We start from the raw sequence: 261,903 nt of genomic DNA, 5'->3' as shown, positions 1-261,903 counted from the left end.
AAGTAATGATATTCTCAGAATCAATTGGTTAATTTATAAGCCATAATGTGAACCAGGCACAGTGGGGCATTCTGCTGGGTGAAGGGGGAGGTACAGCGTGTCTAATGAGGCCGCCTGCGAGCGCCAGGGAGAGGAGAGCTCCTCTGAAGAATCTTAATTAGCCGCCACAATTGCAAAGTTTTGTGGGCAAGCAGCTGGTAGGACTGGATCAGACTTTTACAAAAGTAGCTCTATGCGATTTTGGGACTTAAATGAACATCCTCCCCAGCATTCTTGTAAACAGAGCACTTGTAAAACAAGATCACGCTGAGTAGCGAGTGGACCTGAAAGACATTCAGACGCAACTTGGCCTCTTGGTCCTTTTTATTACCTTGAAAATTAAATGGCAGCTCTAATATTAAAATTTCCTACAACTTCCACAAATGGATTTGAGTTTGTTAAGGTATTTTGCCACTACTGACTTTCAAAAGATGAAATCTGTGTTGCATTCAATGCACTCAGAACTGCAAAGTGGAACGAGCAGGGATAGCATCAGTTTTGTTTCTTGTAGAACTTCATCTTGCAGTTTGTGGCACTAAGATGTAGTTGGCTAGGGAAGGGGAGAGCAGATCCTTAGTGGGGGAATAAGTAAATGCAAACTGCTGAGGGCAACCAGATAAAGCAGGTGTGACGGACAAGTGAGGGAGCAAAGGAGCAGTCACTTAGCAAATCTGCAGGAGTCCAGGCCAGAGACCTGAGAGAAAGCCAGACTACCAAGAGTGTGTGTATGTGTAGGATTCTTTTTTTCCTTTTCATCTTTTTTCCACTTCATACAGTGCAGATGAAGGCCTGGCTATGCTTCGTAAGAGTAAGCTGCTCTGTAAACAGGTGGGAGTTCAAGTGGCATTACAAAATGCCAGTGCTTGCTTACCTTTCTGCAGACTTCTTCAGAGCAGCTTCTCTTCCTCAGCTCCTTGGTGATGAGCTTGTATCCAGATTCGCCTTACACAAACACCTGAGTGCTAATGGGAGTCAAGAGCTAGGTTGCTTCAACATAATTGTGAATGCACAAACAGCATCTGTGTGATACAAAACCAAACTCGTTCTCAGTTTGGCAGCATTATTGTGGTGGCACTGAATGCCTCATCTGAGATCCAAACCCTGTGACAACAGATCCTGGCGAGCAAGGGTAGCCCCGTCTGTTACGATCTCGGAACACCAGAAGAAAGAAATGTACAAAGCTGAAAAGTGGGAGTGTACAGAAAGACAAAACCGTAAGCTGAATTGTCTTCACTGATGTCTGTGGGCAATCCTGCTGCACAGTGCTGCTGCCAAGTTTGCCTGCTGGCTGCAGGGATGCTTTCCCCTGGAACTGAGCAAGCACATCCTCAGAGGGTGCTGGTCTTGGCCAGCCCCTGCCCGCATGTGTGTGAGCTGCTCAGTCTGTGAAGGAAAACTGAGACATGGTTGTGCGAGTGTCTCTCTTGGCACTCTCTTAAAGTATTACATTTTAACTGTTTTCCAGCTTGAAATAGCTGTTTCATAGCTGAAGTACTGTTCTCACTGATGTGCTAGTCCTGCTCGAAGTTTTTTCTTTGAAGTTTTATGGATAAGACTTCTTCTCCTATTAATCTCCTTTTCCTGCATCCACCCACCTGCTATTCCTGCTGCCCTGAAAGTCAATCCGACTTGGACCATTTGCTTCCTTATTTGTACAACAGCCTGGAGACTGGGGGCTGGAATGTGCTGTGCTTGGTCCAGAATGCTGCTTTGCCTGCGGAGGCAGAGGCATGGGCCACACAGCCAGAGATACTTCATTAAAAGCAGTCGTCAGCATTAATGCTAAATGGTAACATCAACAACAAAAAGGAAAAAAAAAGAGTACAGACTGGAAGAATAAGAAATGGTTCTTTCCAGGTAACAGTTAAAGCAGGCTGTGTGCAGCTCCCCTGTTTCCCAGAATGCCTGTTCTTCTCCTGTGTTGCAGAAATGTACTTAAACTAGGCAATTAGATATTATATTTGGCACAAAGCTGAGGCAAAGCAATGTAATTCCGTGCAACCTTTGAATCACCATCCGTATCGCTTGTGTAGGCTGAGCTATGAGCCAGCTGTCAAGAGGACTGCACAATCTTCAGGTTTACATTAAAGCACAGTGGATATAGGCCAGGATCATACTCGTTCCCTTCTTTTGCCAGCTCTTACTAGCCTGCCCAATTCAAATGTATGAAAATAAGTAATGTTCTGTCCCCCTTTCCCGTTCATGGAGTACATCAGCTCTGTGCCGCAAGCCGTGTGCTCGTGGTGTTCGTGGGTACAGCTTCTTCCTCTGTACATACACAATTTAGTTAAGAGGGGGAGAAGAGAGTTTATTATAAACACTGAACTGTGGGCAGCATCATTAGCACTTAAAAATCATAACTAACTCCCCAGGTGGTTGTCCTAATGCGTTCTGGGCTTTCTTTGCATCCCTGAGATAAAAAGAAAGCCTGAGCTTGTGAGGGCAGGATGCAGTGCAACAAGATGTTGAGTGCCGCTGTTGTTGGCAACTCCAATTTTGCAAATCAATGGTCTTGGACAGTGGAAATGATGCCTGTGTGAGGCAGAGGTGGGGACTAGTGCCTTTCCTTCCTTCCTGCTGTCTTTCTAATCTGCTAGGTCATGAGCTAAGGCTTGTGGCACGTTGCAGGCCAGACAACACAATTATAATGGTCCTCTCTGATTTTAATGAATCTATGAAAGAAGTTGGCATGCAGCCTTCCATTTAGCCATTGGCTTCCTTGTTCCTTCTTGGCCATTCATGCCCTATAGCAAATGAAAGACCTTTCCTGGCCAGTTTTCATTCTCATTTCTCTCCTAAAGTAATGCTGCTCCGTTAAGTAAAACTGTCTTGTCCCCCGGGGCCACTTGTGCTGGTGTGTTCCAGGGGACTGGGATGGCAGTGGGCAGTACCAGGTAGTGCCACATTCCCCAACCAGTGACCACAAGTTCAATAAAGTACTGTTAAAGTTACTCTTTCTTTACCATAGCCCGAAATAGAAGGCTATTCTGTAGCCCTTATATTCTATAAGTTAGTTGCTTGCAGACACAAAGGCTTCCCTCTTTACAAAGCTTTGCACCAGATACAAAGAAATCCTCAAAGCCGTGAGCCACTGCCAGGTGGTGTAAATCCTCAGCTACTGCCCCTCTGCCACTGTGCAGCAGAGCCAGGCGTGAATCAGCCCTGGCAGCTCCCACTGGCACAGTTCTGCCCTGGGATGCGGCACCCAGCTGTGCAGCCGATCTCCAGCACAGGAAAAGAAAACTCTCTGTGAAGAAACATGGAAAGGGAGCTAGCGTTAGACCTAGAGTGCCTGGCAGTCTTGTACATCCCTTCCCCGACACAGCCAGCACACAGCATGCTCCAGCCATAGGCAGGAGCACCGAAGGCAACTGCAGACACCCAAGCCACGAATGGGAGACTCAGAGCTGTTTTTCTCCCAGGTGCAGCAGCAGATTGGGCCACTGCTAAGCATCTCCACTGATGGAGAGGGTAGTTTCCCAGTCTTTTCTAGCACATAATTCTCACACCACTCAGAAAGTTTTTCTTTTTGCACATCTAAGTAGCCCTTGCTGCAGTTTACTTTATCTTTTTCCTTATTCTGTCCTTATCCATTGCTTTTATCCCACTCCGCTATGTATATGACAAGCTATTTTTCCCTGTGCCTCTATGCATGCAATAGCAGTCCATGAAATTATAAAATTTTACTGTTTCACTTTTCCCTTCTCTAGACTAAGCAAATTCAATCCTCTTAATCTTTTCTTGGATGACACACAGCCAGCTGGTTGGAGCATGGGACAGAGAAGCGTGAGTTCACATCCCCCTCAAGAAGACACCTTCAGCACTCACCTATAAAATAAAAAGAAGTTGGAGAATATCCTTGTTTTTTCTTCACCTCTTGATGCCCACTCCCCAGGCCATCCCCAGCCTTTGCTTTATGTGCTCGTCCAACCCCCCTGGTGTGCCTTGGAAAGTCCCACGGTCAGCTGATGCAGAAGCTCTGGTCTGGGAGTTCCTGAATCCATCCCTGAATCCTTGTTTCCAGCCACTTCTGAGACCAGAGACCTTACAAGCCCTGGAGTTATGCAGCAATAAAGGCACGTTTCCCTTCCCGCAGCAGTTAGCCATCACTCAGGCACATATGCCCTGTGTTGGGTATAGCAGAGTGGCTTAAGGGCAAGAGCTGTCGCTACTGTGCCTGAGCACTCACCGTACGCTGGTGGTCCGTACCTGCCCTGGCCGAGTTTTCAGGGAGAAAGATGTGCAAATCGGGTCTGCTTGAGATCTGCAGGGATGTGTCCTCGGAAGGAGCAAAAGCTCGGATTAAGAGCCTATATATCAAAGTGCTCCAAAATTTACACATCTAGTCAGAAGTGTTGGCAAGGAAAATCTGCATTAATTAACAGGGAGGAAAGAGTAAACCATGTTGACAGCTGCACTAGAACTGTGCAGCTGACATGTTTACTCCTATCCCTTCGCAGAAGGTCAGGTTTGGATGATATCAACATCCAGGCAACTGCAAGTTTTGCTCACCATGCGAACAAAAGCTTTGCTGAAGCACTGGGGACATGAGCTTTGGTAGAAAGTGCTGCTCCAAGGGCTGGGCTGTGTAGGCACTGTAGCAAATTGCCTCCCCGGTTGTCATCAGGACACTGCAGACTCAATGAACCGCCCCCCCAGCTTACAGACTTTGGAGAGGGAAGAGATAGAATTGCTTTCAGAAGCTGACTCCAAAAGTAGCAGCCCCATCAAAACCTGCTGCTCTGTCTCTGGAGTGCACTGTAAAGCCTTACCAACATCACAGACAGGGATGGTGCCACAATTTGGGGCACATTATAGGGCTCTTCCCTCCTGCTTGCTGCCTGTAACACATCCCTCTGTGGCTCCCACATCCCTCTGTAGCGCCTGCAGTGACTCTGTGGTACTCACAGCACATTGTCCTGCTCTAACCTGTGAGTCGGGCTGCCTGGGTGGGAGCTGCTCCACCAGCTGCGCAACAGGCAGGAAGGGAAAAGCTGTGGTTACATTTCTACTCTTCATACTTTTCATGTTACATTTCATACTACTTATGTTGGCATAAAAGCCAACACTTGAAGAACAGTGCTGTTAGCTATGTTTTGGGAGTTGGAAGAGGTTTTTGGAGACAAAGAACCTAACACATTCGGCTTTATTATACTTTTCAAGAGAAACCTTGTTGTGACAATGAATTCTCTAACTTGGAGAGGTTCTCGGCATCTTATAATTATATTAAAAAAAAAAATCAAGGCACTGAACATTAAGAACCAAGATTAAAGAAAAAAATAAGATACCAGCAAAGCTGGCCTAGTCTGGCTGATTTGTGTGGTAAATGAAAAGTAATCACCTCTGTACTACTGTTTCACCTGAGCTGGTGATCTGGACTATACCTGAATCACTGGGAAGTGCAGGTCAAAGCCTGAATTTCCTTTTGTTTCCAGACAGCCATGGAAATGCTGCACACTACTGAAAACTGTGATTTAGACCCTGAAAAGAAAATACTGTAAAGCCGTGCAGCGGTAGTTTGGGGGCTAATGATATCTCCCCAAAACGTTGCTGTGCCGAGGATGTGCTCGAGTGCCCTTCCTCATAGATAGCTCAAGGTCTGCAAAGCTGAGCCTCCAATTCCCTTTCTATTCACGTGAAGTGTTCCCCCCAAAACTCTGGGTGAAGTTGGAAGACCTGGAAATTATAACCCAGGACAGAACAGATGGCGGAGTCACAGTGACTGAGTTACTGCTCCTTTGATACGACCCTCTGGGCCCTCTCCCACCTGCCCTGCAAAGAAAACCTGGCAAAGTTTCTGTGCTCCCCCAAAGCCTTATTCCCCACCAAGCCGGGCAACAGCATCTTGCACTATTGTAGAGTCACTTTTTACAGTTAAAGTACTGAAAAGAGAGGGAAGACATAATAAAGAGGACTTCAGTCCTCCTTTTGCAACCTTAACCCTGCTCCTGTTCAACCCAGGAAACAGTGCTGTCACCTTCCCTTGGGATAATGAACTCAGGCCTGTCAGAATCTTTCCCAGGGAGGTGAAATATGTAGCAAATCCTGCCCTTTGTTACCCATTAAGCACAAAACACTTTAGAATTGCCTTAACCTGATTGCGTTGGTCGTCCTTGGTCCTGGTCATCGTCCTCATTACCTCTCCTCTGCAGAGCACACTCACAAATGCTACCAGGCTGAAAAATTTCCCACTTCTCATCCCACTCCTTGAGTTGTATGCTTGATGCCACTTGCACGGGCAGGAGGGCTCTGGCTCCAGGCTGAGCCAGCCACAACAACCTGTGGTGAGGCTCCTGGCATGGCCACTGACCACTCCACTGTAGCCCCATTGCTCTGGACACAAACAAGAGACAGCAGCCTTAGCCAGGGGTGGGCTGGATCCTCTTTGACTGAAGATTGCCTTGGAGAAGGCAGTAGATGCTCACCAGCCTGAGGAGAGGCAAGTTTTCCAGGGAAATTTTGGCCAAGTCCTCTCCTTGTCTGAAACCCCACACTCCTTTTCTGTTTGTTCAACCGACTTGCAGGACTTGGCTACCAGCAGAATTAAAGTCACAGCTCATTCTGTTAAAAAATACCCATTCAAATTTCTTTATCTTTTATTTTCCTGAGTGGAAGTAGTTCTGGAAGCAACAGGACCACTCACCTCAATGAAGCCAGTCAGACTGGGCATATGGTCTTTTTATTCTCACCTGCCTTCTCCCCAAAAGTGCTGTGGATTGGCTCTGATCTCCCTTTTAGAGGAGTCCTGTAGTCTTCCCTTTGAGAGAGCTTTGAGGTCTCTGCCATGCAGCAATCTGTTCACAGCATAATTATTCTCCTTTAAGGCCTCAGAGACTCCTGACATTTTTCATTGCCTGGAGAGGGGTAATTTTTCATTGCTTTCCTGAGGATGCTTGCAATTCTCAACAGTAATGGAGCATTCAGCTACAGCGAGCTGCAGCCTGTAGTTTATTTTTATCTCTTGATGGACATAAGCTGAAGGATTTCCAGCTAAGATTGGAAAAATGGGAGGTGTAAGCAAAGCTTTTAAGCAAATTATTGCAGAACCTCATAGCAAACCACAGAGACTTTCATGGTGGATGCAACATGGTTTTGAAATTGTACAATAATGAGACATGCTTTAAAAAATAGTGAGCTGTAAGTAAAATGTAGCAGGAGAGTGGGGATATCAGGTTAACCTAAAAAAAATAAACTGAATGCACTCAGCAATATCACACATATCTCTAACTTTACCTGTTTCTAGCTACAGATCTAGAGGCCAGATCCCCGCTGCAGCTGGTGTGCGATGTGTCACCTGAGCTGCTGGTGGAGGAAAGACATGACTTCATCTCTGGGATGCACACTAAGAAAAACAGAGCCTAGAAACTGTACTTTGGCAGGAGCTGCACATCTCCAGCTAGTTATTGAATTTTTTTTCATGTAGTCTGTTTAAAATAAAGCAATTGTAACAAAACTCACTCTTGCAAGCAGCTGGTAAACAAACAGGGCAAAAAAAGAGTTGAGAATTTAGTTAAGATTTGAAATACTATTGCATGCAAGAAGAATTTTTAAATACTTCTGAAATCTAATATCTAACTTAACTTACCAAAACAGACGAGCAACATCTACAAGCCTGAAAAATAAAAAAATCTGAGTTTTGCCAAATCTTCCCAGTGATTTGCTAAAAAGTAAGTATTTCAGTTTCAGGCTCTTAAAGGGATTTGGCTTTGAAAATGAAAGTGTAAGGCAAAAAATAAATTATCTTTGAATTTATTTTTCTAGTAGCATTCCCAGAGGTGAAGAAAGGCGAGTGGGTTGGGCTGCCTTCTTCCCCTTACAAAGAGTAAAGAGGGGGCTAGGGGATACAAACAGGGCTAGGGGACACTGCCCTGGGCAAGGCAAATCACTGCTCCTAAGTCAACCAAATACTTCTGTCCTGCCGTTAGACAGGGAGCAATTAAGTTGCAGAGTGAAAGTCAGTCGATTTTCTCTGGCACAGAATAGGGCAAAAATGAGTATGATGCTGCTTTTCTCCAGACAGGGGGCTTTTTTTTTTCCTTTTTAAACCCAACCCTAAAATTCAAATTAGCTTCCAGCTCAAAGCCTTTACCACCAGGGCATGAATGCCAAATAGCCTGCTCCTGGTCCAATCTGTTCACTGCCTGGCTAATGATTATTCTCCATAGAAACCCTACCAGAATCAGTTATTATTCTCTCCTCATGCACTTGTATCTCTCTTGTATTTATATAAGATTAAGTAGCCCTGTTAGGTTTTTACCTCTCTGATTGGAGCTTATTTTAACCTCAATTAAGCCATCAGCCTGGCTTTCTGAAAGCAGAGCAATAGCATAGTCATTATCATTCTCTCCACCTTTTGTATGAAAATGATGTTGAGGATTGGTTGCTTTGGGGATTGCTCTGTGGCAGGTAACCAACGGGGAGAGTTGGGGAGGATAAATGGTGCCAGACTCCCAGAGGTGCTGTGGCACTGTGTAATTATTGTTCCAGACAGCTGAAAGCAGCAGGGTTTCTGGTTCCCCTGCTTAGTTTCAGTCTGCTATGATTGCTGGCACAGGAAGATGCTGATTATAAGTAAACATTAATTATGCCTTGCTAACCCACTGCTAGCATTGCGGGGCTTGCAAGCAACAGAAGCACAGTGCTGTGCTTGGCTCCTGCTACTGAAAAATCATCTATACAGATTTCAGTGTCCAGAATTTCATCTTGCTGGGTCAGAGGACATTGTGCATAAATATCGTCCTCGTGCAGAGCTAGAGTTATGGTGCTTTTTGTTCCACTGCTTATGCATTGTACTTCGGTGTTGTTACTAAAATAATGACTAAAGTACTTATTCTTTGAAGAAGGTGAGCTCAAGTGATGCAGCAAGCAATTCTGCTATCTGCTCCTGAACAGAGGAATCATCTTAGTGTCTTTAAAGGAAAAAAATCCCAAGGCAAATAAAATTTATCAATCATCCTATATGACAAGTTAATTTTTTTCAGATTATGTGGGTTTTTTTCAAATGGCAGCCTATTCATTCCTCCGGCTTTGGGATTTCTTCTTTCTTTGCTAAAGGAGGCTTAAAAATGCAGAGCTCACAGTGTTGCAGACGGTAAACACTGCTCTTTGAGTTGCGTGGACAGTTACAAAGCGATTTCCGTGGCACTTGAAATGCAGCCTTGAATGCTGATGGAATTTCACTGCGCCGTGATTGCACCGCACTGCAGTGGAATAGGTTCAATTTGATTATCTGGCTATTCCATTTCGCCTATATTTACAACCTGCCTGACCTCTGGGGGAAGGGGAGGACAGGCAGCCAATCATCCCAGAGACATTTCAAAAGGTCAAAGCAATACAACATTTACCACTGTAATTCACAGGCTCTACAATTTGAAGACTGTGCTCTCATGACAAAAATTGGCAGAAGAACATAGTTAATGTGAAATATTATCCATTCCCAGAGCAAATACAGAATATAGAGACTGTTTTAAAAATTCACCCCTTTCTTCTTTTGGCACATAATGATGTGCAAGTGCATAAAAGCAACATACGGACAATACCATGTTTTTTAAAAGTGCCCTTGGCTGGAATGGAAAGGCTTGTGTTGAACTGGCTACCTGGGAGCTGCTCTCCTCGTAGCCTCAGCTCTGACATTAACACATTTGTAGCCCCACAGGGATGCTTTGGAGCATACTGCTGCCGCTGCTCCCAGACAGGTGTCCCCTGCTGCATCTTTGGGGCGAGGGGGGTGTTGTGCTCAGAGACAGAAAACTCTTCACAAATTTTAATTAAGCTTCACATGCAGTCCTCCCATTGCAAAGAATAGATCCATTAAGGTAACAAACAACCACCACCCATTTCAACTGGTTAGCCAATAAGTGATGACTCCAAAGCATTACTTCAAAAATCTTTTCTGTTTAAAAGTTACCAAAAGTCTGGAAGGAATAAAAGCAGCTTCGGGCTCCTGCAAGTCAGTGCAGCTACCTAGCTCTGAGTTTTCCATCCCTCCCAAGTCTGTGTGGCCATGCAAGCTGGATCCACACTTTGCACCTCTTATCTGTATGTATTTGAATACTGTTTACTCTTAAATCTTCAATGAAGTTGGGCTTGCCAGAGCCCCTGAGGCTGTGTGAGTTATAACAGTTTCATTTTCAAAACTGGACTGGTTTTTGTTTGTTCTACAGGGAACACTTTGTATGACATCTCCTGAGAACTCTCATCTGTCATCTTACACGTTATTGGATTAATACAGGAGAAAGTGGTACAGAAGAGGGCGAAGTCTGAAAGGCAGCCTTAAAACCTAGCTCTCAGCATCTTTTATCTTTGCAGGAAAGATCTACTTGAAAGACAGTCTAAGAGAGCAGACCTGCTTGAAGTAAGGTACTACAGCAGCTCCACGGGTCAGCATATATCTGAAATGTGAAGTGTATTTTTCTGGGGAGGTATTTCATTTAGACACTGCATCAAGTTCACAAAGGATCACTTGAGCCTCGTGCTGCCTCTCCCTGCATGTGCCACAAGCTCCTGGTTCTCTTCTTTGTAACAGATGACTCTGTGACACCACCTTCTTCCCAGTCTTAATACAGGTATTTGATGAGCCACCAAAATAACAGCAGCTTGCGGGGAGAGGAAGAAGAGGAAATAAGATCTGTGTGCTGTTGAACATAGTAAACTAAAAGTCCAAGGAAGAGAAAAGGAGCATGACAGACACAGACCATGCTTGTGAAGCATGATCGTGTCTCACACAGAGCATCTTCCTTTCATCCCAGTTTACCCTCACTGAAGGAAATGAGGACCAAGGAGCATCTAGTTAGAAGGTACCTGGAAGCAGCTTCTGCTTATGCACAGGGCTTAAAATGGTTTTTGCTCTAAAGGAGGTAAACACTGCTTTAACATTGCAGCACCTAGCACTGGCTAGGTGTGCTGCAGGACCAGGGGTCTGTGTGGTTAGTACAGAAGTGCTTAGGAGCGTTTCAGCCAAATTCAACCATTGGCACAGGTTTGGGATTTTTTTTTCATGCATGGAAAAGGCTGACTGCAATTACCTTCACTTTTTGTGGGACTGGGGAATGCTAAAAAGGGTGAAAGACTCCTATAGGAGTGAGCTTCTGCCCACGAGCAGTCTGGAAAGAAAGGTCAGCAAAAAACCTTTGTAGAAGTGGAGCAAGGGATAAAAATAACAAAGCAAAAAAAAAAATGAAAATAAACCAAAAATACCCACACCAGGAAACGATTGTATCTCCAAGGCAGGATGAGAGAGTAACTCAGGAAATGTTTCTGCAGATAAGACAGCTTAGTAAAGAAAACCCAACCCTTTCACCCCCCAACTCATGCATTGATCACGGGAGGACTACATTTACCGTGACGTCAGCTGCAGCTAACCAAGGTGAAGGAAGGGCTCTGTGTTGTTCTACAGCTTATGGAGACCACAGCTGCTGCGGAAATTGGCCTGCAGAAAAGGGTTAAAATGCGCAAAACTCTGCCAAATCTGTTGTCTGCAGTGCCAGGCACATGCATGTCGAGAGGTGCCTGTGAAAGGCGGCCAAGGAGCAGCTGGCTGAGGTGGAGGTGTGAGGTGGCAGCTGGGAGCTGGCTGGGCAAGGTGGAGAAATGCCCATAAGCAACATGAAGAAACATTATAAAATTAACACAAGGGTATTTATAGAAAGCCTACAAAGCAAAAATTACCCTGTTGTTCTTCTTGCTAGCAATTCTCTTCAGCATGTCTTCTCTTTAGCCGGGACAAGAGGAAGAGGCTGAGGGGAGACCTTATTGCTCTCTACAGCTACCTAAAAGGAGGCTGCAGAGAGGTGGGTGCTGGTCTCTTCTCCCAGGTGATAGGACAAGAGGGAATGGCGTCAAGATGCATCAGGGGAAGTTTAGATTGGACATTAGGAAAAGTTTCTTCGCAGAAAGGGTTATCAAGCACTGGAACAGGCTGCCCAGGGAGGTGGTTGAGTCACCATCCCTGGAGATGTTTAAAAGGCAGGTAGATAAGGTGCTTGGGGACATGATTTAGTAATAGATAGGTTCCGTTGGAGTTGATGACCTCTAAGGTCTTTTCCAACCTAATGATTCTATGATTCTATGTCCATATCTGTCTGATACTGGGGATCCCAAACTGGACACAGCACTCCACGTGTGGCTTCATCAGTACTGACGAGAGGGGAAGGATCACCTCTCTGGGCCACCTGCCAGTGCGTTGTCTACTGCAGCCCAGGCCTTCTTTGCCACAGGAGCACATTGCTGGCTCATGTTCAACTTGAGGTCCACCAGGACCACCAGGTCCTTTTCTACCAAGATACATTTCAGTGGGGTGGCCCCCAGTATATATTGGTGCTTGGGGTCAACAAGACATGCCATGCTGGCCTGAACTAAACCTGTGGCTTTGTGTAGTCTGACCTGAAGACCCTAATCTGGCATCCTCTCTCTCCACTTGCCGCTCCTCAGAAATGTGATCTAGGGGGCTTGCTTTATACTCAGATCAGACCCTATAGAAAACATCAGTGTTTGAAAGTCTCCTTTCCAACCAAATAAGCACTTTGTGGCAGCATCAGTGTTCCTGATACCTCCTTCCCCTTTCCTCCAGCTTTGCAATCAGAGCTCTCATGCAGCATGGACAAGCCCAGTGTTCAGCTCCTTGCCTGGCTTAAAAGGTGTCAGAGGTCCTCACTGTGGATGCTCTCCGCTCACTGATCATTCAGTTGTCACAGCTGCAGGGACAGTGGTCATCCTCTATCACAGGCCAAAGAGTCCAGCATCACTGCTTGCTCCTCATCCCTCCTCTAGAAAACCACAGGGCTCTTCCTCTGGGATTGAGCACCTTGAGAGGAAAGCACAGCCACACTGCTGGCCTGGGGTGGAGTGGAGCTCAAGGGAAGCAAAAGCAGCCACCTAAGATGGGGCAAAATTTCATTCAAACCCTACTTCTTCAGTTGGTACTACTTCTACCAGAGGCATGACACTGGAGCCATCCTGTCTTCCTCTGGCCAGGTCTGGAAAGAATAGCCTTTTTTCTCAGCCCATCCTTAGTGACTGCTTGAGGACAAAGTCTAGGTGACAAAACCACCAAAGAGCAACAGTATCCTTCCTGGGTGCCTGATCATGCAACCTCCCCTTGGATTGTCTTTTCCTATGAGCACTATATGCCCATCAAAGGGCAAGAAGAGCTGAGCAAGGGTTTGACATTACACATGGCTAAAGATCAGGTGCTACAAAGAGTGACATTGCAGCACTCTGAATGTTTGGAGCACTTAGGCTTTAGGTTCTTGCACAGAAGCAGCAGCAGAGGGGAATACAACACAACCTGCCAGGGCTTCCTCCACGGCTGGCAGGTGGTGAGCGTCCAGCCTCCTCCCTTCCCATTGCAGGTTTATTGACTACTGGAATCGTGGCTTGTACCCACTGCCAAAAGAAAATGAACATTCGTGCCCAAATTGTTAACAGATGTTGGGAATATCTCAGAAAATACATGAAGCCCTAAATTGGTCTTTCAGTGAGAGATTAATATTGTAATGTCATCCAGGCACAGTGCCGCTCAGAGTAATCTGCCAAGCCAAAGAAAGTAATTAACAAAGTTAAGACTGTGCTGTAAGTCCAAATAAGGGAAGAGGAAAAATGGAAGTTTATCTTAAGCTATCCTTAAGCTCACCTTACAGCGTCTAGACGTGTCAGGTTGTCAGAGAACTCTCTAATCGCCTTGGGAGCGGGTATGTGGCAGATCAAGTCCTCCAGCTCCCAGCTGAGCAAAGTGTGATTGACACTCGTGAACTAGAGCTCATTGGGAACCTCAACAAAGCACAGTTGGATTTTAAGACTGCATTTTTCAGTCTCCTGATGTATTGAGGCACAAGGTGAATTTGAAAACAAAACCCAACATAATAAGTCTTATGCAGAAAGGCGTGAGACTTTTGCTACTCTTGCAGTGCTTCTTCTGGACATTTTGGAAGTGTCTGAGAACAGCTTGCTAGAGAGACCTCCATGGAGCATCCTGTGCCTACTAGTGGCTTTGTAAAAGGAAGACAGCTAAGTGTCAGCATAAAGACAATAGACATTCATGATTTAACACTGCAACTCCCCTATAAGCACGCAAAACCTACACTCAGATTAGGCGAGAGGAGGAAGATGGACTGTGGATTCAAAAATTTTAATGGGAAACAAACATATCCAAAGGAAAGGGCTACAAACACTGAACTATTTACCCTACCTCTTAGTTAAGAATAGTTTAATCTTCTCCCATGTGCTGCTGCTCTTTGAATCTATGTTGGTGAAACGTATTTTTCTTGAGACATGGGGTTTTAAAGAAAGGCTTTGACATGTTTTTCCTTAGAAATTGGTACCTAAGATTCAGCAATAGAAGGCAATCAAGGCAGGCAAAAATTGTTTACGAAGAAGGAAAAAAGCCATAAGCCAAATTGAGCCGGGAAGGGTCAATAAGGATGAGTGAGGCGTGAAGCAGACTATAGCAATTACATAGTCACTTTTCTTTTATACCAGTGCTGCATTTTGAAAACACAGTATTTTTCTGTCCCCTGCAGCATAACCCACAAAGTAGCAGGCTTGCTGTGCCAAAAGCCTTCAAGTTAACATGGTGTATATTTATATCATTAAAGAAACAAGAGGCCACTTCATTCATGATATTTAAGCCTCCATATTTCAAGATCTATACAGGTTTTGAGCGGCGTGGCTTAATACGGTTATTCCATAATTGCCTACTATGAAATTCCTCTGAAACTTTTGACTGATTGTCTGCTTCTACTGACATGTACTGGCACAACCAGACCACTCAGTACAGCAAATTCATTCTCCTGCAAGTGTTTATATTTGCGCACACGCTTATGCTCACCCCATCCCTACTTGATATCAAAGATGCCGCTGCATCCTGGTTCAGAGCACAGCAGGAGCTGAAACTCAAAGTGACATGTTTAGAGAGTGGTCATTTAGCACTAGCAAGAAGATCATGAGTTTCTACATGCCTCGATATTAAACAGGTGTTAAACAGTAGGCAATTTTATAAGTTTCTTTTAAATGGAATCTGTCTTGAAAGCAACATAAACCTCACAGAAGAGGTTTTGTGAAATGTCAAAGGGAAACATCTGTTATTTGAAAACCTAATAGGAGGAATGAACTCCAGTTAGAAATTCCTTTTTTGCATATTTTGTCACGTTGGGAAGTGCTCCTCTGGGACTTTCACTCTTGCCCACCTGCAGATTTGCAGGTTGAAGTCTTGCTTGCAAGAACAGTAGAATCTAAAGCTGCTAAAGGCTCAATCAGGACCTGAGTTACCAGAAAGCATCTGGGGTGAAGCAGCTCAGCATCACACAACCCTTTTCAGGCACGCTAGGCCATGTACAGTTTAGCTCCCTTTCACCTCCTTAATTTGCTGCACTTCCTGCAAAACCTGACTTTTAAGCACCACTTTAGGTGTTCATCAAATTGTGTTGCTCAGGGAGAAAAAAAGATGATGTCAGGGCCTGTCCTTTAGCTGAAATTTACTGAGGATGCCAAAGAGGACTCCAAATACAGGAAACAACAGTTAGGAATGTGCTTACAATATAGAGAGATTGATAATATTCCTATTCCCAGCATCTACTATTGGGCACTAACCATAGGCAACTGAGCAACTCAGACAGGGATTATTCTAAGGGAAAAATTTGAGATGGCTCCTGAAAAGCTGTTGTTTCAGGTGCAGGTGCAGATCTGGCTGCTTCACTGGGTCTCAAGGAGGGAGAAAACTCGATATTTTTCAGAGCATTATGCAACTGGTGTTTCAGACTCCTCTGACATCCTCTCCTTTACTGCCCTAAACTCAGTCACAAGAATGCTGTGGTCCCCAGTTTCTCATAACCTCAGAAACACTTGACAAGAACAGTTCAGTCTTGATGCAGTGGGTCCAAGGAGAGAGAGAAGGCATTGTTTTTCTATCTAGACCCGAGGCTCAGGTTATGACCAGAGTCTGATGTACACCTCAACACTACTCATATGGAAAAACAGGAGATCTGCACTAGATCAGAAAGACAAGACGTAACCCAGAGTCTTGTTTCTACAGTCATTTCTTTTTTCTTCAACTCAGCCTGAGAACAGCAGGGGTTGGTGTGCTCCCACATAAGGGGAGAGAGTTTAGCATGAGAAACCACCATGTTTTTCCTCTCTGCCCCATGAGCAGGTGACAGCAAAAGCAGAAAGAAAAACTGATTCTGGGGGGCTTTTTTAACTCTGTTTGGCCTAGGGCAAACTGTCAGAGCCAAAGATATCGGTTGTTTACTGTTAGCCGTCAGCTTTAAACTGCTCAGTGTGACTGTTTTGGGTAGAATAAATAGCTTTTGTTTCGCTTCTCCACTGTCTTTGGCTCCAGCATGTACTGGTTTATTGGATTAAAACACACAGATTAAGGGGATAAGCTAATCAACAAACAGGCATTGAACTCCACAAGACTAGAGCAGATGGTGGTGCAGTGCATACTGCCAGCTCAGCCTTCACACCTGGGAGCATTGGTCCTTCCAGTGAAGGCCACTGTCAGTGTAGAGACAGATTTTCCTTAGCTATCTCTGGGGCATCACAGTCACAGGCAAGCATCACTGCCCACACCCAGATCAGAAGACATGATCATGTCCCATTTGCCTGGAGGCACCTTCTTCTAGGTTTGTGTGGTCCCACTTGGTCTGTGTCTGCAGCTGGGCTGAGATCTCCTAGCACAATTTTAGACCTCAACCAAGTACTTGTCATGTCTGTTTTGGCAAATCCTCAGGTGAACTCAGCTTAGGGCCTGTGACACAGAATCCTCTAAATAGCGCATGCAGGCATTTGTTAGTCACAGATTTTCATGGGGCCCTATTTAGCCAAGAACAGATGACTGGCACAGGATGGAGCTTACATATGAAACAAACCCTTACCAGACATCCCTGAACTCATTTACACAGGCACAAAAACCTTGTGCTTGCATGTGTGCTGCTGCCTGGATCACGGGTGCTGCCTGACATTTATTTTTACAGCCCCCCAACCTATAAACAAACAACAAAAAAAAAACAACCCAAACTTTCCTTGTTTTTTGGGGAAGGGAAAGAGAGACACATGTACATACATAGACATTTACTTGTCCAGGCATCGGCTCAGCCAGATATGGTCTTTTTCTTCTTCCTCTGAGTAATCTCCAGAGACATCACGCTTGAATTGTCCCAGCTTTGTGCACTGGCTCTTTGTTGCTGTGTTACATCCCCATGGTATTTGCTGTAAGCTAGGCTCCTAAAAGGCTTAGAGTGAATTCCCTTATAAGAAAGTTATTTGACATTCATCTGCTGCTCAGTTCCAGGGAAGGTTACCTTGGATAGGCTGCAAAGTTATGATGTAAATACATGTGGCTGTACATTACAGAGCTAACACAGCCCCGTCTGGGGATCCACCACTAAGCCTGAAGGGAAAAGCCAGCAAATGCCTCTGCATCCCTCCTGCAAAGTACTCTGTCTTCCCTGGCAGAAGTAAGATTGGCAGACCATCAAGCCCAATGCCTCATGCTTCCCAACTAGTGCAGTGCTGCAGCCACCTCTTTGCTGCAAAATGCATGATCACAGCCATCCCCACCACCTTTTCATGTGGCCATTGCAGTCACCCTCTCCTCCCTTCCACTTGCTTCCTCACAGTCCTAGTCCCTATGTCCTGAAACTGCTGTGGTTAACAATACCATTGCACATCCATCCATAATGTGGCCACGTACTGGTTGTAAAAGAAGCCATCACAGCCATCAGCTCACAAGTCAGGCAGCAGCTTTGAATGCAGTGGATTAACTTCATGCATTACAAAATAAGAACAATCATCCCATTTTCATTATTCTTCTAAATATTCAGAGTGGAGCAGGAAACCTGACCTCTGTAACTGTCTTTTCCTCCAAGGCAGAAATCATGAAATAAAAGAGTCAGCTTCTCACCCAATGACACACTTCTAACCTCCTACAAACACATGAAGGTGATGCAAAATGCTCCTGTTTTATCTGTAAAGGTTGTATTGGGCTGAGACAGTACAGGCTGACCCAGCTGACATGGGTTCTAAAAGCAAATAACATGTCCTGGAGCATGATTTCAGCATGCATTGCTATTAGAAATACAGCCAAACAAAAATCCTAGGTGCGCTAATGCTTCACCTTCATGGGAAATCAAGACTGCACTTTCCAGAGCCACAGCCACTGCTGCCTGAATTCAAAACCTAATCCTATCTGTGCTGTGGAAGCCACCGTCTCCAGCTTCCACCCCTTCCATCTCCTTTCAGTTGCCTTCTTTTTGTGGACTGAAACATATGGACAATTACTGCAGGAGCCTTTTCCCTTGTAAAATCCCCAAGCCTTGAGTGAAGTCACAAGCTTTTTGTGAATGGCTTAACTTTTACTAATTAGGAGCCCTCTTTTTAAGGAAATATTTTTTAGGCTATACTGACATCTGCAGGTGCACCATAATGGATTTTGGAAATTAGACATGTTATGGTTGAAAAATCAGCCTCCAGATTTGCAAAGAAAACTATGATTGCACTACTCTGCCTGAAGGGAGGAGCAGTGCAAGGTTCCACGAGAGGGTGCTATGCAGTTCCACGGCCAAGACCTGCTGCCAAACCTAAGCTATTGCTGTAAGAGGAAACTGAATTACTCCTTGCTTATGAAATCGTTCTCAGGCCAGTTAAATTCCATCAGGCCAACACTGTAAAGCACTTGCAAGCTGCAGCTCCTAAGGATTAGCAGAGAGTTACATTTAAGTATATTTTTGCTGGTATTCAAACCTCTGTTGACCAATGTTTGCGTTAATTTATTGTTAAGATAAAGCCAGAGAAATCTACATTTGGAAAAATGCAAGAGATTGTAGGTGAGAATGAAGGAGGGTCAAATTATCTTAGATCATTGTTACCTGAACTTAGAAATACCCATTGAAATTGTATTCAGCTAGAATATAATATACTTTACAAATGCTCCTGATTTTCTACAGTTCTGATCTTATAGTGAAAAATTATTCCTTTTCCTCTTGCTTGTGAAACTACAAGGTGTTATGTGTTCTTCAAAATCCAAAGAGGCTCAGAGTCTCTTGCCTTTACTGAAGCTGCACACAAAAAAAATACCATGAGAGATGCAACTTGAAGCACTAGAAAGGTAGAGCAAAGCCTGGGTGCCAAGAGAGGAGGGCAGCCTAATGCAAGTCCAGAAGTTACAGAACTGAAAGAAATTATCTGAAGATTAACTACTCATGACAGTAGTATAGTATAACAGTCTTGCCAAAGTGAGTTGTTCTTAGATAATTTCTTCATAAAGTAAACACAGAGAATTATCTTCATTTTCCTCCCAAACAGGAGACTTCTAAAAGTATTCTATTACCAATACAAGACTTTCTACTTCTATCCTCAAAGTATTACAAGGCATGAGGACTTGGACAGCCACTGCACTACATCTTGGTATTCCTGAAGTATTAAAAAAGAATAAATCCATGAAAATAACACACAGTCGTGTTAGTTTAAACAGAGGAACTTATAGCATCTAACTTGCAATTTGTTTGTCTTAAATCGGATTAAAATTCAGGGTCTTTCTGCCTGATGCGTCTCCACAGACACCCAGACACGTCTGCACACAGGGAGCCCCAAAGCAGGGGGCTGTAGGGAGACAAATCTGCACCTTTTCCCCTGCAAATTGCCCTCGTGCTGTCTATGCTCAGGACCTGCACCACTAAGACCACTTAGTTCTTCCCAGAGGCTGATCCTGGAAGCTGTTACTTTTTAAGATGAGATTGGCATGCTTTAGTACCCAGTTATAAGAGGAATTACGTGTCATGCAAATAAACTCCATCAGCTGACACATGGAGAAGCAGGAGAAAGATGAGAAGTAAGACACTCCTCTCTCTTACGTCAAAGGCCATTTACTACTCACTTTGTCTCTCCAGACACCCCACTGAAGTCAGAGAAGTTAATGGAGCAAGTACAGAGAGGGGAGCTGGACTGCAATTGTGCTAACATAAGAAGTTCTTTCCCCCTCCTCAACCAAAATGCTTAATCAAGTGCTGTCTAAGTGACCGTGCTGGTGCAGAGCTGCCTTTGACTGCACTGTTTCCGAGACCTGATGGGTCCTGTGGGTGCATTTAGCAGAAAGGTATCTTGGAGAAGGACTCAGGCAGCCTCCTCCTCTGCTGTGGATTAAGTGCCCCCATAACAGTGTACAAGAGGAGGCACGTCAGCTAACACAGTTCCCCTCTGCACTATGTGTGGAAGAAGCACCCCAGAGTCAGACTGATGCCCTGGAATACCTCTCAAAAAATTGCAGAAGAGCTTAAAATTACTCCAGGATGCGTTAGCGCAGAGTGTTAGCCAGTTATGGATCAGGAGCTTGTGAGCATGAGCAACAAATTCCTACCAACACCATGAACTCTGTACACACCTCTCAGGGCTAGATTCACAAAAAAGAGTTTTTAATACCTTGACTACCAGCTAGTACACATCAACTTGAGTTATGTGCCTAAGCTCTCTGCACACTGGATGACTGCAGGCAGTCAAGCACCTGTCAACAAGGAGTGATGAAAACTAAGACACAAGGTGAGGAAACATGCAGGACGGGTCTGTCTCGTGCCCGTTCCTGCATATCCAGAATAAGATATAGAAGTCCTGCATCAAGAGCAGTGGCTTACCTCCACCTGTTGTTCATAGATTTGGAGTTACAGAGTCTATATCCCTCCAGGCACGATGTCTGCACCTTTTTATAAATCCTGTGACAGTTCATCCTCTGATTATGCAGGAGGCAGAGGTATGGCTCTCCTCTGCCCCAATGGCTTTGGGCATGGTCCTCTCAGCCCCTGGTACTCTCACAGTGAAAATCCAAGGTGGAAGCAATGTCACTTTCCTAGCCACATCTCTAGCAGGAGTCGCTCCTTTTGTAGCACAAGAAGAGAACAAGGTTGGAAAGCTGGAGCCAAGTGGATCAAAGAGACAGAGAAACACCCTCAGCAAGTCAGGTACAGCAGTTTTAGGGAGATTGCACCAGCTGAGCTTCTCTTCTTCATCCATTTAACCACCACAGTGAATTGCCTCACCTGGGAAATAGTTGATCCTTTTGACTGTGCTGGGAGGGAGATTTTCAAGCATCCTGCAGAGAAGATGGAAGCTGAAACTGCTTGAATATCAATGGATCTGCATTGCCTTCTCTCAGTCCATATCAGGAATCCAGACAGACAGGGATCTTGCCTGAAGTGTGAGCTGTAGAGCAGCCCAGCAGCCCCATACGTTCTCAGCAGCACAGCATCTCCCAGGAGTTAATCATGTGGCCATAGCTTTGCTGTGTGGATGCTCACATCCTTGTGGTCAAATTCAACAATACAAGCAGCACACCCTCAAGCAAAGTAAACTAGCCATGAACCCATAATTTCCATCACAGCTTTATACATCTGGCAAGAAAACAAATCTCCCTTAGTTTCCACAAGAGAAGACCTGAGGCAGGCAAGCCCTGCAGTACATCCACCATACATTGCATGCAGCACAGTCGACAGCCGTGAACACAAGATAGTCATGAAACAGATGAGGAGATGATGGGTCCAGTTCTTACACTGCCATCCCAGCAGTCGTAAAGATCTTGCTCAGAAAGCAATCCACAGGAGAAGCATACAAGGGCCAACTATTTACTTCTCTCTCAAGAGGGTTGTAGTACTAATCAACTAACAGATGGAAGCAAGGTCATAAATGCCATTGCCATAAAAGCCAGGATGAGTGCCCCTTTTCTCTGTCATGAAGAAGGATGAGCATTCCTCTTCTTCTGTTATGAAGATTGGATTATGACCTTGCTCAGCTGCTGACATGACACAGCTTTAATTCATCAAAGAGCAACATGCATGCAGACAAAATCCTCATCCAAGCCCTACTTGCTGAAAGGGATGAGGAGAGGAGAGAGGAAAGCAAACCTGAGTTAAGACTCAGAATGTATATTTTGCCTTATGTTTTGTTATGGTCTAAATCTAAACTCTGATCTGAGAGCTTTGGAAATGCAAGGAATTAAAGTTCAGGTCCAGACTTCATATTTGAATCCATACCAAGAAAAACTAAAAAGGTAAAGTCTTCTACTGTTTGAAGATTAGACACCTATATCGGCCAAAGTGTGTTACCAAGCATGACTTTAGCTCAATTTAAAAAAAAAAAAAAAAACAAACCAAGAGGGAGGGCAGTTGCTGCATTTATCTGATTTTTAAGCAATAGTCTAGAATTGGAAATGCCACCTAGGAGGAAGCAAGACACTAGCCCAGCTCAGAAACTGGGAGTTTTCCAAAATATTATAAAAGCCACGTAGCACATTTTCAAAACAAGCTGCAGGTAAACAAGCATGCAACAAGTGAAAAATATGCCTGTAAGGGGCGTGATGACAATTCTGGTTGCACAATAGATTAATTTCAAGGTACTTGAACACCTATTTAGTTCCTTTCTGCTAAAGACAGTAAAGCAGGTGAGCATCACTTACACCTGAAAAACCATATGCTTGTGAGATGCTGGGGGGTGCACTCGGCAGATAGAGCAATGCTTCCACTTCAGAGAGACCAAAGCAGACTGAATTTCTTCTATTTCTTCTATAATCGTGACATTATTAATGCTAGTTATTTAACATTATGTACACATATTACAGCACCTGACCTAAATGCCTCATTTTCCTCAATCACAAGACATTAAGCAAGAGTCATGCTTTAGCTTTTGTGGACAAATAAAGGATAGAAAGGGAAGTTAAAAGTGACTGTTTCTTCTGTAATTTTTACTCCACGCTTTCCTAAACTGCGAGGAAGGGAAACTGGAAATGAAAAGGTGGCTTCCTGGTAGGTTTCTGCTATTAAAGAGAAGCTCCCAGGTGCTTTGCTTAAAGCCTCAGCTGGAGACAGGAAAGGCAACTTTGTTTTAAGAATTCCTGTTTACAGTGTTTCCATTGGCACAAACACAATGATGGTTGCTTTTGGTCCTACTATTTGAGGTACAGTCTCATGTTTTGAGGAAGAAAGAGACTAGGGAAAGTGATGACTCCAATTTATTCAGCATGAACAAGGCCACACAGGCAGTGCAGTGTCCAAGTTTGTACTCTCAAGTACAATATAGATATTGACATACTGGATCATGCTTAAACGAGGTGGTTGAAGGCTGGTGCACATGATGCACCGGGAGAGGCTGAGAGAGCTGGGCTTGCCCATGGACAGCTGTAAGGGCTCCTACAACTACCTAGTGGGAGGGAATGGGGAAAATGGAGCCAGCCTCTTCTTGGTGGTGCACAGCAAGAGGCAATGAACACGAGCTGGAACAAGAGAAATTCCATTTAGCTAGTAAGTTGGAAGTCGTATGCTGTGAGTGGGGTTTGAGTGAGATCTATTACCAAGGTCCTTTCCAATCTACATCATTCTGTGATTCCACAACCGGGTGCTTTCCGTGGAGGAACAACCCATCTTCTTCACACCTCAGGTTTTGATGGGAAAAGCAACTAAAGAAAGAGAACCCAAATGTATGAGAAGATGCATTTTCATTTGACCACATGGCTTCCAGGAGAATTCAGCTAGAAGGGCTCAAGCAAGGAAACTTCCTCACTTGGAATTGCAGCAATGTGAAGTTCACCCTGCTCAAATGGTGGATGTGTCCACTCTTTATTGATCACTGCACTTCTGAACAAGTCAAGCCTCAGCTTGGAGAGAGATAATAAATGTAGAAATTAAATTTAGCTCTGTGCACTAAATGTCCAAAGGATTTGGCATTGGTGTAGGTGTAAAAGTAGAGCTTCAGAGGAGTTCCACTGCAGTTGAGGAGGCTGCTCGAGTCATAACAGCAAAATATTGCTAGCTGTGAAGATCTCCAGACTGCTTGCTGAAAAGGTTTTGAAGTGTTTAGAAAACAAATAAGATCATGCTTTTCTTTTCCAAGTCTAAGGAATCCAGGTGCTACAGTATAAATCATGGTTGTGCTACAGAGACAGAAAAATTATCTCTGAAAGACTTTGAGAGAGGATTGATTATATTTACGTGTTCATACTGAAGTGCAGAAGTGCAAGTCTTATCGTGTAACCTTGCATAATGAAGTATGTGCAATGGTAACAAAGATGCAATTCTACATGAAAAAAAGCCAATGGATTTACTGCTTGAATACGTTTTGTTTAAAAATAAAGCATCGCTATTCCAAATAGTACTCAAAGTGTTTTTTAGAAGTATAAATGTTTGTTTACTAAGGAAGTATACAGTATTCTCTTGTTGATATTATTGGGGACTATTGAAACCTTCAGTCAGTAACTAAGATTCAGGTAATGATTTCTGGAAGGACAAAATTATAGCCCGCATTTCAAGAAAGAGTTAAACAGAGATCTCCAGTAAAGGAGAGCTGGATGGGTACACATTAAGCAAACCTGCAGTCATGTTTTTAGGGCTGGCATCTAAGGATGCCCTCTTAGCATCCCCAGGCCATTGGGGACAAGAAATGTTGAGACCTGGGAGCCATTTCTCTGTGCTAAGGGGCTAGTCCCTGTCAGGGACTCCTTGCTTTCCTCTGTACCAGTGCTCCCAGCAAGGCAGGGACACATGGCCCGTGGGCTGCTCTCCTAGGGCAGGCCCCAGGGTTGCTGCAGGAACGTGTTTCATCAGCCTGGGGCATTTAGTGGGGAGCAAATGAGATGTATGAAATCCCCGCTGGAAAGCCAATGCTCTGCCCTCTCGCTTGCCTGTCACATCCTTCCTAGGGCCTCCAGCAGCCCAGAACTTGTGAGGATGAGCCTGCAGTATTTCACCTTTCAGCCTTTCCTGCACCCTCCAGGGAGGAGGTAATGGAAGACCTGGCAGGAGATGCACAGGCTTATCAGCCCAGCACTGCCTTTGGAGCCCTGGCCCCTACCTTGGCAGGAGTCTCGGGCCCTCGGGAAAGGACCACACCGGTCATTAAACATTTACCATCTCTGTCATCATTAGTCCACATACCTACTTTTTAAAATACAGGACGTGAACCTCAATAAAGTCAGGGAAAGCATGTGTACAAAAATAGCAGGAAACACCGGAGACTTGGAGTAGCATCTTCCCTATACCGGGGGGTTTCCTTCCACATAAACACAACAATAAATAACAAGTGTTTCAACTAACAGCTATAAACAGCATCTTGTGCACACACTCAGATGATTTATATGCTTACCTCAGAGTGATTAAGCTGGAATGAGCTGCAGCCTGTTCCTCTTCCTACATGGCAGGAGTTCTCCCATTACCTAGCTTCATTGTTTTTACACTTCTTATTCCAGGGCTTCAAGCGTGGTTTGTCTGCTGCTCAGTTCCTTCCTGTGTCCAGCTTCCCTCCTTGCCAGCATTTCCAGCAACAGAGATGACACCTGACGGTGACCTGATCAATGGCTGGTTTCCTTCCTCTGAACTCACTTCGTCCCACACACACCACACCCCATCAGCTTCCCAGATGTCCCCACTTGTTTTGTTTTCATAGGATATTTGAAAACATTTCAAAGCCACCAGCAGCTGGACAAAAATAATCCAGACCTCAAGCAGCTGTGCTGACTTTAATCATATGTGTCTTGTTGAAGAGGGGACGCACGCAGACAGATGCTGTGCACACTCTTTCCACACATGTGCATGTATTCACATTTTTCATGCAAATAACGTTTCTTTTATTAGTTACTCTTGGTATGAAACAATACCTCTTGAGACAGAAAACGTCACATAGCATGGACAAGAAGTCAGCATTATTTGGATTGTTATGCAAATGCAGAAGTGGAAATTTCCCTTTGGAAAATGCGTAGCACCTGATATTTCTCCTTACATTCATGAACATACATAAATGAGCCTTGATTGTATGAATCACTGACCGAGAAGATATAGTAGAACACCCCTTGTTATTCCAACTTCATAGCTGTAGAATTGCATTTACCTTCTTTACAGCTTTCCTGCCACTTCAACTAAACAGGGGCCAGAAAAAGAGAATCACCTTAGTAAAACACATCATCGTCCCAGGACATGGACAGGCTTTTTAATCTGATGTGTGCACTCTCAGCCTTTTGAACTACAGCTCCACAGATGAATGCCATCTCCTCTGCAACCCACGTGATTCTGGAGGTGGTTCAAAGACATATGGGGAGTGAGAGCCTGTTACAAGAAGACTGTACCACTTCTGCTGAAGGCAGGAACCCAGCCAAATGAGAGCCTGTGATGCACAGATGAAGTCAAGACTGTGCTTGCTCAGCCCGCTGCTCTGTCAACCTTGGCAACTCCCACAGGCAACTCCCACAGGCAGCTGCAGAGTCACAAACCGACTCAGAACTGTTGGCCTAGGAGATGTCATCTGCTGCTTTGATATTTCTTGCAGAGAAATATGGAGGCAGACTTAGTTTATCCCAGATCTGTGTAGATTCTTGTTTCTCCAGAAGCAGTAACAATTGCAAAGAGGATGTGTCTGTACTGAGGCTCCACACAGCTGCAGAGTGCTGCAGAAGAGCAGGAGGCACTCCCACTCACAATTGTTTGCCTGCAGCTGGATTATGCATGTGATTGCTTCCAACATCCACAAAAGGTTGAAGAATGCAGAGAAAACATCTCAGACAATTGTTTATTTGTGTGGGGACTATCAATTAGTGGCCAAGCACGTCTCTTTGGGACTAGAATATGTGGTGTCTCTACCAAAGGAGATGAAAGCTGATACCTCTCGCCAGGCTGGGCCATGACACCAGCTTGTGCTTCTGCCTTACCACAAGTGACAGGACAGGCTCTCCGGGAATTGAGTTCAGCAGAATTAGGGTCCCAACCTCTTTGTGTATCTGTCAGTAGAGGGCAATGTAGTTACAAATAACCGACCTGCTCTAGGTCCCCACCCAGGAGAAGTCATAGACCTTACCTAGTATTTTATATTGCCATGTGTGACCTAACAGTGTGTCCTGCTGTTATGTGCTGTGTTTAACATACCAGTAACACTATGTCATGCAGCTGATACTAGAATTAAGGTCTAGGGTATTTGTTTATGAAGGCAGGTTTCCTTGTGATCACTGCTATTTGTGGCAGGGGCAAAGGAGGGGACACAGCGCTGGAATGGGTTTCCAGTGGGCGTTTGTTTACTGTACTTTTGATGCACTGGTTTATCAGCACAGGGAATAAGTTATAGCTTCCCAGCCTGCCTGTCTGGTTACAAATTCCAGTCTGCTCCTCCAGGCTGAATATAGAGAGCAGCTGGCTGAAGATAAATGAATAAAACTGCCTCACAAAACAATAGTGCTGGGCTCAACATGTTGCACAGGCATTTATTTTGAGTTTGGATATTTAAAGACTAAGGAGGCATGACAGGCACATTTATGGGGCAGCAATTACCAGCAGACTGCAGATTGTGCCTTGGATATGAACAGATTAACACCTTCCTCTCCCAGAGTGTGTCGAATACTCTAGTAAAGGGTTCACCTCTACAAAGAAAGTGTGAAGAGTTGACAAGTCCTTCCACTTCTTGTACATCCAGCATTTGCACACACGATAACCTAAAGTAGAAAGTTTCTGTCTAGAATAAAGTGATGAAATGCAATACTGGTTTTCTGCTCCATCCTGTAGCTTTTAACAGTGGAAAAGGGTAGAAAGATCTAACTGGCCTTTATGGTTTATAATTTTCTCATTTCAAGGCATGCTCTTTTCTCTGGAAGAATGAAAGCTCTGTTAAGAACATTTTTAACTCATAAGGTGCCTCAATACTTAACACCAATTATTGTTCTTTGAAATTAATGGACAAGGAAGGTTATTTTCAATTTTCCAAGGTGACCAGAAGTAGAATATAAGCACATATATATGTTGCTTCTGTAGATACTACAGCTCTCTCTGTTTCAGCATCTGACTACAGCTACGAATTCCTGCATACATCTGTATTCCAGAAGGAGAATGGATTGTCATTTCAGGCAGAACTTGCTAGCCTCATTTCAGCTGAAGTTGAACATGTACAGAAGAGTAATTTGTAGAACTCTGTGGCCTGAGTCTGCAAGTATGTATTGAAAAGTATGGCTCTTGGGACACTGTCACACCAGATTGAACCATGCTCACAGAGAACAGTGCAAGGACAAGCAAACAATTATTTGTTTTGCGACTCAGTCCTATTAAAATTGCTACAAGCAGTCACAGGAACTTGCCAAATCTTTTATAAGCTCATGATAGGTTCAGGTACTTGGAAGCTCCAATCTTTGACTATTCCCCTCAGCAGGAAGGAAAAATACTCTTGTTTAAATGGTGCTTAAGGGAAAAATTCAAGCTTTCTTAACAAGCTCAATGGCCAGTGACCCTGGGGTTAGAGAAAGCTCCTGATCATGGTAGGAAATGACAATATAACCCAGCTTTAGGGGCTGAGATATAAATGAACACAGGATCAGAAGGCTCCTAGCCCAGGCTTCAGCTAATTAACAGTGTGGACTAGCCTGTACAGAGCTTGTGCACTGATGCATTAGTAGTTTCATGACAAGTAACTCAAAATACCTAGTAGAAGATATTGAGATAGGTTAAAAAAGAAAACAAGGAAATCCAAAACAGCTATTTACATTAGCATTTGCTGTCTTTTTCTGCAGTTTTGAAACCAGCATAATTCTCACATTTCATCATGTAGTTCTGCATGCAGCAAACAACTAGAACAGTGAAAACAAGCAGCGGACAGAAATTCTCAGTGAAAAATACAGTATAGAATCATAGAATCATAGAATAGTTAGGTTTGGAAGGCACCTTAAAGATCATCTAGTTCCAACCCCCCTGCCGTAGGCAGGGACATCATAGAATCATAGAAATGCCACATTCTAGTATGCCATACTATGGACATTTGACTGAAGACGGCACAGGATGTAAATGCATTGGTTTCACCACTAATGTCCCTATTAATGAAGCTGAGCATGTGATTAAATGCTTGGCAATGTTAACAGTATTTAGCCAAAGGTTTTGGAAAGCTTAAAAAATAGCTATATAATCATCTTGTAAGAAGCAAAGAGATTTGAGTTCAAGTTGTGATTTCTAGAAAAAGCAGAACTAGCACTGAAGCAGAATTAGACATTCACGGCTGTATTTATGTCATAAAACTTACAACAGATCATGAAAAACTATATTCGCACAATCTAATACTGCACATCTATTTACCTAGCTAATCTCTCAAAGGTCTCAGTAAAGAGCAAAATCTTCTTTAGTGGGTAAATCAAAGAACCTGGCCAAAGAATCAAGGAACTGTGCTCTGAAGCACAGGCTTGAGGAGACCAGCTGGCCAGTACAGTCTAGGCCATGCCTTAGAGCCACATACTAATTTAGGTCACGGAGGTCATCTTGCCAACCTGCCTCCTAGAAGAGGGCCGACTACAACAAGTTACAAGGGGTTTTGACACTCCAAGTTTTGAGTTTCTACAAGGTTGGAGACTCTAGAACCTCCCTAGGAAACCTGTTGTGGTGTCAGGACTTTCCCCTGCCCCACTGATTAAAACTGCTTTCCCAGTATCTAATTGGAATTTCTAATGTCCCACTTGGTGTCTGCTGCCTATCACTGTGCACCATTGAAGAGCCTTCTCCATGCCAAACAAACCCAACCCTCAGCCTCTCCTCATGCATCATCTGCTTCAATCCACTCACCATCTTTGTGATCTCTTATGGACAAATTCCAGTTTGTTCGTGTACTGTAGAGTCCAAAAGTGGACACAGTGCTCCAAATGCAGTCTTATATGCCTCAGCCTACTGCCTCTGCTCATGCTTGTACGGCTCAGTGTGGAAGCAGCTGCCTTTGCTGCAAGGGCACTCTGCTGTCTCATATCCCACATGAGGTCCACCAGGACTTACAGCTCCTTTTATGCAAACTGCTCGTTTGTCTGTTTGGCACCTGCCTGTCCTGCTGCATGGGGTTGTTCCATCCCAGGTTCATGTTTAGCTTTGTTGATTTTCATGAGGTTTTTCTCGGTTCATTTCTCCAGTTACACCTGAAGATTGGCAGGTCTGCCCTCCAGCATCAATTATCTCCCCATTTTGGTATCATCTGCAAACTGCAGGGTATAGATATAGGAAATAAGTTGGGACAAAGTGCATTCAAACCCTTCGAACAAGCCATGCTTGAGGTCTTCTCTGCACAAGATAGTACGGCAGCACTCACACTCAGCCCCTTTGGGAGTCAGCTGTAGGGACGGGCACTCGGCACCTGACAGTGCCTGGTCCACCAGTGCAAACTGCCCTGCTGATTAGGTGCCTGTCATGTTTCACATAGTCAGAAGTGTAGGACTGCAGTGATTGAATGTCTAGGATATGTGTCCTGCCCTATCCAAAGGATTTATTGTTGAAATAATGTAATATTAGGACGGTAAGTAAGAGAAAAAATGTTTTCATGTTTGTTATCAATCATTTTGCCATCAGCCTGTACTGCTAAATTTTTAACAACCAAAGACACGGAAAATAAATGAGAATCTCTAATTTAGCTGACAGTTGCCCCTGGTTTTAGCAGTTCCCCATCCTACTTTTCATCCTGGTTTTAGAGTGATTTTGCTGGGACCAGCTCTGTCCTCCACTGACAAGGTTGCAGCTGGTCCAGATCTGACAGGGTAAGTACTCTGTTCCTGTCTCTGACAATGTTTTACTGCTCTGGAAACTTTGCCAGAGCCATTTCTTCAGTTTGAATATGATTTGATCTAATAAGAGTCACAACGTCTAGACAGTGAAGCAAACTGTGCTGAGAGAGCAAGGAGTCCAATCTCAGCCCACCGCCTCCACGATGCAGTGTGGTGCCACACAGTTCCTTGCCCAGGCAGTCGGAAGTGACTCTTCGTGCCCAGTGGAAGATACCAAACCCTCTTCTGTACCAGGGAGAGCCCTCAAGTAAGAAAAAACCACTTCTCCTTACCTCATGCAAGTGTTATTTAGTATAAAATATTTCCTGGGGAAGTGATTACAAAGCTGAGGAGACACATTTGCATTGCCCATTAATAAATGTTTTATTAGTTAAGTAACTTAAATCTCCTTTTTATATGGTGAGTTTTTGCAGTACCAGTCATGCGAGGCTCCCAGCTTCACCCTGCAGAGTTCACAGCACTCCCTGACACCACAATAAATAGGATCCCACTTGCTGCAAGACCCAAGGAATCACTTGGCATTGCTTACTTATAAATAGCATACACCTAATCTGAGTGCTAAATTATCTTAGACTTTAAATATTCACATAATCTACGCCTAGTTCCCTGCTAATGGCAGCTAACAGCTACATTAGTAAATCCTCTTTTCTCTACCAAAGCTCTCCCCTCTGAGGCAGCCACGGTAGAGTTGTTCACCCTGGGAGTGCAATGCTGGGATGAGGGATGCACTCCACCTCTGTCCCTTGCTGGTGCCAAATGTGTTGTCCAAGGGGGCAACCACTGGAGCCTGTTGCCATTTTTTGCCCTTTAGAATGTTCCTAAGTTTTCTATTTTTGCATCATGCACAAAGTATCGGCTCCTTTTGATTTTAAATATTAAAAAAAAAAAAAGGAGGGGGAAAAAAGTCACATCCTGCATTTTCAGAGATGCTGAAAGAGTGTGTTCTGGGTGAGAGTATGTGTGAAAACACAAACCAATATTTACAAGGTGTCTAACAGTTTTTCACCTAAAATCTTTCATTTTCTCAGTGATGCACCGAATTCCTAGACTGATGATGAGGCCTTAGGGTTTATGGATTGCTGCATGATTGTTTCCACATAATAATACGATAAAAGGGGCTGCATTTTAGTACCTAACTTTGGCTTAAAAGGCAACTTGCCTGCTAGACTTCTAAGGAACTGCTGGAGGAAAAAACAGCTACTGCTGTGCATGTAGATCAAGGAGCAGAGCCTGTGTCTGAGCAAGTTATGCTCAGCCCAGGCTACCGTGGCTGCTTTTACCAAGCTGAATGGTCCATAAATTTGCAGGCTAATCAAATCTGTTAGCAGATGTGAACAGTGAATCACCTGGGCTGAAACCCAACAAAAAACATCTCCTTGAAACAGGAAAAAAAAGTTTGAAACTTCTGGTTAATTCATTTTTGTATTTAGAAAAACAATACACTTTTCTTTTTTATTTTAACCTTGACTTATGCTTATCAGGGCAGGTAATTCACAAAAAAACCCCTTTATCTCTGACCTGAGGAAAGTATTTGAGGGTTTACTGTTTTGTAACATTCTTGGCTGCCAGATAAGTAAAACCCGTTATTCATACAGCTCTTTTCAGGATTTCTCATCCTACAAGTGCCATGTGGCAGAGTTTAGGCTTTGAGAAGTAGCAAAAATCCAATATTTGATACAATTTTGGGGAGAGAAAGACTAAGAAAGTATTTATAATTCAGGTACTGTTTAACCTATGTAAAAAAATAAAGTCTTTGAAAACCACCATGGAGGCACTATTTAATGTGTTTAACTCAGAACTGCATCTCCTGGCAAGTTAGAGCTGAGTGAAAGGCACTAAAACCAGCCTTCATAAGCTCTATAAAGCCCTTGTACAGTTCCTTTCCATTGGTAGTTATGAGCCTTGTTCTTAGTAGTGTGGAAGCTGTGCCAAAAACTGTATTCCTGTAGACAAGATTTCTAACTTGACCACTTTGGAAATGACAAAATATCAGTAACACTCAGGGCACCTGAGGAAATGACAGGCAGAGTTATGAATGACAAGTATAAAACATGAATCATTTGCAATTGCCTATTTTTTTGTTGAGCATTGTGTAAAAATAGAGATTCTCCCTGTCCTGACAAGCATACGGACCTTGGTTTTTTAACCAGTAGCATGTAGCCAGACTGCTGTGGCTGAAGGGTGAACCACTGCTTTAATGTGCACTTTTCACCAGCAGAACTACACATTAAAAGCGGCTGCCTAAACAGCAGAGCCACCCAGTAAGAAGGATGAAAGGGAAACCAGGATTTTGAAAACAGTCTTTCTATTCCTTGCTTTACCTCAGAGACTGTGGGCAAGCTAAAGGCTCATGTTCCCCCTCTTTAAAAGACTGGTGACAGCACTTTACTACCCTGCAAGGAAGGTGAAGATATGTGCACTTAAGGCTGTGAGACTCTCAGACACTAAAAAGAGAGAAGTGTCCTAGACAGATACAGAGTAGACAGGCTGCCCTGGAAAGCCCCGAGTGAGGAATGTGGCTCAGTATTTGCAAATTACAGTTGACACTTTTTTTAGGACTTAGTGTTTTCTGGCAACGATAACACTCTCAAAGGAACAGACCCACAGTCTCTTGCAAATCACACACTAGAGCAGATGTCATATTTGTCATGCTTTGGTCCATTACATATATTTTTGGAACTCTAAAAACTCCCAAATCCTCCAAATCTAGATTGAACACCCTATCTGTGTTGTAACATAAATATGCATAGCTGAAACCTTGGTTATGACTATCAACACTAACTGGAGAAGCCTAATGTGCTTAAATTTAAGCCCACTTAATTTGCAAAAAGCTATTCAGATGCTGTCAGTCAAGCTGGGAATTTGAAGAATATTTAAGTTGTTGATTAAGTACTTAACATTACAGGTTAAAGCAAAATTGTCTGTCCTACTTTTCTTGTGGTTATAGGATGACCTGTATAAATATTGGAGTTCTGTCTCATTCCTTCTACTGCAATCAGACCCACGTCACCCCAAATAAGGTAGGACTGGAGGAGGTGCAAATGTGCATTCCTGTCTCAGGCTACCCACTAAGAGCTCCCTTGTGCTGCTCATTTGCTCTCACCAATGAAATGCAGATGTTCACCAGGAGTGCACATGAGACCCAAATAAGGCAGAAGGAAGAAGCAGGAAGCCCATATCGAGCTATTCTTCTTTCCAGACCTATAGTGAGTTCTCCTTGTGTAGGAAAGGAGGAGGACAATGCCAACAAAAGCAGGGATGAGAACAGGCATGCTCTTCCGAGAGCCTGGGTTTTATCTGGGCTTCAAAATTCTATGAGTCAAGGTGAAACTGGCAACACCAGATCCCCCTCAGCCCAAAACAGTTTCTGTCTGAGAAAATTCTGACCCTGTCATCATTTTGCACATGAAAGTGGGAAAGTGAAACTTTCGTCTCTAGGGGCTGGGGATTTGTGCCCGGGATAGAGGGTCAACATCACAGGGCAGAACAGAGCGTTTGTACTGCAGCACCAGAGCTTTCATAGTGAGGCTTTGATTTCTTTCTTCTTGAAGTCATAGACTCTGCAACAAGGATTTACAGGATGTTTTCAGCATAAACCAAACAAAAATACACACAGAAGCTCCCCACCAACTTTCTAACTCTTCTTCTTAAAGAAAAATGCCAGAAAAAAAAATGAAAAAAAAATGCAATGTAAAATACTTGAAATTCAGAAGATATCCCATTCTTCTTGTGGACTACTGTAAAATCTTGTCATTTTAGGCAGACAAACATGCAGAATACTGAGGCTGCCAGCAATACTTTGTTGAGCACCACATAGGCCAGAGTTATTCTGTACCTCTGGACTTAGAGGTGAAACTGGCCCAGGCAACAAAGCAGGACAAAAATAAACCCTTCAGTATGAGTAGCATGTGGCCCCTGATATTCCAGGAGACCAAATTTGTCCTTCCAGTCACTGCATTAGCAGTGCTGTACTACAAAACTCCTGTGCAGGTGTGTGTCTTTCTTGTGAACCTCATTTGGGAAGAGGAAGTTGGAGACCTCAGATGTCCTCTGTCCTCACAGGTTTCACTTGGTGTGTTTGAGGCTAGGAACAATTCACGTTTACCTCCCAAAAATGTTGTTTCGAGAGATGAAAATATCCAGCGTGGGGGCTGAAACTCATTAGCTGGTTGAAGCAGAGATCACTCAGTGGCAATGTCCTTCACCTCCACATATGGTTGCGGAACCCACCTCATCTCCTTCAGGTGCTGACATGCCATCCCCATAGCTGCTGCAATTACTTACTCTTCTATGTGACACCAGGGGAGAATGTCATTGATTTCCTGCTTGTTTTAATAGAGTTCAGCAGCTAAGAAGGTGGTAGAACAAATGCTGCATCATCAGCCAGTTCCTACAGATAAGCACTAAGAGGTTCCTGGGAAAGCAGCTAAAAAAGATGACATGAACTGACATATATATGGACTCAATGTGGTGGAGGAGTTCCTGGTATTATTCAAGGATTAGGATCTTTGGAGTTAGCTACACAAACTTATGTATTTACTGAGTCATCTTCTCTGCAGTTAAGGAAATCGGACTACCACCTGCCTACTTGACTGCTGGACTGCAAGGATGCAGTGGTTTGTTGAAGTTGTATATTCTTACAACCTGGTGGATATGTATATAAATGGCCAAAGAATCCAGGTCTTGTAACAATGACACATGGAGTATGGGCCTTTGGTTTGGTTTAGTCCAAAATGTACATGTGGACCAAACCAATACATTGTTTATTTCAGTGCTAAGAAAAAATACTCACGACTTGTTTCTTAGGTGTTTATTCTAGTGTGTGTCCACTTCCCTGGCTGTTGTTTTTTTAGCTATATTCCCAGGGCAGTCAGGACGTTGGTAAATATTCATTGGCAAAAACATCCCCACATGACTGGAATTCACTCCCAGCAGGCATTAAATTGGAACAGAGGAACAAAGGATATGCCAGCCTTGATCAGACCACTAGTCTGTCAAGCCTGGTACCCTGCCTCTGGCAGTGGCCAGTTCTTCATGCTTCAGACGAAAGCGAAAAAAATGAAATAATAATACACCTGTCTGCAAACGCATCCCAGATACTTAACTTGGACTTAACTATCTTATCTTAAGTAGCTGGGACTGGAGATACAGAAAATAAAATAACATCATACAGTATTGCAGGGAATTATTGTATTCACTTAATTTTTGCAGCACTTTATTGATCATCTAATTAGGAGAGAACTTACTTTAATATTTATGCATCTTCTGAGTTTTCCTGACGCTATTGAAAATGAGCTGTGGCTTCTCAGGCTTAATTCTGGTGGGCGAGTGTCTCAGAAATTGATCAAATTTCACTCTGTCTTTCACTTACAGCTTGGCAGCCCAAGTCCAGGAGAGTCAGGCAGTACTCTGAAGTCAGCACCTCAGGTGGCTTTTTCAGACATTGTTTGATTCCAACAAATATGTTATGCTTTTATTATCCATAGTTTGTCCTGTACCAAGACTTCTCTATGCCATGCTTATCAGGACCCACTGTGGTGGCCCATGCACAAGCCTGTCTCAGATCTGACATTCCCTGCCCTCAATGACTTTATGTTCCAGGACAGAAATTGTGGCAAGTGAATGAAACTAGCAAGCCAGTGAAGAAGGTGGGCACGTGTATTCATCAGGAGAAATTTAACAGGTTTCTCCCACATTGATGCAATGATAGATCTGATCTGCTCATTGAGTATGTGGTTTTACTGGCAGTATTAGCAGAAAAGCTGAGGTTTCAGTGACGTGGAAACTGAGTGATGCCCTCAACCCAGATGGATTGTCTTCTGGAGCAGTCTGTGGCACATCGATGAAGAAAGTGTTCAGCAACAAGGCCTGGGCTCTTAGAGTATCTTAGAGGTCTCCAGTGCTGTGTTCTTCATAGGGAACATGTGAACAATGCAAGTATGCCATATCTTTGCATGCACACTTGTAGGTCAAGGCTCTCCAGGTCTGTGAACAAGCAAAGCTCTTCTGTTTCCAGATGAGGAAAAAGGGTTTGTAGATACACTTTCTTCAGATTTTTAGTTCCTTTAGGTTAGTCTCGAGCATTTCACTTGAGAAACCTCTGATCCCCACTGCATTACGTTACACAAAGGATATGTGTCATGAAGTCCTTCCTTTTGACTCTAATAGATAGTTACCACGTGTGTTGCGCCAATGCTGTGGGAAAAGTGATGCTCACAGAAGACGGATGCAGTGAACACCACTGGCAATAAATGAATGACGGCTGAGGAGCTGAGGAGGCTGGCCATGGTCAAAGGGACCAGTGCTTTGACCTCAAAAGCTGTTCTGAGCATATCCAGTCTGTCTGGAAAACTCAGTCAAGAACTGTCATCTGTGTTTTTGGTCTGTTGACTTGTATTAGACAGAAAAGATTTTAACCACTCCACCCCAAAAAAACCCATTTCACACAGATGAGAAGAAAAAATGCTGAGTCTCCAATGAGTAACATAAATGTCCGAGTCTGTACCGTGGCCTTATTTCCCAGTAAAGTTATTTTGTTTCCTGGCCTTGAAACAGGAATTAAGATTTTTCCCCGATTAAGCCCATAACAGGAGAGCAGAATTAGAGGAAGGCACTCATCAGCTTTTTGGTGCTATGAAGCCAAATGTCGAGAGAGACAGAAGCATGCAGCACTCACACCAAGACATTTATTAACCCTTGTGACTATTAGGACTGTCAGACAAAAATGCCCTTCATCACAGTGAAGCATCTAATCGTGGTTTGCTGATGATAATGATAAACAAACCCAAAAGAATTTGTAGGCATTCTCCACTCCCCCAGCATCCAGAACCAAGAAGATGAGACTGCTGTGTTGATTGTGGAAATGCATACATCCTGAGATAGGAGCTCAAAGTAGTGCCAAATGTCATTCTGAAACATGTTGATTTGGTGGAGGGGGCAACTGGTGTGACACCCGGCAGTGTTGTCTTCTGCCAGTGCAATGAAGGCAGGAGCCAGCTGGAAGTCAAGGGTCTGCAGGCTGTGCTGCTCCAGAAACTCACCCCGTAGCTGCAGAGCTACTAGCTGAACCTCCCAGACTTCTGAGACCCTGCAGCCGTTCCAGCTTGGGGTCATTGAGCAATAACACCTGACAGAGATGGCATTTCTTAAAAGCTAAAATGCAACTGCAGATGTTTTGAGACTGAAAAATAACCCAGTCAGTAAAGAGCAATAGGAAATGCCAACCTGCTTGGTCATTGCGTGTAACCATTTGTTTAAAGTTGTGATTGCTAAGAGGGCAGGATTACATTCCCAACATCTGTAATGCTTATAATGAAAGAATAGAAAAACACCATAAAAGCCCAGTTCTAGTCTCCAGCAAGGAGAGAAACAGTGAATATTTGAATTATTTTTGATTACTCCTCTAGAACAGCATGCACAGCCCTTATGGGCTGTCCAAGCTGCCATGTGGCTTGTTCAGGGGAGTTGTGAGTGTCTGAGCAGACATATGGTGAGGCGAGGAACCAGCCGGTGCAGGTTGACACAGACACTGCCAACTCACTTTCTGCCACTGCTGGGCAATTAGGCACATCAGGAACTCAGTGCTTTTTTTTTTTTGCTTTTTTTTTTTTATTTTTAATGGTCTCCATGTTTGTAAGTGAAAATACATAAAATGTCTGCAGGGCTCACACATGCTTTCCCTGCCATTGTCCTCATCTGTGTCCCTCCTCCCAGCAGTCACCAAAAAAATAAGACAAAAATAACACTGTTTGAGCTGAATGTTCCTCTGTGCAGCGGGATCATGCAATGCCCTCCGCAGTATTCAAGCCTTGCCTTGGGACTGCCTGTGGCTCATGGGCGAAGCAGCCGCACAAAGAGGGCTGCTGTATTGAACAAGTTCCTTTGGCACAATAAAAGTCTCTGCCATAAGAATAAAGCTTCTTTGTGCAGGGAGCAGAGCACTTCCAATGTGCACCAGTGGAAGGAATACCCCTGGAGACTGGGCAGCACCAGGCCTTTGCCATCGTCCTTTCCCAGCATAAGGCATCTTTCTCTCACGTTGACTTCTCACAACAAAACACATGGCAGCATTGATCTCAAAGAAACAAGTTACTGAAAGAGGTCTTCTCCTGAACCTGCCTTTCCGCCCAGGACAGAGAAGGACCTTAGCCGTGCTGTTGGGGGAGGGATCTCCGAGGGTGCACAGCTGAGATCCTGCTGCTGCATGGTCCTTTCTGAAAATGAAAGGGTGAGGAGGCTGGGGACTGCTGCTCCAACCCTCCAAGGATGCCAGGCATGGAAGGGACACAAGGGAGCTTGTGGCCCCTCCAGGGCCAGGGTTGCTGTTTACATGATGGCTGAAGACCTGGAAAACCCCAAACAAGTGCTTACACCTTGTGCAGAGATGCCTGTGCTTCAATGCTCTTCTGATGCTCGTCCAGACCCAGCTCGTGAGCTGAGAGAGCCCCTGCTGCTGCTCCTTCCAAAATGTAAAGCACACTTGTGAGGCCCGTACTCAAAACCACGTCTGAAAACAAACAGTGTCAACAGAATATCAAATCAGACATCAGCTACCTCTAAAACCACATGCAAGGCCTGAATTTAAGCTAAATCTGCCAAATGGGCATGGCAAAAGGGCTGATGTGACCACATTTCCTGTTGTCCCCGCGCCTGGGGCACTGCAGTGTCATGAAGAGGAGCATTCACCCCTGGCAGCACCAGCCAAGGGATGGAGCAGCCTCAGGCATCTCAGTGCAAACACTCCCATCATTGCCAGAGCTCTCCAGCCCCTCAGCTGCTTCCTGGAAGCATAGCAGGAGTGCCACGGGTTGTCTAAGTGCTCAAACGCTGAGCTGGGAAGGACACATTCCTCTCTGCTGTCATGAATATAGGGCATTTTACTGGCTCCTAAGCTGAGATATATACAGGAGTGGTCCCAGATGAGTGTGGTCTTCCAAGAAGCAGGAGCTGTTTGGTGGCTAATGGCAGGAGGTGCTGTGGGCACTTTGGCGTCTCGTTGAGCAGTGCAGAAAACCTTTTTGTCCAGGTCTATTAAAGCACGACCTGTAGTGGATAAGAGGACCTCTCACAGGGACTCAGGGGACACAGGTAGAGGATATTGTTCTGGATTTCAGGTTTTTCCTTGATTTGGGGAAGGGGTGCTGATGGTGGGAAAGCCGGGCTCTGACCTCCTGAGATCTCTCCCATTGACGCAGCATGAAACACAGCCTAGTCTCCTCTCCTGGCCTGTAGGAAAGGCTGCTGGCTCCCAGGTACCTCCAATGGCGACGGCCAGGGCTTTGTCTGTGTGCGATGGCTGCTCTGCACTGCCGGAATGCCTGGGGAATTTGTGCCTTAAAACCCACTCTTGCTCCAGAGCAACCAAGTGCTGGGACAAGAGGGACCAATTAGAGGGACCTATGCAGAGCAGGAGAGGCTGCAATGCTATTCACTTGCTGTCACTTCAAAAAGGTTTTCTTTTCTGTATGTTTAATATGCAAATATTTAATGGGGTGTATTAGAGCATAACAGCCATAACTCGAGACCTTTCAGTCAAGATTAAACAGGTGCCGAGGCTTTCTTTTCAAGGCTTTGCACAGCTGCGAGCCTGCCCTCCCTCGTACATGATTATGGGAAGCTGCTGGGGCTGTTTCCACATCCCTCCCCCACGATGCCTTGCCTGCTTCCTGCAAGGACCTTTTTTTGTCTTTCTGCAAGAGACTGTCCTCGCTGTTCAAAAGGAGCCGGAAAAAAGAATTGTGATTTATTAGCTCTGGCGTAGAGGGCAAGGTTTTGACCTCAGGTGTGAATCTGAGAAAAATATTATTTTCCTGACAGCCAGCCCTCTTGGAGTGAATTAAAACTGCTATTGTGAGGAAATGGATTAAAGCCATTTTAGCTTTTATGACAATAAGGCGGTTACTTTATAGAACATCTAGGATGTAGACTCACCCCAAGGTGCTTTATAATCATCGGTTTAAAGTGAGAGAATTTGCCTGCAGAGATGAATCAATGGGTGTGTTTTATGAAACATTAATGACTGCTTTTGTAGATGTAAATTTGGTGGTATGTGCCTGCATCTCTCTGTGCTGTCCTGCAGCTGCAACTTAAGCTCCTTTGCTTGTGAGGATCATAATCCAGGAGCGCAGTTTTGCTGGAGGAGCTTTACATCATCTTCTAATGTAAACAATATTGTAAGAGAGCCCGACAGCCCCACAGGATTTTCATTGAGCGATGATTGATGTGGAAAGGGATGGAACTGCAGTGATTCTGCATCAGTCACAGCTCTCGCTTGGCTCTAAAACTGACCCTGTTAGCACAGTCTGACTTGGATCATTTGTCTCAGAAGTACCAAGGGATTTTAAAACAGCTGTGGATTCAACCATTTCAAATGGGAACATATTTTTGGTTTGTGGTAAGAACAACATAAACCGTATGTGTTTCAGAACTCGGGCCTCAGCATTCCTGGCTTGTTTTGTCAGCGGGTCTTTGCTCTCCTCGGCAGCATTCGCTCATGCGTCTCTAAGGCAGCTTTTTTTTTGGTTTTGTTTTTCCATCAGGTCTTCCTCCCTTCTTTTTTCTTTCCTTCCTCAAAGAAATACAGAAAGAAAGAAAATGCATCACCTTTGCTTTTTACAGCTAGGCAAGGTTTAAGCTGTGGGAATACTCGGGCAAAGGAAGTATTTGGTTTTCAGTCTTTGTTGTATCCCCCATCAGATGTGTTGTCTCCTAAATGATGTTGACTGTACAAGTGCCCTCTGGTAAAAGCAAATAGCAGACAGTATGGCAGAGCCCTGTGCAGTAACTATGCACTGCCAGCCCTCTCTCTGTGCCCAGATGGGTATCCCATTTCACTAATGCAAAATTACTCTGATTTTATGCTCCTCTCCCCAGCCCTTTCCATCACTTCTCCCCTTCTCCTCCTGCAGGTTCCTGTCCTGCTGACATCTATTCCAAGCGATGATGAACCGAGCTTTGGACACCACAGTTTGCATTTCCTGAACCAGCTCGCAGCTTGTGTATTGAAAATACCAACACTAAAAGTCAACAGGGTGTAAAAGGTAACAGAGTCTCCCACCTTCAAACTAATGATGTTTTGCTGTGTGAACAAGAGTTGTGGATCTTAATTTGCTGGCTCCTTCCTCACTTGTACAATTTTCAGCCGCTGTTTAATGAAGCCCGCCTGGTTCCCATGATACGATGTTATGTTATCACAATGCTCATGTTAAAGGCCTTATATTTCGCCCCAGGCACCTGTGGCTGCTTAGCAAGGAGGAAAGTTCTAATACGCCAACTTGGATTCAGATTTTGCAGCAGGAAAAGCTTGGTTTTAGAAATGCTCTTCTGCCTTCCTTGTAGCTGAGCACAGCAGGGGTTGGGGAGCCAGTGGGCTGCTTGAGGTGCCTGCTGTCCGAGGCAGGCTCTGTGCTACTGCCAGTGGCTGGGGATTAATATCACAGAGAGAGTGAGAGCCGAGTTATTTCCGCAATCCGTTCACATAATGGATGCGAATGTCAAGATGCCACCATCTGAAGTATGAGCACCTCAGAACAAAACAAAAAATTACTGGCGGTGTCAGCTTTCAGGAATGCTTTTCAGAGGTGGTGGAAAGCTGCACACATAGCACCGACTTTCCTCAGCATCTTTCTTTCTTAATGAAGGTTGACCTCAGGCCCTATGCTCTTCCTCTACAGGCAGTCAAGCACGGATCTCTTATAAACTAAATCCTGCACACACCTCTTATAAACTAAATCCTGCACACACTTACGATGTGAGAAGCTTTTCAGCAGGCCATTTCTCAGACGGGTGCCCTGCTTGGGGTGGATTTACAGCTCCAGTACGTACCAACTGTGCCAAAGGGCTGCAGACAGACCAGAGCATCTACAAACCCTGTTTAAGGTTTTATCCCTCTCTTTGCTGCAGACTTCCCAGAATATGTGTCAGGCATCAGACATGGGCTGGTTTGTCAGTGTCCTTTGCAGTGCCCTCTCTGGATCTGGAGCTCCAGGACCAATGGAGATCCAGGACCAAACTGAAATGGAGACAAGTTTAGTGCTAACCAGGAGATGGCTATAATCACCCTGGTACAGGGCAGTGCTTGTGAGCTTCCTGGAGGGAGGTTTAAGTACCGTCCACATCACTACCATCAGCACCGTTGGTCAGAATAACTTACTTGGAATGTGAGCTCTGGTTACACTAGAAAGCCACCTACTCTCTAGCTGTTAAAGTACTTCTTTCTTGACCTTGGATGCCCAGTTAGCCTCAGCCCCCAGGGCCGTAGCACTGCTAATGTCATTAGTAGGAAATTTCAACTAGTTCTTTGCTACTGACTTTGCAGTGGGTCAGTATGTGGGAGAGGACTGCTTCCCGTTTGGAGGGATCTCAGCCCAAACCCTGTAAAGAGCTTTGTAATAGAACCATGGAGGGCAGAAAGGGAGTTTTCCCAAGAGTCCCTGTATTTGATGCTTAAACTGCACGGTGATTGATATCTTGGAAATGAAATAGCCTGGTTAATATATAAAAAGAACTACAAAAATAATCATTAGTGCCAGCCAAAAATGTTGTCAGTAGACAACCCTCAAAGCCTGGATATTGCTCCTTCCCTGCCCCAAGTCAGCTGCAATGAGGTCACCAATATCAAACATATTATGTGCAAAGAAAGTATTAGATCCTTGGATCAGACTCCTCCCATGGTCTGTCAGGGTACTTCAATGGCTGAACAGTATTTCTAGTCTCCTGCCCCATGTCACCAACTTTCCCATCATATAATGAAGTTCCATCTCTGGAAGAATGGGAGTGCTCTGGCATTCAGACCTGACTGACTGATTTGAATTTAGTTTATTCCATCAAGGCAATAACAAGTCCTGGGATCACAATCTCCTGGAATAATTTAGTAAGCCATGCGAGGTCACTATGCTTCTTACAAATATAACTTAGGCACAATTTACCTGGCAGTAACTTGACCTGGAAGAGAGTTTATCTTCTTAGCATGCCATGTCTGGGTAGCTCAACAATCTCTACATAAATTTGAGGGCTTTCTTTCTCCAGCTGGTTGTTATTATTCATAATCCCTTAATGCAAAAAGTATTCCTTCCAGAGGCCCCTTTCCTTGCCTTTCTTCTTTTTTTTTTTTTTTTTAAAGATTCATTGCACGTTGTTTTGTCCTATGATCTCAGGCCCATGCCCTTGCAGCCATTATGATTTGGTCATTGCAACCAAAGCCTTTTTATGTGTTAGATGCCTCTATTTCTAGATGTTATGTTATGTTATGTTATGTTATGTTATGTTATGTTATGATACACGATTTCCAGGAAACATTGATTAAAGGACCTATGTTGAAAATCTTTCCTTGTGGATGAACCCCGTAACATTGCTTAAAATCCCTTTTGTGGGGAGATGACAAGCAGAACAGGGGAATTACAGGATTACAGTAGAAATGGGGAAAAATTGCTTCAGGGATTCCCGAGGAAGGCCTGATCCTGGCCTCTCTTGGGGCATTTACTGTGCAGATCTAACATATCTGGTCGCATCCCTCTCTTAGTGTCTGACACTGGCAGTGGGTCAGTGTCTGCCCACACTCTGCAAGTGCAGTGCCCTTCTCTTTGTCTTGGGACACCCTCACTATCCCTTGCCTCCTCCTTAGGTGCCAGCAGGAACTAAGTAGCTCCTTATCACTGCCTCAGCCACCTGCCAGCTGCTTCCTTCTGATGTCTGTGGTGCTGCCCCTTCTCCCACACCTACTGTTACATTAACTGAAGAACCAGGGGATTTCTGCTGCCCTTTGAAACTCTGTCTGCTGAAGCATGAAACACCCCCTCAGTGTTTCCATGTTCTAGAAAGGGCAGTTTCACTTCCCTTTTGGGTTTTTGAAGTGGGGAGGGCAGCCCACTGCAGGCTCTGCTTCCTGCTCCTTTACCAGAAAAAGCCAGCACTGAAGAGCTGACCCATCCTTGTGGCCAAGTGCTGTGGGAAGACCTATGCTGCCTTCACTGCTTTACACGGAGCAAGGGAGAGACAAAGACCAGCTGGAAGCAAATCATGCCTCCAGAGTCTGCCCGTTGCTGGCAAGACCCACTGCGTAAACTGACTGACACATCCCATCTAGGTCACTGATGGTCCCACCAGCATGTGGCGGCTGCCCCCGTCTCTGCAATGGGACTCCCCTAGGGGAATCCTGGAGGCTTGGTCCATGGCCAGGGTGCATGCGGGCTGAGGCCAATCAAGGGATTGGGATGCTGGGAACACTGCTGGGGAAACACAGTCCCTGAGAGCTGGAGGACAGCAACTCCTTGGTGTCCAGGCTCACCTTTGCTGCTAGAATGGAGGGTCGGTGCCTTGACATGTCCAACACCAGCACTAGGCTTGAACAACCTGCACCAAAATTCAGTCATCCTACACGGCAAAGAGAAGCTTTCTGAAAATATTGCTGTTCATTTGGCAGAGAATAGTTGCCTTCAGTAACATATATTTCAATGCAAACATCCAGTTTGACACAGACATCATAGTTGTTGTCTGGGTCTATGTGGTTTCTTTGAACAATTTTTTATCTTTTCTGCTATGATTATCTGGACCCCAATCATTACCAGTGCCTCTTTCACATTATCGTTGTACCTCATTTTAGCTACATGACAAATAGCAGCAGCCTCAGAAATGCCAGTTTTAAAGAATGACTAAACCCTCACCCACACTTTTAAATTGGGACAGTTGAGAAAGAGCTTTTATGTAAGATGATGCAGAGCATTACAACCATCCCCATCAGGCTGGTTTTTTTCCTCCTCCTTTGCCTCAAGATGTTGCAGTTTTAGCTTGTATTCGCTTTTTTTCCAGCTCATGATTCCACTTCTGACTGGAAGGCAGAGACTCTAGGCAAGACTCTGCTCATGTCTGTAACATTAGAGCAAGGCTGTCAGGGAGCAGACGGCATGTGGCCAGGAAAGGTTAAGCTGGGACATTGTGATTCAGATAACTGGCTTCCCTATTTCTGGCTCTGCTTTGGGGTCCAGGTTCTGCCGTTCCTCATCTTGGAGGCTGGGGTGTGGGGCCACATCATCCTGCCGTGGCCAGCAGCCAGTGCTCAGGACAGTCTAGAAGTAGTATGTGAGTGATGTCAGGCATTGGCTATGGAAAACGAACCAGCAAGAGGACTGGGTTGGAAATACCCCAAGGAACAAACATTTTTAGTAGTCCCACTCCAGAATTTCCTGCTTCTCTGGTGGTAAGGAGTGCTCAGCCCCATGCAAGGGAGCTGCTTCATCCCATCTGGCTCCTCTTCCACTGCTTTTGCTTTTGCCGTGCATTTCTCAGACACTCTCTCAACAGACTGTCATCCCCAGCTCTTCCTTCTGCTGCTTAGTCAAGTGCCCATGCAGGATGTGTGGTGGAGGGGGGATATTCCTGGGGAATTTATCCAGGAGCCTTCAAAGTACACAGAACTGCGAAACTTCAGAAAAATTTTAATCTGCGTTTAGAAATTGTAGGGATTTTGTTATTGAAAGAGAGGTTTACTTGAAAATTCAGGGCTATGTCTCCTGTTGGGCTATTACTTATGATGAGTGTAATCACTTAAAGTGAATTTGACTTTTAAGTTATGGGGCAGTGTCATAGGAAAGGAGGATAATCTGATTCCTGTGAGAGAGTTGCCCACAGACATCTCAGAGAGAAGCTCTTCCTGCACAGCCTGCCGGTGACTGGTGTTCGAAGTAGAGGGAGAAAGCAGAAATAAAACTGCTGCTCACCAATCTGCACTGTACCAAGTGCTAAGAAAAAAAGATTGCTCGACACAAAACACTTCATTCTCATCTGCCATTGCAAATATTGCCAAAATATTTATCTAAGGCTGTTCTGGCACTGCAGAGATTATTGCTGGAGACAAAAAGGACTGGGATTAAAGGTACTCTCATTTGACGTTCAGTAGGTGGCTCTGGAAGGATCAGCTGCTGCTGCATTCCTCAAGGCCCATTGTAAAATCTTTAGTGGGGCAACAAACAGAGACAGTTCTGGGTTATGACCGTGGTTGCAAGCGGCCTCTCCCTGTTGCAGGCAGCGAGTCCATGGTGCAGGCAAAGTGTCAGGGAGTGTCAGGGAACATTTGCCTGAACTTCACAGCCTCTTTGGCCAAAACCCTCAGCCTATAGTTCGTGCTCGAAGACTACCCCAGCCCCTCTGTCTTTCCAGTCTCCTCTCTGTGCTGGTCTCACCCTGCTCCCAGCACAGACCTAACTCCTTTTATCCCCTCTTTCACAATTTCTCTATTTTCTGTCTCCTGTGCATCTCTCTCACTCTCTGTGCCCTGCCAGAGGTATCTTCCCCACAGCATCTCTCCCTTTTTTCTCCATCCCCTCTCCAAATTTCTGTGCCCCAGGGAAACAGCACTTGCTGGGGTTGTGTTGCTTCATGCCCTCCCCATCTGCTCTGCCCAACTTCTGTTGGTTCTTCCCTCTCACAGCTCCCTGTGACCTCTGCACTGAAGAACTGCCCCACTACTCTCTCCCTGTATCTGCATTTGCTTCAGGGAATCTTCCTGCTTCCTGGAGGCAGTATTAGACTCAAGAGGACCCAGGAAGTGGAGGTTTGGGTATCCCTCCTCTGTCAGCAGATAGGGAGAAGATTCTTAGCCTGACCTGCGAGAAGTCCTCCATTGCCTTCATCATGAACAAGTGCCCCAGCAGAAATGGTTTTCTCTCCTGACTGCTTCTCCCACCACTCTCCTCAGCTGTGCTCATTACCTGTGGTTTCTCATGTTCTTCCCCAACATGCCATCACCCACCGGATCCTTCCCCATCAACAACCTCCATGTACGGCTGTGAGGTTTGATGGTAGCAGCATCAGTTACACCTCCGCCTCTCAGCCACACTCGTGCTGTGCCACGTGTTCTCCGCCTCTGCCCAGTATTGCCCCATGCCTGATACACACATATTTACCTCCTGCTGTAGTTCTTCTACTCAGACCAGCCACTGATCAAGATGGCAGGATACTGCCAGGAAAACAGGGGAAAGAGCTTATCCTCAGTTCCCATCTGGCATTCTTTTTGCCAGGCTTTTCTTTCCTTTTTCCCCACCTTCCCTCACTCCACAGAATTTATGTGTTAACGTGCCCTGTTTCGATTTTTCAGTCCACTCTGAGAGGTACCGGCTCAGCCCTTTTCTCGAACTGGACTGACTTTATTTTCTCTGTAATCTTTGTTACCTTTTAGAAACCTTTCCAGCTCTCTCCAGTTCATGCTTTTCTGTCAGACTCAGCCTCTTAAAGGGCTACTCCTGTTTTTTTTTCCCTCCCTCTTGCATCTTACGCTCAAAGTGATACTAGGATTAGAAGAATCAGGGAAGCTTTTGCTTTTCAACCATGCTCTGGTTCTTACCAGATTTCAGTGACGCTGTAACAGATTAATCTATTGCTGGAGAAACTGAAGCACCCCACCTCTGTCCTGCCCTGCCCTTGGTGGTGACATGCTCTTGGACTCAGCTGGGTTTGATGTAATTATTCCTTCAAAATCTCTCTCTCTGGGCTTATTATTTATCCCGTGTGAGATTCACTCTTATCTTTTTATTTCTGACACTGACCACGTCTCTCCTGCCATGCCCTCTCCCTTACTCTTAGCAGCAGATTATTCCAGCAAAAATTATGTCTTTGTAAGTCTGTACCATCATGCTTCTTTTTCCAGTCAAAAGAAAACAAAAGTGAAATGAAACTGAATGGCATTGATTGTTTTCTTCTGCATATTTGTAACGTCATCCTGAAAAGCAGTTAAAAAAAAAATGTTACAGAAGAGCTTGTGGTGACTACGCAGTCATGCAATCAGCACCATGCTCATTCAATAATCTGTCTTAGGAAAGAAATTGCCATTATTTCAAGAAAATTTACCGAATACCCCAAAACACTAACCATCCTGACATCGAGATATTAGTTGGTCATTCCTTTTCAGTCACTCACTGCTATCTAACTTGGGTTATACACAACAAGTCCACACATGTGAACCCTTCCCTTCTTCAGAAATGATGGTTTGTCATACCATCCATGAAGAGACATTTATCTCCATCTAGGAGCTTTTCTCCTGTGATATTTGATGTTGGAAGTTTCAGTGGAACATCTAATCATCACTTGCATGAAATAAGGCAATTTTGTCCTGCCTCTACCTGCCAATGGAGTTATATGCTTAAGGAGAAAGATTGCCGCTTGTGTAGCTTTACACTTACCAGTGCAACTGAAGGTACAAACCTTATTGTCACCAGTACATGGACTCGATGCTTTTGGTTAGACTCTTGGAAAAAAGCACAAAAGCCTTAACTGAGTGAAAAGCTTTTTTGTTGCTGCTGTTTCAGATGTTGCCTGTCATTCACCTTACGCCGTTTCCCTGCACAGTGCAAGTCACGGACCAGCTGGGCATGCCCTGCTGTGCTGGCAGCACGGACACGGCTTTTTTAATTCATCCCTCACCAGCGTGGTGGTGAGGAGCCAGCTGAAGCTGTATCAGAAATCACAGCGATTTTATATGGCGTGACTCTGGAGGAGAAACACGTGCTGCAGCAAGTACAGGATCTAAAATAATAGACAATGGGTGAAATAAAAGCATGTCAGTGTGTGGACTGCTGAGCACACAGAACCAAATCCTGAGAGGCCTTAAGCCCTCACAAGCAACTCCTGTTATCTTCAAGAGAACTTCAGGTGCTCATCATGCTTCAGGATATGGCCACAGGGCTTTTACTTAATGCAAAGGTCTCCGCTGACTGGGTGAAGAGTGAAAGGTTTTTGAGCGAAGAAAAATTCTTTTCCTGAATTTGTGGAGCAGACAGTTTGGATTGAGATTTGTAACAGCAGTACCTCTTCCCCTGGAAATGGGTCCTGGTGCTGGGAATACATAGCTGCTTCTTGACTCCCTACAGCAAAACAGAGCATAAAACGGGGAACAAAAAGAGTCGCTGTTTGGAAGCAGCTCTTGCATGGCTCTCTGGAGAGAGGCAAATCTCTTAAAAAGCTCTAATAAACTTTGGGCTCCTGACTCTTCAACATACTGCATATTATACAAAACGAAACTTATATTTAGACAAACGAGACTTCTTTGTTTCCATGCAGCATGGTGGGATTTCCATACGACTCTTCCCAGGGAAGCAAAGCAATTGCTAATAAAACAGCTTTTCGGTACTCATGCATCCCTCAAAGGGCAAATGTGTACCATGAGACTGTCTTAATATTATTGTTATTATTTAAAGACATTGAACAGAAGTGCACTAACTTGGAGTATTATTTTCAGTAGTTCCAACAATGTCTGTAGCACACCTGCTCTTCATGGTCATTTCAAGCCAGCTCCTACTCTGTTGTTCTTGGCTCTGTACCAAGAGCCAGCAAAGCAAAAAGTTTTTCACTTAAGCCCAAAATTACTGTTCTTCTGTCATCTTCCCCGTAATGTATTACTTCACTACGTCCTTTGACCTCTTGCATTTCTTTGTAGAGAGATATAATTAATTGTGAACCACAGCTTAGCTTTGTGGGTTCAAAATAGTTCCACGTGTTTACTCAAAACATTAACTTTTTTCTTTCTTTTTTAATTTCCAGGCAGAAAAGGTGATGACGGTTAAACAAAACATCGCTCCTTCCAAGAACTTCAAACCCCAGCAGGTCTGGAAGGAGATGATGGGAGCCTGGAGGGTGGGAGCGGCAGACAACGGAGTTTCTCAGCCAGACCCCAGCAGCCAGAGCTGTGCCTGGGGGGGCTCAGGAACAGGAAGGAAAGAGGCATATTGCTTCTGCACAAACAGCATCAGCATCAGAGAAATAACAAGGAAACTAGAAAAAGCACAAAACAAACTATGGTCACCTAGTACATAACTACCTAGGCTCTCAAAGGGGCATGGGCACAATGCTGCAGCCCTGCAAGAAGTTCTTAATATGTATGATGGACAATGTGGTCTGAAATTTCACTGAGAATGCCATGGGGGACAAGCCATGGCGTGCAGTGCCAGGCAGCCCAGGAGTGCATTGTTCCAGTGTACGGCAGCAGCAAACCTTTCACCTGGAGTTCAGTGCACAGCCTTTTCCTTCTGACTCCAGAAGGCTGTGAACAGGAGACCTGAGACCAAGCTTGCAATACAATAACATTAAATCCATACTGTAGACTTAGACTGTAAATGTCATCATGAATTTCTGTGCTGGCCTGGGGAGATGGCAGCTGAGAGCATGGGCAGCTCGGCCTGGAATAAAGCTGCTGTATCTAAGATGCTGTTTTTCGTTCTCTGAGCACCGCAAGTGTGCAGCTGGTGGTGGATCCCTGCACATCTTTCTGTGTTTTGAAGGAATATAATGAGCTACTGTTGCCAACAGCAATGTCATCGCTTACCTTTCTTGTGTGGGCTCCCTCGTGGAGAGAGCTCATCTAAAGCAGTAACATGTCCTAGGAATCCAGGCAAACACCAATGTTTTTGCTTTTCACAGTCATCTACCCCTTTCCTTATTCGCACATTATATTGTGAGGATTTGTCATACAAATGACAACAAAACTCATCACTGGAAGAAGGTCTTATTTACTCATCACACTGATAGCAGTAGCAACCCTCCTAGTACTGAAGGAATGCTGCTCCATTTGTGGATTAGTCAGAGGACCCACGATGTCTCTAGAAGTCCTGTTGGATCCAGTTAAACCACTTTCTCATTCTCTTTCTGCTGCAGATTTTTTCTTCTGTTGCAGGACGCGCTCACAGCTGATCTGAGGGCAGCTGCTGCAAAACCAATATGTGGGTGCTGTTAATCCAACAGGATGTTTTTTAAGAAATGGAGGAGGAAGGGAAGGTGCATATAGATACAGGAATAAACACCACCCCTCCTCATAAAACTGCAGCATGTTTCTGTTTCTCTGGCATCCAGAGCCATCCAGCACCATAAGTAACCGGAAAGTGATCTCTTCAGCAATAATGAGGTGCACTTGGGGTTTCATTTTCAAAGGATGTGAGGTTTCCAGTCCTTACAAACTTAACAGTAGTCCCACAGCTGGTGCTCCACACAAACCCTTGATAGCCCTTTGCAAGTCCAGTCAGAACCTTTGAAGTCAATGACAATATGGCCACAGTAAGAACTCTAAAGAGCTATGCTGGCTCTTATGTTGCTGAAAGACCATTTCATACCACTTAGGTTCTTTGAACTAACAGCACTCCCCAGGCTTATAGCACCCGACACATCTACTGTCAAACTTATTTTCTTCTTTCTACTGCTTTTCCAAGCAAGCTTTCCTGTCTATTACTTGATCTTTTTAATTGCTTTTAATAAAAAAAAAACCACTCCTGGTTCTGTAATAAACTCAATGTCTAACTTTGCAGGAATGTGATACAAACAGCCCTGCTGGGATGCAGCAACAAGTCTCTGGAGATTTGTGTTTGTACATCCTCTTACTTTAATTCCCTTTCCACAATGCAGTCCTGAAAACAATCTCACATGGAAACTAGCAGGAAACAGATCTAGATTTCATATCAAGAAAAGCATGAGTCTAGTTGGAAAACAGTCTGTGTGTTGTTTTTATAAAAATCAGCATTCCATTGTCGTATTGAGAGGATTAAGTAATGTCCCAACAAAGTTTGCAAAAAATCTGGTACAGAGTGGACAAAGGCAGCAGCCAAATGCTGTTGTAAAAGCTGAAGCTGGCATTTAACACCATGCCTCAGCTAAGCAAACATGAAACTTCACAGCACAACTCTAATCCAATCATGATACGTTTGACAGCTGGATGCCAGAAAGTTCTCTGCATCTTCCTGAATGGGCACGATGAATACCAAAACGTCAGGGTGAGGCCCTGCCCAGGCCTGGCACAGTGATCTCAGCCTTGAGTCTGTGGCACCAACTGAATGCTCAATGTTAACGTATGATGAGGATGGGCTGTCCTATGGTAGACTGCACGCCCAACGGTGATCTTAACCCTGACCATTTTCTATGCACATAATGAGAAGTAGAGTGCTCAGTTCTGGGTACTGGACTAAATCCCACTGCTTGTCAGCTGCTGCTTATCACCCACCATACTGTCCCAGCAACCTGAATGGCAAACCCAGTACCGAACTGAATTAGAAGGTCTTTCACATCTGGTCCTTAAGAGGGGTGGAACAAAAACTAGTTCTGGAGTAACTTGTTGTAGCCAGGGACTAGGAGGCAATGAACCATCTGTACCTTATTTTGAACCTGAGAATTGTCCACTAAACATCCAAACAATTATGATATTTAATAAGGAAGGGAAACCAATAGTAATTTCTGTAAGGCGTTATGACCCTTTGGGACAACTAATTCTCCCTGCCTCTCAAGCACAACTCCATACAGCCAGCGCAGATTGGCCACTCTTATAGTACCCAAATAAGATAAATGTTTGTCTTGTCCACAAGTCTTTCCCATAGGAAGACAAAGTTCGATTCAAATAGACCCAGAAAAGCCCAAAGGAACAGAAAACAAATAGATGACAGTAAAATTCACTTAAGAGGGAAATGTCAAATGCAAAAATACCCAACAAACAAATCCAGTCTGCAGCCCTCACAACAGCCACCTGTGAGGCTGCAGCGTGCAGAGAAGGACCCACAGAATTTTGCATGTCTAGAGAAGAGCAATAAAGCTGGTGAAGGGGCTGGACAACAAGTGTTATAAGAAGCCGTTGAGGGAACTTGGGGTGTTTAGCCTGGAGAAGAGGAGGCTGAGGGGAGACCTTATTGTTCTCTACAACTACCTGAAAGGAGGTTGTTGAGAGGTGGGTGCTGGCCTCTTCCCCCAGGTGACAGGTGATAGGACAAGGGGGAATGGCCTCAAGCTGTGCCAGGGCAGGTTCAGACTGGACAAAAACTTCTTCACTGAAAGGATTATCAAGCATTGAAACAGGCTGTCCAGGGAGGTGATTGAGTCACCATCCCTGGAGGTATTTAAAAGACAGGTAGATGAAGTGCTTAGGGATATGATTTGGTAGTGGGTAAATATGGTTGGACTTGATGATCTTGAAGGTCTTTTCCAACCTAGTGATTCTATGATTCTATGACTTTAGAGATCCAGTAACTGTGGGGGCCCTTGATATTGTCTCCGTCTAGTACAAGAAAAGACAAATGTCATCCTGGGACACAATTGAAAGAATGTTTTATGTAAGACACAGAAGAAATTATTGTGCTCTACTTGGCACCGGTGCAGTCTCAGCTGGAGTTTAGGATCTGTTCTCAGCACCATACTTTAAGGAAAATGGAAGTCAAGGTCCAAAGCAGCTTATATGAAATACAAAGAATTTAGAGGATACAGCCTGAGATAAAGGGCTGATGGAGTAGCTGTCTTCTGTGTGGAAAGATGAGGGAAACCTAATAACGCTTAACTGAGGCAGAAACCTGACTTCTTTCTGTCCCTCATAAACTCATGATGTGAAGTGTGATGTCTTCCACTCTCTGCTTTCATTTGGTGGGCTGGGTACAGCAGGACTGCTTTTGCAGTGCAAATTTAGACCACCTGTTAGAGCATTTTCAGACCTTTAATATGTCCTTAGAGGAAACAGACCTTCCTCAGATCAAAGTCTCTCAAGATTCCCTTCAGGATCAGTCATTGTGGCCAGCATTCATCACAACCAACTGCTTCTGAACACATCAAGTTGTCTGGAGATTGCATGGTTTAGTCCTACAATGCTGCAATTAAACTGAGACAAGCTCTGGGACTTGACAGTTCTTACTGCTCAGCATCAGTCTAGCCTGTGGCTTTTTGCTCTATGATTTTATTAAATCACTTTAAACAGTGGTATCCAGTGCACTCGTGAAGAATTACACCATGCTGCAGTGACACTATCAGGCAGAAGATGGGCTTTCTATCCATCTACATGCTACCAAACTGACGCCTGGAACATCCACAAGCATAAGTTGTCCAAGGACCAACTGCAATGCGATGCTCAGTGGGGCTAGCAGCAGGCTGCACGTGTGAAATCCAAGGAAGGCAGCAGGAAAATGGAAATGGCTGGGGTAGGGGCTATTTCGCCGGCACATTACTACAGAAATACAACCCTGCAGGCACTGCCTTCTCTTCCTTCACTGGAGCCACTATTCCTAAACGCTCTGCTTAGCCAGGGTGTGGAGCTGGCACAGACCTGCATTAACCCCAGATCCTGTTTCTGGGCCACACTGACCAAAAGGGCAATCATGCATACTTCCTTCCACGTTTATGCAAATAGCATCCACCCCATACGTATTTCCACTGTATTTGAGGCCTTCTATAGTCTTGGCAGAAGTGGATGGATTTTGACCAGAATACACAATTTAGTGCTAATTATCTCTTCCTGTTGGGCTTTAGAGCACAGAGCTTTCAGTTCAAGAACAACAACTACAACAGCTAATGGATTCCTCTGTGACCAGGAAGCAAACCCTTTGCAGAGCACAGATGATCCTGCCCCAGCACAGGTCCTAGAGAAAGCCCAGCTTCAAACAATAGGAGGATAGAATTCATTAACTCCTCAAGGAAGGAGAGAGCTTCACCAGTATCGTAATTTTCTTCCACTGGTGCTGCTGAGCATCTCACCTGTCTCAAGGCACAGGGAATCATCTTGTAAAAGCAAGAGAAGCAAACTCCCCTTATCAGATGAGTGAGAGGCTGTAGAAGATCAAAGGAAGGAGTAATGGGGGCTGAGATTTGTTGCCTTCCATGTCACATACAGTAAAAGTCCATATTTCCTGTTCTGATTTGGGTTGAGTCAATAGGACGTGGATTAAATCGTTGCTTTCTGAACGTCACTTCTTATGAGGGTTGATCCCATATTTAGGATGTCCTGTGGGCCTCTGTGGGTTTCACTGACAGACCATTTACTTTTCGTTGATACATCCTGAGGTGAGAAAGAACTTTGCACCCCTCTGCTGGCAATTCAGCCACAGGTAATAGATCAACACCATATGGGAGTCATACTTTGAGCCAATAATAATTTAATTCTCCTGCACTGGCACTTGAATATCCAGCAATAAATGTTGCAGAGCTTTCCTCTGCACAGATAATTTAGGAGCTTTATAGACCTACATGTGGTGATCATTTGATTCTAGTGCTGACATGTTACCTGAAGGAGAGTCCGAAGTACCTCCTAGGGTAGTGAGTATTTTGGCTGGTGGTGACCACATCTGAGCTTCTCTCTCAAATGCAGTCTTTCAGGTGTAGATGCTCACCTACTTGAATATCCTTACAAGTGTAAGAAATAAAATACTGAAATATAGAGCAGATGCTTCAGTACCTTGGACTGTATCCATTATTGACACAGGACCAACATTACACCCTTCTCAAACACACTTTCTCACCTGCTCATATGGTGCACAGATGTAGGCTGCTGGCAGTGATCTCCTCGGGAATGCGGGCAACTTCCAGATTTTCAGGTACCCTTGGTCTCCATTTCTCATGCAAGACTCTGGATATTTTATTATCATTTGGGTCTCTCTATTTATCACACTGAAATATCCTCATTATCACTGTATTTTGATTCCATCTTTAAAGCAGTGCAAGGGAAACACTGCTCAATGAATGCGGTGACACTCGGCAATGGATGAGAGGGATGATATTCAGCTCCAGCAGCATTACTATACGCCACCGAGATAATGGTATGACCCAACAACCAAACTGCAACGCTCTTCACAGTGTGGAATCACAGTTACCAGCACCAAAAAAACAAAAGGCTGTAGGCAGTGAGAATCCTTCTTCCTGACTCAGTTGAGGAAACAGCTGTACAAAGCCTGAGACTCCTCTGCCAAGACGATCGCGAGCATCCTCCATCATGTTCAGATGTAGTTTCCTTTCTCTAGAACAACTTGTCCAGCCGTGGCTCAGTGGGTAATGCGAGAGGGAAAAAAGAGAAATACCAGATTGATTCCAGGGAATATTTTCCTCTGTGAAATGAAGGTAAATATTTCTGCTGTTTTGTGACTGATGGTTTTACTGTGAGGTATTGCACAACAGGCGTCATTAATGATGAAGAATGACTGCCTCCAGTTTTATCTGGCTGTAATTTTTCCCCTTAGCTCATTGTGTATTGGAGAAGGTTTGTTATGAAGAACAAAAGCCTTTCAGGGCTGCAGTCTACTTGTGTATGAACCCTTCTTGCCTGACCACAGTAATAAGCATGTGGAGTACATACTGAAGTCATTCTTCATAATGTTTTGTCTCATAACATTTGAAATTGAAGTAAGCTTTTTACTTTCACAAATAACTATTGAGCTAATTGCATTAATAAGCATAAATCACAACTGTATATTTTGGCAAATAACAGGAAAAATGTACTCTTCCTATCCCACATGTGGAAAGCTCTGGTTTCCAGCACGAGCAGGTCTGTGGGGGACAAGTGTGGGCAGCTGTTGCAGAGAAATTCAAAGCAACTGTGTTAGGTCCCACAGCGTTGGCTCAGTGTTGGGGCAGGTTCTGTTTAATGTCTTTATCAATGACCTGGATGAAGGGAGCAAGTGCTCCCTCAGTAAGTCTGCAGACGATACCAAGATGGGTGGAGTGTGAACCCACCTTAAGGTAGGAAGGCTCTACAGAGGAACATAGATAGGTTGGATTGATTGACCCAGGTAAATTGTATGAGGTTTAACAAGGCCTAATGCTGGTCTTGCACTTGGTCACAAAAACCCCATGCAATGCCACAAGGGGAGGAGTGGCTCGAAATCTGCCTAGTGGAAAATGGCCTGAGAGTGCTGGTCAACAACCGGGTGAATATGAGCCAGAAATGTGTATGTGTGGCCAACAGCATCCTGGCTTGTATCAGAAATAGTGTGGCCAGCAGGAGTAGGGAAATGATTGTGCCTCTGTACTCGACACTGTGTTCAGTTTTGGGTCCCTCAGAACAAGAATGACACTGAGGTGCTGCACTGTCGTCCAGAGAAGGGCAGTGAAGCTGGTGAATTGTCTGGAGCAAAGTATTATGAGGAGCAGCTGAGGTAACTAGGATTGTTTAGTCTGGAGAAGAGAAGGATGAGGAGAGATGTTATTGCTTTTTACAACAGGTTGGGCTCGATCATCCTTTTAAAGGCCTTTTCCAACCTAAATGGTTCTATGATTCTAACTCGACACCTCATTACCAAGTCCCTGGGAGCCCCAGCCTTAAGCCTGCAGAGACCCACCTCTCCCATCTGTCTGCCTAGTTGACCTGTCCCTACTTTTTATGCATTTTTAGCAGAGTTTGCCATGTTTCTTTTTTTGTCCAAACAGTCTCTACCTTAGTGCTGCTGCAAGAGACAAGAGATACTTGACCTCAGCAAACCTGCTGCCCTCCTTAATCAGTAGGAAAGGAAGGAGCTGTGGCAAATCCTACAATTGAGAGGAAAGCATTGATTTGCCTATTCTGACATAATACTGAGGATGTTCCAACACCACCTTCCCCATCCATGTCCTCAAGGGCCCAATGCCCAAGGTGTGCTACAACCATAACAGAATAGTATTGCCCATGTGGCATGTAATGTGTTGCAGCAAAAGTGCAGGGAAACCATGGCCTATATTCCCTTCAGATGAGGCTTGGGATTCAAGCAGGAAGTACAGGACAGCCCATATTGCACAGGACATCTGACAACTGAACGCCAGGCGACCTCTGTACTGCAGGCAATGCTCCAACCCCAGCTGCATGGCTATGGCTTTGCTCTCCGATAGCTCCTTCACTTCACTGGCTGGGCATTACTGAAATTCAATCGCACAGCATGCCTGTGGACAATGATTTATGCTTATCTTTCCTCAAAAGATAGAGAAACTGGAGCAGAGACAGGGATTTTTTTTCCCACTGCAGAGACATTTCTATTGTTTTCATCCTTGAATCTGACATTCGTGATCTGGGATTTCTGCCTCCACCCCACCTATCCCTGCACTAGTGTAGGATGCAGGCACCTGGCTGTCCTCTGCAGGCAGCTCTGCCACCCAGCTTTGACAGAAAGGGATAATGTAAGGTAAGAAGACTCCTTCAGATCCCTACAAAAAATACATTGGATTTTTTATTCAGCAGTGCAGTGCACCACTCATCTGGGGCAGGGGGAATGAAGCTGATATTTGGGAATTTTTTGGAAGCTTTGCTGACCGTTGGCCGTATAGCTGTAAAAACATCCATGTGGGGCCAGGTCTGAAAACACTGCACGGCCACCCTCTTCACTGGAAAGATTTCATACTGTGACAGGGTGAAAATTAGTGAGGCAATGGGCTTTGATGCGTTTATTTTTCATTGTCACGGCTGGTATAAACAGCTGGTTCATGTATTTGCTGCCATTTGCACACTCTCCTGCATTGAAAACTTGTTGGATGGCCGAGCCCAGAGAGTGGTGGTAAAACAGGAGGAAAACATCCTCAGCAAAAGGAAATGCAGCACCCCAGCCCTGCTCCGAAATAGCCGGTGTCCACTGGGGTCCATTTCTCAGTCACTGAGATGATGATAGGTGGATTAAAAAGGATACTGTGTTCCTCCTCCTGACATAAATAATTTAACCTTTTAGACATAAGCAGAAGTGGGGTTTGAAGGGGTGAAGTGGGCCCTGCCCAGCACAGGTCCAGGAAAACACAGGGAGAAACCTGTATTTTAGAGCATGAGTGGACAGAAGGACCCAAGTGTATCCATGAGCCAAGGCAATGCCAGCTGATTTACATCATGTTTTGGTGCACCCAATTTTCCCTTTGCACTGTGTAGCTTCCCAACAGAGATCCTTGGACTTTATTCTAAGGTCAGGTCCTCAAGTCCTTTCTTATGTCTAGCCTGTAGTCTTGAAGCAATGATACCCTGATGCCAGTGGCTCATTTGTAAGCAAGGGAAAACCCAACCCATTCTGATTTTGAATATGCTAAATGATTAATAGAGCTAATTGTGGCCTCTGCTGTTGTAACAGCTTGGAAATGAAAAAGAGATATTGATGCAAGAGGGCAAAGGACATTTTCTAGCTCTGGCGATAATTCAGCAGCCTGCACTAAAGCAACCCTGTGTAGAGAAGGTGCCGTGCTGCCAGCAGCCTGCTCCTGCTGAGGTTTTGCTCGCCTTTGTCATCTACTTCAGTTTTTGGTCATCTCTCTTGGCTTCATTCTGGTACCTACCAGAACATACAGAAACCTTGTGATGGATAAAGCAAATCGGAAGAGTAAAATACCTATAATCTAGACTCTACTTGTTATTCTTACCAAAAGCAGTGGTATGCGGAGCACAGACATAGGAGCAGGAGAGCGTGGAAGTACTATTTTAAGTCAACCAGCACACGAGGTTGTTCTTAGCTCAACAAAGTGATCTGCTTGTATTATAAAATAAATGAAGTTTTAGCAATAGCTGGAAGTCTATGCAGCCACGTATACCGGGAACAAAGAAGTGTGTTTACACAGCCCTGGTTACACTGCCTTTCAGGGTAACAAACATCAGTGCGTACTAAGAGCAGAGCAAACCCAGTAGTCTGGTTTTAAGTGTGAGCTGTTATTGCTACAGACTGTGATGAGAGACTCTTTCCTAAATTATTTCCTACCATTGATATTGGGGCACAAGTCTTGGCCCAATAAACTCTGTGCAGGTTGTCACTCTACAGTAAACCAGCTTTAAATTCAAGTGGAGAAGATTCCAGAAGGGCATTAAGAAGATGACGGGTATCATCAGTAAGCATAAAATATCTTCAAAAAGCCTTTCAGTTAGATCCACTACCAGGACCAAACTGCTCCACCCAAGCTAATTCTTGCTTTCAGCAGCTGTACACAAAACTGCAGCCCTCAGAAGCATCGGTCAGGCGCTGCTGTTCTCTGGAGGCGGGGATGCCCTGGGCAGCTCAGGCTGTAGCTAAGCACATGCTCAGTTCCTGCTTTACACCAGTGGAAAAGGAACACCCTCATGTCCCAACTTTCCATCTTTTCCTCCAAAAGCAAAAGCTTTTCTATTACTCAGTGAACTTAAACAGCTAAAAAATGACTGTTTACTTGTTACCTGGATTGGGTCTGTGTCAGCCTGGGAAAAGGCAGAGGATGAGAGGAGGCTGGATTCTCCTTTCCAGCAGCAGCAGCACTTGCTAACACTGACTGCAACTGTTAATCACGGGCTCAGTGTTTGGAAATACAGTTCTCTGGAGGTTTAAACATCTGCTTTCGGGCATTCCCAAAAGTCAACTCACATCAACATACTTACTAATCCATCAGAGCTCACAGACCAGGTCTTCCTTCACCTGTATCGCTTGGGGACCATGGTTAAAAGGCTTAAACCCTCTTAAACCATTTGGATTGAATGTCACACTGGGTGGAATAACAGCGCAATCCATGATTACATCAATGTTACAGTGCTCATGACGGATAGATGAAACTTCTGCTTAGTTTTTCCATTTACACGAGGAGGCTCAAAGGCAGCACATTGTACTCTGGCCCTTCTGGAAGACAAACACCCTATTATTGGGTTAGTTCTGTTTTGCATGACAGAATTTTTTATGAGGCTGTAGAGCGAACATACAAACATCATTCTTAGCCTGTGGTGGAGATGAGGGTGTCAGTCCTGTTGGCAATGTCCCATGTGAATAACAGCCAGACACTGTAGTTAGTATCATCATTCAAGTCTCCTTTTTAAAGAGAGTGCAAGAGTCAACTACTAATTAGAAATCCATACCTGCTTGTGTATTTTCTCTTTTCTCTTCTGTCCTCTCAAATAACAACACTAACGAGAGAGCAACTGAACTAATGAAACGCTCTATCACCTTTCCTGCCTTTCTCAGCTGGACAAGCAGTGGCACATGCTGAGGGTGGTTCAGAAATGTACTTACAGTAAGAAGGGATTGAATAATACCTGCCTTTGCCTAGCAAGGACATTAGTTTGTTCCTGTGCTCTGGGCAGCCAATTTTGACAATCCGTGCAAGGACTTCACATCTTTGACATGTGAAGTCAAAGACACACCACCTCTTCTGTCAAAGCTGGACAGGAATAGTCATCAGGTCGAGATGTAATGTAAAATGAAAGAAGGGAACATGCAGCCCAGGCTCAGAAATGCCATTGCTTAGGAGACCAAAGCCAAAACCAAGATTGGTGATTACAAGGTATTTATAGCAAGGGAATGGTGTTCTGCAAGGATATTTAATTTATTGATGCCATTTTTTGACTGAGAAATACATCAATATCCAAAATCCAGAGCACTTCAGAGGTTATACACCAGCATTCTTCCACCCCTTACCACTGCCAGTTATACAGCGGAACATCTCTGTGTGCTGCATGACACTGATGGTAACACGCATTTTTTTAGGGGAGAAAAGGTTCTGCTGAGTTGGGCCCTACATGCACTCAGCAAACTCCACATCAGGTAACACCACATGTCTAGATATCTAAGTAGAAAGGTGAGCAAAATGCACCTCAGAAGCTACGAGAGACTATTCATCTAGTAGGATTACAGGAAAAGCTCATTTGTGAAATAACAAAGGTATTAATCATAAGAAATCCCACAGAAGCCTAAAATTTGTGTTTAGAAGGAAGTGTAGGACTAGACTGTGGTGGATGAGGTGCGATGGTCTGGTTGACTGCATCAGCCAGTCCTACTGTGACAACGAAGCCAGGCTGCTGTTTTGGCATTTTCAAGTGCTTGTTTTTCCAGCAGTAGAGGCAGCCACTGAAGCACAGCTGCAACGTGAGTTTAATCTTGTTTACCTAAGGCAGTCCCAAGGGGTGCACATGTGTTTGGGTGTATTGGGCCTACAGAGCAAAACTGAGAGCAGCTGAGTAGGAACTAGGTTGCAGGAGGAGCAAAGGATGGACCTAGACAGCATTTTTCAACACATAATTAAAAAAAATGAGGAACAAATGGTCTTTGATATATACATGGTTCTGTTAAGAAAATATTTGCATTTTTTGGCATTAGGCTCTCGTTATTTTCAAGTAGGTTTAGACACAGTGAGCTGAACAGGTTCACACTTCCCTGAACCAAACACATTTCCATTATCAGAGAAGGAGCAGGGCAGTTTCACCCTTCTTAAACAGAGATGGTAGGTACACAGTTAGGAACTAGATGGAATGCTCTTAATAATTCCTGCTTTACTGTAGGTTTACTTTTTCTTTTCCTTAACATTAAAAGCCATCAGAATATTCTAATCGCAAAGGAGAAAACCTGCACTGGTTTAACTTACATGAGTAATCATGGGGTGAGCAATTTCTGTGAAGAAGGATTATTCACACATGGAACAATTTGCTGCACTAGGGTGGTTTTTCCCTTCCACTTCTCTCTGCCGGGGTTACAGCTGGAGCCCCACTGGGGAGCCATAAGGACCCAGACAACACATCCCTGATGGGTGGTCTTCACAAAATCCCCTACAAGGAACAAGATGATATATTGGGCCAGTAGGAGCTGCGGAGAAGCAGCAAAGCTTTTGTTCTTTCCCCTCTGTAAGAGCCACCAGCAGCACCTGAACTCTCTCCAGCCTGACAGCCCACTCACCACTTTGTTTGTAGAAGCAATCCCAAAGCATCAGCCCATGCAGGGAGCAACAGCACACAAACATTACTGGTTTCTAGAAACAGTCCGGAAAGCAAATTGCTAGTGGCAACCGATCACCTAGCCAAATGTTCCACCAGCCCTTTTTTGGCACCTACTGGCTCTGAATAAGATGTTCTTATTGTATACAAAGTCTGAGCCTTTGCTGCTTGTGCTGAAGAACTGCCCTTTTGACTGCAGTGAAAGGGACTAAGCCTGTCAAATGGTGTAGCTTCTAAAGGGTGAGCTCCACCGTACCACTGAGAATCACTGAAACACTCTATTTTACGTATTCCTTCAAAACAAACTGCATGCAAGTAAAAGGCAGACGACTTGGTCATGTTAGACAATTCAGTTCCATTCCCAGCTCTGCCTGAATAACCTTGAACAAGCTACGTTATCACTCATCACTTAAGTTTTCATCTGGTTTTTTTCCCTAAGCCAGGAAAGAGACCTCAGTTAGGGTTGGGAAAGATACAGACATTACGATAACACTCATTACAAGTGCAAGTGCTAGAATTCCTTGTTCCTAGTTTATGGAGTGCCTCTCACCAAGTTTCAGGACCTTTTAAGAGCACTTGGCACAACAGGTGGTCTTAGAGATCAGAATGCTGATACAAAGAACTATGATAAAAAAGATTTAAAAAAAGATTCTAAAGATAATGTCATGTTTTTGGGGAACGTGAGTCATTACTCTCAAGAATTTATAATTTACAGACTGAAGGGTGGCTGTGCTCCAGCCTCAGGTGATGCAGGCTGGCAGCTCCTCCAAAGCCTGGTTGCTGGCTCCTGCCAGAGGCATTGTTTGGAGCTGTCTAAATGGGTAAAGAAGTTGACTTGAGGTCAGCTTGTCTTGGTTGAAGCCTGTTTATCCCTGCAACCAGCTGAAATAATTTGACCTGGTCAGGTTGTAACCATGACCATGTCAAGCACTCCCTGGCCAGTAGCAGTGGCAGCTCACAGAAAGGCGCTCCTGGCAGGACTACCAGCTCCAGCCATCAGAATGGTAAAATGTTCCTCCCCCCACTCCGACACTTACTGCTTCAAAGACTCAAAAAGAAGAGGTAAAAGTCAGATAGCTGTTCAGCTCCTGGTTTGGAGACCAGTGACAGCGTTACACTCAGCCTGAACAAAAGAAACTGAGGACTGCTGTTCACAGAAATATTTTGCTATTAGTGGGTTGATTTGATTGAGGAAAGCAAAAAAATTCCATGTCCTCTTTGTGTATAGCAACACGATCTTTCAAAACTGTCACAAGCCCTTGTTATTTCTAGAATTTTGCATGATCTTCCAATGAACTTATTTCTTGAACAATTCTTTTCAGCTTTGAACAATTTGGTCCAATATTCTTGTGAACTGAAAAGAGCAAAATGCTCCCTCTATACCTTTACAATAGCTTACCTGTCGTTATCTCAGAATTCAAGGGTTCCAATAGTATTCATTAGCAGTCATGCAGGATCTGGCCTAAAGGGAGTTTTGAGAGTAAGAGGTGGAAACAGGACCCAGTCATATAAAGTACTGTTGGGCTTGTGGTCTTTAGGCTCAGGGTGTGCTAAAAGTGAGAGATGTTCCAGGTAAAAAAGGAATAGAAACTCATGAAGAATGACACAAAGTTAGTGTAGCTGCGTTTCAGGTTTCTTTAGGGCTTAACTAATTTATCCCCTCAATTCCTGAATTAACATGCAATGCACATGATTATTACACAAAGCCTGGTTTGTAAAACACAAGAACAGTTCCCAGTATAGGAAGGCTAAAATGTACGGTCAGAATTAGAAAACTTGAGACTCACCAGAAAATGAAAGGAAAAACCAAACTGGCATTCTCTATATAGTTATTTTAAAGATTATTTCCCATTGTCCTAAGATCTTTTGGGGGATCTACTAGTACAGACGTATGGCCTTGGAGAACTTTACATAGTTGTAAGATCAATACTACGTGACTGCATCATCCTACTAGGTTAAACTTTGCTATGAAAGCACTCCTGACATCAGCACACTCAATGTTTAATCCCAAGTATCAGTTTATTTGCTAATTATGATTTAACAGACGAGTGGATTTTTTTGCCGAAGCAATGAAATATATCATAACATACCATTTCCCCTAGAGACAACATATATATGATGTGTATGATAGGCATAACACACACAGTTCAGATGACAAACCGACAGATTAGTGTGACCAGAGGTCATAAAAGAGCAGAGGGATAAAACATACTAGTAAATGTTTGACCACTTTTAAGAGTAAATTTTATCATCATAACTCTTTTGGGTTTTTTTTTTGGTGAAAATTAGACTGTGCAAATATAATTAGAACAGCTGCCCAAGAAAAACATAAACAATAAATGATAAAAAACAGCCTTGAAAGATATTCTAATACTGAATTTCCATTATGAAATTTAGAGATTATTCTGGTGACAATTAAACAGGATATTCTACTAAGGAAAGAGAAAAAAAACCCAAACCTTTTGTGTTTAACTACTAGAATGAGAGTTGCAGAATATACAGCAAAACCTCTATCCAAGCAAAGAATTGTGTGTGGACTTATACACTCTGGGAAATAAATTAAAAAGAACACCCTTTCAAGAGGTGCCACAGATTAAGCTCTTTCCTCTCTCCTCTTCCTCTGCTCAAAAGCCATCCTCTATCTTCATGACAGCCACCAGGAGCAAAATGGTCTTTTCTCATCCTCACATCATTACCTTCACCTCTAATGGTTCTCTGTGCACCCAAAAGTATTTTCATTATGGCCATTTCTCTGCTATAGACTATGTTGGTTTGGAGTGTGAACTCCTGATCTTTCATCGCTTTGATGATAAAAGCCCCAGTGCAGCATTTTGCTGCGGCAAAACCTGTTTTTTTAGTAGTGTCATCCTTTCTGTCTTGTAAATAGCTTTACTTCCAAATTGCCTCTCAGGCTTGTGGCCACCACCATCCCAGGCACACTTTGCCAGCACAAACATCAGTAAAGTGCTGCTTGTACAGACACTGATAGTGTGTTTACCTGCAGTAAATGCATTAGAATAATTTTACTTAAGAGCGCAAACATACCACTTGTTGCCAGCTTAAGCAATTTGTACTCAATATGCCTAAAGAACAGTGTCTCTTAGAGCAACTATTGCATTCTGGGTTGATATGCCATCATGCATTCTTCTCCTAAAAGATACTGAGACACACTGGCGCTCTGAGATCAGCCAAACTATCAAAACTTCTAGGTTTCTTTAGTATCCATTAATTATCTGATTACTTGCAATTCAATACCATTTAAAAAAAAACATTCAGGGTCATACACACAGCACTGCTGAGGATTGCTATGTTACATTTACACATATGGAGAAGCTGCTCCAGATAACTGGCAAGTAGACGGCAATGTGGCTATGGAGAATTTGAGAGAACGCCACCAGAGGCACCACTGGGATGCCATATGAATACTATGGAAAGAGGAGAAAGAGTTACACTCAGGATCTCAGAATGGTTTTCCCCATCCCAGAGCATGAAATTTAATATTTAGTACTTGTAACATCCCTCCTGTAGTTACTCTGTAATATTTTTCCCATTCTCAAATAAAAGAGGACAGGTGTTTTGCAGCTGTAACTGTGATTTTTAAATATCACAATTAATTATATTCTGCGTTCATAAAATATGTCAGTAGCAGAACCAAACCCAGACCATCAGTTTCGGGTCAGTGCTTTGTCCCATGCTGCATTTGAAGTACGCTTTTTGTCAGTCTGACTGGTAACTGTCCCCTGTCCCCAGACTGCTTAGCTGAGATGAGCCACGCATGGAGAGCACGAGGAAGAAGCAGGCACAGACATCAGCATGGACACACAGAGCAACTGATGTACTTTTCATCTTCTGATCAAAAAGGCCACAGGACCTGAATCAAAACAGTGTGGACTTTGGTCTCTGTCCAAGCATAGTCTTCTCTTGCTTCATTTAAGGTTCTAGAAACTGAAGTTACTGGCCTTTCACATGCAGCTGTCACTTACGTGAGTAACCTTGAATTTATCTTTGCTCTGACAAAAAGACAGCAATATAACCATCCCATTTCCAACTGCCTCAGTGCATTTACTAGTATAGACAAGAAAATGTTAAGGGATTATGAAAAATATGAAAAATCTTAAAATAATTTCAAAAAGGTGTGTTTCATTACCTAGTACAGAGCAGAGATGGTTTCACCTGTGAGAAATTCTGAACTACCTGATGGACTCTGTTATGATGACTACAAGGCAACATTATTAATGCAATATAAATAGTTAGTTTTTTCAAAACAGCTTCCCCATTTTTACCTCAATGATATACTACTGAGTTAGGAGCCTAGTACACTTAAGAGTGCAATATTTGGTATATTTTACAGCAAAATGCAGATAAAGTGAAACAATTAATACATGGAATAAATATTTTGTATATATTAGTGTTGAGATTATAAATCAAGAAATATTTAAAACTTAGATATGTGAACATAAAATATCTTACATGATGTTCATGTAAAACCCCCCAAAAATAACAACTGAGATCCCCTTTTAACGACCATTAAAGAACAGACCTTTCCTTAAAGAACAGACTCTATACTTTGCTTAAATTGCAAAACATTGTAAACATGCACAGGTAATACAACTTCGAAGCCTTCATACTTACATTACTGAAACTCTATTTATCTGTAATGTTGGCACTGTACCTTTGGAAAGTTCAACAGCAATGTATACATCAACCTTTGCGTTGGCTTACTGCCAAATCAAGAAAACTGTTGTAGGCATCCTTCCTTTAAAAGCACTTACTGAAAGAGAGCATCGAACTGCATATCAGATAGGTAAAAGAGGAACAAAACAAGCCACAAATCCACATGGTTCATTTTGAAAACTTGGTTGTTCTAACAACATTGGCAAATCCATACTCAGGTAGCAACCCCTTTCTCTTCTGTGGCTCCCTTTATACAATTGAAACTAAGTATCGACACTGAAGCAGGAACTGTGTCAGAATAACATCTCATAGAAATACCTTATAACCATTTTCTAAATTACTGGAATAATGACAGTAAGTCAGACTTGTTGACGCATTTTATTGTGAGATGGGGAGTCTGGTAAAAAACTAGAAAATGACCATGATGTAACAAGGAACTTAAAAATGAAGTTTCAGATTTGTAACATACATACATGAATACAGGAACAAATTGGCACAAAAATGTTAAACATTGTTCCCAACACTGTTTATAAGATTATTCTAATTTGGCTTACTAAGGAAATGAGAGGTTTATGGTTAGACTAATCTCTTAATAAAACTGCAGAGCATCATGCTATTAGTCACACAGTGAATTTCAAAATTTAAGAGCTTTATATTAAAAACTGGGTAAAGGTAAAATGAATTGATTGCAATTGTAAAATTAATACATTCCCATTTTAATTCTTCTGTTCTACAGTCCAAGGCAAGTATAAATGTTAACATAACACTGTTAAATCAAATCTCAATGCAAGAGAACCGATTGCATCTCTACTTTAAATCTTATCAACTTTCCAAATTTTCATACTAAAATATATTATTGTATTAATACAAACTACAGTATTATACACTACACTGTGTAATAAATAAAGAAATATAAAAATAAGACACATAAATATAAAAGTTTTCTAAAACTAAAAAGGTACATATGTCAGTAAGAAGGGTATTAATACTGCCAGGTTTGAAGACATACAGTACAAAATGTTGCACAGATCTATAAACTAAAAGAAATAAAATAATACTGATAGGTAAAAATCAGCTAACATTGTTAATAAATGGGGTCCATAATAACTAACATTTGAAAATATTTATGAGCCAGATAACGTCATGTATGTGTCTGAAATAAAAGTAAACCAATAAAGCAATAAAGCAGATTAGAAAATTTCCCTTGTAATTATTGTAGAGAAATTCTGCAAGTCAGGTATTAACCCAAAATACCACCAAATAATTAAATAATGAAATATACCAGTGTTCTTACTTCTCTGATGGCTGAGTGTTTTTTTCCCCATGATTAGTTTAGAAGTTTGATACAAATCAACAAATGCTAGTTATTGTAGGCCACGCATTGGATAAAGGCTGCTTAGAGCCTTTATAATACTGATAAATGGCACTTACAGCACACAGGTCTTGCATAAGGCCAAAGGAGATACAAAGCTTCATATCATATCCTTCATATTGTCACTACATACTCAAAACACAATTACAAACACTGATCTTGACGACTTTGCTGTCCTTTCCAGTATTAACACTGTTAGTCCCTGCAATCAGAACTCAACGACAATCTTTTCAACTACATTTTTAATCACGAGTAAGAAACTTCAGTTCTTCTATCATCTGCTTTCTTAAGGCTAACAATACACTTTAAATGATAATATGCTCTACTACAACATCTAATGTCATAAACCGCTACCTTCTAGGTTGAATTTACAAAGGTAGCCAAGCAATGTTTGCAACTGCATGACAGGTTTCTGCAAAAGGGAATTTTGTAGTGCAGAAGTTCTCACATTTTAAAACATAAGAAAATACTGAAGTGGATTTAGGAAATGTTTTACCATTAAAAAAAAAAATCATATAAATCTCTCCCAATTGCCCAATTGTACAGCTTAAAAATTAATCAACTTAAGAATGAAAATTAATACTGATAAAACAAACAATGCCAGATGCTTGTCTAATAAATCAGGTTTCCTACAACCTGTTAAATCTTCACTTTCAGAGTCACTGTATTTTTCTAATCTGCTTCATGTTATAAACTTGTTCCTAACTTTGAAAACTGTGTGAAAAATTACTAAGTTTGAGGTTCAGGCACACCTGGATTTCTTTTTTTTTTCTTTTTCTTTTTTTTTATATATATATTTTTTACACAGTAGTGAACAGAAATCACAGTATGCAGGCTACTGTGTTTCCATGAAAAGCATGTATAATATAGAACGAACTTCATTACCAATTTTGTTCTCCTTATAGAAAAAACTATCATTTAAGCTTTATTTGTTTTTTTCTTCTGAAACCTGCCCATTATTCTGTATAACTTCTGGTTCTGCATTGCTTACTTGATTTACATCTTCACAATTCTTGTTACCTTCAGTTTTCCCTTCTTCTTCTTCTTCTTCATCTTCATCTTCATCTTCATCCTCTACTTCTTGTAATTTCCTACATTCTTTTTCTTCCTGAAGTCCTTCTACTTCTTTTTCTTCCTCCTCCTCTTCCTCTTTTTCACTGTCTTCCTCTTCTTCCCTGGTTAAACTCTCTCTCTCATCCGAGTCAATCTGCGACGGGGACGCCCTGGCACCAGCATGCTCGTTACTGAGGACCTCTTGGCCTGTCTCCTCCTGCTCTGTACTGTCACGCTCTTCTGCCTCTCTTTTGCAGTAGGAGTAGCGATGATTCATGTGTTGAGAGTAAGACCCCGAGTGTGAAAACCGCTTTCCACATTTGTCACATTGGTAGGGTTTTTCCCCAGAATGCAGTCGCATGTGTTCAATCAAATGGTGTTTGTGTTTAAATGCTTTTTTACAGATTCCACACTCATGAGGTCTTTTACCTACAAAATAAAGCACAAACAACTGAACATCTTGTAATTAAAGTTTTAAAAATGTATACTGTTGTCTTCATTATAAAATGCTGCTGGTGAATGTATTACCAACAACTGATAATTTTATTTAACAAGACATTCTCCTACATGCATTCTCAGTCTAGGTTTCTCACGTGAGCCCAAGGGACAAGGGTACAAGTGTATGTTGTGACAATTACATGGTAATTTGTAAGTTTTTTTAGGAAAACTGAACATAGAAGAATAAACAGATTATCAGATCTAATTTCTATCACCAAAAAAGGTTGAATATACATACATTAGAAGAGGAGACATTTTTCTTGCAGGAAATATTACTTCAAGTCAAAACCATTTTAACTTTTCTACATTGATGGAAATTTAAATGAACTAAGATTTTATGTCAGTTTTTGGATACCAAATCCTTCTTCCACGTTATATAGGAAAAAGAAAATTAACTCTAAAATGTGGTTGGCACAGGTAAGTGCCTTATGCACAAAAGTTCCTGACCACATATATATCAACTAGAGTTATCTGCTTTGTTGCACTTAGTTCTCCTTTAGCTCTGTTTTTCAGCTTTCTACTTTGTTGCCTTGTTTTTAGTGTCTGTCATAAACATAGCATGAGCCTAGTAATGTTATTTTGATTTCAACATTCAAAGTCGTTATACAAAACAACTTTGCACAGTCTTAGCTCAGACATAATAGATACAGACAACAAGACAGCAGTTGTCTGTTCACACTATACAGATGATCAACAACTCTGTGCCAACTCAGCCAAACAAGTGGTGAGGTGGGTGTTGGTCTCTCCTCCCAAGTAACAAGTGATAGGACAAAAGCAAATGGCCTCAAGTTGTGCCAGGGGAGGCTGAAATTGGATACTGGTAAAAATTACTTCACCAACAGGGTTGTCAAGCATAGGAACAGGCTGCCCGGGGAAGTGGTTGAGTCGCCATCCCTGGAGATATTTAAGAGATGTATAGATGTGGCACTTAGGGACACGGTTTAGTGGTGGAGTTGGCACTGTTGGGTTTACAGTTGGACTCAATGTCCTTAAGGGTCTTTTCCAGCCTAAACGATTCTATGAATTTGAACACTGCACTTAATTTAAAAGTAGAATTGAAATAACAATTGTGTTCTGATAAAGAGGAATTGCAAGAGTCTCAGGATAGGAAAGGTATGAAAATAGTCTTAAGGAATACAACTTCAGAAACTTGATCAAGTGGTAAAGACAAAATGAAATTTTTAATTTTTAAAATTCTCTATATAAGATAAAACCAATATTTTGAATGAACTAAGAAAAACAGAACAACAACAAAAAAATTCTTTAATGTATCACAGAAGAAATGAGAGCAACAGTTATTAAAAAAAAGACTGAAGATACCAGAACTGGAGCCAAAAGGAACAACTATGAGAAAATAAAAATAAAAATTGAAGCCAACAGGGTGTTCTTTTGGAGGATTGATTCTGCATCTGATGAATGATTGTTAACTTCAGATAACTACAAATGTGGCTCAATTTGAAAATCCATCATGCTTGATAGATACACTACCTTTCATATAAAGTATCATACACATACATGATCTTTTTTTCTTTATTTATAATTTTAATTTTCATTTTTTCTTGATTTATAGCTAGGGAAGATAAACCAGATGTAATAAATCCTTGATTACAGGCTGTGGCTGGCAAATGATTGTCCATGAACCAGACGGAAAAAACTCCCCTTTTTCTGTTCAGGGTTTAGGTCTTACAAATTAAAAGAAACACAGAATTTCAGTTCCATCAAAAAATCTACAAAACATAGTTTTCTAAAGACAGCTGAGTACTGATGATAAAGATGCACTATTACACTTCCCTCCACTTTCCGAGAACTGGATTCCAGTTGAGAATATCAGTTACACACTACCAGTGAAAAAACGATCTGAAACTGCTTTCCTAATACTTACCTGTGTGTTCATACTTGTGTCTCAACAACGAGCTGCTCTTCTGGAATATTTTGTCACATAAATCACATGCATACATCCCATTTTCTGTCTTTCTCATCTTTTTCTTTGGGGGTGTTGAATCAGAATCATTTTGATCTTCTACATTCGATACTCCTTCTGAGCTAGTGTCTTGCCTTTCATCCTTAAGAAAAATTACAAAAAAGGTCGAGTTCAATAAAAAAAACTGCACAGATGCAGCACACAATTTATAAAATGTAAGCTGAGGCTGCTCTGTTATTCTCATTCAATTCTGTAAATAGCCAAACAAAATTGTTTAGACTTCCATAGTCAAAAAAATCTTCTACCGCAACGCTCTGCTTTGTAGTCCCTGCCACTATACAGATGCTGAATTCTCACAGGGACTAGCTTTAATCATGTCCAAATCTGACTGTTGGCCAGGATTTAGCTACACTGACACATCATATTTTAGGGCCCGTAAAATAAATGTAATGTTAGGAAGGAAAAAGAAGATTACACACCTATGAAGTACCTCAGTAAGTTAGAAGAGCAAATCTGATATCTAACTGCATTTTTCGACTGATGTTTGTCACCCATATTTTGATACCTTGTGGATTTTATGGAAGTTAAGACTGTGTTTTTGATGAAATTTTCACAATTAAGTTATCATTTGAATTTGCATATTTGACTACGCTCTTCCTCATAAAACTACCACAAATCCTATTTAACCCAAAATCTGGGGATTTCAAATGTTTTATTAATAACAAATTTTTGAAAATCATAACTGTAGTCTATTTCTAAGCACCACAAGCCCTGAAGCTCACCTGTAAGAAGCACAGTATTTCCTACTGATATCAGCAGTATCACTACACACAGAATTACTTTTATTGTATATTATCAAATCTGAATATTATAATGTACGTGTTAGCTACCTCAAATGTCATCTGTCTCATGAACTTTTACGTATAAGCAATCTTGTATATATATATACAGAGGCCTGCACAAAATCCTGAACAGCCAGTTTCTAAGAACTAATTAGAAACGCTGAGTCTTTACGCAAGCCATTTGTCCATTTTGCTTTGTCCCTGCCTCAACACGCATGAGTATTTCTCAGCACGACTGACTCCTGTTAAATCACATCTGAATGTACCCAGGCAGGAACATGGCAGGATACAGGAATGGCAGATGGAGGAGGATGAATACCCACTTGACTTTCAGTTAAGAATATATCTAAATTTTGTTTAAAGTGCCCTTATTTTGCAGGATGAACTCAGCTACTCTAACAAGCCAAGAAAGCAGAGCATTGTGAATGGAGTAGCCAAAAGTTCTGAAGAGTTTATTTTCTGAATGTGGGGGAAGAGGAGCTATGGAGGCAGCAACAAACACAAGCCATGGCCTTACTTTGCTTTTTGATGAGGAGAATTAAATTGTCTTTACAATACTGAGCACTAATGTCCTAGAAGACACTTCTGAGTGACCAAAAATGTTGAAGAACTGACTTGTCCATGCACAGAACTATATAGTTTCTGTCAGTCTGGATTCAAGGTGCCTGAGCTAACTAGCTTTGCAGAAGAGTTAACAGTAATACCTACTACTCATTAACAATCAAGCCGAATAAACCTGACAGCTTACATTTACATTTACATTTTATTTACTTAATCTTGACAGAGTTTCATTAGTTCAGCATGTATACATATACAACATACAGGAATATAGGGATCAAAGTACCTGATTTCCATTGGCTTGGGTCTGTTTTGGTGGTGTTTCTTGAATTGCAGGACTAACTGTAGTAGAGTATGTGTAAGCCACCTGTGGAATCAAAATGGTTTGCTTATTGGCAGCGAGAGCTCTCAAGCATGGAACACTGTTCTGGTCAGCAATGGCAACAATTGTAGGTAACTGGGCAGTGACTGTAGGTATAGCAATATTTATGGGATTGGCACTTGGTGGGATTACATTTACAATAGGATCAGAGTCTGTAATACTGTTGTCCTTTTGTGGTTCTTTTTTTGCACAAGTTAAGTTCAAAGGTTCTTCTTGGACAGAATAAACACTGTTCTGGTAAACACTAGTTATGGTAGATCTTTCCAATAGTTCTCCATGTTGCTTTGGTAGCGAAAGGTCAAGAGGTTCAATTTGTGGCTCTTCTTGTACACCCTCTGCTGTGTACACATAACCCTGTGAATTTCTTGATGAAGAAAGGTTTAGTGGTGATGGGGATGGTGTGCTACTGCGTGAGCCATTCAGAGTCGATCCCCCTGGTAAAGTCTGAGATTTTGTTGTATTGACGGGATTTTGTGAATTATTTGTGCTGTTCTGGGACTCACTCACATCTGTAGTTGCTGCTTGATCATCATTACCTGCGGGACTGCTTAATTTAACTTGTTCAGGAGAAGATGGTCCAGAAGACTGCACAGAAATTTGTCCAGTTTGCATTTTTTCAAACCACTTTTTTACCACATCCAGTGGTAGATTTACTGAATCTGCTATTTTTGAAAGCTCTTCTGCGCTTGGTTGTGCATTTAATGCATAATATGCTTTTAGGAGTGATAAAAGGTTCTTTAAAGGTGGCTGACCAGGAGATAAGTTGCTCTCCCCATTTTCTGATGGGGCAGGAGAGCTGGGCTTCTCAGCTTCTGTTCCACTGGGCTGAGGAAGCTGAGGAGGATTTTTAGTTTCATAGTGCTTTAATTCTTGAAGTGCATTAAGATCCCCTGGACAGTCATCACAAAGAAGACAAGTGCTATCATTGGTCTCTCCTTCAAAGTTCTTATCTTTCTCAGACTTCACCGTAAGATCTTCTGGTAATTTTTCATTTTTGCAACTATTTGTAGGAACAGTGTTTTCCTTTTTTAGATTTTGTGGAACAACCTGAAGTTGACTTGGCTGCTCCAAGCTGTAGTTGATGATAATTTTGGTTGTCCCATCTTGGTCAACCAAAGGAAGACTGATAGCTGAAATGAGGGAATGGCCAGCTTGTGGTATAGATGCATTGCTGATTGTTTCTTGTTCTTTGGATGCAAGATTAGCGTGATTGTTTTCCAATACTTGCCTTATTACATTACCATCCACTGCCACTTTAAGTACATTTTGAATGTCACTTAAGTTGATGCTTATGGGAGACACCAGACCTACTGTTGGCAGAACAACAGCTTGCACCACACCCTGAGGAGAACTGGTTGCCTGCAATGGGCTACCACCACTAAAAACCCCATTCTGCAAAGGGGTTGAACAATTAATTCCTGAAGCAACCACTATGGGCTTGAATTCATAATCCACAGGTTCAGTTTTAATTTGGTTAACAGGAAGTTGCTCTTGCAAGGGTTTATTTTCTATCTTTTGTCGTATCTGTGGTCTTGCTGGGCTACCTGGTGATGCAGAAAGGGAAGGGGAGGAGCACTGAGATGTCTTTAGCCCTGACCGGGCTCGACCATTCACGGGCATCAAACCAATACACTTCTTACTGCTTATGTGTGAACTGTATGAACCAGAATGGGAAAAACGTTTCTTGCAGTTTGGGCACTCATATGGCTTCTCTCCTAAAGATAAAAAAAGAAGAAAAAAGGCATATGCAACAGTTTACTAGGTTATGGTGTAACTGCATCAAACAATAGTAAATAGAAAAGAATACATCAAAATGACCTCTTGAAGAGTTCTAGGGGAAAAAAAAACTTATACAGTGAATTGAATAGTAAGAATAATTATGTCACCAATCAGTCTGATCCTAAGGTCTTTTAATAAGTTTGTGAGCCACCACTAGATATAGGATGGAGCCCATATGATCATGATATGTTTCAGTATTTCCCAGTAACTGTCTACATATCACATAGTTTAGCCTATATGATACTTGCAGATTTCATTAAACTCTATGCAAGTAGTATCACAACTAACTTCCAAAGCTGCCTAAACTACTACAAGAATGGAAAAAATGAGAATACGATTAACCAAATGAAAAATACAAATGCCATAAATGCAAGTCATAATTATGTAATTATCTCTGCACATTTTATTGTAGCAAGCTCAAACACACTCTATCTGTATCTTCTTACAATACTCATCCGCTGGACAAAACCAGACAAAGCTTAAGTAAAGAGAAATGAGACACATGATGAAGGCAGATGCATGTTCAGAGATGAATGTCAGGTTAAATTGCCAGTAAGAGGCACAAAACTATACAGTTACTACACCCATAGCCCGAGTTGGCTTTTCAGGTGATCTGTGTTGCAGAAGGAAAGGAAAGAGCTTAAACAGCTGGCTTGCTTCTGATTGAAAAGTATGATGATGGAGGCTTTCGCACTCACAGGCACAGTGCCACTACCCTCTGCAAATGAAATTTGAACTTCTAAGCGAGGTGCACTTAATTGCTGTTATCATGGCTGAGCAACTGAAAAAAAGGAAAAGATGGCCTAAAATCTTGTTTTCAGACTTTCTGTCAATGGGTGAACTTGAGTTAAAGAGAGAAATTAAGAATCTCTTTTGAGTGACCACATTTTACTTATTATTATATATTAATAGGTAATACTATATATTAAATTTCTTACAAATTGGAACTTTTCTTGTAAACTGAAACTTTTGTGACAGTATATCACAATTTCAGACCTGTGTCTGGAGGCTATTTTAGTATTTTTATATATTTTAATAAAAACACAGCCAGAGACAGTAGGAAGCATAGCTGTTATGTTCTGATTATTATCAATCAAAATTTTCTAGCAAGGGTCATAACATGCTGAGTGGTTTGCAAACACAGACAAAAACAGACAAGTGAAAAAAACCTGACATATGCCCCATTTCTTCTGCCACAAGTTTTCCTTAACTGTCAAAGCTTAAGCTGCAAATGTAAACCCTCTTGAGTTATCCTATGTATTTCCTGCACACAGCTGAAGGCTGCAGTCAGTGCTTAGAGTCTCAAAGGAACTAAAAAAAAGGAAAACACCAGTATTTTAAACGTAGATTAAAAGACTGATAGCACAGCCAAGTTATAAAAAGTAAAAATGGCAACATTAGTACATAATACAATGCTTGGTTTATTTACCACTGTGGATTCGTAGGTGTTCCTTTAGGTGATGTTTATATTTAAAAGCTTTTCCACATTCAGTGCACTTGAATTTTCGATTGCCACTGGACTGCGTCACATGTCTCTGTAAGAAGGAATCTGTAATTATTGCATAGAAAAGGATGCTGGAAAACATCTTGTATTTTCACATCGTAACAGAGAAAATGCAATACAAAACTGAAAAAACCCAATCATAATTTTAAGAGACTGAAGGTAGTTCGCCGTTATGCATGAGATAGAAACAAATTAGATGTCATGTTAAAACTGAGCCATTTTTATCTTCTGAATAAATCTGGAATAGTAAAAAGAAAAAAACCCCACCCCAAAATATACTTGCCCCTTCTAACTTCAAATGAAGCTTGCACTGACATGTTATGTGAGTAAGAAGTTCCAGGATGCACGGTAATTCTACTTGTGAAAGGGAAAAAAACAAGAATATCCCCAAGCCCACCACCCACAGAATAAGTCACGCAGGACAGAGAAACATTAAAGCATATAAAAGCCTGTTTAAAGTTTAATCAGTTGACTTGATTTTTCCGTTTACATGCTTCCAGTGCTTGCTGTTGGCCCCAGATTCCTCTATGAAATGATTCCACAGGATTACTCAAAAGAAGATGGCTCAGTGACAACAAAGGCACTCCCGGTCACAATTAATTCTCAAAATAAATGTAAAAAACTAAATTAAAAGAAATAACAATATTGAGGGATTTCCCAAGTGCACAACCTCAAACCTCTTCACTATTTGTACTGAAGTGCTGTGGTTATTTTTGTTATATTTTTCATTGTGAGAGCATTTATTGTTAAGCTCCAAATTAATTTTAATTTATCTTTATTGCTATACTAGTTTAAAAAAAGGAAAAGCTAAGAAAGACATGTAAACATATGTAGTATATATGCGATATGCATATGCAAGATACATAATTTTATCACAAACTGTATAAATCTATGAGTGTTTATTTTTAAAGATGAGAATTACATACATTTCAGAAGTTGGAACTGCTTAATTATCAACATAAAATAGAGGTGTAAGAAATTTTTCTCTTCAAACAAATTGTTTGTTCAAAATAAACAGTTGTTCCTTTTCAGGTAGAGCTCACTTTCCAAATAGATACTCTACCATCATTTAAATGTAGCTGCAGATTTTTGGTAACCAGGGCAAGTATTTTCATAAAGTCATTAATGAAGCTTTTCATGTACTCCAGGGAAACATCTGCTTGTGGGTGGCTGCCATGGAACTTCCTCTGGTGTGAACTGTGTCCAGGAGCTCCTACACCTAATGCTGGTCGGCTGCAGCCGATGCCCACCGAGTGCTGAGGCTGTTACCTGAATGCAAGGCACAGCAGCTGGGAGCTGAGATCTGTGCTGGAGAAGTGTGAATGCATAGGAAGACAGGATGATGTTCTAATTCATGCCTTTAGAGCTGAGGAACCCGCAGCCATGCAGTTTGCCGGATGAAAGTCTCAGCACTTTGCTATGAGATAAACTGTCCAAATTATCAACCCTCCCTGTTCTACACCCTGTCCTCCTTCATACGATACAGATGCTAACAGAAGACAAATTGAAACAAGATCATCTAAATTGCTTCCAAGTACTCTAATTTGACAGTTCCCTTGGGATAAGCATTTGGTTAAGCTGTAGTTTTCACCTCACAGCAGATACTGCTCCCAGCCTCCTCGGGCTCCTTCCCACCTCCTCCCAGGCTCTGCAGTGAGGTCTTCACTCTGACTTAGCCTGATTAGCACTTGACCCTTATTCCTGGGTTTGTCAGCTATCTTTCCCTGGTCCACAACGCTTTTCAGATTTGTTTAGGTAAGTCGCTTGAAGAAAATGTTCTAGATGATTGTGCCCGACTTGCTGCATTTCACTTTAATGATCCAACTTAACTTCACCGAGACTAGAGGACCTGGGCAGCACTTGAGCCTGCAGAGAATCAGTTACTACTGTTTGACTTGAGATCATACAAGTTAAAGAATCTCAGCATACATACAGCTATTGTAGATGCTGGACTCCATAAATATTAATACTAAATACTAGTGCATGTATTCAATCTGTCAGTGATGTTTTTGCCCTGGTCTTTAAAATTCAATGTTCTACTTCGAAGGCATAGAAGCCCACATTTCTCTTATTGAAATTTTAATGAGTTTTCCTGTTTTCTCGGTCATAGCCATAAGCCGCTTTGAACTTTCTGGTAGGCGGTGTTTCCATCTATTTTGTCTTACCTTCCTATATCTGTAATTAATTTTTCAGCTTTCTTGCTGTCTGTCCTATACTTTTTTTTTTTTTCCGGTAAATACTCCTCTGCAACCCATTTAGGACTGAAATAAAAAACATCAGCACCATGACTTCCCACTAATACAGCCCTGCATCAAATATTTTCATAACAAAGAACTGAAACTAATTAATGGGAATCCTCAAAAATTATTTGGAAAATAGGAATTAAAGGTAAATCAGTGTTTTTTTCACAGCCAATTTGACCATGGTCTCTGAGAACTGCCATTTCTCAGCGGTGCCCATGGCAATACGAAATTTTAACACACCACCTGTGGGTGCTTTGTAGCTTGCTGAGAAAAAAAATAAAACAAATACAAGCAACACTAACACACAGCTCAACATCTTTTTCTGTGTTTCACATGTGAAAGCAGACAATACACACACAGCATCATCTCCTACCAATTGCTAGTGGTGTATGAGCAGACAGGGCAGCTATGAGAGACACCAGGGACAGGGAGGAGGGAGGGACAAAGGAAGCTGCAGGAATGGCTCTCAGCTCTCTGCTGGAGTAGCTGCAGTTCAGCAAACTTCCCCCTTCTTTAGAGAAAGGCACACTGAGTTATCTCTTCTGCTGCCTTCACTACACTCTGCTCATTGCTTCCTCGTGCAGAACAGCTACAAAATTGTCACAAGCTGAACATTAACCACCTAACAAAGTTCTCCAAATAATCTACTTCCAAGTGAAGTCCTTTAAGAGTAAGACATTAAGTTTTGAAGATGCAGCTGTTTAAGACCCACAATCAAGAGGTCTATACTTTACTATGGAAAAGAAAAGACTTCCCATTAAAAAAAAAAGATATAATCATTTTCATGCACATGAAGCCAATTTTGAAGACAGGACAAACACATGTCTTAAATTTACCAAATATGGAAATTCATGTATAATAGTTCTGATTCTGGCTATGACACTAGAGAAAAATCACTTAAATGGGTGTAATATTGAGTTCCAGGTATGTCACAGAAACAACATTTATCAAATACAATTCTGCCTTCGTAAGTGTAAGTCCACTGAAATATATCTGCAGGAAGAGAATTTAAGTTTCCCTTTCTAGCAATTCTTCTGAGATTGTTTATTTGCTTGGTATTTTTTACCTTTTCATTCAAACGTCATGTAAATATAAGAAAGGCTTCTAGAACTTCCAACTAATCTACTCTTCTGCTTTTAAGCTGCTTTGGAAAAATTGAAAATAAATGCTATAGCTTACAAAAAATTATCATACAAAAAACATTCATAGATTTTATAGTTAGAAATATAAAACTTAGATAAGACCATAGTAACTTTAAAGTGGAAGCCAAGCCAATAAGAGAGCAAGACAGAAATGAATTGTTTATAGGAAATATATTTCAATAAACAAGACCTGCCCTGTTAGAATATGCTGGCAAGGATATTCCAAACCCCAAGAGACAGTAAAATCCCTGCAGGAGGGTGGCTGAAATTTTAACAATTGTTCCTATTTAATTTACACATGAAGCTAAATGCTCAGGTACAAAAATGTATAATAATTTTTTAAACCTGATAAATTCTTGGACTTAATGATACCTTGTAGAATGGAGGTTAGTATGTGATGTATAAAAAAAGCATCTTCTTTACTCTGTATTACAGACTTTCAGTTTACTGAAAGTCCTGCGGGTTTGGAGCTGTGAGAAATTTTGAAGTGCCTTCCCTTTATATTCCTTTCACTATTCACTGCTGTGTGTCTTTCTATGATGTTTCTGTTTTCTCTCTGGAGAATTATCAGTCTTCTTAGTCTGTTCTCAGAGAAAGACATTTCCAAACCCCTCTCTCTCTCCAACCTCATGGTGGAAAAGCTGCATCTTTTTTTCTCGGGTGATTCCTGACTGTTTCGCGGAGTTTCAATTGGTTCCTGAGCCTCAGAATGTGTCTGATAAGCTATGGAAGCATTCAATGGAGGATGAATGATAGGAAATTGTGGGAATAAAAGAATAAAACAAAAGGAGAGATATGGGAACAGAATCTCAGCACCTTCGTACAGATGGCTAACTCACAGAGGGCATTTCAAGGAACCAGGCCCTCAGGTCAGCCCATGAAACACAGAAACCCACCTTAGAATACCTTTATCCCTTTCTGTTGTGTTATTTAGTATTACAACTTGAAATTCCAATCTCATCCTTTCAAAACTACAGAAACAGTCTGGCTTCAGCAGCAAGTTTAAAAGCATGCTCCAGGATTGGCAACTCAGCATGTTGATAATCTGATATGAACGGCTTATTTGCTCTGTACAGTTTTGCTCACATAACAAATCACTTTGTCACACAGGACGTTAAAGCCTTAATTCAAATGCCACTTACTTGATCTCTTCCTGATTTGTGTGATGTCATGTGGCGGTCAAGCTGAGTTCTGTATGCAAATGTGTAACTGCACAAGGAGCAACTAAAGTTATCTTCATTCTTTTCATGGCGGTATTTAATGTGCTCCTTCAGAGAGGTAAAACGCTTGTACCCTCGATCACAATATGGGCAAGTAAGCAGTTGCGAAAATGCATCAGGCGTCCCTACACAGGAGAGACAATGCACAATAATTAAATAAATGTAAGCTCTAAATTTATTAACATCAACAAACATACTTCACATTTTCATATACTATTATAAGAAAACATGCAGCTGCTAGAAGATCCACCTGTTTTAGAGAAGGAATAATAATAATTGTTTGTTTTTTCCACAAGTATTATGACAATAACAAGAGTATGGTACGTTCCCCCAGTGAACACTGGAGACAGTCAGCACAACATGATTACCCAACACCTCTCACAGTGAGTTTGTTGGACTTCCCAATACAGCATTAGAGCTTCTATATATGTATTTTAGTTTAAAATGTGGTCTGAAAATTGTGAAACATGGTTTAAGATCTAGTAATCTTTGTAGATCTAGTTAGTTCAACTGCAGACAATCCTCAAATCCTTTATAAATTTAAGCAGATGAGTGAAATACTTATTGGTCATCCTGATTTCAGCTCCTAAAGAATAAATAATATTTGCAAACTGTGGAGAATATTCTTTTCTTTCTCTTTACCTAACACAGAATTGTAAATGAAAAGAGAACTGGAAAAAACTGATCAGAAATGTGGTTTATAATTCTAATACATAGAACTCTTGGAGCAGGCCCAGAGGAGGGCCACAAAAATGACCAGAGGGATGGAACATCTCTCCTATGAAGGATGGCAGAGAGAGTTAGCTTTTTTCAGCCTGGAGAACTCTGTTGTGATAGGGCAAGCAGTAATGGTTTTAAACTAAAAGAGGGTAGATTCAGACTAGATACAAGGAGGGAATTTTTTACAATGAGGGTGGTGAGACAATGAAACAGGTTGCCCAGAGAGGTGGTGGATGCCCCATCCCTAAGAACACTCAAGGTCAGGCTGGGCGGGGCTCTGAGCAACCTGATGTGGTTGAAGATGTCTTGGTGCTCACTGCAGAGGGGTTGGACCAGATGATCTTTAATGGTTCCTTCCAACCCAAACCATTCTATGATTCTATGATACGCAGATATGTAGCTGTTAGTAGGACATACAGTCTGTAGGACGGAAAGGAAAGAGATCAAATGTGAGGCCATAATAAGATTCTAATGTGATCGATGGAATTTAGTCTGCTGGCTTTCATGAAGTTACTGATGTATCAGTACAGGACAAAATGAAATCAGATTGAAGCTGAATATTAATTTCACAGGCCTATTTCTGAGAAGTCATCATTCATGAAGATTTAACTCCTCCCCTTCTTATCAGCACATATTTAGCCCCCATATACAGTAACTTATTCTGCCTTGAAAAATTAATTTTTTAAAGGATTGAAAAAAATCTTCACAGATTTATCTAAAAGTGTGTTTAAGTAAATGCTTAAGTTTGCTGTATTTGACCAAACTGTCAATTTATAAGGTGTGATATCCTCCAATGATGATGCTACTCTTCCATGCTTCAAGGGAAATGAGAAGGAAAGTTTGTAAGAATGCACCGGTCCACTGTGCTGAGTGAGAGCAAGAGAGGAAGGTGGAAGGGCTTTATTGTTTATCATTCTATTTTCTGAAGGACGAGGGGCAAATTTGTACACATTGTCATTTTAAGTTGCAGAACTACAAGCATTATTAATACTCATAAAATTAATCAGCACTTTCGAAAGTACTTCTGAATTATTTACCTTCATGACTTCTTCCAGGAGTTATCACCATAGATTGATTAAATGGTCTATAACGTAACAAATTTTTCTGTTTGTGTGGAATTTACTAATTTTATTTTTACTGAACATGCCATTGTTCTTGCAACAGTGGAAAAGGAAGAGTCAGACCAGTTTTCATTTTTACTAAGCCCCAACACTTTCTCTGTCATGTAGGTTCTTTTATACTTGTTATGGTAACAGGCAAGGTAACACTTGTACTGCACTGCTTTTTGTTTTGTTCGGTCCCTTTCTGCTTTTCCTGGAATTGGCGGCTAGTCAAAAAATTAATCTCTCCTTACATGCACATACACAGTATGCTTTTCTTCAAATCTCTTTTTTTCCACCTACAATTCAATTTACCTGACACAAAGAATATTCCATCTCAGCGTAAATACAACTCAATGGAAACTTCAGAGCACGTTAAACTTAAATTCTATTTCCATTGGAATAAATGCCAAAATGGCAATGGCTTACCAAAGCTAGTCCAATTCTCTGTCACTTCTCTTGTCCAGTCATCCAGTTTAGAAACATTAATCTTTAGCAACTATCATTGTATTTTTTGGCATTTTCTGTTCCAAATGTCTAAAATATTGAACATTATTATTCAGCACCACCATTTGCAGCATACTTCCCTGTGAACTTATTAGGCTAGGTTCAATTTAAATTATTATACAAATGCTTATTTTTAATGATTACATGGCAATCATATTGCAAGCCTGTAAAACCAACTTGACAATCTAGGCCACTGTAACCACATATTAAAGCCTCAACTACATTATAATTTTTAAGATGCTACTGTTGACCATATCTCCTACTTAAATTTTGCAAAACTTGTATACACAAAATATTAGTAATTCAGGTCCTACTTCTGTATATAGTCATGTCCACAGTTTAAGTGTCTCAAATGTTTTTATTTTTATTTTTTTCCCTAAAATCTATAATAACATAAAAACTCTGAAAGAGCAGAAGAAAATTCTTGGCATTACCCCTTTCACTGACCTCCCTAGACTCCAGTACGGCTACCAGGACATTTTTTGTTCAACTACGTATGCTTTTTTTAAATGACTGGAACATGACAACTCCTAATCCCTTATGTAGGATGTTACTTTCTTTAGCAAATCCTTAATACTCTAATACAGAAACACAATCTGGTTGAAACTGCAGTTTTCACAGGTTATGAAAGCCAAACACTTCAGAAAGCAGTGCAGAACACAAAACCAATCTGAACAGGTTTTGCCTTCAAATATTTAATGATGAAGATGCCTTCAATGTTTCACAATGAAGAAATGAACAAAGTATGACTTTTGATCTCACTCAGAAGAACCTTTCTCGTTATATTATGAAATAATATTTTCGAAGTCTATTGGAACGTCTGTATTTCCTTATGCGCTCCCATTAAGAAAAATAACTGTGGGTCATTATTTTATTTCACATAAACCTTTTTGTATAAACAATGTTTCATTTTTCTTCATTGCTGTTTTTTTCAGGAAAAATCCTTAGGCCTGTCATAGGCTGGCTACCTAATAAAAGAATTCCTAGCTAATAGCTTATTCTGGGGACTTTGTTTAGAAATACATTTAAAAAACTGTTGTAACTCCCCCTACATTATCCTTATGTAAAACTACAATCTCTTGCTTCAGTGCCACCGTCTTTAATAAATGTTTGTTCTGTTCTTCCACATAATGGTACTAACTGCATTTATGAGAACTTGAATTTTTATTTCCAGTTAGTGGAGGTTACCACTGAGATGTCCATACGACTGAACCGCAGTGCATGTCTTGTTTCACAAAATTAAGTAATAATGCTTTTTGCATGATGGTCCTGTCCTCTTTTAATTTTTTAACTAAGACTTTTTCCCCTCCAAAGCTACACACGTATGCATTATTGTCTTCTAATATACAACAGAATTTATGGGTCAAGTAGTTGGTATAATTTATTCAGTAAGAATTGAACTGGTGGCATAGTTACCATTTTCATCCTGACCACTAGCTTCTGGTGTGCCTTGTCTCTGGTCCTCCTCAGGTGCTTCAGGGTAAATGACAGCTGTATCTTCTTGTTGAAGGAATTCTTCAACATTAGGGTCATGGTTTTGTTCATTTTCTGCATCAGAATCACATTCATCTTCTTTTACTAAGAGTGAAAAACAAAATATAAGATACGAGATGCAGAGTTTAAACAAAACATAAATGAGATTCAGTAATTCACACTGCCACGGATTTCAAAACTCTTTACAAATACTAGTATAGGTCAAGCCCTTTTAAGATGCAGGCATGTGCCAAGTTTTAAAACAGAGAGCCAATGGCATGATTACATTTAAAAAATTGACTTAAAACCACAGTTTCCCTCTTCAGCTCAGTGCATTTTTATAATTTGAGATTTAGCTGCTCCTTCCAACTTCCTTAAAAATATTACATGCAACATTAATAATGATTTAGCCCTTGTAGTTTGAAGGTCAGCTCACTGTCTTGGCTCTTATGTTTCCAGAAGTAAATTTGTTGCCTTCAAGACATAATTTTTACTGTTATGTAAGACCCGTTCATTATTGCAAATCCAGAAGATATTTAAATTCTGAATATCAAGTTGGTTGGCTGAAATGCAACAAACTTGAACTTTTAATGCCTTGTCCTTCAGTGTCGGAAATGGCTATCAAAAAGGTTTCAGATCTAGTTAATATCCTTCAATATTTTCCAATTTAAAACCTAAGAAGATAATCAATGAAGAACTGTACTTCAAAGTTCACAAAGAATAAATTAAATATTTTACTTAATGTTTCTATGATAAATATTTGCTATGAAGTATTTGCTATGAACTATTTGCCTAAATGCACTGTTCACAGAGATTACTTTTACCATGGTGGAACATTTTGTGAGAGCTCTGCCCGCAGCACACTGAATCATGCGACCTCCTCCACTATTAATAATGTGAGGTACATTTTTTAATAGGAAGGAGAAGTTTTACGATTCCTCACTTGGTGTGAAGTAACATAGTCAATTTGCAATTTTACAGAATCTTTTTATGACAGGAGACAGTATTTCTCATTTATAGACTGTAATGTAATACATAATGTAGTTCTTCATACTTTTTTTGGGAGATCTGACTTAATAGGAAGTAAAAAAGAATGCCTAAATCTACAGTTTTCATTATATCCATGTTTAAGGTATTTTTTAAAAATAAGAGGTGGACAGGTTACATGTTAAATAGTTTTGTCAACCAGAGGAAAAAAAACAAAATAACAATATAATAATAAATACACAGGATCAGTGTTATTTCTTTTTTTTACTCTTCAGAGACGTGGTGCTGCAGCAGTCCTGCAGTCAGCCCTTGCGTTGAGAGCACTGCTCTGTGTCACCAGTCACTCACGTCTCCAGACCCAGGATATCCGAAATGAGCCCAGACTCATATTCTCCCTGAGCTAAAGTACTGTTGACAATTTAAGACCTCTAGCTTGGAAGAGCAAAGCAGTTTAAAAAGAGAGGTAGGAGAACCACAAATGTTTCAGAAGAATACTCACCTAGCCAAAATTCAATAGCACTTTATGAATAAAGGACTTACACTAACAAAGACATACCTGTACATCCAACTTCATCTGCCTGAGCTTCAGGCCCCAGGGTTTCCTTCGTTTCTTTTCCAGCTGAAACAGTACATTTCAGAAAATGAAGAATGACTGTTTCAAAAAAATACCACGAACAAAAAGCCACAAACACAACAACTTGAGTTGTTTCTTCAGCACTTTTTCCCATTTCTGTTTTGTTTAGAAGAACTGCATCTAAATACAATGTTCTTTCAGAAATATGAACTCCACATTATGTCAGTAGTGTGTGATCAGATGAACCACACAGATATTCCACAGTTAGAGAAACAACATCTTAAAGGAAGTACTACTAAACACTAACCACTATCTGAAGAGAGGTAAAGCTATGGACAGTGTGTTCCTCCAGCAAATATAGTCAGCTACTTAAATAACCCTCCCTACAAATGCAGCTATCTGATAGGAATATTATTTCTGGAAATGAGAGTATCATAAACCAGATACATTTACTTTATTTTCTCCAATTAGCAGGTTTTGGTAATGATTGGTGATTTGCTGTTCATGTCTGCAAACAGCTACCTAATGCATTCTCTTTCTTGTAAACTGTCTAGAAACCACTTACAGGCTGTGATTGCTTAAATAAACAAGGATTTTAAATGCATGTCCCTCATTTCAAATCAACTGTGCACTACAAAAGTGCTTCACATACCAGTTCCAATACCCTGTAGGAGTCTGCAGGTACCAGATGTCTGCAGAACCAACACCGTGGAGCCTATCTGCCTCTGAAGCTCCACCAACTCCTGCCAAGCGGGAATGTTCAAGGATGCAGCATGGAAATTTTAAGTCACTACGGGTTGGCCATTCAAATCAATACATGGTCCAAGTTGTGCCTAATTTCTGTTTCTTGGGTAGCCTGGAACTGGAAATTCCTATTGGGAAAGGCCACTGCTGCCATTTCTGTCAGTAACTGGCTTGCAGCAGGAGTGCAAGGAAAGCCATCCTGGTTTTTTCAGTCCTTTATCAGCACTCTGCTATGATAATATATGTGAAATTAAAGCATTACTTCATAGCTTTATTATGGAACCCTAAGATGTTTCAGAGATACACTGCAGAAAAGACATGATACAGGAGGTTAGACTACACAACTACTATCATCTGAAACAGCAACTCTTACACTTTTATTTACTTTACTTCACTTTAGTCCACTGTAGAGAAAAATTCTTTGGTTGGACTAGTCAAAACCCCAGAATATTCCAGATTTTAATTACAGGAGAAGACAATTTCTCCTTTAAAAGGAAGATGACAAGGTCTATGTAATCTTTAAGTCCTCAGATAAAATTAGCTTCCTCAAATGCAATGATTACTAATTCTGTCTATTTTGACAAAATCCTACAAACCCCAAATATGTGGAAGCTATATCTGCAGACAGTGACAAACAAGAGATATGCTTAAAAGGTAACTGTACCTCTTAAATCTTACTTTAATTTTAATTGTCATCTAAAAAAAAAACAAACCTCAAACAGTCAATATTTTATTGGTCAATACTGGATTGTGAACTAATTATATTTCTGGCTTATGAAACTACAACCTTGGTTCAGAATTTGTAAGATGGATGACTGCATGCACAGCAAATTTAAACCCAAACTTTAATATCTCAAGAGCAATCCTGAATCCTGATGGGGGTAACAATCATGACAAAAAGGGGAATATCAGTCATAACTCATAGAAATTTAAATTATAAGCTAATTCCATTGGCTTCAGTACAAATAAAAGACATTCTTCCCAAGGGAATGTCCAGGAATTTATGGCATTATTGATTAATCTCAGTGAAGTTAAAACTCCTCTCAAGTCTAATAATCATAGTCTCTGTTTGGTGCTGTTTCTTCCCAATATCTAAAAGTGGGATATAAGACAGGGAGGAGCCATAGGGGTTGGTACTCCTTAATGCTGTAGGAATAACTAATAATTTGAAAAACGTTATGTGGAGCTTCATCTTTATAGCTATTACTGGTCAGGATGGGAAGACAAATTTGCAGTTGAGGCCTCAGAAGCCCAATTACCATGCTGCACATACAGCTGCTATGTAGCAAAGGCAAGGGATGTGATGATGGGGGAACAGATCTTATGAAACTGTTACACCAAGGAGAAATGACAGCTCTGAATTCCAGAAGAAATTTGAGCTACCTGCTGAATGACTGCTTAAATAGGAATCTCCATAAATAGCATTAGGGCAAGAATATCCATCTTGGCATTACATCTGGACACATCAGATACGTGTAAAATACGTTCTTGGACTTCTGTATCTCATCAATGCTTATGAGCAGAGGCTTATAGATACGTTGGGAATTCCTAGGATTAAATGCTAATGATTTTCAGATCACAAGCAGTGACAACAGTGTGAACTGGCAGTGAACAAGCATGATACTATCACTGCATCATAGGCTGACAACAAAGATCTCTGGATGGGTAAGTGATGAAATTTAAACCACTAGCAAAATCGAAATATTGGTTGTAGGCAGAAAGACAAACTTCACCACAGTCTTATCTTCAGAGAAGGGAATAAATTCCAAAACTCAACAAAAGAATTTCTATTTAAACTCTTTAAAGCTAATTTTCTGATATACATAATGCATATAGCAAGCACTATTTACAGCTTATAGTATTGCCTGGTCAGTCAAAGAGACACCACATTTTTTTAGCCTTCCTGCCAAATAAAATTAATACAAAAGAGCATAGCAATCTTCCTCAGCAGCCCAGGACACTGAAAGAATACAATCCACTTTACTGAGCATAAGCTCAACCTAAAATTTTATGAGTTAAAGGAATTTTTGAGTTCCAGGAGGACCTTAAACATAAAAAACCCCCTTCATTAATTTTTAAGTGTTATTTCAAGGTCTGGACAATCTTCTTAAATTTTCAGTTTTTCAAAGATATCTTAGTTCCAGATTGGAATTGCTAAATACTTACAATACATAATAATGCCTTTTAAGTGCATTAATAGAAGTCAAGAAGTTCAACCCCTGCAGGTTTTTTTTATTTGTTTGTTTGTTTGTTTTCCAAATGACATCATAGGTTTTACTTTCAACTAAAGCAAAAAAAAAGTAATCATAAAACAAAATAATTGCAACATGAATGCTGGTACACTGCCAACAACTTGTGCAGGATACATGTGGTTCACTTTTTCAACCCTTGTGACATTTACAGTTAAAACTCTTGAGATGTGCACCTTATACTTAAAACACCTGTTCCAAAGGTCTTTTAGAAATTCAGTTAGAATGACTGGAAACGGAAGGAAACTAATCTGATAAAGAAAAATTACATGTGTTGTTTCTATTCTTGGGCACTCGTGAACAGAATAAATATATAAAAAACTAATTTTGTCAAATTCAACTGAAACCAGGGACTTTCAGGGCTACTCGACCTTACTAAAACTGCTGTAGTGTATGTTTTCAAAACATAATCACCAGTTCTGAAGGCGGTATTAGTGTTGCATGGACACCTGCCCCGGTATCTTTCCCTGGATGAGAGAGAGCATGTTTTCAATACCCCTCTCCTCAGATTTCTAATGTGCAAGCAAGACCAATGACATGATTCTCAGCTCAAATCTTTCCTTCTAAGAAAGCTGTAAAACAGTAAATAGTACTTTACAATAGCAAATCAAAGATCCATAAAACTTAATGTAGCCTTCATTTTTTTTCTCATGCAGTCGTAGCCAGAAATTCAAGCAGTTTATTTGAAAAAAACTTACTATCAAACAAAAAACCCTCCAGACTTCTACAAAAGAGGGTTCAGAATACACAATTTTTACAGAAGAAATTTATGGTAGTTTGAGCAAGCCTGTATGGCAATTATTTAAATCTTTTGTCTGTCTAAATACTGATGAAAGCCTGTCTTCGTAAGCAATGGCCAAGGTAGAGGAAACATTGCCTGCATTATGATTCTACAACCACAGTAGAATTTGGTTCAAATGCTACATTTCAGCAAACATATTTTAAAAGGTTAAAAAAGGTACATTTAAAATAGGGAGTCAAAAAAGATGACATCACATGTCTAGAGCTCTGAAAAACACCAAAACATCGTCTGAGGCAAGATGCTGTGTCATGACATGGTTTAGGGAGTGTTAGGAATGGTTGGACTCAATGATCCAGTGGGTCCTTTCCAACCTGGTGATTCTGTGATTCTGTGATTCTGTGACTACCTGTAGTTACATCTACAAGAAATGCTCAGTCCAAGGATCTTGATCCAGCGCCTTTGTAAGCCAGTGCTTTTCTTCACTTTATACTTCAGGGTTTCCTACACCTAGGCTTGAAGATTTCAACACTCTAGACATTTATGTAACTAGAATTCCTGACAGACACAGCCTGCAGCAGAGCAAAGATATTATAGGAGAAACTAACAAAAAATTACCTACCCGATAATTTAGCTCCAAAATACTCATTTCCCTGCACAGCATACCTTGGCAATAGCAGCTATGTAAAAACAGGCTGAGTTGATGCTATTCTTTGAACTCCCAGCTGCTCTCTCAGCTGGATTGCAGTTAGGGACCATATGACTGCTTTCTGTTTGTTTAGATGTGAGGTCATGCAATTTGTCTTAAACCACCAGTTTTAACAATGCGGATGCTAAAGAATTGCAAACAGGGATATGTCTGAAAATATTCTGTATGTTTCAGAGGATTAAGGCCAAACTCTGAAATACATTCCACTAGTTTATGCATTTATTCCAATTTGGCTGAAACATAAACATGCTGTGATATTATGAAATCAGTATATCTGTGATATATGAAATTCAGGATATCTGATTCCACAGTAAAAAAGGATTCCTCATAATTTTGAATTTGCAGTTTGTAAAGCTGCTGCGTAATATGTACATTTACCTCCTCATCCAAAATACAGACTCATTATGAGTAATATAGCCAATTCCAAACTGATAATCTAAAACCTACTTTTACTGGCTATATTTTACAAAGCAAAAGGCAGAAGCAGCTCACAGGCAGAAATTTACGTCTAAATATTATTTTGTTTCATGGGTTTGGCTTACTGCATACTCCCCAAGCTGAGCACACCCTGAACCTTATTGGGAGCTATGTCAGGTACTCGCCATGCATAACACATGGAAAACCTAAAACCAGCTAACTAATTTCTGACCACCCTTGAGAATGCTGCATCCACAGATTTGAAGCTCCTGTTTAACAATGCAAATGGAATGAACACACCTCCAAACCTGCCTCAATTATTAAATGAAGAACACAAAATATATTATAATAAATGCATTAGAAAGCATTTTTTTTATTTGACTGTGAATATTACATGTTATTTCAGTAACAAAGTAACCAAAAAAAGACCCATCAAATCCTTCACAGAGCTTTCTCTACATTGTGTCATCAGTGAAAATAAACATACCTTCATCTTCCCAGCAACTGTTTGTACTCCCTTCTCTTTCACTGTTTTCTGGTAATACTGCATGGTCTGTTGGCAAGTCATCTTCTGGCACACTAGCATCACAGTCTGCTGCATCAGTTACACTTTCTTCCTCCACTATATGCAATTTATCTTCATCATCCGAATCTGAGTTTGCTTCTACCACGTTATTATAGTTGGTGACTGCAGAGAGACAAAAAGCAAAATACTGATCAATATACTCTTAATTGACAGCATGGAAATCCAAAGGTTTCAGTACTGCAGGTAGATGCTTTATCTGGCACATCTCTATGGAGTCACGGTATTATTTCTTCTTTCCATATGGGGATGGCAGTGTCCTGTGAGCAACTGGGATGTAATGACAGTACACAAGGAGACATCTGGCAGCTGCTGGGCTTCCACCACTGATAGGAATCATGCTACCCTTCCTTTCTGCACACCTAGTGTAAGGCTAGACAAAAAAAGGCAGTGGACACTACAGAGCTGTCTTTTGGGCCACACTGAGGCACCAAACTCCAGGTGGGTCACTCCAATTTGGATACCAGCATTAGCATATGTTTCCTTTGAGAATACATTCAGTCTGCTCAGTAGCTTATGAAACACTTAATACTGATAAAAAACATTTACCACATGTTTTCTTAACGCGTACAACAAGGATAGGCTGTATGTATACAGCAATCAGTGGGGTACAGCAGGAACAAAACTGCAGGGAAACAACAGGCACCTCACCTTGTGAACCAAGTGACCCCAGGCTGAGCACACTCCAGTGGCTCGTCTGGTCCCACACTGCAAGCCTTTGCCTGCAGATACACACAGAGCTGCGCTCACCCAGCACATCCCATTGGCTTTTCCTGTAACTGATGGCACCTCATGCTCTGGGTATGTGAATCAGGAGTGATAAACAGTAATAAATGGGAACAAGACAGAGATTTGATTCAGAAAGTCTGAAGTGCTCCTGATCCAACCTAAAATGCTTTTGTATTAAATCAAAAGATCACTAAAGACTCAGCATGGCGAATACGAAAGAAAAAAATCTCAGAGGTGACTTAGAGAGGAAATCTCACATAACATTTTCCCCAGCTACAAATGAGAATGCAATAAATCGAAGTTTTCAACCTTGAGAACATACTGTGAGATTCTAGTGGACAAAAGATTACACAATGATATATATGTTTCTGTCATACGGGAGCAGATCATTATTAAAATAGTCTTAATTTGCAAGCAAAAGAGATCAATTATGATAATTTCAATTTCAACTGCAAGGATTATGTATTAAGGAAAAATTACTTTCACCACCTGTTGAAATGTCTTGTTACTCACACTGAAGTTAAGATACTAAACATTTATGGAAGATGTATATGTGTACTACTTCTTTGCCACCAAGTTTGAATGTCTTATTGAAATGCTTCAAAATACAGTTTAAGAGAAGAAATTTATCAATGAATAAACTAACACTTTGTGCTTCCATATTTTATACCCAAGGTTATCTGAAAAATGTAGGAACACCCCACTACTCATGGTATCAGCCTTTTCTAAAACAACAAATTTAGGCAAATTGCCTAAGTACTATGATATACATCTGAACTGATAAACTGCTATTCCCTTTATATTCTCTAACTGCTTTTGCCAAGTAAAATAGGCACTGTAAGGGAAGCTGTGACATTGTGTGAAAGAGAAGGTACTCCCTCACCAAAGCAGAAAAGATTTCTAATTTAATATTTTTTATTTTTTTATTCTTTTCCAACCTAAATGATTCTATATGATTTATGAAGATTTACCACTGACTAAGCAATGGTAAATGTAATTTTTAAAAAAGTTTAAAAACAGGCACAAAATAGGAGGAAGTGGAAAAATCATTTCAGCCTGTTCTCTTAATCAGGTTTTACTGTGATGCTTAGATGTAGAGGGTCATTAATATGAAACACCAACATATTTATCTTGCCACATGCAAAGGAGATCAGCAAGACCAGAGATAAAAATTTAATCACAATATATATAGGCATAAGTTCAGATTTCAGTAACTTAGGCAATTAATGCTTCGTATTTAAAAATATATTTCCTGTTTTGTTTGGGAAATTAAGTAGAATCCTTTGCATTACATTTAGAGTGTTTTTTACAGAAAATGAAAATACAATCAGAAAGTTTGTCCTGAAGAACTACACACAGGGAGAGAAAAACATCTCCTCCTTTCCTCATATTTTTTAATTTTAAATATAATCTATTCATTAAGGCTCTATTTACCTTGTGAACATTTTCATACATTCGCACTACACTCACTCATGTGCTAACTCAGCAAAACTTAAAACTTCCTCCTTCTCCACAGAAAGTGAATGGTCTTTGGGTTCCTTCCACCAAAGATCAGTTGACAACAAGGCAACACAACAAAATCAGCAAGAAATCTGGCTCTTACATTCCTGTTTCCCTTCTACTGAGAGCTTCGGGAAATCTGGGGGAAATAAATTGCCAAATCTGCATCTAAAAGAGCTCAGCACATTTGGGATGGTGCCGCACAAAGTCAAGCACTTGGAACAACGGAACCATCCATATCTATATGCAACTTTAAATAAATGATTACATGCTGTTTTTCCTCTACAGGGTCCTTGCTTCATCTAGTGCAGTAATAGCAAACATGCTCAGTTTTATGGAGTGAGCTGAGCATTTGTAGGATCCTGCCTCATTTTTTCAGACTGCAAAGTGATTATACATTGTTTTTAAACCTATCAGACAGCAGTGTTTCCAAAGACTCATTTATAGTATGTTAGTCAATATGAGATTCCTCATTTTATATCATATGTCATACTATATATTATATATTTATACAATTTATACAGCTATAAATTATATGATTATACAAATATGTATATTATATGTAATTTCCCTACATGGCATTCAGGAGGAATGCTTCAAAACATGTAATTAACTGAACCGTAGTAGTGCAATCGTATCTTCCTTTTACAGAGAAGAATTTGGCTGCTTAAAACCCAAAGAATTTTAGAAATCCTGGCATTGCCATGTCAGTATAAAGTATTTCAAGCCTTACTTTTGAAAGAACTTTGCATTTTTATAGCATTTTATATACTCAAAGCACACTTGTTTTCATTCCAAATGCAGGTGAGCTCAGAGTCCAAGTATCTTAGCCTGCATGCAATGCAACTAGAAACATAGAGATCACCTCCAAAATAAGTCACCTTCCAGAATCACAAACTCCTTGAAAGAGAGAGAATAAAATCCAGGTTGTCACTGGGCCTTTCAAACGCCTTAAAGAGCATGCTTTTGATTCCTGCAGCCCTCTACTTAAATTACTATGGTTTCCAGCAATTAAGGCAAGGGTTCTGGAGACAACAGCTTCCTTTAATAAACATCCCTGATTCATTCTCTGAGCATCATTCCTCCTGTGAAAAAAATATGTGATCACATAATTAAAGATCTTATCGTTATGCATACCTGCAAAGGAAAAATTAAAACAGTTTGAATAATCTTCATTTTGACATTTTCCAACTTTTTTTATATGCAACTTTCAAAGTAATTTGATTTCAAAGAAAGTATTAATGTTCTTTAATAGAAATCATGGTTAAAAAACAATCAAACCATGTAATTTACTGTATTTTTAGCTAATTAAAATTGAAATCCCATTACACAGTATCATACTGATACCTGCATGGCTGCAAAGCTTAGTTTTAGCAATGCAGATCTGCTCCTGGTGCCCTGTGAGATTGGTCATAGGGTTTGTAGTAGTGGGTTGCTGTCTTTCAGTGGCTTCAGGCACATTTTGGCTACACGTTTCACAGCTCTCTGAAGACACTAAAGAAACCCTGGATCTACAGCATCCAGCATCCAATTCCAGGGGTAACAATCCTCTCTCTTTTCCTTCACCAGTTCAATAATTTAGAGCTAAATTTAGATCTTGCTTATCTGCACATCATTTTGGTGTTTTCTCCTCTCTCCTCAAATATTTCCTCAGAATGAGCATCACTGAAAGAAGAGTACAAGCAGCTCATGAGCCTCACAGAAATTAGGAGTAATACATTTCATTAAACCTTTCTGGATAGAGATTGAAATATACTCAATACAAAAGCAATATGTAGAGACAACTGCTTACAATCCTGAAAGAAATTCAATTGAATATACATAAACGATGACTCAAGGGGCTCCTAATTTGGCCAAATATTCCAAGTAGAAAATAAAGCACATATGTAAAACCTTGCCCAGAAGAACAGTTTCAGTTTTTCAGAGAAATAACTACAGATATTGTAGAACTTTAGTAATATTTAATTTTAGTTAGCATCATTTAAAAGTAGTGACTACCTAAGCAAAATGATTCAACCTAGATCACAGAAAACTGGCACAAACAGCAATCGATGTCTGCACAATGAAACAGTGCTCTGTGAAAAGCAAGGACGGATGGAGAGGTTACATCACCCTCAGCCACCACCGCTCCAGGGATTGCCAGCAGCAGCAGGGAAGAAGCAGCAGATCACTGAAGGTAATCTTATCTTCAACTATTAAAGCTAACTCTGACTCAGATCGTCAACTGGGGCTGCAAGCCTCTGAAAACAGATCACCAGATAAGCACATATGATGTATAACAGACATATGGGCCTATTCTGTCCACCCACCTTAACATAAAAATGTACGCTGTTATATTAAACAGTTTCATTATTAATTTCAGCCTTACTTTCCCAGACAAACATAAAACAAGTCCCTATTTTCAACATGATATGCATTACATATGACACCAAGGACTAAGTATTTATTCAATAAAAATGAAATTTTATTTCATTACTGTATATCTTATAAAATAAAGATGAAATAACCATTAAAAACAATATGTGAAAAATGCATCTTATGCACTGTAAATACTTTTTTGCTTTCTGTTGATCACTTTCTTGCTACAGTATCCTGGTTCTTAAAGAATAAATGAGTATCAGTAGTTGAAGCTTCCAGTGCTTTAAAAGCAAATGACTGCAAAATGGCTTGCAGGAAATGAGCTTTCCTTTCTGGATTTTTATAGTTCTTTAGGGCTATATACAATGACGATGTATGGCATTGCATAATTTTAATTAAAACCGGAATATGTTCAAATGGAATAGTGATTAAGGTACTAAAACAGAGAAAAGTATTATTTTGCTGATTGAATACAGCTAGGAAACTAGGATATGTATGCTTAGTCAAATTCATACACAGTATTTAAAAGGAAAAGCATCTTTAGTCCTCTGATTTAAAAATCAGTGAAACCAGGAAATTTAAGGTGAAAACTAACATGGCAGTGACGAAGGACTACAGGACTCACTCTTTCCAGAGCATATATTACAATGGGAGAGTCCCTCAAAAGGTGAGAAACCTGGGTGGCAAGAGAAGGAAAGCTTCTCAAAAAGCTGACAGCAGGTATTCACTCACCTCTTCTTCCAGATCTGCCCCCAGAATCATCAGACAACATGAAATTTAACAACTTTACCACCTCCAACACAAACTATGACCCAAAATAGTTCACAGCACACAAATTCTGATAGGAATTTCCTTAACAAGAAAAAAAGTATGTGGTGAAATGTATATCGGAATAATTTGAGATTAGGTGGCAATGGTGCAGAACTGCACTAAAAAAAAAGAGGCTTTGAAATATCTAATCTGTAACCTCTGATTTGAATTACCAAAATCTGGAAGCATACAGTGGGAAGAATGCTTTGAATCTGATCTGTTACAATCTTTTCTTCAATACTTGTCAGTGGTCACCGTCTTTTACAGGGAGTTTGGTCAGCCATTCTTACTATCTGCCTCTTCTACCTCTGCAATCTTCAAATCTGAAACCCTACTTACTTCCAAGGAAAAAATAAACTTTCTGGAATTTGCAAGTTAACACAAACACATTTTTTTAAGAATTTGGACACAACACGTTCGAGTTGTGTGGGCTCAGTATCTCAACACTGAAAAGGCTGGAGATGTAGAATCAGGCGCGAGTGATTCTGATCTTTTAGAAATCCTACTTCTAAAAGCTTGGAATTCCAAGTTTTAACAATACATTTTGAAAGCTTATTCAGGAATACTGTTAGAAAAGAAAACTTTGATTCTATGAACTGGAAGAACTCCCATGCTCTGTGAAGTGCATTCTTGGTTTACAGATTTCTGCTCTGACAGCCTACAATCATCTCTTGGAAACCGTTTATTCTCTGTCAGCTCAAGTGGAAATCTGCACCTATACATTATTTTGCTCTAGCTCTAAAAATATTTTAAGCAAAATAGATTGCAAAGGCAGAAACCTGATAATTTAGCATTCAGTATTTTATATTTATATTTTAGGGTCTGCTATCAATTTTATTACTACTCCTGAATGAAATGCCATTCTTCCACCTCTCCACTGAGAAGCTGCCCAGTATCTTTAGCATAGTTAGACCTTCATGGTCTTTTCGTATTTTTTCCTCTCAGTTTAATACATATACTTGAAAGTAATAAATATCTTCCATACGATAATATATATAAAACCAGGATGCCCTCTGAAGTAGGAACACAGCAAAGAGCATCAGAAAAGAGAAGGCATATGTTGATGCTTCTTCTAAAATTCCTCACCCGTTTCCCTTTGTTTTTGGCTCCTGGAATTCCTAAATGAGATGTGTTGTCTTCATACCAAATTTTCTGTGAATGTATCTGTCTTTTTGAATTCATTAAAATTCTGGCATCCACAGTATTCCGAGGCAAGCAGTCTCACAGCTATGTGTTATGGGAAGAATGAGTTAGTTTGATTTTGAACCTGCTCTGCGCTAGATTTACTGGGTTTCTCCTAGACCCTTGCCACTTGTGCCCTCTACATTGTTCATGATTTTATACACTTCATTGCACAGTCCTCTTTTCCATATGAGGAGTCCTTGTCCACTTGTTACTCTTATAGAAGTTGTTAAATTAATCATTTTTGCTGCAACTCTCTGGATCGTCTCCTGTTCTGCTGCATCACAGGGAGAGATGACAACCCAGAACTGCACAGAGTATTTGAGACGCATCTGCATCACGGACTAGACCAGCAGCATAACAATGTGCTGCTTTCCTCTCTATACTTTCTAATAATGCAAGTCATATTCTAGGACTTGACTGCTACAAGTAATTAATCTGACACTACTACATGTTTATTTTCTTTAATCCCAGAAGTGCTGTTCCTGAATGGTAACAGTCAGCTCAGAATCCATCAGGGGACCTTGCTCCTCTTTCCACATATGTTGCTTCACTTAGTGCTGGTTTTGGTTGAGATACATAGTAGCTACTATGGGGCTGTGGTTTGGATTTGTGCTGAGAACAGGGCTGATAATACAGGGATGTTTTAGCTGTGACTGAGAGGCACTTTCAGTCAAGGCCTTTTCTGCCTCTCACACTGCCCCAACAGCAAGCATGCTGCACAAGAAGCTGGGAGAGGACACAGCTGACCCCAACTGATCAAAGGGATGTCCCATACCATATGACATCAAGCTCAGCATAGAAAGCTGAGGGAAGAGGGAGGAAAAGAAGGATATTTGGAGTTTTGGCATTTGTCTTCCCAAGTATCTGTCACATGTGGTAGATCCCTGCTTTCCTGGAGATGGCTCAACACTTGCCTGATGGGAAGTGGTGAATTAATTTGTTTTGCTTGCATGCACAGCTTTTGATTTACTTGTTAAACTGTCTTTATCTCAACCCACTTTTCTGATGCCCTTCCCCATCCCAGAGGAGAGGAGGGGAGTGAGTGAGTAGCTGTAGGGTGCTTCGTTGCCAGCTGCGCTAAATCATGACAATTTTTACCTACCTAGAATTTTATCTGCCTTATTACTGCTTGGCTACTTGGAAACCCAGTTGTTATTTCCTAAACAAGTACAAGCAACTCTTTAATGCAAATACTTGCTGCTTCTCAATCATGTCATAGCCTCCATCAGGCAGCAGGGTGGCTTCCTGTAGTATGATGGCCAGCAGCTCTCCAGAGGGGAGTGAAGGCAGCAGAACTTTAGGCAGTCTGTTGAACTTAGTAGAAATACGCTACAAGATCTCACTTTGTGCCAGAAATCAGTTTCTGAAATACCCCATTTCAAATTTAATTTAAAAACATACTTGTAACTTTCAGAAAATTCATTCTGGTTTTAAGAACAATATATGTGCTATAACTGGAGAACAGAACCATATTTTATATATAAAACCGGGACTTGTTGTTTATTTAGACATATACACGTGAACGTGCTCACACAGGAAAAAAAGGGAACTAGATTCTGTCCTTCCTTTGCCTGAAGTGATAAACTTAGGTCTCCACATGTGTTTATATAAATACATAAATATTGTAAAACTTTGTCTAAATATTTACATGTATCGGGCACATTTCTGATAATTTTGTTTAACTAATAAAAAAATCTCTATCAAAGTGTTTTTACACCTCCCAACTGAATCAATCAAACACAGCTTGACACTCATCTTTATTTAGTCTTTCAATACAATAAACCTCACAAAGTTTGAGAATCTTAATATGCACTAAGGTATACAAATCATCTCAACACCATTTCCATAGCAGAATTAGTCTCTTACAGCATGTACTGGATCATTTGCTCTTCTGGCCTACTACAAGAAACTTTGAGTTTAGAATAAACGCCTTGCAAACAGGCCGCATACTACAATGTGCTCTAAACACTGTACCAGAAGGGAGACTAAAGGTTTGGCTTGGCTTATAGAACACACATTAAAATCAATGGTGTAAACACAAATTTTCTGCCTGTCAATTTAAAAATATTTAAAAATTTAAAGACCAATCAATATTTGACATCAAAAACAAACCAATTCTCTATGTTGAATTTTTCAATCGATATGGCAAAGTCTGGAACAAAGCCTGATGATTTAAGCCAGAACCAGCTCGTCAGCATTAGGATGAAGGCTACAGCTCTGGCACTAAACTCTGAGATGACATAAGCAATACTTTGAGCAAATCTGGCAAATAGTCCAGCCTCAGTGATCAATTTTTTTGCTGCTTGCCTTTGTTCATCTATTCATTAGTTTGATTTAGGGTTAACTTTGTCCCATCTGCACAATTACATTGGAACAGGACAGTTTGGTAGTGCACTATTTAGAAATCGAGAAGCAGAAGCAGCTCAAGGCTTCCTAGTGTGGCAGACATGATAGAGTTTCTGCCACCAAGACGAGTAAAGGGAGACAGCAAAGAGCAGTCGGGGAATCTCCTTTGTCTGCTCCTTGCAGGCAGCTGCTTTAGACAACTACATGCTTTGTCTATGAATAAGATGAGTCCTGGGCATAAGAATATAAGTATTCCCTCCATCTCACCAAAACTACATACCTGAGACATTAGGTTTTACTTCTGCATCATTTCTGTGATGCTAAGCAAAACACCAAGTCAGGAGAGGTATCTAAAACGTCCCACTGACTGTAAAGGATTTGTAAGAGCCATTGGTTCTGATGGAAAGAATAGCAAGCTTTTACTCATGCTAGAAGGCTGAGTGGCGAAAGAGAAACAGAATATATGGTGAAACTGCTGATATTGAGGACCTCATGTTAACACTCTGTGTTTTAGAGTGGCCTCTTAGTAAAATTAGCTCTAGTCTGGTCTTCTGGAGCAAACTTCTGTTAGTGGCTGCAACACACAAAACAGTGCTCTCGGAGACTATCTTCTCATTTTGTTTAAAGAAAAGGTGTGTTCCCGAAGTGTAAGTGTGGAGAAACAAGAGATTCACTTTGAAAGCACAATCCTGATCTGAATTAAGATACTGAAGGATGTGTACCTGCAGCCAAACACCTCTGCAGAGACACAAAGTTCTTACCTGCAGAGTCTAAGGGATAAAACTTTCCGTTGCTCAAGTGTGACTGTCACCGAAATCTCAACATGTAGAGCAGAGGGTCCTCTTGGACCACTGATCCTGTTCCTCCCTTTTACAAGCAACCAATACTCTCTTTGAAAGTAAGAAAGATGAGGAAAAACTTTGTAGCAGAGCCTGCAGCAATAGGACAAGGGGTAGTGGTTTTAACTAAAAGATAAGTTTAGACCAGATATTAGGATGCAATTTTTTCTGTTGAGGGTGCTGAAACACCCAGAGAGGTGGTAAACGCCCCATCCCTGGAAACATTCAAGGTCAGGATGGATAGAGCTCTGAGCAACCTGACCTAGTCGAAGATGTCCCTGCTCACTGCAGGGGGTTGGATTAAATTACTTTCATGGTTCCTTCCAATCCAAACCACTCTATGAGTCTAGGGATTTAATTTTTGAAGGGATCAATCAAATCCTTGATAGACTCCTGAGTGCAGCACATATCAGCAATTGAAAAGAAAGGTCTGTGTGGTCTTTCCAGACAGCCAAGAGCTGCTGGTGACAGATGCTGGCCAGAACCAGTGACCACCATCTGTTAGAGATTGAAGTGGTTGAGGTTGTGTGACAAGTTCTATGGATTGAATCCCATACTCCTCAAAAAGAGCCTGCATCTATATTGCTAAAAAACATTCTGATAGAGAAGCTGCGATAGCAACACAGGAAAGCTTGGAAAGGACCTCTGGGAGACAGACCAACGATGGCACAGAAGACATGGATACCAGTCATCAGTACCCAAATGACTCAGCACTGCAGTGCAGGGTTAAAGATGAGCGAATGGCAATGGAGCTCTAGGACTGGTAGCAAGTTGTCATATGTGCTATGTATACTCCTCCTTTTGAGTTGCTTCTTGAGTGAGAACCTTCCATTCTCTTGAGACATCTTAAGATCATAGGCATAATTGTTCCCATCTGCAGTACCGACTGGCATCAACTTACAGAGGTACAGAGGACCAGAGGACAGAGGTACAGGACTGGGTCACCAACCGCACATACTTTGTGGTTTTAACTGTCCATCACCTGAGCAATAGAATCACAGCAGCTGTACACTATGCTGTATACTATGCAAGCCTTTCCTAGAGACATTAGCCGCCAAACGCATGACACTACAAACGGCTTTCCAGATGCTGTAACAGTGCCTTAATGCTACATGATAAAAATTTATGGAACTTCTAAGGGTGGAAAACAGATTGAAAAATCAACTCCAGTGCTCATGAGAACTTATTTGCATGTAGAATTGGCATGAGTCCAGAGGCAAGAAGTAGAGAGTATACAGAAAAGTATTACAAGTACTTAGGTCCAATAATGGTTTTAAAATACAGGAAAATGTACTTTTATGTATCTATATAAAATACATATTACATATATATTTTGCAGGTTGGATAACCTTAAATTAGATTTGGAATTGTATATCTATACAATCACATAAAAATAATATAATTTTGAAATGCATCTCTTACTTGGGCTGCTTCCGAAAAGTAACTTAAATGTAATTTTCAGGATGCCGCTTTGAGACTTCATTAGTCTGCAGCTATTCTATACTAAAAATGGAAGCTTTATAGCTTTGCAAAATGAAGGCTTTTAGTTTTTCAGTAAGACAGAAAACCTTGCAGTAGTAATTTCTCTATTGGATTTGCAAATGACGGTCCTTTTTCTAATGAAAACACTATTGTCCAAATATTCTCTCCTTCAAGTTTCAGGACTGATGTAAGTTTTACATCCAAATACAAAAATTCTCAGTGGCAGCATGATCTGGAAAATGGCATTATTACAAGGTGCTTACAGGTTTTGTAATGTTAAAAATGGTCCCAAAAGTAAAAAATTAACATTCAGAACCAAGACAGCTGACAGTGTATGAGAAAATTAACTGTACCTTTTGCCTGTTATCACCATTGTACAAGCCAAGGCTGCAGAGATTTCAACAAATGAGAACTTAACTCCATCTCTGTAATTCCATGTCAACTGCTGCTTTCAGGAAGTTTTAAAAAAACCTTAAAGCAAGTTTAATACTTTAAGGAGGCAATTACAAAAACTTAAGAGTAGTGAACAGAAAGAAACATATCCCCTCTTGACATTTTTTTTTAAATCTACTGGAAAAAAATTAATTTCAATAATTTCATTAAAGTTTTACACATTCAGCACAGAGAAGCCATACCTTGGTACATTTTCCTCTCTCATAGCTCCTCAATTTTACAGGCTGTCCCTCAAATAGCCTCATAAAATACATAAAAGTGTTCGCTCATTAGAGGTGACAAACCCTCTCCTATGCAATATGGAAGTTTTAAAAAATATTTATATTTGTGAATGCATGTGGACAAACTAAATACCACCTAGAAGGTGGGGATTGTCATGTAATGCACAGTCAGGATCTTTTGACTAAATCTCCTCGCCTCTGCTCATTTTTCTCTTTCTAAAGAACACACACACAATTTACCCCTAAAATTATACTGACATAAATACCAAATAGATAAAATCCAGATGTTTACAATTTTTTAAAAAATCTGAATTTTCAAGGAATTTTCTGTGACAGAATTTTCAGAGACAGATGAGTGCGGTGATCATTAAAATTAAGCATGAGATACAGAAATATCTGAGAAGCCTTCACCTTTTAGCACTTCCAATTACCGAACAACTGGAAACAGTGAATTAAACTGAGGACAGGCTGGGAGGAGAAAGTATTTCCATGGGTTACATTGTCTCTATCCACAGGCCACTGTACTCTTCTGTAGTTTCAAAATGCTCTGTTTATACAAATAATCACATTGTTTCTACACAGTTCTTAACATCTTTTCCACTATAAAACTTCTCACATATATGGAAAAAAGCTAAGAGAAGTAGTTAAAAGACAACATCATTATCTACTTTCTCAGAGACCAAGTTTAAGACAGGCCACAGAGAACTATCTCATCGTTGATTGGTACTAGGTACCAATAGGTACCAATCATTTGGGAGAACAGGAATTTATTTGACTGCAGCAAGATGGAGGTACTCATCGTAAGATATATACAGGCATAAATCACATACACCATAGTAGCATGCTTTGAAATTACATACGTTCCCTCATACTGGTCAATTTGTTAAGAAAGAGCAATATCCTATTTTTGTTCATCACTGTAGCATAAATTGAATCCAACTGTAACACAGTTGCTTTAGATTCATCCTCATTAAAGATTTAATCTGATTTATAGTTTGATTATTACCTTAATCCATGCTCAAAAACTTGACAGCTGTGTTTTAGCACTGTACATAAAACCTCAGGTTAGTACAAATAATCAATTGCAAATAAAATTACTCCACAATGGTAACCCAAGCACTGCGCGAAATAATTCCACTCCTGTGGCACTCTTACATGGGTAGCAGTTACTGAACTGGCCTGAATCCTGTGAAATTAATTCAGGTATCATTAGGCCAGATAAATTCTTCAGTAAGACAGAGTTGCCATGTTTATGGGAATGTATATAATGCATTTCCTAATAGTGGTCATTTTACATAACATCATCACCTCGGTTTATATACAGCAAGCATTTATTTCACAGAAAATAAAAGGACTGTAATACAGGAACAGCAGTTTGGCTTATAAATTTGAGATTCTCCTAAGATACAAGGCAGATACAAGAAAAGCAACTAATATAGCAACTATGTAATGTTGCATAAATATCCCCAAATCAACAAATTATCAAAACAAATTTATTTAGAAAGTACAATTTTATTTTCATTTCATATTTCACAACTTTTTTCTTAATGTCTAAGTAATTTCTTAAGGTACTTCTTGAAAGAGAGCTAGTTTGTTAAATGCATAATGGTCAGTTATTTATTGTGACTATAGGTTTAAACACTCCAGTATGCAAGTGACTCCTCTGCTGTCCTCTGCTTATGGCACAGCAGAAGGGACTTCTTTTCCGTCCCTTTTAATCTGCCTTTTAAGTTGACAAGCTAATATTTTGGCTTCTCTCTGACTTCACATAATAACAGAAGAGCATTTTTAATCATGTTGTAGGTTTCAGTTTTCAAAAGGTGGGTCCTCACATTTGGATTTAGAGTGTCTAATTTGTATGTTATTATCACAACAGATCGTTATATCAAACATTCCAATTAAATTTTCCTAAAAATAAAGATTACCAAAAGATGTTAGAACACCAAAACGTAGACGAATAGAGTCTTAGTATGTAATCTGGATGATATGGTTTGCTTCATGTAGCTTTGCATCTTGAGTAACATGAGTTTACTATGTGTATTCAAATATGACATGCACACAAATTTGCGCACTTATATTCACAGGTAGTAAGCTGAACACTAGCAGCAGAAAATTACTGTCTGGGAGTGGCATGACAAGCTCCAAGGCTCTCCAGTTTTTAATTATCTAATATATTTTTACTCATTTTTATATTTTTACTTAGTTTCAATACTTTAAAATTATTAACTCATTGACCATCTATATAATTTATTTGTGTGAAGTAGGAAATAAAGCAACACCTAGGAGTGTAGGAGCATGAATAAAGAGAGAGTAAAAAAGTACGCAATGGATTTACAGTGTTTTACTGAATTTCGAGGGCAGACATTCCCTGCTGTTCTGTTTAAACAGGTGGATACATGAGATTACGGAAGGTCTCATTTATCCTTTTTAAACGGAAGTACAAAGCTTAAGGAATATTTTAATTTTCAAAAGATGAAGTATGTAAGGACAATATACATTGCTAAAATGACATGAAATTATATGTTAACAAATTTTTATACATTTAAACAAAACTTTGTATATTTACAAAAATTTATACAGAATGGATATTTCTGACACATTAAGCAAATAAACATGTTTTGCTATACTAACCTCTTTGCTTCAAAAGGCTGTGAATCTAGTTCACAGCAAACTTTAGTGAGATCTTACTTTTCTCTGAAGATTGAGTAATTTATGGTAGATGCTTCCCAAAGGCAGGGTTGTTAACTTCTTGAAAACTGTCATCTGGATTTGCACTGTTTAATTCCTGTACACAATTTCTCCACATACAGCTACTGAATCTCCCTGCAAAGGCAATTATATCCAGATTTTTGGGCCAAGAACTGGACAAAGCAGATTTTCAGTCCCCATTTTGAAGCATAACCTTCATCTAGCCATTACAGTATTTCACAGACATGGTTAGTACATACTGCAAAAGAAGTCAGGTTCACGAAGGAAGTATGAGAACACAACAGGCTTCCAGGATTGCAAAGCTGTGCTGCCTCTGTGACACTACATCTGCTTCCCATCAGAGAGAAGACTCAACTAGCAGCTGTTAGATGTACTAGCAAACTATTTCAGACTGTTTTCCTCAAAAAGTGAAATAACATCCTGAGAAGCCAGCACTGCTAGCCTTGAAGAACAATAGTCTATCTATCAAGACAGTCTTAATGAATAAGGAAATGTCTTGCAAAGTGGGAACTTTAGAAGAGCTGCCACATGATGACAGGATATTGCCTCTGTCTGGACAGAGAAATAGCAGAAAATGCTATTACTAAGGAAAAAAAGATCTTACAATCTTAAAGCTAATTGACTCATGAAAATATTGATTGCATACATGATCCCTAGTAAAGAACTTCTTTGAACCACTTGCCTAATTCAACATGTCGATGCTGACAAAAGTCTACCGACAGAGCATGCAGCTCTACTTAAATACAGCCAACACTTGACAGGTTTCAGAAAAAGCCATTCTGTCTATCGTCCTCTGCAGGGGCTCCCAAGAAACTCCCTCAGCTGCTTTGCTTCACTCAGCTTCACATTTATTTCTTTATAAACTCTGAAGTGAATTATTCCTTAATCTTTCATTAGTTTGTTACTGTAAGGTTTTTTTAATATAAAAGAGAGACTGAAAATTACCTACAATTATTTGGAAGGACAAAAGAAATGCTGGCATGACACAAAAGTGTTTTTCAGAGCAGCCCTGCAGAGGAGGACTTGGGGGTGCTGGTTGATGAGAAGCTCAACATGAGCTGACAATGTGCGCTTGCCGCCCAGAAGGTCAACTGTATCCTGGGCTGCATCAAAAGAAGCGTGGCCAGCAGCTTGAGGGAAGTGATTCTGCTCATCTACTCCGCTCTTGTGAGACCCCACCTGGAGTATTGTGTCCAGTTCTGGAATCCTCAACATAAGAAGGACATGGAGCTTTTGGAACGGGTCCAGAGGAGGGCTACAAAGATGATCAGAGGGCTGGAGCACTTCCCATACGAGGACAGGCTGAGAGAGTTGGGCTTGTTCAGCCTCGAGAAGGCTCTAAGGAGATCGCACAGCAGCCTTCCAGCACCTGGAAGGGTCTACGAGAAAGCTGGGAGGGACTGTTCACAAAGGCTTACAGTGACAGGACGAGGGGCAATGGGTATAAACTGGAGGGTGCAGATTTAGACTAGACATAAGGAAGGATTTCTTTGATATGAGAGTGGTGAGACACTAGCACAGGTTGCCCAGGGAATTTGTGTCTGCCCCATCCCTGGAGGTGTTCAAGGGCAGGGTGGACAGGGCCTTGGGCAGCCTGATCTAGTGGGATGTGTCCCTGCCCATGGCAGGGGGGTTGGAACTGGATGATCTTTAAGGTCCCTTCCAACCGAAAATATTCTATGATTCTATGATACATTGAATTTCCAAGAAAGCACGCACTCACGTTTGTACAGGATCAACACACAGCACAGTACAGCTTGTAAAAAGTTCGAAATGAAAAAATACTTTTTTAATGAATCCAGCAAATGAAGGTGTTTTAACATGTCAGTCCATAAAAGACAACTGTGAGATTTAAAGTATGATATTGGAATTTATTGTACAGCATTTTGTGTTCCAAGACCTGTTGATGGTGATGAATAACTGTATTGAATTTAGTTCAACACCTCCAAATTCTCACTGTCTACACAAGGATGAAGTTAAACATTTAAAGACTTTAATTTAAAAGAGCTTATCTGTTCCATTTGACATTGAAATTCATATGTAAGGTGAGTGAATAGCGATGAAGAAGAATCTAACAAAGGATCAACTACTGGGTAGCTTAAATAATGAGACCAGTTTCCAAAAAAAAAAAAAAAAAAAGAGAAAATATAAGACCTCATATTTATTTATGTAAATGTCATGACATGCATTACAGGCATTCTTAAATTTAATTTTGTCAGCCTTTTGTAAAGTAATGGAAAAGAGTAGGAAAGTAACCAACACATGCCTGATTTCAGCTGCATACTGAGGAGGACAGTAAAAATGATGTGTCCGTCACTTCAAGACAAAGATTTTCTCTTGCTAAAGATTACTACAAAACCAGCTAAGCACTAACAAAGTACAATGGGAGTGTTAGGATAAAAATAAAAATGTTTTGTTTAGGAGGCAAATGACTTACAAGCTTACTATCTTCTTTTCTCTTACGAAGAGACTGAACTTCTAAAAAGGGAGAAAAAATTTCAAATAAGAATAAAAAAAAAGAAGTAACAGCCATAACAACAATGCTAATAATTAACACAAAACATTTTAACCTAGCATGTCAGTCAGCAGAAGGCTATTGAGTAGTAGTTGCTGAACAGAAAAATCAATATGCCCATGGGAGACATACAAAATGAAGGTTGAAGAACGAGAAAAGCAATGTTCAAAAAGAAAGAAACCCCACAACTCTGCAAGACAGCCTGAAAGAAATAGCGCTTCTGGGAAAGGCAGGAGCACAAGGTAAACGATCCATTTCCACTGTGCTGAGGATTGTACGGAAAGACTGAAGCTAACAGGCATCCTAACTTTCCCTCCCAGCAGAGTGTGCAACACTCAAAGATGTTACAGCCAGCATGAAGCACTGCCTGGCAAAAAATCTAATGAAATAGTTGAAAATATTGCAGTAAATACTAGTAATGAACAAATACATCTGCACTGCTCTTGGGATCCAAAGTCAGATCAACAACTTTTCTTAACTCCTGGACTGATAAGAAAGAGAAATACTACGATGGACCCTTGAGATATCTGTTATGGACTGGTAAAAAATGAGAGAAACATCTATGAATTCTCCTCCCAGTTTTTTTTTTTTCCAAGTCTAACATGAGACATATGAGGTGAAACAACTATTACTCCCTGAAAATGCATCAGAAAATGTCCCCTGCAGTTACAACACCCATCTTTTTGCAAGCTGATATAAATCACATACTGGTTGAGATAAAAAGCAATAAAATTAAGAACAGACTCACAAGGCTTGACATTACAGTTTAAACACTACATGACTTAAAAAAAATCTTCATCATAAAGTGAAAACCAACTTTGTTTTACCAGCTAAATGTAGATCAATTAGCAAACACTGTACTCTAATAGGAAGCAACTAACTTTGGCCACTGCAGGTAATCACTGTGCTCCGGAAACAAGAAGTTGTAAAAGGTACTGTAACAATACATCATCTGGCTCACTTATGAGCACTGTTGATTAACAAACACAAGGCCACACAAGTATTTGGTAAGGAAAGAAAAAAAAGGAGTAGTACAGTGGGTAAACTTTTCCAACCTCAGCGTACTACACAGTGCAGAGAAACACATGTGAACATTCCTCACGTTGGCTTCAGTCCAGATTCCTTCTTTGACTTATACATGTCATATCACCACTCATATCAACTTAAAGTCATTGAAAACTGTAAAAGGAACCAAACTTCCTTATCACAAAAATTATTTAAACTCTCTGTGACTGGGTGTTTTGAACAATGACAGGTGACTTTTGAGACATAAAATTGGCTGGCCAGGAAGATGAAGACTTGTAAGATAACACCACTCCATATTTAGTCAAACTGTAATGTGCCTGCTGACCATCAATTAACAGTGTACCAAAAGGACAGCAGTATTGCATTTCCAAGCAACAGTGAAGTTAAACACAGAAGAGAAAGTCAGAAAAGTTAAGAACCTTGAAGAAATAAAACCAGTAAGACATGAGAGCATACATTAAAGCCTATCCTATAACATTCAGCTGAACAGCAAGTTCAGGTAATGTTTCTTTAGATTAAGAAGTACAATCTTAGGGCATTTTAATGAGAATAAACCATATATCATAGAATGGTTTGGGTTGGAAGAGACCTTAAAAATCATCTAGTTCCAACACTCCTGCCATGGGCAAGAACACCTTCAACTAGATGAGGCTTCTTGAAGCCCCATCCAACCTGGTCTTGACAACACCAGGCATGGGGCATTCATGACTTCTCTGAGCAACTTGTTCTAGTGCCTCATCACCTTCACAATAAAACTTTTCTTCCTAATACATAATCTAAATGTACCTTCTTTCAGCTTAAAACTGTTATGCTTATCCTATCCCCACTCTCTCCAGCTTTCCTTTAGGCTCCCTTTAACTACTGGAAGGTGGCTATAAGGTCTCCCTAGAGCCTTCTCTTCTCTAGGCTGAAAAACTCCAACTCTCTCAGCCTGTCCTCACATGGATCAATAAGCAATAAATATAAATAAACAATATAAATGCAATGTAAAGCATTTTAGGTACTTAGATAAACTTACACAGGTCCAGAATTTTGTTATTGAAAATATTTTTTTTGTCTAATTGAAATTCTGTCTGCTTGCAAAGCTATCTAACTCTTTTCTTCAAGCTGTATTATATTCAGATTCCTTTCTTCTGGAGAATTCCCAGGCATTTTGACTGACTACCTACAACGGAAAAACTCAGTACTACAAACTAGCTGACTCCTAAGTAGAATGTCAGGTTCATTTTGGGCCAGCTAAAGCAGAGCAGCATTTTGAGGAAGCTGAGTGATGATTGTTGTTATCAGCTAACAGATATTAGTGCAAAAATAATTGCCGTTTGTAACCATCAACTTTAAAGTGGTGTATCTCAGCTTAGAATAAAATTTATTAATCAAAATAAGAACCATTAGAACACACACATTTTTGCCAATAAGAAACAGGTCTGTCTACTCCAATGACAGAATTCTGGAGTCTTGAAACTGATGAATTCATCAAAGGGGTTTTGAGCTGCCGCTTGGTTGTGGAAAATCTCTTGCAGGAAGTTGTTGAGATGCCTGAAAATCTGGTAATTGGTGAGGGAAAGAGGTCTGGTGGGTAAGCTGGGTGAGGTAAAGTTTCATAGCCCAGTTCATTCAGCTTCTGCAGAGTCATTTTTCACACATGCAGTCAGGCTATGTCATGGAGAAGAACCAGTCCTTTTTGGTTGACCAATGCTGGATGTAAATGTTGCAGTTCTTGGTACATTTTGTTGATTTCCTGACAATACTTTTCTTCTGTGATGATTTCACCAGGATCCAAGAAGTCGCAGTGGACGATTGCACTTGTCAACTATCAGTGACCATAACCCCCTTTTGATGCAGCTTCAGTTTGGGTAAGTGTTTTGGTGCTTCAACTTGGTCCAGCCACTGCACAGAACACCGTTGTTTGTCATACAGAATCTATTTTCTATCTCATGCCACAATGTGCTCAAGACATGGATTGCTTTTGTTGTACAGATGAAGCACAGAGAAGACTTCATAACAACAATTTTCATTCAGCTCGTGCAGCACCAATTTGTTGGGCTTTTTTTATTTTCCAATTTATTTGAAATGTTGAATGGTCAACATTCAGTTCTTCTGCAACCTCTTGAGTTGCTTTGCATGGGTACACTTCAATACTGGCCATCAACTGGTTGCCGTCTATTGCAGAAGGATGTCCGCAACCCTCTTCATCTTCAAGGCTATCATTTCTGTTACAGAGCTTTTGGAACCTATGTCGACTTATTTGTTGGCGGTCCCTTGGCCAAACGCTTCGTTGATATTGCTAGCTGTTTCCGCTGCTTTACATCCCCTTTTGACCTCATACAACAGAATCACTGAAATTTGCTTTTTTCCCCCATCTTTAATTTGATGGTGCAATATAAGGAAGAATGAAGAGTGACAACAAAACCATTAGGATAAAAAAGCAGAGTGAATTTTGTGCTTTAAAATGGAATAGCTGAACACATTTACATAAAAGTTCAATCCAAAATAAGCATCACAGTTTACAATGACAAAACCGGCAATTATTTTTACACTAGCCTAACAGAATGGCTGAAAGAATCTATTGTCCTAATTTGAGCACACCTATGGAAGAACACCTCTGCTCTGTAAAAAGTACAATCTAGTTCTTAAGAACACAAGCAATGCAGATTAATTTTACCATATATTTATTTAAACAATATCTAGATCTTATGGTAGCCCATTAAGTCTGTGCACTCCAAATACTAATTCTGCACTCTGTTATTTTAATGCCTTATGGAGTAAAACATCCGAAATTATGAGCTACCACTTATGAACATGATAGCAATTTGTTAGTAGCCACTTATTCTATTAAGAATTTTTTAAAGGATCTAGCAAAATTAGATATTATTTCTGTAATTCTACTGTGATTTGTACAATTAAGCATGTCAATGCAGTAACATCAGTAACATCTTCCTAACAAGCCAATGTTAGTAACAAGAAATGATGAATTTCTGCATCACTTATTAAACTCTTTGAGTACACAGTTCTGATCCGCACAGTAAGATATAAAGTATGTTCACATCACCACTAACAGAAAACACTGTAGTGAAGAAAAATGACTGCCAATTTTTGGTTGCAAGAAACTCAAGATGCATATGAAAGTCCTTGCAAAGTTCTGACATACTGTCTCCAAAATAGTTCAAAATATCTTGTGGTTTACAACATCACCATAGGGTGTACAGATCTATAAGGAACTACTTATTCCCATAAGCCAATAGCTTTAATCACTGTTAACCTTTAAAATGGGTCCATTAGGGCAAATGAGATACTAATAATAGCAGGGCGTAAACCATAAAGTCATTTGTGCTTACCAGCTGTACGAATAAACACTGAGTATTATCCGACCATCTTATTTACAAGCTCATTCATATCTATGTATGTTGTCACAAAAAACCGAATTACTTCAATATGATTTGCAACTAAATAAGTCATAGTTCTTTTTTCCTTTGTTCTTATTTTTGAATAGCAATGAAAAAGGTACCCAATTGTCTTCCTGGAGTTAGAGATATTTAGAATCCTAATCCGAGATCAAAAACATCAGAGAGCAATCTAGGAAGTATTACTCTCATCAGAAAGACAAACGTCTGACCACTTGATCAAATTTATTTGGAGCTACTATTTCTACTTGTGAAGAACAACATCCGATTTTTGAAAGTAAAAATGGATTTTTTCACTCTTATTTTAATAATACGCTATAGACAGATCGTTAGACACAGAGCAAGTAACTAATTGACCTTACACAGTTAAAGAAGTAAAAATACGTATTTTTTAAAATAATAAAAATGTCACATATACCTGTTCTGTGCACTTGTCAAAATGCAGCTTCCCCTCAGAAAAATGAGGTACAACTGAGCAGCATAAACGTTCTAACAGCAGTTTAGCAAACAAGGAGCTGTCAACTTCCAATAAGCTATTATTCACACCTCTTTAATCACTGCCACCGAGTCGATTATAAATAGCCTCATACATTTTTAAATAAGGTCATTCTGAAATGAAACAACAAAGAGGGTAGTAAATATTCCAGTACATAAGCAATTTAAATTCTACAGCATAGCAGAACTGCGTTCTCAAATATGCAGTTTAAAGAAAGCCAACAAAACCGTTTATTAACTAGTGCAAACAGTGTCAGATGTGTAATCTCTGCAAGATCAATAAACCAGACCAATTATGTGATAGTTTGCAAACAGATCTGAAAGAAATGAAACTATTAAGACTTGCTCATAAAATCCAGCTACAACAGCATTATTTACAAATATACAGTAATACCAATTAAGTTAATACAATACATGCATCGCATGAGTAAATCTACTACACAAAGATTTTTCACGAATATGAAACAGCTCCTCTGTTTCCCAGAAGCAGAACACAAATAAACAACTGATGCATATGAGACCCTGCTTTCTACTCTTCTTGAGATTTTGAAATGAATACATAAAGAAAAAAATAGAAAATAACTCAACCCTTATTTCTTATTTCTTCCTTCTTTCCCAATTTATCTCAAATTCAAGATTACTTGATAAAAGGATATGACAAAATAATGCTAATATCAAATCTTTACAAATTAGCTAAGGGAAAAAAGATAAACGTTAGAAACATTTATAATTGTGTGGATATTTTTCCTCAGAATAATTATAATCATTGCTGATGTTGACAGAAATTTATAGAAGTTAATCTAGTATTACCAGAAAAAGAAACAATTAGAAGAAAAAATAACCAAATAACCAATAACATCATCTTACTGACCCCTGAGCTGAGGTGTCACTGTGCTAAGTACTGGAACACTCTTTCCTCCTACAGGTTTTGTTTTTCTGGCTCGATGCTCATCTTTGTAGATAGACACTTAGCTGCGTTTTTTCAAAATCACAAAAGAAATGCCTGCTGATACATTGTACTGTATCTGCCCAAATATCCACAGATTGTATTGCTCCACTGCGGACAGTTAATTACAGAAAACGGCTTCTGTGATTAGCGGACTCCAATGCCACTCTCTCCTCCACATCCCTTCTGAGTTATTAACAATTTCAGCCTGGCTTTTTGTTTAGATTTAGTTCACAGGCATTTTGAGCATGAGGTGAAATTTACTTTAGTTCACAGGCTGATACATCTGATTCTTAAAAAACTACTTCACATAAGCAGTGGATGCACCTAAATCTTCCTGCCTAAAAACATATCTTAATATTACATGTGACAATGCCATATTTAAACATTCATGCATTTGGAGGCGTGAATTCATTCTGCCTATACTCCAGAAGCTTTAGACCCACAGTACTGTGCCCAACCTAACAGTCCTGCTGTGTCATCCTGACTCTTCGATGTTCTCACCATAGAGCAAGAGCAACCTCCCCAGTAAATGGCATTCATACCAATTAAGTACTTCATAATTACCAAAACCTCTACCTACACCCATAAACATCCTAGAGATCAAGTATTGGATCCACTGACAGTTTGTTCTCACAAAGTTTTTCCCACAGTAAGGCAGTCCTGCTATTCTACACAGCTATACCTTCTAACTGGATTCCCTAAATAAAGAATATTACAACAGCTTGTGCAGTGAATGGATAAAACTGCAGCTGACCACAGCAAGATCTGTCTAAAAGCACAGTATGACTTCAAGGAACAAACTCTGCTATTTCAAAGTATAATGAAATTATAAATTCCCAGATAATACATAAGTAGAAAAGGTTCAGATGTCAAAAAGTATCTCAGAACAAGTTCGTTTCCGCACCAGGCATGTTACTTTTTCATCTAGTTCAGTGTCACGTCCCTCACAACAGCCCTTACTGAACACTTAGAAAAGGAAAGACACCAACAAGAAGTTGGGAAAAAGGAAATGCTCAGTCTCAATCTTAATAGCAACAAAGTCTGGTTCATGCCTCAAAGCTTAAAAACTTCATCTGCTTAGGTGTATGCTCTCCAGCTACCTTAGGTTCCATAATATTTTTCTAACAGCTAGGACAGTATTCCAGATGCCAATTAATAGAACTTAAATGAAATGGATGAATATCTGAAAAGAAACTTCTTTTTTATTTTTCCTCCAAAAGTATGCACTTATATGCTTCAAGTGCATCATCTTCTGTTGCTCTACATTTATTGACAAACCACCGCTGACTTTGCCGCTCATTTTATAGAAGACAGCTTTTCTGTACTTCCATCCTTTTGGTATTTTTGGTAATGACAAAGCCTCATGCACCGTTTACAGTACACTTACAATCAGAGTTTTCTGGAAGAAATACAGAGTCAACTATATGTGATTTCTTACTTGTAGAAGCATTTTGGGAGAGGGGATTTCAAGCTCTTCTTAATACTGAGAGGACATCTTCACTGAACTATCTGCAACAAAACAGAAACCCTTCTTCTCATTCAACATAGAACAAGGTTCATAATCTGGAAATTGTGAGATGTCTCAGGTACAGCAGTTTCAGTGGTTGCTGTGAGTCTCACAATAGCTTGCTTTCAGTTATTTTACAACCTTGGAGAAGCTGCGAAGGAGTATTAAGCTCTGACAAACAAAAGAAAGAATTGTGAGATGTTTCCCGTCATAGCGAGAAGAGGATAGTTGGAATCCACAAAGCACAACGAACTGAAGAGGTGACAAGTCTGAACTGTGAAGAGATGAAGAAAGTTGCAGTCCCACAGTGGCACTCCACCTCCACAAGAAAGTAGGAAAGGATCATGCAAATGAAACTGGTCAAATCCCATCACCTCTGGATGCCGCTACCACAAAAAGCGAGTACACCTCAAAGTAGAAAAGGACTTAGAGCAAGATGAGCCCCAAACCCAGTGAAAAGCAGTAAAAACGTAAAACATAATAAAACTATACCTGGTATTTGTATTCATTAGTATCAGAGGTGACTTCTATGAAGAGTAAAAAAGAAAAATACGGTTTGAGTTTTAAAAAATATGTCAAGAATACACATGTACAAATATATTTACACACACATATACATGTAATTAACTATAATTATTTATGAAGTGCCCAACATCCTTGAAAACCATTGCAAACCATTTGACAGTCAGCTAGCCTACAGGGGACGTAATATTATTGTAAATCCTGCAAGAAGGACCTCTCCTCCTTGCCATGTTTGTACACTTAACAATTTGAGCTGAGAAGAGAAGCAGGAGTAGAAATGTGAACAGTGAAACAGAAAAGATACAACTCAGCTAAGAACCAAAAGAGTTAAAAAGAAACCCAAATCTCACATGATAGAAGACTATTACTCAATGCATTAGGGACATGACACAGTAAGTGGAGAAGATTGTGATACGCACAGATGAAAGTAGCACAATAGCTATGCCGATACAAACTGTAAATGAGAATGATAACCAACAATTACACAGTAAAAACTTCAAAACCCAGCAGGTATGCAGCCCACACGGGATGAAATCTCATCTAACTCAACTGAACATGAGTTCACTGCCCAAAAGCAGAGCCTTCCTTTTATCATACTATAATAAATTTATTTTAAACTATATAAATCAGTGTTACTAAAGTACCCTAATCTATTCAAGGTAAACTTAAAAATCACACAAGCTGGCCTACTGAGCTGCTTATAAAAAGCCTTGCTTAATTTCTTGCTTCTGATTCCTTGCTTCAAACACCATTTTACCTGGTGATAGCACAGTTCAAGCCAAGCTGTAAGTACTATCAATAACATATATGTATGCCTTTCTAAGTGCCTATCTACATTCTTATAACTCATTTGGTATGGTTTAATAGATATGCTTATGCAAATTACATGGAATTAAATAGTTTAAGGACAAGTATATGTCTCCCAGTCATGATGAAATACCTGGACTGCGATATAGTATGTTACCACTTACAAAACTCATGCTCCATTGAATATGGCATCAGAGGAACTAGTAGTAAGCAACACCTAAAACTATGTTTTGTTGTTTTACTTTCCTCTTCAGCAGCTATGTTAACACAGAGTTTCACACCTTTTAAAACAGAATAAAATTGGTGCTTCCAATGGACGCCTAGTGTACTCTGACAGCTGTCCACCTCAGGAGAGGTGGGCTGCCCTGTAGAAGTGGTTAGTTCTCTCCAAGATGAAGTGGAATGAGTGTAGCAGGACTAGCTCAGATTTCAGCATGTAAAATGCTGACAACTGATGAGCATGGGTGACTCCTGCCCAGTTTAACAAGGTACCAAAGAAAGAACCTAGGAGAAGATACCTGGCAATCACCTGAAAGGAAACAGACACTTTTAGGATTAAGGTGTACTTGAACCTCCCCCCAGGAGAAGCCGGTAAACAGGGTGCATCAGCAAACTGAGATAACTTCTGCTGCACAAAATCCATTTGACTTTCAGTTTTACCCCTGGTTTTCTCTAATAAATACACTTGGAAAGAGATGTCTCAGCTTCCCTAATTGTACAGAAATTTGAGTCCCACCTGCAGAAAATAGAAGGGAAGACAGCATAACAGGAGAGTAATCCTGGCCAAGTTTAATTCACTAGGAGCAACTATAAAAGGTTGACAGTATTACCATTGCTGAACTAGTCTTGCAGAAAACTAAGGCATTCTGTACACTGCACAGAGGGGCCTACAGTTTATACAGACTCTTCTGCAAGCAGAATTGAGCTCTATCTGCCAACGTTCCAATTTAACGTGATTGAAGCCAATATCAAACCAACATCCTCATAGATGTCCCAGCATTGCTCCAGCCCAAGCTAAGCAAACCCATCCTGCTATTTGGCCTGCCTTATTAGCACAGGTGGGCTGCCATAGAGACATAGATAAGCTATTTCAAACTAATTCAGAGCAGTAGTGCAGGCAAACTGGAATCCCCAAAATAATATATAACTAATAAAATGAAGAGGAAAGATGGAAAAAAAAAAAGGAGCAAGATCAGCTAATGCTCCTAAAGCTTGCATACAGAAGCCACTTCTTTGCTCCAGGTGCAATAAGCTGGGCAGAGAGGTTTGTTGGTAAACTAAGACTTGCCACTCCAAACCCACTTCAGACCAATTCACAGTCTGAAAGAGAAAAAAACAATGTCAAGGGAGTGTTAAGTCTTATTTCTTCTAAAGAATGACTGTCAGTGCAGGAGAAAGCTTAGTTTTGTCCAGCACTTCTACCATCATCATCCCTCATTACTATATTAATCCTTGGGTGCCTAACCTAGCCACGAACTGCTAGAAAAAAAACAGTGGGAGAAACATCAAGAGGTCTAAAACATATTTAAAATTGAAACAAGGTTTCAACATCCTAACCAGTGTAATACAGGACACAATTTTTCTCATGTTTTTGTGCTGCTGTTGTAGAACTAGGAATGAAGATTTTAAAAGAAAACTTTTATTTAGAAATTATAACTGATCAGAAATAACATTTCATAAAACCATTTTCACACAATCAGTTTACAATCCTATTACACCCACTCAAACTGTAAAAGTGTTCTTCTAAAACACAGGCTTTTTTTCTGATTTCTAGCCAGAGTATAAACAGAAAATAGGGTTTGGAAGATGATCTGTGAGACCTCTGTTACAGAATCTTGCATGGAACTGTGACCATAACTTAGTTTTTTCCAACACGTGTAAAAGCTTTTCTTCATTGCTGGTCATTGCTGCGCAACATTTCCCTTCAGGAATCCCATAGGGCTTTCTGACTGCATTGCATTTTGCATCAGTATTCCAGAAGTACTTGCATTATAGCAACAGCTGTCGACACACCCAAACAGAAAATACACAGTACAATAAAGCTGAGGAACTAACTAATGCAGGCACCATAAGAAAGAGATTCTTCTTACACTAAAAATACCACCTTAATCACAATTAATTCTAAACTTGAATTTGCTTGCTTTCAGTGTTTTCTATTGCAAGTAACTAAGATATGCTCAAATTCCTCATGGATTTAGAGCATGCTGCTTTCTTTGTTTTCGTGTCTACATCTACACTGCTGACGTCAGATGATAGACCAGGCACATCAGAACCTTTATCAAACCCCTAGAGAAATTAATCAGGATAACCAAACGATACATATATTTTATGAGAACTTTAAGTTGCTGCTAGGTACAGTGAAACAAAAGATGGCACCTAATCTTCAGTTCTGAACTTTGCTCTTCCACCCTGAGCACCAGCTAATCTGGGCTGCTCAGGCTGTGTTGTGGACGTGGCAAGCCCATGTTCAGCTGTCCTGTCACATGTAGTACATCTTCTCTCAGCTTACCAGTGGGGAATTTCCAAGAGAATTTGTAGTTTGCCCTGCTGAGCAAAGGAATTAGAATGATGAAAAAAGGATCAGTGACAGAATGGCTTAATGTGGTTCTTGCCAATAATCTGAAAAGATAAGCCAGATGTCAGAAAGTATCTAGGGGAAGGTACATTTTGCTTTCTAAAGTCATTCTGAATTAGCTACACACTGGTGCAGCTGGTAGGTCTGTTGAGAAGGAATATGACAGGGCAGGTTTTTTTTTATACTCTGTATCTTAAAAGTTATGTATACCCAGGTCCATATTTCAATCATCCTCCAAGCCAAAGATGCAATTACATCAAAGGGTGATTTCTATACCCATTTCAATTTTTTAAACTCATTATAACCTCACACACTGAAGGGAGACTACTAAGAGCTTACCAGTAGTAGGAAAATGTCAGTGAATTAATACAATACTCTTGAATTTAATGTACAGATTCCTGGGGAAACACTGAACACCCTCAGCAAATGTTTTAGGCTCTGTAGATCCTGATTGCATGAGGAACATACCATTCCACTGTTATGACTAAAAAAGCAGTGCAATATTAATTGTAGTTCCTTTAGATGAAGGTTCAACTTTACACCTATGCCAGAGGTTCAACTAATTTATTCCAAAAATATTTCTGTTCATTAAACCTAACACAATATTTCAGAGAGTAAACGTGATCACAACTTTTAAATAACCAACTACATTTGAAATTATTTCATACAAGTGGAATTACAGGGGTTCCCTCCATGTTATGCTTACAAGGCATAATGATAAGCTGCATTTATTTTCAGAACAGAGAAAAGCATGCTTCAGAGAAAAGAAACTTTTCCTATCTGTGGGGTTTGTTTTGCAATTATTCTAACATTTATAAGTGTCCCTTTTGACTGACAGCAGAGAAAAGCATAAGCTTACAAGAAAACTGGTGATAAGTCTCTGACTTCTCTTCCCAGCTGGTATGGAACAACCACATACAGCCCAAGGGAGATGAGGGGTGCTGAGGCAGAATTTGAAGCTCCCCCAATTTCTGCCAGCTTTGTAAAAGGTCAGCGCCTGGGGCTGCAGCTTTCCTGAGCTTCTGGCCTTCTGCTGACGACACAAGAATGGGAAGTGAGAGTGGGAAGGAAGCAGTTCTCCCAGTTGAGTGAAGAGCGTGAGAAATCCCAGGGCAGGTGGAGTTGGCAGTGTTGGACAGGTTTATGTGGAAGGGGGAAAACTATGGAAGCACTGTCCACAGATGCATATTTATGTTTAATTTATTAATTAGCACCTTAGATTTTGTTTAGTGCACATTTGGTAGCCTTGTATACTTAGGCTAAAAAACTATTCTCAAGACTATCCTTTTACTTTCTTACTTTTTTCAGGAAGTACTTACATGGGAACTCCTCCTCGCTCAGGTTAGTTAACCAAAATCTGTGTACAGAAAAACCTCATTTGAAATCTTCTCTAAAAGCAAATTTGAAATAGTCACATTTAAGCAAATGACAGGCAGGATTGAGGGTAAGAAAAAATATTCTCGTAACATAAAGTCAACTTTAAACTTGAAACTAAAAATTGGTCTTGGAGATTAGAAAAGGGGAAGTGGAAAGGTAAAGGTAAAGGGAAAGTTACTTTTCATGGTACCATATGAAATTAAAGGTTTTATTTAAGAAATGCTTATACATTATCTTCATTTTTTAAAAAAACATGTTTTCTAACAAGTTCAGAAAGTTCCCAAAAAATAGATTAATGGTAAGAAATACGACCAAATAAATTCTTCCTCCAGAAGCTGTGACAAGCAGTTAACAGATCAGCAGTCAGAAACGTGCCATCTGCAAGCTGTGCCAATTAGATTATTTCCAGTAACATAATATCCTCTGTATCCCAATCATTAGATCTTTCCTACTTCATCAAACTTCAAATAGTGTCTCGATAACACATTGTAGTCACAAATCAGCACCAACTCCAAGAGTGGCTCTGCAGAAGTGGCCGAACTTTGTGCATTGCACAGCCTCTCCTTGCCTGCTGTCCACCTACTGAATACACTTCACATGCACACATGTGTCCATACATTTAGAAAAAAAATCACGATAGTACTTATAATTTTGAAATCATAGGTAAAAGACCACAAAAAAAATTTTAAATTTTCAGTAGCAAGGAAAACAAAACTCCACAAAGGTGCTCTTCAGGATCTGATAGCAATTTCAAAGCAAAAAGGAAATAATGACTGTCACTTCAAAAGGTAAAGATGCAGACTTTACAGCACTTGCTAGGAGCAACTGTGCATTCAGCAACATTGAAGTAATTTCAACACTGACAAAAGCTTTCTGCAATGAGTAAAGGAGAAACAGAAATGGTGAAGTTCTAGCACGTGCATGACTAAAATAAGAAATTCATCATTTTGCCAAGGACATCTTTATGCTTCAAGAAGAATAGAAGAGTGATCAGGTATTTTTACTTTTGCATATCTTAAAAAATGCAGTATTTATATGCAAGTGTTCTAATGCTCAACATTTTTAGTTACCTTAGAAAACACAGTCACTGGCTTCAAATAAATTAATGTGACAGAAATCTTACACCTTCTGTTCCAGTGTTAAATCACAAGAGATATCTTGTTACTGTACAGGCTAATTTCAGTTGTCCCACTGCACTTGAATGCAATATCCTTAAGATGATTTCATGACATAATCTGACATTGCAGTGGGGGGGAAGAGTAAACGTGCATACTGAACCCCTGTAACTTAGCTTAGCTCATTGACTGTCCTCCAAAATGTTTGGTAAGAGTACCCTGATATATTGTGTGATTCTTGATGTGGTATTACAGCCCCACATCAGCATATTTGGGAAAAAATAAGATTTCAGTTATATTATTTGATTCAAATAGAAAGATCCAAGTGGCAGGCCTAATAGCTAGAATTGTCACCAATTAAGTATTTCACTGATAAGAACTGGATCTAATGAAGTTAAAGAATGAAAAAAATGCTGTCTGACTGTAGGTCCTACTCTCCATATGCACACCAGTGTTACAACAGCAAACCATAACAGACTTAAGAATCTCCCTTAAAGCAACAGTTTCTTCTACTGCTTATGTTTACTATCTCAAAACTAACCAATAAATCTTCAGAAAACACAATCGAAAAATAACATTGCATTAGATACTCAAGAGGGAAATTGATCATCCAACTCATCACCCTGGGAAGCCCCCAGTGATGGGGTTCATTGGAGTAACGGGAGGACACCCACTGGACTGTGAGAACAGATGAAGTTTCTTGCAGCACTGCTTTACCTGTTCCCTCAGCTTCTTCCAAGGCTGTGCCAGCCTCCCACCCTTCTGGCAGCAGCAGACTATTCCTATCAGACCTTTAATGTTTAGAGTCTCATTGGTTCTTAGATTTTGCTAAGAGAATAGGAAATGGTTACAGCCTGAGTGAAGTTTGAAGCATGTTACTCTCCCCTGAAGGTATTTAAAAGATGGGTAAATTAAGTGCTTAGGGATATGATTTAGTAGTAGAGTCCAGCCATATGTGTCCATCTCAAAGGTCTTTTCCAAACTAGCGATTCTATGACTCTATGAAAGCAGAAGACTATGTCCAGATAATTCTTCACTCAAACTCCCTGATTATGGAGTAGGCAGTATGCTAGGATGAAGAAAGCAAAATACTCTTTGCTTCTGCTTCTTCCTGGCCTCCGACTAAGTGAATATCTTCTCCACAACACTAAGCGGCTCGCAGCATCAAGATGGGTATCAACTTCAAATATAAGTAGCTTTTCCAGTATTTCACTATTCATTCAATGAGATCTATGCTGTCCTGTCCACTGATATTCTGCCTAATTTCTATGTTTTTAATGAAACAAAAAATTACTTTAAGCATCTGTAACATTCAAAAAAATGTGCTCAATAGTCTTTTCTTTATTTTCATTAATGTCCTAGATACTTATTAAAAGCAGAATCCTGCAACCACTTGCTATGCTGCAGCCATTAGGTGAGCAAAGTCTATCTCAGAATGATGTTAAACTCTGAAATTTCAGAAGCTAAAAATAGTTGGCAGCTTAAAGTAAAACTAAAATTAATGGTATTAAATAGTTTTTAGTGTGTGAAGAAAAAACTGTCATATATGGAAATACGTATTCTAATTTTGATACTGTACTAAATTCCCCACTGTTAAGAGACATGTGACCAGGCATAACTGCTCATTTTGAGACCAAAAGCAGAAAATCATGCAGGTGAATGGAAAAAAAGTTAAAGCACGTGTAAGTTTTGTGTTCCTTCCCCCCCCACTCCCAACTTAATTTAATAAATCTACCTTAATTTTTCTTTTAGTCAGTGTTTAATTTCCCTGCTTAGCTAAAACGTCTTTAGAAGCTGATTTTTTTAATTCTCTGTTGAATACTCTCTATTTAAAACTACTGTGCTCAATAAAAGAAAACTATATTCTTTCAAGTCTACAATTTCTGGAGTGTATATGACGAACACAGGACAATTACAAGAAGTAAAGCCATTAAGTTTTTATTTTACAGATCAATAACATTTTTAAGAATTCTGCTAACAGTATCCAGGAAAGTATATTGCCAGACCTGAATTCATAATGTAGTCATCTGCATCATCTCCAGAGAAGTTCTAGGATCCACAAATTGAATGTTGAATGCCACTGGCAGATACCGTCTGCATGGCGTGTGATACATCAACATTCTGACTAATACACAGTTGTAGGGATTAATCTGAAAAGCACTGAGACTTGTAGAAGAGATAAAAGTGGACTCGGCATACAAAAATAACTCAGTACAGATTACATAAAGAATGTAATCAGAAGTTAAGCAAAAAAAGACTGCACAGTTGAGTCAGATGAGGAGAAAATGTCTCCTTTTGAAACTTCAGGCTGTCCCCAAGATGTTTTAATACAGAGATTTCACTAACATGACCACCTGCTATTTTTTCATGTGACTTCTGTCTCATTCCACACATGGGATAAACCATGCTCTCTCACTAGACAGTCAGTTTTCATTTGCACAGGTATCACTGAATGATCACTCAATCCAAAATTTCTCGCATTCCTTCTTTGTATCCACGTACTTAACCATCTCCACAACTTGCCTGTGACAATAAGAACTGGTTCCACTTGACAGAGAAAATAAGATCAGATTTTAAAAAAGAAACAAACCACAAAACAAAGTGCTCAATAATCTGGAAGTTCAATTTTAAGTACTTCAGTCCAGCTTTTCAAAAGTATTTGATAGCCATATCGATTTGCAGAAGAGAATTTCAAGACTGCAGCTACTCCTGTGAACACTCAGTGCTTCTACTGAAGTGACCTGAGCAGCAGAGAACAAGAGTAACCTCCATTCACTGACCACTGAATGAACAACAGATGCCACAGAAAGCGCATAACTCTAATTAAAGATCATCGTAACCACTACTGTCCGAAGTCTGGAGCAGCCATGCTTACATTTTCAATATGCTCTTCTCCTTCAGCTGGTGGCCAAGCTGATCTCTTGGATCTTGGCTGCTCTCATAATGACTGCAGTAACTCAGCGTGCAGGCTGCATCGGTGGTGGGATCTTTCCTTTCTTCTCAACACTGCAGGTAACGTTGGCAAATTTTTTTGGCTCTAAAGAGTTTCCAGTCAGAGATCTGAAATAATCTTGCACTGACACCTTCAAAAGATACTATTAAATTCTCAAGAGAGATGCGAATGAAAGCAAAACTTCGAAAGACGAAGCTTTACCTACACAGGATTTGCAGGTATTTTAAAAGCCTCTGCAAACATTTATGCTCCTCCTTTCCGTCCAAGCTCGGCTGATACCAGCCCTGCCAAGGAGCCACAGCCTGCTCTGTGATTGTCTCCTCTTCCCCTCACCAGTTCATTTGCAGGTTTCCTTTTTACAGCTTCTTTTCCTTTAAACCCACAGAAATCAAACAGGTTAACATAACATCAAAATTATAGAAGTAATGGGAGAGATACACAGAATTTTAAATTCAATTAAAAAATTGGATGCCAAGCCTTTTCTCAAGTGCATGCATCACTGGACTAAATTAAGGTTTTGCAGACAGTTTTTCCACAATTTTAAAAACTTTGTTTCATTATTTTTCTTTTTACATGATATCCCAAGACTATAAGCACATAAGGACATCATATTAAATGGAACCACATTCATCTCTGAAGATCAGCAGCAAAACTTCACTGAGTAGACTGCTTTTTCAGCTATGGGTTTAATTTGGGAGATACTAAGGGCACCTAAAAATGATCATGTTGGGAACTCCCGCAATTATAAGAGCTATTATGATCACCAGCAAAAAATTTTTATCATTTAACTATTCAAGATGAAACATACTTTAACAACTCTTTGATGGTAACTAAATCTTAACAACATTACACATTTATAAACTGCACTTGAGTATCCTGAATTTCAAATACAGTTTCATCAAAGGTACGTTACCAGCCATACAAATACCCTTCTTTCCTGACCTTGAATCTACTATGATTTTATCACATATATTTAGATACCTTTTTTCCAGTTAAAAAGCAAGTGAAAATCCTTAATCAAACCTTACAGAACACTCCATTCACAGCGGAAGAGGAATAACTTGCTCAAATTTCACTTCAAACTTTGTGTAGTTGTTCCACAGCAAAAATGGATTTTTCATGGAGACATGCACACTAAGGTAGAAACACAGCACAAACTCTGGCAAGAATGCTGAAGTTTTTTACAAAGCAATAAGCAACCAAGAAAAAAAAAATCTTTCTTTTACAAGGGAAAGCATTACCCAGATGATGCATATATTTAACACATTTTAAACTATCAGTCAAAAATTGGTTCAAAGATTAAATCTTAGAGTCTGAAGCTGCTATTATGAGGAAAAGCTGGTGAAGCAGATGTTTTAGAATTGAAAGGAAGAAGACAGATGAGGGCAGTATAAATTTTTGTCAATTAATACTTTAGAAGATAAGGAAATATTTATAGCTATTTTTAGCCACTGCTTCCTGCTGGTTTCCAGACCTATGTTTAAATCAGAGCTCCACTTGCAGGGTAAAGCTGCAACTTTCACACGCTGAAGCTGTTCCAAGAGAAGTAAAAAAAAAAGGCCAAACTAGAGTTTAACTCAACTAGTTAAGAGTTCCCTTCTAACTCCTGTTGCCTAATTGATATCAGGTTATGTTAGCCAGGTAGGACCTCAAAGGGTCATGTTTTTACTGCTCTAAAACTAAACATTGAAAGACAGGGGAAAGGAATAAATAAACAGTATTAGGGAAAAAATAAATTAGGAAAACTTCCAAGCAGAACAGATGAAGTTGACTAGTCACTACAGTACTCAGTTTGAAAAATGCTCTATATTCTGTGTAAGGAAGTACACTAAAATATATTCCATTTCAGTTCGACAGGTGTACCTAATTTAAAACAGCATGAAACTGATAAATAGGCAAAATCAAATAATCAATTTCCTCAGGACTGTTTGTTACTCCAGCTGTCACATCCAATTCCAGCCCATGTGTCATGCTAGGAAATCCTGAGTTACTACCATCAAGACAAGTTATTTTTTTTTCTCATGGATTCACTGAAACTAGAAAGACAGATTTTTGGTTTTGGTACAGTCTTGAGACAGAGAAATACAGAAAAGGATTTCTTCTTACATATCAAAGGCAGAAGATACAAAGTTCCAAAGTATCTTCTATGTAGTGGCACACATTACTGGGTTTTTTCATTCTGTGTCCCAGAATGATTTTACTTATTAAAAAAAAAAGGCAAAGAGCCATAATTATATATATATATATAATAAATACACATCTATAAATACCTGTGCATCTCTGCATTTAAGGGGATAAAGCTAAAAATCAGTGCACTGAAATGCTAAACTAGATTTACACATAGTGAAAACTAGGTAAAAGCAAGTTCAATTGCAATAAAGATATATATAAACAACCACATCAAATGCCTTTTGAGTATTGCTATGGGCTGCTGGTGAAAAGCAAAACTATGTTAATGAAGTTTCTAAAACAAAAGGTTAAACACTGTAACTGACTTTCATACACCCACATAAATATAGAAAATGAAAATCTTTTCATGCATCCACATATTCAGTGCTTAATTTGTTAAGAATGTTTTCAAGTGCATTTCATAATAGCTGTTTCACATTCAGAGCTCTAACTGAAAACAGATGTAAAAATCACTGCTTATTTTAAACAGTGATTTTATTTAACACTAAACAAAACAACTATGAAATGTGTGACAGTTTAGGTAGAAATATCAGTTGTTATGCATTAAAAACAAAGTAAGTGGCATTTCAGGTAATTTACTACTATACAAAATAGCTGTTATTACCGCTGGTTTGCCACTACAAAATCTCTCTCAATGAGCCAAACCCAGCAATTTAGAACAAGCAGAGTGAAATGCAGAGAGAAAACCAGAAGATCTAAATAGAAAGATGACATCTTTATAAGGGATGATGAGAAAACTTCGTAGAGTGACATAATACAGCATACTAGATCATACAAAAGACATTTCATAGAGAATATATATATAAATCCTTCTAGCCTGACTTGTGACATGCAGAGATTCTATTTCAGGAAGTTACTGGAGCCACACACCGCTGAATTTGGATGATTTGCTGCTCTCCGTTTTTCATGTCGTTCCCTTAGCATTTGCTATTAGTCACTACCTTTCACGTTTTTCTCTCTTTATGATTCTCTATCGCTCTTTCATGTTTTTCTCTCTCTTACAATAAATTAAATAATTAACAAGATTTGGAGGCTAAAAAATTATCTGGAAGGGGACACCAAACGGAGCAGCTCTGCCTACATCCACTGATCCTTGAAGGTGTCCAAGGAGATGGTGGGTGATGACCAGTAGTGCTCTGCCCAGAAATGTGATTCCAGAAGGACTTGTCTGAGATAAAAGATTGCAAGATGTAAGGCAGCCCTCCACTTCTGCAGCACAGAGAGATGCAGTGAGTAGGCTGGACAAGCAGCATGGGATCCACCAAGGCGAGCTAAATGTAGCCTCTCAGCTCTCTAGCTTTGGTGCTACCTGCCAGAATCAGCACATGGCTCGGTAAGGGGCACTTCAGCCCTGCGTGCAGGGATGGGGATTGTGCAGCAGGGTCTCGGGAAGGTTTCTCCCTACTCTTTTGATGACCAATGATGCAGTTGTCCCCAGCCTTCACTCAGGGATGGCCTCAAAAACCATACAGAGTATCAGTGGAGGACATTCACTAGCTAGATCCTTAGTCTGACTCAGCACAGAGAACACTTAAAATCTTATTTGATGACTGAGTTTCAGAAAAAGAGGCAATAGTTTTGATAAGTAATTTTTAACTCAGGAGGCACTAAATATCCAAGTTCTAGACCGTATTTTACTAGTTTGGCTGTGGTTGAATTGCACTTTGCCATCACTAAGGGTGCAAGAACAAAGGGACAACTGAGGTCAAAAGGCAGAATAGAGATTTTAATTATCTTGTCATCACAATTGAGGGATAGCTCCCTCTTCTAACAGATCAGTGGGGAACCAAGGCACTCATTGTTATTTCAACAGAACTGTTTAAAATTATGCAGGATAAATGAACTTTAAAAATTGCTCAACACTCAAATACAGAATTTTCGTTTACTTATAAAAGTAACATCAGCCAACTTTGTTAGAGTTTTGGTATGTAATCTACTTGGAGGCAAATACTCAACATGGAGCTCATCTGTCATAAAACAGCTCCAATCATTTCAAGGAACTTGGATAAAGTTTAAGAGCCAAGCAAAATGCACATGCACACACACAGAAACCTCATCTTCGATGTGGCACCTCTACATTTAGTAGAAGGAACTTGATGTTTAACAATGTACAGTTCATACGGTAGGAATCTGCCTTTTGCTGCCTTTGTCTCCCAGAGCTGGCCTAAAACACATCTTCAGAGCACTGTGGAAATAGGAAATCTGTCCATCTAATGTCATTAAAAAAAGCTGAGATCCACAACACCCCACAGTAAGTCTCACAAGGTTTTTTCCCAATGTTACTAGCTAAGATTTCTAAGAACTGTGGACATCCTCCAATACTGCCAGGGGTCTCCACGCTCCTTCTTCCCCAGAGTAAAAATTTCCATGTTACAGTACCCAAATGGTTTTACACAGTACACAGACATAGCCCCAACAACTGAGTATCTTTTGTGCATGGACATTATCTGGAGGAGAACTGCCACAGTGTAGCTAGGAAAAGTTTTGGAACTTTACAAAAAAAAAAAGTTTTACAATCTATCTTTAACAAACATGACTTCAAGGATAAAGTTGGTCTTTTTATAAATGGATTTTCCCCACAGCTTTAGTCCTTTGGTTAGGTAAGCACTGCAAATGCAATCCTGGAGCCAGAAAAGTTTCTCCCGTACTTTCAAACTGCTCTGTGCTGACACCTAGGCAACATAGAAAGGAAAATGTGACTAGAATGCAAAGGGCCTGAATGAAGTAAGGAAAAGGAAAAAAAAGTAGATTGTAACAGATCTGGTGAGTGGGAACCTGCAGGAAGTTGGCAAGTGAGGATTTCAGCCTACTTGGCAAGGCCAGTGGGAACTGGAGTGAGGGTCAGTGGAAAGCCAAATCATTTGGGCAATGAGGATGGAAGACAGAAGAGGCGAAAGACCAGAAGTCAGTAAGAAGAATGGTAGATAAAGGACTAACTAAGCAGTTGGATGAATAGTGAAAATGGGGATACTGAGAAAGTGGGAAAATTCTGGGAACAGAAGTAAAACTACAAGCAGGGACTAACACCAGAGTCAGGAAACTCTGGGAATGCAAGGAAAGGAACACAGAGACAGTATCACTGGTGCTGAAAGGCAGCAGGAGGAAGACAGATTAATGTAGCTCTTTTCAAGTTCTCCTGGAAGACATAGATGAGGTGGGGGCACAACAAAAAAGAACAGATCAAAAAAAATGGGGGAAAAAAAATAAAAAGAAAGGAGTCCAAGGAAGCAAATAAAGACTCATAGTCAGAAAATGTTAAAAGAGAGAAGGGAGCAGGTTAAGCTTCCATGAAGATACTGGTGTAGAGTGAACAAAGACGGTGGGATACAGGAACTCTGTATAATGCAGTTGGGTATCATGAACCAGACTAAGACAAGCACACAAAGATGGAGCAGGGGTAGGAGGGATGAAAGTAAGATAGGAGTAATTTCCCTGCCCAGAGCTGCAGGAAAAGCAGAAGCATCTATGCTTTCCAGAAAAAAGTATCCAAAACTTCTAAGGGAACATATAACTCCTAAGTGTTATCTTTCTTTTCTCTTCGCAAATGCTATACAGCTTGCTCTCAAAACATGCCTTCTCCTGTTCTAGGAAGATCAATATAACCTTCAGCAATAGCCCAACTGGTATTTTTCCTGACGCTTAAGTGTTCAGAACTTGCTGGTAAACTGCACACAAGCTGACAGAATGAAACTGAAAGTGAAAAGGTATCAGCTGAGTCTGCTGAACTCCACTTCTCCCACCCCACCTGAAAATAAAGTCACATCAAACCATTATTTACATGGCCCTTCCCACCAAAACTATATTATAATACTATTCAGTGTAGAGGATGCACATCCACAGGGAAAGAACAAGAATCTGTGACTTCAGCATCTTTGGCTCATTTACTGCAGAATTTGCAAAGTTGTGACACGCAGTTTGCAGTAAGACAACCTCAGCTGATGCAACTGCATGCTACTACTGCCTTTGCTACAGGATCTCTGTTAACGCCAAACGGGCCATTGAGATCAAATTTGTTTGACCTTATTATTTACGCTACCTTCTCCGCTTTCCAAACATGGAATTTAATTTTCTTCTCAAGCAAACTACTAAATAATCAGCTGCAGTTAACAGCCAGCAGGAGCTGTTCTTGGTATGACACAGAATTTCTATGCTTAAGGCACAAGTTAAGCAAGTTTAAGCACTAAAGCATTTAAGAATGCAAAAAAGTCACCTAAAATTGACAGAAAACCTTCCCTTAACAATCCTACCTCAAAGAAGCACTATGAAAAGAAACAACAATTGCCAAGTTTTATGAATGCCCATCTAAAAATCATTTTTATTTCAGAATAGAATTGAACATTACACTGTAAGACAAAGCAACACATGGAACAGAAAGGTGGAAAAACATTATGACTAGCTTTTGATTAAGTATATACTCCATATCTGCATTGAGACAGGAGTATTGTGGGAAAAAATGCACGATCAGGAAATTAACTGCCACTATCATAGAATGGTTTGGGTTGGAAGGGACCTTAAAGACTACCCAGTTCCAGTCCCCCTGTCACAGGCAGGGACAGTTTGCAACAGATGAAGGTGCTCAGAGCCCTATTCAGCCTGGCATTAAACACTTGCAGGGATGGGGCTTCCATGACTTCTCCGGGCAACCCGTTCCAGTGCCTCACCCCCCTTACAGTCAAAAATTTCTTCCTAATATCTAATCTGAACCTCCCCTCTTTCAGTTTAAAACTGTCTCCCCTTGCCCTGTCACTGCACTCCCTGATAAAGAGCCCCTTCCTAGCTCACCTGTAGGCCCATTTATACATCTATGTACATGCACATACATTCACTGACAAATATGGGCACCTGTGTTTGAAGAAGACAGAGCAGAGGGAGAAAGTAGAGAGATACAAATTAACTGTGTAGTTCGGCATTTTTTTACCGTCTTAATGCTCACTTAAAGCTAAAACCTCCATGTTTCAGATGTAAGAGTGTGTAGATCAAGGACAGGAATTCAGAAGGGTCTCACTTCAAGGGTTCTTTTTTCTTTTTAATAGAACATGGCTTTAAAGTCCTAGAATACGATCTCCAAGTACTCCATTTGCTGTCATGCTTCTCTCAAAGCAAATTACATCTGACAAGATTTGGATATCAACAATTAATTAAACTCAAAGTGGTAAATTGTGTTAACAGCCTACTTAAAACACTAAAAGCTTCTTTTGCTGCTAAAGTTTAAGAAGTAAAACTACTAGGAAAAAGCTACTAATTTTTAAAAGTAATCCTTTTCTGGTTGAATGCAAGCGTTTGTTTCTTGGTTAGAATATCCACAGACCTGCCAAAGGCTGGGAGGAAATGAATGTTACACAGGTCACCTTCTCTACCTCTACACTGTGAATAAAGAACGGGTGATAGTGACTCACTTTATATGCATATCAAAGGCATGACTAAGGATGAATCTCCCTGCAAAATATAGTAACCTTTTGTCCAAAATAAACTTCAACACCTGTCAATCACTTCTCAGAATATATATAAATTAACAGAATTGCTGACAAGTTCTTTCCTTAGCCAAATGCATTCCCTTGATCCATACTGGAAAAGCTTGGTCTTAAAGGTTTGAACCAGGATTAAAAAGAAACCCAGAGAAAGACTGGAATGTGGGTGTGCTTCATTTGAAACAAATATTTCCATTCCTGCAGTTGAAGACTGAACAGAGAATATATTTCAGAAGAAGTCTTCTCATATAAGAGGCAACAGGAAAAGCAATGTCAAACAGCATGCCTCATACTGGTCTTGGAAAAGAATGAATTTATAGCAACTAGGTGGACTCTCTGGAGTTCGCAGCACTCTTTGGATCAGGTGAAGAGTTGCTAAAAATCCACTGTTCCCATTTTTAATGTTATGTGTAGTCTCAAGGGGAAAATTTGATTTGACAGTGAATTGATCCATTCTTTCGGTTCTTTTTACAAGAGAAGTAATTCTGTTGTAGCAGCAACTGTGTAAAGCAACTATATTGCAGGATTTTTCTTCCTTCTTGCATTATACTTGCCTCTTAGATTGAAATTTTCCCTTTTACTGTTCTTTCCCCTTCTGCACTGCTTTTTGTATCATAGTCATTTAAATTAGACTATGCTGGTTACAGACTTGATAAAATGTTGGTATTTTCCCTTTATTTAACTTGGTGAATACAATCATTAGATATATGACAAACTATAAAAACCTTCTCAGGGTGCTAGTATCACAACTCTAGTTTAGTTTCATGGTATGTTACAGTATCAATATCCTTGGAGATAGACACTAAGCACAACTGTAGTAATCAGAATCATTTGCCTCAAATAAATGATTAAAACATAAATCAATGCTCTCTGAGAAGTCAGGAGTTTTCCTACCAGAATTTCTCCCATGTTTGCTCTAGTTCCCTCTCTCCAATTCTCACTTTCTAAACCTATTATTTTTTTCTTAATACTGACTGCAGCTATACAGTTAATGTTAGCTGATTTTGTACTCTTGAAAAATGGATTTTACATAATTGGTCTCACAATCAGCTGGTGGAATGCAGCAACATTTAGTTCCAAAAATTAGAGCAAAACCCGGCTTTGATGAAACAACAATTTTGTTTGTGTCTAAGTTCAATGGTTTTCCAGTTCTGCTTTCTACTTTGACTGTATCTGTACTTTATTTGCCATTTTCACATTTCAGATGGTCATTCCATGTCTTTTGAACTGTGCTTCTACTGTGGTTCTCTACTTATACCTGTCTTGCATAAAACAGTGTCTAATTTGTTAGCAGAAAAGAACCTCAGTTTTATTAGAGCTACTACATTTAACATTTATTTCTTTGATGCTGCTGCTACATCACTTGACTCTCTTTACTGCATGAATGTTTGTTGATAAATACGTTATTTATCATGTTAGAGTTTAGTCTCTCTGAAAGATGAGATAACTACCTGGGTTTTTTTATGCATGTATTTGAAATCACAGATCAGTTACTTTGTCCTTTATAGTAGGACAAATACTCTGCTTCAGTACTAGAGTTTTTAAATACACTGAATTTTGTCTTCTCTGCCCTTCTAGCACGAAATCTTTCTGCAACTCTATGTTATTCCTGTTTCTATGACCCTAAATAACTTCACATCATAAGCAGAAGTTACTTTTCTTATTATCCACTCCCTTTCCCAAACTATTTATAACATTAGCAGTGCATTGAACAGCACAGAGTCCAGAAGGGACACTTGCATAGATGTAGAAAAACAATTTTACCATTGCTCCCTTTTTTATTCTCAAGTAATCCCTAAGTATTCTCAACTTTAAAAGAATTTATCTTTCCAAAGATTCTCCTTATCTTAATGCAGACTTTAACAAGGGGTTTGGTTAACCATGTCAACCGCATCCCCCTTGTCCATCTGCTCCGTGACTCCTTCGGAAGGGGCAGAAGGGTTCCATCAAGCTTGCTCGTCTGAAGCTCTCCAGCCTCACTGAGAAGCCATTCCCTCCTTCTCAAATGTCCCATACTAAACCAGTCCCTGGCAACTTATTACACACCACGGCTAGCTCAGCCATGTCATTCTCATGTCATTTATGAGCAAGACTATATTTGTTCTGGGGGTTTGTTGTCAATTTTGCCCACTGTACCCACCCCCAAACTCTAAGCCATCTCTTCTAAGGCACTTTCCTTTTTCAAGGGAGCAGAGCTAGTCTGAAGTGGGCCTTCCCAACCTCCTACACTGTGAACACAGTTACCTAAAAGCATTGGTTTTTTTTGTAGTATGACCTTACTTTCTTCAAGTGCCTTCTACACATTAATCAGTTTCTAGTATTACAAGAAGCTTCTTGTTTCTGGCACTTGAAAAACAGCCTTTATTAGTTCCCAGGCACCTTGTAAATTGTTTCCCAAACTCATTTTGGCCTCCTCTTCCGTGTTTTGAGATTAAGCTTACCAGAACCTAACATACTTTTTTCTTCCCTGTGCTGAGTACCATTTCAGCTTTATGAGAGGTTATCTTCCTCTGTCTGTAGTTCCACTTATTGCACCATCTAATCATACAAACTCTTGATCTTTCACAGAAGTCAACCACTTGGAGGTTATGTGGTGTTTTCAAGGCTTCAGGGGAAAAAAAAAAAAAAAAAAAATTACACCACTTGCAGCTGCCCCTTTTAATTTCTTTTTAGGGTTAAGGAATACTCTTACAGACTTCCCAGACAGGGAGAACTTCAATACAACAACAAAGGACTTGTTTTGGACAGCTGCAACATCCCTGCAGGACAGCTGTAGGAATAACGTATAGTCTGACAGACATTAGAATTCCTCAAAAGCAGCATTTCCAGTATCTTAACTCTGCTTCAATACATAGTTTAGAACAAGTCAAAACTAGTTTTCCTTGCAAGCTCCCCAACAAACTAGTCCATGATATTTTTGCTGCCTGGCGAAAGTATCAAATTGTGTACTGAGATACTGACAACTTCTTGTATAAACTTACCACTGTCTCTAAAAGGAGGACCAAGTGTATCTGTGGTCTCCTAGAATCTGACAGTCTTACAATTTAAAAGGTAGCTCCAGATCCTTCAGTTTATGTTAACTATTAATAAAACCACTGTGGGCAATGATTTTATTGTGACCTTGAACAGACAACAAAGTTCAATTGGGGATGATGTTATTGTCTGTACGTGCATAGATTTACATATTAAGGCTGCTCCCATGCTCTAGCATTAACTGAAAGCTCTATCACGCCCCTTCAGCAATCACAGCTTTTATTTTTGCAGTTCTGCAGCTCACTTGTATGCTGCATTCTCCACTGCATTCTCCACTGTAAGTACCTAACTAAATATTTAATATATTTTTCCCCACTGTATTCTGTGCTAAAACAAGATTGCTAACAGATTTTTCAGTTTGTGAGGACTCATAACTTTTACAACCTTCTGAAAACAAATCACTTTAGGTTAAGTTTAGGCATCAATAAAATTACTTTATTCTTTTATTTAATAAAAGCACAGAAAAGGTATGAATATGACTCAGATCTCTTAATGCTGCATTTTTTTTTCTTGTTTCCTATTAAGATAGGCAACTAGAATTAGCTTTCATATTAGAAATACCTATGGGAAGGGGCATCTGCATTCAATGTTTTCCGGGTCAGTACTGACTGATGGTAAGTCACAATGATCGCAACAGAATTTTTTTAAGTAGTAAGCTCCTTATACAAACCACACTTGTATTATCATACACATAATTAACTGTTTTCAAGATCAATACGTTGCAAATATGTTTAATTGAATCCTACAAGTGTCATGCTGGAATGTCAGAAGAAGTATAAAGTCATGTCACCTACCAGAGACGATAGACAAGTCTCTAAGCACAAATGAATAAAAATGCTTAGGGACAGCTGTGCATAACAAAAATTCTTAGCAATAGCCATTATCATGAAACAAGAGTTACTTATACACATTTCAACAGTGCTTACCGAGATTAGACTGTAACTAAAATAGCCTGCCAGCCTTTCTTCAAATATGTGTAAGGAGTAATGAAAAAAATTATTACTTACTGTAATTTTTACACAACTTATTTTCAGACTTCATTATTAATATGCACTTAATAGTTTCCTTCTGCTTCTTGAAGTCATGAGGTAAAATTTGATGGGATTATTTGCATCTTAAAAACAAAACCAGACAACCTCCACCCAAACCAATGCAAATTTAGCGTAAATCCACACTAAAGTTAAAAGTATTCACAGCCGAATTTTGAAGTTTGTTATACACTAAAGGTAATAAAAATGTAAATATTTCATATCCATTCTGACAGGATATCTTGAAAATGAAGAAACTTTGAATTTCGTATTTTCAAATATCTCAACCATCAAGGCTTGAGTACTGTACTGAACTCTCAGGTAAATATTTTCAGTAGCTGTATGAATGTATAAATATGAAGAACTAGAATGTATTAATTAAGCCTCATAATCCTTGCCAGAACTACTATCTATCAATCCCATACTAGCAGCAAGAAATGTTTGCTATACAGAAAACTCCAATATGTTTTCCAAATTAAAAAAAAATATTTTTTTGATTAACTAAGTAAACAAGTTAGGACACCATTATTCTATTAGATGTTTCAATCTGCACTGCTGTTTTCCTCCCACTTCTGAAGTGCATATTTTCACTTAGGACATTTCTAAATGTCATATAGATTAAAGAAAATTCCATTAGACTTACAGTTATGTCACTAAATAAGGCATCTGATTCTGCTTGATGACAAACACTAGTAGTTATACCAGCTTCAACAGAAATTACAGATGCTCTCCAGTCATAAAAATTATAGAGTAGCTTTAGAAATAAAAAAAGGTTAAAAAAAGTTTAAAAGTTGACCAAAGTTCGTCTATTCTGTTGAATTTCTTTGTTTGCTTTTGAAGGATCTTGCCATTAATGTTTCTTTTCCTATCAGGATAAAGAGATTTTTTTTGTTGTGGTGGTTTTAGACTGTTTTAATCTAGTTTTACCATGCATTCTTCAAACATGACATGCAAGAGTCCACCAGCATTGCAGTGAAGACACAACAAGGCTGCCAAAGGGTTGACTGGAAATTACTAAGCATCAGCAGGGTGGAGGGAAAGGGAAGGACAAGAGATTCATCTGTGATGGGGGAAAAGTCTCAGTGGCTGGTTAGTCAAGGTAAAGTTGTTGCAGAACACAGACCATGGGTGCCTCTCACATAGCAAAGCAATGTAAGAACAAGAAGATAGAGAACATTTGGCCAGGTGCAACGTCTTGCCACAAGTTCTACGCAAAACCATCTCGTGGTCTTTCTGCACAAGTAATAATAAGATCCTAGCTCTGAGGTTTTGAATGTAGGCCACAGGACACTTGATATGGTACTAAGAATAGGTGAAACTATTTATTACACACATCCCCTCAAAAAACAAACAACAAAAAATCCAAACGCCAAAAAACTACAAGACTGTACCTGATTCACGCACACAAGAAGCTAATAATAAGTAACCAGGAGACAGTGGAGATGCAGGACAAAAGTTAAGATTTTCTGTTGCCAAAACGTCAGAATAACTCCTCTTACTCACAAATAGGCAGTAAATACATATTTTACCTTATAATCATTCCATCTGATTAAGATCGTATGATCATACTCTACTACCTTGCCTTTTTAAACATAAAATATCCTAAACAGTTTGGCACTGAAACTTTGGTCATGCAGAGGTTCTTATTCCCAGATGTTTGAAACCCTCCTTGAAATTTTCATCTCCAAGTTACAGTAACAAGTCAGGTCTTCTTAATTTAGTTTTTTTAAACTTAATTTTGACTTTGTTATCTATTCTTCCTCCTCATTTGCATTTCATTTTCATTTACTAGTACAGTCATATAATCAGAAAATCCATGCAATACATGCCTCAGTTGTATTATGTTTTTCTTTACCATTCATTATAGTGCACGTTTTGTTATCTACATCTAATTATTTAGCTAGATAGAGATGTATTTAGTAATACTTCTTTACCTAGTGCCACGAACACCTAAATCTCTTTGATAATGGTTTTTCAAATGCTGTTAGTGCCTATCTAAACACCTGGAAGCTATCAATATGCCACATCTGCGCAAAATTACTTTTCATCTTTAATCTGAAAGCAAGAAGGAAATAAAAACACTGGGCTTAAAATCAAAATTTAATTCTCAGAATTTGCTCTGGATTAATTGAAAGGAGGAGAAGGAGGAGGAAGAATGATCCTTTTTCAGGGGTCGGGGGTTTTCCCTTTCAACTTGCATGGAAAGAATACAGAGATCTTCTGCAGTATCAGAAGTGGTAACTGGACATTTTAAAAAATGGTTTTATGAAGATTTAAAAACAAGTTAATAACATAAATGTATTTTACAGCCAGATGTTAGGAACAGTTTCATAAAAAGTATAGGAGGGAGGGGAAAGGGCAGGAAATAAAATAAAATAAATGCTTCAATCCTCCCCACCATTTGGCTAAAAAAATCCCCCATCTATATGCTACAGCGGCACTTGCATTTTCATATGTCTTTACCTACAAAGTATGGTAAGTCCCTTCTTCTACCTGACCTTTCTAATTTCTTTTGAATTGCCTTATTTAGCTTTATATAGCCTCCGCACAGATGTGTGTGTGCAGGAAGTTTGTAGGTCACAGAAACAAACTGATGTGTAACTTCAGTACTCAAATACTGAAGTACTGGAAGTACTTTGAAGTACTAATTTTTTGTACTTGCCTTTAATAATAAAAATGTAGGACAATACTTAATTAGAATAAAATCTTATTCTTCAAATTACACACAGGTATCGACAACTAAAACGTGAGTACTATGCATACACAAGCTCTTGTCCTAAAGGACTGTTTATTTGCTATCTGTAACACAAACCAAGCAAGAATTTTAAGTATTTTAAACCAAACAGTGTCTACAGACTTCTAAATACAGAATCCCAAACTGCAATACTTATAATTTTTATAGAAATGCAGAGAAAGCATACAGACATGACCTGTGGCTTCCCAGTTATATTAGTACTTCACAGTTAGTTTATTAGTATACTTCCCAGTTATATTAGCAATTAATACTCATGGTGGTAGAATGTCTGCATGCCACCTCTGAAAGGAACATTTACAATAGGTGTTGGCCTCAACAGGTTGGCTCTTGAAATTGTGTTATAAAAAGAAAATGTCACATGCATTTCAGGGGGCTGAAATCCTAGAAGCAAAAAAGAAGGGTTTTTTACTTTTAATATGAAAGTTCACCCAGGGCCTGATCAGCTTGAATGCTCCTCCAATGTGACTAATACAGGTTGCTTAATTACCATGGATAAACAACATCTGCCTAAAGAACTGCCTTACTTGTACTTACAGAATACCACTGCTGCTTAAGTTTATTGTTCCCAGTTAAGCATTTCACACTGCTCACATACTAAAAACTATAAACAGTCTCATCACTTAAGTTCTCACAGAGGGAAAAGTAATTGCCAGCATAAAAGATCCAGAGTGCTAGTTTAAAGTAACAGATGAGACAAGTATTTACTTTTAAACCACATACCAGCTTTAGGAAAAAGGAAATTATTTGCTCAGTATGCAGTTAAAAAGGGCCAACATAAGAAAGAGACCTTCTTGTTGGGGGGGGCAGAGTCCTAGAAAGCAGTGCCCCGATACAGATATAAACACAAACAATGGCAAAGCTCACTATGTCTCCGCACAGGCAGAGGAAAGACTTGCATAAATACTTCCATACAATTCTATAAGTAGGCCCAGACAGTATAGTTACATACAATTACTCTTTGAAACAGCTAGAAACTTCCTCAAGAATCAGAACTGATTTTTTAAAGCATCTTAAAATAAGGAACACAATTTGCACTCAAACAATTAAAAAAATACAAATCTGAAAGTAACCTACAAAACGTTTAAGGTAGTTACATAGAAGTAGGCTGCTGACTAACAAATTCCCTAAAGCCACACAAGTATCAGAACTTCTCCTTCAATGCAGGATCAGCACATGAACAACTCTACAACTTTGAATCTGATCAAAACACAAGTTCTCTCACCCAGCCCTGCAGCCTGTTCTTTACTAATGACTTATTGCAGACATAAATGGAAAGCCTATAGCATTTGAAAGTTAGCAATACTGTTTAACAAGAAAACTTCTCCAATCAATACTGATGTATTCAGTGCTTTTAGGGATGAAGCTTTCATCCTTGCACAGATGGCTTAGACACGTAGTAGTATATGTTCTAAATCTGTCTTTTAAAAACAGTTTTCTAACATATATCCCACCCTGCCCAAAGCATAATTCATGCAGGTAGAGTCAAATGTGCAAAACTGGAGAGCAAGTGTGTGTGTTTGGGGAGGAAGGGAGCACAAGACATGTTATTTTAACATCAGCTAGAGAACGTTACATCAAACTGGAATAAGACAAAAATGCCTGAACATCATTAAAAAGAAGAAAACAGTCTTCCATTAAAATGGATGAAGTAGAGAACCAGTGTCATACTTCAGAAGTTCTTCGGTTGCAAGGGTTGTTGCTTGGTATTCTATTTCAGTTTCAATTATTCTTCCCAAGCCCTGCATAAGGGATTATTGCTTGGATCAGTGTTGTTGCCATCAACTAGCACTTGTAAGAAAATGGATTATGAAGCTGTAAAGACTTGTCTATGGAGTAAAATGAAAAACAAACTAGGATTTTCTCACAGATAAAAAGATTTTAAACACCTGATACCACAAGTAATGGGGGCACAGGGGACAAGCAGTAATGAACTTGCTCTGAGTAAAGGATGGATTCTTGTTGCAGAATCTTTCTGTTATTTGAAGATGAAGATGCTCATCCTAAAAAGTTAAGACTGCAAAAACGCTTACATCTCCATTTAAATTATAACCTAAAACATTACTCCTTTACACAAGTTCATCCCTCAGTAATCTTTCTGTCTTGGGGAGCATAGAGAACATTAAGAACTATGCTCTGTTTACAACTCCAGGAGAAACCGGTTTACAGTCACCAACAGCTTTAGCTTTGCACTGAATGTCAAAGCCATCAGCTTCTTACACAAAACACCTAATTACTGCTGAAAGTTAGTCAGTAGTTATGTACAATGTCCTTAAAAGACAAGTTTTCTGAGTTTTATTTTATTTGCACAAGCTTAGACATACCTTATTTAAAAAAAAAAAAAGCAGCAAAAAGACTTTTTTATAGGTAAGTGTATGTGGGCAGCAGATTAAACAGATAAATACATGTAGTGCAATCTGTATCAGTAGAAGTAGCAACTCACAGGTTCTGCATTTCCTAACACATCCACAAAAACCATGTTTTCAGTAGTCATTCTCATGAAAGAGTGATAGCAGGGAGAAGATTTCTAAAAGTGATCCTACCTGCATCTGTTTATTCAAGCACTGCTGAGAGCCTCCCAACATACTTCTTCAATAAAATGTCAGGTGAGATCATATTGGTTTACGATACTTAGTCTAGAAATCATAAGAGCATTAACACTTAATCTAAACAGCATGCAACTGATATCATTGGGAACACTGCTAAGAGTTCCCATAAAATTTTTTTCATTTTGTAATATCAAAATATTAAGCACAAAAATTCAAGATCTGTACTTCATTGGGTTTTCAATATAGACTTTTTGAGTTTCCTTTGGTTCTTAGAGGCCCAGAGGTACACAACAGCTGGGGGAAAAGTCTGCGAGTAGTGCATGTGGTTTTCAACTTACGCCAACAAGATGCCCAAAGACTCATAACTGGTAACTTGAACACTAACCCTCACAAACACTGCACACAATTCGTTCACAAGGAAGTTGCATCCAGAAGGAGAGGGTAGAAAACTAATGCTTTACAGATCCTTTTTGAACTGTGTTTTATGAAGTAGTATTTAGGGAAAATCGATATTCCCTTGCAAGGTATTACGGATGAAGTGACCAAAAGGGAAAACAAAGAAGTAAATAAAAAAAAAAATTGCACTGGCAGTTTGAAGCATTAAAGACCTCCCCTGACTCTCTGACAAGTTTCTGATCTCAGAGAAGCCAAATGAGGCAAAACCAGAGCTCTCTTAATCAGAAAATTAGAAAACAAGTTCATTTGCACTGGTTGCTCACAGTCCTGTCCCATCCTGTTAACAATCCTAGTATGAAAAACAGGGAATTATGGTTTTAAATGTAGACTGTTCAGTTTACAACATGATCAGCTAAAACTGTTCAGTGTACAATATAAAATGCTATCAGGATCACAAAACATGGAAGTTAACTTTCTGACCCACTGCTGTGTAACTGCATTACATAATGGCACAAGGGCAACAAAAGGAGTCAAGCCTTCTCTTTGACAAAGACTAGCTCACTACGTATTTGTTAGAAGACTCAATAAATATCTGAAATGGGACTGGAAAGCTACGCTAACAGTCTGACATTCTTCCACACCTTTTTGTCCCTCTAAAACAGAGAAGATTGGCAGGATTTGTGCTCTGCATAGTAGAGTAACAGGAATTAATGCCATTATTGCACTGGACTTCAGACAACTTTATTTCATCACACATTTTAACCTCAGTATAACAACAGCATTGTAGAGTCTCTTTACTTAGCATCCAAAACTTCAGCCAAATATTCTCATTTATTACCACTGGTTACTTTCAACCATGAACCATTAAAGCCACAGATAAAGAATATAAACTTTTGCCTCTCTATTAACAGTAAATTTAGAACATATTTTACTTCCTACAAGATTATGCATTTTAAATATTTGTACATGCCATATACGAGTGCAATAACTGCATCCAAGCCTGTCCCATAGAAGAATTAATGGTTTGCTATAAGTGTTTACAAGTTTAACTAAAAATACGCAGGTTTTAAAATCTTGGTATATCAGTGGCAGTTTGAATTTAACATCATCTAGAGCAACATATGTTCAAACTGTACATTTGATGCATTTCCAGACAGTGACAACCAATTACAAACAAATAAAATTCCACAAGCAGAAATGTATTTATGTTGTCCTGCAGCAATGGGCAGATTACACAGCAAAATCTATGAGCTCTTGTGCCAAGTTGTGCAGGGCAGAAAGCATGATACAGCAGTTTCCATTAGCATCAATGCTTGCCTGCTTCTTGCAAGAGCAGAGTCTCTTTAAATAGTTCATAAGGACATTCTGTGACTTGTTCAGCAACTGAGACACGTACAGCTTCCTTTCCTCCTTCTTCCTGCTGGTGTTCTACACGCTGACAAGGGAGATGCTAGCACAAAGCTGGAAGCTAGTACAAGAGATGGTAGTTTACACTGAGAAACAGCTCATGATCAGAAAGGATTACTTGAAATCCCTCGTGGTACCAAACTGACAGTGAATATACATAGTGCAGGCTTGCATCACTAACGCAGTGCACTATTCAGCTGCAGTCTTCAACTGTGTTCCATAAGGAGGGAGGATGTTTATGGAAGTCAGAGAGAACAATGTCTTAATTTAGCCCAGTAGCTTTACATTTTACAACTTATGCGTTTGTACTAGTAATACAGTGAACAGAAAAAAACACTCAAGAATTAAACCTACATCAGACTGCTACATTAGATTAACTGCCTGTGCCCCTTAAAAAGGAAGCACGACTAGTTGCATACAAGCAGAAGAAGGGCCATTTTGCTAGTTTCCTTTCAATCTCTTCATTCTTCAACAAATTATTTTTGGTTTTTATTTTCTCTCCCCTCCCCCAAAGCTATGTAATTGTATGCACTTATTCTACTTTAAACTTACCTTTCGGATTTCTTCTAAAAATCTGTTTTGTTTAGTGTAGTAGCTCATTAGTAACTAGACACTATCTGGAAATGTAAATTTAGTGAGCAGTAGCTTAGTTGAACGAAGCACAAACACAGGGATGAGGAAAGATTATAATAGAGACAGTTGAAGAGCAAAAAGGAAGAATGACTTAAAATTTGGAAGAGCAAAAAATCTCCACCAAACCAAACCAAACCCCATGAATCTTACCACAGAAGCACCCTCACAAGGTATGGGACTGCAAACTATTATCCTACTATGAAACGCTTGTAAAGTTTATACCTACTTCCTGCTGTGCTTTATCACCCATTGATCTGCTCCATTGAAAATAAAACATCTAAAATTTAAGATTTAGTCAATCTGCAGCTGTTTATGTTTTTCTCTTATGGTGGAAGCTAGTCATGCTTTTTCACAAATATTTTTTAACAACTTCAACTTGTCTCCATTCAAGTAAGAGAAGTACAACAGCAGTTGCTTGTGTACAGTCAGGGTAAGTGCCCAAGAAGGATACTGCAATGTCTGTTCTGCACTGCTTTTTAAGTTTTCCCCTGAAACAAACACTTTTAGTAGCTCCTGATACATTCCTCAGGAACTCAAACTGCAAGTTATACCTGAGATGAATATGTAGTTCCACACTTCTCTCTGCAAGGAAAACTGCCTTTTTAAGAGATAAAATTCCTACAGAAGGCTACAGGAGAGATGCTGTTGTCATCATGATGCTCTTAACTTTAAATGACTGCAAAAAGACACTTAAAGGTAGCACTTTTCAAGAGAATAAATGGAAAAAGTTAAATAGTTAGATACACAAGTGTAGGTTATCTAAACCAAGAAGACGCCCAGGTAGATGATGAAAAGCAACAAGCATTACATATTAGTCTGTAATAAAACACTTCAGTCATATGCTCCCTTTGCCAAATACCAAGAGCCTTCCAAATATTTAGCTTTATTCAACAAATTTAGAAATTTAGATAACTGTCAATAAATACCAGCACTTGAAGATCAAAATACCATTCTGAATTAATTACACGTCGGAAGGATCATCTTTTATCCTGCTAACTCTCAGTTTCCCTGTGAACAACGTAACTTCGTTAATATCTAGGTGGACCTTTCTAAATACACGAATGACCATACCAGGTTAAACACTAATGCCCGTGCATACCAGCAGAAGTATAGGGGGAACAGGTATAAACTGGAGAGGGGCAGATTTAGACTAGACATTAGGAAATATTTCTTCACCATGAGAGTGGTGAGGCACTGGGACAGGTTGCCCAGGGAAGTTATGGCTGCCCCATCCCTGGAGGTGTTCAAGGCCAGGTTGGATGGGGCCTTGGGCAGCCTGATCTAGTGGGATGTGTCCCTGCCCATGGCAGGGCGTTTGGAACTAGGTGATCTTTAAGGCCCCTTCCAACCCTAACTATTCTATGATTCTAAGTATCACAGTGTTTGACAAATATTAACTGATCTGAGGAGATTTTTACAGAGAATCCAGCATCAGTTTTATGGAAACTCTCCAACTTGAAAAAAAACAAACTCCCCAAAACACCACCACAAAACTAACATTAAAATTGAGATCAATATAGTTCAACTTTAAAGAGAGAAACAGAAGGCTGCGGAAAAAAAAAAACCAAACCAAAAACAAAACCAAAAAACACAAACCCCAAAACCCTGAAAGGTCAAATATCAGTCTGAATTTCAGTATCTAAATTTAAGTATTAACCTTCATTCCACCCTCTCATTCCTATATCTCATCTAAATTAGGAGACATGGATCATCACTATTTAAAATGGAGCTACCAAGTCCAAAAACAGTTAGTTATTTCAGACTGCAAAACACAAGCTCTCCTGTGCTAGCTACATACCCTAAGGACTCTTTTACTGACATTTAGACACAACCTTATCAGTTACCAGCCCTCTCCGTCGAGCCCTCAGGACAAAGTGATTGCAGATCAAGGCCGTCTCCACATAACCATAACAGTGGTCCAACACCATTACACAGCTACACCTCACATTTGAAACTTCAATCATTTTCAGCATGGTTTAAATACACATGACTCTGTCAATAAGGGTCTAGAGTCATTATAAACAAACAATTTTCAGCAAATCAAGGTCATTATTAAATAACTGGACCACTGGAAGGAAGAGCCAGGCTAACAAGAGGCAGCATTAGTCTTGCTGGGAGGCTTTTTCCTCCACAGAATCCCTACCACACAATGACAGTCTTGTCAATACTGTTTAAAGTCAGGCCCTTCCTCTCTTCAAACTTTCTTTAAGGAATATCACAAGATATATGGGAATGCTATTTTTATTTTACTAGGGGGCCTGTTTTCCCAGAACACAAGGATCCTCCAATTACTAGGACAGAGATCAGTGTAATTAGTTCAGCTGCCTCTCTGCACTCTCAAAATAGGGGATATGCCTGACTTATCCTGCTTCCCAGCTCCACTCCCATCCTAGATGGGTAATCACTTACATAATATGTCTGCCTTTTCCATTAATAACACAATCCCTTACACTGTAGAAACTACTAATTTGGCTGCTTTTCACCCAGGAGTTCAAAACCAGGCTCCCAAGCACAACTGCAACTTCACCGAACAGAAAACCAGCTGGCAGAAAAAACATCAATTACAGTTTCAAGCCTTCCTTGAGGACTGCAAGCATTAACTTAATTAATGAGCTGGAGTCTTAAAAGCAAGCAGGAACTGGTGGACATGAAGGCCCGGGGAATCTCCGCAGGCATGGGTACTAGCAGTACACAAAGTGAGCATGGTTCTACTCTAAGACCACACAGACTCCTGCAGAAGCATTTTTCTTTCATGTACTTAAGTGCCTTAGTACAGTACTTGAAAGCTTAACAAACACGAAGTATTACAGCTTGAAGATCTTGGATAAGCTGAGTATTTCTTTTAACTTCCTGAACAACTATGCTGTGTAGTTTATAATGACCTTTACATGTATCAAAAGTTTTACAGCTGCCAGACTTGATAGCACAAGTATCTAAAGTTATTTGTAATTATTATTTCAATAATTTTTCTGTTTGGGTATGCTGTCACTTCTGCCATCCTGCACAGTGTGAGAAGAGGTTATTAATACAAACAGACAAAAATGTTCATATATTTGTGCTGTGCCTATTTTCATATTGCTCAAGTCAGAGCATTTCTGGATGAGGTCTCACTATGAAAGTCTAGATTTAAAATCTTGACAAGTATGATTTAAAAATATTAACACCATAAAAATCTTAATTATACTGACAAAAGCTGCCTTTCAAATTTACGTTCTTCAGGAAATACTGTAACATGTACTACTATAAATTATTATTTTGCTAATATAAATGGAATTTAATTTAGAAGCATCTGCAATTATTAATAACTTCTAGTTATGCCGGAGTGTATAGCTGTTCTCCATCAAGAATGTTTTCTGAGTTACATAGTACTTCACAAAACTTCTGCAAAAACATTCAGAGGAACTCACTTCTGCTCACTATTTACTCAAACCATGAACATAGGTTGCTTTGATTTCTCTTGTGAAATGACATTTATGCAGTTAGCTGATGTATGTTCTGATGACTTGTATCCTTATTATATCAAGGTCCTCTGGATTTAACATCAGTAAAAATGATAATTCAAATTCTTATTTTCTGTTTCTTTTGGTAGTTTACCCGGTTCAAGTGCTCCAACTTTAATTTTTTAAGTAAACAAACTAAGGAAAGTATTGGCAAAAAGCTTAAAATAATTTCAATTAATTTTCAAAACGTTTCTACTCGAGGGATTGCTCTTGATGGCTCCACTTCATCACCAACCTTAAATAAACAGCAAAGTTTAATTTCCCCACCACTTTATGACAGCTTAGGCTGAACTTAACAGCACATTTGCTGCATGCAGGTAGCATTTTCTCTACAGCTTGGGAAGATTTTACCATCTCTTGCTTATGCTTTCATGGATAGATTAAAGTTACACCATGTCCTATACCTTTGCTCTGAACCTCCAACAGGGATATCAATACACTGAAAAGGAATCAGGGTATCATAGAAAACAGTTCACCAAAACCAAGGTTTTACTTCTCGTCCCGCACTTACCTAGAAAGGATCTGAAGTTAGAAATGAAAAAAGGCATCAGGAGCTAAATATATACAGCTAAGATGTTTCTAACAATTTCAGAGACTCTCTATAGAATGTAATTTGGTCCATGCTGCTTCTTGAAATGATAATCATAACATTTGTTATTAGCATAACCTATCGAACAAGTCTTAGAGCCAAAGCAGTGAGCTACTTATGAGGACACTAACTGAAATGTAAGTCAACATGAGGAGACTAACGATAAGCAAAACACCTTTGGATCAAGCCTTAAAAGAGCCCTCTGTATGGTTCTGGATAAAATCTGTAAATCTGGCATTAGAAACATGCAACTTCCTCAACTATCTCATCTACTGCAAGAAGCTGATGACTATCTTTGTTTATCAACAGAACAAAGAAGTGATTGAGACTGCAAATTACCTAAATGGTTCTAAGTTATTGAGTTATATCCAAAGCCACACTAAAGTGGAAGACACACTACATAAGATGTTGGTCAAATAAAATAACCCAACACAATCAACCCCCACAAAAAAACAAATAAGCCCCAAACCCCCTTCTCTTCATTTGCCTTTAAGCAGCTTTAAAGCCAGTGTCTACCATTATCCCGGAAAATCATTACTTAGAAGAGGAAGGTTCCAGTCAGTGATTACCAGAGCTTGAAGGCACATAAAACCAAACAACTACTCCATTTGAATCTAGTGAAAGCACAGGGGTTAAAGACACTAGGAAAAGTGAAGATTACATTTATTTTTGCTCCATAGGGTGGACAGATTCTTCCTCACTACTGTTCTTTCAGGGCAGAAAGGAAGAGCAAGTGTGTAATTTGTGAGGAAACAGTGTTTATTAAGAGGAGGACACACATCACACAACCTCTAACCAAACCTCTAGACAGTTCTAGTGAGGTTAAAAGCAGTCGCCTATTTCACTTTGTCAGTAAGTTCCTTACCTACACTCTCACACTGGCGCAGAAAAAAATTAAAAAAGGGGAGAAATGACTAACAGAAATAGTAGTGAGATTCAGTGTGGAAATATTGAAGTGGTTAGCTAGAGAAGTCAGGATTCCTTACAGCTTACTAAGTTGAGCTCAACTTCTGTACTTTGTGAAATTTCTTGAGTAAGAGTTTAATATGACACAGGCATTAATTTCTTTGACCAAGGTTATTAAAGACAGTTTGGTTATGATTACGTTAAAAAATGCTTACCCTTCAATTCCCTGAGGCAGGATTATACAAGTAAACAAAGAAAACATACTTGAAGTCCTGTCATGATTTGACTACCCATTACACGTCATGCTTTCACAAAACTCTGGCTGTGGCATGCTTCATCCTTTAACTTAGCAGTTTTCACTGTTCAATGTTAAGTAATCCATGAATCACCCTTTTTCAAAATAAAAAACATAACTATCTTATTTCTTTCAACTTGAGAACAAAGGTAACTTAATTGAGGATTTTCTTAGACATGACCATTTCTTTCATATAGAAGATAGAAAAGCTGTTCTGCTTAATACATTTGAAAGGGTAGTTTAAGCCACTGTAAACTTACACTCATTGTAAATGGCTGTCCAGCTAAACTGAGATAGGCTTCTATCCAAAGCAGAGGCTAACGAGCAATAAAAGTGTTATTCTCCACCTTCAAATAACTGAAGAGCAACAACCACCTAGACAGATGGAATGATTACAGGTAGCTCAGAGGAGCATGCAGATTAAAGCAATACCATCCCTTCCCAAACATACACACAAATACTTACATACATCCCCACACTTTGCAGGTCCATGCATTGAGATAGATGGCATAAAAATCCTTCAGGCTACAACTATTCAGTCCCAGAAGAACCTGAAGGACTACAGTGGTCTGTGAGGAACACCACCAAGAACTCCAGAAAAAAAAATACTGTCTCATTTTAGTCTGCCATGGAAGACTTGAGTTCTTCAAGTGCACCTGGAACTAACTTTTCTAAAAAGACTGAAAGCCACTTTAAGTAAGTATTTGAGTGCTGTACATTCTAAAGTCTTATATCTCATGCAATGAAGGTGAAAAACAAAACATGTATTTCAATTATTTACTGAAAGTATCTGTCTAATCCTAACACTCCATTAAACTGTACTGTAGGAGCAGTTCACTTGATTGCTTAAAATGTTTCACACATTCCACAGTTATGCAGAATTTTTGGACTGATGGCAGCAATGCACCTGTGCCCCTCTTAACTCCACAGCAAAGCCCATTCAACATAACTACATCCACCACACAGGGAATTCCCATTCTCAATGTCTTTTAGTGTATCTGCACAATTTGTGTGCAAATGCTGCCTCACGTTACACAGAAAACAGATGAGAGAGAAAACTGTTACAGTTCTCTAAATTCAATGCAAAACCTCACAGATCCAGAACCCCAAGTTGAAAATTTAAGTGAAGAGAAAAACAACTATGATGTTAAATCCAGTAGCTGGAGCACAAAGAGGCGTCTAGATAAAATACTATCTTTTATTGAAATACAGATTTTATGGTTAAATATAGATGGGGTTTTAGATTCAGAAGAAAACATCATCAGCTTTCTTCTGCTGAGAAATAGAAAATAAAGTAGAAAAAACAAAAAAAAAACCCCCACAAAACCCAAGAAAATTTATTTCAAATTGTCTGAAGAAGTTCCTAAGCTAAATTTCTTCCTTCAATGAGTTCATTTAGATAAATTCCATGACATGAAGATGTAGTTCACATGCAAAAGCGCAAAAGTTTAATTGTTTCTATATTGCCTGTTCATGACCTCCTATGAAACTTTAAACAAAGCTATTTCTCTAGGAAATGGTGCAACAACTCAACATGGGCAAAAGTGGTTCTGTATACATCCCATCTCCTTAAAAGGCATCACTGTCCTAAAACAACAAGCTTTCAGCAAGGTGTGAATGGTGACAATGGCCTCACTGAAGATTTCTAACAGAAAATGGATAGTGGCAGTCAAAAAAGTGTAACAAATAGCCTCATAAATCACATTTTTATGTAAACTCGGAAACAGTTTGAGACTTTTCTACTCCTCTAATTTTTGTTCTCTGTCACAGTGAGAGAAGACTCTCTATTTCTTGTAAGTCTGTGTGACAGTTTCTAGATCTTAAGTGATAAAAACATACACTAAAGACTATAAATTTAAAAAATACGTCTCAACTTCCTCAAGGTGTGATGCTATCTTAAATTTACCTTTTTTAGCCTGAGGATATTAATCTTCAGAGACTAAAAACAAAGAGAGGGTAGAGAAAAACACACATTTTTAAAAAGTTTCTTACTGTTATCTTGGGGTAACCCAAATAACAGGCTGATATCTAACAGAAATTAACTTCCTGTAATGATATTCAAATGGTTTCATAGTTTCCTCCAGTATCTCTTGCTCCCACATTCTTACAGGCTTTTGCATAGTTTTGTCCATATAAAAATATAAAAGATATAAAAAGGACCTTCCTTCTGTATGCTGAGAAATAACAAGCATGCTCTTCTAGAGTCTGGACCTCTAGACTTCTGGCTCTTGTGTGCTTTGCTCTAAGACGCAAGATGAGGCCTTGCACTACTCCCTGGGAAAGAACAAAGGCTTCAACATGAAGTCTATCACAAACTGAACAGAAGGATTACAATAGTAAACAGTCACAAGGAGTGCAAATATCCCATATACTTAATTTTCTCATCATGATTTGTTTTGCTATACAAGGATCCTCAGTGCAACGGAAAATACAAAAGTCCTTTGTGCAGAGGGCAAGTGTAGCTGAAATAGTGCCAAAAAGACTGACGTTTTTCGCTCCATCTGCCTGCTAAAGACCACACGAGCAATCAGCCAGCTGTCACTACTGTCGATCTCTAATATTCAGAAGTTCCTGAAAGACACACAAAAGCCCCCAAACCCTTACCCACACACAAAAACACAGCAAAGAAAATGCAATGTTGTTGTCCAGAGGAGACTGGAAGACAGTGGAATTAAGAAGACGACTGAACTCCAGGCAACTTTTTTTTGGTTAGCAAGGATGAGAGGGAGCCTTACATCATGGTTCAGCAGCAAGTAAGGGTCACAGCAGTAGCTCAGTGTTTGACTAGTAGTGGCAGTACTCTTACAATCAAGGAGATTCAGCATAACCCTAGCATGACACTAAGAAAACAATACATGCAAGCCACTGTTTCAAAAAGCAGTTATCTCATGGGCTTTTGGTAAATGCTGCCACTCTATTAGCAAACCCTAAAATGAACACACAAAAAAATACAGGGAGTGGTAAGGGGAGAGATGCCCACAACAAAAAAAGCTATTGCTAACTTTTCTTTTGGCACTATCACCAGGCATTAAATAGGATCAAGCTTAAACAGATATAAATGTAAGGAAAATCTTATGAATGTATTTAGTCCCACCTCTATAAAATCATATTAATCCACAATTTTAATCTTCATAAGTTAAAGATATACTTAGCCACTGGAGGGCTCTTATAGCTTTGCTATTGTACATATTGGTGCTCTACTGCAAGTACTTTTTTACTTACTTTTTCAGACTTGAAAAGCACAAACTGTGGTCTCTTTAGCATTTAATTAATGCTACTACTACATTTTGATCTCAAACTCATGTGCACGCTTTGCTTCAAAATTAATACTAACCTTACCTCCTCAAAAAAATTCAAAGCTTATGCCATAGCATCATGATTTGTGGTTTTGTGTTTGCTTTTTTTTCAACAAGACAGGAGCAGAAGAGTGATCCAGCATGCTTCACGTCAATGAAGCTGGATTAAGATTCAATACTTCAGAAAAAAACCACAGCTTTACTTTTTCCAAACTTATATTCAGTTGTTGGCAGAACAATGTTTAAAAAGGAACATCACAATACAGAACCACAGAATGGTTTGAGTTGAAAGTAACCTTAAAGATCATCCAGTTCCAGCCCCCTGCCATGGGCAGGGACACCTCCCACCAGACCAGGCTGCTCAAGGCCCCATCCAGCCTGGCCTTGAACATCTCCAGGGATGGGGCATCCACAACTTCCCTGGGCAACCTGTTCCAGTGCCTCACCACTCTCATGGTGAGGAATTCCTTTATAATGTCTAGTCGAAATCTTCTCCTCTTCAATTTATACCTGTTCCCTCTCATTCTACCACTACACGCCATTGTAAAAAGTCCCTCTCCAGCTTTCCTGCAGCCCCCTTCAGGTACTGGAAGGCTGTTATAAAGTCTCCCTGGAGCCTTCTCTTCTTCAGGCTGAACAATCCCAACTCTCTCAGCCTGTCCTCACAGCAGAAGCACTCCAGCCCACTGATCATCTTTGTGGCCCTCCTCTGGACCCATTCCAACAGTTCCATATCCTTCTTATATTGAGGATTCCAGAACTGGACACAATACTCCAGATGAGATCTCACAAGAGCAGAGTGGAGGGGCAGAATCACTTCCCTCAACCTCCTGGCCATGCTTCTTTAGATGCAGCCCAGAATACGGCTGGCCTTCTGGGCTGCGAATGCACACTGCCAGCTCATGTTGAGCTTCTCATCAATAAGCAGCCTGTTAATAATAATAACCCAGTCTGTTTTCTTCTCCTCTCGAGTTCCTTATTTTTCAGTTGTAGTGTCTCAATACTCCGTCTTTGCCATCCAGTTACTGGAAATCAGATTTCTTCTTGGCAGTATGTGCCACAACTACATGTTCCAACACATGAGGTGGCACAAGCTTGCCTACTAAACTAGTGATTAGAACTGACAATATTTAATATAGACAGATAGCTTGGGAAAGCCTCACATGAAGCTCTATTTTAAGCTATATGTCATTGAGACAGGGGAAAGAAGACTTAAGGCATCCTTGATGTTGACACTAAACGTAATTTTCATGGACCTGCTAGGCAAAGGATTGCCCCAAAAGAATTACATTTGTAGATAAGGAAACTGAAGGTATCTATTTTGATACTGCTCCTGAAATGTTACTCATGGCTATAAAACCATGATCTATAAAAGGAGCCAACATGCGAGTTAGAAAAACCAAACCACCAAAACAAACAAACAAAAAAATAAAATTGCATCAACTGTGATTTCAAGTTTGGTAGTAAACTTTGCTACAAATTTTCTTTACACTACCCAATGTGATTAAAATCTCCCAACTATGTAACAGCATACTCCAGCCAGCAGCATGATTTAATGTACTTTATACTTTCTCCCTCTTTTGCAAGTTCTCTGCTTAAAGGGAGGGGTTTTTTTTTTGGGGAGGGGACACTCAGTTAGGATCCACGTACCAAAAAAAGTAGAAGTTCATTAAAATTTTCAGAAGACTTAACTTCCATAGGAGAGTTATTCAACAGTCCAAGGGGTAATTTCTAATCATATGTGTAAATCAGTCAAGTGCAACTTTTTCGGATTCATGACTTTGGAACAAGTATGGGTAACTAAACCCTTTTCATAAAAATCACATTATTAATGCAGAAGTATGGGAAGTCTATATAATATAGAGCTGTTCATAGGTTAAGGCTTCTGCCTTTATAGAGTATGAATGAGAATTTTATTTGGGCATGAAATATGAAGCACCAGTGTATATGCCCCTGCCCTGAAACTTCCACGCGTGTTACTACTGCCATCCCTCCCACGGCAGAACATAATATAGTATTTTATTGTAACAAGCTGCAACTGAGAAAAAAGGATGAATAAAACAAGAACTAAGAGTAGAGGGTGTTGGTTTCGTATGTTTGATACTGAAGAAATTTTTTTTTTGAAGCGGACTAAAGCCTAACCAAAGGGAGTTTAGTTCTTGCTGAAGTTTTTTCTTGTTCAAAGTCAAAACTCACAAGTTGCTTGCAGTAAGCATAGCGTGTTAATTAGTTTTAAACAGGCCATAAAAGAGTCATAGTTCACACACAAAGCAATTTAACTATTCACTAAAATCCTATTCAATAGTCAATGAAGCTTAACAAACTGCTTCTTCCAGAGGTCTACCAAAGACAAGTTCCAAACACTCCTGAAGTAAAAATGCACGCATTGACCTTGGTTAGCAAAACACATCCAACATGGAACACGCAGCCAAACTGATTTCCCTCCTTCGGCCACCCCCACCAGCAAACGGAGCATTAAAAATCACTGTTAAAAAACTTAAATTATTTTTTTCCACAAGTTGCCCAACCATAAAACGTATTTTCAGGAGGAGGACGAAGCCATCATTAACAGTTTACATTTACAAAAAGTTACCACAAATCTATGTATATTAAGCCAGTCTCAAATCCATAAAAGTCATGTAACAACTCCCTCCCCCAAAAGAAGGGACGCTAACGGAGCGAAGATGAAAGGATGGGAGTACAGAACACCCAGAGGGAGATATTCCCTTGAACATAATAGCCAGCTCTTAGATTTTTGAATCATATAAATCCAGTTGCTTTAATACAGCTGACTATGATAACCATTAGTTGTGTTAAATCTTGCTTGAAGTCTCATATTAATATTTTATTCTGTTGCATAATGCTCCCTTCACACAAAGCTAAGTTCTGGAATCTTATACCTTTATGTAATACAGAGCTTACAATCCCCCTCCACAACCTCTCCCCACATTTCACATAATATGAAGATGAAACAAGTGCACTTTAACCTTCATCCCACAGGACAGTCTGCCTTGTCTCCTTTCATGCCTGCTTCCCTGTGCGCCCCTCTCACTGCGGCCCGTTTTCCTAGAATGGGTGCAGCAGCTCTGAAACACAATCCAAGGTCACTCCTGGCTGAATCTACCCCAAACACTGGGAAACGCTCCTACTTCTCTTTACCCACAGCAAGATACAGAAGCAGATAAACAGTCGAAGAGAATGTCCACTGTGGATGGTAGAGGTTGAACTTAAAACAAACTAATAATTACCAATAAATGCCTTCAGCCCAGGTAAGTGCAAGGGAAATGGCTGTAAAAATGACACAGAGTGGTTTTGAGAACATGGCTCCTTCTTCCAGTGAGTTTCCAGTCACACCTTGAAGTCATCTGCTCCACCACTCTGACTAGCATGACGGCAAACAAGGCTGTTGGAGGAACACTGAGACTTCAATAAAGCCTACAGCCTCTCAAGACCATTTTTATTGGCAGTTACATGTATACTTTCTTTTAGGGTTTCTTGTTGCCATAATGCCTGGAATAATTTCTTCAATGTATCAGGGTAGGCGGGAGGTCTTTACAAGAGATTTAAGAGCACAAATCTGCTTGGCTTGAGTTCATTTTACTGTTAGCTGAAAACAAATGTCAGTATTCAAATATTAATCTGTGACGTTTATCAGCAAAAAATACAAAAACAAGTTGGGCCAAGAACTAGAAAACATCTTATTCCAATGTTTTCAATTCTCACTCAGGGTTCCTCTTCCACTTTCAGGCTTTACAGCAAACGTTCAAACACTTGGAGTCCCTCCATTGGTATGAGAGTGTTTTCATTCAGCTTTTACCGGCTACTGTTCTCTCAGAACAAGCACCACACCAACCATCTGCACTTGAAGTATGATTTCTAATCATTCTTCCTGTTTTCTTAAGTTCCTTTAAAAAAAAAACCAACCGAAAACCTTAGAAGTGATTTTCTCCCTTAAATTAAAGTGCAGCCTTAAGTCATGACAACTCTACCGTGACAAGGCTGTTTCTCAGATGCTTCAGGCATGAGACATCTTAACTCCACAAACTCTTTTATATTAGCTATGTCTACCAGCTGCTCTTCTCTTTTCACATATAAAATATTCTTTAAGCAGCATATGGCCTTGACTATGTGTGTATGTTCTGGCAGGTTCAGGCTAAAAGGGTTACAGGCCATTTGTCAAGCCCTATCACATTTCCTCCACGCCCTTCCTCTCGTGAGTAACCCAACACCGCTCACCGCTAAAACCTGGTGCAGAAGCATGGCCATGACGGAGTGAAGGCTATTATTTGAACCTAGCAAAACATGCTGGTGTACATATAGTGAATCACGGCTATTAAAGCACAGGGCATGACACAGCAGAAGTTAAATTGATGAGAATTAACAGTTCATCAGGCTTGAGGAGCAAAGCCTGGTTCTCCAAAATAGTTCCTTTTTTTGTGTTTGGCCAGCCAGTTAGACATCCAATGGAGCCACCATATGCCAGCACAAAAGGGAGGTAATGCTACACCATCCTTCAGACTCAAGGGCAAGGAAGACCATACTCTACACACAAGAATCCTGTTCCACGCTGTACAGCTTGGGATTTGTAACTGAAAAGTTTTGCCAGCATAACACATCCAGCCAACCGATGACCCGCATAGTTCTAATAATATTATCTGGTTCATCTTAGTATCTCCAGAGGGATTACAGAAAAATCAGGGTTTTGTCAATATAAACACCCATGCAATTTAGAGAACTTCTACTGCCATAGCTGTATCAGTCACAAATCATGCTGCCACACCTCTTACCAAGAGACAGGTTTTCAGTACACTTGTATCTTGGCTTTGGCGTCCTACTTTCTCTGAAATACACTTGTGCTTTGGGATGAGATATCAACAGACAGCTGGAATGTCAACTTTGCTTCCCCCATCCATAGCTTCACAGACAAGTTTTCTGTACTTTACAATTCAATCCGTCTACAGAGCCAAACTATTCCCCTTCTAAAGAATACATTTAAAGTGAGTTAATTGCATGTCACAGCAGCAATCTCTTGTCTTACTCAAAACATACACAGTGCTACAGACTAGGAGAAGTCTGGCTAGAAAGCTGCCTAGAGGAGAAGGACCTGGGGATGTTGGTTGACAGCCGACTGAACATGAGCCAGCAGTATGCCCAGGTGGCCAAGAAGGCCAATGGCATCTTGGCTTGTATCAGAAATGGCGTGACCAGCAGATCCAGGGAGGTTATTCTCCCTCTGTATTCGGCACTGGTGAGACTGCACCTTGAGTACTGCGTTCAGTTCTGGGCCCCTCACCACAAGAAGGATGTTGAGGCTCTGGAGCATGTCCAGAGAAGAGCAACGAAGCTGGTGAGGGGGGCTGGAGAACAAGTCTTATGAGGAGCGGCTGAGAGAGCTAGGGCTGTTTAGCCTGGAGGAGGCTGAGGGGAGACCTTCTTGCTCTCTACAACTACCTGAAAGGAGGTTGTGGAGAGGAGGGAGCCGGCCTTTTCTCTCAAGTGACAGGGGACAGGACAAGGGGGAATGGCCTCAAGCTCCACCAGGTGAGGTTCAGGCTGGACATCAGGAAAAAAATTTTCACAGAAAGGGTCATTGGGCATTGGAATAGGCTGCCCAGGGAGGTGGTTGAGTCACCTTCCCTGGAGGTGTTTAAGGGATGGGTGGACGAGGTGCTGAGGGCTATGGTTTAGGGAGTGTTAGGAATGGTTGGACTCAGTGACCCAGTGGGTCCCTTCCAACCTAGTCATTCTATGATCAGTCAGTCCACGAAAGGACGATAAGCTTCAGAACTTGCAAGGTACCGGTTTTGCAACTACAGGAATGAGGAAATCCATCTTCTTTACTCAATGCCTATGAACTTGATCATTCCTTGATGACACATTTTGACAATGTGCAGCTCTAAAGGCTTGGAGAAGAGCTGCTTGAAAGCTGCCTGGCAGAGAAGGACCTGGGGGTGTTGGCTGAGTCAGCAGCGTGCCCAGGTGGCCAAGAAGGCCAATGGTATCATGGCTTGTATCAGAAACAGCATGGCCAGCAGGACCAGGGAAGTGATTGTACTCCTTTACATGGCACTGGTGAGGCCACACCTTGAATCCTGTGTTCAGTTTTGGGTCCCTCACTACAAGAAAGACATTGAGGTCCCGGAGTGTATCCAGAGAGGGGCAGTGATGCTGGTGAAGGGGCTGGAGAGCAAGCCTTACAAGGAGCGGCTGAGGGAACTCAGGTTGTTTAGCTTGCAGAAAAGGCAGCTGAGGGGAGACCTTACCACTGTCTAGAACTACCTGAAAGGAGGTTGTAGAGAGGTGGGTGTTAGTCTCTTCTCCCAAGTGATAGGCGGTAAGGATGAAAGGAAACAGCCTCAAGTTGCACCAGGAGAGGTTCAGATTAGACACCAGGAAAAAATTCTTCAGGGTTATCGGGCACTGAAACAGGGTGTCCAGGGAGGTGGTTGAGGCACCACCCCGGAAGTATTTAAAAGACAGGTGGACAAGGTGCTCAGGGATATAGTTTAGTAGTGGACAGGTACGGTTGATCTCAATGATCTCAAATATATTTTCCAACCAACAGATTCTATGACACTTGAGACTATATAGCATCCAGCAATATACAGACTGAACAATGAGACAAATCAGCATGCAGTAACAGATTCTGGATTTACAGCCTGCTCCACTAGCTCCTTTCTTATTTCTTATTCCAAGTGACTGTATAACAGTATTTGGATAATGAGAATGTATTACGGTGTCTACTTCTCCTGATCTTGCTAAAAGTTACTTCTGAGGTTTCCTAAAAGAAGGGTTTTTCTCCTTCAATAATACCAAGCAGTTATCTGTAGAATATCCTCTCCTCTTGGGACGTGATACTGTTGGAATTGCTTACTCTATTTCTGATAGAAAAGTTTGAACTTAAAGAACAGAGGCAAATTTTAAAACTTGGCTTCTGAAGTGATTTCTGTGCAGACGGTCTGTAGTGCATTGTTAAGTATGCCACTAAACGCACTTAGAGCACAATACAAGAACCATAGGAATGCCCACTCAAGATAAGGCTAAGTATCATTCCTACATCTTAAATTAAGAGTTTAACAGCTAAAGCAGTCATAACTTCACTCCCCTACTCTCATTTCTTTCCTGGCTCCACTAACATTCATAAAAGCGGAGTAAGCTGAGGGAAGAGCAGAAAACATCGAAGAGGCCACCCATGTCCAGATTAGTACTGTCTGGAAAATGCAGTCCTTTGGTGCCTTTTCTCTATGCAGAAGAGGCATCCATACAAACACTACAGAAATGCCAAAACATCACCAGATCAACTTCTCCAAACTGCAATTAGCACTGCAGTAGCTCCTCTATTGAGACTATTGATGGCACAGTATTATAGAAGACAATTACTGATTTTGCCTTTCTCACTCCAGGGACAGACTGGAAGGAAGGGACAGAGGCAGCACAACATGTTTATATTGTGCAGTAGCATAGGAGTATCACAACATGTCAGGAAGCTGGGTCATTTTAAACAATTTATTAGCAAGCTGTGCTACGACCCCTTCCAAGCAGCTAATTCAACAAGTTAAGAGTTTTCATGTTCGTATCACTAGGAGTACAGCAGCAAAGTGATGTTCTTCAGTTCAAAATCAAGTTGAGCTCTGGTCTTACAACTCACCTTCCTGGATGAAAGTGGAAGCCTTTAACAGTGCCTCTTGACACACCTAATATATTTTGTTGGCTCTGCTATTTATTAATATAACAATAGCATGTGGTTATGTGGAATCAGAAATAGCAAAACTAATACCAGTGACATTTATTTCTAAATGTAAATACCTAGACTCTGAAACCCTGAATTACTGAATTGGAGTCTGGACAACTTTTTACCACCATGTAAATGCCACACATTTTGCCTGTAAAAAAACCTGCAAAATAGACTAGCAGACGTCTTCGCAGTAGTCTGCTTCATGGTTTGTTTCATCTTTTCCAAACACATTTAAATTGTTTAGGTTGGGTTTTTTTGAGCTAAGAGCTATAGAAATACTCTTTATGGAAATTCGTATTTCCAAAATCCAGCATGTTGTAAACTTGGGGCAAAGACTGCATTTGTTCCACGCTTGTCGTACTGGTTTCACAGGGAGCTGCATCAATGATAGGGCTAACAGGTTTAGGACAAGAAATTCTCGTATGAATAGAACTTTCTTCCCCTTTTTCCTCTCCCTTAACATTCATTAACTTTCTGAACCATGGCTAATAGTTGTTCTGCTTTCTACACTGAAAAATTGTTACAGTTCAGGGTATCAAAAACATTGGTAACCATTTGAAAAAAATTCTGTATGGGTACTTTTCAGAAGTTACTCAACACGAAATGCTATGCATGTGCATGAAAACCGTTTGACTCATTTGAAGGTGTTTCACTTCACTGAACAGCTCTATTAAAGTAAGCATAGACCATATAGGTTTTATTTGATCCCTTAGCATGTAACTGCTGCTTTAGTGGTTCAAAATAGCCACTAGAAAAACAGGAACCAGCAGTCCAGACTCCAGTAGACACCAGAGCAGGGGTCTGTCTCTAAGAAAAATTGTTTGATATACTTCAAAGGAAATAACTGACAGATATGATAATGTTGTTAGCAGTTAATCCAGTCACAGGACAAGAGATGCCTATCAGTTACCAAGACTCGTTATTTTATGTTTTATGTTGATTCCCTGGTAGCAGGAACTTGCTGCTGTTACTTGGCAGCAAGGAAACTACTAAAATACTGAAGTTGTAAGCAACAGGTTTGCTTTTTACTTTAAAAACAACATAACTGTTCCTGTTCCAGTTCAAAACAAGAAGATAACTAACCAGTTCAAACAAACTCCCATTATAAAACTGATTATTTAATACAGATGTCCCTGTCCCTTGCCCTTCACACACAAGCAGAATACAATTCTATATGATTATAATATGACTGTTTCGGATTATTATGGACCTTGCTCAAAACGTCAAAAGTTTAATTCCCGAGCATCATCCTAAAACAAATCCAAGGCTGAATTTCATATTTGTGCATTTGGTATATTCCTTACATTTAGCATTTTATAAAGATATTCTACACTTGCATAGCTGGTAGGAGCTTTTTCTTACTTCACCAGAAATTAGGTATAGAGCTAGTAGAGCTAAACACCCCAGTTTTGTTGGGTTGGGAAGACTGGGGAGAAGAGGAAAGAAATGGAAAACCCCATACGATTCAAGAACTGTCAAGGTCCACTTAGGCCTCAAACCCAAAATGCATCCACCTTTCATTATCTTTGTAAAATAAACAGGAAAATAGTGAAAGAGCATAGCAAGAATGCAAGAACTGGAGGAGTGGGGGTGGTGAGACACAAGGAACTATTTAGCTAACTCAAGAGAAAGTCTGGGATGGAATGGTCTAAACTCGACCTGAATTCTTCCAGCACAGACCATGGATGTTTTTTCCTGAACCCGATTAACACCTCAATGTTGGCCTTACACTAGAGACTGCTAGCACTGATTCAGTTCAACTCCTGTTACACGCTATTGCAACACAAATACCAGATCAATAACATCCTCCAAAAGAAGAAATATGTGCAACCAGTTTACAAACTCCAAAACATTTTCGTGTCATAGATGTCCCTACTCTTGGGACAAAAGAAATACAGTAAAAACCTACAACATCCAGAATCTGGAGATATTTTGGTTTATACTGTTGAAGGTGTAAGTTTTCAGCTGATAAGGTAAAAGAACACCCTCCCAAACCTAAAAAAATTCAGGTAGGATACACTTCCTATAGAGATGTACTCTAAATAAAAACAACACGCAGTTGCAGAAAGTGCAACTATGGTGCATATTGTGTGGGAAAGTATAACTCTTGTTGCTTGTGGCGAAGTAGTTGGTGGCGGTGCAACTAAGGATTGACATTGTAACTCTCCACTGATTTCTGCAAAAGCTACATTGAACAGAACTGTACTGCACGTGGATATTGCTCACCAAGTAACTCTCCCTCTCAAAAAACTCTGTTCCGTTTCATTTACAGGAGGATGCTAAGTAAAGTTAGTTGTTGATACCCAGTTAAGCAGACGTTGGTCAATCCCCTAGGGAGTAGTCTCATGCAGTATCACCGTCATCATTTAGAACCCCCCAGACAACTCCTGCCAGATACAGAAAGCAGACAGGCTCCTGGGGCTGGCAGCATTTCAGATCTGACCCTGGCCAAGACCCGTGGCATTTGCCAGCTGTGCAGTGAAGGGTCAGGTTGGGCTTTGCTTCCAGAAGGCCAGGCACCTTAGGTATGCTGAAGGGCAGAGTACCTAACCAAAGAGCAAACACATTCAGCAGAAAACCAGCTCAGAGGAAAGGTGAACACGCTGCATCTGCTGCGCTGCAGAAGCTGACCTTCCTGGTTACACACCTCATATATCAGCCACCAACTGCCTAGCAAGAGCCTATTGAAGAGTGCATTCAAGAGGGGAAGGGGGGAAAAGATGGCAATTTCACATCATCATCACTTTGCAAAATAGCTGGCAACTACAGAGATGCTACTAGCGTACTTCCTTTATCTTTACCGAGTGATTTGAAGCACAGCAACCACTTTTCTCACGTTCTGGAAGATGCAATATCTAACTGATAGGGGGAGAAGGCCATGGTGGTGGGGTTTGCTTTCAAACAAAAATTACTACATTTGCACAGTGCCACAAAAAGTGAATTTGCAGCCTGTCTTGGTAATGGCAGAAGTATAAGGTGCATTGGCACAAGAGGGATCAATATCCTTGATCATTTATTCCACTCAAACAGCAGAAAATAAAAGGTCTGCAGTATTAGCAATGCAAGCTTTCCCCTTCTGCCCCAGTCAACAGCATGTCATGACTAAAGCTGGCTTTAAAAAATACACAAACATCAGGGGGTGGGAAGTACATCAGAGGGATGTTAACAGTGCACTCACTCTTGCTGAGTTTTTAGCAGCCAACAGCAACTCATACATTGTACAGTGGGGCTATCTATTTTTCTTCCCAACATGACAGTCTGGTTCAAAGAAATCTTGGATACAAGGTGTACAACGTGTAGATGTAAGCATCTCCATCTTAATGTGGGCAGTCTGCTGCACATGTGCCTGAGAAAGTGAATTTGGCAGTATCCAGCCTCCAGAGAAAGTATGGCCAGGTGCATTATTAAAAAACTTACATGTCTGATATCTGAAAAGTTAAGTACTGCAAATAATCTATGGTCCTACCTGAGTAGGCATTCTACCTGCTGTTGTCCTGATATAAACCAAAGAATCTAGACATCCTCCTACAACTCTTTAGACATCACACACAACTCAATTGTGGAAGCAGCATAAGAATCAGCTATTAATTCATTTCCCAATTTGCCCATTGGGGCAAATAAAAACTCTGTATCATTTTAAGCAAAGACCTAAGAGTAGAAGACATACATGTCATGTTAACATCTAAAAGAATATTTAAGAAAAAGACTCCATATTTTTTCCAAACTCTGAGATGCATTGCATGCGTGTTATCTTAACTGAACTGCATCTGAATATGTTTTTCTCAACTTTGCTTAAGCAAACACTATTTGGAAAAGTTTCCCAGAACACAAATTTTGGAAATGTTGAAACTAGACTGTAATTCATTCACAAACATGTAAAGAGTTGTCTTCCCCCCATCCCTGATTAAAACCCAGATACCAGCACAGTGATCTAGTCCAATACCATGAGTAGCACTGATCACAGAAGTTTGAGCCACCAGCTCGAGAAGTCCACACTTTTTGGTTTATTATTTATCAAAATTTTAAAAAGGCTTTGTAAGCCCATTTAAGAAGTTCACTTGTGGACATCACAAGATAAGTTCTGTTAAATTCCTCAGTTTTAACCACCTTTTAATATCTGGCACACAGAGGCAGAAACTATGCCAAAAGTAACTACTGTAACACAACATATATCTACCTGTACCTGACAGAACTACCCAACTTCAGCTTTCACATCTTGACTCCTTTGAGCTATGTGACTGAGACTTACCACAATGCCTACCCTTCTTTCAGGTAAACTCAAACTCTGCTTCTTTATTTTCAGCATTAATAGTTTTACTGCAATTTTTAAGTAAGTTTTCTTTTGTAGGAGGTGGTTTGGTTTTTTTGTTGATTGGTTTTGTTTTCTTACTAAGTACAGACACAATCTTTCCTGGAATTTACTCTATGCTGGCAACTGCTCTGAAGAGCTGTCACACAACACATGATATTCTAGTTGTGGTCTTCACTAGTGATACACCCAACTGCCTTAGCATTTTTCTGCACACAAGAAGCCATTTCTGAGAGTCCCAGAAATTAGCTACCATGAACCTCAACATCCTTCAGCATTGCCTCGCATTTACAGCTGCGAGCAACTAGAGTCTGTAGAACTATTTTGTATTTTCTGAAATCAGCTATTCAAGACTGAAATCCCCAAAAGGTCAGTATTAAAACTCAGCAAGTGAAGATTCCTTCTGAGTAGATAATCTCACTTACTTACTGCTACATATTGGACTAATTATTTTCAGGCCACTAGTTTCTTCTGTATTTAATTTCACAAGTTTAGCTATCAAACATGTGGATTTGAATCTTCAACAGGATATCTGGAATAGCTAAAAAAATTTTTTTAAAAAAATAAAAAAAAATTTCCTAAAGACTTCTTAAAATTTACACTAACGTAAAAGGATCATAAGTGAACATTGTATAGACCATTTGCATCAAACATCACATTTTAAGATCAATGAAGGAAGGAAATAACTTTTAACAGATCTTCTTACATAGTTTTAAGGGACATCAATTTATACAGAAATAGATTAATATAACTTTTAGTCCATGAAATTAAACTAGTTCTTTTCAGTGGCAATTTGGAGATATTAATGTAAAAATTCTAATATAGTTGTGCAGATACACTTAGCTCCTGTGTAGTTTTAAATCACCTGACAATTCTCAACATGACACAAGCCACGACACAAGAAACCGATACAAACCGCTGTTTCAAAGTAGACAGATGCTGCTCTGATACAGTTAGAGAAAGGAAAAGAAGGAAGCACAAAGATACAAATTCAAGCAGCCTGACAAGTATCTGCTGAACAACACAGTGAAAAAGACAGCATGATGTTTGAGAGAGAAGGGAGTTACAGCCCCCTTTTAGTCTCCTCCTGAGAAATCTACACCTGAAGGGACTGTTCAAACCATCGCATCTTGACTCCACAATTTGAGATTTTAAAAGAGACCGTTACAAGCTGAATTCCTACGGGATACTTACTATGTGTTTCACCGGTCCACTAATTTATTGCAATGGTGCAAACCTACTTGTGTTCTAACATGTCTCATCTCCTTAAACAAATTCAAAAAGACTGTAAAAAAACAGTGTACAGTATGAACATTAACAGATGGAGGAATTTCAGCTAGAGCTTTGCCCAATGTGGCAGACCTAACCAAAGCCATTTATTTGTTTAAGCACCATTCTTCAGGTTCTTGTCTCTGTCTCCCTGCCCAGCCACTTCACTAAGTAAGTGCAGAATGCATCCTGTGGCTAGTGAGCACTCTCAATATTGAGGACACAGAAACTCCAAGCTGTCTGTATATTCAGAGACACGCTCTCTTGCTATGAAGAAATCTTTAAAAAGGAAATATTAATACAATAGGAAGAAAGTACAAGGGAGTAAGAAAAGACATTTTTGCATCTAAGCTGCACAGTTACACAATTGACTCTTCCTTGATCTGAAACAACTAGCAATTACTCTAACCACACTGAACTCATGGCCATAGCACTGAAAAAAATCACTGCTATTAAAAATACACATGATCTTAGTTCTTCACAGTGACATCTCACACATCAAAGCAGCTTTTCCCATTACCAAACCTCCCCACTCAAATGCATCACACATCAGTTTTACTTGTGACCTTCAATTCAGTACAAAATCACTATTTAAGTAATCAACAGAAATTAACATTTTAAGCTAAAAAGCTAGTTGTGACCAACTCTGATCACACATGAATAAGTGAAAACAGAAGGAGTTCATTGCTCTTTCCTAGCAAGACTTGAAGATAGCATACTGATTCTAATAAGCTCATTTGTTTCTCATTCTGTTATCTGAGATAACAGAAATCTCAGATGGGTCCAGCTACAGCTCAACACCAAAATGTTCTGAAAGGAGGTGCATAGGGCAGGGGGAAGGCAGGGGGAAGGCAGGATGCCTGCTTCCCAGCAGGAGATGCCAGTCTATGAATCCCAGAGAACTGGAAGATACTTAAGATCAGACTTTTAGAGAAAGCATCAAGACAGGCATTATCTTCAAGATGTAGCATTCAGCACCCAGGAATTTCAACCACAATTATTATTTTCAAAGGTAAAGTAACACAGGAGAGAACTCAGAAGGGGAGTTACAATAGCAAAAATAACATCACAGTTTTACAACTGATAAAACCAGCATTAGGAGGAGATACAGCTCACAGAAAACAAAATAGACTTAGCAATACATCAACTACCTAAGTTCCTACAAAGATCAATGTTATCTAAAGAACTATTCTGTTCATCCTAAAGCAGATACCTATGTTCAGTCAGCTGAACAGCTCTTCAGGTCCACTGGCTAGGTCTCTGCAGACTATAATGGGAGCACAGGCAATGAGCTCACACCCTGGCATCTAAATTTAGGTGCTCAAGTCTGTGAGCCAGCCCAGCAGTTTATACATGCCAAAATACATACACATGCTGATAGGGCAAACATACACACGCTGTAAGCAACTGCTGGGAGAATGGTCCTTTAAAAAAAACCAAACATTTTCCAAACAAGGATTCTCATGAGAAAATAGGAGCCAGTACAATAAGAAAGCCTGCTAATGGAGCATGAGTTGAATTCCTGAACTACGTTCCATACTAGTTTCAGTCTGCATGAAAAGCAAATGGTTTCTAGACAGACTTAAGGAGGGAGAGATTCTGTCCTACAAAAGTTGTCTTCAAAAATAGTAACACATCTGAAAGATTTCGAGCTCACAATTTTTCAGGAAAAATATCCCTCTTTCATGAACTGTGTGAGCAGGAAAGAGCTGACAAGGATTTAGCTTTTTAATAAGTAAGTATTATAGTTGTGCCACATTTTTCACCAGCTGCTATATATGTGTATACAGCACTCGACTTAGAAACTAAATAAATAAAGGTTGAGCAAAAGAAAATAATCAATTCTTTGAAAAAAGAAAAAAACTACACCACAGAAGCCAAGAGAATTTGAGCTAGGTCATGCTGAGACAGTACAATATGACAACAAAGTACCATTTCCGTGAACTGCTGTAAATCGACCACTTGTTCTTAATCTGTCCCAGTTGTGAGATAAAATAAATACAGAGGATAATCTCTGCAACCTACACCTTCCATAGAGCCAAGGACTGTATCAATTGCTTGCCCACAGAATAACACTGGGATGATGTGTTCAACAATTATTCAGCCTAACATCCTTCTCTCTCTCAGTTCCCCAATATCACACAGTTACAGAAAGACAGAAGGACAAAAGCACAGACTTATGTTCTTGATCCTTGAGATGCCATCAGCTGCCTTATATTGAGGGGTCCACCCAGCTTTCTTGGTGACCAGGATTCGCCAGAGTGGAAGATGACTGACACATCTCTCTACAATTTAGTAATTCTTTCTCCTTTAGGTTACCTGCCAGCTTGACCAGGGATTATTTTCATTCAAGGACCAGGATGAAAAAGCATAGATTCAAGCAGCAGTTACAAGGAGATCTGAATGAAACATTGCTGTAAATAACATGACATTGGTTCTGCGTTATTCCACCTTCTTGAAGTGTCACAACAACTGTCATTTCCACACTTTTGCTAAGATTTCATCATGACCACCAGAGCTAATGCTTCCCCTCAACCTTTGTTGAATGGAATTTTATTTCCTTCATCTAATACTTCATCTAACCTTTCTGTTATTTTGTTTGAGTACATAAATTCATAATTATTTTGATTGCCCTATATTCCCTCCTAACTACTGGGACAATATTGGCTCTGATAAAAAAAAGACAAGTAGAAACCCCAGAAATCAATTCCGCAATACCAGAGGTGGTGAGCTGTCAGCACCTTAGTAGCTTCACTTTAGTGGTTCCTACTTAAATAGGATCAAAGACAGTTTTAAATGAACAGGTGAGGTAACTGATCCTAGTTTTCTTTTCGCAATGGAAGTTTTCTACAACATAATCAAGTTAGAATATTTAAAGACAGGTCAAAGTAAGAAAAAAAAACAAACTTGGGGCTGCCAGTAACCAGATATGCTAACTGGGTGAACCCCACTGTCCTCAGGCAGAAGGAAACTTGGGGCCAGAACCACTGGTTTCACATTTTAAGATTAGGCCGTTTGCATGTTCAATACACTTAGATTCTTCAAGATCTCAAAACTGTGGCAGGCCATGGTGAATTACTGCAAATGCAGATTTTGGTACAGACCAAAGGAATGCTTCCTGCCAGCAGGCTCCAGGCCTCGGAAGGTGGGCTTTCCAAATTAGTAAGATGATTCTGCAGTGTGGCAAGTTGCAGGGGCAGATGAGCTGAAGGACCCCCACATGGCAGGCTTCTGGTCAGTTATTCAGCCAGGAACCATAGCTTTGAATGCACTTCTGCCTGTGCCCTTATGGCCTAAACTATTCCAAATTAGTCAGGATTTAAGGCACATTAGAGCTCATTTATTCCTCCAGGCACCTGTGTTTAGGATAGTAAGTGAAATGTAAGATCAGACACGTTAACTTTATGTTCCCGAATTGTCAGCTGTTGGTATTACTGAAGCATATAGCTGCCTCTTTAAAATAAACTGCATTTGTGATCAACTGTGAAATTAGACCAGCAGCACACAGACTGTTTTGCTGGTTCTGTAACACATTTTTAGCATTGCCTAAGTTCTAAAAACAAGAGCAGTGTTACTTCCTTAAAATTCGTATCACTTAAAGGAAATAACGCTTAATAGCACGTTTGACTAGCTGTTCCCTGCTCTGCTACTAATTTACTCCCTCGCTCCTTCTCTCTGTTGCATGTCTTCCCACCCAAAGCTGGCAGAAGAACAGGCATTTTGGCCTTCTTGGAAGACCCTAAGAGCAACAAGGGATGTACTGCCTTGCAACTAGATATGAAACTAGATATGAATCATTTCCTTCGGCACTGCTCTTCCAGTTCTGCCTTTACACATCACACCTGGTAGAGCTGCTTCTCCAAATCCCACCTCCACAACATACCAGATTTGGCAGCTAATAGACTAGCCATGGGAGCATTAGTTACTAGAAAAACTCCCTCAACATCTTTCAATGTCTGATTCAGTCTTAAAAAAAAAAGAACACAAAGAAAAGAGAAGCTCTTACACAGCATGTAGTTTCACAGCCTGTCAGAAAAGGAAGGAGGCATAAATAAGAAGGAAAGCTGCAACTATATAATGGTATAAGCAACACTTGAAGAAAGGTAGGTTTGATTTACTAATTAACCCCTCCCCCCAATATTACAAATTGAACATTTGGCTGTTGCCTTTCAGTTCTGATTAATACAAGCAAAGGAGTTTCTGGTATTATTTACAAGTACCCAAGATCAGTAGACAGAGCTCATTCATAAACAGCTCTGAAAAACAGGCATCAGTTTCATACAGCTATGGTGGAATTGTTCAGTTTTGCTATACTGAGGAACAGTAAAGGATGTGGCACATATATGTAGGTGAATACTCCAGATATAACTTATTAGATTACAGCCTGCAAAAGGGAGTTTTAACATGCAAATTCTTTCTGTCATTAATGTTATACAATTAAATTAAGTATGCAACAAGGACATGACAGACACATATGCAGGGTTCTGTATGCAGGTTGGTGACACTCAGGTACGTGGAAGTAGAGTATGGCAGGTTATGATGAACGATCAGGGGAAAACCCGCACCAAAAAAACACCACTCCATGCTGCTCAGTCTGTCTGAGATACTGAACAAAATGATCTTGACAATGTTAAACAGAGGCACTAAACTTATTCCTTAAGCAGCAAAAGACAATGCCAACAGCAGGTTCCCCAGGATTGCTCTCCTAGAGCAGTTATTGGTAGCACTAAGCGGACTGAACGCTGCAAATGCCTCTCCAACACACGCAAAACTTGAAAGGTTGCAGCTAACAAGGAACAAAATCCATTACTGAAACCCTATCAGACCACTTCCTAACCCCAAATACCTCTTCTGCCCCCCTGCCAGTGGCTACTGCCTCCATAGCACAGACAGCTAATGTGGGCACAAGTCCAACTTTCCTCTGTTTCATTTCAAAAATACTCTGCTAGGTTAGAGTCTGTTAGTTCCAGCTCATGTGCCGGGCTGTGACCTGTGAGGCTGAGGACTCCTTCAGTTGTTCCAGTGATGGAAGCAGGAGCCAGAGGAAGAGGGCAGTTGCTCCTCTTCAGCCACCCTGGCTCATCTGGGCTAGGTGCTCCAGAGCACCTATTCTCCTCTCTTTACAGGTGAACTGAAACAACTCTCACTAGAAAAGAAAAAAAAAAAACCCCACCCAGCTCATCAGCAAGTCTTTGTGTGATAGCATTTTAAATCTGAAAATTGGGTGCTGAGAGAAGCGTATCTGTTTTCAAGCAGAATGAACAGGTTTTTAAGCACCAATTCACTAAGCTATAAAAAGAGAAAGTAAACAGTGAAATGCGTGGAAGAAGCCAAAGGGATCTGCAGATTTAACATGAAGAACACCAAGTTTCAAAGTTTATCTGAAAAAATACAAAAGCACGCTCACACTTTTCAGAATGACTGTTACTACGTCAAAAAAAAGTAAAAAAAAAAAGAAGTCATTGTTGCTTAGCGTTGCTTTTAATCTCTGAAGTTAATGAGGCAAACTATTTCCTAGTTTGGAAGACCTTAAAAACCAACAATTCCCCTTCTTTACTTAAAAGTCAACTTTGCAAAGTTTGATTAAAAATCAAACAGAAACGTCCCAAACAAGTGCACGTGTAAGGAGGAAAATGCTGGCCGAAGAGTCAGATTAGGCAGTGCTCACCCGCGAGGTGCAGGGCTCAGACAGACAGGTTAAGCCATTTCAGGCAAGGCCTCAGAAGGCGCAGGGTAAATCTACACAAGCTGAAAACCCACAAGTCGGAGAGAAATTTCCCACAAGCCTCGTGTGAAAGACTGCCTCCTTATACTCAAGTCTTTGAATAGTGCTTTTCTTCTGAGACAAAGTGTATGAGGTACAGCGAACAAACTGTAAAGGTAACTAGGCCTTTTGTCACAGAGTTCCTCCACCCACTTGTACTTTACCACACAATAGCTCGTTTACAGATTCAGACCACTCCAGCTCCACACAGAAACAATTCAGTATTGTGAAGTGAAGCTATCACAGAAGTAAAATCTAAAAATACTTCAAAAAGTCTACAACAATCATTTAGTAGAACTCTACGGTTCTTCCCTTAGAGACAAAGGCTTTTGCAATTTGAATGGGTAATAAGAGATTTAGTCACTCCTAACCGAAGTATGACTAACAGCCTACAAAAGCAAAAAATACATATGTACCATACAGTATATTAAGCCGTTCATCTCTTAAAAACAAAAAGATGATTTGCACTGAAGCCAAAGTACTTGTTGTATAAAAATCCATGTTATTTCCCTTCACATCTCCACTGCGGAGAACAGAGCACTATGTAACACAAACCCACTTCTGCATGCGCTACCCAAGAGAAGCTGTTTGTTTACATCTGCCATAGGTGCAGCAGCTACAAACTAGGGATGGGTAGAACAATGGGAGATCACATGTATCAACCAGTAATCTGTCTAGTCAGCCATACATTAATGCAAGTAAATCATAGAGACCAGTTAGGTTGTTGGGAAAGTCTGGAAGAAAAGACAGATAGCCTACCTACACTCTACTTGCACTTTCACCTCATGGAGAATAGCTGCTCCATCCCCCACAAGCCACTATAATAGAATAAAGATAAACGCAGGGATTATGCCAAGTTGACCCCAGGCTTTGTTCTTTCCCTCCAAGCACATTCAGTGAAAAGGTCTAAACACACATCTGATTTGACAAGCATTCAGATTGACAAAGAACGTGGTGAAAGTGAAATCATACTTCGGGCATTCATCGGTCCCTATGTCAAAGGTCATTCAGCAGTGTTTCAGCTGCTGCTTGCTAGGATTTAAAGTGAACTAGTTTAAACCCTCATCACCACAGACACTGACATATAGTTTGTGCCAGCCAAGAATATTTCATAGCACGTTTAGCAAAATGTAGCTCAAAGATAACAATTTCTGGTGACAAACTTAATCGTCACAACTGGCACTGTCTCATCTGGAAATGATGAATAATTTTCCTTTTTAGCCAGATTCTTTATGTCAACTCACAAAATTCACCTGCAGAATACTGAATTATTATTAGAAATAAAGTCTGATCAGTTATATTCCTCCACTCTTTAAAACAAAAAACAACATACTTTTTTCTACATAACTAAAGAGCTAGCCATTGATTAAAACAGAAAAAAATACATATTTAAATCACTTAGCTAAACAAGAAAGCTCAATCAGCTTTATTAAATAACTTTTCATTGATTTTCTCAGTTTATCAAATATTATCTGAGTCGTTTAGCCTTCAGTCAGGATGTTTAAAGAAGGTGCATTAGAAACTAACCTGAAACAGTAGCAGGCTGGGCAGCTTCAGGGCTATGAAAACTGGGGGAGCAGCAACTGAAAACCCACTGAGAAATAACAACAGCGCAGGAAAACAAATGTATTCGTCCAAAGCCTTTGTGAAGTGTGCTCACAGCTATGGGCAGCACAGTGGTAAGCCCAGCTGTCGATTCAGCAAGCTGCAAGACTGTCACTCCAAAACAGGTCACAGTTCAGCAAACAAGTTGTTATTTTACTACAGATGAAGAGGTCTACTCACTACAAAGTGGCATTTCTGAGGCAATGTTTTCCTAGGAACAATTATATGCCTATAAGTATTACATATACAGCATAGCATGTTGCCACCAGTACAGGTGTTTTCACATAAGGATGCTGGTTTGCCACAGCTTGCAGACAGGTTTCTGTCACTCTGTTAGCAACACAGAGCTCCACAAAGCTGAATGGTAGGGCATCAACATCTCCTGCTACTGCCCTTAGCTCCTATGCTGAAGCATTTTGTGTTCATCTGCCAAAAAGCAGCCTCTATTCCTTGAGTTTTCCACCAAAAGCATGCATTTGGTAACAACAGACATAGGACTCACAACTAGCTACTTCTCAAGGAAGCATTTACTGGGACATGCACCATTAGATGATAGGAAATAGTTGCATTACATGCTCTCATCTTATACATTCAGGCATCAATTTAAATAACCTTTGGGCAGAAGACAGCCTTTATCCTTTTGACAAATACGGAAAAAGGATTCTCAAGGAAGCACAAGACGTGCTTTTCTTTTGGCTAAGGAAATAGGCCCTCTGAAATCTTCAGATGCCCAATATGTCTTCTTCATCTGCACCCTTCTCCCAAGAATACCTAAGAATCCAATTTAAATAGTAGATTGGCATCATAAAGACTGAAGATTTTGTTCCATTACTCTCATGCCTAAATGGAAACCCACATGTAATAGGCTTTCCATGAGTGTCCTGCTTGAGGAAATGGAGAATATCAAAAATAAGAACACGCTTCTAGAGGGTTTGGGATAGGAGAGATGATTTTAAAACTGCTGTTCTTCCTCATGTGATACTATGAGGATGACAACACAGACATCACAAGACAAGACAGGCCTCACTTCTCTCCATATCCCTTTTGTCACTTAGTGGGAACAAAGCACACTGCTTTCTTAATGACTGACAGGTTGTGTCAGGACAGTACAAAAATGCCTCCTATACTATCATACTGTGTAAGCAAACAGATTCGTCAAGTTGGGGCAGTGGTTTATTAGTTTTAGAACATTCTGAGTTTTGCAGATGGCTTTGATGGCTGTCACATTATTTAGGAATTAAGATTCAGTTAAAAAAAAAAAAAAGAAGAAATCAGAGTTATTAGCTAGATATAATCAATAGCATTCAAGGCAGTAATATCAACGTGCCTTTGGCTATGTGGTTTTCCAGAACACTGTTACAAAGCAAAAGGAAATCTAAGAGCAAGCAGATATGAAATCTGAAAGATTTTGAATTTGCTTCCTCCAAAATGGAGCCTGACACTCTTGTTCTCATATGCCACAGGCTGATGTACTGAGGATGACATTTCTCAAATTAAAGAGTCCCTGACCATAACAGGAAGTGTCCACCGAAGCACTCTGCAACAGTCACACTGGTTTTGCAGAATTGCATGAACTGCTCCAAGAAACCTAAATTACCTATTATTACCACAAATATAATCATAAGCCCTATTTAAGCTCAAAAACATTGATTTGGCTTTTTGGTAGCCTTTTATTTCACTTCTCTAAAATACTCTTCCTTGAAAGAGGAGAAAGAAAGGAGAGGAAACTACTCTGTAGCTCTGTGTATCTTATAATCTGGGAAGTTCTTGGACAGCTAGATGAGATAGCGTGACAAAGTTCACTACATCATCCAGGAAGGAAGGCAACATTGTACTGACTTCTTTAACATCTTCCAAGAACTACCTGATTCTAGGATAACAAAGAAACATAACACTTTTTAACACCTGTCTCCGAAGCACATCTAAGATACTTTTCACAGAAAAGAAATTCCACAAAATAGAGTCACCAGGATTCACACAAGGCCTACAACACATATAAAAGATGGAAACAAATATCTCAGATAACACCACCATATACTTCAATTTTTCTATTGTAGAAACACACTTCTACCTACGCAAAACAGCAGACAAGGGTCTATAGATTGGTCAGAGAGACATACCATATCACTTGCCACTGATTAAGTTGCAATTATGCAACTTAAGGAAGCAAACCCAGTAAATTGCCTCCTCCTCATGGTATATCCCATCAAGACTTACAAATGTTTGGACAATTTAGCACCGATTCTTTCAAATCAGCAATCTTTTCCTATACACGGTATTTCAACCAGCTACTCCAACACTGCAGCCTAAATACCACAGGAAACAGCAAGTAAAATTATCTGCCAAATGAGTATTTTTTTCTCTATTACCTAAATATCTTTAAGAATAACTACTTCCTACCTTTCCTCCTGGTTAGCGAAGCTAAGCTTTCAATTGTTTTACCACTGCCTTTGGTATTCTGCAACTTTCTCAACTCTAGCTACCTCCTTCACCCATAAGAGAGTTCACTTTCTTATATTTACTCAAATGCCTTTGCATTACATACTAGTGACTGCATTTCTTTCCACCTGTGACTGCAGAAACTAGCAACTTCCTACTGCAAACCACAGCAATCACATGGGGCAAGGAAAAAGGAGAGGAGCAAAAGCCCACATATCCTCTCATAAAAACGGGCCTGGAATGTATTTTACTTGTCATCATGTACAGACTATCCACAGTTAGAGACAGTTAACTAAGCTTCTGTTTTATCGTCAGCTTCTTTCACAAGCTGCTAGTCTTCAGCACCATAAAAAGCTTCTGTGATCACAGAAACAGTTCTGAACTGCAAAATAAAAATGCATGTAAAGTGAATTAATACTGCTGTCAAGGGAGCAGCATCTGTGGAGCTCTGTGATATAATTGTTTAAGACCACTCTCAGTTGTTTCCATTTTCTTTGGAATAAGGGGAACAGACTTTCTTGGGGGAAGGGAGAGAAAGTACACATGAAGTACACATTTGGAGATGGGGTTTCCCTTAGATTGGTTTTTCTTAACAGACTGGGTAAGAACTAGTATTTAAAGTGCCGCTAAAAGGAGATCTTCAAGGGACACAATCCATATAACAGATGGAACTTAAGTTTAGAACAGCCACAATGACATGTGGCAGCAGCTGACAGAATGAGGGGAAAAAAAAAAACAACAAAAGGTTACTCAAACAGTATTCCTATTTTATTTATTAAAAGTTGCAAGTTGTACATTTTACTGATAAAGCACAGATTTTCAGAGTCCACATAGGTTGTATCCACAAATTCCAACAGGCAAGAGAGACCCAAATATCAGTCAAGAACCTACTTTAAAATGAAGCATTTTAGGCTAAGTTTTGCAAGTTTTAATAATTCCTCCATATTCTACAGTTTCAATGTTGACTTGCCAGTTAGTTTGAAAACCCACGCTTATGAGAAGCTGTCTTCATTTCCCAAAAAGATACAATCCAGGAAGATTCTCCATCAAACATAGATGAAAGTAGTGCACCTTTTTTGGTGGAGCAAGCAACTTTTAGAGCTTGCATGACAAAAGAAACAAAAAATAAATATTTTTTAAAAGCAGTAACTGCAAGTTAGAAGGCCAAGAGTAGCCACTACTGCTTACAGATACAGTAACCTGCAAACAATTGAGAGAAGTCTTTTTTTAAACATTAGATTCTTACAGTGGGCAAGTATAGCTGTCAATGCCCTAAAAGGAATCCCAGCTATTTTTCCTGCTACTGCTTCTGCACAGACTCGTGCCTCTGCTTGATCCAACTCACTACAGCTTTACATTTTATATTCTCCTCCAAGATCTGGGTTCCCTCTGTCAGCCACGTTTCTGGCCTAATTTCCTTCAAATCAGTTTAGCACATCTTCCAAAGACTTAATAAACCAAGCACTTCTGCAGGGCAGATGATGTAATCCTGTAAATAATCAAAACAAGAAACAAAAAATTGAAAAGAAAGAAAAATAAATATACACACCTGCATGACAAAAATGAAACTGAGCCATGATGCTATAACTCACTTCCTCCCCCGCCCCCCCCCCCCCCGCCCAATACCCAGCAAGCAGGAACAGAAGCAGTACATCAACCATTCAGCTCATCTGTATTTTCATGCTAGAAGGATCTTCAGCACTACTCTGTAAAGCACCTAGGAATACTTTTGACAGTTGAAAAAAATTAAGTTTATTTTACACCCATTAACATGATCATAAACCAAAGGCTACTCTCTCCATCTCCCCAATACAGATATCCTCCATGGCAGGCTTGTCATTTTTTGCTTTATAATGGAGTCATTTTATTGTATGCAAGAAGCCTCAGGCATTTTGTGCAGCCCATTACTCTTTGCTGCCCACATTCAGATGGCTAATCTGCTATCAGCCAGAAGCTTGACAGACAAAAGAAAGAGGCAGGAAAACAGCACACAGGGTTGTGCATGTGCGTGCACACTTCAGCTTCAAAATGTTTCGACAGTAAACCCCAGAACCAACAAGATGCATACTTCACTGAAGCCCTACTTAATGCTTCTGTGGTTGAAGGAAAACCTTTAAAAGGTAGATAGACTGGGGAGAAAATTTTTAAAAAGACACTTACGATGCCTATTAAGAAACATTAAGGCATAAACCTGGAAGGTTCTACTTAGTAAGTGAGCATCTTGGAATCTGAGAAGTCAAACATCTTTCTATTCTGAGGATTTGCTACACAAGACCTTCAAATTGTCTAAAAAATATAGACAAAAGTTAGAAAGATGAAATAACGGCTAAACATAAGCAATTGTAAACTATTAGAACAAGACATTTAGCAAGTTTTCAATTTCAGCACTTCTGTTTTCTTACCTGCTATTAAAAGAGCTCATGGAGGGGGAGGAGTTGTATATTCTTTCCTATATCCTAAACTATGGTGACATCATAAACAGCAAATCATTTCACTGCATCTGTTTTTGCATATCACACTGCATAAGAAGTAGCTTAATTTTTTTAAAGAGGTTAGGGTAATTAAATTGAGAAGGCTTGCCACTGCATACCAAAAAAGGAAAGAACTCTAGCAAATAGGGGCATTAGCTGCCTTACTTACTTTGTTTCTAAAGGAAAGCATCTCAGAGTCAGGCAATACAGGCAAAAAATATTTTTTTGAGCATCAGATTCACAGGCAACAGTTCGCAACAAATATCATGTAAGAATTTTCTGCCAGGATCATAAACCTCTGTTGTGTTCCATTATTTCTATTCAACTAAGTCTATTTGTATCCTTTGCAGCCAGAAAGCTAAAATTGTCCCTCTTCTGTGAGCTGAGCTAGTTTTAGTTTTAGTCCCTCATATGCTGAAGTACAAATGTGGCTCATCCTTTTAAGAAGTCCTGCTCTGTCACATAACTACCTAGAGTGATCCCTGAAAGCATGATTAATCATGTGGTGAAATACAGAGAACCATGGCACATTATACTGTGTTATGTGTCACTGGAACTATTTCCCCTTTGCTATACTACTACTTGCTTCTCATATCTGTGTAAGTTATTATTCTTAAGTAGTTATTAAGTTATTACACTTCCGTGCAGAAAAATAGTCTTGCAGCATTTTGATTGCAACATAGATCCCATTCTACCCTACCTCCACTATTTTCTGTAAGACATATTTAGGTTTTGGGAATTACCTATGTCAGTCAATTCAAAATCTGTATAAAGTAGAACGTAAGCCTTACCAAGAAGAGTAGAAGTTGTCAGAATAGTCTTTCCATAGAATTAGTCTGTGGGTTTAGTATCATTACACTGCTATGAACAGCACAAGTTTACCTTGTATTAATACAGGAAGCATTCAAGCCAGATTAATAGATTAATTTATTGGATAGAATAACTATATCTACGTACAAAACAAATTCCTATTGTAAATGCAAATTCACTCTCAGCACTCAGTAGCTGAAACGTATCAAAACATCATTATAACAAGCCATCTAACAATCCGCTCCTATCTAAAATTTAAAGTTGGCAAGAACAGTGTCTTCTTGTTGCCTTTGAGCCACAGAAGTTCCAAAATTCCCCATGAGTCTTATCCTGAAGGACGACTACTTCTTCTGTGGTCATCTGCAGGACCTTCTCAACAGCAGCACCATCCCTGGCAGTACACTGCAACCTTATCTTTCTCTCCCACACGTTCAAGGTAAAAAACACTACATTTGCATATGTAATTACGGTGTAGCTCAGAAGTAAGCAAAAAATTACTGGAAGTTGAGAACAGATATGCCTGATGACCACACCTTAGTTTTTCAAATGAAAAAGCTTTGCAAGGAAGGGGAAGGGACAGCAGCAGGGAAGGAAGCCAGTCATTACAGCTCCAAATCTGCTTCAAAGTCCTTATTCACCACTTCATGCTCTTTGCTGGGTGAACCATACCTAGGTCCTTCCTGTGAACAATAATACAAGCATGAATCCAGTAGTAAATGGCTAGTTCTGTTTAACTTGAATTTACCAAGTAGCCGTACCAGGAATACTTGGAAAAAAAGGAAAGGCTATGGACAAAACAGGACAGAAGACTAAAGAGGTTACAGATTCTGATTAGTACCTCCTTCTCCAGCCTAGAACCTGGAAGGCCATGAGGCAGAAATTCTTCAAGGCATTCAGAAAAATTGTTTAAAACCACATTTATTTAGCAAAAAGGGACTTTTAATTTCCCTTAAGTTTTTGGGCATAAAGAAATTATGTTAGACTCAGGGGGAAGGCGGGGGGGAGAAGTGTGTGTGAAGTGTTACAAAAACAAAAGAAACAGCCTGCTTCTTTAGGTCAAATGTACCAGTTTAGCAAAACGCAACCTAATTCTTGTAATTAAGGTCTGATTTTTCTGTTCTTTAGTTTGCACTTTTTCGGATGGAAGAGATTTCCCCAGGCCTTTTCCAATCATGTTATATTTCTCATGTTTTGTAACTTCATTTTGCTTTCTGCCCACAGAGTGTATAAGGGAGATGTCTCTACAAAATGGAACAGAAAACTGTCTTCAGTATCTGTCAGTTGTCTGTCAGACAGAATTTGAAACAGGATATTTGCCGAAATAATGAAAACATTTCATATCACAATGACTGAAGGTGCTCCTTAGCATCACTAGCCCAAGCAACATTTGATCCTAACAAGGACAGGCACAATAGTTCATAGGCAAAAACTCTCTCTACCGCAGCCTCTTTTAACCCCTTTATTTCAGGTGTCATCCATGAAAGTCACTCTTAGGATCAAGACAAAAGGACAGGTTTATAATCCATTTACCTCTGGTGCTCTTGTCAGCTCCTCCAATGTTCCTGATCTAACACTGGGATTGAGAAGCTAGAAAACAGAAGTGCTTGCAGAAAGGCAGAGGATATCTGCATTAAATCCAAAAACATACTTAACAGGAGTATATAAGAGATAGTTAAGGAAAAGTTTTTTCTTTTCCTTCTGATACGCTCCAATATCATATGGGGTTCTTAGCATTTAACGAAATAATTTCACATGTCCCTTCACTCATGAAGGACTGCTACTCGTTCTTACTGAGCCTAATTGGATAGGATGGAACATCATCTCAGCACAGGATAAAATTTATCTTTTTCACTCTCTCCTTCAGTCATAATTGAGCCCCCTAACGCATCCAGAAGAATACATTCATCATTAGACATGTTCATTTGCCTTACATAGTTCTCCAAAAATAGGATAGATGGAACACACTGAAGGCAGAGCAACAAGGAAGATGCTTGCTAACAGAAAACAAGCATTTATAAGGGAAGCAAAGGACGCCAGTTTTCAGGTTTTAACTTCTGGGCGATAGTAGTTGTTAACCAAACTGCTTTGCAACAACAGGGTTAAAGTCCTCACCATCAAGGAGGTTTTGACAGCTGGGAATGACAGATGAAAAGGAAAAAATTGAAACACCCTGCTTTCAAACAGTACTGACTTCTCAAAGATGAGAAAGCATATTTTTAGTTAACTTCTGTTGCTCTGAGAAAGCATGTTAAAATAACAGATACAGTTACAGTGCAGTAATGGCATCAGAAACAAGAACAGAGTGAGGCAAAGTTAAAAAAAAAGCCTCCTTTCTTCATTATTTGACGTTCCTTTGGGGATAAATGTACAAGGCTAAAGAATCCTGGTTCATATGTTCAGCACTAACCACGCAAAACATCTGAATCACTGCCTGGCTGCTCCACATGTAAAATACACACTTAACAAGTTTCTTCTTCCTGCTCTAACACTACCTTTTCTCCTAACATGTGAATGTAAGCTGTCAGGTACTCACACAAGGATCAGATGTACAGTCCCAGATATAGGAAGGGAAGACTCAGTACATATATTTTTACTGCCTGAAAGGTGCTTACATGCTGTGGTGACGGGGGTAGTATTTTTCTCAGGAGTACCAAAATAGATTTATAAAGCTATGCTGCATTTAACTGCAGTCAGTATTTTATCCATCGGGTCTTACTCTTCCTGACCGGGCTTCACATTTTCTTCAACTACCACAGAGGAATTCTACTTATCTATGCATGAAAGGGACAAATAGATTATTAAAAAAACCCTGACGCTCAGCACAAAAGGAAAATTGAAAATAACTCTTCTTTAAAAGAGGAGGGCAAAGATTAAAAAGCTACAACTGTGAAGAGTTTTTAAATATATCAAACTACTGTTACTCTTTCCAATAATTTAAAACCAAGATGTTAGGAATTCGACAGACAGAAAAGCAAACTAAGCCTGCAAGAAATATCCTGCACTTGATAATTACCTCAAGAAACTGACTCAGAATATAAGAGGCAATAGCTTAGTGAGAGGTTTAAAAACTTGCCAACCTAACACGGAAGCAGAAAGCATTACAGAAGACTATGCACACAAAACTATAGAATCCCCCACGAATCCCACTGTTTCAAGGCAGTTGAGGTCAAAGCTATTTCGCACTGCGATCTTCTCGTGCATCCAACCAGGGAGCAGATTCATTGCTCCCTAGGAGGCCACTGAGATGCATCAGAAAGAAGGTATCAGACCTCTACCAAGAAGCAGACTACACCCTCCCCTATTCCATTCTTCCTCCTTCCTCTCAACTGCTTGCCTTGCCCGCACACCTCTGCCCACTCATACACACACCTCTCCACTCTCCATGGAACGCCGGAGCTTTTGTTAAATTTTTTTTTTTTAATTATTAAAGACTTCAAACAACATCTCCCTCAGAAAGAAAGAGTCTCTATCATAACTGATTTATCATAGCATCTTGTGACTACAGATAACCACATCTTCACTAATGAAGATACCAGACTACTCTCCCCACCCGCCTTGCCCCCCAGGCAGAAGCAGCACCCTCCTGCACCCATAGCCACTTCCCACATGGCTCCATCTTAGCAGCAGCAGCCCTCTGTGACAAATGGATGCAGCAGTAAAACCGAAACTTAGCAAGAGGACTTTTCAGGCCTGACATTTATTTACACGCTTCTGGGGAATTTGTTTTTAGGAGGACTTAAGCTTTTTAATTTACCCACCAATCATTTTCAAATATTACAAATATCAAACGCCTACTGAGACTCTTCTTTAGTCATTACTGTCCCAACAAAACCAATATCTGATTGAATTATCTCTGCCCAGATGTTAACCACCAAGGAAAGAATCTAAACACCCCACACATGGGAGCAGGGACGTTGATGTTAACAATGGAGCTCTCAAAGCAATTCCTTCCTGTTGTGTTTTCTTTGTCTATCTACACACCTCTGAACTTAAGATTTGAGAACACAAAAAACACCAGACAACAAAATTCTGCTTCTCCAGCACATCACTGCATCAATATTGACTGCACAGACAGGAAACATCACCAGTGAAGATACTATCTTAATACCATCTAAAAATGTCTAAAGAGAAAATTGAGTTTTGCATATTGCTACTTGTTTGCTGAAAATACAAGACAAGTATTTCAAGGCAATAAACACAAAAACACTTAAACATTTCAACTGAAAGGAATATTAACTGCTGAATGATAAATCTGTTCTTTCTCTTTAAGGCTCTAGATCAAATTCAAGGGTAGTCCTAAGGATTAAAAATGGACTGAGACTCAGTCTTACTATGGACTTCCGGTGTGACCTCTGGTAAGTCACTTGAGAATTTAGTCCTCAAAAATAACAGGCCTATTGTAGCTGCCAGAATGAAGCACCAAAGTTTCTGAGACCACAGATGCAAGCCAAGCCCTCCTTATTTGCCCGTAAGAGAAAAGATCCTACTTGGCAAGCCCTTTTTCAAAATCTAGGTAAATTTAGCCAGAACTTCAGGAATATTGACATGAAGCACTTGAAAGTTCATCTGGAACTGTACTTAGAAAATTGGTATGAAAACCTACATGAAACCAAAACTATTTCCATTTTTCAAGCTCTTGTTTTGTGTACTTGTGTGAAACCTATCATGAGTAGAATTTATAATCTCCAGAGATGCAGTATGTACTCTTAAAATATTGGATTTATAGTCGATGAAGCACACTATATTCTAATCAGCTTGTATTATCAATTAGTTAGAGCTTTTGATATAACTACAAACAGATAATGAGTTGAAAACAATGAACTTGTATTTTTGGCCAATAGTGACTGAATTTAGAAGTACGGATTCTTAACAGCCATTTGGCTAGCTACTCTCATTCCACCAGCTTTTCCCTGTGATACAAACCAGTTGCTCAAAAATCAGTTACAAAAACCCAAAAAAGCAACCCCGCCCCAGGCTTTACAGAAGTTGGTTTTATTTCTTTAACATAGTAATAGAGTCCCATGCATGTTAAAGTTGTCTGCCACTTCTCACTGGCTTTTTAAACCCAATTAAAACAGATGTTTCCACATGAAGAAAAGCATCACACTGATATTTTTACTTTAGTTTACTCCAGCCTCTCCTCCCATGCTGTAAAACTCCTCTAAGGAGAAATGACAAGTTAATACCACCACCTGACTCCCAGTGGAGACAGAGGCAGAGGATGCCTGTCAGGCCCTTTCCTCCCCCCCCCCCCCCCCAAGAGGCTCACTTACAGAGAGCGCGAACCTAACTGAAGTCAGGAGCGCTGCTATTAACGGGACCTGTAATAAAGCCCAAAGTCGACAGAAAGACTCAGTGGGGAGGCATATCTGGTATCACAGCCCAAATCTTCTGTTGGAAGTTTTCTAAGTTCACAGAAGTCAAATCCTCAGACTTTTAACTAAAAAATTCCATCCAAGTTACTTCTATGATAGAGGAGCCCACGTCAGAGGGAAATTTTCATCTACTTGCTACATTTCAACAACTGTTTCAGCAGCATGTTTACCGGAGTCCTATAAGCAAGGCAAACTGTTTCAAGGAATTAATCACCTTGGAAAAAAAAAATCCTGCCTCAGGTAGCTAATTACCTTAAAACATCCTGCTTCACAACTGTTAAAAAGACAAGCACTGATCGCTGAGACAAAAATGAGGAGATAACGACATTAAGTGTATTCCCATTATATTTCAGTAGTTAACATTAAAGCAGAAGTATGACTTGTTTATACAAGAGAAGATTTCCCTGGACTCAAACAGTTAATTCAGTTGTCCAAATAGACCTGTTCACTGTGCCTGGAATTTTAACTCTGGCTACATTCCTCAATTCCCAAATTGCAAATTTAAATTAATGCTGGAGTGAAAACATGATACTTAGCGAAAAAGAAAGGGAGGGGAGCAAGAGAAGAAAGGCACGACAAGGAATGTTGTATCCCAAGCGTCACTAACACCTGACATCCTGCCAGTAGTTAACACCTTAGAGCTAACAGAAATACCCCATGCTTAAACCTCATTCAAAGGCATTTAGGATCTTCCTACAGTCTTTAGCTTTGTTACAAAACTTTATGCGAAATTACTATCTAGTAAAAGGAATTCCAACTGTAAAGCAACTTGAAATAGCACTCTAACAGGTCAATCTACATAACCTTTTAGCAATGAACTCACCGTTTCTAGGGGGTAAAAAAAAAAAGTCTGCCTCATACCCCCTTCTCACACATACCCAAGAGCCAGCAGAACTCATTCAGTTTCACACATTCATTTTACTACTAAATATGCATCTGAAAACCTGAACATATACCTACATTATTTTCATAACATCAAAATACAAGGTTGATATGTTTTTAATCTTCTAGTGAGGGAAGTTTTAAAAATGTCACTTGTTTTGCTTATCTTTTAGCACTGCTGAAGAACAAGATGTGTTACTTTTAGTTTTGCTGTTTAATAAGAACTAAGACAATCCTATAATATATAAGAGATGCTAAGAAAGCAACTAATCCTGATCCTGAAAGCCAACTCAGAATAAGAAAACCTTTGCCAATACTGAATCTATTTAAAGTCCACAAAGGATTTGCATAGCATGGCAATGCAGATGACTGGCAAAAATTACATCCTTTTTTCCCCTCTCCTCACTTTCCTACCAAAAGAGGGAGAGAAGGAGGAAAGGTAGATGGGAAGAGAGACTCCCAAACAACGCTGTGTTACTGCTTTATCGAGATGGTGCTATCATCACAATACTTCATTAGCTCCTTTGCTGTAAGGGGACATTTTCATGTAGTGGCCAGAAGTAAGGACAATGACGCAGGATAGTTTTCTCCAGGTATGAAGTGCCAGATTTTCCTTTAAGGGGAAATCTGCTCTTTTGCTGATCCCCTATAGTGGCCAATAAACAAGGTAGAAAAAGGAACTAGCTCTAGAGTTAAGAAGATAAGGCAGTTTTTTCCAGCTACAGTTAATGCATCAGGATGGCAGCTGTAAGTTCTGGCTCCCAAACAGAGAGAGATGAAAAAAAAGGGAAAAAAAAAAAGAGAAACAAGTTTACAGTATGAGAAAATAGCTGTGTTAAACAGAAGGAAAGTTTACAGTACAATAACTCGATGCCATAGCACATACTGCATGTCAAGTATGATCTCTAATAATCCCACATTCTATGGAAAACTGGGGGGGGGGGGGGGGGGAGGAGACAACTGGAACAGCATAAAATTGATTTAGTGTATACTTCAGGAATTGGCTTGTTTGTAGAATCTCCTGTACGCTGATCTCATTAACAGAAGATACTCGCCTATAAGAGTGCTGTTGGGGGGAGGGAGGTCTTATTTTAAAGGCTAAAGAGTTAAAGTAATTTTTCAAGCCATTTTCTTTAGTAAACATTTGCAAGTCAAACATAAACCCACTGCTGAGAAATCTGTATTATCCAGAGTCTATTATCTAACCGATGCTGATGCTTTAATGCACAATGACTTAAGTTGGTTTTAATTCCTCAAAAAAAGGAACCAAAACCAGATTAAAGCAAGACATACTACATTTTACATGTCAGAACTAGTTGATAAAGACTCAAGAGGGTTTTTTTATTATAAAACAGGTGCAGCGATGAGGTCCAAAAGTAATGAAGATGAAAGATACCTGGAATGATACTCTTACACACCTTTTGTTTTCTGCAAGTGATACATGCTGCAGACAAAACGTTTTGCGCTAAACGGCCTCAAATCTGGTTTTCTAATATTAAGCACAAAGGAAAAACACTGACAGCAAGCGTGGTAAATAAATCCCTCCCTTGAGAACGAAAGCAGCAGACAGGAGGGGGCTGACATGCATGCAGGAGAAAACTAAACACCATCTTTTTTCTACCTGCACAAGTTGCCATTTGCTGCAGCGATCAAGAATCCCTTTTCCCCGTTGATTTCAAAAGCTAGGTTTTCAGAAAATTTCTCTCTCAAGTCATCTGTTGATATGCTTCAAGAGTATAATATTCCTATCACTGGACCTTTAAGAGAAAAATCCATTTTCTTTCCTGTTCAGGTAAACATGTTTACAGCTCCTGCACAGACGCTGGGTGGTTCAGACTCACATGTCACACACATGTCGTCAGCAATAAGAAAAGCCCCTTTCTCTGTTCCTCAACATTTTTAATAAGGTAGACAGAAAAAAAGCACTTTTGAAACTTACCTTTAGCCCAGCCAAATCATGAGCTGCATAGAAATATTTACAGTAGGACAAGGAATGAACAACACGAGCGTGCAAACAAAAATACTCGCTAGAAAACACACACGGCGAAAATAAGAAAACCCTCCTAAGTTGAAAGCGATCAAATCAACTCGTTCGCCCCTGGAAAGGCCGTTATTTATCACGCGTTACGCCCCAAACAGGCAGGATTGGAGCCGAGAAGCAAGAATCGTGACTCCGATCTATTTCGGAGCCCGCTCCCCGCGTACGAAAACATCTCGGATCGCGGGGGAAAGCCTTCCCATCCGTGACCCCGCACAGGAAATGCCACATAAAGCCTAAAATTGACAAGGAAGGTTACAAAACCTCCCCGTTTTATATCCTATTGCGAAGAGTCGCTACGAGAACTGAACTATTTCTCCATTTTCCAGAAAAGAAGTAGAGAGCGGGTGTTAGGAGCGTTTACTCCCCCCGCCGCGTACCTTCCCAACGCATCTTAAAGTCACACACGTACGAAAGCGGGGGGGGGGGGGGGGGGAAGCCAACCCCGGAGCAGCCCGTGAGTCCCAGATGTAAATGTAATGCCTTATATAGCCCGCGGCTGCCGGTCCCACGCGCGGAGCGGGGCCCCGGCCGGCCCGTTACCGCCCGGTGTTAGACAAACAGGTACCTCCGGCGCCAGGGGCAAGGCAAGAAACTTGTCCGCCCGGCGGCGGGAGCCGCGGCTGGGAGCGAGAGCCGCTCCCCCCGGCCCGGGGACGGCTCCGGCCCCGCCGCCCCCTCGGCGCGCAGGTAACAAGTTTCGGAGTTGGGGCTGCCCCTCGGCTCCCCGGGGAGCCGCGGCGGGGCAGCGCCGGCTAACGGTCCCGGGCGGCGCCGCTAGGCGGAGAGGGAGGCACCAGGTAGCGGATATAACGGTGCGGAGGCAGCCGAGCTCCGAGGGGAGCGGCGCGGGGAATTACTTTGCCGCCCGCCCGATCTCCCCCCCTCCTCCCCGCCTCTCCGCGCTCGGGACGGCGCCGCCCGGCCCCCGCCCCGGCCCCGCCGCCGCCCCAGAGCGGCCGAGGCTCTGCCCCGCGGGCGCACTGACCGTTGTTGCGGCGCGGGTTCGCCTGCTTCCTGCGCTTACACCTGGGGCCATCCGCCATGATCCTCGCGCTGGTGTCTAAATGCTCCAGTCACCTCCTCCCCCGCCCGCCCCCCTCCCGCCCTCCCCTCCCCCCCGGACCTGGTTTACGACACTGGGTGGTTTTACTTTTACATCACCTTCCTACACCTAGCGCTCGCCCGGAACCTTGTTGCTAGGGGAGACGGGCGCTTTACGGCAGGACGTTTAAACGGCGGCGGGGGAAAAAAGTTGCGGCCGCAGGTACCGGCGGCGGCCGGGGGGTCGGCGGGGAGGGTGCATCGCGGAGGGGGCATCGCACGGGGACCGGGCACCGAAAGGGGGGCAGCGGGGGGATACGCGTGGGGAGACGGGCGGTGAGTGGGGTCCCCGTGAGGCTGGGAGGGTGGGGAGGTTCCCCGTGGAGCGGGGACGGTGAGGGGGGGATTCCCGGGTGGGTGCGGGCAGTGAGGGGAGAGTTCCCGTGAGGCGGATGGGGGGGGGGGGGGTTGTCCCTGTAGGGCGGTGAGAGTGGGGGAGGATCCCCGTTGAGGGGGGAAGCAGTGAGGGGAGGTCCTCGTGAGGCGGGGGGAAGATCCCCGTGGAGCGGGGACAGTGAGGGGAGATCTCGGGGGGGGGGGGGGGCAGTGAGAGGGGAGCCATGAGGCGGTGAAAGTGAGGGGAGGGGGGCGGCGAGGGGAGTCCACGGAGGGCGGTGATGGGGGCTTCCCCACTACGGTGGAACGGGGAAGGGGGGGTCCTCGTGGGGCGGGGACAGTAAGGGGGGCATCCCCATGAGGCGGGGAGGGGGGATCCTCGCGGGGCGGGGACAGTGGGGGCGGGACGGCGAGGGGGGGGTCCGCGGAGGAGGGGGAGAGAAGTCTCGTGAGGCGGGAACGGCGGAGGGGGGAACAGTGAGGGGAGGGGGTGTCCCCGTGGGGCAGGGACGGGGAGGGGGTCGGCAAGGGGGAGTCCGCGGAGCACGGTGAGGGGGGGGTCCCCGTGAAGCGGTGAGGGGGATGCCCGTGGAGCGGAGACAGTGTCGGGGGCGGTGAGGGAGGGTTGCCGCTGTGGGGGGGCCAGTGAGGAGGGGATCCCCATCAGGCGGGGGGCGGCGAAGGGGGAATCCCCACGGGGCGGGGCGGTAAGGGAGGGTTCCCTGCGGGGCGGGGAAGAGGGATCCCGGTGGGGGCAGTGAAGGGGTTCCCGGGGCGGTGAGGGGGGGATCCCCAAGGAGGGAGAGAGAACAGTGAGGGGAGTCTCCGTGGGGCAGGGACTGCAGAGGAAGGTCCCCGTGGGACGACGGGCGGCAAGGGGGGTCCCGGGGCGCGAAGGGAGGGTCCCGCCGGCGAGCCCCGCCCCGGCAGCCGCCCTAGGTGCAGCGGGGGCCGAGCCGGTGCCGCCCCTTCCCCGCTTGGGTCCCCTCTGCCCTGCCGGCAGCCGACAGGGAAGCGCTGGCAGCGCCGGCCGGGACGCATCTTGACCTCAGCCCCGCGTCCAGGTCTCGTCGGGAAACGCTCAGCCGGGCGAGAGCCCTCCTGCTCCCACCCTGTGTAAATTCTGTCCTCCTGGGGCTTCGCTCCACCAAGCTTACTGCTTTTATGAGGAGGAGAAACGATATAACGTTTTATGTCCTAAGAAAGAAAGGGAAGGGAAACATTGTTACAGATAATAAAAACAACTGATTTGTACTCAATAAACATATTTATTGTATCAACAATTAAAACATTGCCATCAAACGCTCCTACTGTTTACTTACTGTTGCCTTTCACTTTTCACTTCAGGCAATAAAATAATTTCTTATGTTCCCATTTGTTTCTAGGCTTTCTTATAATAATTTCTTTTTTCTTATCCTGAGATGATTCTATAGAATTTATAGTTCTATGCTTCTGGGGAATGCTTTTATCCAAACAAATTAGATTTCAGTGAAAGCATATCTGTTAATGGGATACTTTTAATAAGTAGTTGATGGACTACTGAATTTCGAGGCCTTACCTATGCTGCGTCTATCTGTCTCCACGTGTCGTGTTCACACGCTGTAATATATCACAGCATAATGCATCTCTAGGAAAGGAACAATTGAACACTGGCAGTTTGTGGCAGTTCCTGACATCTGAAGCTTCCCCAGAAATCAATACGATCAGAAATGCTTAGAAAAGATGTATCAGGCTAAAAGGGATACAGAGTTAGGTAAAGAGCTAAAGGGATTTTTTCAAAATTAATTGTACTCAGAAATGTACTTGAATTGTGGAGGTGGGTAATCATGTGGAAACAGTTGTTGCCCGTCTTTACGGGTACAAATTGTTTGTCTAATATATCTCAGAAACTGGTAAATTTAGGTGTAGTGTTTTTACATGCGTATCTTTACCCAGCATGAACCGCCTGCTGACTTCAACAGTTTAATGAGGATCTATCTGAGGCATTAAAGAAGGGTAGCAAATCAAACTATCCCATTGCTGTGTTTGATGGACTAATAGAAGTCGTTGAAAAGCATTAGAATTGGCATTAGCTGGGGATACTGAACCCCAAACAAAGGGGTAGCTAAGAACCACAACGTGAAACCAACTAAAAGATAAAAACAAAACTTGTCATCAAATTTTGAGTGAGTGAATTGCAAAGTTTAAGGGAGAATCTTGTTTTAGTCCTGCTTTCAACATTCTTGTTTGTTGAGTTTTTGTACAAAAGATAGCTGTGGGAATGAAAATGGTTGGACATGAGAGCTTAAGGTGTTTTGGAATTTTTTAGTATTTTTGTCATTCTGTGGATGTGTATAGGTTTTCATGTTTAGTTTTCAGTTCCTTAAAATTTGTTGTGTTTTAGAAGGTAGTTGCAAAAATAAAAATATTGATGTGTATGTAAATGTATTTGAAGATTTGTAACAATATGCATGCCCTGCATGCCCACGCAAAATTCTAGGCCCCTCTTTAAGTGACTTTCAAGTAAGTTGTTTTCATTGAGTTTTGTCACCTTTCACCTCTGGATAAGAATCCTTGTCTCTTCATTTGGAGCAATTTATGTTTCTTAACAGAATGAGGACAGAAACAGTCTCCTGGTGTTTGTTATTGCTCTTTCAAACAGCCATGGTGTCTGTTTGAGCATGGTGTCTCTTGAGATTTCCAAGCAGCTAGGAGAAACTAGTGACAACTCTTGCTGCTCAGTAGTTTCTGAAGAGCAGGACTGAAACTGGCAGGAGCATTGCTAGCTTTACACTGCTTTAGTTTTGATAAATGAGAAGAGAAAACCAAAGCAAATTTTGTATATGTTATCTTTGGTACCAAGGAGGTCTAGAAACTTGAAAAAACCAGAGGATAGTGTTTTGCATCAAGTTAACAATTACTCCTATCACTATTCATTGTGGAAAGCGTCTCATTCACAACTCGTAAATAGATACACGTATGTGTTGATTTTTGAGGTTTTGTTTTTTAAACTTTTATGAATTTAATCCAAGCAACTGTGCACTTCATGTCTTTGTATACAAAGTTCCCATTATTTACTGTGCTAAAAAGCATCATAAGTAAGGATGCAGCCAGTGTCAGAGTGGTTTGACCTAATACCTTCTTCTTCACATTGTGTATGTAACTTAAACTGGTTTGTGCTGCAAGAATGAAAAATCCTGTTTTACCTTATGGTGCACAGTTTTCAATCTGACTTCTCAAGAATTAATTAATGTACTAATTTGCAAAATCCTAGGAAAGTAATATATTTTCTGCATCCTCCTAAATGTATCAGGCTTAACAATATGTTTCTTTAAAGGAAGAATTCTAAGATGGTGATCATCCATAACAATCAGTTTGTCTCTAGTGACATAATTTCTGTGGGAATTGAGTCAATCTAAACAGGTATAATGTAGTAGCAATGTCAGATTGCATAGCTGCCATACTTCACCATTTTTTAAATTTATTCCCATTGTCTGAAGACAGGAATTAAAATACTTCAGTAGTCACACTGGAGTATGGATGCTTGAAAACCAGTTACTGATTATTACGGACAGATTTTGCTGTTTTAAAAATAGTCATGTGTGTTGTGTTATGGTTTATGATCTCTTGCGTATGTATTATTAAATAAAAACATTCAGTCCTCTGTTTGTATGCCTACTCCTTATTCATGTTTATGAAATGAAGTTGCACATCCTGTTTTGAGTATTCTAGATTTAATGGTGTTCATTTAGTTGAATGAATTTAGAATTACACTAGCAAATGACTCAGTGAATTGTTTCTTGTTTCATTTCTGGTTTGTGGAAATACTTTTTTTTTTCTACTTTCCATTAGTGAAACTTTATTTTCAATTCTTTGTATTTTCTTGGAGTGTCGGTTCCTAAAATTGACTTTTCAGTTGATGATTTTTTTTTCCTTTTTGGAAATACACTTTTGCTCCCCTATAAAAATTGTAGTTGAAAGATTTACTAGAACAATGACCCTGAAATATTCTGCTTGACTGCAGCTAGCTGAAGAACTAATCTTGAATAAATGTGGATTTTAAAGATACCAACATACAGCTTTAGTACCCCTAGACCCAGATGGTCTTGCGATTTCTATTTTTGCTTCCAAGTGAATGTAAGAAGTTTTGAAGGTGTACCCTGGGATTTTGGACAGTCTCAAAAAATGGTAAAGACATTTGAAATTTGCACATTCACTTAGAGCAGAATTTGTTAATATTTATCAAGATAAATTGTTCTCAGCTTATCATTTTTTTTCCTGTTTCTGTACTTTACCATGAATTTATTTGTTCATTTAAAGCTATTCCTTATAAGTTGTCATGTCTTGCACGACTTGAGAACGCTGTACCTGCTTGAAAGATTTAAGTATAAGGATGCAAACTGCCAGAAAACATCAGCATGTACGTAGCTATATGTAGCTGTAATGACTTACGTATATGCAACTGACTTTTGAAAAATCTTCCTTGTTATGAAAAAGTGTTTGTGAAGATCACAAAGGCCTTCAAAACCGCTTTGTTTCTCTTGCTCTCCTTTTGCCCTACTTGTCGCGTGTTGTTTTTCTCTTGAAAGCAATTAACCTCTGCTGATACCTATGTCAGGTTGGTATGTTGCATAAAATAGACGTATGAAAACATAACCAGGACCTACAATTCCATTCTTATGCTAATTTTAACTTTAGATGTGATCTCTGCTTCAGAGCCTTCACACAAGCAAAAAAATTATTTTAAAAAAAGAATTTGAAAAGGTCATTCCACATTCTTAATCCAAAAGGCAAATCTTGCCTGTTCAAAGTGGAATTGGAATGCAAATTTGGGTAGAAGTGTTGGATTGTGAACAGTTGTGAGTTTAATTTGTTTTCAAAATACCCGGAACTTCAGTTGAGAAGGTCTACATCAATAGTTTCTTTTCTACTACTAGATGCAGTAGCAGAATACTGTGTCAAAATATTATTTTTTGCTTTAAATTACATCCAAACTTGTGACTGATCAAATTACAGTTGTAGTGCAGCTAGACTACCCAGTTTTATTAGGAGCACATTTTCCATTCATCTTTGTTTATGATGACTCTGCTTAAGTGTCCTTATCCATTATATTATCTAATTAAACACTAATGTATTGTGAATTTTTTCCCATATGATTCATGTTTGTTTCCTTCTGTAACTTACACTGTTTCTGATTTAGTTCTGCTCTCCAGCCTCTTGCTGTTTGCTGTCTCACAGTCTTCTGCAATTGCTTATTTGGAGCTACTCTCTTTGTTATGGTATCTGTACAGCTGGCTCACTCAGCTTTTTAAATCCCAACTTAAAATTGATTTCTTAATTATTTCATTGCACATTCTTCTTATTTACATCTGTCTTTTAATTGCTGGAACACATTCTAATGTTAGATGCTGTTCATTTGTCTTTTGTTTTTTTCTCACTGTGAAGCTCGTAATACTTTTGCAGGAACTGTTTGTTCATACACAAAGGGAAGCTGCTGTTTTGGAGCTGCTGTAGTACTGAAGCTTGCAACACATATTCTGAATACCCAGAATTAACATAAAGACAAACAGAAAAAAAGAATGAGAGTCTACCAAAACAAACAAATAGATACAATTGAAAGTCTAATTTTGTTTAACAACAAATCATCGGTCAATGCCATATGGAGAAACATGGATATTGGAATGGCTATTTTCTGAGATGTGAACTGAAGCTTTGGTGTACTCTGCATAGTTGGTCTGATTCTCCTATTTGCCAAGTTAAAGGTCTGTCTGGTAGATACAAATGTATGGTATTTATAAGGATAACAATATGTTTGAAAATCAGATGCACAGACCAAATTTGTTTGCACTATAAAGCTGTGCAAAAATCTAGTGTAATTCTATCTGAGTTTAGTTTACTGGAGCATGGAATAAGCAATTCAGTGCAAGAATGATCATGTGTTGATAAAGAATTGGAAAAGGATTATGATTCTCATGTAAGGCTATGCATATCAGCAGTTTTTGATTGCAAGACCAAACAAGGAAAGCCTAGTTTGGATGGATCCAAACAATAAACTTTTTTTTTTCCTCTCATGAAAATAAAAGCCTAAAAAGATTTTATGTGCGATCAAATAGATGTCATTTTTTACCCAAGTATTAAAAGCTTGGATTAGAGCTATTGTTACAAAGAGAGCAGGTGGTCTAGGGGCTTCCACGAAACAAATGATTTGAAAAATCCCTTTATTTGGTTCCCTCTTCTTACTGGGGAGGTTTGAACAGAGATGTCTGTGCTAGGCAGTACCCTATATCACTGGTCTTTAGATATTCTGAAGACCTTTCATTTTCTCTTAATGATGCTGACTAACTATGTAAGTACTGGAAGGAGAAGAGCTCCTGTGTCATCTTCAAAGAAGTACTTTGAAATACTCTCTGCCTCTCTCACCACTTAAATAATTGTTCTGACTGTTAGGTAATAATCTTTCTCTAGTTCAATGACTGGTTCAAGTATTTTATAGGAATAAAAAACATTTGTCAACACAGATGAAGACCTTCTGAACTGTTGTCCTTAGGAAGGTGAATTGGTATCAATGGTAAATGATAATGATTCTGATTTCTTTGAGGAGAGGATAGAATCGAACCTTGTTTTTTTTAATATCCTCGAAGAATTCAGTGACTACTGGGCTTTCCTATTAAAGATGAATTATACCCAACACTTCATGCATGCAGGGCATGTTCTGAATGGACCAAATCAGTTTCTGTGGAGCAGCGAGGTAGAGAAAAAACGAGTTTGAAGATCTGTAGATGGTTAGGTATAGTGAAGACCTAGACAACTGTGGGGATGACCAAAAGCAGATCTTTTCTTATTTTTCAGAATACTAAAAAATATGTAAAACAATTTTAGATAACATTATGATGTATATCTGTTACTACATTGTGTCTGTTTGTGTACACACACATATGCATAAAGCTATTTTTAAGGATTAGGAAGGTCACAAAGTCATGAGCTTGGCCTAGATTCATGATCCCTTGGTTATACCCACATCTGCCTGCCCTATCCTCCCCAGGAGATTACTACAACCACAGCCGAGGCTGCTATTCAAATCCTCATGTATTAGCAAACTGAAAACAGTGGTAGTTCAAATTAAAAGTACCACGCTGGACCGGCAGCTGCAGACTCAGTCTTTCTCATGTTTATTTGATGTGACTGAGGAGGTTACCACTTCCTCGTGTATGACCAATGTTCTTTTCGGCTGTTCCAGCTATATCCAGCATGGATAGCAACATTACAGAATGGAAAAATTAATACTTCTCTTTTCAGTCATAGTGTTTTAATTTTTATCCCATATTATCTTAGCTATCTTACCCCATCTCTTCCTATGCCTTGAGAAGATGTCTCACTTGGCAGTGTACTAATCTGTCTTTCCTCCTTGTTCAAAATAGTTCCCAAACCCTAATCATGCAGGTTATGCAAACCCCACTCTGAAGAAAATACTGGAATTTCCACAGAAGACATTTCTAGGCAGATGCTTAAGTTTGATTCTGACTTATATGACATGCACTATATGGAAGGTCATACATCATGGCAGACACATTTTGTTCATCAGAGTTGGCTTCCCAAATGCTTTGAGAAACTAGCCAAAATCACAGCATGGAAAATTCCTTGACTGAGAAGAGTGTTTCAGGATTCATCTGGACTTTTTTTTCCAACAGCATCTACTATAATGACAAATACCAGCTAAGGGTATACATCTCTGCATCTCTACAGGGGAGCAACGTGGGGGTGTAGGCAACAGAAAATCTCTAAGTACTTTTCATTCCACTTTCCTGCTGTGAAAAGATTCAGATATCTCCAAACCTTTTCCTCTTCCGCATCAGAATCTCCACAAACTCATCAGGAACCTCTTTCTTTCTCCATTAAAATAATAGCAAAACCACCTAATTTCCCTTTTGCATTCCTACTTGGATCTACATACGCGTTTGACATTTCATCCTACGTGCACTTCCAGCAGATGTAGGCTCTGTGGCCTTGCAATTAGGTACTATGGTAAGTGATATCTAATTTTAGGAGATGCCATATGGCTTTTTCTGTATTTTCCTAGATAGTTTATGAAAGGTAAGCCTGCTGTTTCATTACAGAGATCCATCACCCCCTGAAGTCATGGGAAGGCACATGCTTCCTCAAGAGGATCCAGTACTCCTTGGACTGCAGTCCATAAGCAGACTCTTCAAGAGCCTTTCCTACCTCCTAGTTACAGGTATGATCTCAAAAAGAAAACATAGGGATTAATTCATATCAGGACATTGATATGGAGCCCAAGGATGTAAGTTTTAGGGTGGTGTTATAGCAATCGTTTTCTGGCTCTCCCATTAGAAGATGCCATTTGATTTTAGGCACTACTAATCTCTGATTTTTAAGTTTATATACATTTCAGTGTGAGAGACCTCTCTTCTGTTATCTGACCATCTGTGATCCTGTTATAAGAACAAACATCATTCCAATATTAGAAAGAATATTTCAGCTTGCAATATTTAATCAGTATATATTGAAGCAAGATGCAAAGCAGTATCAGATGAAAGCTAAACTGCTTTGTTAGATGCTAAATAAGTATAACCTTCCTGTCTAGAGAAAGTCAAAGAGTTTAAGAAATTACTGGCTTAGTGTTGTGCAGAAAACAACAAGGAGCAGTCATTTAATAATAATAATGACATATTTAAATATTATTAGAGTAATAAACACATGAAGATTAAGATATATTGATTATGATATGTGTTAAGACATCTTAGGGGTTAAGATAAACGATGAAAAGAGTGTTAGGTTTGTCTTCGTGCCTCTCCCATAAGGGATTAGGTTACAAGGCTAAAGGTAGTCTCCTTGTTATCATTTTTCATTATGAAATTTTTGGTGCTGCTCTGTCAAGCTCTCACAATGTGTTTCCAAAACAGAGTCCATCTGACTGGTTGTCAGACGCTTGCTGGTGGTGTATCTGCCACACAAACCATGTTCCCTCCTCACCTGACAGTGGTGCTCATCCAGCTCTTCCCTGAGAGGGAATCTACAGAAGGCTCTTAAAAGAAGAGCCAGGAGGCTCTTCCCCAGAAAGCAGGTCTCTTTGAGGTGGTTTTTGGCATGTGCCTCACCATATTCTGCTGAGACAAGTCAGCGTTAAGTGAATACAGATTCTCTCCTGTGAGTCCTAATTACGGCTGAGGATCTGAGGAAATGATGGAAGGAAGCAGGAGGGCTGGAGTGCTTTCATGGGTTCTTCCTTTGAATATCCAGGAAAAATGTAAGGAGAGGGCCCATGGCCCACAGTACCCGAGAACTGGAATTGCAGGCTATGTGCAGCTTCACCCCTATTGGTTCCATTCACAGGACTTCTACTGGAGAAGAATTTTTTAGGGTGACAAATTAATCTCCTGCAAGCCCCTACAGAGCTGTTTGTAGTGGGTGTTACTATACAATTTGCCAGCATCAGTGATGTATCTTTTGCACATCCAGTTGCTCCTTCTTAGTATCCATTTCTCCTTGCTTAAATTGATTCACATGGTATCTGATTATTTTTTCAATAAATTTCATATTCTGTAGCAATTTATGTAATTATGAGAGTGATTCAGTGTAACTTGTTGAGAGTAATCGAAGTGTAGTTACCTTTCATTCATCTAAGGGCAATAAAAAGCAAAAAGCAGTTATGATCCTTTCTTGGAGTGACACAGCTGAAATAAATCCATTGCCCCAAACTTAATGATACACAGTGTTGTCTGGAGTCAGTTCTGCAGATGGAAGGAGGGATGGGTGGAAGTGGGTGTCACTGGCACACAGCCTGCAAAGCTGCTCATACAAAGGCAGAGAGAAGCAACCAGAGGAAAAACAAAATATGCTTTGGGGAGAGAGGCCAGCAAAAGAGCTTTTTTGGTACAGTGCTGTCTAAAAACAGGCTTGAAACAGCACGTAAAGAAACTGCCTTCGAGTGTTTAATTTCTGCTTGGTTAAAAGAGCCATAAACCCGACGTTTCTGAAAACTCATCTGATTTGCATTCAGTAGCCTCCAGCTTCGAGGGGACGGGGCTACAGAGGGGCTGATGCCAACCCCTGCCTCGCTGCCCTGCTCCGGCTCCATCAGCGCCCTGCTCAGCATGCAAAGCAGCCGGATCAGGTCGGAAAGGCCTCTTAAAGCATCAGCAGTAATTAAGGATCTTCAATTAGGAAATGCCTTGAGGCAGGATTGTGACCTATGTCTGGGAAGAAAAGGTTGGACTTTAAGTCAGCATCAGCAGCTTGAGAACCCTTGGGTTGGGTTTTGTTTGGGTTCAGTTTTGGGACTTTAGGAGGTTTGTTTTGGTTTGGTTTTGTATGTGTGCATGTTTCGGTTTTTTTTCTTTCTCATTTTAAATATCCTTACTTTTTATCCCTAAGTAGCTTGGAATTAAGTGCTTCAAAATTAGGTGTGCAGCAACAGGAGTAAGGGTAATGAAAAAACACATTTTAAAAAAATCTTTAAAAAGCTGAAAGAGAATAGATTTATTTTAGATATTAGGAAGAATTTTTTTATGTTGAGAGTGGTGAGGCACTGAAACAGGTTGCCTGGAGAAGTCGTGGATGCCCCATGCCTGGAGATGTTCAAGGCTAGGTTGGATGAGGTTTTGAGCATCCTGATCCAGTGGTGGTGTCCCTGCCCATGGCAGGGAGGTTGGAACTGAATGATCTTTAACATCCCTTCCAATCCAACCCATTCAACGATTTTATGGTTCTATGACTCTATAAATAGTGATGAACAAATAAAGAGCAAGACAATTTTCAGTCATCTCCAGAATTTTGATTAAGTAACACACAGTGTTACAAAAAATAACAGAGCTACCTGTAGTGCGACATCAGGGACACCTCCCAGAAAACTCAAAATGAATCTATGCAGTAAAGGTCCAATGGAGTATAATTTTCATTTTCTGGTACAAACTGCCTTGCTTTCAGCCACTTTTTACACTTTCAGATGTAAGTAATCTCCCCTGGATGGTGATTCCAGCATTACTGCAGAAACTGTCCCACTGCATATTCTGTAATAAAAAATAGACCACAACAGGTTATATTTAACAAGGAAAAGGGGAGTAGAAAATGGTACATCTGCACAATGAATATAATATAACATTGACTTGGAATTTCCTGACTTCAGCAGTCCCTCCAATATAATAATGCATTAACAGAATTACACTTAGCTTTCCTCTTTTAAAATGAAAATATTTGAAAGCAAAAGCCTTTTCATCTTCCAAGTTCTTCTGGCTCTGTGTGTGAGATAGTGGAAATAACACAGGACTGTGTAACCACAGCAAACAAGTCGAGTGGGAATTCTGCAGCAGCTTAGCTGGCCTGAAGCAGAGTGGTAGTGAAGGTGAAGCCTGGATTTTGGATTTAATAGATGGATTTTTTTTTCCTCCCTAAACTCCATTCATTTCTATGTATGAAACTAAAATTAGTCTTTGTAGGCAGAACTGGGGGTAACCTATAATTAAGGATGTCTGACATTTCCATTATAAAAGGTGGGTTTTAGTTGGCTATAATTTCAGGTGTTGGTTGGTTTAAATTTTAACTGATTAGGCCGGAGTTTCCCTTTCTGGATATCTCCTGCAATCTGACTTTTCTGAGAGGGATACAGTAGAGAATGAACAAGAAGTTCAGCAAATTGTTCATCAGTATCTATAAAGCAATTAAGCAAAAATACATTGTTTTTACCATATAGAGAAGCTCTATCTTGCTTAAAATTTAGCAAAGATATCACCCTCTTGTTAGGATGTTTTTTCCTGCTTTCTGTGGAAAATCTCAGTATATTTAGCAAAAAAGAAAAAATAAAAAAGTCCATCTACTTCAAGCATGCTCCAAAGCAGGGACAGAATTAGAGCACTGAGGAACTCCTGATGGATCCACCAGTAAAATTGCTGAGACGCAGCAGAACTATGTACATATTTAACCTCCCAGCAATTTTAACATTAGTGGGCTTAGCTGGTGGAGTGTATAAAGTTATTTTGCTTCCCTATTTTACTGGTTAAATTCCCCAATATAGACAGAACTTCAGAAGTGTAGACTTTATTCTCTGTCTTATAAGTGAATTTTGTCTTTAACATTGCTGTAAAACTAAACCTATGACACTGAGTGACTTCTTCCTGGGTGTTTTCCTAGAAGGCATTACCAAATGATCTTTGGGAACTGGTATATTCAACCATATAAACAAAAATATCAATGATGTGTAAAATTTTGGGATCTTGGTCAGTAGGGATCAATCGACATACTCTGTATATAGCTCTACATCTTAGCTCCGTTCTTCATTAGATATGGTTTTAATATCCAGCCCATTGCTACCAAACAGAGGTATTATTGATGTGCCATAGTCAGAGGCTCTGGTTCTGAAGCTTTCTCAGTACTCTACCAAAGTAAAATTCCCTTCTGGTCTTCATTGTCCTCTTATGATTCTCCTATTAGTTTTTTTTCTGTCATCAATAAAATCTTCTAAGAAATAAAAAAACATAGAACCTGCATTATCACTGGTAAAAAAACAGCCTTACTATTGTTTACAGAAGCAATGCCAATCTTTTTTTTTCTTGATAAGACAGCAAATGTATTTGTTTTCCTTTACAGGTTACTCCGTATGTCAATAAATTAAGATATTGGGGTTTCACACTACTGTTTTCCCAGGGGAGGATTTGGAGATAAGGTCACAAACCAACAGATTTTAAATAAGGTGTATTGCTCCTGGTTTGGAAACAGCTCTTGGAGTTGGGTGTGCTGTACACTGAATACCAAGGGGCCTGACCAACAGACTAGTGCCATCATTGCCAAGACTCCCCAAGATGCTGGTGGATATTGGGTCAGGCCCTAGAGGTTTTCTGTCTTCTTCCATTTAACTGCAGGCTTAGAGCAAGCCTGAGCAGCTTTTCCTGTGGTGAGCTTAAGTGTGGGATCAAGTGCAAACACATATGTTCTTGTGGCTTCGTTGGACTTAGAAAATCTCGTGGGAGTATGTATGCAACTTAGTCGTGATTGCTGCAAGCTGTGAGCGCGTCCCTGCATGTCAGGGACACCGGAGAGCCTCAAAACCTTGTTGAAGACTATGTTACGGTTAATGACATTGGCTATGTAGCTGATATACAGTGTGCAGAAAGCATGACTTCTATATAAACCAGAGAAGAATAAACAATGTGAACTGGGACTTATTTTGATGTGCAAGTTCAACACATTGCTGCATCTTAAAATAATCTAGGAAGTTGTGTTTGGTATTTTTTCAGACCAAACACGTTACTGATTTCAGTAATTAAAAATCATGATGTGTATATTGCTTACAAGTTCTATAAGCTAAATCAAGGTTTGTCTACCACCTAGGTGGTGTCTGCCTACTGCATGTCCTATTATTTAACTTAAGGGGAAAAAAATGTGCTGGCAGTATTTTTTTCCATCTGTTCCATAACCTCTGATACTGAGCTTCTAAAAAGTTTAAAGTAGACTAAACAGATCACAGTCAAAACAATAAGGTTGCTTTTCACGCATTCTTTAAATCAGATGTTTTAATTACAGTTTTTAATTTGCTTTCTAATTAGAAAACCGGTCCACAATATGGTATCTATCTTCTTTTATTTGAATCAATAAACACAGAAGTCCTGAGAAAGGGACCTCTTCCCTCCAGGGAGTCTTTTCTTGTTAATGTTGACTCAGGCTGTTAGTGCTTATCCTTGTCTCCTTTCCTCTTCTGCTTATTTCCCAGTCTTTTCTCTTTCAGTTCCCCCTCTTGTTTCCCGATGTGACATTCATTGCCTTACACATGGCATGTATGCATGTATATATTTGTCCTTCCTATTTACCTGCTGTGCTGTGACTGCACTGTATTTGTCAGTCTGTGTTGTTAAAGTAAGCTCTTTAAGGAGGCTGAATGGTGCTTTTTAAGCCTATAAAAATTTCAAATATGAGTTTCATTGAAAGAGAAACAAGAGAAATACTTCAACTATAAATAATTCGTATGCACTTTTAAATAACTTGTGAGACCTGTTTGGAAAGATCATGAAGGTTTGCCTCTGCACTGAGGATCACAGTGCTGGCTGAGAAATTAGTGTTTTATGTGCTTACAACTTGATTAAATTGACATTAGTTGCTAAATGGTCTCAAGGTTTTGGTTTGCTCTGAGCTTTGGATGGCATAGTGAAATTTTCTAACTTCTCTTTTATGGTTAGCTGAGTTGGATTCCTGCAAAGACTTAATTTGTATATTTAACTTTGTTTTGGTTAACTGTCTGTGTAAAGGCTTTTTAGATTTGGGACCCTGATTAGTTTCTTCCTCACTGAAAAGACCGCTGTAAATTTCAATAGGGAAACAGAAAAGTCCCTTAATTTTTAAGGAAGCTTTTAGAACAATAATTTGAGGATGTACTATTGAAAGTGAGTTGCATCAGCTACTGAGTTATTTTGAACTAAAAAATGTCAGAATAACAGTGACCTTGTTTTTGTGTGTTCAGGCTTGCTGCTGCACACAAGGAAATTCAGAAACTACTTGCGAGGGAGCAAGTCATCAGAAATTCAAATGTATCCAAGTGCTGTGGGGTCTCAGGCCTGCAATTCTCACTCATCTAAGCACAAGTGCGATATATATTGGGTCCCTGCAGACTTTATACACATCTTGCTTGTAGTCTGTGTTACTCCTCTGTGTCAGCTCTGAAGGACTTCTCCTCTGATGTGAAAATAAAGATCAGTTAAAACAAATACCATAAAAGGACACAGTAGGATGTTTCAAATTTTAGAGACATTATCTGTCTTCAAATCCCCTCACTAGACCTACATTAAAATAATGATCGCAACCCAGATAGAGAACATTTGAACTGTCCTTTTCCAGGCCAGATGTGCTGTGTTATGTAATGCCATTTTAGGAGGATTGCTGTAGCTTGGAGTAAAAGGAAAATGAACATATTGTAGATACTGTTCCAAAGAGCAAATGTCATAAAAAAATGTTATAAAACTCAAGGCCTTGCACAAAAAATCTTAGCAAATGCAAGTCGTGCACAGAGTCTTACCTACATACAGGCTGAACTCTTCAGCAAGGTACAATCCAGCCACAGGCCCAGAGCCACACAGCCACAAGAGCCCAAGTACACATCCCTCCAGCAGCACACTTTGCACAGATACAAAAGCATTGTAACTCCTAAGAGCTTATTCCTCCAGGCATGACACATTGCTAGGTTAAATGCACCACAACAGAAATTTTCTCCATATGCTTTTGAAAACCCTACTAAATAAAAACCATTCAAGCAAGTAGTTGTTGATATGTATGTGCAACAGGCTTCCCAGAAATTCCTTGTAAATAGACCGTCAATGTTTTCCACTGTTCACGGGGAGAAAATCTGCTGAGTTCAGGCCGCTGTAATCAAATCCACATTGCATAGTCACAAATAGGGAAACAAAGGACAATCACTGTCTATTTTTTACACTGCAGATGCATTAATCAGACTCCATTTTCTTCACTGCTTTGGATTGCGTTCTTACAGTGATGTGCCAGCCTCCTGCCTCCACCGGTTACTCAGCTGTCCCCTCTGTCACTGCAGACAGATCTGGGGACAGCACAATCGCCACTTTAAGCATTGCATGGTTGTGATTCCAAGTAGAAGGCTAATGTCTACACAGAGCATTGGAGAGACAGATGACACACCAGGAGCAAGGCTTGGAGCATCTACAGTAAGTGTCTAAACACGTATAGGGAGGATACCTACCTTAGCTGAATCAGGGATCATTTCTTTTCTTTCAAATCTCTTTTCACTGTGAAGAAAATTCTCTTCCCTTTCAGGCATTCTGTAGAATGAGCAAAAATAGGAACCCAGCTACGCCTCGCCTCTCTGCAGGGAGGTGAGAGAGGGCAAGGACAGAGGGTGCTGTGCTGTGGTTATGCCTAGGGCACAACCTGTGCAGGAACTCCCTGTTCTCAATGAGAAATGTGATGTTTAGCAACTCGTTTGTTCTCAGAGGAGATGGCAGAGCAACCACAGTCTGCAAGAGCAGCAGGGAAGACTGTATGGGAGCTCTGTTCCCTGAAGCCTAAGCCTCAGTGTGTTTATATTTTAGGCACCCTTTGCCTCCAACTCGTAGACTTGTGATGCAAGAGTGGATAAACAGTCTTTCTCAGCGTACCAAAGAGAATCCTGCTTTCCCCTTGGAGAAGAACTCCACAATAAATGGGCAGCTTTTGTAAGCTCTTAAAGCACTCTGTGGCTTCAGACTCTTTATAAGGCTGATTAAGGGGTAGGAATGGACAGGATTAGGTAAGTAGTTCGGGCACAGCAAATACTGGTAATCTGCCAGCTCTTTCACCTTACCCTCTGCCTCTGGACTCATTTAACTGGGCCTGTCTGTGCTTGGTCACAGATCTCTGACTTGGCTCTGGGAAGACTGGTGTGCCTGCACAGCCCTCAAGCATTGTTCGGAAAAACCAGTGTGGGTTTTCAAATGTGTTTCATTGCTATAGCATTCCTAAACCTGTGCTCTTTCTTTTTCTTTAGCATCAATAATTTTTTTCCTTTTCTGGCTGAAAGGAGAGGTTTAAATAGAGATATTATACCTCTTTCCTGCCTTTATTTAGCAAGTTTTTTATTCTTATAAAGTAGCTTATTCATAAAATAAACTGCTTAACCTTGTAGACTTCCTCTGCACCTATTCCAATTTGACTTTGTCTTTTCTGAATCTAAGCAAGTCAGTTATTCAAAAGATGTCAGGAAAGGTGTCACCAATGCCTTGGACAAGAGCTTGGATTTTCCCTGTATTCCACCAACACTTCTTTGCATCCTACGATTTCTCAGGACCATACTGGCTGGTAGGCTACAGTAATCTTGTGATCCACCAGCATGTTAATGTTTATCTCCCTCCTTTGTTTTTTCCACTTCATTCTTGTTGTTAGTTGAAGCTCTTGATGTCACACTTTCTGCTTTAAAGTTCCGACTCATTTCTATTTGTAGCGAGGTGGGTGTTGGTTTCTTTTCCCAAGTAACAAGCAATAGAACAGGAGGAAATTAGAGGAAATGGCTTCAAGACGCACCAGGGGAAGTTTAGATTGGATACTAGGAAAGATTTCTTCACCAAAAAGGTTATGAAGCATTGGAAAAGGCTGCCCAGGGAAGTGGTTAAGTCAACATCTCTGGAGGTGACAGTAGATGCAGTACTTAGGGACATGGCTTGGTGGTGGACTTGGCAGGCTTAGGTTAATGATTGGACTCAATGATATTAAAGGTCTTTTCCAACCTAAATGATTCTATGATTCTATAATTCTGTTCTACAATTTTTTTGCAACCTCTCTCCTCCTTTCTGTTTGTTTCTGAAAAAAATATGCTGTATTGATGAAGTCCACTTTTCCTCATTATTGTCTGTTTATTTTCTTCAAGGCACTAGTATTTTATGCAAAACAATAGTGTAAAACTCTAAGTAGGAGAATCAGGAGGCCTTACTCTTTTCTGATTTGCATCAGTTCAGGTGATCTGCCCTCTGCACCAGGCCTGGTAGCTTGTGGAAAATGAGTGTTGAAGTACCTGACAATACTTAGAGTCTGCAGCTCACAAGGAATCACCATACAGTTTTTGTGCAATTGAATAAATGATATTGTGCACAATCATAAAAAATGGAGCTTCACAATTTATGTAACAATGTGCTCTGTTCTAAACTTTGCCTGCATAATTTCAGACAAACTATTTCTAGATAAAGTAAACGTAAATGGATATAACTAAGACTTGACAAAGTTATCAGACTTCCCAGTTGCTGGAGGTAAGCTGAGAGAATATAACATCCCCATCCTGTTCCTAACAAAATATTTTAGAAACTCCCAGATGGAGGATTTTCTGTGTTAGGGAGCTGGTACATCAGGTCTCTGAGTGGTCATGCAGCAGAAATAGCAGTGATCCACGTATCCTGCAAAGGTGGGGTTGATGAAGCAGTAGCAACTTTATAGCAGCTGAAACAGAAATAGAGGAAAAAGGCAAATGTCTGAGAATGAGTCAGCCAAGCAGTGAAAGCATTTTCTCATAACTGGGGGGTTTTGTAGATCACACTGAGACTTAGAAGCCAAGATAAGGCAGCAGAGTCTGCGCGTGAACTTTTCAGAAATCTTTGATTAATTGCGAGAGGATGGCATCTAAAATGTCCCTGCTCCTTTCTTTCTTTCTTCTATTCAGCTCCTATTTCTTTAGCTTTCTGTTCTCTTGCCTTTTCCTTTTTTTCTTTATTTTTTTTCTCTGATTAAATATAAATAAAAAGGACTGCATGTTCTGTGCTGTCACTTATGATACATAACTTCTTACCAGCAATCCCAGATTCAATTGTGATTTTAACCGACAGTTTGTAATTAAATAAAGACAGAAGGTTTAGAGGTTTCAGCTGCATATCTACATTTTTTGCCTTCTGTGTGGGTTTTGCAAAAATAACTGTGTAAATCATGACTTTTTTACATGTTTACATGTATAAGTATTTCTTCTTTTATATCTGATCAGATTAGTATTATTTAGGTCACCTCTAATCAAGAAAGCTGTGCTGGTATAGCAATATAGGGGAGTGACTGGGGTTTTTCTCCTTCCTGACTGAGGAAAATCAGAGTTTAATGCACAGTGAAACTAGAAGAATCCCCACAAGGATGTAACAGAAACTCATGCTTGATCTGAGAGAGATTATTTTCTTTTGGGTAAAGCTCTACAGGTAAGATTACTCTTTTCTTTTTCCTCTTTCCAGTGGTCCACACCCTGCTTCCAAATGACATAAGGCTGCCAGCATGGCTGCGCCAGCGTGGCTCTGTCAGCAAACTTCCTGCCGGAGCCCAGAGGACACTGCTCCGTGCAGCACTGCCATGGGTTGGACCTTGGCTGTGAACCGGATCCTTCCACCACCGTGCCGGCTGGGAGCAATGGGTCAGCCGGGGGTGAAAGTAGTGGCAGCAGCCACCATCCATGCCTGGGGAGGCTCAGCCACCTCCAGCAGCAGTCCCGCTCCCTGGCAGGAGCTGGCCCTTGGCGGCCGCTGAGCTGATGTATTTCCCCACATCCTGCCAGCTCCAGGCAGACAGGCCGGCTGCGAGAGCAGCTGCAGAGCAGAAAGTAAACTCAGAAAGAACTGAGAACTAATTTTGTGCAGCAATGGTTGGGATGGAGGATGCCTGATGCAGTCTGCTCCCGCAAAGACCAGTTGTCTTCCCCTGTTTGGCAGCAGTAGCCCCTTGTGAGGCTCTTGTCTTGAAGCTTCCCTCAACTGCGTGATGGATTCCCAGTGGGATGGTGCATGCTCTGTGGCAGCAGCATATAGCCCTCCTGCAGGAACGCTTCTGTGCGAAGCATCAGGAAGCAAACCTGAGTGCATTCTCCATCACTCAAACAGGTGAAAAACATCTGGGCACATTGCGTAATTCAAGGAAAAATAATACTATAATTTTCAAAATATAATGTCCCATGATTAGAAGGTGAAATTCTTTTCTTCTTTGGCCTTGTAGTATGTTGACTTTCAGAGGAGAGGCCTCCCCTTTCATTATCATTTTTCAGTGAGATAGCTGGCATTTCTTTACAGAATTGATCTGCGCTGCCTCCCCTAGAAACAGCCCCCCGTTCTGCTAGGAAAGCTGTGCTGCAAGGCAATCTCAGCTCCAGGTCCTCTTTCCATAGAAGAGGATCGTGTGAAACAGGAAAACTGATTCCATCTTGGGTCCTATGCACATCTAACTTGGCAATCCCAGTTCACGTTAGCAGAAGTACCAAAGATTGGGAAAACTGCTACAGAGGTCCCCGCAGCTTTCCTCTTTTGTTTGTATTTACTCCCTTTTAGTATCAGTACAGCTCACTAGGAACTTGTTATAAAGTAAAAGCTTTAAATGCAAACTACTTCCCAAGCCAGTGAAAAATATTTAAACACTTCAGGCATTCAGCCTGTGATTCAGAGATTTATTTATAAAACTGTTGATTTTGGGACACTAAACCAGTGCATTTAAACTGCAGAAGTGAGTCATATTTGTGGGAGGTAATTGCTACCAGAAAGTACAACTAACTTTTGTAGGTTTCTCTGTAAAATGTCCACTTATGATCTGCAACTACTAGAAAGAACATGCTTTGTTGTATTTCAGCACAAGTTATCTTTACAGACTTATGTAGCTTTATACATATATTCTGTTTTCCTGACATATGATAAAATAAATTACTCACATGCCTGAGAACTTATTTGGGTGTTTTTTTGTGGACTGTGTTGACCGGGTGACTTATTTAGCTTATATACTTTTCATGAAAACCAAAGACTTAGTGGTAACTACTAGAGAAAAGCCATTTAACATGGGAACAATGATTGTAGCTAGCACTTACAAAAAGCGTTTGTTCATCAGCAAGGTCTCTGGGTTCTTGTATCATCCAAAATCACAGTAATCTACTCAATCTCTTCTCTTCTCTGTGGTTAACAGATCTTGGAAACTGAGGGAACTCCAGATGTCCAACACCTGCAGAAGCTACTTGCAGAGCAGAAGGGAACTTTCCTCGTTATCCCTCAGTCATGGCTGAGGAATTCAAGTTTATTTAACTTGTGGTCACCTAGCAGCACTCCCTACCAGCAGATGAGTCAGACACTATGCCACCTATCCCAAGAGAATATCCTGCAACTGAGTTCAGAAAAATGTCATCCGTCCTGGCATACCAGGCTTTGAACAGTTTTTCCCATGTCAATCAGAGAGAACGTAGGGTCCACCAAAAACCAAAGTGGCCTTTCATTCCCAGCAGACCAGGAATCATTGCTAGCAGACTGAAAATGGATTTGCTATCCAGAATTGAAACCACAGTCCTCTGAAAATCTCCTTCCTTCCAAAATGGGCAGTTACAGAACAGGCTTTCTTTAAAAACTACAATTACCTGTGTGTGCAATTTGCCAGGAATCAGGTAGTCTCTGCTGCATTTCCCAGGAATCTTGTGACCAGACCATGGTCAGGAAGTCTTTCCCCTGTTCTCCATACTCCTCTAAAGTGAATCCTGTCCCATCCTCCCCATCTCTGACCCAACCACATAGCCTGTTAGCTGGTGTGGGTCAGAGATGGGGAGGATGGGACTTGCACTTGCCTTTCCATGGCTTTCTAAGAAAGAGAACCAAATGTTATCAGCCTTAGCTATGCCTCTTTGAACAGCTCCACCATGTTCTCCCTGTGGTTCTCAGACAAATAAACAGTTTATTTTTCCTGGTGTTTCTTTTTTTCCTTTTCTTAGGACCAGGTTTTAATTACCAATTGGCTTTGGGCAAATGTGCAGGACTTGGCCATGGCAGCAGGGCAGCCTGGCAGAGGGCTTCACCTTCAGGGAGCTCCCCATGCAGCTGGGATGCCACTCTGGTGGGCTTGCTTAGAGGAGAACTGGTGAGGGCCAACCTATGCTTTGAGATACCACACAATTGAGCAGTGTACACTACATGCAAACTAGGTACACTTTACACTGATTTACAAACTGCACCTTTGAGCTGTCATATCAGTACTACTTTCTACAGCAGAGTACATTTGGAAGGTAAATTTCCTTTCCCCTTGAATTCGCTCTACAAGAACATAGGTATTACTATTTCAGTCTGATTAATGGCCTACTCGCTGTAGTGTCTTCAGCCAAGGAGCAAGAGTTACCAAATCTTCAGAGAAAGATAAAACCTGCTAATAAACATTTATATAGTAAGATGCTTTTAAGGCACAATTCTTCCTAATATCAAAGTTATTTTTGCGTGAAATGTGCGCGAAAATTGAACACAAATCTCTTTTGATGGCTTTCTTGGTGGCTTTAAAAAAGGAAGCAGTTGCATCTAAACAAAATACAGTGATGGTATTGAAAGCAGAAAAATATTTTACTAGACACTAATATATTATGGCTATTATTTCACAAGGCAGAGACTATCAAAATGGGAAAAAGACAGGGCTAAGCACAGGTTTTCCTGTTTCCACAGAGTTTTTAGAGAAAACTCTGGAGTTTTTAGAGTTTCCACAGAATTTTAGAGTTTTCAGTGTTCATATTGGATGGAGAACCGGATGATCCTTACCATACAATTGGCAAAGCAGTTTAATGCCTGTGAGCCTTTAGCAATCAATATATTAGGACTTCAACGGTCATGGGTAATAAAGTTAAACATGTTTGCACCAAGATTAAGTGTTTCTTATATGTAACTTAATTTCATAATCTCATTATATGTAACTTAGTTTTGTAATCTCAAATCAGAAAATTTTTGTCAATGATTTTTAAACTTCCTGATTTTAGAACTGAAACATGACTGTACATTTTGCATATGCTGAAGAGGGGGTCTCTTTTAATTCCTCAGCACTCCTCGAGCCTTTCAGAAACCCTCCAAATGGTTGTGGGCTTTTAGGAAAGTTGATGATCACAACTCAGTGTTGGGCCGTTCCGTAAACCAAATGCTTTGAGGTAAGTGGGTCTCCTTACATGACTCATAATTTTTCCTGCAGCAGTGAAAGAGCAGTATATTCTGCTTCACTCACACACTTAGATCTGCCCAGCAATTACCTAGAGCTTAGTTCACATACTTGCAAAATACCATTCTTCCTGTGCAGGATCCTGATGGATGTTTGCCTGAAGAGCTGCATCCCAGTCACATCTCCTATCATACTTTTGTAAATGATGTCAGGGTTTTTTTTTGCTATGGTTTCACAGGAAGGAGAAATATGAGGGAAGAGAATCATATTACAATTGTTTGTACTTCCTGAGACTGATGCACATCCCATTAAAATACATTTCTGTATTATAGTTACTCTGTCTTCTTCATGTTGTCACTGTTGCATCAAAACAAACAAGTCAGGGACAGAAATGCTGCTGTGACTGTGCTGCTGGCCCTTGACCACTAATAGTGAGGCCAAATAGGGTTTCTGGGGGACGTTTGCTAATATACTGGATTCAAATTCCACCTCAAACAGGCAGATGCTAAGCCAGCCTGGCCGAGCTCCTGCTGCTTCTGCTTCTGCTTCTCCAGACAGAAGAGGAAGATGAAAAGCACAATTCTGGGAGGACTTGACTAGCAGCACCGAGGGCTTGGCTAAAGGTTTTAGAGGGATTACCAGTAAAGTGGTGCCCCAGCCCTGGCTCTTGGGTGGGCAGGGCAGGAGTGATACGGGGCTGGCTCTGCCCAGCCCAGAGACATCTCCCACTGACAGCCCCTGTGCTCTGCACAGGCAGCAGTAAAGGGCTTTTCCCACTTCCAGCTCACCTGGCCCTACAACGTAGCCCCTTTCTCTTGCTCCTTCCTTTAGCTGCAAGCTGTTGCTTGGGTTAGGGTGAGCACCCTGCTGGGCTTTGCTTCTGTGGTGCTTGCTTGGGGCTTACCACCACCATGGTCCCACTATTTTTGGGCATAGTTAGTTGGTGCAGCCTCCTGTAAACTACTGCAAGTAGAAAATCCCTTAGAATATTTCTTCTTTTCTAACAAGGAATGCCTTGCCAGAGCACTGAGGTGACCAAGCCCAGCCCTTGCACCAGGAGAGACTTACTTCATCCCTTCTTGCTTCTCCATCCTTCTGATTTTTTTAAGGACTCTCTACCTTGTAGCTCCTGCTGAGAGACTTTTGCCTGATACGGAGAAGCTTATGAAAGTCTGCCCGCACACAGTCAGTCAGACGGACAGAATGATCTTCGTGTTTTGGGACAGAGCTTGGGCTCTGCAGTCTCTGGTTTGTAAGGGGAATAAGCAGTATTTTCAAGCCAGTTGATTCACCTTCAGGGGACCTAAAAGAGTAGTGGGGATTGCAGGGATAAAGTCTAGTCATAGACTAGTCATAAAAAGAAGAAATTTTAGTAGAGCAATTTCAATGCTATCTGACAATTTGTTTAGTTCAGTAGAGTTGAAATGGCCAGGTTTTTAATGCCAACAATTGAGGTTTGTAAAGGAAATACCAAACCAACCTTAGCGGAAAAAGAGGCGGACATTAAATTACAGAGCAAAGATTGCATTTGCTTTGTGGGTGGAGAAATAAACAAGTTACAAAAAAGAAAGTAGTTTGAGTATTTCAGTCCCGTGTTTCAGCAAAATGGGACTGAAGCAGAAAAAGATTTAACAGTAGTGGCTGATCTCAAGTAAAGGCTCAGCAAGCTGTACAGCGTTGTTGGCGAGGAGCAGGGAAGGAGACCGATACAGGAAAGTGCTGCAAAAATACTCAGAAACTGTTGCTTGATCTCATAATGTAAAGATTTAAAAAAAGACCAGACCACAGATTCTTGACTGTTCTTATTTCAGCAAGTGCCAAACCCCACATTCTTTAGTGTATACAATGGTTTTTCTTGGATACAGTGTTGACAATATACACTTGTCATTGGACATTTGTGTAATTTTCCCTGTATAACGTGTAGCAGTGTGCCCTTGAATTCCTGCAGCAGCAGCAGGCCAGCTAAATTCACCGAGAGCCCGGTCTTCCGTCCAAGAGGCATTCCACTGAAGCTGGAGAAACTATTCACAGTGTGGGGACTGCCAAGGCACACTGGAGCAAGGATAGCAAAATCTTCCCTTGAAATATCATTTCAGTCATTTCAGTTTTGTAAACTACACACTGCATGGGTAGACTTATTTGTCCACTCTGTGAGGTTGAATGTATTTCACCCAGAAATGGGTGCAGAGCCTGAAAAACCACTTCTCAGAATTAGTAGGTTTATTTTGTAGTGCAGCTTGCCAAGCCCAGGTTTCTGGACCCAGTAACGGACATCAAGGAGGTCACAGTACAGAAGCGCCAAAGCACAGTCCATGGTTTTTGTAGAGGACCAATCTAGAGAGAGATTGATCAAGCAAATTTTGCACCACATACATCCCTAACCGACATGCTGTATGTGTATTAGTGGCAAAGACTGGCAGTCAGTGGTCATAATTTCCAGACCGCTTTCTTCAGATTACCTATGAATGACTTTCCTCCTGTTTTCAGCTTGCAAGCTTAATGCAATGCACTCGCGTTCAATTAAGCAGATGTCATGCTACAGCAGAGTATTTCTGGGGTTTCTGCTGTAAATTATTCATACCTGCAATAAAGCAGCATTAGTCCATATTTGGTTACTCAATCACACACAGCAGTCACCTATACGTCCCTTTTTTAAAGGGTTGTAGTCATTTGCAATAAGCTGAAGCAGTTTTGCTTACTCTGTACTATGCTTTTCTGATCTTTCTCAATTGTTATTTTCTGTAAAAGAATGTTTAATAAATCTTAAGTGAGTGTAGGAATGCTTCATTATGTGTGAATATGTGAATCTTCTGATGCATAGGAATATACAGACTGTTGCTACTCTTCCTCAATCAATGCACGAACCTTGTAGCTGTAACCTACCAAATAAAAGCAGAGATAAGTTTTACTCATGAAATGATCTGTAGCAGCAGGAATACATTATTTAGTTTTCCTTAGATGCTCCTTGCTAGAGGTAAATAAGATATCATAGCAATACTGTTCCCTCTGTTATAGCTTCGGCTGTGTCAGCATTTATGTTACAAACCTCTTCTTCCAGGGCTTTATAACTCAGCCATAAAATGCACTGCAGCCAGAAACTTGGCATGCGAGGTCTCAGTCTGGCAATGACTTTATTTTACAAAAAGTGACAACAATACAATATCTGTTTGGCCGTATCCAAGTTAAAATTGTTTAGGTTCTTAGTGGTGGGGTGGGTCTACATAGAGAAGCACGCAAAGTATCCACCAAAGTATATCTGCCCAACATATTGCTCCAGCCTTGCCTTTTTAAGGTGTCACCATAAAATCCAAAGCCAATGTTTCTTGAAGTTTTGCACACTACAGCAAGTTTAATTCAAAAGGTGAGGTTTCAGAAGTTTTGGGCTCCCTGCAGCCCAGAGCCGTGCAGAAAGCCAGGCTTCCTTCCACTCACGGGGCCCCCATGGCCTGCCTTTGATTTCCTATCAGTCACTTAGGAAAAGGTCCCATAAACAGTGGAGCTGTTAAAGTCATCAGGTTTCACCTTCAGAGACTAAATTTGCCATGCCCTCCCTTTGGGCTTGTTGAGAGTTTATAGTGTTGCAGACCACAAGGTCAGGTGTCCTTCCTCAGCTGCAGCCTTTGGTGGGCAATGGGGAAGCAGTGCCTCCACCACAGAGCCACAAACCTCTGCAGCAGCAGCAATCACCGACCCACAGTCCCCACCCAAAGTTTCCACAAGACCTGTCGGAGTTATCACAAGGCTTTCCTCTCCTACTCATACTAGAACATAACTTGGGTAAGTTTGTATCCTTGGATTTGCCACTAAATTACCATTTCCAAAGATGTTGGTGTGTTAAAAGACGAACACTATTAGAAAGGCAGGCAAAGCAACTTTTAGTGGAGCACATCTACTCCCAGCTCTTGATCCGTGCCACACTTCAGGTTTTCTCCTCTGGTTTCAAGTATGTCTTTTAGTTCTTATTTCATCCCCAGTGGAACTGAGGAACTGAGTGAGCATTAGATGAGTTTGCCAGGTTGGATATACACTCACCAACCAGCAAATATAAAAAACGCTTAGAGCATATAACATATAATAATATAGAGATTCAGAGTGATGCTGTTATTAACTGTTGAAGAACATGCTTTATTTGAATAAAAATAGAAAGATTGGTGAGATTTTCTCTAGAATCTATCTTTAAGACAAAGATATGAGATGTAGTTTCCAAAGATTATTTCACTCTTATCTTATGATATTTCCTTCTGGAAAGCCTCAGCCCTCCAGGTTCTCTCCATTTCTGCATTGCAGATGGTGGAAGATCGTGATATTGATTGCATGTGTTTAAAAATGAGCTATTTACTCTGTATCTTTACTCTAAGTAATGTAAGGCTATGCTTAGGAAAAAAAATAATTGGTATGGTTTTGAGCATATGCATGCAAAAGCATGATACTACTAATACCATTGTCTTAAAGTATAACTCAAACAGACACCTAGTACTCTATAAAAATCAATTTAAAGAAAAACAGACACGGTTTTCTGACTTGCTTAAGCCAAAGTTTGTGTTGGATGTACATTCAGGGCATATTTTGCCAGTATTGTTCAACTATTTATGTCATTTGGAAAGAGATTATTTCCGTCCTCCAGAAATGTAACTGATATTCCAAACTCAGACAATCTGTATCACAGAAATAAAATTCCAGCAATTAGGTGATTAAGTCACTGACACAACCAATTCAATTAAATATTTGGACTCCATTTTAAAATTTATGTTAACAGATAGTCAAGCTGGTTTGCTGTCTCTGGGGAACATTAAAAAATAGGAAGGAAATAAATCTTAATAATAAAAAATGCAAGCCATCATAACCAGGAATTGGGTAGAAAAACAGGCAAATAAAAAATGTGATTAATTTTTTTCAAAATGGAGCCAAATCTGTACATTACACACTTACAGAATTCAGCAGAGTTACAGTGATGTGCAGCCTCCCTACTGAGTACAGGGCAAGGCTTTTTTTCATTGTGTATTTCTGGTCAAGGAAGGCATGTACATTTGGGGTGCACGGTGAAGGCATACATTGAGCACATATGTTCATCCTTACATTGGAAAAGCAGGACAAATTTTTCTGAAGTGGTCACTAAAAAGCCCCACATATAATTAAAGTGCCTCCTGTCACCACCTTCTATTCCTAAAGGAAAAAGGCAGCAGAAGCATCCACCTTGCACATTGTGTCTGAAACACAACATCAGCAGAAATGTTGAACTGGCAAATCTGAGTAAGAAATTATTTTAATGGCAGCAAAATGAAACCACTCAGAAATCTTATAAAAGATTTGCTGTGATAAATTGTTAGATCAAGTCTGAAATTGGAAGAGGTATCTCCTTTGTTGTGATGTTATTTGTTTGTGGTTATGGAGACAAGATGTTTTTCTCCGTTCTGAAATCCTTGAAATGACTGACAAAATTCAAAAAATGAAAATACAGGTCTCAAGTGACAAACTATAAAAAAAACCCAAAACTCATCAGCTTTCCTGGAAAATTTCCTTTGAATGTATGAGTTCAGGAAATAGTCTGACATATTGTAGAAAACAAACACTGTTTCTTTTTCTACCTAAGGCTTTCCCCTTGATGGACTTAGTGGTCATGTAAAACTGAGCTGAAATGAGCGTGTGGAGAGAGAAATTTTTTTGCCCTGCACTGAGCAGCTGCAGTGGGGACTCAGCCTTTTCCTTGGCAGACTCAGCTGAAGACTGCCTTGTGGCAATGTTCTTTGAAACAAACTTAAACAAATGCTTTGCGGTATGAATCATGGAAATCATTGGCACACTCTTTGAAATAGTATGGGTCACCAGCCAGGAGAAAGCAATAAGTATTTACCAAAAAGATATCATCATCAGAGTTCACTCGTTTGTAAATAAATTAAACTGAGTGCAATCCCATGTGAAGGGTAGCATTCACACCCCCAGCAATAAGAGACTGGCAGAGAGCTTTCTGTATGCAGTGTTGCACTTAAACTTACTGTGATTGACAATTTCAGCCAAAAATCATTAGGCCAATATATGGCTGCAGATAGAGCTCTCCTTTGTCATATTGAGACTAGAGCAGGCTTCTTGCTAAGAAAACCATAGGTGAAATACACAGCTGTGAAACACGGTCTCTGTGCACTAGCAGGTAGCTCTGACCTCCTATCTGGGACGGGAAGGTGCGTGGGAGAGAAAGATGCCAAAGATTTGAAGGACTATTTAATATTTTTATTTCAGTTTGCACCGTAAAACAAATGTGTTCTTAGTTGCTTGAACAAGTAAATGTGTTTCCTGTGAGAAATACATCAGATTACTATGAGGATTTGATCCTATGAGAACACTTTATTAATTTTATTTGTTCAGGGAGCTTTGGAAAGGTGATGGAGCCCATATTCTTGACCAAATTAGCCTGTCATTAACCAAATTTAACCCTTCACCCCAGTAAAAAATGTAATGTAAATATCGCTTAGTCTAATTTTCCATATTCCCAGTGTTGTTGTTGCAGTGTCACATGGACCCTCCACATATATTTAAAGAGCATATACTGAGAGGAGCTCTTTGACTGTGTCTTTTTTGTTATTTCAACGTCCAGGAATGAATAACACTGTTTATGTGACTCCAGGCTTTGCACTTGTTCATGTGCTGTGTATACTGTTCCTAAACTGGGTTTATGAAATTGAATGACCTTAACCATCTAGTTTTCAAGCCCCAAGTCCAGATGTTGACACAAATCCTTCAGCCTCAAGCTCATTTTTTCTTTGTGTTATTGATGGGTTTTATTTTAATTCTGGGGGGGGTTTCTTGCTACTTAGAAAAATGCGTAATTAAAATTAAAGAATCAGCGTATCTGGCCTTCTTTTTTGCTGAAACTTTAAAACTCCCTTAAAGGCCACGATTTATTCCTTCTTATTTATTTACTTCTCCAAAATATGCTTCTGAAGCTGTGGTTTCCTGTCATTGCAGAAGACAGATAGAACTCTATTAGTTCAAGATACCAGCCAGATACTGCCCTAATAGAACACATACAATACATTTGGAGTGGGAACTGCAAGCACCTGTATTGCATAGATGAAGCAAACTGAAGAGCCTAGTGGAGTAACGTTTTTACTCTATAAAATGCTTTCTATTTAAAAAGTCCAAATTTCATTATATCCTAGAATTCCCTTCCTATTATCCCCCCAAATAAGGAAATGTTATCATCCTTGTTTTACATAGAAACAGTTATACTATGACATTTGCTCTTAGCTTGGGATGAATTAGAAATCAGAAATGTCTGACTTTCTAATCTACCGTTGCATGAGACCATCTAAAGCTTTCTCTTCTCTGCTCTTATATCATTATAGTTGAGTAAAATATTCTTTGCCTCTTATTGCTTGCTTTTATTAAAATTAATCTCCTTCTTCTCCTTCCTGCCTCCCCCCTTTCCTGAAGAAAAGAATTGAATTTCTGGAATCTTTGGTTCTCTATTTGTCACATTGGCCCAGACTGCCTTGCAGGAATGTTTTAATAAAATGGGCACTTTCAAGGTAGGAGGTCATGCTGGTAGGAGGTCTCAAGTTATACTCTGGGTATATGAACCTGTACAGAAGCTGGGGGAGGAAAACAGCCTGCAAGGCAGAGTATTTTGGAGAAGGCAATAAAAGGTCAATCTGTGTGCGCATGGCTCAGTGTTTGCCACAGGTGCAACATATTTGTATATAGTCCTCTGTACTTTCCCAGCTTTGGCCGCAACAGCTGTTACGTGCCGTTAGCAGGTTGTGGGATTAACAAACAGAATCCAGTAGGTAAAGCAGGTAGAGTCAGGATGTACCAGCACCGAATTTCCAGGCAAAAGATAGTTTGAGTAAGGGACAAGCAGGAGCAAAATCTGAATGCTTGTACAGAGCCATGGCCACAGTCATGAAAAGAAGAAACTGAAGATAAAACCTTTTTTTTTTTTTTGCTTGTCTTTCTCTTGCTCTCAGTACACGCATGAAATGACAAGGAGTGAGACTTCAGCAAAGAATAAAACCCGAAGTACATAATCGATGGATAACAGTGTCAGATGAATAGCCTGTTCCCAGATGAGACTGCCTAAGAATAAAATAGAGATTCATACCACACGGATGAGAAATTTGGCATCCTCAATTAAATTGGAGACATTAAAGATTCCCAAGTTAATGAAAGGTTTATTTGTGAGACATGCTTCCAGCTTGCAGGAGTGATGGGTAGAAGAGACAGTTCTAAACCATAGATAAATGCCTCAAAACAGTGAGGGTCACTGAACAGTCTTGGGAAAAAATGGACACAAGGACAAGAACAGATACGGGACAACAGCAAAATCTATCTGTCCTCTCTTGCACTGTCAAAAACCCCATTGATTCCGGTTGTGGGTGCAGCTGGGTGAATGGAGCACTGCTGAGCAGCAGGATGAGGTGGAGAAAAGCCACCAGATGCTGGGTCATACCACAAACCTATTCTGTGTCCAGTAAGGCCCTATAGGCAGCTGTTGAGACTTCTAAAGCCAGAGCTGTTGTTACAAGTGTCACACACTGCTTCTGTTGGAGGAGAGAGTCTAGGTGGATTGCTGGGCAGTATCAAAATGATCCTCCTGGGAGGATGCTGCTGAGGGACTGCAGCGTCTGAGAGCCTGAGCTGAGACTAGAAGTAGTCTCCCTTGCTCTGTTGCATAGGGTTTGCCCATGGCTGCCAAGCTTTGAACCATTTGTTTTTGCGAGATAGTGATAAAGGACAGGCAAGCCTGCAAAAACAGGCGTCATTCATCCTCTAATCCTGGCGCAGAGTAGGTCTGCCTGCGGCTGGGAGAAAACCATCAGGTAACCAAAGCCTCTGCACTGGCCGAAAGCAGTTAAAATGAATATTGAAAAGCACTATTAATGGCTGAGGAAATGCTATCTAATAGTGTATGGAATAGCATGTACCACTTGCGGCACAGTAACGGGCCCTGGCTTTCCAGGACAGATGAGCCATTCAGCCACCTACCAACGCCGGACGCGGCTCCTGGCAAGTAAAGCTTGGCAGAAATGCCCCTGGGCATCGGGCCAGGTGGAGAGGCGCTGCAGCAAAAACTGACCTGCACCAGCAACTCCCGGGCCTTGTGGGGGCATTGCAGACGGAGCTGCCTGCCAGAGGAAGCAGGCGGGAATGTGTGGCTGTACTCTGCAACCTCAGCATAAAGGTCAGAAGGAGAATATTAGGGCAAAATTAGTCCAATGCTAATCCTCAACATCTGACATCTGTTGATTTCTGAAGGACGTTGATTGGCAAGCCCCAACCAAAAGGAGAAATCTGGCTGTTGGTGCAGACAGACAGCTGTCTTTCCTCACTCTGAAAAGCCCAGGAACAGGCACAAAGAGACCTCAGGGGCCTCCTCAGTGAACCACCAGCCTCAGTCCCTATGGACAGCTAATGCTGCAGCCTGCTGTCTCGGGAGGACTGTGGTGAGTAAGGTGGAGCAAAATCCATCAGCCCTGGGCATGTGCTAGCAGAGTCCCAGCATACCTAGCAAGAGAGCAGGACCAAAGAAGAGTTTCTCTCCTCTGTTTTCTTTGGGTCCGTTAGTTCATCTTTGAGTTTTTGAGTGTCACTAATATCCCAGAGAAGTCCTGATGACACATGTAATTACATCAAACAACTACCTGATTTTTTTTGATACTTCAGTGGAAAATAAGGTGCCGGCCTTAAACACCCAAACTGTACTTCTCTGATGAAAATAAATAGTATTTAATAAATTATGGCACTATGTTGGGAATGTCGAGGCATCTGACAAAGCACTGAAAAACTCCGAGTGCTATAGAGAGTAAAGCAGCTCATGGGCACTTGTAAAGGGATAGTGGCAAAGAAACTACCCCTGTTGCTTGGTAAGAGACCATCTATGATCATGGTAATAGGCAGAGCAGTAGTCCCATCAGACTGTCATCAGGAGATGGGCTTGCAGGCAAGCCAGTGAATATCTCTGCCAGCCAGACTGGGATGCTCAGATGATGTACATCAGTGTGAGAATTCAGTGACCAGGCCAGGAAAATACCAGTCCTAAAATGTAGTCAGAACTGACTTGTTCCATTTTAGAGACAAGAACTACATGGGCATATTAAATTGTTACTTCTCTTTGTAAAAAAATGGGTTATATGGAGAGCATTCAAGCAAGAACTGAGATCATGAAACACAAGGTGCATTTTCTCAGACAGTAGGTTGTAATTCAGTGCAGCAAAATTCAAATGATTCACTACCATGGGAATCTGAGCACAAAACTTCTTCCCCTGGGTACCTACAAAACAAGTGAAAGGCAGAAATAACAGTATAAAGAGCCAGGAGCAAAAACTGCACAGACAAGAAGAGATGTCTGCTTGGAAATGCTGTGCTCTTGCAGCAACTCTCCCAAGGGCTAAACACCAGCACGCAAGAGACCAGTGAGTAGGAAAAATCAAGACCTCAGGGTAAGCTAACAGACAGGCTGTCAGCGGCCACAAGCACGATGACACTGGGATAGAGCAGCATCTTGCAACAATAAAGGACGCTGAGGGTAATGCCTCTATAAGATAGTGACTGTGTGGAAGACCAACCACTGGGCAAGAGGCAACAGTGTGATCCCAGGCATAGCTGGTACTGTGTTCAACAGTGGGGATAAAACTGAAGACAGGTCAGCAGAAAGCAGCTGTCAGGCACACAGGAGAACAGGAAAACATTGCAATATCTCAGGAATTAACTAATTTGACATAGGAGCGCTGGGGAAATGTGTCCCAGGAAATCAGAGGAGCAGCACGGCACCAGCCAGCAGGACTCAGGCAGCCAAAGGGGCTTGAAAAGTTCTATCAGTAACAATAACGCAAACAAGATGTGGAAGGTGGGACTGAAGAGGAGCACAATTGAAAGACAACAAGGCTTGAGGTACTGCTGGGCGGGAGCAGTAAAAGTCAGAGCCCAGTTCAGGCTATGCAGAGGTAACTACACACTCAGCAATAGCTGCCAACATGGCAACAATAAACAGCTAAGCGGGGAGATTAACGACCTTCACAGGTCTTGGAAGGAGCATGCGTGGCTGAGGTGAGGGGTTTGGAGGGGGCAGCAGGAACTGCATCTGTGTTTGTTTGGCTCAAATGGCTGCGGCGGTTCAGGTTTTACAAGTATGGAGTCCTTTCATGTTGTTGTCCAGTGCCCAGAACATGAAACACTTGAGGTGAAATCCTGCCCCCGCTGAAGTTAATGAGAATTTTGCTTTGAGTCTGGTTTCTCTCTTCTCACACTATCTGCTATAAGGAAAGACAGATCCCACCTCAAGAGAGAGGGAGGGGAAAAAAGAAGGCAAAGAAAAATATGAGTGCAACTTTGCTTGTGAGCGTGTGCCAGGAGTGGGGGGACAGGGCAGATGTCCCTTACTGCCGGGGACTGAAGCAGTCCCAAAGCTTGCTGAGCTGAACGGAGACAGGGAGCAGGTCTGAGAAGGAAGGAAAACCTCAGCCCAGAAGGAAAGAGATGAGGGGAGGAGTTGGCCAGAGAACAAAAAAGCAAACTCATTTAAAAGCTGCAGCAAGGAGCTCCCAAAAACAGCAAGAGGGGACCATTCCCACAGGGCAGGAGGGTGGGCAGGGGTAGGCCACAAAAAAGGCAGCTCCACAGCACCAGCAAAGACACAACAGAGTTAAGAAAAGCATGGAGACAGGTCTCCCGCAATGCCTTGCTGCTATCTTAGTTTTGCTGCTGTGCCAGCAAGGCAAAACACTCTCCTGCTGGGGAGGGTAACTCCAGGGCTTTGAAAAATGAGAAATAGGTAAGTTTATTAATTCATGGTGATCTCTGGAGGAAGACAACAACATTACCATCAGATCTCTGTGTATTTCGGCAGGAGAACTGATTCCTATGGGTTAGTAAAAAGCAAGTGGCAGAAGCAAAGAGCTAGGAAGATCACATGCAAAAGATAGTTCAGTATCTGGAAGTTGTAGAAGACATTACTAGATAAAAAGTAGCAGCTGCATGCATCTAAGCTGTGCCAATTTCTCTGACTCAAGCAAGTAGTTTTCTTTATATCTTTAGAAAAGAGACTACGGAAGACACACTGAAAGACCTTGCAGACACGAATTTCCCAGGAGGCTGCAATGACTGGGTTCAGAGTCTTCGCCCCACAGGACCTGGCGGTGGTGCCAGGGGCCCCATCCCACCAGCCACAGTACCATGCTGGGGCAAGGAGCTGGGCTGGGTCACCATGAGCGCTTCACAGAGGGAGTGGGCTGGCACTGAGCAAGCAGAAACCTTTCCGTATTTGCTCTCCTTGTTCATGTGGAAGGTAATCTCTGGGAAAAAGATTGTGGTTTCTATACTCTTTCCCTCCTGGGCGTGCAGGAGACCATCCTCAGGGCCGAACAAACTCCCAGTACCTTGTGGCCACTGGGCTACTGTATGTCCAGCTGGTAGGCTGCACCCTGCGTGTCCCCATGCAGCCTCAACTCATCCCTCTGCATCACCGCAAAGAGTTGTTCCCAGCTCATCGGGCTGTTGTGAGGCCTAATTACTGAGTGTTTATGAAGAACCTCATTCATTAGAGGAGCTTGAGCTATATAAGTGCATATTATCATTTAGGATACTTCAAGATGAAAGGCACTTAAGTGCCTGACAAACTGAGAAAGCAAATGTATACAAGAATCATGCTGTTCGCCTCTGAAATGAATCATCTGGACTGAGATGTAAAAACTGTTTCAGGCAGTGGCATGAGGTAAGAATGGCAAACCCTGGAGATTCAGCTAAATGTCCTGAAGCAGCTCAGAGCCACGGCCTGGGGAGCTGGCTGGGGCAGGGGCTGCCAGAGGGGCTTGGCCCTGGGGCTGGTGTCCCCATGCAGGCATGAGATGAGGAATGGGATGGCTCCAGCTGGGCACTGCTGGCCCAGAGGCTTGCAAGTCTTGAAGGATACAGCCAGTGGGTTTGCAGCTGAAAACTTCCCCTTGTGGTTCTTCCCTGAGGAAAAGAGAAAAAGGGAGGAGGGCAGGACGGGGGTGGGAGAGGTTGTGCACCATGTGTCTGTGCCAGAGCAGGTCACCTAGCAGGGGCACTGCATCTTCAGGGCAGAAAAGATTAATCGAGCCACTCTTTTTATGGCTATTTTGCATGCATAACTTTGAGCTGAAATAAATACCAGTGGATGATTTAAGTCCCCTCCAACAGGCCCTGTAGCCTTTCAGAGGTATTAGCTTTGTGCTTTCAATAAGGAGTGCTCTGTTTTTCCGTGATAAATCCATGCTACACCATGCCTCCCACGTACACAACTTCTCCATTTCTGCAGCAAGTGGAGATAACAATGAAGAGGCCTGGAAGGAAACCAGAAAGTAGATTACTGAGTACTATAGACCATTTTAAATACATGCTGTAGTGAGAATGAAGCTTTTTAGAGTATCTTCGTGAGTTACATCCTTGGTTTTGCCTTGCCTAAGCTGGGAGTCTGGAAAAGCATATATTCAATAGTATTTTTACCAAGCTCTAAACAGCATAGGATTAGTAGGTATTACTATGTTTCTTTTTTTGTTTGTTTGTTTGTTTGTTTAGTTTCTTAAACTGTGTACAACACTCTGATATCAAAGGACTGAGTGAAAAATATACTGGACCATATTTTGAAGACTCATAAAAGAAAAAAAAGCTGAGGGTACACTTCTTAGGTACTTTCTAAATTGCTGAGTCCTGAAGTATGTGACAGTACACAAAGCCTGACCCAAAGGATTTCACTCAGCTGGCTTGAATACAGTTTCTTAAAATATGGGACAAACTGTTCCATGTTTGCAACCTAATATTCCTGGAGGTCTTTGTTTGCCAAATTTCAGTGCTTCGATTTATGTTTTAATTCTGAAGTAATCCATTTTTCTCTCACTAATAGCACTCCCAGAGGAGATCATAGCGTTTGCACTGCTCACCTGTGCACAACTGCTCATTTCTTGCATCCTCTGCTCTGTTCTTCTCTCCCCTTCTACTGACCTCTTGGCCTGAGTCACGTCATTACCGTAACTTCTAAGAACATGTATGGTTCCATCCAAAAACCTTCACTGGCCATTTCAGCCAGGCTATAATGTATTTTGGGCTGTGTCTTGGATTATTTTTAACTAAATATTTTGTCTCACAACAAGAGCAAATGTAAGTTATTCAAAACATTTGGTAGGTTCTAGACCAATTCCTTTCTGTTCAGCAATTATAAATAATCAAATTTGGCTGACAACATTGTAAATCAGTAGAGCTTCAGGATGAGGAGGGCTTTTCTCTTCTAACAGATCCCAAGGAGTATGTGTGCCACCTGGCATAACCCGTGCTGAGCTGAGCCTAGGGTTAGGCAGAAGAGAGTGCAGAGATGAAACCCCACCATGCAAGACAGCCAGGGGTCTCCTCACAGCTTCTGGCTTGCACCAAAGGGCTTTGGACACTGGCTGTTGTGTCCCCTACTTTTATTGCCCCTGTGGCATCCTCAGCTGCCTCTGATATGCTCTCATCAGCAATTGCTGTTATCTTCCTCTATAGCTGCAGCACGAAGGGGCTGTGTTTCTGCTTCGTGCACACAGAGGTTAGAGCCGTTAGTTATCTACAGGACCATACGTGAGCATGACAGCAGTTACCAGCAGGTCACCTTGCAGCTCACCAGCCAAACAGAACTTAAGCCTAAAACAATAGTTCACATTTGCAGGCATCTATAGTCTACTTATGTCCATCTCCCTTGAAAGAGACACTCAATTTGGAGCCTGGAGAGTCTTAAAACTTCCTGAGTCCTTGTGCTGCTGGTCATCTGTGTGCCGGGTGACTCCCAGCAGAGGCATTTTGCTCTCTGCACGTCTAAAAGTGGAAGTTTTTACTCATATTGCAACATTTAGGACTAAAATCGTTGGCTCAGGCTGATAAAGACACTCGGATCTATTCTGATACTGAAATGACAGTGTATGTAACAGTAAGAAATCGATAATGTTGAATGCCACTTTTGTGTGAATTTAAGGCAGCAGAAAAAGTAAATCAGCCTTACTCCATGCTGTATAAAACCAGGCTGTTATTTTATGATGAAAGAGTGTAGCACAACATATGGAGGCAGAATATTGTCTAATTTGTGTAAGCATAGGAATGTATCTTTTATTCACATTTTCTTACAAAAAAAATCAGTGATTTAGAGGATCTATAATAAAAAGGGTCTTGTGATGCAGCTGCTACTTTCAGCTCTTGCAGCACCTCTCCCAGCACTGCCCTATGCAGGCAGGGACCTGTTTTGAAAACTGAACTCCCTCCAGCATCATTGATGTTGATCTCAATTCAGCTGTATTGTCCAATAAAGTTTAATTTCAACAATCTAGTATTACTTACATGCTGAGGTGGAGGCCTTTGAGAACTTCAACATCATGTTCAACAGTTCCTGAATACATACAAGGTGGTCAGAGAGGAAACACTATGTCCCCCTCAAATATGTAGACACTAGCAAGCAGGAGTCTGTGAACAAAGAATAAAGTGAAGGAAGGAAGCATAAAATGAAAAACCAGACAACAGGGGAAAACCAGGTTTTGGCTAAGGTAAATTTACAGTTAGTGTATGCTGCAGTATTGATCCCCTAAAGCACTATAAAGTCCTGAGAGTCTGTAAGTATATAGCTGAAGGCACAAGCGGAGTGGACTCTTGTTAGCACTGCTGAACTTGAAAGATATCTAACTCTGCCTTTAAATGTTGACTGTTTTGAATGGAGATATGAGCAACACACTTTATCTAACACGGAGCTTGATCTGGTGTGCCAGCTTCAGAAGAACAGCTGCTGTGCAGTGCATTTCCCAAGGGCTGATTAAACATTGGAAGGAAATGTCCAGAGTCAGGATTTACATTGTGGTGAAGTATCTTTAAAAATAAGACACAGCCTAAGTTTAACAGAATATTTCTGTACCAGCTGCTTCTGGAAACAGTCTCTGCAATGCAGAAAATATTTCTTAATATGCTGTGCTATTGCATAAGAAATAGGAGAGGGGTATTAAGTAGGCAGAAAGTCAAAAAATACTCACACCAAAAATTGCTAATGAATGAATGAAATGTAGAAGTTTTTCTTAAGTGGTAATAAAAGAATGGTTATTCCTTACTTGTCATAGGGGAAGGAGTAAGGAAGGATGAAGAAGGGAGTTGGTGAATTTAAAAGATGTGCCACACCCCCACCAAAGAAACCCAGGAGTGGCAATGGGGCTAGGTCAGCTAGAGAGGGGAGGGATGGAGAAACGTCTTCATCCTGCTGTGCCCTTTAAGGCTTCCCAGCTTTGCTAGGACTGAGACTAATAAGACAAAACTATGCACAAGTTGGAGAAAGTGGCATCCTTTTTATGTTTCCTTCAATCAACCTTAAGTTACTTTATTTTACATGGATTTAAATGTGTGTCCGTCAAGAGGCACAAAGATGGTACAAGCCAAAGCAGCATGTGAATCATGGCAATTTATTTTCTTTTTGTCAAGTGAGCCCAAAAAGTAAAGACGAGTCTAATTTAATTTAATGAGGAGTCCAATTTAATGTGGTCTAAGCTACGCTGCTATCATATACACATGGTCTAATCCTGTCCAGTATTTCTCCAGTCACTGCTGGAGTGAGTGCTTGTACTCCAGGTACAAGCCCTCCTTGGGCACCTCTCCTCAGCATGACAAAGGCTGATAGGTCTGAAAGGTAACAGAAATGGACACTTCTTCGAAAGGAAAGGATTTTTGACCTTTACTGAAAAATCTGCTCCAGTATTTTGGATTAGAAAATCTATGAAAATATTTAGTGAAAACAGGAGCTAGAAACAAAGCTCCTTTCGACATGAACGAGAGCCTTTTCTAGCAGATTAACAGAGGAGTTTGCCTTTCTACCACAGGGTCAGAGCTTGTCAACTCATTTATAGAGTGACTCCAGGAAAGCAGACCTTCCTGCCTCACACACACAGAGTTTTGGGAAACAAAAACAAAAAGGGAAAAGAAAAAAATAGAAGACACTTGTCAGGCTCTGCTTAGGGCAGGCCCTTTTCTGCACTGTAGCTTCCTTCTGCTTGGTGAGCACATGGAGGGTTCATTCGCCCCAGAGAAGTTGGAGGCTCATGATAGCAGGAGAGGGACAGGCAGGGCTTGCTCTTCCCTTCCCAGGCAGAAAGGCAGACTTTGCAGGGATGCTCTGAGGGCAGGGTGAGCTGTACCCACTTGCTGGAAAGCAGTTGATGCTGTGTTTCCATCCAAGGCAGCTCCACCTTCCACCTGCCACACACCCACTGAGCGCCAGGGCCCTGCTCCTGCCACTGCTGAGCCGTCTGGATAGAGCGTGCCACCATGGGCAGCCAGCGTGGACCACACGGAGGAGATGGAAGCGCTTTAGGAGCTGCTTCTGAGGCAGGCAGCAAATTTTAATTGTCTGGAGTCCACCACCAGAACTTCTTGCATGGTAAATTGGGAGCAGCCCAAAAGCAAAGTGTTTGTAAAGCCCGCTTTGGAGACCGGTGGCTTCATCTTTGGTTTGTATGGCTGGGCAAATTGGTGGGATTTTTCTGTGCATCTGGGAGGAGGTCAGCCACATGAGATGCAAAGTCATACTGAGTTGTTTCCCAACTTTTTTTTAAAATTCACACAGCGAATAAAGTCATTAGAGTGATGGAAAGGGTTATAGTCACAGTATAAATCACTCCTTCAGGAAAGCAGTGGGAAATTTCCTGTGTATTTATGGGAAGAACTTTAGGGCCTGTTTTGAGGTCCTCATCTATCACACCCATCCCGTCAGTTTTATCACAAAACAAAAAATCTTTCTGGGTCCATATCTGCAGTCGAAGGGCACCAGGAAAATTTACCACACTAGATGCTCTTGGCATCATGAGTAATTAGGTTCAAATACTGCAAATCTTTCAAAGATTAATGAAAAGCTTTGCACTCTATTCTTTTTCCACTTATTTTGAGTGTGACTAGAAAGCAACTTCTTTAAAGTCAGTGAATGACACTGATAACAATTACTATTATGGGAGGAGAATGGGCTCCCTGGATATACTCCAGGGTTTCATCACATCAGTTTGCAGTCTGTTTTCTCACTACGAGCCCTCTTCTGATATTTTGTCAAGTCAGGCTGAAAGAGATTAAATCCCAGCTCCAATAACTGTTCAATAGTTTAAGGCCTGTAAAATATTTATGCACCCAGCAGTTTGCTTCTGCATAATAACTTTCAAAGATTGATGATGCTCCATATCTGAGGTTTTTGACTGATGGTGTGAACTTTTAACATGCACTCATTTACTGCCCCTAATGCTTTCCTTCTCTTTGATCTCCTCCAGCCCAGCAGAGCCTGTGTCACTGGTGCATTGCAAGGAGAAGTGGAAGTTGTGATGAGGAAAGTGCTCAGGAGGGCTGTATGGCCAAAGGAAACCTTTCTTGCTGCTGTCATTTGGGTTACTTAGAAGCTGGAATCGTAGAACTGGCCCAGCCCAAAACACAATAGATGGGGGCTTGGCTCCCAGGAGGGTGGCAATCCACCTGCTGCCAGAGACAGCCCTCAGCTCTGGCAAGGCTGGGAAGGCAAGCGTGAGATTTTCCTTTTGTTTGACAAACCTCCTGCCCCTGCAGTTTCACAGCCTTCCCCCACCGCAGGTCTTGTTTCACATGTGGGAATCAGCATTGCATACGGGTACAAAACATGGTCAGGAAAAGATGAGAACTCCTATTTTGAGGGAAACAAACCAACAAAGGGCTCAGCAAGTCATTTGTGGTCTGCTTGGCAGGATCCAAATCACTTTTCTTCCTCAGCTCCGTGCAGTGATAGAAGCAGGGCTGCAGCACTTAAGGCCTTGGCACTGTCACCTCAGTTGGGATTTGGAGTTACTCCAGGAGGCTCAAGAAACCCACATCCCAGGCCAAAAACTGGAGGCTGGGAGTACACAAGACTGTCCTGGAGGCTGGATGATTTAAGGTAGATAGCAACAATTTGAAAACGCCTATTGCCTGGCTACTCCTTCAGCCTGTGAAAATGTTTGTGGAAGGCTCCATGATTTCAGCTGCTGCAACAATGAGGTTACTTCTCTTTGGAAGCCTTATTTTTCCCAGGAAACATTTCCACCTGCAAAAAGCTCAAAGGAAAAAGCAGTAAATTCAAAGAAAAATCTACAGAGATATCTGTAAGCTAAGAAGAAGCATGAGAGCTCATCACTCAGATCATTTATTCTGAGAAATATATTGTACTGGTTATTTCCCAATTTCATGTTGGGATAATGACAAGGACAGGAATATCTTAGACCCATTTCCGGGAAGAAAATGTGTAAAGCTCAGCTCTGTCCTTGGACTGACAGTATCATCTCTCCTTTGTCAAGGTGGTTTCATAGTCACAAGGGGGTTGCCTGGTTGAGGTTTAAAGAGAAATTTAACCTAGATGGCTACTAGCAAAACCGCTTTGCTTAAGACATTTATCCATGCTGGTTACTCAGCCTTGTGTTTCTTATTCCCACCAAAAACTATGAATTGTTACGGGTATTTGTATTTTGCACATTCACTTTTAGAACAGACTATTAGTTTTTTAAGAGTGGGAGGTGTAGAGCAGCATTCTTCTGGTGGATTCTATGGGAAAACAACCACAATAATAGATGTATTCCTCAAGCAGAAGAGTAAATTCACCTGTCTGGATCTTTTCCCACAGAAATTTCTCACTGCTGCTGTAATTTTCAAATAGTCACCAGCATTTAGAAGACTATGGGAAAATCTTCAGGATTAAGGCAGTCATTATTTTGCATGTTAAACTGAAACTCTGGAAACTACAGTGTTCTTGCAGATCATGGAGTCATAGTGTCTTGAATCTACATCTTTCCCATATATATGGGAAAAGCTGTGCAGGCATCCCCAGATATGCCCTGCCTTATTCTGATAGATACTGCTGATTCTGATTCTGAAAAACTCAAACCTAATGTCTGCTGTATAAATAGGCTGGTCTTAAATGAAATTCTCAAGAAAACGTGTTATGGAGAAATGCGTTGGTATTCCCCTGATGGACAAAGGAGGAACTACAAGAACAGTTTAAAACCACCCCTTGCCCATGTAATGTTGATCTTTGAAGACAGAAAAAGAGCAGTAATGAAAGCAAGACACTGTGCAAAGCGAAGATGTGGGACATGTGGATGCTGTGGCACCTTGGCTGCAGTGCTGAAATACTTACAGTGGATACTTTGATGTCTACATCTGCCTGCTTAGTCTACAGCACGTACCATTGGCTCTTCTGCCTGGAATCACACATTCCAGGTAAATCCTGTGTTGCCAGTCCTCTGAAAGCATTACACTGAGGGCTTTAACTGTGAGGTAAAAGTGATCTTCACATAGAAAATACTATATTGTGCTAACAGAGCTGCCTAGAAGGGAAAGAATTAAGCATGATGGCTAGTAGCATTAACATTCACACTGTAAATGTGCAGAAATTCAGCTCTGGAATTAGGAGGAAATCTTTGTCTCAGTCCAAATGGCTTTGGGTATATCTGTTATCTGGGATATTTTCAGTTACAGTGAGTGAGAGTTCATTAAAGAGACTGCCAGTGTCTTACTGCAAGATCCATATCCATCTTCTTCCACTGTGGCACTCATGGTCAGTGCTCAGCGAATCAAAAGCTCTTCCTGCCTGTTTTCAGTCCAACATTTTTATAGTTCTGGGCATTTTCTAAACTCTCAGTTATGACGCTGTAATTTGCTTGACATTCACTATAAATGTGTGTGCTTGAGAGAAAAATGGAAGAACAGGGAATATTTATCTTCCGGCAATACTGCTATGCTACTCCCCATCAAGAAAGGGGAAATACCTGGTATTTATGAGTCATAGCTATTGTCAATGTCCTATTTTCTGTACCATGTAAAAAAAAAATCTTAATTCATATTATTTCAATAATAACATTTCCACTAAAATCAAAGGTGCCGACCTTAGGAAATATAGGGAAAAATATTAGGAAAAATAGGAAAATCTCTTGCAGGTTTTGTGGATAAATGAAAAGAAAAACAGTGTTCAGGGTAACACTCTAATATGTATTGGAAAAATCAGGGTCTTTAGAGAATTGCTTTAATAATTTCAGGATTAGTATTTGGACAAGTTGCTGATGTTCAGAAAATCCCTCTTTAGAACAAGACTCCACACTGGTGGGGAATGTGCTCCACTCCTACAGGGACAAGGCAAACGTGTTCATCCAGAACAGTGACTGTAACCACTTCAGATAGGTTTGCTTCCAATGACTCTCATGACTCTCAGTGAATTGTGTTTTTCAAATCCTACCAGATTCTTCTACCAGCTTTAATTTCAGCCACAACTTCTATAAGAAGTTCATAAAATACTTGAAGATACAGCAAAATTCAGAAGACAGCTGTTTTCAGGATATCAGTACAGTAGCAAAATTGCCAGACTCTGAAATGTCTCCTGGAAGAATGGCTACAGTGAAGACATCATCATCTCTGTATATGCCCCTCATGGTCAAAGAGAGCATTATCTGAAGCCCAAGGAAGAGATACCAGCTCTTCCACAAAATCTAATTATTTTGAACACAAACCAGACTCTTAATCATTTTAAGAGATGTCTGTAGCTACAACTAAAAATCATAACTCTAGTTCAAATATTTCTTAAAAGTAGATAGAGCAACTGAGTTCAGTTCTTACTGAACTGGTGTTTACATGAACAATGAGCTCAATATAAGTGAACACTGGCCTGCTGCTGCAGCAAAGAAAACCAATAGGATGCTGGGTTGCATGAACAAGGGCATCGCCAGTTGAGATAGAGAAGTCTATATCCCACTGTACTTGGTGCTTCTTGGGCCACACCTGGAACACTGTGTTCAGTTTTGGTCCCCACTATGTAAAAAAAGATTTGGACAAGCTGGAGAGGGTCCAGAGAGGGGCCACAAGGATAATCCAAGGACTGGGAAACCTGCCAAATGAGATAAGGCTGACAGAACTGAGTTGGTTCAGCCCTGACAAAAGAAGGCTTAGAGAAGACCTTATCACCGTGTTCTAGTATTTAAAGGGTAGCTACAAAGAACATGGAAACTCCCTTTTTAGAAGAAGTCATATGGAAAAGACAAGGAGTAACGGGTACAAGTTATTCCTAGGAAGATTCTGACTGGACACGAGGAGAAGCTTTCACAATGATAACAATCAGCCAATGGAATAATCTTACCAGGGAAGTGGTGGATTCCACAACATTGGACATTTTTAAGATTCAGCCAGACAGGGTACTGGGCTGTCATGTCTAGACTGTGCTTTTGCCAAGAAAGGCTGGACCAGATGATCCCTGAAGTTCCTTCCAACCTTGTATTCTATGATTCTTAGAAGGCAGATGGAACACAAGCAGATGCTATGGGACTCAGGGATGCCAGTCTTTTAGGTGGCTCCAATTCAGGCAATATTTTACAATAGGATGTTTGGGCCTTGGATGCAGTAGTAAGGGTTAGGTCTAGCATGCAGGAGTTAGGTCTAGCCTGCTTACACATACGGAGTGACTGAGAGGGTTGAGTTCTCAGAAAACCCTGGCGACTGCTGAGGAAGCTACCTAGAACAAGGCAATGGAAAATAGCGAGGTACCACTGCTCCCTAGGATTTTGAGCTGGCTCAGAACTTCATGTTACTAGGCTCTGCCCAGGCATCACCCAGAGGTGTAAGTCTTCTCCTGAGGTTCAGCACCCAGCTGGACAGAGCTTGAGAACCAGGTGGCCATGTTGCTCCATGATGCTGGTTTTACCTTGTATTTTAGTGGCGGGTGGACATTCCAGGAAGGAGAAATCTGGTTTCAGGTGCTGACATGGCCTGAAGAGGTTCTGGCCATCATCTCCTCCTTTGAAGTGTACCCTTTGACTGACTTAGGGTCTTGGGTTACAGGGAATATCAGGGAGGCTGCAGAGCAGAAGTGGGGTGCAGAGCATTCCAGTGGCCACACTTCACTGTTAATTTGCCCTTCAGTCACAAGGAATCAGAGTCTTGGTTTGGGCAAGTTTGTTGAAAATGTTTTTCTCTTAAACCTATCAGAAGTTAGCAGAATTATTCCTCTAGTTGTATGTGCTTGAACAACACGGGAATATGGCCTTGTGGCATTGGCACAGGTTGCCCCTGGAAGCTGTGGCTGCCCCATCCCTGGAGGGGTTCAAGGCCAGGTTGGATGGGGCCTTGGGCAGCCTGAGCCAGTGGGAGGTGTCCCTGCCCATGGCAGGGGGTTGGAACTGGATGATCTTGAAGGTCCCTTCCAACCCAAACTATTCTATGGTTCTATGAGAGTGTTCCCTGCAGGATGTGTTCTAGAACTAATTCTTTGAATTAAGGTATCTTCTTTTATCTGGTTCTTTTTTTGATGAGTCTTGCTACCAAGTTAGTTGGCCAAAGCAGCAGGAACATGCTTCCCACTGTTTGCATGGCCCTTTTCACAAAAGGTGGCCAGTACCACCTCATGTTTTGTGGCCCTCCACCCTTCAAATAGGATCTATGCTCCTGCTAATAATAGCCTTCCTCTAGCTGACAGAGCCTCACAATGTGCTGTGAAATTTTAACTAACTTCTCACATGCCTATTAATCTCTTGACAAATCAAATAAATTAATGGTGACATGAAATCTTGTGCCATAAGTAGATGGGCCTTGTAAGGCTTAACTCAGCAAAAATACATTGAGATGTCATTCAGGCAGGCATTGCCAGGATAACAGGGGACTTTCTAATAGGATTTCTCTCCCTCTTAAGAGCTTCATCCAACACTGGAGTAAGCATTTTGTTGGTCTTGCTGACTCACACCTTTAATTAGGAAAGAGCAATGTTTTCTGTTCTCTGAATAATATGCTTAAATAAAATGTTACAAGTACTCAAACATATTAAAATATTTAACAAAATATTCCATAATTTAATGTCATATATATTTTTTGGCAGCAATAAATTCCAAGAGCCTGAAGCTGTAATTGAACAATAAATTTAAACCAGTATTTCAGCCTACGTTTTATAGATGCATTTGGGGTCTTTAGCAAGCTCCTTGTTGATACCATATCATCAGAATTCCTCCTCTCCAGACAAATTCTTTCTGTGCATTTTTTTATAGACAAGTACTGATATTGCAGAGGGAATGCCTGCAAAGTCCCATTTGACTGTAATTTTGAGGTCTTAAACAGGTGGAAATTGGATAAAGCTATGATGCCCTTTCCTTCAAAACTAGAAAAATAGCCTCTAAAAGTATTTTTCTGACCACGAAAGATTTTTGTGCAGGTTATTTTCTGGCTTTTTACAAATACTATAAGAGTTTGTTCACTTACAGAACTCGCCCTCTGCACACCTTGCTAGGACTTGATATTTAGAACATTTACGTTTTTGAACCTTCAGAGATCTTTATCCACTGCTTATAGAATCAGATTTAGTCATCACAGATGCTCTATGAGGATTATTGAAAATACTATCCAGTAGCTATTCAGCAAGCTAAAAGATGGCTCCTTTTCCTCTAGCCTACTGTGTGTGAAGAGCCAAATTACGGCTCTGTGCTCTATCTATAGTCAAATTAATCCAAATGGCCTCCATTCAGTTCACACAAAGTATCTCTAGCTCTGGGAAATGCATTTGTTGTTCTGCAGACGTGTGTGCTAAGACCTGGATTCAGTTGCTTGCCTCTGTGGTGGCAAAGCAATATGGCAATGGAACAAATTCAGAATCTGCTTCTGCTTGTGCTTTGGCTAGTGATTCTCCTTGAGGCTTTGCAGGGCCTAAAGAGAAACTGCTCTGTGAAACATCATATGTGCCCATGCCCTCTGCGGCACATGAAAACTGACCAAAAAAAAAGTGCCAAGCAATGAAGGTTGCCACGTCCACATTAGGGGAAAAAAATAGCTACTGCTATTTCTTGCTGAGGGATTTGGGAGAGCTCTGCTCTAAAACTTGTCCCTTGAGGCTGACCATCTGTTGTTAACTGAACCTGCTCCAAACCCCCTGTTCCTGAGCATGACTGTTGAGAAACTTGTGGTAAGACAATCCTTGCAGTCTGGACAACCTCAAGTCTCCTGTGAGTCCATGCTGCCTGGTGCCCAGCCAGCAAGTGGTGACAGACTGTCTCACTTGGGTAGTACGGTACCTGCCAGCACAGTGAGATTCAGTGGCTGTACTGGTCCTATGTTTGAGGCTGTGATTCACAGGAGGTTTTTATGAAGTGGCTGCTGATGGGACACCCTGGAGAAGAGCATCAAACATTACTTCTTCTTGCTTTGTCTGTGCAACATGAATTTTGCCCAGAAAAATGACTGGTATTTAATGTCTATCATCTGCTTTATGTTGTGTAGCTTAAGGGTGTTTTGGAGACTTCTTCCCACTCCAGTCAATGAGAAATAGATAACTGTTATGTTAGGCTGGTGTGACTGAGTAGATTCCTAGGTTTGAAGCTTGCACTGTGTCTGTATGTTCCCAAGTGCATGAGCTCATTTGTGGTACTATAAGATTTCATCCCTTTCCTTTGCTCCAGTCCTGAGGGCCATTTACTTTTTGCATAATATTCTGCTGTTTCTCTGTGTTCATGATGTTCCTCAACATTAGGTCACCAGCTAATTTATCAGCACTGTTCTAATGGTTTTGACAAGGTCATTATCAAAATATTAAGGCTTTGGAGTTTTGCCTAGTAACCTCCCTCCAGCTACGTACTTCTTGCAGGATTACTCATTGCCTCCTTTTTCTTCCACGTTCCTATGTCTAAGCCAGCTTCTTACTCACCTTTCACTCTCCCAATTGACCCCAGCCTTTCCATTTTAAAGAAAGGATTTCCACGTTACCTATAGCAAAATATCCTACTTAAGTCCAGAGAGCTGGACTGGAACATTTTCTTTATTAGGTGAATTTATTGTCTCATCAAAGACAACCTGGCAGAAACTGCCTTAAAATCATCCCTGTTGCATTTTATCACATTTTCCCCTCACATTCACGTCTTTAATTATTATTTTCTTCAGAATCTGCTTTAAACGCTGAATGCCACTGAGAAAGACTAATGAGTCTAGATTTGATCTGAGCATTTTGTTTTCCTTCTGAAACACCCATCTTGCCATTCTTTTCTGCCATATTTTTTTTTTCCAGAAGGCAGGGATGAGCTCGTCCAGTTTCTCTGAACTAAGTGCATTGAACTGATAGAATTTTGTTTCCACCATGATTTCCAGCTCTTGTTCCCATCGTCTGCCTTTTGCTCTCATGATTGAGCTCATCACCCTTGTGGGAAACTGAGGCAAAGACTGGATCCATAGTGCCTCACTTCTGTTTTCCTTGTGGTTTAGGCTGATGAAGGATAGTTGCTATTCTGTTTCAAGCTTTGTGAGATCAATCTCAATTTTCCTTTGACAGTGCTAAGATTAACTCTGTTCCTCTCTTTTTGCCTATCGATCCTTTTCCCAGTCTTCGTACAGATGCATAGTCTAGTCTGGAGTGGAATTCTCTCCTCTTGCATTTCACCCTCTTTGGGATTATAGATTTCTCATTCTGTGTAGATTATAGATTTCTGATTCCTGTGTGTTCAGGAATCAGCCTTAAAACCCAGCCCAGTGGACTGCTGGAGGATGTGGGATGAAGACACAGCAGACAGTGTTGTGTGTTTCAGCTCTGCTGAGCACCCCAGTTTCTCTCAGGGTTGCAGGCTGCAGGCTGCAGGATCGCGGGCAATAGCTGGAGAACGAGGCAATTGCTGCAGGTGCCTGCTGGAGGAATGAGTTCTTGCCTTGATTTTGCCATGCTCCTGGGTGTATATGCACTATTCCAGTCAGTCCTTTGCTGTGAAGTGAAGGCAGAAGCTCTGGTAGAATAATTTTTTTAGCCATTGTTGCTCTGTGTTTGAGCATGGCAGAAAGTGAGAACTGGGCAGAGAACACAAGGTTCACCTAGCAGTGAGGTGGGCATGAGACACAAAATAGTCACAAATGAGGCCTTTAACCACCGTGCCCACGAGAATTATTGCAGATAATCATCTCAAACTGCCCAGCAGGGAAATCAGCAGGAAGTCATGCTGAAACAGCGATCCGTAGGCTGTGGGCCAAATCTCAGCAATGGTGAAGATGCATACAGTGTAGCTTAGGATTAGGAGGGCCTGTGCCATTCTTCATGCATGTAAATGTAATCCTAAGACTGTCTTGCTGCTGCTTTGAATGTCCCAAGGCTTGTGGTAGGAGCAGGACATTGGAGGGATTATATATACATGCTAAAGACCACTTTTCCTTAATCATCATCCTTGTTTTGGGACTGCGAGTGGAGATGGTAAAGAAACAGCTGTTACTACTAGATGATTCCCCTACTGAAGGGAGTCCTGGAACTATTAAAGAAAGGTTTCCCTTAGTAAAACAGCTTAAAGTATCTCAGCAGTGTGATGGATCCGATTTTCCTGGATTTTTGTTGCAGCATTGGAGTGATTCATGACGCAGCTGAGGGCTGGGATGACTTTGGTTCTGGGATTTTGCTCTGTCTGGGTGTCTAGCAGTGTATGGTAAATCAAAGAGGCAGGAGGAAGGCTCTGCTGCATCAGTGGAGGCACCCGGTGCTGCGATGGGCTCAGACACTCTGAAGTCAGCACCTGCCATTCCCTCAATGTAGCCCTTGTTAGTTTAGAAATGAAAAATAATTTCCCATTGAAGAAGTGGTACTTGAGATCTCAGGAGCTTCTGCACAATTGCTGGTTGTGTCACTTGGTGTAAGCACAGTTTTACTCGGTCTTACACACATTGTCAGGTCATCCTGCTGCTACAGATAGGGTTTGCTGTAGGTGCTGGTCTGCGTGCTCTGGTCCTGTGCTATGGGTTCCAGCTGGTGTGCCCTGGTCCTGCACAGTCACGAAATAGAGACACCTGAGTGACCATGGGGAAAACGCGTGTGCAGCGAGCAAGGCAGGCAACACCCAAAGCCCAGATATGAAGCATAAACATTCTCAGACAGGTGAGTCCTGATAAAGCAAAACTACTACACCTATGCAGCCCTGCAGGGGTCTTTCTGTCAATGGTCACCACAGTGGTCAAATGGGGAAAAACATCTTGTAGACAACGCACTTGTGTTTCAACGTTAGGCCCTTTTGAAACATTCATGTACTCAATAAAACTAAAAGTATTTCTAACCTGAAGGCCCACTGTACAGTACAGAGACTTCATTAAAGTCATGAAAGCTGAAGTCCCAACTGCTATGATCTGGCACTGAAGTCAGTGGGGCCGTGCTGAACTGTCCTAGGTGAGGGTCTGACCCTAATGCCTTTACAACATGCGATAACATATACATCTAGGAGCTGTGCAGCACAGAGTGCTTCCTGGTTTTTTGGAAAAAGGCAACTTTCTACCAAGGCAGTATTGCTGAAAGGAATAAAATTGTGCAGCATGCCATTCTTCACAAGGAAAATCTTACATAAAGCCCTTAGAATGTTTCTGTATCTTCTGTGATGTTTTAACGCACATTTACTGACAGGGTAATTGCCATCTGCTCTGATGGAAAGCATATTATTTAATTAAGGTATCCATGTTTTCATTTCAGCAAATAAAACTTCATGTGTGTCATTGGTATGTTTCGATCACAAGATCATTTCTGTAACACGGTGGAAATTCTGTGATTTTTTTAATACAAAAAATAAATCTCAAAGAAGAATGAATGATAAAATTATTTTTTGAAGTACTTTATATAAGAGACAAAACATAAACCCTACAGCAGTGTCTTATAGGAAGTAGCAGCAGGAAATTCTACAACAGTTTCCCTGGAAGAGAGGAGTAAAAAAATCCAGTTGCATAAAACTGTTTTGCTGTTTATTAGGTAATTATTTCTTTGTCTAGTGCAGTATCAGGCTCTGTTTGATGACTAAAGGAGACTGAAAGCTGTGAAGATGAAAGAGTTTAAATTCTCTGAAATAAAAAAACAAATAAAATTCTTTAGTTATTCAGAGCCATTGGACTAGAACATCATGGTACGGAATATTACATTCTATCATAATTTATCTACCTCTTAACGAAATTTATTCTTCTGTTTATAAAAGAACCCTAAGTCCTCTACTTGTCATATTTGATCATATAGTGTATTCTTTAATGCCAAGTGCATTGCTGTAAGTGCCTGTAATTTGCCATCATCCCTGAAGATGTTCTTGAAAATGAGATATTTCCGCTCAGTGGTCATACCCTGCTGGCATTTTTAAAATAAATATTCAGTTCTGTAGTATTGTTGTCAAGGTTTAAGAGGAATTTACATAGAATGCTGTGCTTCTGTGGGAATTGTCAAATCTTAATCTTCCAGTAAGCTACAAAACTATTATTAATGTATCTCTAGGTAATGTTGTTTAGTGTTAATACTCAGTGGAATATACTTTTCATTAAAATATGAAAGCAGTTCAAATATGTTTTACCCTCGGGCATAATATTAGCTATGCTGTTTTGTGGAATGACTGCAATACAGAAATTAATCTAGTCTTACTTCAAATCACTTTTGTGTCACTGTACAAACTCTGGATTATTTTCTAGGTGACAAGTGAGAGAAAAAAACCTGGCAAGCGAAACCAATGAAAAAGTGAGTTAAAGCCAGAAGTTTCAAAGCAATGAGGTCTTCCCAGCAATGCGTGGTGCAGCTCCTCTTCTCTCCATGGCACATTTCATCTGACCTAGAGCTGCTCTTTAACACATCCTGTTTGGTGAACGTTTAGCTCAGCCTGATCACATGAATGAGCTATGAGGGTATAGATATGAAGTTCAAGGGACATGGCAGAGTGATTCCCACTGAGAGAAGAGCAGGCACTGTATTTGGCAGAGTATGAACACACAGGCCAGGCCTGGGTCCCTGCAGCTCCGTCTGCCAGATGGCTAAGCAGAAAGACTGAACAGGTTGTTGGAGCCATCCAGCTGTCCTTTAGAAAACAGAAATCCTTCCTCCGCACACCCACCAGAAGAAACAGCCTCAGACTAAAAAATACAGTAAATACAAAATGTTTGCAGGATGCTTGCAGCAAAAGTAGCCCCAGAAATAATAATTTAAAAAAATAGATAGAGGAGAAAAGGGTTTTTTTCAGTGTGCTGCCAACAGGCTGCCTTCAAGGGATTCGGTGAATTAACTAGGGAGTGAACAAGATATCTTATCACTGTGTGGATGGGGAAGGGACAAATTACAGTATAATGCCACTTTCAGTTAGTAGAAGTTTCTTCCTAGCTGATAGTTTTATCAGTGCAAAACTGGTACATGTGAATTCTGCCTAATAAAAAATACCAAATGGGATTAAATGGTTAATTTTTACCTGAGCAGGTTGTACCAGAGCATGTCCAGCTGGATTTTGAATATCTCCAGAGATGATTTCACGGCCGCCCTGGGCAGCCTATTCCAGTGCTTTTTCACCCTCACAGTAGAGAAGATTCTCCTCATGTTCAGGTGGAACTGCCTGTGCTCCAGTTTGTGCCCCCCCCTTGTTGCTGGGGTCCATTGAAAAGTCTGGCCCCATCCTCTTGACACTTCTTGACACCTCTTGACATTGTCTATGGTCTTTGTCTCACTTTTGCCTTTGAGAGACTCAGCTCTAAATCCCTTCTCCTTCCGAAAGGACCAGACCTCACAGAAATGCCCCCAAAGATGGCCATAAAGTACTCAAGGGGACTCTCAACTTCTTATATTGAAAGACAGAGGGGATTCAGGCCTCAAGAAGGTATCTGACTAGAGGGCTAGTGTGTTCTTCTCACACTTTCTCCATGGTGATTTAAAACTCTTGTGCAAAGGAGAACTGCTTCAGAAGCAGAAGAACCCTGGAAAAGGTTGCAGGCCACTATGTAGGAGACCTTCACACTCCTCCTGTAGATCAAGCCATGAACTTATTTGTTGCAGGTCTTCCTCTTCCTCTCTGACCCCTCTGTTCCCAAGCAATGGCTGGGGCAGGGTGCTCTTACCCTCCCATGTTAATCCTTTCAATCTGCACAGAACACAAACAAAAACATGTCTCCTGGTGGGAGGACACATTAGTGTCCATCATCTTTAGGCAAGATCTTATTTATGCACGGTGGGAAATGGTGCAAGAGATCTTGCTCCTCTTTCTTAAGCTACGTGTGGGAAAGTTTACAGAACTAAGTAATAAATACAGCCTTTTGGTAGCTCCAGAAAGAGAGCTAGGATGGACAGGGTGATCACTCTGAAGAAAGTTCAACCAGAAGTGACAGCATATAACCTAGAGGCTTAGGGTCAGGATCATTCTGGATCCTCGTCATTATTTGCTCTGCCCAGAGCCAGCTGGGGCACTGCGGTTCCTGAATTTCTGACACTTTGCTGCTGTTGGGCATGCTTCGAGGCAGTGGGAACTCAGAGCCTAGGTGGAGGTCAGGACTGCCCAGTGATTGTCTCGGCGCTGGGCATTTCAGAAAAAATTGCTTTGTGGCCTGTAGGATAAAAGCAAGGAAGAGGGTCCCTTTCTGCAATGAGGAAAACATTAGGAATTTTGTCTCTGAGGATCAACTTCTATCCCAGCCTCTCAAAGGTGCAGTTTCTCACACAGACTGGTTTACATCATGGTCTTTGGGAAGAACATCATTGTCTTCAGATGTTGATCAATACCTTTCTAAAACTAAGCTAAAATACAAATTAAATATTTGACAAAAGAAAATGGCACACTTTCTTTTCCCGTATTTTTCATCTGCTGCTTTGTATGAACACCTTCAGCTTTTCTTTTTACATCTCAGAGCCTACAGCATGCAGTAATAGCTCATTCATTATTCACATAACTTTTTCTGTAACTGGGTTAATAATGGTTCTCATAGCTGAGTACAGTAGTCTAGCTGGTAGAGTTAAAGTTCCCATAGAGCTTCTGTTTTCCTCAGAATGCAGTAATATCCCCAATAAAGCTGTTCATGAAAACAACTGTGCCACAGTAGCTTGTCCATTACGGCCAATGAATTATTACAACAAGATTTGTTAAAGCTGAGCAGAACTTTTGCAGTAAGACAGGTATCCATAAATGATCTTTACAAAAAATATTGAAACCTCTTATTTCAAGCTATGCCACTTTCTCCGCTGCAGTCAGGCCCAAGAACTGACCAGGACCCTGTAAAATCTGAAGGTAGCACGTGGTTAACAAGCTGAGAGAATTTTCCCTCATGTGAAGCAGAGGCTGAGGCATCGATCCAGGTAGAAACGCCCAAAGTGGAGCCCACATGTAAAAGAGGAACAAAGGGTAATTTTTTAATCAAATACTTCAGAGTGTAGAAAACTGAGAAAATCATTAGGGTAATAAAGCACAAAAACCTTCATAATTTGATAAAGACATATTCACGTGACATACATAAAAGTAAATTACACTTCCTCTAAACTCCTGGAATTCTCTGAGTTAAAAACCCAGTACAATAAGACAAGATGATGGATATAATTTATTTAGAGTGTTGAAAAACTTTCAATAGGATTCTGCCCGTGAGACTCTGAAAGAAGTCCAGTAACAAGAAGGTGACATAAAATCTTGTCCTGGATTAACAACTGCAGAAGAGACAAGGTGGCAGTGGGAATAAATGTCTGAAGCCTGAGGTGGAAGAATATTAAGAGTGAAGTGCCCTAAGGATGTCTGTAAGAACTATTTTTTATCTATCCATGTGCAGGAGAATATGTTGTACATATATTACACTGCTTTTCTATGAGGATCTGTTTACAATAGATAGGAGGCAAATATGGACTTGCAGGTAAAATATGTACCTGTTAGATGTTTTAGAGGTTTTTAGAATTATTTCCCATGTCTTAAGACTGTGATCACAGTTTCAGTAGATTTGCTAAGTGCTGCATTTCTTAATACTAAGAATTAGAACAATGAAATGCCAAAATATGCTGCTGATAAAAACTTGTTCAGAAAAGAGAAGCTGCAAAGGATTGTTTGGAACACCAGGCAACTCTAATACCACCAGTGGTTGTCCTAACTCGATGGCAGATGAACTTGAACTAAAAGGTAATGCATTTGAAAGAAATAATTTAAACTACTCTGACACACTGATGGCTTCTGAATTAACTGTAATCTCTGGAGAAAAGAACTGAGCATTATTTTGAACAGCTCAGTGAAGATACTGAGCAGCAGTAGCAGAAAAATGTGCCTGAAATGCTGAAGTGGGGGGATGCATTAAGAAGAGAATAAGAACATACCTACCCTGGTGTGCAGATGTAGCTGCACATGTAGCCACATGTGCGCACAGAGGGGTGGCCCATCAGACTCATTGCTGCATCTGACTTTAGATACCACGCGTAAAATGTGAGCTTGGCAAAAGAAGATCTGAATAATTCACGTTTCCCAAGAGAGTAGATGGGCTGGGGATGATGAAGTTGGTCTCTTGCACCTAGGAGCCAGCCAGTCTCTCTGGCAATGGACCAGTGGGAGCCTGGAAAGATTTGCATTGGCATAAGGAGTGTCTGAGCACTCAGGCTCCTCATTAGGATTGGCCCTGCTACTCCTTTTCAGGATATTTCCATTTGTTTCTGCCAAAGTTTACCCCTCTGTCATTTTCCAACCAGGATCATGACCTATGTTGCCTCTTATATTTTTTAATTATTGACACACTTATGGTCTGGGTTCATAAACCTGTATGGAAAAGTGAAACTCTGTCAGCCAGGGCCCATGAAGGAACCATGCAAGGAAGGGCTGAAGTATGAAGCTGGAGAAGAGCGATGCCAGTGAGGAATAAGGAGCAGAGAGGAGGCAGGAGACTGCAGAAACTCACAGGAACCCCCATTCAGGCTGGATTGACTTCTCAGATATCCTTACTTCAGCAAAGTTTTTCTCTGTCTCCAGGTCTGTGGTGCACCAACATCCCTGATGCATCATTTTACAGTTGGCCTCCTTTTAAGACAAACAGAGGAAGCTCATAACTCCATGGCTTACTTGCAATTTCTCTGGCTTTGACGCAACAAGATAACCTCTGCAAAACGCAACCTGAAGCGTGGTTATCTTCACAACCAGAAGGGCTAAACACTTCATTAGCTTTTTAAATGAAAGCTTAGGTTCTGGAGAACGCAGTCAAATCTGCAGCAAGGACCTAATTCCTCCCACATTTTTGTGAGCACAGAGGATCAACATCCTTGCCAGTCAGACAGTCTTGTTCTGTCTGTCCCAGAAAACAAGGAAAAGGGGATGCTCACATTTACAAGGTGACACTTCTAAAGAAGATAAGGAGAACCATGAATAAGTAAGGTAAAGCAAACTTGTAGAATTCACTGATGAAAGTTTTTACCGGATTCTACAGGATTAGAAAGGCACCAGTCATTTATACAAATTACATTTGCAGCTGCCCTAGTTTGAGTGGCTGCAAATAATATTAAGGGAAAAAATGTTTTTCCTTGGAGGCAGCACAGGCCTGGCCTGGCATGGTGGACTGAGTTCAGTTCAAGCCATGGTGGCACTGGGAGGTATACTCTGCTGTGCAACATTCCTTCTTTATTATGGAGCTCATCCCAATGTCGTTTGTTGTGGCCTTTCCCAGTGTCAGTAATGCTGTGTGAAAAATCAAAGTTTTCATTAAAAGAAGGAAGCAAATTGCTTGCTTTCATACCTGTAGAAACAAGCTTAAAAATTTGACTCCCGACATCTCAGAAAAGCAGCAAGAAATAAGGTAATTAAGTCTGCATGTGCTTGGTTTTTGTAGGTCACAATATGCGAGTGGTTTGTGCAGACAATATTCAGAATAGCTCCTCGGAACTGCAACGAAAGTTGCAAGGAGCATTTCAATAGGCATCAGGAGGTACAAACAGCCACACCACCGAGAGCCTGAGAAAAAGGAGGGAAGAGCTAAGAAAGATAAAGTGGCTCTGTATTTCCCTATTTAGCCTGAAAAGGCTCTGGAAGAAGCTTAAATAATCCAGCAGACAAGGAAGGCTGGATTTCAAAAGACTGCTGAGAATGAAGATCAATAGTCCCAAGAAGGAGGGCTCAGACCTTCAGAAGAGTAAGCAAAGGCTTCAGTGTGATTTCATGTTTGGAATATGTGTTCATTGAAAGGGCATGGAGTTTTTAATTTAGCAGGATAGCTAAAATATCCAAAGTGGGAAAAAAGTAGTCATTGGCTAAGCTATCATGATAAGAAAATTCTTGTGTAAAGTCTATGAGCTCTTCTCTTTCAGAATTGACACATAGGAACCGGCAAAATGCGTCTTTTCATTACTGGCAGGAGACTGCTGGAGACAGTGTGGTAGATTAGAGGGCCCCATATTCTCCTGGATCATCAACAAGGATGTCTGAGACCTTTGAAATCTGAAATATCAGAACTCAGGAGCTGGATGTGTGCTTTCCCACTAAAGTAAGTGAGGACCAAGGGGAAAATGCTTACTTTCTCCTTCAAGTTCTTCAGCAAAAACCTAATGAGGAATTGACATAGGACCCCATTTTGAAGCATAACTCAGATAAAAACCTGTAATTGAAGCTGAGTCAATGGGAAATATCATGCTGGCTTTCATAATGCAAACCGTGCACCTGTCTCTACAATGCCATATCCCCTCAGAAGATACAGTGGTGGAGTCCGATAATGAGCCAACATCACACAGCCACATTGCTGCTGGATGTATTGCAAAGGTGTAGCATCCTGCCAGACTTATTCCCTGAATAGGCATGGCTGATGTTTGCAGGAGCTGTAAGACATCTAGGAGAAACGCCAACAGGGAGCAAAACCAATGCTGCCAGTAGCAGGATGGGATAGTGCCAAATTAGTACAGAAGTTCCTGTATGTGCCAAATAGCTTTCTAATTACATTGCGATCAGCAAGACAAAATTGTGTCTCTTAAAAAACATATGTCCGTATTCACAATGGATCTTCAACGCCGAAGGGGAATTCAGAGGCAACATGGTAGACAAGAAAGGCTTGTTTGTTTTCAGTTGAATCCAGGCTTCAAGGATCCCAGTCCATAGGTCTAAGTGCCTTCACTCCAGGAAGAGGAAATGAGAGGGCAAAGAGGAGGTGGGATCTAGCAGATTAGAAAATGCTAGGATAAATTCAATGTATGGGCACACATTGAAACATACCTGACTCTAGCACGTACCTTCTCACTTCATACAGAAGACAAACATTTAGGGTTCTGCTCAAGTGCTTTTAGGTTGAACAGCATCTTATTCCAAACATGGCCCTGGACCACTGTCTTTTTGTGGTTTTGATTTCAGCGCCATTTTCTTCCCATATGAAAGCAGAACTTATTTCTGAGAGTTGAGTTACAGCAGACCAACTGAATGAGCTGGTCCAAATTATAAGGGTGCATCTGATACTCATTAAAAAGAGGATACAATAGCTTTTGGAACAGATAGTGGACTCCTAGGAGTACATCATCGAGGAATTTACAAAGAATGAAAAGAGAATCACATTACTGTAGAAATAATTATTCAGATATGTGGTAAGTAAAATTTAATCTGGATCCTTGCACTCTCTCAAACCTTTCTTGAGCTCTTCTGACTAGTTATGCAGCCACCATACAACAGAGTGATGATGGGGTGACAAGCATGTGGGCTTAGGCATCTGTCCTCTTCTTCAGGCATCTGTCCTCTTCTTCAAGGCCCTTGACCCTTGGGGTCAAGTGCTTTCTGCATCTAGCACAAAAAAAATTAAAAGGGAAGAAAATGTAAGAATATTGACTGATCTGTTGATTTGATGAGTGGCTATACTGTTTTTGACCTGGGGAGATTGAGGCACAGTGAGCTATCTTGTAGATCTATGCTACAGTAGCTAAGCCAGCTACTTTTCCACACTCCCGTAAGTTGTAATAAGGCAGAACATCTTTCTCCACTTTCAGTGCCCATAAATTCTTACGGACAGGCCTAAGTAGAGCTATTGCGTGGTCAGGGATGTACAGCTTGGTAGCTGCTCCAGCCCCACCTACATCTGTGGCTTTTGGGCAGTACTGACCAGCCAGGCTACAGCACATGGGCACCCCCTTGAGATGATCATGCAGGTTCTCTCTCTGAATACTGAGTCTTTTGAGAATCAGTGGTACCTAACCGTGCTGGAGCTTCAGTCCTTTCCTGCTTCTCCCCATATCCTTGGTTGAAGTGGCCTGCCCCTCTTATTGTGTGAAAAGACTACACTACTGCCTCCTCAAAACCTCATTCAGAGCAAGGCTGTGTTTGCCCTGAAAAGTAGCGATAAAGTCCTTATGGGCAGAAGTATCAAACACTTAAGTATGGAATGCACAACAGTGATATTTGTTAAGGCAAAGCAATAACTGCGCATTAAAGGATAGCACTAAGAAATGTATTCAGTATGGCTATTACTATCTTTGGGCACTTAGGGTTTGCGCAGGGCTGCTCGGATATAAGTATCACTTACCACACCCGAAGCAGCGGTTCTCCAGTTCCCAGTATGCTCTTTATTCTGCAAGGCATCTGTGCATATCCAGCACTTTGCAGCAGATCCATGAATATAAAAGAATAGATAGTTTATTTGATTTGATTTTTGTGGGTTTTATCAAATTTGTCACTAACAATATGAACCTGCACTACAAAATTCTGTATCTCTCATAGTCAGAGAGGGTCAATTCAGCAGGCCACTGCTCCCCAGACCCAATGTGTAGTGCTCTGAAAATATGTTTTCTTGGAGATTCCAGCCATTCCAATATTTTGGGCCATTTATTATAGAAGTCTCCTGGCTTCTGTTCTAGAAAAAAAAACAATTTACTTCAACAGGAGGTAGTCCCTTATAAGATACATTCAGCTGGCCACAGCAGGGGCCAGCCACATCGTCTTTACAAGCAGGATATGTTCACATGCCAAAGTCAGCAGAAACAAAATAGATGACACATCCACAGTCTGAAGGTTTGTATTCCCAACAAACCCAAGCAGAAATAAGACAGGATGAGGAACCAGGTCCAAATCAAGCAGTTGGTTCAAACATTTGCATACTTGAGATCAAATTCTTGGATTATGGATTAAATCCATAAAATACGTAGGAAGGTGTGAGCTGCCTGGAAATTGTCTCTTCGACATGTCTACAGACTTTTTGTGACATCTGTTGTACAAGCTTGGGTTTGTAAAACCCACATACAAAACAGTGGGTTTAGACCAAACTGCTGATGTCTGAATTTTTCACTCTGCTTGATATGAGGCACTGCCAAATCTCCAGCAGTATTTGTGTCTGAGGCTCTTTTTCCTGCCATCCTACACACCTTCACCTAATTGTTACTTGTGCAACCTCTTGCTCTTGATACTTTGGGAGCCGTATATCAAGGAGAGACCTGTTTGGTAGGAGAGAACAGGGATTCTGTCTGTTCCTTAATGCAATTTTCAGCTTGAAGTGTGTTAGGTTTTCTTGTTCTAAAAATCTGACATCAGTTATGCACTTTCAGCCATGTGAGATTACTCAAGATTTATAGCTTTCTCTGTGTGACTATTCAGTTTGGAGTAGTTTAGTTAGAGTGATTACAGTCGTGTTTTGAGGACACTTTTGGCTCGCTCTGGTTCTTAGCATTCGTTGTTCCCCACCTCTGCATAAAAGGCAGAAGAGCAATGTAACTCGATAGCACTGTGCAGAACATGCTCCCAGGACCTGCTGGTGAAATTGCTGCAGTGCACGAGCTCGCTTCTCTATCGTTTCCGAGGGTTTTGTGATCAGTAACATGCTCCTGACAAGTAATTGCAGAATTTCTACTGAAGTTTCTTGCAAATTTGTGGAGTGAAACCTGGAGCTCTGACCAGAGAAGGCCCTCATGAGGCTCACCCCTACTGACGGGTGCCTGAATGTACAGCATGCCCCAATCCCTCCTCCCACCCCCACACAGCTCAAGAGTGACAGCTCTGAGGGTGCAAAACCACACAGTGCTGGAAGGAAAGAGTTGCTTTCACTGGCACCTGGAGAAGCTGAAGCTATCTGCAGACCACTGCTAAGTGCATTCTCATTCTTTCTGATACGAAATAACTGGAGCGTACTTTGCCTTTTGCTACGCAGTTTGGTTTGAGGAGGAGCTAGTGTCAGCGGCAGTCCACCACTGAAAGACAGAAAGTGCCAGATCGGGGCCTAAAATGGACTTTTGTATGGACCTGGCATTTCATCTCTGAATTCATTGGGGAAAAAATCAGGGCTTCTATACGGTCAGTGAAATACAGCACCAGAGAAGGTGTCCTAGCGCAGGCCACTTTGCCTCTTCATCTGATTTGAAAACTTGCTAGAGGTGGGTTAATATCTTTTAGAGCACTTACGTACCTTTGGGAAACCTTCTGTGTTATAGAAGTCCAGAGGGAAGAAAGTATTATGCAGTTATTGTTGGGGGACTGGGATAAGGTTGCTGTGACAGTCAGGAATGCTATGTCCATGCCATGCTGCTACAGACAGTTCCCTCACAACACAAACTCACTGAAAACATGGAGACCTGAGGTGCAGAGCTCCATGAACAACAATTTAATTGCTTGGAAATAAAAAGACTGTTATTAAAGGGACCTATCTTACATGCTTTTGACCAGTTGAGCTCCTCTTTTTTTCCATGCTTACTCTTTCTTTAACCTTCACCACACACACTCCAAGTATTTGTTAACACTCTTTCATTTGAATTATCTAACAATAAAACCTCTTCTCTGAGTTGCCACAAAACCTATGTAGTTGCATTTCTCCTTGACTTAATAGAGCTCCAAGAATCCATCCCACAGATAAGTTGCCATGCAACTGTAACTCTGTGTATATAAATGTATATATGTAGTGCACGCAGAGTCCTCTATAAAGGCAGGACTGTATATATTACCACTGTTTAGCACCAGCATAAACTTAGGCAATAGATGGCTTTTACATTTCTTTTTCCTCCTCTCCTCTTCATCAGAAAGAGACTAAGTAGAAAATGCTCATTTGAGAAAAGTTCATCTCTGTTGGATCAGTTCTTCACTCTGAGGGTGCCTGATCTGCAATTGAGAGCTCAGATCTGAGGCTGCTGCATTTGTGTAAGTCAGGCAACATGTGCAAGACAGCCAAAGCCCCAGGGCAGCAGATCTGGGTGGTGAGCTTGAGTACAAGTAGAGGAAGTTGGCCGAGGCTGTACATGGAGCTGTGCTGGCATCATTAGTGTCTGAATGCTGCCTGGAACAGTGGGCTGCAGGCAAGGACCACACAGGAGTGGAGTCTGTGGTTGTACCCCACCAACATCCAGCAATGAGTGGAGAGTGGTGCAATGTCTGCCTATGGGCATGAGAGCAGGCAGCACCCTCTCTTAGGCAGGATGAGGCTGCCTGGTGTCCACAGGGAGGTACAGCTCCGTAATACCTTTCCTGTGCCTTGGGGCTCACAAGTTCCAAGAAGAATTTACACCTAAGAGATCTTTTTCTTCCAGTTAAAAAAATGCAGCCAATAGTGAATTCAGTGAAGGGTGAATTCTCAAGGTACACTTTTCACTGTTATCCAAAGGCTTATAACTATTCATTCCCAGCCCTGTTACTCCTTTCACCCTTTCACCCTCCCTCCCCCCTTCCCAATCCTCTGAAAGTTTCTCCTGACTTCACAGCAGATCAAAGCAGCCAGCTCCAGCATCTGCTCTGTGGTCACCCAGACATGTGTGGGGCCAGGGCTGAGCTAAGAGCCCTGGCTCAGCTAAGCTGCATGGAGCTGGCTTAGCTGCCTCAGGCCTGGGGTGCAGCTTATCTGCCAATGGAGAACCCCCCCATGGATAATGGAAAGTGACTGTAGCAATGGAACGTGTTGCAAAACTCCTATTGACTTCATAGGAGCCAGGCGGCAAAAATCATTGTGTACTTACACCAGGGAAGTAATCTGGGACAGTAAATTAATCTCAGCAGTCCTAGCTTCAGGGGTTCTTGAAGCTATTTTATGCAGTTTGGGTTTGCATGGATTTATTTCCTGTTAAATTCATAAGGACAGAGCCAAACTTCTCTCAAGCTGCTGAGCTGTGCTTCGGTTTTGGGTTTTCAGAGAAACTGAGGAAGCCAGAGTTTTGTCTGACTTCCACCTGGAAGAAGAAATTGGTCCATGTCTGCTGAAAGGTTTGTGACTCTCTGCAAACTTGGACCCAACCTGGCCTGGGATCTGTATCTATGTCCGCCTGGCTCCCTGTCTTATTACAGAAGATCCAATCAGCTGTAGCTCAGGGGTAATACAAGTCATGCTTCATTTATGAGATGGACTACCTGTGATATCTGTGGGATGGTGTCTTGGAGCTCTATTAAGTCAAGGAGGACTACCACATAGTGTTGCAGAGAGAGTGTTGGAAAAGATGGTAATCTCAGAACTTAAATATGAAAATCAGAATGAAGTTGTTGGTTGAGTCAAAATGCAAAACAACATCTGTAAGCACAGCAAACAGTAGAAATTCTGTTTTCCTCTTTAATAAGAGATGTGTAACATTCAGGAGGGAAAGAGTAGTATCTCCATATGAATTAGGGAACACTCATTTTACTTTATGCAGTTAAAAATGGGCCCAGTGCAAGCATCCCGGGGAAGATCAAATTTGTGTCCAGACCTATGTTGGTGTTTCAATTTTGAATGTCAGTGGAACAGAAAGCAATATTTTTCTTTTAAAGTTGAATTTCCAGCTTGATGCTGGAGAAGCAACGCTCGTGGTGAGCAAGAGAACAGAAAGGAAGTCTCTTGAGTTACTGTGGATTATCATGCAGTGCAGGGAGGAAGCAGATGAATGCTCTCTTTATAAATGTGTTGGGGTATATGGGAAACGGCTTCCATTCCATGGGTGCAGGGGCTGTCTTGACTGCAGCATTAGCTGGGCTGCATCTTAGGAGTTGCCCCTTACCTCTTTCCTGCCTACCCACACAAACCTCCAACCTGAGAGGGAATAGGGGCTAGAGAGAAGATGCTGCTCTCCCTCTACGCCGCCTACTGCAGGGAGTAGCGCAAAGCCTTGCAGCTCAGTGACTGGTAGGAGATGGTCTTAGAAATGCCAGTGGCACAGGTGGGGACCATGGACACTGCAGGGATGCCATCACCCAGGTGAGATGCTGCTGGGGCAGCTCTGAGTCAACTGAGATAATTCTACTCTGGAGCTTGGTGGACACAGCCCTACCTGCGTGAGCCACCAAAGCTTGTGGCACCACTGCCTTGGTGATGGTATCGTTGCCACTTGAGTGAACACTAGGGAAGTGAGCCCACACAGTCAGGCATCTCTTCCTCTGCCCCAGTTCACCTTTCTGACTGTCTGACTTCCTTGGGGTCACTGAGAGCCCTCTGGCTTTCAGGAGCACAGCTGTTGAGTGACCTGACAAAGAAATAACACTTTGTGACACCTGTTTTATATTTTTATTGGCAATAGAACTTCTGTGACAGGTGAAAGGGAAGGTCACATCTTCTAAGAGACTGAGAAGTGAAGGACATACTCATATATCATTACCAGTAATGGTGGCAGATGACCACAAGAAGGGTCCTCACTTGCTACGCAACAGCCTCATAATTTGTAGAGGAAACAAACTGTCCTGTGCTGAAACTCCTGTTTGCATTTGCTTAAGAATTAGCAGCAAGGCAAAGATCACATTCTGCCAGGTCTTCTCTTGCCTTGGTACAGGCAAAAGCCTTATTGCTTGTAGAATTAAGTTTAGGTTTTGGATTGTTTTTTTTTTTAAAGTAGTCTTTTCCCCTCCTGCTTTCTTATTTGCTCTTAGAGTGGTGCTCCGAGTTGGCTTTTCATATTGGAACAAACATGAAGGTTTGTAGCCTTCTGTGATCTGAGACACTTCTTTTCCCTTCAAAGGTTCCCACAGCTGGTGCTCAATGGCTTCCTCTATGTATTTCAGTGCCAGTGAGTCATTTCCCTATCTACCTTCTGCCTACACAAAGTCCAGGTGCTGACGGCTTCACTAGGATGTTGAGCATGAAACCAAAGTGATTTGCTAAATCAAGACTACATTGAACTGGTGCCTTTTTGTTGACTTTTTCAGAGATTTCCCATGTCTTTTTTTCCCCTCCCTTCCTTACCGTACTGTTTCATCATATCTACGAGTTACTGTGGTCTGCAGACTGTATTGTTTTTACATTGATGGACAGACCAAAGAGAGATGGGAGAGAGTGGTGTCAGCTGGGGACCAGGAGGACTATATGCAAACTGCCGCAGGGAAGACAGGGAAGGCGCTTGTATGACGAGGGCAACAAAGAGGTAATCAAATGCTGAGGTTCGGAAACACACTGTTGTGAAGTCTGTGCACTTAAACAGAAGATCAAAAGGGATCACAACAATAAGGTCCAAACTTGAACACTTCAGTGCATCTACACCAGCCTCTTAGTTTGGATCAGGAGCCAACTTTCAAAGTCCTCAGTTGTCCCAACTTACTGTGCTTCTTTTTGACTTGTGGAGTAGGTCTGGAATGCATTAACTTGATGCCTTTCAGATGAAACACATACTTGAATACATGCTTCAGGAGCTCACCTGGTGTATTCCATGTACAAACCATATTCAGTCCACACCGTGCTTCAGGTGGAATATCATTCCCACGTAGCAGCTGCTGAGGAACCCAAATTTTAGTGTTAGAATAATAAAAAAATCAAACCTTCAACAGGAACAATGGAAGAGTGACTACTGTTCCACTGTGTATCATACACAGAACATCTAATGATATTTGGGAATAAGATGATGTATGGCCAATAACTGTGCTTAGAAAAATGTTTTTGGACTGACAGATCACTCATGAGAGACTTATCAGTACAAAGAGAGCTGTCTAAAAGATGCTACATGTATTGCATATGAAGTTGTCTTACACATTATAGAACCCTTTTAATCTTCCTAAAAATACACATATTAGTATCTAAGTAATCTATAGCTCAGAAGTATTTGTATATATACCCACACATAAAATAGTCTCCCTCTGTCTATTGTGATTTTCAAGAGAGTGGATCTAGTCTTCACTCATGCTAGTCTCTGTAAGGGAATACATAACTTCTTTAACACGTTGTTTTGTCCCAGCCCTTCCTTTGTATACGGAAACTCTGTAAAATTACTGATGTATAACCTGAAAGCAAATAAATCTTAATATCTGAATCATAAACTTTGCTGCTGCTGCTCTATCATGCTCTGAAGGATACAAGGATCATGTGAAGCAGTTATAGTAGTGAAAGCTTAATTATTCTTTATTAATTACTAGCTGAAATAAATTAAATGTCAAGGGCATTTGTAGTAAAAAATGACATAATGCACGATATAATTAAATACACAAAACTATGTTTAAATAGCTGTAAGTGTCTGACTAAACCAAATCGACCAAAAAATTCAAAGACAATATTGACAGAGGCTCTTACATCACACTGTTGTGAATAAAAGTTTGTGACAGAAATCATGTTATTTTTAATAATGAATTTTGTGGTAGGTTAAGGTCTATTTTGTACTTTTATGATTATTCATTTTTATTTCTCTAGTAATAAAAGCCAATGAGAATGTTATATTGGACAAGTGGCATATTTAGGAGGTGGATAAAAATGAGCTAATCAACGTATAATATCACCTTGTTATATAGATACAGATACAGACACAAAGTTACCTAAAGGTTCTGAGAAGAGCTATCTAAACCTGTAGTGTGACTGCTACCAAGTTTTGTGTCTTCAGCAATTTTGACCTCATGTGATCACAACAAAATATCTTAAATTGGATGTCCTGACGTCAGCATGACTTGAAAATGTTCCTGCAGTCTGACCAACACATATGAAAGCCTGCAGCAGAGCAGGATTTTGCAGTGGCTCCAGTTTGATGATCACCTGGATCTTCCCCCTACCTGTGGCTCCAGAGAATCTCGGTGTTGCTCTTTCTGACAACTTTTGTCCTAGGTTTCAGGATGAAGCACGTGTTACTGACATTAGAAGAGGAATTTCCATAGTTTAAATACTGACTAAGACCAAAGAGGAGCAGCACAAGTGGTTACTGTAATGAAAATCCTTAAAAAAAGTGTTGTAACTCGACATTAAATCCACAAACCTTGATTAACTTATACCAGCCATTGACACATTTAGCTCTTGATGTCAGGTGCTTTCAGCTGGTGCGAGATGAGGAACCTCAGCCCCTCCAGCTCTCTGGCTGAGGTTGCTGTGGCAGAGAGGCAGCAGTGCCAGCGTGTCCAGCGGCACTGGAACAGCAGTCTGGCTGATGGCAATCTTTGTTCCTTTGTTTCCCTGGCCCTGCTTCCCAACCTCCACGCAGCCTGGTTGAGGATTTGCCTTTTTTATTTTCCTCCCGCCTTGCTCACCTGCAGACTCTGTTCATATTGTTTTATGGTACTTTAGACAACGGGTTTTAACAGCTAAACATAAAAGCCACTGAGAGCATAAACAGGAAACTTGTGTTTAGGTGGGAGTGCCTAGGAATTTTATACTGCTGACCACAGAGGCCATGGGAGAAAGGAAATAGGAAAAACACTGTAAATACCTGGGTGACTAATGACTTGTGCTGCTCATCTGGCTTTTCAGAACACGAAAAGTTCAGCCTCTTCCAGGCAAAATGCAGGGCAGACACGGTTTCCCAGGACGATATTCTCCATGCCCCTCTGCTGCCCGTTTCCCCGCTGTGCTCCCACCACAGAAAACACCTTGTTCCCGTAAAGCTGAAAAAGCCCCACAATAAATCATTGCCTCGAGGCTGCGTCCATTGATGGCGCTGGGAGGGAGCGTGACACGCGAGGGTGCGTGCCTGCTCTCTGCATTTGCAGCACCCTGGATTTAGAAAAAATCCAAGAGGATTTAGATGAAAGAAACCAAATTTGCACCCCTCTGTTTTGTGCTGAGGCAGCAGCTGGAGTTTGGGGGCAGTGAGTGCCTTTGTCTGGCCTTCCGTTGCTGGCTCCCAAAAGGATTGCCATTGTTCCTGAGGGGCCTCTGCGGGGCTGCTCCTGTGTCTGCTCCCTTTTATCGTCGGCCGCATGGCTTGTGAGAGGTTTTGTCTTTTGCTGACGGCAGCAGATTTGTCTGATCGGCATCTCCCATGCAACGGCGCTTGGGGCGGGATTTCCAAGTTGGCCATCTGCACTGTGGGGACTGGAAGAGCAGGGTATTTTGGTGGCCTGGCCATTCCCCTCTCGGTGGTGGTGCTGCAGATGAAGCTGTGACATCTGGTCACCTTCACTGGGAGCGAGGGCTCCGATTTCACTTGAAAGCCGGGAAGGCTTCTCACATTGAGATTGTGACCCAGCAGAGATGGGGTAAAAGCAGATAAGCAGGATGCTTCCTGCGTGTCGTGTTTCTTTGAGGAGGAACACGAGGAAAGCAGCAAGGCCAGGAGTAAGTGCAGCCCCTCAGGAACCAGAGGCACCCACCTGTAGCTCTGGGTGAAGCACGCCCCGGCTACAGAGGCAGCATGGACTACAGCGTTAGTGCTGCAGGCAGGGCAGCGCACTGCTGGCTCCAGCAGCAGGATGGAGGGAAGCCCTCTGGGAGTTCAGTCCTTGCACTTTCTATCTCCCACAGCACAAAATTCAACATAGAATAACTAGCCTGCTTTTCATCAAGCTGCCGTGAAAAAACACAACAAGCTGCAACTAATACTGATGTGCCCAGGCTGCTTCAGAGAAGGACAAGCATGTCCTGGGATAAGAATCCGAGTTCAGCAGCTGGGTCTTGCTTAAATCAAGTGTGTTACAGAATAGGGGTGGAATTTCACTCATGGAAAGTTAAGCACATCTGTAAGCATTTCTCTGAATCCAGGCTGGGGTTTCATCCACAATGTATTTGTTGTTTGATTACTGAACTGATACGATAAGCTCTGGCGATGTTTGGCAGGGAGCTGGGGAGGACAGCTTTGTTACTAGCCAGGCATGATCACTTCCAGACTGTGTAAATACCAAAGTTCTATTGATACAGATGTATGTATGCACTTGTATGTAAGTATGCTAGTTGTATGTATACTTTTATCTATAAGGTATATAGATACAGGTATAGATATAAATTGATTCAGTGTATGATAACATAGTTATCTTTTCCTAGGCAGTTATAAAAATGTGCAGGGAAGGTTGCTGTGGAGGAGGAGGCCAAATATCTACAATTAGATTCCTTCCTTTTCCCATTAATATTGTAGCAATGAAAGATGCTGGGCTCTCTGAAGTTTCCTTTTCCTATGGACAAGTACAGACCGAGAACAGAGCAATACAAGCTGACCAGCGCTATGTTTCCATCCCAGTCTGTGAGAACCCACTCAGACTCTGCCTCTTCAGCAGGCAGAGCCTCACTCACACCAAGCATGCATTCTCACCACTGTCAAAGGAAACAGCTAGATGCTTGTCAGGCAGGTGAAAAATGATACTGCTAAGTGACAGACCCAGTGCAAAAGTTACAGATGGACCGAGCGGTAGCTGTATTGCAAAGGTGAAGTTTCATATCCCTGACGCAGCCTGTGCAGTGCGGGTGCCTCACTTTCCAGCGAAAGCTAGCAAAGTACACACAGCACTGCCTGCACCGCTCTGCTGGAGGCGCGTTGCGTTGTTAATTAAGGGTGGGAAGGACATTGCTCCTTCCACTCAGCTGAGTACCTAAGCCAGCTCTCACACACTGATCCTGAAGCTGCATCCAGAAAATCACAGTGGCCAGAGCACTTCTCAGGCTTTTACTTCTCCTGCATGACACTGAAAAGGGGCTCCAACCTGAGACTCTTCTTGGTTAAATAGCTGAGCTGCCAAGCTACAGATTTCAGGGATTCCTTTTGAAACTCTTCCACTTTGTACAAAGCGATTAAATATTCATTGGCAAAGGGACTAGGAGCCAGCCTCCTGGCTGAACACCCCCACCCCAAGCTGCAGAGCCCTTTTCACTCCCGTCCTCTGAATATTTAATCAGCTCATACAAAGCAGAGCAGCTCCAGCAGGGGAGCCTGGGCAGCAAGACCCACTGATCACAGTACACAACAGAAGGACCTGATCCCAGGCCCCTGCTCCAAAGCAGTCAGATGAAGGGTTTAAGCATCCGGCTCAGTGTGGCTGCGAGCATGTTAGCTACTCACAACAGAGGATGTGACACTTCCTTTCCCTTCTCTCCCGCACTCTGTGTTTCATGCCAGTTGGATGTGGTTTAACCACCTCAGAGTCCAGCAGAAAGACAGGATGAGGAATGCTTCATTTGTGTCCTGAAAACTGTACAAAATGAATGGATGAAAATTTGATGAGAAGTTTTTCAGCCATTCAAGCACCTCTTTTAATAATTGAGATGTTTGATTTTCTTCTTCAGTATGCAGTAAGGATTAATGCACTTCAAGGCGACATAGAAACTTTAGATTTCAGAAAAGAAAAGCCTTGGATTTTTGAAAGGCAAATCCCACATAGGAATACACACTGTTACATGAGCTTCTATCCTCCTGATTTGCTTAACTGGTGACTGGCACAGGCTTTGCGCTGAAATTTCCGCATGCAGAAATCTTTTGCAGCCAACGTCTAATAAACAAAGTTCACAGTGGAAATGCTGACAGGCTGTGATCAAAGCAGCACCCTCAGGTGTTGCTGTGATATACTGCTTGCTTACTAAAACACAGCAGTTCAAACAGCCTGGCTGTATTTAATTGGGATATACAGTATTTCCAACACAGAGACCTCAACACCAAAGAGGTTTTCTTTTAGATCTTTCACTCTGCCATTGTTCTGCTATTTTCTCAGAAAAAAATGAACCATTTAGGCCATCAAGTTTTTGGTGGAACAAGGACTCTAGTACTGTCCATGAGCTTTATGGGAGGCTAACCTGTAAGTACTCATCTGCTCTTCCCACTCAGAAGACTATCCTCTCCACAGCTGTATGGAACAGCTCTTCCCCACTGGGGGCTGAACAT

The 261,903-nt window shown here is 40.8% G+C and overlaps 1 protein-coding gene and 1 long non-coding RNA gene across 5 annotated transcripts; one reads left to right on the top strand and one right to left on the bottom strand.

Annotated features, from left to right (window-relative positions):
• Positions 1-69,395: 69,395 nt before the first annotated feature.
• Positions 69,396-190,625, bottom strand: ZEB1 (zinc finger E-box binding homeobox 1). Its single transcript, XM_054057713.1, has 9 exons — positions 190,516-190,625; positions 92,819-93,019; positions 87,456-87,518; positions 85,856-86,017; positions 82,035-82,237; positions 77,433-77,538; positions 74,129-75,939; positions 72,404-72,584; positions 69,396-70,452 (listed from the first exon to the last, which is right to left on the bottom strand). The coding sequence occupies exons 1-9, from the start codon at positions 190,571-190,573 to the stop codon at positions 69,896-69,898; spliced, it is 3,342 nt and encodes a 1,113-aa protein (XP_053913688.1). The 5' UTR covers positions 190,574-190,625; the 3' UTR covers positions 69,396-69,895.
• An 80-nt stretch (positions 190,626-190,705) lies between these two features.
• Positions 190,706-213,643, top strand: LOC128851393 (uncharacterized). Of its 4 annotated transcripts, none has more exons than XR_008448755.1 (5): positions 190,706-190,794; positions 199,061-199,179; positions 206,382-206,620; positions 207,005-207,201; positions 209,648-213,643. It is a non-coding gene; the product is annotated as an uncharacterized LOC128851393 (long non-coding RNA). The 4 variants fall into 4 exon arrangements; XR_008448754.1 differs by lacking the exon at positions 190,706-190,794 and adding an exon at positions 191,757-198,968; XR_008448753.1 differs by lacking the exon at positions 190,706-190,794 and having other exon boundaries at positions 191,757-199,179; positions 209,648-213,642.
• Positions 213,644-261,903: the final 48,260 nt, after the last annotated feature.

This window comes from Cuculus canorus, chromosome 2 (assembly GCF_017976375.1).
Source record: "Cuculus canorus isolate bCucCan1 chromosome 2, bCucCan1.pri, whole genome shotgun sequence".
In the NCBI taxonomy this organism is placed as follows: Eukaryota; Metazoa; Chordata; class Aves; order Cuculiformes; family Cuculidae; genus Cuculus; species Cuculus canorus.
Note: the sequence above shows the minus strand (reverse complement) of the source record. Positions and strands in the feature narration are given on the sequence as shown.

Bases quoted from the DNA above. Each gene is read 5' to 3' on its own strand.
- ZEB1 (XM_054057713.1), bottom strand. From the start codon at position 190,573: ATGGCGGATGGCCCCAGGTGTAAGCGCAGGAAGCAGGCGAACCCGCGC. The intron at 87,519-92,818 runs GTATGTTTATTT...GTACTGTTTCAG, and splicing joins CAGTTGCTGGGAAGATGAAG to CTGGAAAAGAAACGAAGGAA. The intron at 82,238-85,855 runs GTAACTATGCCA...TCTCCTGTGTAG, and splicing joins TAGTGGTCAGGATGAAAATG to GGACGCCTGATGCATTTTCG.